This window comes from Canis lupus, chromosome 3 (genome assembly GCF_011100685.1).
Source record: "Canis lupus familiaris isolate Mischka breed German Shepherd chromosome 3, alternate assembly UU_Cfam_GSD_1.0, whole genome shotgun sequence".
NCBI classification, from domain to species: domain Eukaryota; kingdom Metazoa; phylum Chordata; class Mammalia; order Carnivora; family Canidae; genus Canis; species Canis lupus.
Window position 1 is genome coordinate 72,577,748 of NC_049224.1, and position 226,747 is coordinate 72,804,494.

General features: G+C 41.5%; 2 protein-coding genes and 2 long non-coding RNA genes across 4 annotated transcripts; 2 read left to right on the top strand and 2 right to left on the bottom strand.

Annotated features, from left to right (window-relative positions):
* Positions 1–10,981: 10,981 nt before the first annotated feature.
* LOC106558638 lies at positions 10,982–57,809 on the bottom strand. Its single transcript, XR_005357271.1, has 4 exons — positions 57,585–57,809; positions 48,218–48,377; positions 21,017–21,156; positions 10,982–11,094 (listed from the first exon to the last, which is right to left on the bottom strand). It is a non-coding gene; the product is annotated as an uncharacterized LOC106558638 (long non-coding RNA).
* A 627-nt stretch (positions 57,810–58,436) lies between these two features.
* Positions 58,437–125,422, top strand: RBM47 (RNA binding motif protein 47). Its single transcript, NM_001002955.1, is given in 5 exon segments — positions 58,437–58,597; positions 115,380–116,542; positions 117,485–117,691; positions 119,158–119,363; positions 124,930–125,422. Coding segments are annotated over 4 exon segments (1,782 nt in total). The 5' UTR covers positions 58,437–58,597; positions 115,380–115,410; the 3' UTR covers positions 125,167–125,422.
* Positions 125,423–182,532: 57,110 nt separating this feature from the next.
* Positions 182,533–195,938, bottom strand: CHRNA9 (cholinergic receptor nicotinic alpha 9 subunit). Its single transcript, XM_038532113.1, has 5 exons — positions 195,319–195,938; positions 194,908–195,053; positions 193,812–193,966; positions 187,479–188,011; positions 182,533–183,209 (listed from the first exon to the last, which is right to left on the bottom strand). Exons 1-5 carry the CDS (start codon positions 195,521–195,523, stop codon positions 182,668–182,670), a joined length of 1,581 nt encoding a protein of 526 aa, XP_038388041.1. The 5' UTR covers positions 195,524–195,938; the 3' UTR covers positions 182,533–182,667.
* A 17,987-nt stretch (positions 195,939–213,925) lies between these two features.
* Positions 213,926–226,348, top strand: LOC119870847. Its single transcript, XR_005356412.1, has 3 exons — positions 213,926–214,159; positions 222,584–222,693; positions 224,379–226,348. It is a non-coding gene; the product is annotated as an uncharacterized LOC119870847 (long non-coding RNA).
* Positions 226,349–226,747: the final 399 nt, after the last annotated feature.

Consider the following 226,747-nt stretch of genomic DNA (forward strand, 5'->3'; position numbering starts at 1 on the left):
TGGAAGCTTTGTAATTAATTATGTCAAGCCAACAAACAAACAAAGCTTTTTTGACATGTGAGTTAAATCCATTGTTCTTTTGCTGTTTTTCTGCTTCAATAATTAGGGGTCTGAAATACAAATTAAATGACCTCAAGTTAACAGAAAGAAAATGCCATGGACTTGATTGAGTTATAATTGAAAGTGTTTTGGGCTGCTTTCATTGAGCTTTCAGCAAACACAAACTTTCCATGAGTGGCCGTGAAATCATCTAGCATGTTTTCGGTTGGATAGGACCACAGGGGCTTTCTGGCTCAACATTCCATCCAATGCAGTAATACTTCTGCAGCGTTAGTGATAATTGTGATCTAATAAGTATGCACACCCAGAGCTTCCCATGGGCCAGGCACTGATTACAGTTCTCTGAGGTTGCTGTTAATATCCTTGTTTGACAAGTAAGCAAATAGATTTGCCATAAAACATACAGGTAATTAGAGCAAATGAGATCTAGACGGTCCTCTTGATTCTAAACTTGAAGGGTTTTGTTGCTGTGTTACTTCACTGCTTCTATCTTGGCCTTGAATTCATTCAGTGATCATTAGATCATCATTTCCATGAGACACACCACGCTGAGAATGGAAAACCATACTGGAAAAGTCTTTCATATATTTATGTGGAATCCTCTTTCTCTTAATTTTCATCAGTGGGACCTAGTTTTACTCTCAAGAGTAATACCACTTAAGATCCCTCCTTTCCAGTGAAAGCCATATGTCCAGAAATTAAAAGTGTGCGGTTACATTAGTTCCAGAATGTTGCAATGGCTCCAATGATTGATTGGTGTACAACAAACTACCTTGTATCTTAGTAAGTCCAATAACCACCAATGAGTACCTATCCTCTCTCATGATTTGGCATGATTTAAGTAAGGCTTAGCTTAGATTATTTTGATATATATGCATCAACAGGGATCTGTTGGTAGTATTCAACTTGTATCTAGTGTGGTCCTAGAATCCAAGATGGCTTCATTCATGCCTGGTACCTTGGCAGGGACAGTCTCAAACTTTTCTATTAGGTCTCTCCTACTAAGTAGTTGGACTTCTTACATGTCAGCTAAGAACTCACAGGGTGAGTGTTCAAGAGAGGACATCAATCTGCCAGTCTCTTCAGGCGTGACCTTGGAAGCTGGAAAGGTTGTCGCTTTCAGGTCAGAGCAGGCACAGAGCTCACCCAAGTTCGAGTGGAGGGACGAAAACCCCACCTCTCAGTGGGAAGAGTGTGTCAAAAGTTTTGCAGCCATTTATCATTTGCCACACTGAAGATTAGTCCAACTTAATCCCCATTTTCCTGGGTTGGAGGTGATACTACTTATTCAGATGCGAAAGTCCCCCTTCTGAAGTTACTATTTTCTCTATTTTGGGGCATTTGAACTTTAAAGGGCTTCTTTTCTAACTAATTATTTTAGTTATAGAGCACGGTCTTTTTCAGTACTAATTGTTTGCTGAACTTAAAGATGGTAAGCCCATTAATATTACAGTTCAATAAGGACAGATCTTCCTTCAGGCTGTCGGACAAAGGACTTTCTGACCTAATTCATTTGCAGTTTAAACACATGTGAGTAGAGGGCAGAAGGATACTGGAGATGGGGTAGAAGAAGAATGTAGAGACCCTAAATCAAAAGGGTTTTTATAAGTAGCTTAATTTGTACTCTTATCCTATTATATCATTTTCTGTTTTTCATTCCTGCAGAGAATTTGTGACCTTTTGAGTCTTTAAAACAGCATTTTAAAGTTCTGTAATTTTGGTCAATGAAATGCATACTTTATTTTTCACTGGAAATTGAGGCAAAATTAAAGGGTTATTCCTCTACCTATATTGGCAGAAGGACTTAATTGAAATTGTTTCTAATCTTTTGATCCTTGTCACACTACTCTGCTATGCAATAATACACTAAAGAATTTTCAGAAAGCAACTGTTGGGGACCTAGCATAACTCTTTGCCTTAAGAGTATGCCATTTTGTAGAGTTATGCTAGCAGCTGGTATGCTAAATTAATCAAAAAGGTGCTGTTAGAGAAAACAAAATGCTTTTTGCAGAAGTAAAACCAAGATGCTTTGGATAAGAGGTGTGAATTCATTGTTGCCAGGTACCTTGTTTTTTTATTTGTTGAGAACCTAATGAAAATCTTATATGAGGATTCAAAAGCTGAAATAATAGGTTTTTCCTGCACAAATGCTATTTATTTTTTACTGATGTGGTCCTTACTGCAAAAATAGAAATGAACTTGAGCACACATGCTTGATGAGTCTTTGTTTTATTAAAGTATTTCAGACCTACTGAAAATGACAAGGAGTGGTATGCCAAACACTCCTGTGTCCACAGTCCAACATAAGAAAGACCACATTAAAAACAAAAACAAAAACAAAAAACCAAAACAAAACAAAAGACCACATTAGAGAGATACCTGAAGCTCCTTGTGGACTTCATCCCAACCCTCTTCCTCTCTTCCCAGTAGTGACCTCTACTCTAAATGCAGGATTACCATTTCCCGACATGACTTCTTACCTTTACTATATATGACATATACACATAAATAATACGTAGGCTTTAACGTTCTTAATGGTTAGAGAAAAAAAATCAAAAGAACAGTCTTTTGTGACACTTGAAAATTATGTGAAATTCAAATTTTGGTGTCCATACATAGAATTTTATTGGCATTCAATGTAAAGATGTATCATCCATGGTTGCCTTTGTACAAAGTGGCAGATTTGAGTAGCTGGAACTGAAACTATATGGCCTACCATGCCTAAAATATTTGCTATTTGGCCTTTTATAAAAACAAACAAACAAAAATGTTTGCTGACCCCTTGTCTACCATATTCACACACACAAACACAGAGTAAATAATCTGGCTGGGGCAAGATTGGTATGTAGGTATACATGCTTTGGCCAGGAGCAGGCTCATATGGACAAAAGGCCTTTTTTTTTTTTTTTTTTTTTTTAATAACCTAGATATTTTTTCCTTTTCTCTGGTCTCAGGAGACCAGCAATGATTGACCTTTCCCCTCTCAGCCCCCATCCCTGAATGTCTTATTCCTCTGCTTTAAGGTTTCCCCTTTGCTCTCACTTTTCCCACCCTTGTGTCTATAAAACCAGCAAATTCCATTTCTCCTGTGACAGAAAGAACAGTTCCAAGGATAGTCACCTCCCCTCTCCTGAAAGTTCTTAGCTTAGCAATATGCTTTGCTTGCGTCTCCGATTTGGCACATTGCGTTCCCTTGCACTTTCCTTGTCTTCTGTCTCTTAGAATGTTGGCTTACCACATACCAAGAGATCACATCTACAACTGGCTGCAGATAGATAGGCGAAAGTCAGCAAGGAGTGACTGAACAAATGTTCTTTTAAACAAACTATACAAAGAGTTGATGAGACTATTTCAATTTCTTTTGCAGAAAGAGAAGTGATAGTAGTGATACCTTTTCCTTATTTCTTTAGTATGATCTTCCCCTTTCCAAAGCCAGAATTATGCAGATAATTGTCCCAACTGATAATTTTCTCTTCCAGTAATAGCTGAATAATGCTCGATAGTGTAGTGGTGAGTTTCTGGGCTTTGAAGTCAGGCAGTCCGTCTGTTAGCTAAGAGACCTTGTAGTTTTCTTAGCAAAGGAAAAGGAAATGGCCATCCGTGGTGACTGTCAATAAAGGTGGAATACAGGGACACCTGGGTGGCTCAATGATTGAGTGTCTGCCTTTGGCTCAGGGTGTGATCCTAGAATCCAGGATCGAGTCCCACATCCGGCTCCCTGCAGGGAGCCTGGTTCTCCCTCTGCCTGTGTCTCTGCCTCTCTCTCTCTGTGTCTCTCATGAATCAATAAATAAAATTTTAAAAGAAATAAAGGTGGAATACAAAGAATAATGATACTTTAATCTCAGGGTGCTTTTAAGTGAGTTGGCAAAATAAAAAGGGAATGACAGAAAATGGAAAATACTACAGGGTAAAAAAACTAGAGTGTCATAAAGGCTATCAGAGAGGTACAGAAAAGGTACTGGAAGGGAAAGACAGGAGAGGTGATTTCCTTTTTGGGACAATTTGAAGCGCTTCTCGAAGGAGGTAGCAGGGAGAGACAAGGATTTGAATCAATGGAATTTAGAGCAAAAACATTCTAGGCCACTGGGACAGCATGAGGTGCTGAGACAGAGATATCAGGTGGAAAAATAGAGGACAGAAAAGAGTTCAGTTTGCCCATATATGAAGGGTCATAGAGAGATGAGAATGGAGGGGAGTATTAAGGTCTGGCAAGGCAAGGCCTTGAATGCCAAGGAGAGGAGTTTAGTAGCAATGACAGTTGATACACCCCTTCCAGTAATATGTGTACTTGTACAATTATGACTTTTGAGTCTCAGCTCTGTCTTCAGCTCTGGAAGACTGCCGCCCCACAAGGCCTTGACTTTTCCTATCTCGGTCCAATGTCACTCCATGCAGATTTGCTATCTCGGTACAAAAAATGTGAAAGATACCGGAACATGTTTTACAAAACATCTCCAAAAGAGCCAATCTAAGAAGCGTTGCGCAATGGCCCTCATCTCTCCATTATCACTCTCAAATCAGGAGAAATATCTCTGACTATAGCAGAATATACTGTCTCTTCTGTTCCTTGCTCAGCCACAGTTCTGGCTGAGAAAAGAGGCCAGAGTGGAAACTTTCATATTTGAAGTGGGCAGAGGAGGGGAGGAGAGGAAAAATGATTTTCTAAAGTATTCCCTTGGATCAGTAGGGATATACATTTATCAGGGTTTCAGGCACATCTGAAGTGGCCTTCCATGGGTCTCTTTCCTGTACTCAGGTATTATTTAGGCTTCCATTTATGAAGATGGGTCATTGGATAGAAAGATTATTTAATGTTATTATAATGAAAGGGTGTCCCAAATATTTTTCATTGAAGTTAAATTGAATAGAGAGGTTAGTAAACCAAACTAAAATTCAGAATGCCATTTCAATATTGACATGAGAGGACCCCTGGGTGGCTCAGTGAATTAAGCATCTGACTCCTGCTTTTGGCTCAGGTCATGATCTCAGGGTCCTGGGATCCAGCCCCATGTCAGGCTCTGCACTCAGTGAGGAGTCTGCTTGATGTTCTCTCTCTCCCTCTTTCTCTGCCCCTCCCCCCAACTCACATGCACACCTGCATGTCCATATATTGACATAAGGGACAGGGATTCTTCGAGTATGTGCAGCCTGAGTCCTGCTTCCTAGTCACTCTGAGTTGAGCCTGGGGATCTGCATTTGGACCACACCTGAAATGAAAGATGATTTTTAAAAACTTGTTATTGTGGTAAAATTTATCATTTTAACTATCCATCTCTGGAACTTTTTTTCATTTTCCCAAACTGAAACTCATTAAACCATCACTCCCCATTCTCTTTCCTCCAGTGCCTGGCAGTCGCCATTTTACTTTGTCTCTAAATTTGACTAGTGTAGATACCTCATAAAAATGGAGTTGTATGGTATTTGTCTTTTTATGACTGGCTTATTTCACTTTGCATAGTGTCCTCAAGGTACATTCATGTTGTAGCATGTGTCAGAATTGCATTCCTTTTTAGGACTAAGTAATACTCCATAGCATGTATATGCCACGTTTTATCTCCTTACTGGGGGATGAGCACGTGGCTTGAGGAACCTTCTGGCTATGGTGAATAACACTGCTCTGAATATTTGTGTGCAAATATCCATTGGGTCCCTGCTTTTAGTCCTTTTAGGGTGTATATCTAGTACTGGAATTGCTGGGTTATATAGTAATTCTATGTTTAAGTTTGTGAGGAACTGCCATACTGTTTTTCCATAGCAGTTGCACCATTCATATTCCCACCAACAGTGCACACATTCTCGTTTCACCACATCCTCACCAATATTTGTTATTTCCTGTTAATTTGTTTTTTTAAATAATAGCCAGCCCCATGGGTGTAAAGTGATTTGATTGAGATGATTCTTTTTTGTGCCAAGTTTGATAAGAAAATGTTAATTCACAAAGTTATAAAAAATATTACCTCATTTTTTAAAAAAAGATTTTTATTTATTTATTATTTATTTATTTATTTATTCATTCATTCATTCATTCATTCATTCATTCATGAGAGACACAGAGAGAGAGAGAGAGGCAGAGACACAGGCAGAGGGAAAAGCAGGCTCCATGCAGGGAGCCCAATGCGGGACTCGACCCCCAATGCCGGACTGGACTCCTAGGATCATGCCCTAGGGTGAAGGCAGGCACTAAACTGCTGAGCCACCCAGGGGTCCCTACCTCGTGTTTTTATATTCAAATATGTCCCAAATTGTTTTCATTGAAGTTAAATTGAATAGAGAGGTTAGTAAACCAAAAAGTCAGGAAAGCACCCTGAAGGACACAATCTAGCTTTACATTATCTAATAGTATAGTTTCTTTAAAGTGTGATGGAGCTGGTGTAAGTAAGAGGAAAATAAGCTGTTGGTTGTGAAATGATGCCTCCCCTGTATTTCCTGTTGATGCTAAGTTTTGCAGACTCCCTACTACTGAAATCTCAGTCCAAGGAAGAGCTAAGAAAAGGGGGGGGGAGTTTGAAGAAATGAAGTATTTGGTAGTAGTGGAGAACATTGGACTTTTAAAGCAAAGGTCTAAGATTCTGTGTTTGAAGTCTGAGTGGGAAATGGTAAAAGTGAGGAGACACTATTTTTTATTTGAGAGAGAGAGAAAAAGCGTGCTTGCACAAGCAGGGGGAGTGGTAGAGGAAGAAGCAGGGACTGGTGGGGCTTGATTCCAGGACTCTGGGATTATGACCTGAGCTGAAGGCAAGCACTTAACTGACTGAGCCACCCAAGCGCCTTGTGAGGAGACATTATTAACAACAAGCGTAGCACCCCTTGGTTAATGAATACACATTTTTCCTGAGTTGTAAAACATATTTTTAGAAGTGATTCTCTCTGGGATTACCATAGTGAATCTCTCCTAGGCATCCAAAAAAAAAAAAAAAGTATATATATAAATTTTTAGAGATTCAGTTTCTATACACATTTACCTCACACCAAATTCCTGCCAATCCGTGAACATTGTATGCTCTTTCTGCCATATGTCTTCCAATGCAATGTGTCTCCTACCTAGAGAACTCCCTCCAATGTCCCTCCACTGGGGAGCCCTTCTGGTGTCACAGGTAAAACCCATCACCCGCCAAGATAATTGTGAAGTTGCCTCACACATCTGCCACTCTAAATTTAGAGCATTGGATTTTAGTATATCCGCAGGTACATGCAACCATCACCACCGTTAGTTCTACAACATTTAGACAAAACAGTTATTTAACATTAAACAGTCATTTATCACAATTAATTTAGAACCTTTTCATCATCTCAAAAGGAAACCCTTTGGCTGTTGCCCCTCTGTCCCCCTTCCTTGGACCTAAGCAACCACAAATCAAATGTTGGAATTTTTGATGGCACACCAAAAAGGGATTGGAAGGGAACACAACACCAAGCACATCAGCCAGAATTCCAACCCAACTGCTGTTGGAGTGTGACATTGTTGGAGTTTGACAATGTCTCTCTTCCATTGCCAATGAGAGAGAGAGAAAAAGGAAGGAGGGATGGTGAGATTGAGATTATAGCACTTCATTACTGCTTTTTTGTCACCTGGAAGCCCTGGTTTCTGCCCCGCCCACTCTTTTTTTTTTTTTTTAATAAATTAATGATGCAATCTACTCCTTTGGGCCAGTGAATACAGGATCTTTCTTTGGAATCTTAATTGTAGCACAGTAATTTATACCTGTAAGCAGCTCATCACTGCATTAAGACCAAGGGAGGCAGCTGTCTCTGACTAGCAGCCAAGAGAACAGACATAGTGGGAACAAAAATTATTTTGTCTTTTTGATCACGGTCTGGCTACTGTCACACCTAAGAAGCTTCTAGGCCCTCATCCCAGTCAGTGAATTTCAGGAACAAAATCGCTTAGGTTTTCAGTGCTTTAGTGTTTTTAAGGGAGTGTGTCCTGCCTTTGTCTCCTACCCTAACATTTCTCGGTTAGTTGGTCCTTCTTATGGAGAATTTCAATTTGCATTTGACACATGTAAGAACCTTCCAGGTGTTGTCATTATTCTCATTGAATCATTGCTTGTGACACTTCAAATCCTAAAGGGAAACCACCCCAGAAATAATTACCTTGGCGGAGAAGCATTGAATTTTAAATGACCAAGCCTCTGGGAAGCTGGAATGTTCCCCTACAAAGCCTACAGCACTCACCTTGCTGGCAGTCTTGAGCTTCCTCTTGGCCTATGGTTGCCATATTTAGCAAAGGAAAATGATTGTTTATCTGAGGTCCAAATTTTTGCTTCCACTCCAGGACATCGTTGTGCTGCGCATCACTTGTCCTTTGAGTTGCAGGTCCTTAGATCTAGGTCTGGAAGAGCTTCCCGCACCTCAAGGAAGTGGGAACTCAGAAGAGCAGCCATAGGGCTGGTGACCCCTTTCCAGCTGACACAGCTGGGCCCCACAAACTGGCCAGACCAAACACAGATTCTGGCAAGTTCCAGACAAGTAAGAAAAACATAGACAGTAGTGGCACTTAGGGTGCTGTTTGGTAGAGGGCTCAATTTTAGGTCCTGGCTTCATTAGCTTGAACCTGGGCAGGTCACTGTAATTCTTTGGAACCATAATTGCCATGTTTTCACTTCCCTGAAATGAGAACAGTGAAAATATCAGTAACCGGCATTTGTTTCAGGCACTACTGTTTACTTCTCTAATTTACTTAGCAGTCCTAATCAGGGGAACTTCCCTCCTAACTCCCTGCCCTGGGCATCTCAGAGAATCCTCACAATGACCTTTGAAGGGGGTCATTATGCCCATACTATAGACCTAGAAGCCAAGGCTCTGAAGGTTTAAGGAAAGTGTGCCACCCAGCCCCTCCAGTATTTTATTTAGTGAAGTCAGTTGGAGAATTCATAGAAGTGGAAGGAAAGGGCGAATCCACATGTTTTGTCTTCATAGGTTTGGTATCTCTCCCCATACCCCCCTCACCCCTCAATCTAGTGCCTGGCACATGGTCTTAATACATGTCTATTGGTGAGTGAACACTAGGAACCATGGGGAAGAGTGAGGGGTCAGGGTCCCTGGTCTTCTCTCAGTGTCACCCCCGCCCCTGCCCCAGTGTAGGTAGAGTCCTCCATTCTCAGCTCTTCAAGCACTTGGTGTAATATCACATTTTTCATATTTAGGATGGTAGCTTATGTCAGAGTAGGAATTTCCCTTTGGTCCTATTCAGTCCAGACCCCTCATTTTATGAAAGAGGACACTGATGTCCAAGGTAGTCCTGTGATAGGCCTAAGATCACACTTTTACCTAAAATAGTTGTTCACTGCCTGTGCACAGCTGTTCTGAAAGCATCGCCTCCATCATCCTGTATGTTTCAGTGGCTAGGGTGTAGGCACGGTCTTCTGTAAGGAAACCCACAAAGCACCCTGAGAAGGGAACTCAGATCTTCCAAGCTGACAATGGGCAGTGTCACTAGTGAAGAGGAGTGGCTGGATCCTCCTAGCTCTGACTTTTCTTTCTAAGGACCATCTTCTTGGCTCATCCATTATATTACCTCCACCTGGCTATTCTCAGGAGCACTGTTCTGACTTTAAAGTTTGAGTCTAGACTGGATGTAGGATGCTTGAAGGAGGTAGGATGAATGCAGAAAGTTATATGCAGCTAGATATTCTGATTAATAAGATAAGGCTTTTCCACTGTTGCTGGTAGTTGGGCCTTTGCTCCCAGTCTCCTTCCCTCTCATTTCCAAGAAATAGAGGTTGCTGTTAGTCTGGTTCCCCAGGAGCATCCTCCAAAGTCTGAATCTCCACGCAAGAGAAAACTCCAAATGGCAGTTTCTGTTCCTGGTGGTCAAAGTCTCATCTTCCAGATTCTTTTTCTGGTTGGAGGAGCCTTTTCTGTTTCAGAGTGTGTAACATTAGGAATAATCACATTCTCTAGGGAAGGTGCCCACCACTGCCACCACTCAACAAAGTTCTTTTGTTTTGTTTTGTTTATTAAGATTTTATTTATTCATGAGAGACATACAGAGAGAGGCAGAGACCTAGGCAGAGGGAGGAGCAGGCTCCCTATAGGGAGCCTGATGTGGGACTCCATCCCAGGGATCATGACTGAGCCAAAGGCAGACGTTCAACCACTGAAGCCATCCAGGTGTCCCTCATCAAGGTTCTTTACCCCAAACCTCAACAGGACATAGCTGGCAGATTACAACATGGTTGTGTCCACATTTAACATGTTCTACAGAGGAGTGGGAGGTGGAGGACAGGCATTTAGGGCATCTCCCTAACATGTTAATTCTTTACGATGTGTACCCTCTCTTCTCTTGTTTTTTCTGTCCTGTGGTCATTTAGCCCAGTGTTGGGCACTCAGTGAACCCTTTTAGAATTGGGTGGATTTGATACATCAGGTGTACTTTAGGGAAGGAGTTTGGGTGGGTGGGTGGGGCTAGGGACATGAGTCATGTGGGAAGAGAGAAAGTTTGCCATCCTGCTTACCACCTTCTAGGCTACCGAAGAATGCTTATTCCACTTTCACCCCCTGGGGTGTATTCATTCATTCATTCATTCATTCAGCGAATATTTCTAGAGTGCTTACTATATGCCAGCTATTATATTTGGTGCTGGGCATCAGCAATGCATAAAAACAGCCTCTATGCCCTAAAGAGCTATGTTTTTTGCGTGGTGGTTGATGGATGATCTGTCCAATCTCATTAGTAACAGTAGGAGCATTGTTAATAAACCCTGCTTGATCCTGTGCTGAGACACCTCTGTCTTCTGAAGATGCCTGCGTTTGCTTTGATTTCGTTGGGAAGTACGGATGCTAAGACGAGTTTTGCCCCAGAAGCACCACCAATGTGATTACCCCGGTTAACCAAGACGGCCAGTATGAGGCAAGGAAATAATAGGCTGTTGTGTAATGTGTGCACTTTTTCTTTACACAAGACCTTTAAAGGTCAGTTTATTACAGCCTAATGAAACAATTAGGTATATATATGGGGTAATTTAGTTGCTTCTTTACTTCTGCAATAAAAGTCGCAGGTCTTGGTGATTTCAGGCTTGCTCTGGGGCTCTGAAATGAAAAGGATTCATAAGAACTTTAGGCTCAAAGGAACTTGATCCTATTTTCCCCTTTTCATTTTTTATTTGGCACATGAATTTCATTCCATACAATTTTTTTTCCTGTGCACAGTAAAGTTTTAAAATAAACAGCAGCAACTCTGTTTTCCTAGTTTAGCTAACATGGAAACACCTAATCCTCTTAGTTTTCTTGATTTTTGCAAACAAGGATTTGTTGGGATAAAATCTTTAAGTAGTCCAGTCACATGGACTAGATATTCATTTAATGACCCCAAGTACAACCTGTTAGAAAAGCAAACTAATGAATTAATAATGTTCCTCACAGATATTTTTCTGCCTTATTTTTCAAACGCATGTTGCATGACTTGAATGGAAGTAGTAAATGAAAAAGTATTCACCCCATAAGTAGGGAATAATCACTTCACCTTGTAGCTAGCCCTCCTGTCAGCTTTCTGACCTTTCCCTTTTGAGCAGGTAGGAAAAAAAAACAAAAAAAAAAAACCCAACAAACCCCATGAGTTATATAGATGTACTGTCCAACACAATAGCCACTGGTTCCTGGTGGCTACTGAAATGTGGTCAGTGTGACTGAGCTGAATTTTTCAATTTAAATCTAAAAGCAGGAACAGTGTATTTTTTTTAGAGATATATTTATTTATTTATTTGAGAGAGAGCATGTGCATGTGGGGGGAGGGGCAGAGGGAGGGATCCCAAGCAGATTCCCATCCTGAGCAGTGAGCTCTGATGTGGGGCTTGACCCCCACAACCCATGAGCTCATGACCTGAGCCAAAACCAAGAGTCAGTCGCTTAGCCTTAGCCAACTGAGCCACCCCGGTGTTCCAGTGTAGAGTATTTTTTTTGTTGAATGCAACTTTACTGGGAGGCTTGTATGTATGTTTGGAGCAACTTGAATGTGTGAATCCACTTTTTTAACTATAAATTTTATGTCATAGAGATGATTTCTTATAATTTTGCATTCAGATTGAGATGTGCTATACATGTAAAATACATGGCCAAATTTTAAAGACTTTGTTAAAAATAAATACGAAGGGGCTCCTGGGTGGCTCAGTTGGTTAAGTATCTGCCTTCAGCTCAGGTCATGATCCCAGGGTCCTGGGATCGAGCCCTGCATTCAGCTTCCTGCTCAGTGGAGAGTCTGCTTCTCCCTCTCCCTCTGACTCTCCCTCCTGTTCGTTCTCTCTCTCCCCCTCTCTCGCTCTCTCTCAAATAAACTCTTTTTTTTTAAAAAATCAATGTGAAATATCTCATTTAGTAATTAATAATTGTAAGCCTATATTTTAAAGATTTTTTAAGTAATCTCTAACCCAACTTGGGGCTCGAACTCACAACCCCAAGATCAAGAGTTGCATGCTCCACCCACTGAGCCAGCCAGGCTCCCCTTAATAATTTTTTATACTGATTACATGTTGAAATAATAATGTTTCAGATACATAGAGTTAAAAAATATATTAAAATTAATATTGCCTGGTTTTTGTACTTTTTAAATGTGGCTACCACAAAATTTAAAACATGTAAGTGTCTTGCATAATATTAATACGGACAGCACTATTGGTTTGTTGTGTTTAGAACAAAAGGTTCCATGCCATGGTCCACAAAGTTCTCTCACCTGTTTACCTGGTGAGAACATCACAATGAGCTTGGTTAAAAACATGAACAACAAATTCTGTGCCATAGCAAATCACAAAATATATTTAATAATTCTGTTTGTTTTTTTAAGCTTGTCAAACCCAAGTGGTCTTAGATACTTTTTGACTGCAAAACTACATCACATATTTAATTCCACTTACCCTGGGGGAAATCTCATCTAAAGTTTGAAACAACTCAGCTGGTTAAGAGAGCCATTCAACAGTATGGTTTAATCACTCTAGTTATAGGTAGCTTTACAAAGCATTTAAATAATATTTTATGCTATAAGCACTAGAGTAATTGTGGTTCAAAGCTCAGGTTTTGGAGTCAGGCATACCTGGGCTTGAATTCTCGATCTGCATTGTTTAGTTGTGTGACCTCAAACTAGTGTGTGTGTGTGTGTTTTTTTTTTTTTTTTTTTAAGATTTTATTTATTTATCATGACAGAGAGAGAGAGGGGGCAGAGACACAGGCAGAGGGAGAAGCAGGCTCCATGCAGGGAGCCCAATGTAGGACTCAATCCCGGGTTCCCAGGATCACACCCCCAGCTGAAGGTGGCGCTAAACCGCTGGGCCACGGGGGCTGCCCTAAAACTAGTGTTTTAAACGTGCTTAGCCTTGGTTTTCCTCATCAATAAAATGGGACAATAGTGGTCCCTATGTGATAGGGTTGTTATGAGGATTAAAAGTTATAACCCATGTAAAGTGCCTGGCACCTGAGAAGTGCTCTGTTGTTAATTGTTATTGATTATGAAGTTGCCTTATTGTTGTTATTATTATTCCTTGTAAAGTATCCACCATTGTCCTCAAAGACCCTACCTACTATCTTGCTGTTGGATCTGGAAGGCTGTGTCAGAGCTGCCATTCATTCGCAAGTAGTGTCTTATGAAAATTACTTGCTCTCCTTGAGCTTATCCTTGGCCTTACTTTGTTCTTTTCTCCTTTCTTGTTCTTTGCCCCACTCTGCAATCAGCCTTTGATCTTGAACTTTCTCTTCTCTTACTTTGTGTTCTGTACTTGGCACACTCCATATCTCTACTAAGATTTTATTAATGAGTATGTATTGAGCACTTACTATGTGCCAAGTTCTCTGATAGGCACTAGGAATACTAAGATGAGTGACAAAGCTCCTGCCTTCCAAGAGCTTATTAAATAGTCAAGAGAGAGAGAGTTTATTGATCCGGGTAACAAGTGTCACAGGTGTCGCAATGGAATTTGGCAGAGTCCTGTGTGGGCAGGGGCAGGAATGAGATGCCACAAGGGTGATGATCAGAAAAGACTGACGTGACAAGTGATTGGCTGATAACGAGCAGGTATTGAGAGTCAGCATTGTGTTGGAGAAGAGACAGGTAGAGGGCCTGGGATAGACACATGGGAACAGCCTGCAGCCAGAACACAGTGTGTTCTGGAGATGTCAGTAGCTTGAACGGAATAGCTGGGTCACCATATGGAAAGATGAAGTTGAGCCAGCACATCAGCCTGGAGAACTGATCCTGGAGGACTTGGTATGCTTTGCTAACTAGTTGGTATTAAGTGATACAACCCAGTCCCAGTTTTGGCAAGATCACTTTGGCAATGAGGACTGGCATTAGAGGTGGAATCCTGTAAGGCTACAGCCGGAGTCTGAGATGAGTGAGGAATCTGAACCCAGAGGTTGGCTTTGGGACAGAGAGGAAGGGGCCAGATCTGGAAAGTCAAGGTGACTCTGCAGTGGTGGTGGAAGCTAGCCAGACTTCTTGTGGTGATTCTTTCGCAATATATGCAAATATCAAATCATTATGCTGTATACTTTAAACTAGTAGAGTGTTACATGTCAACTATATCTAAATTTTAAAATTGTAACTAGTCAGTTTCTTTAAAAAGAACAAGATGACAACGATGACAATGAGGACGATGATGGTGGTGTCCAGGAGGGAGGAGAGGAGCAAGGAGGGGAACTGGCTTAAAGCCTTGGTGATTGACTGAGTGAAGGCAGGGAGGGAGCAGGAGTCAGACACCAGCCAGGATTCTTGCACAGTGACTTGGGGGATGGAGCTCCACTTGCTAAGGTGGGCACAGGGGAAGGGAAGCAGGCCTAGGGGATAAAGAGTGAGGTCTGTGTGGGCTGTGGTGAGGACAGTGCTCTGCGGGCTGGAGACGGAGAGTGAGGCTGGCGGATGGCTCGGGTATAGTGGCCATTGCTTCCTCTTGTGCTTTACCCTCTTGAGGGACTGTTGTCCCTGATGCCACCACCAGCCCTGTCCACCCACACACATGCTCAGAATGCTTTCAGGGTTATGTTTTGAAGTACTTTTTGTCGGGGTTGGGGTGGGGGTGTGCCCAACTGGCTCAGTCAGTAGAGTGTGTGACTCTTGATCTCAGGTTCATTAGTTCAAGCCCCATGTTAGTTGTGGAGCCTACAAATCAATCAATCAATCAATCAATTAATCAATCACATTCTGTTGGGGTTATGGGCTCTCTTCTGACAAGGGACAACTTAATCTCACTACACACCCCGTCCCCCATCCTCTCACAAGCAGATTGTACCGACCAAGGGAGAGTCTTCCTCCAAAACACAAACGAACCACCCCTGTGTGATGTTTCCTAATTCTTCATCTTCCCAAGTGTCCCTCTGCAAAGCTTAACACTCTCCCGTGGCATCCCTCACTGCTCCGCCACAGGACCCCTGGCCACTTCCCCAGCCTCGGCTGCCACACCTCTGCCTCCCTCACCAGATTCCAGCTTATAGGCTCCTGTTCCTGGAGTTACACACAAAACACACAAACAAATGTACTTGTTCCTGCTGCAGGATGTTTGCCCTTGTCTGTGCCTAGAATGTTCTTCCCTCAGGTCTTCACTAGGCTCCCTCCTTTTCTATCTCCTTTTCTTTATCCAGTTGTCAGTGCTGGTATCTTGGGGTGGCCTCCATGTACTCATCCCTGTTGGTCTCCACCCAGTGCCCTGCTCTTTTGACTTCATAGCACTTCCGCTGCCTGAAATGATCTCATTTGATGGCTTATGTGTGGTCATCTTTCCCCAAAAGTGTGTAAGTTCTTGGTTCCCACATGTCCCCAACACCTGGCAGAGAGCTTCCAGGTAGCAGGCATTCATTACATATTTGATCTAAGAGCTTGAAATCTTGGTTAAACATCCCTGATTTAAGGTGTTCCCTCCCCCTCCCCACATCAGCTAAGTTGTTTTGCAACAAACTCCAGTTTCTAGAGTGACTTTATCTTTGGTGGGAGGAAGGGGAGGTGGCTACCCCAGTCAGATGCCCAATGGGAAACAGATGGACACTCAACAGGATAATTGAGGAGAAATTAATAAAGGGATTATCAGGGTTTAGGGAAACCAACAAGAGATTGTGAAGTACTGCCAAGAGCCCAGAGAAAATAGTTAAATGAAGAGGCCCTGTCAGGAGCCTGGATCAGGCTGTGGCCACCCTTTCATCACCCACAAGGGAGAGAATTTAGGGGATAAATACTCTGACCTTGTTCTACCCCCAGCCTCTCGGTCTTATGCCTGTGCCTCTATTGGCTTAGTTCAGTGGGGTTGCCGAGGCAAAGGGAGCCTAGGCCACATGGGTCAGCATCCAGGGACAAAGTGGTAGTGGAAGGGGGTGCTGAGGACATGTACAGTGGCAAGATCAGAAAATCGCATGATGTCCATGCCATTTTCCTTTGTCCCTGATTCAAACTATTTGAATGATCTGTTTTGTACCATAATTTTTACCATTATTTAATTTTGTACCATTAGTTAATTTTGTACTATTTTGTACCATTATTTTGTACCATTATTTAATTATTTTTTATACTTACATGTGATGCCCATGAGAGAAAGGTATGGGAAGACAGGGAACATGCTTATAACACCTTTATTTTTTTAAAAAATATTTTATTTATTAATTCATGAGAGAGAGAGGCAGAGACACAGGCAGAGGGAGAAGCAGGCTCCATGCAGGGAGCCCGACATGGGACTCGATCCCAGGTCTCCAGGATCAGGCCCTGGGCCGAAGGTGGCGCTAAACCACTGAGCCACCCAGGCTGGCCTGCTTATAACACCTCTAAGGAACCTGGAGTGATTTGATAGGGGGCGATTCCTCAGTATGTGTGAGCTCTGAGTGTAATGGAATGATAGGTGAAAACTCGCTAAGTGAGCATGATACGAAACCAGAATATTTTGGGCAAATCTTAGGAATGACAAGCAACAGCTAAATCCTCCATGGCAGCATTTCCATAGTACCCCCGTGCCTGGTGCGCAAGAATGCCAGATGGTCATTTTCGTGTGTTGGTTTGCCTGTTTTAGTGCATCATTTATGGCCAGAGTCCTAAGACTCCATTTGCTTCCCAAGTCAGAAAAAATTCTCCATAGGGAAGGAGACAGTCGATGAATCTTCCAGAGCCCTTTCTTTATCTCAGCTTACTCTACTCTGGGCTGATAATATCACTAAAGGGATAGTGATGCCGTGTTTTCCTGCCGACTAATATATTTTAGGAGAAAAAAAGAAAAAAAGTTATTTGTGTTAAAAAGATAAAGAGTGAAGTTCTAACATTCTTTACCATTTGTTGAGATCTCATGGTATAGACCATGGGTCCCAAAATGTAACAAAAAATAATAGCTCCTACCTTGATTGAGCGCCTACTGCATACCAGGCACTGAACGACTTGACATAACATCCAACAATCTCATGTCATTGGTATAATTAATGCAGTTTTATCGTTGAGTTGGATCTAAAGTCATCAGCGAGGAAGGGAGATTCAGAAAGGCAAAGACTGGGGGGGGTTCTTGCTGCATGTGGAGATGCCCTCAGATGACTGCTGGGATTGCCATGTAAAGCCTGTTGCGGAGTCAGGGTGGGACGACAGAGCTGGTCAAAGGAGGACATGACTGAGGGTGGTCATGAATCATTCTGCTTGGCCATGCGGTGGGAAGGAAGCCACGACAGAGCCGGATGAGAGAAAGATGTGGAAGAGGCAAGCTGAAGGCAGCTGATACCAGCAGGGAACGCCAGTGAATGCAGCCTCCAGTCGATGACTCCCTGGGGATGCTGCAACCACGATTTCAAGCCCCTTCTCTTGGAGATCACCTGTCCCTGTGCTTATGGTCCTAAGGTTTCCACAGGCTTCCACGAGTCTGAGGTTCCTCATTTGGGATCCAGAAGGTTAGTTATCCTGTAGTGTTCTGAGGAATTCCTGGAACCTCGAAACCAGGAAGAGGACATAGGGTTTAGGTTCCAAATGAGGAACCTCAACTCATTTCATGTTGTCATTTCACAACTAACAGAATGTATTAGAAACTGGGAGGAGGAGGATGGGGAAGGAAACAGGATTCAGGCACACAGATAAGTCACCTGGATTCTTTTTTTTTTTTTTTTTTTTTTTTTAATTTTTAAGTCCCCTGGATTCTAAGGGTTTTTTTTGTTAAGTGGAAGTAAACAAATTCAGAAAATATCCATGAGATGGAGTTATTTGATTATTTGATTTTGCTAACTAAATTAAGTTTAGTTGGAGAAAGAAAGGTTTCTTGGTAGAGAGAGGCCCATGGTATTTGGTGTGTTAGAGTTTAGACAGGGTTTGCTGGTACTCTAAAAGTCTGGTTTCAAGGAAAATATATTGATTTTGCATAAGATTTTCTGTATAGTAATGGTCGGTGTGAGAGAAAACGCTTTGTATTTCTGCCGGTCAGTAATTACCCTAAAGTCCACTTTCCCAACATAGTAACTCCAAGACCACTGGAGAATATGGCTGGGGAAGGCTCCCCAGGGAAAAATGCTTCAGAGGAGGAGATTAATTAATGAACGTAAGGTGGAAGAGAACGTTATAGAAAAGGCTCACAAAGATAAGCTTTCAGTTATAAGAACAATGAAATTTAAGTAGGCTCTGACACTAGGTAAGGACGTAGAAAGATCAAGCTAAGAAAACTGAAAATGGATAAAGGTAGAAGATGGAATCAGAGGGAGACCATTTATTTATTCAACTGTTTGCTGGGTGCCACGGAGAAAATCAGTGTGTGTTTGTGGGTTTCTTTACCGGGGAATAACACCGTGGGGCTGCATCTGTCTAATCATAAGATTTCTGCAGAAGTAGGAGAAAACACCAGAGTTTGAAAGTGTCCCTGATAAGAACAGAGATTTGGGGCTTTTGGTTTCTTGTTTGGCTGCATTCCTGTCTCTTTGTAACTATCAGGTTATCCCAGACATCTTGTTTTGAAAGCGTGAGACACCATTGAGAGGACCAGGGAAAGGAACACAGGACTTTAAAAAAAAAAAAAAAAAAAAGGGATGTAGGAGGAGAAAATAAATGGCAGAAGGGAACATCTTTATTTTTCCAAGGAATCTGACCCTAGTGTCTATTATACTGTCTGCATCTATTTGGATGGACACACGAGCTGTTTCCAGAACTATCTTCATGTCAGTATTAACTCTGTGATCTTTTTGAGGCTGTCTGCAAACCTGCTGTTGGCCAAGGACCCTGGTGAGCAGGCATTTCCCAGTTTGAGGAAGTCCCCGTGGCCAGTGTGAGACTGAGGTCACCAGTGTGTGGAGGGCTGGAGTGTGGACTCAGTGATTGGCTAGATGGAATTTAGCCTTTTTCCCAGAACTGAAACTGGTCCCAATCCATTTGTTGGCTCAGCACTCGAGGAAGGCTATTTCAGGAAGCAAACCCAGAAGGAACTAAGAACGCAGTCATGTGTTCATGAGTGACTCACTCAGGGTTTCTGCTCCAGCATGTGACCTTCAGGCCACCAAATGCATGGAGTGGGCTGAAAGTTAATGATTCATTGTGGGAGGGGGGAAGCCCTTTATCTGAGCAACTCCCTACCAGCTCCTGGAGTGGCTTGAGTGACAGGTACCATCCAGCATGAACATTGCAGTCAGCCTGCCTGAAACTGCTCTCACTGTGACCCTGGGAAAGTTATTTAATATCAGCCTCCATCAGTTTTTTCATCTGTAAAATGGGCATCATCATAATAATACTTGATAGGATTGTGAATATTATGTAAGGTCACACATGCACAGTGTGTGGATGTAGGACAGTAGTGGCCATTGCAAAAAAGAGAAACAACATGGCGATTGCTAACCTCAAACACAAATGATTTCTCATTAGGATGTTAATATGTTACATTTATTTTGCATTTTACAGTTTGTGAAATGCTTTCATATGTATTATGTCCATGGATCAAAGAGGATAGATCAGAGGATAGTAGTAAAAATGTTTCACATTTATAATAGGCTGATGAGAGTATAATCTAGGAAAGATAAGGAGAAAGGAATGTCTTCCATTGCCTGGTGTTCTACCCCAGGAGGAGTTTAGGAAAGGTGGCCCCACCGATGCTGATTGCATACCCTGCCTCTTAGCAAGCTATGTGGGCCTCCAGGGTAAGAGTGTTTCCCTAAGGATGCTGTCCAAAGGAGAACATGGACCACTGACCTGGGTGGGGCTAGAATGAGGTGAACTATTGACAAATAGAGGCCCCAAGAAGCTTCTCCCCTGTTTGCCAAGAGGCAACCACTAGGCCCAGAGAGTATCTGAGAGGTCAAACCCTTTCCTTCCTGGAGCCAGGCCATGGAACTTGTTACATGTGAGAAAACCATGAAGAAACCAGATTTCTCTCTTTAAGAGAGAGAAATTACAGATGACCAAATGGCACCATGCTCTTGATCAATAGAATAGGACAGTCCCGGGCAAACCCACAGGGGTTGGTACCCTTGGCACATAGTAGGCCTGGATCACAGTGGCCCGAGGGGGATTAAGGACAAAGCTATAACTCAAAGCCAGATAACTTGGTGAGACTTCTTTGTAGATAGCTCCTCGGGTGATACTTCCTTGTAGGTAGCCACGGTGATAATATTCCCTTTGTGAACGATAGTGTTTGAGTGTTTCTGTGGGGCCAATAGCCTGCCTCAGGTTGGGTTTCTCAACCCTTGGCACAGTCGATATTTTGGATTGTTGCGGGATGTTGTCCTGTGCATTGTAGGATGCTTAGCAGCATCCCTGGCCTCTACCTACCAGATGTACTAGCACCTGCCAACAAAAATGTCTTCAGGCATTGCCAAATAACTTCTGGGGTGTGGGTGGGGGCACAATGGCTCTAGCTGAGAACCACTGCTCCAATATCCTACCACGTATTGAGAAAGTGACCACCCCATCATCTTTGTAAACTCTTAGTTTTTTGCTCTTTCCCTCCAGCTTTGCCCCTCCTAATATTCTGATAGCTCCCCACTCTTCTCTCCTCCTATCCTCCACGATCATGTGTGATTCCTAAGTTTGTGAAATTCTAAAACATACCTACGGAACAGAAGTTCGTCTAACAGTCTGAAGAAGTCATTTCATTGAGTTTTTTTAGAATCTCTGGGAATTCTTTCTGGGCTTCTTGATTTGTCTTCTGAGGTTCAGTGGAATCAAGCACATAAAAGTCTTCAAGGTTTCTTAAAAAAACAAAGAACACCATAATTAAATTCGATCCTCTTACTGGAAAGCTTGTTTGCTCTCATGGTGCTAGCTTTGCTTAGGCAGCTTCTGAAATGATGAAATTATAATCTGTGTAAAAACTTCAAAAGGAGCTCTTTACCTTCTTGGAGAAGATTTTAAATCTTAAAAGTCTAAGAACTCAAAACATCTGCAGAGAGGCTGTGGGACTGTAGATGGTTTGTACAGCCTCGATTCTTCACCTGTTCAGTCAGTCCCTTTCCTGCTAACCCTTAATGAAAAAATATTCTGAACAATGCTCTACAGTTGCTATAACACCTTTGTAAGGAGAGGTCATCAGATCCACCTTTTGGCCTTTAAAAAATGAATATTTAAACCAAAGATGCTTAATACTATTCATAAAGTTTTGCAGAAATGGAAATTTCGATTATCTTTATTAGTGAACTGTTCCAGTTTTTTACTTACCCTCAAAGGCAAAGTTTCTTCCTTTTCTTACTTTCTGAAGACAATTCCTCTTTATAATATTTATTTTCTTAGAACAAAAGTTAGTCTAATTTTAAAACTAACATGGGCCACTAGAGGGGAAGAACACAAAGGCGAAAAGAAAAATCATTGGTAAACCCACAACCCAGAGATAATGCAGATGATGTTTTTGGAATTAGGCATCTTTAAAAAATGCATATAATATGTGTTTATCAGGTTAACTTTTCTCCTATTCAGTTTTCACTAGGGAAAGAAAACACTTCTGCAATTTTGTGGTGAATTTTAATATATTGTACTTTTAAATGCATAAACAAAGAGTTTCACAGGGGAATTAAATTGACAAAGAATGCATAATGATGAAGACAGAACTTCTTCATTATGGTTTTATTTAAATAAATTAGGTATGGATGTCTGCTGTTCTTAGTCTCTTATCTGTCCTTCAGGAATTTATTCTGTGTAAGTAGGTACATTTATGGCTTCTACTCTCCTCTTCCTTTTTCCACAGAAAGTAGACTCTTAGGTGAATTGTTTTGAAGTGTTTTTCTTCACTTGGCAATACATTTTGGAGATCTCTCAATCTCAGTACATTGAGGGCTTCCACTTTTTTTTTTTTTTTAAATGTTTATTTGAGAGAGAGAGAGAGTGTGTGTGAGTGGGAAGGACAGAGGGAGAGGGAGAGAGAATCTCAAGCAGACTCCATGCTACGTGTGGAGCCTGACACGGGGCTGGATCTCACAACCCTGAGATCATGGACTTGAGCTGAAACCAAGAGTCAGACACTTCAGCAAGTATGCAACCCAGGTGCCCCTGATTTTTTAAAAAGCCACATAGTAGTCCATTGTATGGATTTACCCTAATTTATTTAATCCCCTGTTGATGAATATTTAGCTGTTTTCCAGTCTTTCACTATTAAAAATGATGCTGTAATAAGTTATCATGTACACATGTCACTTCATAAGCATAAAATATATCTGTAGGTTAAATTCCCTGAAGTAGAGTTGCCAGATTAGCAAGTATATGCAATAGTAATTATAATAGATATAATGAATGTATAATATAGTAATAATTAATAGATATGTAATATAGATGAATTTCCTCCATGGGGGTTGTACCAAGATATACTCCTATTGGATATGTATGAGAGTACCAGTTTCCCTACAGCCTTCCAATATATTATGTTAATATGTTACTATCAAACTTTTGGATTTTTGCCAATCTGATAGATGAGAAATATTTCAGTGTACTTTTAATTTGCATAATTTTATAGATTATTTGTACTCTACCAACTATCTGATCATCTCTTCTGCCCATTTTTCTATTGCTTTATTGATCATTTTTTTCATTGATTTGTACAAGCATTTTATATATTACCAAAACGAGCTCTTTGTGGTGTGAATTATGGATATTTTTCTTTATCTTTTGATTTTGTTTGTAGCTTAAAAAATGTTTGTATGTAGTTGAATTTAACAGTCTTTCATTATGGCTTTTGGTTTATGAGTCATAATAGAAAGATCATCCTTACTTCAAGGTTATGAAAGAATTTTCCCATATTTTCTTGTAGAATTTTTGTGGTTTATTTTTTCACATTTATATATTTGATCCATTTGAAATTTATCCTGGTATGGGATAGGAGGTAGAGATCCAACTTTGTTTTTTCTAGATGTCCCAGCAATATTTATTGAATAATTTCAGTCACCATTGGAATAAGATTCCTCGTTTACATTCTGTCTAATAATTCCCGTATCTGGAGTCCTTCTGAGTTTAGTTTTGTTTTCTGTATTTCTACATGATGTCACTCATGTTGTCATGATGCACCTGTTTCTCTTTGGTTGGATGCTGGATCTTATATTTGAAACTGTTGTTGTGAAATAATTTGAAGTCTAGCATTTAGTTATGCTCCTCTTAGATCATACTATTTATTAAGGCTTTATATTATATTTTAATATCTCATAGTACCATTTACCTTTCTGTCAGGATTGTCCTGGTTATGTACTTAAGATCAGCTTTTATCAACTTAGTTCCAAGCCTCTCCTCCTTAAAAAACACTGCATTGGTGGCACGTGGGTGGCTCAGTTGGTTAAGCATCCTAATCTTGATTTCGGCTCAGGTTGTGATCTCAGGGTTGTGAGATCAAGACCTGAGTTGGGTTCCTTCCTCAGTGAGTATGGCGTCTGCTTAAGATTCTCTCTTCGCCCTTCCCCCCTGCTTGCATGTGCATGCGCGCGTGCGTGTGCTCTCTCTCAAAGTCGCAGTGGTTCATTATTTTACGAAAGCAGAACGTGCTAATTTATGCATTGATTCAAAATGGCATCTTACAGTGTTACATATTCTCATCAAAGAATATGGTAGAGATAACACTTTAAAAAATGTTGGCATTCTTGGGTATTTTATTCATGGACTTAAGAACTATTCTTTGAGATCATAAGAGAAGTCAGTAATAGGTATGGTTTAATATATAAATAATCATTTTAGATGGCTTCATTTATACAGCATGATAACTTAATAAATGATACTGTGATATTAGACTTGTGGCCTCTTGATCCTCTAGCATTAGGTTTTGTTTTTGTACCTTTCTCATCTTGTCTCCTGTACTGAGTCATGTTGAACAACCAAAAACTTTGACCTTTATCTTAATTCTCTTAGGCTAGCCTGCATTTCTTTGGTTTTGTCAGACACTGGATTGCAATCCTTTCTTCAGATGTTTTTTCTGTGTTGTTCACAATTGTGTGTGTTATCCAACAAGCATGCTCACTATGCTTTTACAAAGTCTTGGAGTCAGAGACAATAGAACACAGTATTTAAGACAGCAGGATCTGGTGTCTGACTGAACTGGAGTGAAGTTGTAGCTGGGCCTCTTTATGAACTTGGGCTAGATACTTAACCTTTCAAAGCCATAGTTTTCTCTGGGAAATGCAAAGAATTTCATTAAAGAAATTGAATCTTCATCGAAATATTTGTGATCATTAAATGAGAAAGCTTACAGTATAGACAACAACATATCAAGTGCTCACTAAATGTTAGCTCTATTGCAACATTGTACAGATAGATTTTCCCAGGTTCAATTACTGAAGTGGAAATGGCAGAGCTTTTGGTCTCTTTTCATGGTGCCACCAATGAATAATAGAATGACCAAGATATATGGTCCCACTGCATAGGCTCCATTCTTAGTGCTTTACCTCTGCGGGGTTTTGGGGTTTTTTTGTTTGTTTGTTTGGTTTGGTTTTTGTTTTTGCTGTTATTTGCACTTTACCTCTGTTGACTCAGTTTATCCTTACTAGTCAGAAGATAGATACTATAATTATCTCCATTGTACAAATGATGAAACTGAGTTACAGAGAGGTTGAATGATTTACATACAGCTAGTAATGGCAGCTAGGATTTGAACCAAGGCAGCCAAAGACTCCTAATGATATTGGCCTCAGAACAGGCTCCATAGTCCAGTTTCTACCATAATGCAGAGCAAGAGCGTCTGGTAGGTAACATTCTGAAAATGAGCCCCCAGTGAGTCCGAAGGTCTCATTTCGGCAGGCCATCCCTACCACTGGTGGTAGGGCTTTTGAATCCGTAGCAACCTTTCCAGGTTCCTGTTTGCCCTTTTTCCCTTTTGTCTCTCCTTCAGTCGTGTCCTTTTCATTCTACATCTGTATCATTTATCTTCTACTTTTCCTTTATCTGAACCCTGTGAAGGGGGCTTGCCCTGCAGACAATGTGAGCCGGGATGGGGACTTAGGGAAATTAGCACCTACCAAACCTCAGGCATTGCATCGGGTGCCCTCATGTCCATGTTCTCGCCCCCATTTTGCAGCTGAGAAAGCTAAGGCTCAGAGTATAAGTAGTAAGTTACCCACATTCACACCATTGGATTGTACCAGAATTACTATTTGAGTCCAAGTCTGTTTCTAGAGCTTGCTGTCTTCACTAGGGCTGATAAATAATTGTATGCACTGGTAGAGCCATGTTGGTTGTTAAAATACTGAAATCTCTCTGTACCTCTTGGTGGATAGCTTCTCCCAAGCCTCCCATGTGAACTTCTTCCTTCCTCACTCCCCTCCCCACCTGCCCCCCCCCCCATGCCCCCCGGCCTCCCTGGACCTGCCCATAAGCCAGTAAGTAAAAGGTTCATGCCCACTCTAGCAGGGGCATCAAGGGCCGTTCTCCAGCACCAAGCTGGCTGGTAGATGCATCCATGCCCTTGAGGTACTCCTGCTCTGAACCACGCCACCGCCACCGTGTAGTATCAAGTATCATGCTGAGTACTGCTTAACATCACTGGGGCAGCTCAGGATGAATGAGAAAATAACAGCTCATTAATGAAACTGCCATTTGGTATCAAATCAGAAATGCTGTGGAGGCTTAGCTGAATTCACTGCCTCCTTTGACAAAGTACAGAATGAGGAATGTTGCATCTGTGGACAAATAGATTTTATGTTTACCAAGACTGAGGTTACTAGAGGAAGTGTTTCCAGTCCAGTCTTCACTCCCACTACCCAAGCCGCTCATGCCAGGGCCCTCCTTCTAGGCATTCAGCCTCTGGGCCCCTTGCTTAGAAGCTCTTCTGCCTCCTTTGCCTGCTGAGGATCCTCAGGCCTCAGAGGCCCACAAGCCTGGCGTTATTTTTAGAATCCTTTCTATTGTACTTGGGTAAAAAAGATTTTTTTTTGGTTGAGTTTTCATTCCTAACATTCTTTCTTTGGAGAAGGTATTCTGTGTTTCAAAAAGCAACTTACAAATGAACTTTTCTAAAAAGCAAGATAGGAATTTTTCTAATATTCTGGAAGGAGATTAAGTATGATATATCACTCTGCCCAAATGTTGTTGATTCCTTCCTATTGTTTTGTGGTTGATGATAAACCCCTAGAAATGTTACCTGTGCCTCTTATTTCTCCAACTTTAAAGTCTTTTAAAGTTTTTACTTTTGCCAATCCTCAGAGATACCCTGTGTATTAGTTAGGATAACCTAAGTAGGAGTAACATATGGACCCCAAAATATTGGTAGCTTATTCAATAGAAATCTATTTCTGGCAATCCTGGTGATGTGCAGATTGGCAGGGTGGCTAACTTCCATGGACTCAGAGATCCAGACTGAGAGTGGCTTTGCCTTTTCCAACACACAAGGTCCAGAGTTGCTTGGGGATTGCTATCTCGGTCAGCCAGAAGAGGAAGGAGCCTAGAGGAGAGTGTCTGGTAATATTTTAGGGCCAGGCATCATGGTACACACACTTGATTTCCTCTCCGTCCAGTGGCTAAGTCAAATGGTGATGCCTACCTGCTGTGTGGGAACTATGGTCTTGCTGTGGCCCATAGAAACAGACTTTAAATTCTAGAGAACAAACTGATAGTCACCCAAGGGGAGTTAGGGATGGGTGGGTGAAATAGGTGATGGGCATTAAGGAAGGGACTTATGATGAGCACCGGGTGATGTATGGAAGTGTTGAATTTGTACATGTGAAACTAATATAACACTGTATGCTAACTATACTGGAATTCTTCTTCTTTTTTTATACTGGAATTAAAATAAAGATGTAATAAACTTTTTTGAAAAAGGAAATAAAAGAAGGAACCTTGATACCAAAGCCATACTGAGAGGAGCTTTTGTTACCTCTCTGGATTAGGCAGGTTCAAAGAGTTGACCAGGGGGAAGGTGAACATGTTGGTGCATCCACCCAGTTTCTTACTGCTGGACACCACTGAATACCATCATGCATCACTTGGGAGAGGCCTCAGTTCTGGGTCCTGCTGAACACTGACTGGCCTTGTGACCTTGGGCAAGTCACCTGCCTAAATCTCAGTTTTCTTATCTAGATCAACTAGTAGATATCTAAGGTATTTCACTGGTTTAAGATGGCATGATTCTAAGAATTTGGCCTCTGGAGATCCTACTGGATAATTACAGCAAGCCACAAAATTTAGAGAGCATATTATAACTGTTATAGCCATTCAGTCTTCAGAAAAAAAGAAAGAAAAGGAAAACTGCACAGATCATCAGTGTTCATTGTTTAAATGCTGTTTATGAAGCAAAAGGATTTATTCTGAGTCAGCCTCATTCGATGGTGAGGTCAGAGGTCAGCAACCACATTAAAATATATTTTTGATTTTAGGAAGGACTAAGGAGGGGCTCGGTTGAGCGTTGGACTCATGATTTGGGCTTGGGTCATGGTCTCAGGTTCTCAAGATCAAGCCTCACACGGGGCTTTGTACTCAACTAAGAGTCTTAAGAATTTTCTCTCCCTCTTCCTCTGCCCCTCCCTACTGCTTGTGTGGTCTCTCTCTCTCTCAAATAGTAAATAAATAAATCTTTCTTTTTTTTTTTTTTTTTTTACAAAAGGAAGGGCTAATGAATGCCAATCTAATACAACATATGGACCTGTTCACTCTGCATAATTTTAAACTGCCTACTTAATGCTGTCTTATCATTGAACTTCACCTTCTTTGGAATATGGCATTTGGACCTTCACATGCACCCAATATGATTCTCACCCCTTGCAGTGAATTCTTCATTGATGTCTCCTTATCTAAGAATAATATTGCTTCTGAGCAGTAATATTGAACAGCCAATATTATTCCATATGGAAAAAATATATCTGTGAAACCAGTTTTAGTTTCTAAGGGGTAGTCATAAGTAGAAAGGAGGTGTTTCATGGGCAAGTTATATGTTTGTGTGTTTATTATCCACTATGTTGTAAGGAGCACTGTATTGTGCACATAAAAACTTTGATAAGCTTTGGCCTAGAAAATAGCCATGCCTGGCTATTGAAAAAACTATTAAGAGCTCATTTGTTCAAAGCAATGGGTTAAGCATTGTGTTCGCATTTAGAATATTACCATTAGCTTGGGCTACCTAACATTAGCTAATCTGAATATTATGCCATGTGGGATTCAGTGGGACAGGGTATAAGCTTCTGGTACTATACTTGGGGCAAAGGAATGAAGAGAAAAGGGGGCCTTGGTTATAATAAAAGCTGTTGTACTATTTATCAAGACACATTTTTAAAAATTCTGAATCCCCAGTGTATCACTTTGAATACATTACCTCTTACTGGGCCCACACTCACAATAGGCTAAATGACTTGCCAGAGAACTGGGTCAACCAACTTGCCCAATGAGTAGAATTACTGGAACACTGTTTAAAATGAGAGATTTCCAGACCCTTCCTTTGGTGGTGCTGATGCAGAAGGTCTACAGCAAGGCCCAGGAATCTGATTTGGACAAACTCTTCAGGTGATGGGCAAGCCTGAGAAACTATGGAGTGCACTAGTCTCCAGCCTTTCAGAAGAGGGTGCTATGAGGGATACCAGGGGATGAGAAGCTCTCCCAGGGGAAGGCCCTGGGGAAGAAGGTCTGGGTGAACATCTAGTGTGGTGGTGGCTTGTCACAGGCCCTCCATCAATATGTGTTGTCAATTGAAAATAAGGTTACTTTTGGGAAATGAGCATGTTCTCTCTCAACCTGGGGTATACAGGGAGAGGCAAACAATGTTCACAAGACCACTGGGTGAACATGGAATCACAGCTGGAGGAGAGACATCTAAAATTTAATGGCACCCACCTCCTTGACCTGGTGTACCTCAGTCTGTTTCACAGTAGGCTTATGTTATCTCTGGGCCTGGGACCCTTCTGGAGTCCAGTGACTTTAGAAGTTTCCTCTCTTGATCTGTATGCCAGTGGGCACTGTCAACTTTTACCTGGCCAGCTTTTTCTGGGCTTCCAAAAGGGGAACCACCCTTCCCTCTGATAGTCACAATTTTTCTTTAATTATGTTAATCTTACAGTCAGAGAACCAAGAACACTAGGTGGTCTCTTTCTAGCTGACTTTGCATATCTTTAAATCTAGTGGATTTAGAAGATTGTCTCTCGGGGACTCTTTCCCTGAATTGTAATCTGACTGTACAGATTGTAAAACTTGAAATTGATTTAATAACAGCTTTTAAAGTGAGAAAATATATACATTTCGCTATGTGAGAGAGGTTGAAATGTAAAATTTGGTGTGTTGTAGAGTAGGAGAAGCAAGCTTCAAGCTACTGAGTAGACCATGCATTGTAGACCTCTAATAAATGTTACTGACTGGATGGATGAATGGCAGAGATTCCTGATCTCCTAGTGGGAGGATCTCTCATTTTAAGACAGTGGGATAATTTCAAGAAGATCAAGCTTTTTAAGTCTCAGCCTACCCCTGAGAAGGCTTTTTTAACAAAAGATTCTCCTTGAGCATCAGTTTCCTTCACTGAAAGTGAGTTTAACAATTTCCCACCTTGCCTGGTTGTTGGGAGGATTAAAACAAGACACATGGTCTGGTTTTCCTTTCTTCTTCTTTTTTTTAAATCTTATTTATTTTATTATTTTTTTTCGATTTTATTTGAAAGAGTGAGAGAGATCATAGAGGGAGAGAGGGAGGGAGAAGTAGACTCGCTGCTGAGTAGGGAATCTGATATGGGGCTCCATCCCAGGACCCTGAGCTCATGACATGAGCCAAAGGCAAATGCTTAACCGACTAAACCACTTAGGCGCCCAGTATTTTATTTTATTTTATATGTTTTTAAGTAATCTCTATACGCAACATGGGACTCCCAACGTATAATGCCAAGATCAAGAGTCTCCTGCTGTATGGACTGAGCCAGCCAGGTGCCTCACGCTTAATGCAGTGTCCAGCACATAGCCAGTGTTAAAAATATGACAAATAGTGAAAGAAAAGGGAACGGCATCAACTTTTGATGTGTTCTGCCGGTCAGCAAAGAGGACCTAGAGCAATATAATGCACAAAGTATATTCAAACTTGAGATGCACAAGGTTGGGGTGGGGCCACCCTGAGGCTGCAGTGGGAGTGGGCATGTGTCATTCTACCCGAGGAATTGATCATATCATGAGTTCTGGTTAGTTTTAAAATTCAACCCAGCAAATGCGCTTTGAGCCCTGTTGGTCAAATGAGGGTAGGAGGAGAGTGCTGGGCCATGTGAAATCTCACGTCTCTGGAACACCTCTGCTCTGGAAAAATGGAGACAGCCACAGAGCAGAATTTCCACACCCCTTCATTTTAAAGTCTGACCTTAGTGAGCCCTTAATGCATTTTAGGGGTTTTCTGCACTTTTCATGCAGGGGATTCAGATTCTGCAGGTGATGTTGGTGAAACCTTCCACTGTCAGCAACCCTGGTCATGTTAGGAAATTCCTGGCAACTCTGAAAATTCTGAGTGGTAGGCTTGTATTTTGACAACATCGTTTCAGCCGACTGGTCTGGTTTTAACTGTTGTGCCTCTCTGAGAGTCAGGGTAGAAAATGAGAACAGGGTACTGCCAGAGTTGAGTGCCTGGCCATGGGTGAATGATTCACAGACCTACTCGCTAATCTATCTAACATCTATCATAAATTTGACCAGAAAAAAGTAAACATTAAAAACTGCTTGAAATACGGTTGACCCTTGAACAATACAGCTTTGAACTGCATGGGTCCACTTACACATTAATTTTTTTCCAGTAACACAGGAAGGTACTATAAATTTCTTTTCTCTAGCTTGATTGTAGGAATGTAGTATGTAATATACACAACATACAAAATATGTGTTAATTGACTGTTATCAGTTAAATTTCTGGTCAATAATAGGCTGTTAAGTTTTGGGGGAGTCAAAAATTTTATGTGGATTTTTGGTATTGTAGGGGTCAGTATCTCTAACTCCCTCATTGATCAACGGTCAACTGTATATAGACTGAAGGAACACTGAGTTATATATTTCATTTGTAGTTTGGTGTGCTTGAGAATCAGAGCTAGGGGATATTTTGTGCTGCTAGGAGGAATGAGGAATTAAGAAATCAGGAACAAGTGTTCTTTCCACCCAGTAATGAAGGGCCTGACTTAGCAAAACAACACAAATCCTACTTTTGCTCCACCAAGAGTTTTCCTGATTTGGGTGGGTCCTGAAGGACGGTAGAGGGGATATTTCATGAAACTAAAAAGAACTTTGCTGAATTAAGGTTTTCTCTGCTCTTGTACTGGTCACTTGCATGAGCAGAGTTAGAACCTGCATTTTATATTTAAACAACTCATCTTCCGGGGCACTCTTGACACATTAAAAAAAATTTTTTTTAGTTAAAATCTCCAATGTTCACTTCAGATTTTCTCACTTGATACTCTTCAGCACCTTGGGGCTTCAGTTGAACCTTTTAATCAGGTTCAAAGTTAAATAAGAATAATAAATTGAAGTAACAGCTCAAAACCATAGAGAACATGTCATAGGGCACCGAATGATGAACTGCCAAATAGAATTGTCCCGGCAAGAAGACATTCATAAATCACAGGTAAGAGAAGACCTTGTTTATGTCTGCTAGTGAAGTGCTGGCCAACTCCTGGTTTTCTGTAGAAATTCTAGACTCCTTCATTCACTCAACAAATATAGATTGAGCTACTAGGATGTGTCCGGTGCTATGCTACATGCTAGGGATGTAGAAGTGAGTAGACGGGCACCTGGGTGGCTCAGTCAGTTGAGTGTCTGACTGGGTTTCGGCTCAGGTTGTGGGATTGAGCCCCACACCAGGCCCAGTGGGAGTCGGCTTGAGGATTTTCTCTCTGCTCCTCCCCCACTGCATACTCCAGCTCTCTCTCTCTCTCTCAAATAAATAAATCTTAAAAAAAAAAAAAAAGAAAAAGAAAAAGAAGTAAGAAAACAGGTAAGGGTCCTGCCCTCATGGAGATTACAGTCTGGTTGGGGACAGCCAGACAGTGAATAAATTAACTCTGTAGTATTTAATTATAAATCACGATGAACCCTATGAGAGAAAGCTTACATCAAAATGTAAGAGAAAATGGGGGAGGGGGAACAATCAATTTGGGGTATTAGAAAAGCTCCCCTGAGGAATTAATATTTGAACTGCTATCTAAGAATGGAGTTTACCCCCCAAGGACTTGTTGAAGAAAGACTACCACTGGTCCAGTTTCAGTAGCATCTTTTATTTCCATAAATAATTAGTTTGAAGGATAGAAATAAAAGCCCTAACACAATTTATACTTGTTTTGCATTCTGGGCATTAGGAAAAAGTCTGTTTGTGATGAGCATATGCTTCCATGCACACACACACACCCTTTCTACTCACACATTTTCCTGCTCACACCCCACCCACAGCTCTCCCATCCCACTTCATAGAGTAATTTTACATAAGAACGTAGGAAAATCATCCCAGATGCCTAGCAGGTCTACCTCAACCTTTCTCAGAAACTCCTGGGGAGGCTCTCAGAGAGGTGGAACTTTTTTTTTTAAGATTTTATTTATTCATGAGAGATACACAGAGAGAGGCTGAGACATAGGGCAGAGGGAGAAACAGGTTCCTTGGGGAGAGCCCAATGTGGGACTCGGTCCTGGGACTCTAGGACCACAACCTGAGCCAAAGGCAGACGCTCAACCACTGAGCCACCCAGGCTTCCTGAGAGCTGGAACTTTTGATGGCCAAAAGCTTCGAGTGCCCCCTTCCTGAGTGTGGCCATGACTTCCAGAGAAGCTCACTATGCTCAGGTTACTGTCCCTGAGCCCCCACTGGCTGGAGTCTTCGCTAGTCCAACGTCAGACTTATGTGTGATGTCACAAGTTCACCCTAGCCATTCGCCTTGCTGAATCCTGTGTCCTGGAGCTATATCAAGAAATAATTGAGGAAATAATGACTTTTCAGCTCACACTGACATCATCGATTAGACAGTATAGTATGCGGCCTTAAGCAGGACCTGCAGAATTAGACTGCCTGGGCTGGAATCCCCACTTTGGCACTGCCTACCTGTGGACAGCCCACTTCTCTGTGCGTGAGTATAAATCTGAGACATCGTCACCTGAAACTCTCTGGGTCAGATGTATTTTTGGAATCCAGAATATTTCAGATTTTAGAAAGATAATAGATTGCATGTACTCTACTTGGCTTAATGCTACTGGCTGGGTCTGGGGCAACATCCTATAATCAAACCCATCACTATTTCTTCAGTGAAGTCTTTGGATACTCAGACATACTAGAAGAAAGGTAGTCTGTGGAGTCTCGTTCAAGTCTGGAGGGTCTAGATTTGGTTGCTAAATGACTTCCAAAAAATACGTGGTTTTCAGAGTTGTGGTATCTCCCTTACAGGTGATGTGTATGTCTTGGAGGATTCAGTGAGAATACATAGGTAACGTGCTGAGACCAGGAGGCACCCACCCAGCACATGTGAACTGTTACTATAAATCACACTTGTTATTGTAAAGCCATTATAGACAGAGTAGAAATTCAATCTATATGTCATTTTCTTCTCCCTTCCAACAAATGGGCCTTGACTGTGTGCCAGGCACACTGCTAGGTGCTACAAGACGACAAATGGCAGGCAGACAGGGCCCCTGCCTTATACTACAGTCATTGCACCTGTGGCCACATACACTGCTGGCTCTTTTCTTTTCTTTTTTTTTTTTTTATGATTGCTTTGCATATCCTACTTTTTCCTAGGTATTTTCCATGTTGGGCTATTTGAATTCTGTTAGAGTCAGACTATCCCCTAGATACACTGTCATGCGTGGTACGTTGTCAAACTGCATTTTAAAAGGAAAGCGGACAGGAAATAATGACACGTGACATATGTAACTGGAAATGGTTCTTGGGCAGGAAATTATAGTTGAGACAGCCATGAGAGGAAGTATATTTCTGTTGAATGAGCACTGATGGCAAGACTGAGTGTAGTTGTTACTCAGACAGGCTTCTGCTGAGCTTATCCCATGTACCAGGCACTGTGCTGGATCCTGAGATTAATAGAAGTGAATCAGGTAGGCTCTGTGCATCTTTAAGTGACCCAGTATTTGCTGATGTTCACGATTTTGGCGTGAGTCTGGAGAAGCCAGCCAAACTTTCCAAACCTGTATACTTAACCTTCAAAACAAAGGCTGGTTCAGTTGGTAGTGTGTGTGACTCTTGATCTCAGGGTCATAAGTTCAAGCCCCACGTTGAGTTTAGAAATTACCTAAAAATGAGATCTTAAAAAAAAAAATGCTGGAGTAGGTTATAAGTTTTTTTAAGGCCCCATTTTACCTTGAAAATCTGTGGTCCTGGGCACCTGGGTGACTCAGTCTGTTAAGCGTCTGCCTTGGGCTCAAGTCATGATCCCAGCGTCCTGCTCTGCGGGAAGCCTGCCCCTCCTTCTGCCTCCCCCTAGCCCCAGTCTCTCATGAATGAATAAAAAATAAATAAATAAATGACCTGTGGTTTTAAAGAATTACTAAACTGACTTGTTGATCAAGCACTGTCCACCACTCTGGGATTTAAGTAAAGCATAGGGACTTTTATTGCAGTAAGAGAGGCTTTGTTCAAGTAGACCTTAAGAAGGATTGGTCGACAGCGACAAAGTGTTGGAACGTGTTTCATTCAGGTTTATTAATCTCTGCAAGCAGGGATGTTTCTTTCTCACAAAAATGAGTATTGACTAGTTTTAGACTGTGTTTCAGAAGAGAAAGCCCCTTTTTTTCATGGACCTTATATTTCATGAGGGCATAGAGATAATTAAAAGTGACAAAAATGAATACATAATGTAATTTCAGATGATTACAAGCGCAAAGGAAAAAAATAAAGATAGGAAAAAGGAGAGAGAGTGCAGGCTTGGTGATTGGAGGCTTGTTTTCAAGGAATGGTCAGAAATGACACTTAGAGGAGGTGATATTACAGCAGATACCTGAATCCAGTCTGAGAGAAAGCAGACTGGGAAAGGAAATTCCAGGCAGCGGTGACCATGAGTGCTAAGGCAGAGAGGTGAGAAGGGGTTGGCAAGTTGGAGGAACAGCCAGGAGGCTGGTGGTGGGCCCAGAGAGAGTAAGGAAGTAGGGAGAGGGGCAGAAGGGAAGCAGAGACAGCCCTGCAGGCTCCTGGAGGGGAGCCCTGGGAAGGACTTTGGGTTTTATTCCAAGTAGAAGGAGAAGCCATTGGAAGATTTTGAGAAGGAAAGTGACATGATAGGATTTTTTTTTTTTTTTTAAAGATCACTCTACTAGAATATGGATTCAGCAGCCATTTATCAGGAGTTAGTGTAACCCTCATGTAAGTTCATTTAGTCCAACGTGATACTGTTACAGTGTGGACTAGATGAATTTTTTTAACAGTTGAGATACAGCATCTATATCTGTATTTTTTTCTCTATGTTCCTTTTTTTTTTCATAAAAGGCCTTATATGAAGATGGATTGCTTTCTAAAGGGAAAATGTTGCCATTTTTGAGCTAATGCTTGTCCTTTTATTTTTTTAAAATTAAAAAATTTTTAAAAATTTTATTTTAGAAAAGGGAGGAGGGTCAGAGGGAGAGGGAGGGAGAGAATCTTAAGCAGGCTCCACTCAGCCTGGAGCCTGACATGGGGCTCAATCCCACGACCCTGAGATCATGACCTGAGCCAAAATTGAGAGTCAGATGCTTAACCGACTGAGCCCCCCCAGGTGCCCCAGCTTTTTTCTTCTGTAGTGCAACTTTTGAAAAGATAGGCTCTTCGGTGCTCCCTCCTCCCTGCTTTTTATCCTTTCCCGTCTGCTTCTTTCGTCCCTCCCTTCTTTCTTTTAAACAGATGCTTTGTGTTTCCTAAGACACCTGGATCCCCTGCACACCAGTGTTAACAGAGGCCAGTGTTTGGGGAGGGTGGCTTGGTGGTGGCGGTAGTTTTTTTCAATATGCATAGATATCTTGGGAATATTGTACAAGGTGGTGGAACTGAAATTTTCAGTTCTGTTTTCTGGACACCCATCTTGTTTGAGACATATGCTTGCTTCTGTGATGCTGGCTTCATGCTGCAAAAGTGAAAGCGTGTGCTAGAGTGTGTTAAAAGTAAGCAACGACTTAGACTGCACCAAACTGCCTTTGGAACTTGGCAGCCTCCGACCAGATGGATTTTGTGGTAACCCTGTTTTCTTAGGTATTTACTGCTTGGCCATGACACAAGCCCATCAGGCCCCACACACACTCTTGTGGTGGCCTATACGCCCACCCTCCGTTTCCCGTGAGAAGTATCCGGGGCCAGGCTGGGACGGCCACCTGAGTTAATAACTGTCCAGTTTGTGCTCAGGAAATATATGTCAAAGCCACAAGAGGGCAGCTTGTGCAGTGAATCTGGAGGTAAAAAGTGCTGCTCTCCAGACATGGCATGATGAGGGGGGGAAGCCTTTGAAATTGTTCAAAATGTTTCTTGCATAAGGAAGCTTTTATTTTATTTTTTAACATTGTTAGCCAACTTTGTCCACTCCAAGAAACAATGTTTTTAGAGTTTAAAAGATTAAAAAAAAATTTTTTTTTGAATTTATTCGAGAGAGAGAGAGAGAGAGAGAGAGAGAGAGAAGCAGGCACAGGCAGAGGGAGAAGCAGGCTCCTTGCAGGGAGCCTGATTTGGGACTCTATCCCAGGACCTGGGATCATGCCCTCAGCCTAAGGCAGATGCTCAACCACTGAACTACCCAGGGATCCCTGGAGACTAAAAGATTTAAGGCAAGTTCTTTTACACAAATCTATTTGGAATAAGTATCTGTTTTCCCTTGAGTGTCCCTTTTTCCTGGTGGCCCAGCTTCCTTCTATCTTTCCTGAAATATAATTTACATATAAAAAAATTCACACAATCTTTAGGGCTATGTGGAATACATCCAGCCGAGGAACCACTGCCTGAGTTAAGATAAAGAAATTTCCGTCTCTCTAGAAAGCTCTCCTGTGCCCCTTTGCATTGTGTCTCCTTTTGCAGGTTTTACAGTCCCCTTGAATCTTTAATCTTTGAAAAATGTTTACCAGAGACAAAGCGTTTTTATAAATTTAAAGTAATGGTCATGCACAAATACTAGGACTTTTTAAAGAGGTGGTGTGAGTGTTCTGGAGAGACCAAGGGGATCAGAGGCAGCTCCTTTCCAAGGCAATCATATACCTTTTTTATCCTGCGGTTGTGGTTGTTGTTTTAACCTGGTTCATATTCACTGAGAAGGAGCAGTGTCCTTAATTGCACAGGCATTAATTATCCACTTATTCTTTAAAGTTTATCTATGCTTTCATAATAGCTAACATTTATTGCACTTAAATACTTTTATTAATGAGTTGAAGAAATCCTCCCTGTAAGGGAAGTGCCATTACCATCTTCTTACAGATGGGGAAACTGAGGTACAGGCACACATGGCTCTGACAGATCAAAAACACGAGTGTAGTTCATTTCCTGATGTGAAATGTAAGATAAATGAAATTCAAAATTTCTTAGGAAATGCATGATCTCATTGATCAAAGTAGTGCTGGCTTTTTAAAAAAAATCAAATAAAAACAGTGCTTCTCTTTAAAAACATAATGTTCCCAGGCAGTGTCATCCATGGCCACCCATCCCCCGATGATGATTCCTTCTATATCCCTGACCTTGACCACTAAGTATCCCTATGTCTGTTTCCCTGGTTCCTGCCTTGACGGGTCACCTTGCCTGAGCCTCTTCTGCATTGTGGTCAGAGCGATCTTTCTAACAGGTGGTTCTGGTAAAGTCGCCTTCCTGATTAAAATTCTCCATTGGTTCACTGTGCAATAAAATGTGAGCTCCTGGTTCCTTGCCTTGTTCAGCTGTACTCCCTGCTGCTCTCCATGGCCCACCCTGAGTCCAGCTAGTTGTCATTTTCCAAAGATGCTGTGCTCTCCGGTCCCCACACCCAGGACTAGCTGTTCCTTCGGCCTGGAAAGTGCCCTCTCCTCCATCATCCCTGTCTGCCAGGCCCTCAGAACTTGGCTCATACCTTCCTCAATTAACCTTGACAGAGTTGGAATCATCTTCTTCCCCACTGACCTTGCCCCTTGTGTATTATAGCCAGTGTCACATTACTTTATAATGCCCCCCCCCCACCTCTGTGCATTTCTAGACTAGCTCAGCACCTGGATTCCCCCATCCAGACCATTCTATACCATATAGGCCCACAAGATGCATATTTTATTCACCACTGCTGTGCCCAGCGTCTGGCACAGAGCCTGACCTGTAGTAGGTGTTCAATTAATATTTATTGGAAGCATCAATGGTAGGTATTTTTAAATGTCAGATTGCAGTGCATTAGCCTAGGGATCGCAAACTGACAGGTCACCGGCATCATCAAGCCATGGACATATTTTGTACGGCCTCACAGTATTTTTGATACCTGTAGGTAGAGCCTGCTGTCTCCTGCTTACCACTATGTTACCCTATTTCTTGTCCTTGGGTCACTTATTTGTTACCTGCCTGGTCCTGGGACATAAGGTTGAAGGCTGCAGGGTGTATGAGTGTGCTAGGGCTGCTGTAACAAAGTACCACAGACTGGGTGGCTTAAACAACAGAAGTTTATTTTCTCATGGTTCTGGAGTTCTGAAGGCTAGAAGTCCAAGATCAAGATGTCAGCCTGTTTGGTTTCTTCTGAGGTTTCTCCTCTCGGTGGGCAGACAGCTGCCTTCTTGCTGCATCCTCACATGAACATCCCCTGGTCTGTGTGCGGATGTCCTAATTTGCTCTTATCGGGACACCAGTCATGTTGCATTAGGGTCCCCCTAGATGAACTCCTTTAACCTTAATCGCCTCTTTAAAGGCCCTGTCTCCAAACATAGTCGTATTCTAACATGCAGGGGGCTGGGACTTCAGATGAATTTGGGTGGCAGGAACACTTCATCTCGTAATAGGCAGAAACACAAACTGGCAACTACTGTGCTCTTTGCCTGGTGTCTGATGGGTGTTTTATAACAAGTTAATAAAGGCAAGTGCAGGAACCGTCCGAGAGCAGTTTGCTCACCCAGGCAGAATCTGGAGACACATGTCATGCATCTGCTCAGACACCTGATCTCTCCTGCAATCACTTCGATCTTGGGACCATATTCATGTTTCTTAAACATCTGATGTTCAGTTAAAACACCAAGTAGAATTTAGGTGCTTTTCAGTTTGGAAATCTATATCCTTTCATCCTGTGCACTCCAAAAACTGACATCTAGGTTTCAACCCTTGTCTCTACTACAGAATCGGTGGACAGTAGAGGTAAAAGCCGTCCAACGACATAGCCCCGCCTCCGTGTGCTGTGAGCAAACAGCCGGGCTCTTTATTACCCTTGAAACCAGCACTCGTGACACAGATTGGACTCGGGAAGCAAGTCAAATGCCAAGTTTCTGTGGGTCAAAGTTCCTTCAAACACTGTATGTTAATCAAAAGCTCAACCTTAGTTAATTAGGCATTTTGTTGGGAAGAACTTTGGAACAAATGGTCACTGAGTTGGGCTGCAGGAGTTAGCAGAACCCTGATTTTGGTTTCCAGCACTTGGTCGTGGGCTTGTGGTCTTTCTTGGAGGGTGCGGGAATGAGACTCTTACTGGGTTTCATTCATTCTTGGTGGAGTGATAGCATAATAAAACCTGCTGTACAGGGGCGCCTGGGTGGCTCAGTTGGTTAAATGCCTGCCTTCAGCTCAGGTCATGATCCTGGAGTCCTGGGTTCGAACCCCGGGTCCAGTTCCCTGCTCAGTGGCGTGTCTGCTTCTCCCTCTCTCCCTCTCTCTCTCTGCCCCTCTGCCCCCTGATCGTGCGTTCTCTCTCTCTCTCTCTCCCCCCCCCCCCCAAACAAATCCAGTCTTTATAAAAAATAAAAGAAAATCAGTGGTACAGAGCCTGGCTAATCAAATGTATTTACTTACAGATGAAGCTGAATAGTTACAGGGTATTCTAGGGCTTCCAAAGGTAAAGAGACATTTAAAACCCTGACAGCTCACAATGCTTTAACATATTTTCAGTGTTTGGTGATTTACCCTAAAAGACCACAGGCAAATGCACCTCTGCAGAAGGAAATTTAAATGACTAATAATCACAGCTGTCCTTCACTGAGTTTTCTCTCATGAGACCCTAAGGGCTTCATATCTGTCATCTTATTTATTGTCACAATGTCTTTAATAGGTGGGTAATATTAGGCCCATATTAGATGAGAAATACAAGGCTCAGAGGGGTTGAGTAACATGCCTGGGATCACCCAGCTAGCAGGCAGTAGGTCTGAGTTTTGAGCATATGGGCAAACTTTTGAGCTTCCCTTCCTTGTTATGCCACCTCTCTCTACATTACTCTCTTCTCATCAGAGTCAGATTTTCTTCCTTGAACATTCTTTTAGCTAATATGAACCCACATAGCCTTGTAGAATTGGCAAAAGCACGTGTCCTATTTTCTCTGTGTATTTGGGCCAGTGGAAATTTCCTATATGGCTGGGTTATGTGCTTCTCCTTGTGCCATGCACACACCAAGGGTATATGATGATAATTAAACCCCACATTTCTTCTTACCCCTCCTCCTTCATTACTCTTAGTGGCCACTAGTTGCATCCTCCTCATTCGCCATCTCTGGGTCAATAGAGTTATCCTTTCAATTTCATAGTTCAGTAACAGGCATTTGGGGGGCACCTTGCATCAGGTCACCCAAAGGAGAACAGCCCTTCCTGGTCTCACTAAGGCGGTTTGGTAAGTCAGGCTGGCTTCATTTTCACCATGGCTCAAATGAACGTAATCCAAGGGTGGAAAAAAAGTAGGTGAACGTTACGTGGTGACATTCAAATGCTCATCCTTTATGATTATTTTTTTAAAAACCAGCCCGTATTGTATTTGCCTTTGGGTGTTTGCTTAGCTTAACCAGGCCAGCATGCTCTCTATTGTATAAGCATGAATGGCCCAGAAGACTCCCACAATCACAAATGACAGTACTACATGTGAATGACTTTGTATTTCTCAAAGAAAGAAATTTGATTCTAACATTGAAAGAAAAACGAATTGTTTTGATGACTTCATACAATGATTTTGAGATTCATAGCCCTAGAACCTCATAAGCAGTGGTACTGTCCCTTGGGACAGCCTGTGTGAGATCATGGAGCAGCCTCCCAGGCAGCCAGTCCCCAAATCAGACACTCTTACCCAAGGCCAGGTTCCCCTCCAGCAATCAACATTGTAGGATTTGCAACTAATACTTCTTCCTATGCCTCAGAATGATTTGTTAGCATCCATTTATCTGTGAATGAATCCGAAGCCACATCATTCGTGTTAAATGCATGGGAAAATACATCTTTCTAGAGTCAGTGTCATAGAATGAGCAGGATTCCTCAAGCCACATGGATCAGGTTTATATAGGCGTTAACATTTGCATAACCTCCATATTATAGGGCCCCATGAATGATACTACACTAATCCCGAAATCAGTATGGATACAGGAAAATTGGTTTATAAACATTTTCTGAGCACCTACTACATGCCAGGCTCTGTGCCCAGGTATTGGGTAATTAAGAGATTAAGACAGAAAGATTAGATTTCTGCTCCTCGGCAGCTGGTCTAAGATTCAAGGCAAATATTAAATAAAAAAAGAGTAGAGGCACCTGGGTGGCTCAGGTGAGCATCCAGCTCTTGATTTTGGCTCAGGTCATGATCTCAGGGTTATGGGATGGAGCTCCGTGTCGGGTTCTGCACTCAGTGGGAAGCCTGCTTGAGATTCTCTCTCCCTCTCAATCCTTCTGCACCCTCCCCCTCTCTCTAATTAATCTTAAAAAAAGAAAAAAAGAGTAATGAGTGGGCTGAAAAATTATAAGGAGTTCAGGGGGTTTAAAACCAGAGGACCTAACTTAAGTAAGAGCTGTGACCAGCAAGGAAGGTTTCTTAGAATCTAAGTGGTGTTTTAAACCAAAGAAGAAAGAATGATTTGCTAGGCAGGGGGAACTTGGGGGCAGGTAGTAGTGATGCACCAAATGAGGAACAACCTTTGTGAGGGTCTCAACTTAGAAGAGTGTCAGCTTCCAGGAGTAAGCAATCAACCTAATTGGGCAAGAGCTAGAGGGAGAGGGTTCCAGATGAACAGAAGATGTCTTTTGTAAAATAAGGACTAACTTAAATTTTTGGAAGGATCTGTGAAGCCCCTTAGAGATTGATTTCAAACTGGTCAGATGTTTTGGTTTTGTGTTTCAGACATCAATTCTTCCTTCTGTATTAGCATTATATTCTAGAGCTGGATCCCAAGTCCTGTTTTCTTGCCAACCCTTTGAATTCTCTCCAAATCTACGTTCTTAATTTCCTTCACCCTCCCATAAGAAGGTGACTGGGGAAGGGTGATCATTGGCATTGTATATGATCCTCCCCCCATACCATCCAAATGCTAGATTAAAAAAAAAAAAAAAGTTTAAACAGGACAGAGGCCAGCTACTTGACCCTGCTTCTACTCTTGGACCATTATGAGTTACTAAGGTTTCAAGTCTTGCTGTTCTATGTTGACATTTCTATCAAGAGTACTGCCGAGCTGAGCACCTTGGTTAGTAACTAAACTGGCAGATTCAGAAGCTCATACTTGTATATGTACAAACATACATATATCCGCACACAGAATCCCGATTCCATTTAATTAGCCATGTCAAGCTTGCTCATTTCTTAATCATGGGTGAATTTGATGTGGTCATTTTTTAAGAGTTCTGTTTAGTGTAGGGGGTGACCAGAGTTAGATTTTTTTAAAGACCTTTTTAACAGGCTTATAGTCTTTTGAGGAGGTTTTTTGTTTGTTTTTTTTAATCGCAGTACAAGATAAGATTGGTCTCTTTTCTCCATATAGAAGGAAAAAGAATCACTGGCTATGATTGATAGGAACAGATTTGATCTTTAGAATGAAATGCTGGTGACCTCCTTGGCCAATCCTCTTAAAAAGTTAGCGTCTAGGTTATTACCTGATTTTTTCAAGCAACAGGAAGTTTATGCTCCCCCATCAAGATATGGATTATGGTGGAGTGGTGGAGATCCTTAGGAAAGCCAAAGGGGGGCGGGGGTAGATTATGGAGTTCCTGATGGAAACTTATTTCTTTTTTTAGATTTTATTTATTTATTCATGAGAGACACAGAGAGAGAAAGAGGCAGAGACATAGGCAGAGGGAGAAGCAGGCTCCCTGTAGGGAGCCTGATGTGGGACTAGATCCCAGGCCCTGGGATCAAAAGGTGATGCTTAACCACTGCACCACCCAGATAGCCCCTGGTGGAAACTTGACATAAAATAGTAAGAGATTTTGAGTACTGACCTTTTCCTATACATCATAGACTAGCATCCCCTTCCAAGTAAGTTAATAAACTAAGACATGGATATTGTTTAACCTATAACTTGAAAATTCATGTTGCTTTTGAAAAGGAGGAAAAGGTGGGCTGTGAGAAACATTGTTTTCTGCAGTAACATGCTGTTCATGTTTCTGAATTGAAGTTTTCACTTAGATAACAGATTTTTTAGCGACAGTTCTTCCAGAATCCCTGAAAATGACCAGAAGGTGTCTCTTTTGGAAATGATCTTCCCATTATTTTTTTTTTCTTCCAGGAAGGCAGGCTGTAATTCCAATAGAACATAGGTGATCTCCTAACTGTTGCACAGTTCTCATGTGGTCCATATGAAGGAAACTTGCTAAAAAACATACATACAAAAGTCAAGCAAGTGAGTTGAAATAGATTCTCTTTCATTTAGTCAGCTACTAATAGGAACCTGTCACAAAATGACCTCCCACTGCTCAAGGCAATTCCCAAAGGTAGGTTCCTTTTCTTCTTCTTTCTTCTTTCTTTCTTCTTTCTTCTTCTTCTTCTCTTTCTTTTTTTCCAAAGGCAGGTTCTAAACACAACTATTCTGTTTCCTCACCTGAAAATAGAAGGGAAGTTTTCCTATTACATATTACTTCCTACTATTTGCCTTATGCCATATGGCCTACTACTACACAGAGTGGGGAAAAGGCCTGTAATTTAATTTGATTCAAATTAATATAACTAAAAGGAAGATAGTGGGGCAGGTTCATGAGGGATATAAAGATGAACAGACATGATCCTTGCTCCTTAAGAGTTTCAGAATAAAAGTTTTAGGGGTGCCTGGCAGGCTCAATCAGTAGAATGTACAACTCTTGGTCTTGGGGGTAGTGTGTTCAAGCCCCACATTGGGCATAGAGCTTCCTGAGGGAAAAAATGAAAGTTTAAATATTTAGTTAAGAAGAAATATTAACAATAAAACAAGGGTGAGTTAGAACAAGCAACATCATAACTCAAATATTTAATGGCATTTTTGAAAATGCAATAGAAATTAGTAGATCTCTTTTCTCACCTATATCAAGATTTACCAGGGAGTAAACTCATCGCTTTCTTGTCTGGATCTCTTACTCTCCTTTTCTTTTGTTTGATCTCTGACCCAGTTCAATACTAGTGCTAATTCAAATATGAGGCCCACTGCTGGTAAGGACTTATGCAGAAGTAACCCTGAAGTCCTTTACTGTTTATAATTATCAATGTGTAATTGATAATAACTAAAGAACTTTCCAAGACTTGTCAGTATTTGGGCTCTACTCATACTTAGCCTCTTGTACAATCAGGGACTTTATAACAAGGTATTCCTTTAACCAAGATAATACTGAGATCTGTTTCCTGGACCCAAATGAACATGTGTTTGGAAAAACTAGTTTTCAAAGGGAAAAACTGGTTTACACAGGAAGTTTTTGGTTAATCCTAAACTGGATGATTTTCCCTTTTAAAATTATTTCAATCATATGGGCAAAAGTCTCATAGAGCCAGTGTTCCTTTGGCAACGTGCTCCTTGATGGGTTGATATTTGCAAAACAAGGTGACCCTTTTCAAAACTGAAAAAAGGTAGAAAGGGGATGTGGGTTGTGACTCAGCCAATAACAAATGGCAGACAAACGGATGTTTGCTGACAAAAGGATGACTGTCTTCCTAAAAGGAAGAGGTTCGTTCCCGCCATGGACAAGGAAAAAGAGAGCTGTGGGCATCAACAAGATGTGTGTGTCTCTTGGCAGAATAACAGGTCGATGGTGGCATTATGCTTTGTGGGGGAGGGTATTTGGTCCTCTGGAAAGCAAACAGAACGAATACTCCAAGGTTATGAGGCTGACATCTGTGGCTAACGATGGCATCGAACTCTTAGGCAAATTTCATGGGTGTCAATCAAATGTCAGCTCTGAAGTTTCCAAGAACAAGATACTTCAGTCATTAGACATGCATCACAGTTACGTTGAGTTGAGTTGGAGCCTCATTGGAGGCTTGGTTCAAACAGGTTTTCCCCCAGGTGTGTCCACAGTTGCTGAAGCAGGCCGGAATCGAATATCTGACGTTCCCTTCAGCCATACTTGTGGGGGTCTGCGCTACCCAAAAATAACAGTAATGAACCAACTACATTGTTTCATCAAGAATGGCCAAAACGCAGTGTCTGCAAAATAAGTGAGGTCCTTTCGAAACGAAGTCCAAGATTAGCAAGATACAAGGGGCATCTCAAGCAAAGAATGGAGTGGTGATTGAGAAGTCAGTCTGGCACGAAAGGAGGCCCCACACCCACTGGGTCTTGAAATCTAGGGGTGTTGGTAGCTGCTGATTTTTGTTTATTTCCATATGCGCCGTCACCAAATGATTCTTAAAGTCATAAAACATCGTAGTTAGAAGGAACTCTAGAGGTGATGATGATGATAATAATAATGACAATTAACATTTCTAGAGTGCTTACATGTGCTCCAGGCACAAAAGAAGTCTTTTACTTACCCTGTTACTCACAGGGCCTCATTTCATTTCTACAAAAATCCTGTAAAAAATGTGTTAGCTATTTGGCAACTGAGAAAACTGAAGTATAAAAGAGAATATGTAACTTGCACAGGATCACACAGGCCCCTGGCAAAGCTGGCTCACACATCTAGGTCTGTCCAATAGCTCCCCAGAGGGCGGAGGGATCCTCAGACAAAGGCACACTCGTTGACCAGAATCCGTTGCCTAACCTGAGTCCACAGGAGTTCTCTAACACATGCTTAAGTGAGAATGACAAGGGGATGCATTGAAAATGACAGATCCTACACCCAGAAACAGAAACTATATAGTGCTTACTATGCAAATTATAAAGTGTCCTGGTGGGTACCGTGTTGGCCTCCACTGCCCCTCACTAAGGACCTGGCTACAACTCTTAATCTGGGTGGTTAGGAGCATCATGTCAGATCTGGATCCCAGACTGTTCCTGTGCCCCTTGAACTGTTTTTGCTCTGGGGCATCTGCTTGTACTTAGGATTTCAGCCATTTTGAGAACTTAAAAAGAAAAAAACCCCACATTGATGCATAGGTCCCATTCACTGAGACTCTGATTCAGTTGGTCTCAGGAGAAGCCCAACCATCAGTATTTTTTGAAAAATTTGCAATTAATTGACACTCATGTATGTCCGGTGTGGACAAGCACTGGTTTGGACTTGGCTTCTTAACCTGGCAAATGGTGGTATATTACCTTCTCTGGAGAAAATAATTTGTGTTCTCCAGCAGCTGTTTTGTTTTTGTTTTTCCTAGGCCCTGTGAGGATGGATGGGGCCTTAAAATCCTTTGCAATCCCAGCTGAGAATGGATCCCCTGTTGATACCACCCCATTATGTGTCCTGTGAACCACACCCATACATCCTCCTGTCAACACTGCTCAGAATATATGGTTTAATAACTTTACACCTAAAATCTTATAGACAGACCGCCAGAGGCTATATATGCCATTCATACAGGTTCAAGAACAAGGGAACATTTTTGTCTTATGACAATTTCTGTCTATATATGGTAATCACTTAAAATACAAACATATATACATATGCTTTTTTTAGTTCCATTTTATGTTTGAAGGATATTCTCAAAAATCTCATCTGACCCTTAATGAGACAATAAGAAAAGGTTAAGTGACTAGTACCTTTTTTCTTTTTTTTTTTTTTAAAGAGAGTGCATATGTGGGCGTGCAAGATGCAAGTGGGGGTGAGAAGGACAGAAATGGAGGGAGGGAGAGAATCTTAAGCAGATTGCATGCCCAGCATGGAGCCCAACCTAGGGCTCCAGGACCCTGAGAGCATGACCTGAGCCGAAATCAAGAATGCCCAGGTGCCCCTAGACCAGTACCATGAGTCTAAAGTGAGGAAATCAAATCTGGAGTTGGAGACAAGGCTCACTGAAATGGCCAGGCCTAGAACTCAGGTCCCTTGATGCGAATGGTCTTTTCCCTGCATCATGGTGCCTCACTTAAAACTTTCTTCTGTCGCCTTTCCTCTTCATTCATACTCCCACCTTTCTAGGTCTGGTCATATCTGTATTCCTGAATTACTGCAGTAGCCATGAAAAGATAAAAACAAACTACATCAAAATGCCAACAGTGGTTGAGTTTGAACAGGAGAGGCCTGTTTTTCTGTGATATATACTTTTTTTTTTTTTTTAAATAAACAAGTATTACTTTCCTAAAGGAAAACCAAAACCATTAGAAGAATAGCCTTCTTTCCAGTCTCTGAACGTATATATTCATTATGCAACCAGTTCTCTGGCTTGATTTCCCTTCCTAAAACAGGTTTTATTCCAGTCATTATCCTGCTTAAACCTTCAGGGGCACTCTTGAGAAAAGTCCAAACTCCTGGAATCCAGAGGTCTCCGTGTCTAGCTCCACCCTCTACCTGTCCCCCTTATCTCCCAACACACCCAACACAATCCTCCCTTTCTGCTGGGCCAGCATCCTCCTTGCCCGAGAGCCAGGAGAACTCTGTCCATTTCCTCTGGTCCTGCTGTTCTGCTCTGTCCTTTCCTCTTTACCTGTCCAAATCTATCTTTCTAGGCTCAGCTCGAGAACTTCCTCCTCCAGCTCACCTTTGTCACCATGTGAGTATCAGGAGTGGCGGCACATAGGTTTCATTACCTATTACCAGGTGCAGGCAGTTGAAAATATGTTGCACGGAGGATCCTGAGAGTCAATGTTTGCTCAGAGGGAAAGTTTTATCATCAGTTGTAGTTCCTGTCATAGACACAGCTGGGAAAAAGTGACAAAATGTATGTTACATATCTTCCATCCAGACCTGGAACCTTTCTTTTTAGATCTATGATGTCCAGTAGAGCAGCCACTAGCCACACATGGCTATTTAAATTTAGATAAATTAAAATTAAATACAATTAAAAGTTCACTTTCTAAGTCATATCACCCACATTTTAAGTGCTCGATAGCCACATGTGGCTACTGGCTGTCATATTGAACAGATGTTTTACTCATATAGTTATGTAATAATTTAAGACAATAATATTTGTTTCCTGTGTTGTTGTTTTCTCAGGGAGGCCAAAAGCCTTTTATAGGAAGATATCTTCTCTTTTTTGTATCCCTAGGGCACCTAGCCAGTGCTGGGCACATTGGAAATACACTGTATTTGTTGAGTTAGTATTTAGTACTGATTTGGCAATGTGCAGTAAAGTAGAACAATAAAAGAGAACTGATTTGGAAATCAAGAGTTTGTGGCTGTAGTTCTGACAATTAGTATTAGATTTGGAATATCTCATTTAACTGAAGTAGGTCCGTTTCCTCAAGGATATGCAGTTAAAGTCTAGGCTATACCAGAAGATTTTTCCAGGCTTGCAGTTTTGTGATACATATGGAGAGTTCACTTTTTAAAAAGTTTTTAAAAAGATTTGAGAGAGAGCAAGAGAGCGTGCATGTGTGCACATGCATGTGCATGATTGCAAGTAGGGGGAGGGGCACGGGGAGAGAACCTTCAAGCATACGCCTTGTTGGGCGTAGAGCCCAGTGTGGGCCTCGATCTCAGGACCCCTGACATCATGACCCTGAGCTGAAACCAAGAGTCGGGCACTTAACCGACTGAGCCACCCAGATGCCCCTGGAGTGTTCACTTTTAAGCAAAATGTGTATATACCCACACGCATGCAAAGAATGAAAACTTTTAAAATATTCTGATTTTAAAACTTGTTTATCTCATTTTGCAAATATATAAGACTAGCATTTCAGGATTTAATTCCCTGCCAGAGCTACAGCTAAATTGTTATTTTTTTAAAGATTTATTTATTTATTTATTCATGAGAGACACAGAGAGAGAGAGGCAGAGACACAGGCAGAGGGAGAAGCAGGCTCCATGTGGGGAGCCTGAAGTGGGATTCGATCCTGGGGCTCTAGGATCACACCCTGGGCTGAAGGTGGCGCTAAACCGCCGGACCACTGGAACTGCCCTAAATTCTTTTTTTTTTTTTTCCTAAATTCTTTTTTTTGAAGGGAATCACAGCAAAGGCGAGATGACCTTGTAAGTAGAGAATGTCAGATGTGGGCAAGTGGGACAGAGAAGGAGATAGCCTTTGTCAGCAAGACAGGGACAGACATCTACATTCTGACATGTTTGACACTGTATTCGTCCAAACTGTATGCAGGCGTCACCCTTTGACCCCGCCGGCCCTTTGCTGTTGCTCGGAGTGAGGAACCAGCCAGCTGGCCTGCTCCTCTGTCTGTTTTTATACGTTTTGTATGTAGCTAAGAATGGTTCTGTTTGTAGCTGAGAATGGTTTTTACATTTTAAAGGGGGGAGAGAGAGAGACAGAGAGAGAGAGAGAGAGAGAAGGAGGGAAACATGTAACAGAAACTGTATGACCTGCAAAACCTAAAATATTTACTATCTGGCCACACTAATGACTAGTGACCACATACAGTCCCCGCACTTTTCAAGGCAAATCGCTTTCTGAAATGTCATAGGGCCTGTGTCTCAAACAAAATGGGAAAAAAACCTTCATGTTCTCTGTGCTTTCGAGAACCCGGAAGACGGGAAAGGCCGCCGGGCTGGGGCACAGTGGGCGGGCCACACAGCTCTGTCACCTTTGTGTCTGAAGCAGGCAGGACCGTTGGCTCCATTGTGACGGTGGAAAAGCTAGTCCTCGAGCCTGAGACTGTGTGTTCCTGTCCTTAGTTCAGAAAGTTGATGAGTCATCGTTTCTGGCTGTGTCCTTGACATTCAGCATTCAGAGAGTGAATTCTGAAGGCCCCTGGAAGGGGAAAACTTTCGAGAATCCTCCACCTCCTGCGCTTATCTAGGGAGAGAGCCCAGGCTTGCCTCTCAGTTTATTCTTTCTCTCTCACCCCTTGCCCTTTCAGGGCTTGGGGGATCTAGATTGAGTGAGCAGATAAAGGGGCCAAGCCCAGGAGGCCAACGCAGCCAGCAGGGTTTTGGGCAGGGCTGGGCCAGTGTCTGCACTCAACAGCCCTGCCAGGTGGACCCGAGGCGAACTGCGAAGTGGAGGGTTTTAGAAGTAAAACATTGACCTTTTTCCCTTGGATGACCCATGGCCTTGGGCCTCCCCAAACCTTCTTCCCACCTAGGCCACCTTGGCCTGTTGTTGGCTTTCACCCAAGTCTTGGTTTCTAAAAATGCACCTCTTCTTAATTATCTAACACTCCTGTTTAGATATTTTTCCTTTTCTGATCTACCTTTTTTTTTTCTCCTCCCTATTCCCTGGGCTCATTGTCAGAGTCCTATCACCATTGGCTTCTGTATACACAACTGCCCCTAGTTTAATCCAGTTTGCCTCACATCTAATAAAAATCCAAATTTACAAAACAAAAAAGATTTGAAACGTAAATCTTCCCTTTGTTAAAGAAATTTCCCGCATATGAAAGACTGATATCTCTCCCTCCCTTTATGTTTACCACTTTGGACACTACCTTATAGCCATGGGTGATTGGGGGGAGGGCCTCCAGTTGACTGCAGGCAAATTCACTTTGTATTTGCAGATCATGTGGCACAGTGAGTGTATACTCTTGCCCCATGCTGGCTCATAAAAAAATTTACTTTCCCTAGTTTGTTTACTGTTGAGCTTGAGCTCATTAAATATATCCAGTGGCCTGGGTCATGATCGTACAAAAAACAGGACCTTGGCTTGCTTACAACAGTGGTTGCATTTGCTTCAGTTGGTACAGATTCATTTGGAGAAATTCCCAGTTTATTCTCAAGGATGATTCTAGCTCAGCACCAAATCCCAGTGGCTTCCAATTAATAGTGATGAGCAGCGCCAGTGTGCCATAGCTGCACTCTAGAATTCCTAGCCTGGAACAGCACTGCTGTCGTGCCCAGGGGAGGATCTATCAGAGAAGTTGGCTCTGGGTCAAAATACTGATGCCCAGTTCTGGATAGAACTCTTTGACACACAGCCTTGGGTTTCACTGTTGCTCTGATAACAGAACACACAACTGTGTGAGAGCTGTGTGTATATGTGTGTGTATGAGGAAGAGAGAGCAAGAGAGAGAGAGAAGAGAAGCATCAGAGATTGGATTGCGAATAAGTAAAAAAAACCTCTCCCATTATTCAGAATTCAATTTAAGCCTAATAGTTACAAGCTGAGATTTTGGCAACTGAGTGGGTGGGTTCCAGGCTTGCATTCCACCAGTAATTAGCTTCATCTGACTTCTTTGGGTTTCTGTTTCCTCATTTATAAAACAGAGATTGTAAGAGTACATGCCACATAGGATGGGGCGGGGGCAGGGGGAGACTGAAGAAGTAGTCTATGTCAAGAAATTAGCACCGGGTTTTGTATACAGTGGATGCCTAATAAATGTTAGCGTTTCAGCACAAATGTGAGGGGTGTGGTCTGGTGCAGTGTTTCTTAAACTTCTGGGGCTCCATATGACTTAACAGGCAAAGAAAAGGGGCACCTGGGTGGCTTGGTCAGTTGGGTGTCGGCCTTCAGCTCAGGTCATGATCCCAAGATCCTGGGATCGAGTTCCATGTTAGGCTCTCTGCTCAGTAGGGAGTCTGCTTCTTCCTCTGCCTCTCCCCCCACTCATTCTCATTCTCTCTCAATTTCTCTCTCGAATAAATAAGATCTTAAGAAAAAACAGGCAAAGAAAATTTAAAAATGCACAGATAACTTCAGATAAAGTTCAGGTAAGCAATAAGTAATTTTTTTAGTATGAGTATGTTCTAAATATTTCACGGATACTCTTACTAAATTATCATTTCTTATTTATCTGAAACTCAAACTTAACTGGATGCCCTGCATTTTCATTTGCTAAATCGGGGGCAACTCTGTCTTTGCATTCTTAAAAATTATTAGGGAACCCAAAGTACTCTTGCTTATGTGGATTGTACCTATTGCTATTGAGCATGTTAGAAATTCAAACTGATAAATTAAAAAAAAATTTTTTTTAAAGATTTTATTTATTTATTCATAGACAAAGAGAGAGGCAGAGACACAGGCAGAGGGAGAAGCAGGCTCCATGCAGGGAGCCCTATGTGGGACTCGATCCCACAGGCTGCAGGCGGCGCCAAACCGCTGTGCCACCAGGGCTGCCCGATAAATTAAAAATATTTAATTCCTTCAAAAATAGCAGTAGTGAACTTTTTTTTTTTTTTAGCAGTAGTGAACTCTTGTGTTAAAAACATAAATAACATTTTTATTAAAAAACTGTATTTCCAAAAACAAGTAAATGGTGAGAAGAGTACATTGTTTTTGCAAATATCTTTCATGACTGGTTTGATACAAATGAGCTATATTTTTATATTTGATTCTGTCTTCAATCTGTTGATATGTTATTTTCACAAAATTATATCCAGAAAATTCAGCCTCACAAAGATATGTAATTGGGAAAGGGAAGAGTATTTTAGTAGCCTTTTCAGATAATCATAAACATTCTTCTTTGATAGAAAATCCATATTCTCAAGAAGAGGTAGTTTGTTAAAAGTTAGTTGCAGTATATGGAATCTGAAACAGTATCAATGAACTTTCCTTACTCTATAACATGAAAGTCCACTGGTTTATTTCGTACATCGAATGGCTCTTTCACCCATGCATGATTCTGTAACATTATGAATTGGTCATTTGGAAAATATTGGTTTACTGGGTTGTGAAGATCTCCTAAATATTGACACATTTTGTTATATGATACTTAAAAAAAAAATCACATTTGTTAACATCACAACTAATCTCATCAGAAAAGCCTTTAGTTATTGGCAAGCCTTCAAGTGAATGGTGGCAAGTGCAGGTTCTCCAACATTTTAACTTTTGACTTGAAAACTGGAAGTTTATCATTGGAAACAAATACTATCAATTATGTTCTTTGAAGTGACAGGCACACTTCATTCATTTTCCAGAAAATGTCTGCCAAATATCCAAGTCTGAATAACCATGGTTTTGTCTATCAGTCATTCATTCAGGTAAAAATGGTGTTCTATGACAAAGACAGCTTTAATTCATCTACTCTGAGGCCCACAAAAGTGATTTTCCTTGAGACTATCATCATAATTTGGCATGGAGCAAGAGAGCTTTGTGCGTACTTCCCGTTTCATCACACAGACTATTACAAAGATATATACTTAGGAGTCAAGGTAGAATAAAATTAATATTTTCTTGCATCGTCAAGTAAGGGCTTGCAAGGAAGGGAAAAATAGGCTCTAAAAAAAAACAAAACAAAGCAAGCTTTGGAGTGCCTGGTGGTGAAAATACTGTGATTACTAGTACACATTGTTGCCTCTTCCTTATCTTACGCTGCTGTACCCACCACTGCCTTTACATCTTTAGGGCAAATGTCAACTCCTTGAAAAAAGTAAAAATATTAGAATTATTATGAAAATAGTTATGACCTTATAGACTTCTTATTTATTCATTTTAAGATTTATTTATTTATTTGAGAGAGAGATTGAGAATGAGCGGGAGGAGCAGAGGGTGAAGGAGAGAGGATCCCAAGCAGACTATGCACTGAGCACAGAGCCCTATGCAGGGCTGGATCCCACAACCCCGAGACCACGACCTTAGCTGAAACCACGAGATGGACGCTCAACTGACTGCACTATCCAGGCGCCCCTGACCCTATAGATTTCTGAAAAGGTCTTGGTCCTTCAGAGGGCCCAGGGACCTCAACTGGAGAACTGCTGGTCTAGTGGATGATGTCTCAGTGAAAGACCATGTTGGGCAGAGAAGATTCATCATGTATTCTTCTGACCTGTTCCAGCCTCTCCTTCCTTGGGCAACTTGGGAAAACATCAGGGGCTATTGGGATACCTTGCTTGAGATCTGAGTTTAAGCTGGATTGGGTGATGAGGAATTTCTGAGCCACACTTGGAAGGTTCTTTGAAGCCACCTTCCAGAAAACTGAAAGAGCATGGGTGATTCAGGGGGAATGCCAAGGCCCTTGGCAGATTCTGGGAGTCTTAGCAGCTCCAAATAAAACCTTCACCTTCTGCTGCTTCCTTCTCTCTTATCTCCTAGAGTCCAAGGGAACTCAAAATCCCTTCCAGAGTCTGGAACCATCCTGCAGGATAAATATATGTGAGACTCAAGGATATCTAAGCTAGAAGGGGGGGCCTCTAGAACTGCTTGGGACAGTTCCAGGGTAATAGAGTAGCATTTGCCTAGAGTTTGATTATTCTGCCCTGTTGGAACTTTGCAGTTATAAATTTCAGGGGCATAGGGGGCACCTGGGTGGCTCAGTGGTTGAGTGTCTGCCTTTGGCTCGGGTCATGATCCTGGGTCCTGGGATTGAGTCCTGCATTGGGTTGCCCGCATGGAGCCTGCTTCTCCCTCTGCCTGTGTCTCTGCCTCTCTGTGTGTCTCTCATGAATAAATAAATATTATCTTTGAAAAAAAAATTTCAGGGGTATACCTGGACACTGGCATAAACAATAGAGCAAAAACTTGACTTAGAAGTATATAGCTAGAAATGGGGAAATGTTGTTATAAAACATTTATATTGTACAGAAAGCACGAGTCTTAGGGGCACAGAATCTGGTCTCTGAGCAGTATGAAATATATTATTTGAATACAATAGCACACCAAATGCTCTCCATATTGCACAGGGAATTTTAACACAGCCTGCAGTGTTTAAAGTCAAATATCAGATTCGCAGTCCCAGAAGAAATGAATATAAATGGCCTCCCAGAAGTGGGACAGTCCATACTGTCTATTTGGTTAAGGTTTTGTGGTCAAACGAGGGCCCCTATATTAGAGTTTGTCAATAGATTTTAAAAGTGAACAGGACAGATTGTCTTTGGGATAAGAAGAGGAGGTGGAGAGAGGAGAGCAGGGAGGCCAAGGAAAAGAAGAGTAGAAGAACAGGGTCAAGCAGGTTCTGAGCACAGAGTGGCAGAAATCACCCGCAGGTGGCTCTTGATTGGGGCACTAGTCGTGTCCTTGGAGTGAGTAGGCTGCAGAGTGGCTCTGGCACAAGGACAGCTCAGGCAAAGAGCAAGGATGGAGACCTGCTCTGATTTTCAGTTCTGTCACTATCAGCTGCCTGCCCATGGGCAGTCTCTCTGAACCTGTCTCTTCCTGTCTGATTACAGTAAATGAGGTAACATATGTTGAGTACCTGGTAATTGCAGACATTTAGTAAATGATGCTTGTTTCAGGGCACAATTTGATGGTTAGCTTATTTGCTATCTCATCTTTATAACTCACTTTTCTTATCCTTATTTGAGTACAGCCCCCCCACCCGCCACACACACACACACACACACATACACACAAACACACACACACAGACAAACCAAAATGCAGAGCAACTGTGTCAAAACCCCAAACTCCGGCCTCCGCTTATACCTAAAGTGTACTCCACTAAGGCACTGCCTTAGATTCAGATACTACATCCTCACATTTTTTTTTCATCAAAATTCTAATATGTTCCTTAATCCTAAGCCCTGGACCCCATGCATGGGAGGCAGAGGTGGGTGCTCTGGTGGTCCAGAAAGCAGTTGACATATACACAAATAGTGAGGTGCAGGATAGCATGAGCTACATGACCCAAAAGGAGAACTAGTGAGGAAAGTCTCCTAGGAAGTGAATAACTATCCTCCAGGCTTACAGGTTTGTCAGTTTGGAGATTTGCTCCTGTTGGGTTTGCCTAAAGAAAGGCATACAGGGGTAGCAGTAGTCAGAAGTGGGTTGTAGGGATTCAGTGACATAGACCCTAAAAACAATAAGAGGTTGACCAGCCAGGAGGGAAGAAGGAAGGAGATGAGGAGATGAGTGATCCAAAGGGAAAATGTGCACAATTCGCAGGGAGAATTGACTAGACTAGGGGGGACTTTGGGGTACTGAAAGGGGCATTCGCGGCTGGGGTGTTGGCCCACGCTGGAGTGGCAGCAGGGAAGTCCTGGCCTGTGGGGACACCCGAGCAGTAGGGCCCCATCGGCAATTGGCCTGAGACCAATCTAATCTCTGAATCTCAAGGCTCTTGTCAGTAGAATCTGGATGATAGGGGCACCTGGTTGGCTCAGTGGTTGAGCGTCTGCCTTTGGCTCAGGTTGTGATCCCGGGGTCCTGGGATTGAGTCCCACATCAAGCTCCTTATGAGGAGTCTTCTCCCTCTGCCAGTGTTTCTGCCTCTCTCTCTCTGTGTCTCTCATGAATAAATAAAATCTTTAAAAAGAATTTCTCAGTGATAAAAACATCTGACTTCCCTCCCTCACCAGGGTGTTTGATATGACACACAAAATAATAGAAAAAATAGGATGAGAGGGTAATTCCTCTCCACCACATCCCCATCCTTTTGCTCAGGGAGGCAAGGCAGAAAGGGAAGGGGGGCAGGGGAGAGAAAAAATGAAAAAAAAAAAAAAAAGGCAAGAGAAGGAAAGGGAAGGTGAGGCCAAGATGAAGCTTTATAAGGCGGTAGCTGGTTGTGCCCAAGGGCAGGTAGATTCATGATGAGGGGAAAGGTGTAAAGAGTTCAGGCCTCAAGGTTGCCCCTGGGAGGTGGATAAACCACCATTTAGGATACCCACCCGAGGTAGATTAGCCAGTTAGACCAAAGGGAAGTGAAGTCAGTTGTCCTTAGACATAGCACCAACTGGAGGCATCTGTATTATGGGGAAACCGAAAATAAAATGGGACCTATATACTGAAGGTCAAGGGACCAAAAAAATCGCAACAACCCTGAAGATTTGAACACCTTAAGTTTTGAAAATGTAAAGAACTGCTCTTGGCCATTGTTTAGGTTCTGATTGGGACAGCTGTCAGTTCTTTGGGATATCTTTGCAGGTTCTAGATGTTTTTATGATAGAGATGAAGACACAGGCTCCAAGAAGTTAAGTGATTTACTCGAGGTTACACAGCTGGTGTGTAGAAAAGCCATGATCACAGTCCTAGGCTCAATTTTCTTTCTGCCCCACTAGACAACCTAAATCCTAAATGCAGAACTCTGAGTATTCCTGGAGACTGGGGGCCAGGGGCTGGGGTAAGAGAATGGGTTTTCTTATTTGCCTACCCTGGCTGTGTGTGGGACTTCGGAGCCAAAGTCAATTCTTTCTGCTCCTCTGGACGGCCTTGCTTGGTCTCCTTTTAGCGAGGAGGCTTGATAGTTGCTCAATGATTTTACTGTCTCCTTTCTCAGACTGTCCCACTCAGAGCTCCGAGAGCAGGTAAGTAGGTGCATGCTGCCCCCATGGGCCCTGGACTCCAGCAACCTCCGTGTGTAGTTTTCCTAAAACCAGGCAGCCGATCCCTGAGCACCTCCTCTTTCTCGTGTTAACCCTGGTGGTACCAAGAGGCACCTGACTTTCTGGGTATGCTAATAATTCAGTGCCAGCAAGTTCCTGTTATCCTCTGGTTGTAATTGTTAACTTGAATGGAATGCAAAACTTCTGGTTTGGAGCAGAGTTGGGTTTTAACTGTGAATTACTTGAGGAATATAGCAAATGGGGAGTACATCTTGTTTATTGTGCAAGGTGGCCTCGAAAAGCTTTTTCAGGTTGTATTTTCTGTAATAAGTAGAAATAGGTGGTAAATGTGAAGTTGCTACTGTGTCTGTCTCCAGGCTCACTGGTGAACTCTACCCTTTATTAGCTCTTGCCTTTGACACTTTTTTGGTTTAGCAAGCCAAGACTTGCTGGGGGATTAGAACAATGGCTTATCATAATGCCGCTCCAACACACACGCACACAACTTGTAATGCTTCTGGTGTCAAGGTTTAGTTCTGCAAGCCCTTCCTGCCAGCCTACCCCTGCCCCTCACAAGTTTGGAATTTCTTTTCCGCCTTAAGGGGAAGTGTAGAAATAGAGCCTGCCTGTTCATTTGCATTATTGTACATCACACGATATCTTTGCAACCATTATATTGTGTTCTCTCAATGGTGTTTGCTCTGAGGGTGGGACACAAGGCTGTTTAGTGTCTCGTAAAACATTTACCAAAAGCACTGAGCCATGGTTTTGAAGGGCATTCCGTTGCCAGAGTGTGGGAGGAGAGCGAGCCGGGGAAAGGAGAGCTCCAGGTGTTTGGCAGGTACTTGTTTCATACTTTCGTATTTATAAATATTTAAGATTTCGGATTACATATGATTTGGGTTGCTTTTGGCCGAACGGGCAGGAGTTGGGGAGGGGAGGAAGAGACAAAAATAATTCTTTTGCAAACTGTTTCTTGGTGGCCCAGAGACCCCGGAAAATTGTAATCTTCCCTCTCGGTCAAGCATTGTTTTCGGTTTTACTAGAGGGACTGGGGTGTCGTGGAGAGTGGGGTAGTACCTTCCCGGGCTTGAGGTTTTCCAGCAGTATGAATCAGATGTTAGCGTTTGCTTTAGCAAAGAATTCGGAACCAGGTGTGCTGTTTCTAAGAGGCGACCTGTAACCTTGTGATTTGCACTTCTGTGTGCCCCGTGACTCATGCCATTAATTAAAAACTTTTGCTAAATGGTGGTTCTGGTTTCATGAAAATACTTTTAAGCTTTCTTTCCTCCCCACCTTTTCTGTTAAATTTTGACAAGATACCAAAGTAAAAGTCAGCTTCAAAGACTGCTTCTTATCCTCAAATCTGTGTTTTTAGAACAAGGTCACTAGGAGTGACTATATACTGTTCATAGATCATTTTTGGAAAACTAATGACTAAGTACTTCTTGGAAATACTAAGTATTTATATTCTAGCTTCTCCCCCCGCCCTTTGGTTAAAAAAAATATCTGTACATATTATAAAACTAGAGCCTTAATTGAATATTTCACATTTGATCAATTGTGGTAATGGTATCCTGGACACAGATACCTGCAACCATGTTACTAGTGACAAAACCCCAGACAATAAATAGGAGAAATCTAGAAAAAGATTAGCTCTGAAAGGTTTCTGTAATGCCCAGTTCTTGGGGAAAGGAATCACAGTATAATATCTGCAATTTAACAAACATGGGATCTTTGGACTGTCTTCATACTATCGTCTCCCACTATGTGGATAGACAGCACTAAAGTGAAAATCCCATTGATTATGAAACAATGTGATTTGTGGACATTTTTGCCCAGTGACATTGGCAGTAAGAAGCCAACAGTCTTTCTTCTTACAACTTCCCAGTCATTGCAAAATGGCTGGAAGAAATTATTGTTTCACAATTAGAGGGAACTTCCTTCATGGAGAAAATTTCACTGTGGCTTTGTGTATTTAGGCAAATAGGACTAAATCTAACAGCCACAGAGGCCAAAAGACCTTGAGTTCACCCGAGGGATAGCAGATTTGATTATTTGTGTGTGTCTATCAGAAAATTGGGTTTAGCGGCGAGTTGTTATACTCCCCTGATGGCTGAAAGTTAATGTAACTTTCGGCAAGTGGATTCACTTTTTCATACCCACTCTTTTAAGATTCCAAAACAGAGGGAAGAGTACTCGCTTTCTGCTTTCCTGGCCCATAGTTGCACTTAGATGCTTAAGAGTCTGTGAAACTTCACCATCTGTGATGCCACATAAATCCAAATCCTAACCAGTGAAGGAGCTCATGCATTAATTCCACCATTTCTAAACTACATTGGGGAAGTTTTAGGCTTGAAATCTTATCAGATGAACTGACAGACTCTGGGAAAAAGTCTAAAAATGTACCATTTCCAGATACTTGTCATTCCTTGTTTCCCTTTATTTCGTTGGGAAAATCCTTATTTGGTATAGTTCCTTTGTTTAGCTTTTTCAAATTCCGAGTCCCAAAGATCTACATGAATTTTTTTTTTTAAAGATTTTATTTATTTGAGAGAGCGAGAGAGAGAGCACGAGCAGAGAGGGAGAAGCAGGTTCCCCACTGAGCAGGGAGCCTGACATGGGCCTCAATCCCAGGACCCTGGGATCATGACCTGAGCCGAAGGCAGACGCTTAACCAACCAAGCCTTCCAGGTGCCCCATCTCTGTCATTCTATTTATTTTATTTTATTTTTTTAATTTTTATCTCTGTCATTTCAAACTTTACTACTATTACATGAGATATGATAATAGTGTTTCTAGATCAGGTTGGGTTTAAAAGGTATATTATTCTGTGGTCTCTCCACAAAGGGTATTGTCATCTGTTCCTGCATGTAAGTTCTTGATTTGTCATATGTCATGAAGGTGGACTTCAGGGACAAGCATAGGCCCCAAATTAGGTGGCAGTTTGCAGCCTCCAATAAAGCCCAAGGAGTTGGGGCTGCTTTCGCTTGCTTGAACAGAGCCGTCACACAGAAGTGTGCATGGGTGACAACTGCCTATCCAGATGATTTTGGGTGACAATACCAGAAAAGTCACATTCATAGGACCTGGGGGTCAGAGCTCTGCAGGCAAGCTAGAGGAATCATCATAAAGATTTGGGCTACATTGGGCTGGTTTTGTTTTGGTAACATGAAATGAAAACTACGAATAGGTTAGTTGAGCAATGAGTAAAAATTCTTCACTAGTCTAGTAACTTGGTGTTCTGACCTCCTAAATTATTACCTGTACTTCCCTCTTTCTGATTGTCATCACATTTATTTTATACTTGACTCCTCTGCTAAAACGTAAGTCCCCTTAGGTCATAGGTCATGAATGTCTTTTTCACTACCATTCTCTCCAGTGCTTAGTACATACAAGGCATTCAAAAACACAAGTACTGACTATATGAATAAATGCATGAATGAAAGCAAACGAGAAGGACTGGGGGTCCTCAGAGACAGGCGGGTGATGACAGTAAGAAATAGCCCCAGATAACAGGGAAGAGGCAAAATCTACTGTCATCAGTATAGAAGCTATGACCTCTGAAGTTATTACTCAGTCTTAGCCCACCTTGACCAGGTAAGTTTCTCAGGATAACCTTGGTTCACCAGGAGGAATGTGCTCAGTCATGTCTACTTAAAATGATAGTCTACTTAAAATGAGGACTACAGATCATTTTATAAAGATTTTTATCCAAGAAAGTACTAGTTTTCTGATGTATGTGGAGAAATGCAATTATTTGGAAAATTTCATATTTGAGTAATTCTTTATTCTACAATTGCAAGGTACCAGTGAATACATTTATCACCCATGGGAATGTAAAAAGAGCCTAGAAGAATGCACAAGAGAGAAACTTCCATGTGATAAGATTAAAGTCCCATAAATGCTTTGAAAAGTATGATTTTTTTAGGGGCACCTGGCTGGCTGAGTCAGTGGAGTATGCAACTCTTGATCTTGTGGTTATGGACTTGAGTCACATGTTGGGTGTAGAGATAAAAAATAAAATCTTTAAAAAATATTATTTTAAACATAATTACTGAGGTATGACAAAGGCAGTAAAATGCACAACTCTTAGAGCTAGATGAGCTTTTACATAAATGTGCACTCAGATCAAGGTACAGAACTTTTTCAGTGTCCTAGAAGGTGCCTTTGTGCTTCCCCTCTGTCACCCCATGGCTCAAGATAACCATTATTTTAACTTCTTTTACCATAGATTAGCTTCGGCTGTTCTTGAACTTCATAAAAATGGAATCATACGTGCTCTTTTGTATCTGGCATCTTTCATTCAATATTATGCCTGTGGCATTTGCCCATATTGTTTCACGTAACTGGACTCTATTTCCTCATTGCTGCATAATATTCTGTTGTAAGAACAGACCACCATTTCATGCATTTGGGGGGGGGGGGGGAATTAAAAACATGGCTATATGGACTGAAAATCATTCCTAGTTAGTGCCAGAGCTTTCAAGTGATCTCAGAAAGGGTGGAGTGGAAATGTTATCACCTAAAAGGGGTGGAGAGAGAAAAGTCTGTTTCTGGGAGTATGTTTACTAAGTGCTCTGCATGGACTGTTTACTTAACTGAATCCATCAGTTGGTCTGAACTAAACACTTAAATTGTAGATTATTTTGGGGGCAACCCTGTCCTGGCAAAGACTGCGCCAGATGTGCCACCTTGTTACTCAGCTTTTATGCAAACAGTGCAGGCTGCGTATCTCCTGTTGGAAAGCTGGTCATTGACCAGACTTCTCTTAAGTCATTTTCTCTCTGTTTCCCCCTCAACGTTTGTTTTGCTTTGAAAAAGGGCACACTTGTGTATTTTTCATTCTCACCTTTACTTATGAATAAATTTTTTTGCGTATGAATAGTTTTTATTTTCAGATGTACATGGTACGTTCTAAAATCTGAAGATAGCAACTTTTGAGGGTTTTTTTTTAAAGCTCATGTTTTAATATTTATGCATGAAGAAATATTCAGTCACCATAAGAAAGGTAGGTGAATTTCAAGTCAGACTTGCTGAGAAATTTCCTGGGAGACAAAGGTCATGTCTTTCGAAATGGGGTTAGAAGTGCTTTACATTCTAACTCACGCAGGGCTCTCTATGTGCTGATCCTATGGGTGTCAAAGCCTCTGACTCAACTGAATATCTTAGAGATGAATACAGTTTCTCAATTTCCTATTCTACAAATATATGCATTCACAAATATTCCATTCTTATCAAAAGTTACTGGAGACTGCTCAGAATGTCTTTCACTTAGAATAGCAAAAGGAGGCATACACCCTTAATTTTTTTTTTCCAGTTGTGGATGAAAATGCTTATGTTTTGGCTTTTTTCTTAAAAGATTTAACTTATTTATTTGAAAGAGAGAGGGAGAGAGAGAGTAAGCATACAAGCAGGGGGAGGGGCACAGGGAGAGGGAGAAGCAAACTCCCTGCTGAGCAGGGAGCCCAGTGTGAGACTCTCCCAGGAGCTGAGATCCTGACCTGAGCTGAAGGCAGATCCTGAACTCTGAACTGATCGAGCCACTCAGGTGCCCCAAAAGCCATCCCTTATGTTCTTAACTTTGCATTACTATGATAGGTGGTTCAGTGCAGTCACGCCATCATTTCGGCAAGCACCCTTGCCCAAGGGCAGACAAGGAAACGCTCTGAGTTAAACACTCTCAGTTAAAATTCTAAGTCACGGGATCCCTGGGTGGCGCAGCGGTTTAGAGCCTGCCTTTGGCCCAGGGTGCGATCTTGGAGACCCGGGATCCAATCCCACGTCAGGCTCCCGGTGCATGGAGCCTGCTTCTCCCTCTGCCTGTGTCTCTGCCTCTCTCTCTCTCTCTCTGACTATCATAAATAAATAAAAATTTAAAAAAATAAAAAGGAAAAAAAATTCTAAGTCACTTCTAGAAAAAGCAATAGATGCCCAGATTCTTTGCTTTATTATTCTCACAGTTAATAGAACCCTTTTCATATGGGATACTTGAGAGCAGTCATCAAAGATTTGACTTGATTCTTTTTAACTTTAAGAGCAGCTATAGGAAGAGTATCTACAGGAAGAATATTGTATATTTGTATACTTTTTTTAAATAATTTTTTTTAATTTTCTTTTTTTAAAATTATCTATTTATGATAGTCATAGAGAGAGAGGCAGAGACACAGGCAGAGGGAGAAGCAGGCTCCATGCACCGGGAGCCCGACGTGGGATTGGATCCCGGGTCTCCAGGATCGCGCCCTGGGCCAAAGGCAGGCACCAAACTGCTGCGCCACCCAGGGATCCCTATTTGTATACTTCTTAAAATCCTTTCTCCATTCTTTGGTTTACCTTTTTAAAAAAATTCTGAGATATAAAATATACCTATCTTGTACTCAAGAAAGCTGAAATAGAGAAACTAAGGCACACATCTGGTTAGTGAAATCAAATACTCAGATTTTTTTTTTTTTTTTTTAAATTTATGATAGTCACAGAGAGAGAGAGGCAGAGACATAGGCAGAGGAAGAAGCAGGCTCCATGCACCAGGAACCTGATGTGGGATTCGATCCCTGGTCTCCAGGATCACGCCCTGGGCCAAAGGCAGGCGCCAAACCGCTGCGCCACCCAGGGATCCCCAAATACTCAGATTTTCTATCTCCACTGTGCCCAGCTCTCCGCACTGGCCCACGCTGCCAACCAGACAGCATTTGGTGAGCTGTGTCAGCCATTAGAAATGGCACTCCTTCAACAACACTCTGGTCTTTGATGGCTTCTTAAATCATACTATTTGATTGTGCACTTAGTATGTGTCAAACATTGTACCAGGTACTCTATGTATATAACCCCCAATCTTTTTTTTTTTTTATAAGATGGGATTATTTATTTATGAGAGACTGAGAGAGGCAGAGACATAGGGAGGAGAAGCAGACTCCCTGCAGGGAGCCTGATGCAGGACTTGATCCCGGGACCCCGGGATTATTTTTTAACTCTTGGAGCTGTAGGAAAACCAGATTAGGTTGCCATGGGGTCAAGTCATAGGTGCAGAGGGTCCTATCCATCAGTGAGATTGTGGGCCCTTTTGATGGAAAAACGGTGACTGTCTGGAATGGAGATGAGTCCAGGTGGGGTAGCCTTTCCCCCTGATTTTTGCACTGCCATCCTCCTTGCTTATTTATATATTAATTCAACAAGTATTTATTGAGTACGTACTGTTAACATAAAGTATAAGATGGTAATGCCATAGAGAGGTGTAAACCAACTGAATTGGACTAATCTGAAGCTAATTGCAACATCCTTAGTTTGTAAAAGTACCAAATCACAGTCACATTCATACATTGTATTAGAAATGAAAACTTGTGTGTGTGTGTGTGTATGCCTTATGTCTTCTAGCAATTAGAAGCTATCATGTCAACTGTCAAACTTAAAAATTTTATTAGAATATTGCACCATATTTTGCTTTCCAACAATCCCTGAGGGAGAACTGCCAGATTTCCTGGTAATTTAAGTATTTTAGGAAAGGGCATTTAAAGGAGCCTCGATGTTTGATAACGGTGTTATGGTGCCCCATTAAAAGACTCACCACTGATTGTTTGGCCCAAACCAATTGTATATTTATCAAATTGAGCAAAACTAGATTGCTCAATGAAGTAACTTCAAATTGCAGATGCATATTAGGGTTTTGAAGGCAGGCTGGTAACAGCTCTTGACATTTGTGTCTGTTTTCTAGAATTGGAGAATTTTTAAAAAATAAACATTTGCAGTTCATAATATAAAATGAAGGAAGCTTGTTTTGAATTTATAAGTATTTCTCTGGGTTTCACTAGTTTTTATTTTTTATTTTTTTATTTTATTTTATTTTTTTTAATTTTTATTTATTTATGGTAGTCACACAGAGAGAGAGAGAGGCAGAGACATAGGCAGAGGGAGAAGCAGGCTCCATGCACCGGGAGCCCGATGTGGGATTCGATCCCGGGTCTCCAGGATCGCGCCCTGGGCCAAAGGCAGGCGCTAAACCGCTGCGCCACCCAGGGATCCCTTCACTAGTTTTTAAATGTCGTATCTGTGGTTGGATGTTAGTAGGTTATCAACTTTGGATTATGTCAAAAGCAAAAGAAAGAGAAAGAAAGGAAGGTAGAAAAGTCAGGAGTAAAGACACTCAGCGATGAGGGGTATCTTTATAGTAGAGAGAGGGTAAGCTTGGGATCAGATCTCTCTGTGCCACTTAACTTGCTGTGCAATCTTGGGTAAATTCCTTTCCCTCTCCATGTCTCTATTTCTTGTGCTAAAAATGGAAATGGTGCCATTTTCCAGGGTGGTTGTAAAGATTAGAGATGATATACATAAAACACTGCTACCAGTGTCAGGCTGCTACCAGACTTCATAAGTGACAGCTTAATTATCTGCTTGTGGAGAAGAAAGAATAAGAACACCCTAGGCTTGGTTATGGCCCAGATCACCCAGAACAGTTGCAATGGTTGAGATATCTATATGAACGAGTGGTTTTTGACCTTGGCTACATACTAGAATCACTTGGAGGAGCTTTAAAAACCACCAGGACACTACAAAAATTCTAGTTTTTGTGGTGGTCTTTCTGTTTTTAATTTGTTTTAGCTCTCCAACCCAGATTGGTATATAATAGTTTAGACTGAGTAATGGTCTGGAAGCCATCCTTCCTGCTAGTAGCCTTGCTCTGCACTATACACAACAGATTGATGGGCAACCCACTGCTTAGCCCCCACAGGTGCCGATCTGGTTCAACCCTGATCTAAAAAAATTCTCTTAGTGGATTTTCCATGGCTTCCTGTCAGAGTTGCCCCCCAATAGGTTTTGTTCTTTATTCTTATCTACACTCTTTTTCTAAGAGGGAAGCAGGAGAAGGCAGATAAAATAAAAGGAAAAAGAGAAGTGAGGATGATCAATTGTTTCTGAGTTCTTTGAGCAATCCCAGTTAACACTGCCAAGGACAGCTGACAGACTCAAGAGAGACAAGCCTTTTAGGGGCCGCACTCCAGTGGCATTCGGCTGTAATCATTGCAAAAGGGCTCTCTCTGTGAACATGAGAATTTTCTGTAAAATTCTACAGAGAAAGAGAGAGAGAGATCTGACCACTTTTCAGAAGTTAAAAATAAGGAACTTCTAGAAGGAGCCCTCTTTTGTGAGAATGTCCTTTGTCATTTTTCCATTTGAAGTCTAGCACTTCTCTTCAAAGATACGTGAGATTAGCGACCATTCTTCCGTTATACCAAAAATGGTGAAATACCCTCTTCAATAAAGGCAAAGAGGCCTAGATTCAAATTTTACTGATGGAATTCAGGAGGGAAAATAGCAACTTCCTCTGGCACCCAGAGAATACGCTCGATGACCTGGAAAAAAAGATTGCCAAGAGCAGGCGGGTCAGGTGGGATTACTGGGTGAACTTCTTGGTTACATAATAAGATACACACTGAGGACGAGCCAGGAAGGGAGACCCTTTGTTAATTAGGACTCTTTTGGTCGCAAGTGATAGAATTCTAATCCCAAATCTCTTCAAGGATCAACCAACAAATAGATCGAACTAAATTCTACACGTGAAGTTCCATATCTACATACATGTTGACTTAACTAGAAATTCCAAAGGGTGGCACATGACTGGATCAAGGGATTCAAAATAGGCCATCAGGATGGCTTTTCTCTATCTCCTCATCTGTTGTCCTCTGCGTTGGTTTCATTTTTTGGCAATTTCAGGCTAATATTGTTCTTAGAGCTTTTATTCCTATGGAAAACCTCACAGCTTTCTTATCCGGAGGAGGACTACCTGCATGGACCTGCTCCTGAGTTGTGGGATGTGGGGTTTGGGGTGAGGGGGATCTGTTAGCCCAGAACACAGGAAGGCAGATAGGCAGGGCGGAGGAGGCACCTGTCCCCTCACTGGTTTAGGCATCCCCACATCTTAGGCCACAGACTCCAGAGTCGAGTTATACCATGTTCCTTGAACCACCATAGATTTACCGACTCTCAAGGTGGTTTATCTGCACAGCTAAGCCTCTTGAGAACCCGTGGAGGTTTTATCATCTCAGCAAGATTTTGCTCTGAGAACACGGAGTACTTGACTTGTCTCCATTGAGAAACTATCAGTGTCTTTTTTTTTTTTTTTCCACCGAGGGGAAGCCCATTTGCAAACATCTAGTTCTCGAAATTACAATAGAAGCACAGGTCCAATCAAGAAGAGCCCATTATTATCAACATTATTTTCCTGCTTGTTTCAAGAACAAGTTTAAACCTCTTGAGCAATTATTGTGGGGGAATAAAAACAACATGTTGTTCTGCCCTGTGTTACAATTATCAAGGGACCAGTCATTTGTAAGCTTGTCATATACTCAATTTTATGTCTCTGTTGCCTGGTGCCACATAATAGGGGGTCAGAAAATATGTCTCTTAATATTGAAGGAAGAGTCAAGAATTTTTGTTTTGAACATTTTCCTGGGTGTTCTGATTTGGCAAAGTTAGAATTATAGGTTAAAATACACAGTACTGGGATCCCTGGGTGGCGCAGCGGTTTGGCGCCTGCCTTTGGCCCAGGGCGCGATCCTGGAGACCCGGGATCGAATCCCACGTCGGGCTCCCGGTGCATGGAGCCTGCTTCTCCCTCTGCCTGTGTCTCTGCCTCTCTCTCTCTCTGTGTGTGACTATCATAAATAAATAAAAATTAAAATAAAATAAAATAAAATAAAATACACAGTACTGACCCCAGGACATCTGCATTTATTTGTTATAATATCAATGTATTATGAATAATACCTTTCTAGTTTATTATATTTATAGGCAGAAAGAAATAAAAAAGTGAGGCCCGGCTTTCTTTAGTTGAATTTAGCCCCTGATAATACCCTGGCCAGAGCAGTGAACAATCCTTTCCAGTTTCTTACCTCTCTTGACAAAACTTAATTTTTTTCTTCTAAATTCCTAGGGCCCTTCGTGGGGAAAGAACTTCACACTCTCTGAGCACTTGCTATGTGCCAAGGGTTCTGTGGACACATTGTCTTATTAAAGTCTCAGAGCCACACCATAAAGCCTTCTTCCTCCTTTTCCGCCATTAGGAGAATTAATCACTCCCTCCTTCGTGATATTATTGCATTTATCACGCTGCATTGTAATAATGATTTATGTATATTTCGGTGTCTCCTACTAGTTTTTTAACTTTCCAGCTACAGAGTCTGTATCTTACTCAGGTGTGTATTCTCAGTACCCAGCTCATAGTGGAACTCTAAAAAAAAATAATTTTTTTAAGTAGGCTCCCCACGGGCATGGAGCCCATCATGGGGCTTGAACTCATCACTCTGAGATCAAGACCTGAGCTGATATCCTGAGTCGGATGCTTAACAGACAGAGAAGGTGCCCCCTACAATTTTTTTTTTTAACAATTTAAATCACCATGTGATTTTCATTTTATAAATTTGACAACTGAGGCTTGCCTGAGGTGAAAAGTGATAAGGTTAGTTTTTTTTATACCCTCTTGTCTATCAGACTCTCAAGCATGTTTTCTTCTAAACCATTCTGGGATATTGGAAAGCATAGTTGGCTGGAATGATGAGGATGATCCAGGAGGAAAACATAAGTGGAAGAAAAATCACTGTTTGCTGGGGCTGGGAAAGGAGGTTAATTATACATTGCTTGGTTTAGCAATGCTCTGACCCCCAGACTCCCATCTCCAATAAAGCACACACCCACGTGCACACAGACACCATCGGGGACTTTTGTCACAGAGGGAGTGCTGAGTGAGTGGGGACCAGAAAAAGCATGTTCTTGGAAAGCTATTCACTGTAAGAGTAACAAAGAGCTGGAACAGTAAGCCATCCACCAGGACATAAAAATATCATTGTCCCAACCTCCTCTGTAATGTTATTCTGTGTGGTGAGATTTCACCTGTAAAGTTCTAGTCTGAAATGAAATTAGGGAATAACATGTAACGTGAACATCCCAGTTACCACAGCTGCATGCCCAGATTTTGCTTCTTGGGCATGAGGGTTGCAATGGGAGAAATCTGGGGTAAGCTTTTGAAATACATCCCTCTGAAGTTGGCATGGTGAGTGGCAGCACTTGCCATACTTCCACTCTGATATGCTTGGCTTGCCTGCCTTGCCTGCCTTCCTTCTTCCTCCTTACCCCCTTCCATCTCTCTTTCCTTCCTTTCCTTTTTTTTCTTCTTCTTCTTCTTCTTCTTCTTCTTCTTCTTCTTCTTCTTCTTCTTCTTCTTCTTCTTCTTCTTCTTCTTCTTCTCTCTCTCTCTCTCTCTCTCTCTCTCTCTCTCTCTTTCTTAACAGTTTTATTTGGGGTCTAATTCACATACCATATACTTCACCTATTTAAAGTATACAATTACCTGGTATTCATAGAGGTGTGTAACCATCATTATAATCAATTTTAGGACATTTCATTACCTCCTTAACAAATCCCCTATATGCATTACCACTCACTTCCCCCTTTTTTCCCCATCCTGCTATCTCCTGCCCCCCACATCAGCCTTCTACAACCACTAATGTACTTTCTATCTTTATAGATTTGCCTTTATGAACATTTCATATAAATACAATATGTGGCTTTTGTGACTGACTTCCTTCACTTAATTTAATGTTTTCAGGGTTCATCTGTATTGTAGAAAGTATCAAATTTCATTCCTTTTTAGTGCTGAATACTATTCTGTTGTATGAATGTATCACATTTTACTTGTTCATCAGTTGATGGATATTTGTGTTGTCTCTACTTTTGGACTATTATAATGCTATGATTATTCATGTACAAATTTTTGCGTGGTCACAAGTATTCATTTCTCTTGGGTGTATATGTAGAGTTAGAATTGCTGGGTCATATGATAACTCTGTGTTCAATCTGAGGAACTGCCAGACAGTTTTCTAAAGTGGCTGCACCATTTTCCATTCCAACCGGCAGTATATGAGGGTTCCAGTTTTTTCCCCATCCATCCCAACCCTTGTTATCCTTTATTTATTTGTGTTTGTTTGTTTATTGATGCCATCCTAGTGACTGTGAAGTGGTATCTCACTGGGGGTTTTATTTTTATTTTATTTCCCCACTGGGGTTTTAATTTCATTTCCCTGGTGGCTAATTATGGTGAACATTTTTCCTGTGATTTTTGGCCATTTGTATACCTTCTTAGTTTTTTTTTTTTTAATATTTTATTTATTTATTCATGAGAGACACAGAGAGAGAGAGAGGCAGAGACACAGGCAGAGGGAGAAGCAGGCTCCACACAGGGAGCCTGACAGCAGGACTCCATCCTGGGTCTCCAGGATCCCACCCTGGGCTGAAGGCGGCGCTAAACCGCTGAGCCACCTGGGCTGCCGTGTATACCTTCTTCGAAGCATGTTTACTTCAGATCCTTTGCCTGGCTTTTAATTGAGTTGTCTTTTTATTAAGCAGTAGGAGTCTGTCAAAACCGTTTTTCCAACAGCATTTGCTCACTTTGTGTCTCTTTGAGTCACATTTTGGTAATTCTTGCAATATTTCAAACTTTCTCATTGGTTATGGTGATCTGTGACCAGTGATCTTTGATGTTACTGTTGTAATTGGGGCACCATGAACCACACCCATATAAGATGGCAAACTTAGTTGAGAAATATTGTGTGTGTTCTAACTGCCTCACTGACTGGCTGTCCCCCATCTCTCTCCCTCTCTGTGGGCCTCCCTATTTCCTGAGACACAATATTGAAGTTAGGCCAATAAAAAACACTGCAGTGGCTTCTGTGTGTTCATGTGAAAGGAAGAGTCCATCGATGTGGCTAACTTCATTGTCTTACTTTAAGAAATTGCCACAGCATCCCCAACCTTCAACCACCACCACCCTGATCAGTCAGCAGCCAGTGACTTCGAGGCAAAACCTCCACCAGCAAAAAGATTATGACTCAATGAAAACTCAGATAAAACTCATGTTTTAGCAAAGAAGTTTTAAAATTAAGATATGTACATTGTTTTCTTAGATATAATGCTATTGCACACTTAATAGACTACAATAGAGATAATTTTTATATGCACCGGGAAACCAGAAAACTCATTTGACTTGCTTTATTGCAATACTCTCTTTATTGTGGTAATCATGAACTGAATGTGCAGTATCTCCAAGATATGCCTGGAGCAATATCTCTTCTCTTATGTCTGAGTTTGCTAAACTGAGTCTTTATTTTCTTGGTCATTCTATCTAAAGGTTTGCCAATGTCCATCTTTTTAAAGAACCAATTTTTTGTTTCATTGATTTTTCTTTGTTGTTTTTCTGTTCTTCATTTCCTTTACTTCCGTTTGGATTTTTATTCTTATTGATTTCCATTCTTTCCTTACATGGTTTTAAGGTTTCCATAGCTGTTCTCTTTTAAAGTGGGAAGTTAGGGGACACCTGGGTGGCTCCCTGGTTGAGTGTCTGCCTTGATCCTCCATGAGTCCTATATCAGGCTCCCCGGAGGGAGGGAGCCTGCTTCTCCCTCTGCCTGTGTTTCTGCCTCTGTGTGTGTGTGTCTCTTACGAATAATTAAATAAGAGCTTTAAAAAAAAAATCATAATAAAGTGGGAGGTTAGGTTGTTTACTGCATCGTAACTGTTGTCTTCATTCTTCATCTCACAAGACAGTTTGTAAGTGTGAATGATCAATGCTGAGGCTGAGTCAGTTCACATCAGACCTTCCCCTTTGGGGATAGAGTGACGAGGTAACTGAATTCATGAGGCAAGTGCACAGAGCAATGGATGAAGTACTGACTTCTCACTGGTAGAGTGTATGTGGTGCTGTGGCTTAGGGGTCTGGAGTCTGGCTGCCTGATTGTGAGTTCTGTCTCTGCCTTTAATGGCTGTGAGATTTGGGACAATTATTTAAGCTCTGTAAACCTCAGTTTCCATGTGTGTAAAATACGCATAAAGATGGTTACTACTTCATACTGTTGTTGTGCTGATTAGACGAGCTCCGTATGGATGAAGTCCTTAGCTCAGAGGTGGTACCTGGCTGATGCGTGGTAAGGGTTGGCTATTCTTACTTTATTGTTGTTGCTGTTAGGTCCCATGGTCTATGCTGGGCCAGCACCGTGTAAAGTAGCCTCGGAGCCTGGAGCTGTGTTTCCATTAGTTTTGTGCTTCTTTGCCAATCATCCATGACCTCACCTGCATAGGCTACCAGGATGCACCTCACCTGCGTTTGCTACCAGGTGCTCAGAGACATTTCCCACTGAGGTGTGGCAGCTCTGGATGTTACTTCCAAACAGGAGATTTTTCGTTCTCTGAAAGATTGCAGACTTGACTTATTTGAGTATCCACCCATATTGAAATGATGATATAAGAACAAAGGCAGGAAATGTATTTTCCTGAACAAATTTGAAACAAGCTCAGGATGGGAGTACCATAAATTATGAAAATTAGTATCATTAAATTCTAATTTAAGTTTGATAGTACCTTAAGTTCTCCTCTTGAGGTGGGGATAGAAATGCCCTTCTGTAGATTTGCTAGAGGAGCTTAATATTAAGTCCTGTTCGTCTAATTCTTTAGCCAAAGGATGGCCATTTAATTTTACAAGAAGAAAAAAGGGTATGAATCAGTCCTCATTATGAAACTTTCAGTTAGCATCCTTGAAAATGAAAATATAGGGACACCTGGGTGGCTAAGCAGTTGAGTGTCTGCCTGCAGCCCGGAGCATGATCCTGGAGACTCGGAATCGAGTCCCACATTGGGCTCCCTGCATGGAGCCTGCTTCTCTCTCTGCCTGTATCTCTGCCTCTCTCTCTCTCTCTCTGTCTCTCATGAATAAATAAATAAATCTAAAAAAAAAAAAAAAGAAAAGAAAATGAAAATATAACCAACCTCTAGTTATTTATGAATGATATTAGCTAAGATTATCCTAAAGCCTTCACAAAAAGTAACATTTTAATACAAATATTTTATTAACTATAGCTAGATAATAGCTTTAGGTTGTTACCATTTGAATATAAGCACTGATATTTAATATTGAAACAATAGGCAAGCATTATTTTAATAATATATATTCTTTTTCTGAAAATGCAAGACATATTCATTCATACTGTATATTTTTCCCCTCACAGCATCTCTGAGATTGTTACAGAGAAATAATTATTTACATTTTACCTATAGAAAGAAGAAATAAAATGTTCTAAAGGGAATTTTCCTAAGATCTAATTAGTAGAATCAGTACAACCAGTATTCGATTACTCAGTATTCTCCTTCCCTCCCTTTTCCCCTCCCTCTGTTTCTTTCTCTTTCCATCTTTTCCCATTAAACCTTTTTATCAAGAGCATCACTAAGTAGTAGAAAGGATGTGGACTATAGGTGCAGAAAAATTAGAAAACAATAGGCTATATGTAGAGAAAAAGTGAAAAAAATAAGTCATGAGCCTATGAATTGATAATCAGCTTTCTAAACTGTATATACATCAAGAAGATGAATTTTATCCAAGGATAGATTAGATTATATTTTAGAAGACTGAATTTAGTATAAATAGTAAAAGATATAGTTAAAACGATTAAGTTTCATTCATCTCTTCATACACGGAGCTTGTGTCACTTGTTCTTTGTATAACCATACTTACATATAATATATAAGGATGTGAAAGATGGTGCATACAGGGTGCTCAGGAGACTGGCTGGCTGTGGGTTCTAGATTAGACAGAGTGGCCTGGAATCAGCACAAATACCTCTCCAGGTTTTGGCCTTTTTTTTTTTTTTTTTTAAACTACAACACTTTATTTAGAGGGAGAGCAAGTGAGCATGAGTTGGTGGGAGGGGGGTAGCAGAAGAAGAGAGAGAAAATCCCAAGTAGGCTCCATGCTCAGCACAGAGCCCCATGTGGGGCTCAATCTCATGATCCTGAGATCATGACCTGAGCTGAAATCAAGAGCCAAACACTTAACCGACTGAGCCACCCAGGCACCCCTCTAGGTTTTGGCTTCTTAAACACTTAAATATACCACAGAAGTTTCTATGATCTACTGAGAATATAGTGTTGAGAGTTATCAGGTTAAATGCATTTTGTGGCTCTAATTTGTCAATCAGTAAATTTTATTGGCTGTCTACTATTTCCCAAAACCTTTAGGCCAACAAAGATCACAGCACATTAAATAATTTTCAGAGTGCCAGGATATCAAGGTAAGCCACACATGCTGAGGCAGGTATAAAGGAGTGTGTTTGTGTGTGTGTTTGTGTGTGTGTGTGTGTGTGTGTGTGAGAGAGAGAGAGAGAGAGAGAGAGAGTATATTTATTATATATCAAATTCAGACACTGGATTTTGGATAGGAAGGAAATAGATGATTTAGAGGTGAAATCACTAACATCATCAGATGGTAGAGACCACAAGGAGTATTTCAATTCTTTTTTTTTTTTTAAGTTTTATTTATTTATTTATGAGACACACACACAGAGAGAGAGAGAGAGAGAGAGAGAGAGAGGGGCAGAGACACAGGCAGAGGGAGAAGCAGGCTCCATGCAGGGAGCCCGACGTGGGACTCGATCCCAGGTCTCCAGGATCACACCCTGGGCTGAAGGCGGCGCTAAACCGCTGAGCCACCTGGGCTTCCTGGACTATCTCAATTCTTAAGACACGGATTTATTGTTTTCTTTTTTTTGTATCATTCACTTCCGTCTGCCAATCCTTAATAAAAGTTCCACTCTGGTGTAAAAGAGCTAACAAATGAGTCTTGACCATCCTAAGGTTCCTCATGGTATATTTCCCTCTTGGTGAGGGGAGCAGGGAATACCTTTTGGTGGCTCTTAAATTCTTAGGAACCTTCCATTCCAGTGAGTGCTTAAAGAAGCACTGGCGTTAATTGTTGGGATGAAAAAGGGACCTGAATTCCTGTTCGATGTTTAGATTTCCATTTACTTAATCGAACAAAGTTCAGTTTGAATTAAGTTGAGCGTAATTTTATGTTTATTGGCCATGGAGTTTTTTTTTTTTTCCCCTAAACTCCCTGTTCATATCTTTGCTCATATTTATTGGATTATATTTTCTTATTGACTTGTAAGGGCGCCTACATATTAAGGAAATTGATTCTTTGTTATATATGTTTAATCCACATATTTGTAGTCTGTTTTTGATTTTGTCTTAGTAAATATTTCCACATTCCATTTAATGTTCAGCTTTTGGGAGAAAGTAAAGAAAAGTAATGAAATTTAGATAAATTATTAGTTTTGTTATCTTTAGTTATCTTTAGTTATTTAATTCTCCAACCTAAGGTCAATTATTAACTGATTTGTCTTCTGGCACATGTGTGTGCACATAAGGAGTCTAGTATGGAGGTTTCTTATATCATCATTTTTCCTTATTCATTTCTGAAAGAAAACTGAGTACCATTAATGGTATTCTGTTTTTTCAATTAATTGTTATTATTTTACAGTTTTACCTCCAATAAATGCATTAGTTGACAACCACTCATAAGAAATTTAATAAGCTGTGACTGCAAATCATGTGTTTGTATGTTTGAGGGATGTGTCTACTTCCTCTTCACAATTGTAGGTTTTCACAGTAATGTGTTTCTCAATTAAAATATTCGTTCATTTGAGTCACGATCAGGAGTCATGAGTGACACTATCATTTTTATTAACACTAGATCAAAGTGATTCTTATCTAGTTCTTACCACGGTTTCACTTGAAACTCAGAAACTGGTCATTTTAGTGTTGGCATGTCTAAAAACATGCTGTGTTAAGCTGCTTCCTGGCCATTTTTTTGGTTTCCTTGATTATAATAAACAGAGCTGGAAAAATGAGGTGTCTGTCAAAGCACTGAGGTGTCAGGGACTTAGCTGGATTTCATCGGAAGCCTGAAACAAATATGGTGGGAGGACTGAAGAGGCAGCCACATGCATATTTTGACAATTCAGAGACAAAAGCTGTTCATGTGACTTCTTCCTGTTTCCATACTTGTTCACCAAACATCTGAAGAGACTGAGCTGTGAGGGCTTTGTTACACAGTGATCCTTTAATAAAGTTTTCCATGTCATATGTCAAAAATATTTTACCAATAGTTTGGAATTCTTGTGAAGAATGATTATTGAGTATCCAAGTTAGTGAATTTCTGTGTTTCTGCACTGGGCAGGGGATAGAGATCAAAAGGAAATGCCTTCGATATACTTCATAAGGAACTATTGTCTTGTCATGCAAGCAGCTGGCAACTGTGTAAGCAAACAACCTGACTACCGGTGTATCTCATTTTTCATAAGAGATTATCTTAAATTTTGTCTATAAGTTTTAATTTTCAAAAGTACAATTATAGTTTACACACACTAGAAGCATTTGGTATTTAGGCAATGTGCTAAAACAGGATTTTCTATTTTGCAAGTTTGATTGCAAATGACAAACATACAATTGCCAAATGCATATGTGTGTGTGTGTGTGTGTGTGTGTGTGTGTGTGTATACACACACATATATAAAAGGGGTGCTGAAGCAATGTGGCAGTAAAGTTGTTTGGAAAAAAGTAGACACCTGGATAAAGAAGGCTTTCTAGATGATTCTAGAGGAGAGTTAGGGTATCAAACAAGGATATATTAGAGAAGGTAGAAAGGTAGTCTTGGGGATTTTGCATGTGGGTGTGTGTCTATTGAGGTTGAGAGGAACAAAGGGAAATTATGCAGTGGGTTGTAGTCAGAAGTTAAAGATTTGCAGTTCATGATCAAAAGCTCAGAGTGTTATGGATGACCAAGGATCACATCAAATCCCCTTCATAGGGGTAACATGATCCCAGCCATACATAGAGTAGATCATTCTTGCTCCTGCTCTCAGGATGGTTAGCAGGGAAAGTGATTATAAGGGAGGGAAGCAAAGGCATGGAGGTGGGAGGTTGTGCTTGGTTAGTGCTGAGCAAAATCAGTGAGAAAGGAAAGGAAAAAAATTGTCAGAACTTAATGATGGGCTGTAAAGGGGAGAATGGGCCTGAACAAAGAGATTTGTTTGATCAAATCATTTAAATTTTTCTAATGATCAAAGTTGTATATGTCAAAGATATATAACATAAATGTATGTGTGTATAATGTTAAAACGCAGAAGTACATAAAAAGAAAAATTTAAATCACCCATGTTCAATACTCGAACAAGAAACAAACCACTGTCAATATTTTGTTATATGTATCTAGCTTTTATTTAGTTTCAGCTGAAAGCTTGCTGTACATAGTTATCCATACTATTTTCTTAATCTCATATCTTATAAACGTTTACTCATGTAATACGGAGTAAAATTCTCCGTATTTTTTAGTGACTGCACAATGAACATAATCTTTAGTTACAATAGAATTTTTTATTTAATCACTTCCTCAAGGTCAAGTATTGGTTAGTTTCTAAATTTATTATGAAGAATTCTGAGATAAACATCTATGTGTATAAACTTCATTTTTTATTATTTCTTTAGGATAAATTCTTAATGCCATTGCTAAGTGAAGAGAATGAACATTTTCAAGGCTTTTCATGTAGAATTTTAAACTACTATTTTTAAAGAAAAGTTTTGATCAATTGATATTGTCTTACCTAAAGAGTGATATGTCAGCGCTATTCACTAAGTATATCTGCTGGTTTTATTGGTTAAAGGTGATATTTATATATTTTCCCTTAATTTACATTTATTTGCTTATCAGTGAGGTTGAACAACATTTTGTTGGGCTTGAGGCATTTTAATTCATAGAAGTGAGAGATAAAAATACACATCTTGCATGCATGATATATAAGTTAATTGGCATACCTCATATTATTAGCTAAACAGGACATCTGAATAGATTGCATCTTTTTTTTTTTTTTTGATGGAAAGCAAGTGCCAAGTGTTATAATTATGAGGAGATCTAGAAGGACGAGGGAAGAAGGTTTTAACTTTTAGTCAATGTTGGTGGACAGAGAAAAGGGAAGTCAATCACAGAAATCCTGCAAAAGATGATAGTCACAAGTGGAACTACCTAAGAACAGGATCATGAAGCCTAAATGGAAAAATTATGGACTATCAAAGAGCAGAAAACTAAGGGAGGAGCCAGGTGGAGGTGAAGGCCAGATAGTGGGCACAGGGGAGAGAGATCTTGGAAGTGGAGAATGAGAGGGGCGCCCACTCATTAGCACCCCCAACTCTACCTTCCATGAAGCCTTGGGAGTTTCCTGGGAGTTTTCTGGGCAGGCACTTGTTTATGCAAATCCTTGATTCCCTGAAGTTTGGCAGGGTTTCCAGAGTATGGACCTTTTGTATATCCCCTCTCCCACCCACCTACCCAGCGTGTTTCTTAAATTTGTGGTTTATTGCTTTTACTAATGGAGGTCACTGAGACCATTTTGTGTATTTTGTTTGTTTGTTTGTTGGCCCTGAGGTCAGTTTTCCATAGTGCATACATTGTTTTGGATTAAAGAACCATAAAAGTGTCAGAGGAAACTAGACACAGGACTGCAGAGTTCATGCTCAATATATTTAGCAGTGAAGTTAAGGACTGAGGGCATTGGTTGGCTAAAACTTAGGTTTTTAAAAACAATATTCCAACATGCTGCCTGATGAGTAACAGTACTAACACACTATATATTTGTGTTTTTACTGCTTATGACTGAATGCCATGCCATAAATAAGATTTTGCCCCATGTTACTGACGTGGTAGTATGGCACCACTCTTTGCTTGATTGCTCAGTGTCATCCTGGACACTGCCATTCGTCCGAACCATCCATTGGCCAATTCCATCAACTCTGCCTTTAGGATACAACTCAAGGTCAGCTTCTCTTCTTAACCCCTCCAGGATTACCACTCTAGCAGAAACCACCATCATCCCATCCCCAGAGGACCAGAACAGTCTCCAGCCTGTCTCTCTACTTCCTCCTTTGCTCACCTGTGATCTCTTCTCCACACCAGAGAGATCTTAAGGGAAGCAAAATCAGATCACGTTGCTTCTCTGCCTAGAATCCTCCATTAGGTCCAATAGAACCCAGAGTCCTGGCCAATCCGGCCCTCACCTCACCCTTGCCAGCTTTGCTCACATTATTCATCAGCCGTGTTGCTCCTTTCCTGCTCTTCTTCAGATACCCCTGAAAAAGACCCTTCTGTAACCCTTCCTTCCTTCTGGAATGCTTTCTCTCTGGGTCTTCAGACCATTTGTTCCTTACTCCATCAGGTCTCTGCCCAAGAGAGAAAGGACTTCCTGGACCACCATAAGCAACAGCCCCCCACCATTCCTCCTAACCCTGCTTTATTCTCCCTCATTGCAGGTGTCTATGCTCCCTCCCCCAAACATACCTATATGTGTTATATACAAAAGATGATTAGCTCTTTCTTAGTTACGAGAGACCACATCTGGGTCCAGGTCTTTGACTACAGTTCCCCCACACACACCAGTACTTGAGTGCATCTTGGAGTTTTACCGAACGTGCTCAGGAAACCCCTCTCAAGATCGAAAAACAGAGTACTCAGTAAATCCAGAATGGTAGGGGATTTCTGTGGTAATTTGGAGGAAATTATTAAAACTCCAGTAATTATTAAAGAGTAAAACTCACATAATACTTGGCAAAACCACACGCTTCCTGAGTTCTGGTTAACCTGACTGCACATTCTAAAGGGGAGGAAATCTACTTTTTACATTATGACTTCATATAGCTGGCTTTTCTCTAGCAAACCATAAACACAGAGCTTGGATTTTACACATTATTTATGACTTTGTAATAGGCATCTCCTTTCCACCTGCATTCAATATTCTGAACTTCCTCTTTTAAAAAGAAAAAGTCTGTTAGTTTGACCACGGGATATATAGGGTAAAGACAGGTAATTTCTTGGCTTATGAGACACCACCATTTGCAATGTTGGCCAGAAAGGGATCTATGGAATCTAACAGGTTTCAATGTATTAATGAAGAATGCTGCCTATGACAGAGGAAAAGTTTAGGGAGAAAATGCAAAGAGAATTGTCCTTAGAGTTAAATTGGATTCTGGGGCTTTTATAAGCTATGGCTTCGCTCACCAAGTATTAAAGGTTTCTCCCCCTGACTTCAAAGACGTCATTTCCAAAGTTCCACAGCGTTTTTGGTAAATAAAGAAATGCCTGTCACTGGCAGGGTCAGAGCAGCAAGGTGAAGGATGTGTGGGTAATGAGAGAGGCAGGTGATTAAGATGAAGGAAAGAAGAGAGGGAGGGAGGAATACTATCTATCTATCCGGAGGTGGAAAAGTGTGATCTCTACAAGCCAGAGTCCCTGGGTTCAATTCCTCCCTCCACTATTCCTAACTTGTTTGTTTTGGGCAAATCACTTTATTCCTTGTGCCTTAGTTTTCTCATCTGTAAAATGGGGATAGTACTAGTCCCTAACCTCAAAATGTACTTAGGAGGACAGTATGTATTAATTTATGTGAAGCGCTTAGAACAGTGCCTGGTATATGACAAGGGGTATAGAGAGGAGTTAGCCTACAGTTATTTTATTACAGATGGAGGTGATGAAATTTCAGTGAAAGTTAGACAGGAAAAGAGTGTTGTACCTCTTCATTGGCTGCCTCACCAGGTGTTCTCTTACCTATAAGAACCGCAGGTGCTTGAAGCTTCTGGGCTCTTCACTGACTGCCCGCCCATTCAGGAAAGTGGAGAACACAGGAGAGGCTGTGCTTCTGTGACAAATTTAAATCTAAAAATAATAAAAGAAATGTCCCTTGCTTGAGTAAAGGAGTTGGTTGGAAAAAAAAAAAAAAAGGAGTTGGTTGGAGATGGGGTGGGGTTATTTAATTTATTGGCTAATTCTCTCATTCGAGTTGCCTGAGAAGTCACAGAGAGGCTCCACAGTAGGCACAGTAATGTATGATGTTACAAGGCTCTCGGATGAACTCACTCAGTATAGGAGGTTTAGAACCCTAGACTCTGAAGAAAAGTGAGTAGACCCGATCTTCTGTCTTCTTGCTCTCTGTCTTCTTTCTCTCTCTGAGTGATGTCCCTGTCACAGTGAACATTTCTAGGGGACAGGGACTCAGTCAAGCACATCCATAATCGGGGGCAGGGATGGAATGAGCCACAGTGAGGGTGTGTGGAGATGTCTGAATTGCCCAGCCTGGTCTATTTAAACGCTTGGAAGTTCCTGCTAAGCTGAGAAAGTAGTGCAAAATTAGTTTTACTTCAAAACAATCCTGCAAAAACATTACGTTCCCTCTTGGATTTCTTTCCACAGCACTGTGTACCTGGCACCTAACTATTGCATTTAAGATGTCTGCTGCCCTGCCTGTGTCCACGTTAGCTACTACTGTGTAAACAGGAAGTACTTGACATATGGTTTAAATTATTTTTTTTAAGATTGTATTTATTTATTCATGATAGTCACACACACACACAGAGAGAGAGGCAGAGACACAGGCAGAGAGAGAAGCAGGCTCCATGCACCGGGAGCCCGACGTGGGACTCGATCCCGGGTCTCCAGGATCGCACCCTGGGCCAAAGGCAGGCGCCAAACCGCTGCGCCACCCAGGGATCCCTTGACATATGGTTTAAATGAGCTTAGATATATGCTTAGATGAAAAGCGTATCCCACTAGAAAAATAATGGATTCACATGCTTAAATTTTATAATAAGTAACAAATAGTAAATGTAAGTCAGAGACCATGCAGGACACCACCCTCTTCCTCCCTCCACACAATCCTATTCTCCTTCCCTTCTGTTTTCTTCTCCTTAGCTCTTTCACAACCTAGCATACTATCTATTGTACTGATTTACTTATTAAATGTCTTTTCCCCCATAGGACTAGAGGGCTCATGAGGGCAAAGATTTTTGTCTGTTGTGTTCACTGCTAAAGCCTTAGCAACCTAGAACAGTGCCTGACACTTAGAAGGTTCTTGATAAATAGTGATCTAGTGGATGGGATATACACATTAGTTACTGTTATAATTTTACTTTTTAAAGCAATGGTACTGAGAGGATACCATAAATTTAAAGCCCTTTCCTAATACCTAGGTAAGATAAACTATCCCAAATGTGGCAGTGTCCATTTTTTAATTCTCCCTGTTGATCCCACAATGGGCTATTTGCCAAATTAACCAAAAGGGAATACTGGGGTGCTTTAGATCATACAGGTTTGTGGACACTGGTCTCCAAAAGCAGAGGAAGACTTTTTGGTCTACAGTGGTGGTAGAAGAGGGAAGGCAAAAGGATTTTAGCAGTGCCTAACTGAGACCTTGCATATGTTGTGTGTGTGTGGAACCAAAAGGTGTCTTGAAGGAATTAACCCTTGGTATAATATTCCCATTCTTATAGTGAGTTCTTTGTGTCACATACATTCTTTAGAAGGACTCTTATATTTACATGCATGCCCTCATCTCTCTGAGATTACTTTTCCAATGCTGGTTAATTAGCTTCACTACTAATTATTGCTGACACCACCAATGCAGTTATAGGGCTTCCATGCCAATGGATGATACTTTTTCACATGGAAGCTAGTACTTTAATATGTGCATGTATATGTGAGCAATTTCTTTTTTTTATCCTTTAGTTATACATTAATACAGCAAAGACTTTGAAATTCTAAATAGTGTAATTCTAAGTAGCATAAAATCTACTTCTGGAAACCTATGGACTACTATGTTATACAAAGCAAATACACATTCACTTGCTCTCTATGTTGGCTATATCTTAGCCTTTATTTAAAATTTTTTTAAATTAAAGATTTTATTTATTTGAGAGAGAGAACAAGTGGAGGAAAAGGGCAGAAAGAGAAGCAGACTCCCCGCAGAACAGAGCCGGACTTGGGGCTTGATCCCAGGACCCTGAGATGATAAGCTGAGCCGAAGGCAGACTCTTAACTGACTGAGCCAGCCAGGTGCTCCTATCTTAGGCTTTAGATAAATTAAAATAAAGCATAATGCTCTCTAGTAGCATATAAAAATGACCTTAATAGGTATTACCTATATTTAAAATAGCCCCACATAAGTTTCCTGGCTTCATGTTCATGTCGTCACCTGTACTCCATTTCTTGCTCTTCCAGACCTATCTGAGTCTTGTTTCTCGTTCCTTTTTCTAATTACCTTAGAGTTTGTCTTTGTCTCAAGCTTCTATTTTATTGTGTTTTTTTAAAAAAGGTTTTATTTATTTATTCATGAGAGACAGAGAGAGAGAGAGAGAGAGAGGCAGAGACACAGGCAGAGGGAGAAGCAGGCTCCCTGCAGGAGCCCGATGTGGGACTCAATCCCGGGTCTCCAGGATCATGCCCTGGGCTGAAGGCAACGCTAAACCGCTGAGCCACCCGGACTGCCCTCAAGCTTCTATTTTGTATGTGTACTTTTTTCCTATTCTATCCAGTCTCATATCTTGGATCTGTCTGCTGTCACTTCACTCTGAAAAGAAAGGTACTTTGTTGAGATAAAGAGCCCTCTTCTAAGGATGGCTTAAGCTGGTTGCAAGCCAGATGTATCAGAAGTTAACACAGGGAATGTAGCATGACATCTCTACCACATGGCATTGACTTACCAGTTTTATACATTTGCTTATATCGAGGGCTACATAGTAGCAGTCAATGTCAGTGGCAGTAGGAGAAGGGTGGCTTTTACTTTTTCTGTGTACTTTTCTATATTGTTTGGGTTATAACTAATGAATATCTGTGTGCAATTTACCTGTATTTTTATTTTTTATTTTTTAATTTACCTGTATTTTAAAAATTAACTTTGTTCAAAGCAAAAGCAGGAAAATATTGTTTATTTTTATTGTTTGTTTTAGGGCAGGCTGTAATTGTAATTATTGCTTTCAGGTGTTCAGTAAAAAGCCACCCTGAACTTACCTTTAAGGTGTATGTTGAGATGGTTTGTTTCCTGAGTCTTTGCATTCTTGATAATGTTTGGTGTAAGAATGCATACCAACATACGTGCACATACACAGGCACGTACACTCGCACTCATGCCAAACATCCAAACCGAGAATACTCTCTAATGCTTAAGGCATGCCACACACCCAGAATTTGTAAAAAATTCTTGTATAAAATACTCAACTCATAAAAGGCAGATTTCCTAGGTCCCATTTGTAGTCGAGGAATTTGGTCTCAAATTAGTTTTTTGGAACCATTGCCATGGTGTTTTGGGGAGATTGCTTCAATTTTCCTCCATCCAGAACCTATGAACTTAGTTTTATGTAATACTTAACGTGATGGTAATCTTAGACTTGTTCTGGATTTTGGCCCTTTCCTAACCTGCTGGTGTTTTCTAGTCTCTATTGATAGTTTTAGATTATTTTATTTAGGAGTAATAATGCTGCTCCTGTTTTTTTTTTTTTTTTTTTTAAGGTAGATACACAGATTTAGAACTTTGTTGTCCCTCTGGACTTTTTACTTCTTACTCTGGCAACTTCAAGTTGCTGAGGTTTTATGGAATTTAGTAAGATTAACAATTACAGAATAACCCCTAAGGGAAAACTGGAAATCACAACTTTGAAATTACAGATGTGTTTCTCTTTCTATGCTGTGGAGCTTATTTTAATCCTTGTTCAGAAGACCTTGGGTTCCAGATGTCACCTCACTTTCAGGAGGGCCCTCTAACAGTCCTCCTCCTGTTCTTTGCTCCCCTAACCTCCCCACTGCCAGAACTGACAAACCCAACCTCCAGAGAGACTTTCGATGAGCTTCCATCTCTTAACTGCCTGAAAAAGGAGTGTATTTACTCTGCTTGGGTGCTTCAGGTCCTCCAGATCCGTTGTTATGTACGAACCGTCTCCATTACCGTGAATCATGTTTTACCACTCCCTTCTTTGCAAATCGCCTTTCTATTTTTCTCTACTTCTTACCAGAAAATCCATTTCCAGCTCCAAATTTGAAGTAGAGTAAGATCAAATGAGGGTTTAATTCCTGTGTAATTTTTGCCTCTATCTAAGCACTTACATGTATTCGTTCATTTAATTTCCACAACAACCCAGATGTAGTGATGACTGTTTTTTCTTGTCTGCATCAAGCAGCACAAGATAATGGGCACCTGTCTTATTCTAGGAAGGCGGATTTAAAAGATCATTTGTTTTCTTGTAGTCAGTTTTGGCATTTGAATAAAAGATATCAGCTAAATTTCTTTCTCTATAAAATGCCGGAGCTTTTGTCTTCTTGGGCCTTCCCCGAATCCATCCATTACAGTAGGTTTTCATTAAGTTTTCAGACTGCTGTTGAGCATTCTATATCAGGCAATTTTAACACCTCCCTTCTTTCTGTACCACCCATTCAAAGCTCATTCCAGGTGCCCTTAGCAAATGACTCCCAAGGCATTTAAATGGCCAAAGCTCATTGACCAATGAGGGGACATGTACCATGTAAAACGGAGTCACGCAGTTCCCTGAATCAGGAGAGAAGGTTGCAAAGCTTCTGTTACTTACTATTAGCCTGTCGCATCCAGATTGCAAGACTGGAAAGGTAGGGGACACCCTTATTTGTTTTAATTGGAAGAGAGGACGAGATGGTTGTGTTTGGTTACAGTAATTTAGATCAAGTTGAATAAACAAATGATCCCTTTTTTAATTGAAGACAAAAAAAATATTAGAGCTTTGTAATAGTCTCAAATACTGTAGTTTGCTTTACCAGCAGCAAAGCCAAATTTCTTAAGTTATGAAAGTTTTTTTTTTTTTTAATCAGTTCTTCCGGAAGCTCTTCACTTTGCATACTTGAAAAAGCTTAGGCCTTCATAAAGTAAAGTCATTTTTTTAACTCTGGGATAAGAAGCAGGAATTTATCAAGAATGTCCACCCTTGTTTTTCAATCAATTCAGTCAGTCTGGAGAGAAGAGATTTGTGATTTTAAGAAATGTGATCATGAAAAATAAACGGAATTGGCATTATGATATTTGCTACATAAATTTAGCAATAATGGCAATTTCCTCTCTGAACAAAGGTCTGGTATAAGAAGACTCTTATAGCACCATTTTTTCAAGCCAGTGGTAAAGTTTATGAAATGAAATTAGTTAAGTGTAGGTTGTATGCTTTAAAGACTAAAGTAAGTTTCACTTTCATTATAAAGAATAGTTCACTTATATTTTGTGTGCTGTTTGAGATTTGTTCTAATATTAACTCAAAAAAACAAGAGAAATACAATATTTGCTGCTTTCTACCTGGAAATGGAGCAATTTAAATAGTATTTGAGGCTAATTCTCAAAAGAAAAGCCTACTTATTCATTCCTCTATCATTATACTCATTCATTCCTCTCCATTTAATGCTTAGTATCAGAAGCTAAGTTTGACTTCAAGGAAGGGTCTGATTTTCCTTGGTTGCTCTTTCCCAGGGATGGCGTAGGATGGTTTGTATTTTAATATAGAAATTCAATAATATGCTTGTTTAGAATTTTAGTATATGAGAGATGGCACCATTTGGTAAGTTTTTTGAGTAATTAAAACTATGTCCAATTTATAAGGAGAATTTCTTTCTTTCTTCTTTTTTTTTTTTTTTTTTTTTAGTGTATATACCACTAAGTATAAGTGCCCAATAATTCAAGTTCTCTCACAGTCCCCCCCTTTCTTTTTGTTTTTTACGTATTTATAAGATTTGCATCCTGGAACTTTCCACTTTTATCAGATTTATTCAAAATGCCATTAAATTCATTAAAAATGCGATTTTATGAGAAGTCTGCTCTCAAGATCTCCCTCATAGTCCCTTCCTCCAGGAGACTTTTTAGGGGAGGCAGTTGTGGGTCGACCAGCTGTCCCAGAGTTAACTATTCACGGCAGGGAATACTTGCTAGCCATCTTCTCCAGTACAAGTAAATGCTATTTCTCAATTCCAAGCCGAGGTTCAAAGGTTTAGACTAACCTCACAGATCAGAGGTCAGGCACGAATTGCTGCAATTTGTAGTTCAATTCTGCCTATATGACAGAATTTCACAGCTACGATGATTGCTTTTTTCCACTTCTGCACACAGGCCAGGCCGGGCAGTTAACAGTATAATTTGTACAAGTCAGCCCTTGGCACCCGAGTTTAATGAGTAACTAGCTGGTGCCTTAGGTTTCACTGGTACAAGGTGCATATTATAAAAAGGGTCAAATGTCAATGCGCAAAAATGGAGGGGCGTGGGGAGTGATATCTCAATAACTACCACCTGTGAATCATATGCAAAGAATTAATAACTTGTATCATTTTTAAAAATCCTATTTCTGTGGTGTGAATGTTAGTGTGTTCATTTTCTTTTTTTTTTAAATGTTTATGTTTCTTTTTTTTTTATTTTTTTTTTATTTATGACAGTCACACACACAGAGAGAGAGAGGCAGAGACACAGGCAGAGGGAGAAGCAGGCTCCATACACTGGGACCCCGATGTGGGATTCGATCCCGGGTCTCCAGATCGCGCCCTGGGCCAAAGGCAGGCGCCAAACCGCTGCGCCACCCAGGGATCCCAGTGTGTTCATTTTCTTTGCTACTAAAAGAGGTAGATAATTTTTTTAGATGTTTGCAAGAAAGAACAGTCAGATCAGAGATTGTTGACCGTTCAATAGAAAGTGAAATTGCAGGCTGTTGACTCCTTTTGAGGAGTCTGATTTCTCAAAAGCCTGCCAAAATGTTATGCTTTCAAAAAGCATAACTGCCTTTCAGGAATCTAGGGAGCACATTGGATAACTGGGTTTTCTGAGCCCATGATATTTATGAGTACCTGACATTCTCTACTCTTCATCCAGGAAGTTACACTTCTATCCTTATTTCCAACCCAGGTTGAAAATATCTTTTACTGTTTAAAGTTGAATATTGGAATTCTTGAAAAAATTCTTAGTTGTCTTTGACAAATCATGGATTTGCCATTCACAGGTTTGACGCATAAATGACCCCGAAGCGCTAAGTACACACAGAATAATTTGTCATTTTGGTTACAGCTCAAATTTTAATTTTCTACTCTTCCAGACTTGGGTGCTTTGGAAGCAATCAGATTCTGCCACAGAGCAGAAAAATTAAAATAATTCTGGTCTCAGGTCTTTTGGCTTTGAATTCCAGCTTCATCACTTACAGCTGAGGGACCTCAGCCAATGGGCAGTCTCAGGATGAGTACAGCCAGAGTTCGCTTTATGCTCTATGATTAAATAAGACAGTGTACATAAAATGCGTAGCATGGTACCTGATGCATACTAAGCACTCAATGAATGTTAGCTGTTATTAACATTATTAATTTTATTAAGTTACATCACTAGTGAATAAGCCTGGCCTACCCTGTATATCATCCACCCTTAGTTTAGACTTAGTCTTTGCTCTGTTCATTTCATGAGGGACATAAGCTATGCTCTAGTTGGATAAGGTGATCTGGGGACATTTTAAGATGCATTCCTTTTGAATATCACAGGGAAATGTATTTTATTTTTAAGATGTTATTTATTTATTCATGAGCAACAGAGAGGCATAGGCAGAGGGAGAAGCAGGCTTCCTTTGGGGAGCCTGATGCAGGACTCAATCCCAGGACCCCGAGATCACACCCTGAGCCGAAGGCAGACGCTCAACCACTGAGCCACCCAGGTGCCCTGGGAAGTATATTTTTAAATTCCTCAGTTTCAAGTCTAGCTCTCTTAGATGCTCCTTTCCCCCTAGCTGATCTGCGATTGTGTGGCAAAAGCTGTAAAAAGAAATAAATGCAAATCATCTGGTTTCCTTTGAGAATTGTTTTCATTCTGCCCTTTGGTGAGAAACATTGAATGAAAAATCGCAAATCTGTAAATGATACCACACCAGTGGGTTAAATTCTGTCCCTGATGAGGTATATTATACTTATTAGAAACTGTGCTTTCCTGAAATGCCAGACGTGACAATCTTAAAAAAAATAACAAATTTTTCCATTGCATTTCATTTTATTCCTGAAGAACATAGAAGTAGCTTTTGAATAATAAAAACATATTTTACTACCAGTGACAATATATAAATGATGTGCTTAGCGTTAAAAAGGTAACATCTCACATTAATTAAATAGTTAAGCACCTGCTGCGTGCTAGGATTAGTTGTGGGGCACTGGGATTATAGCAGTAGATTTTGCCCTGGTAAAGTTTACAACTGACTGGGGAAGTTTATTATTATACCAGTTGTTGTAAGATTAAACCATATAAATTTGCCAATATTCTACTGTTTCTGTCCTTCAAAATAGCAATCTCATATAGTTGAGTTTAGTGTTATGAGGAGTACAAGGAGAGATTACATGGTGTTATGGGAACATAATCCTGGGGAATCGAGAGATGGCTTCCGAGGAGTGACACTTAAGGATGAGAACAAGCTGGCTGGGCAGGGGGACTGGTGATAGTTTGAAGCATCGGGGACAGCGTGTGTAAGGAAGAAAGTGATACAACGTGAGGTTCGAAGAGGAGTCTAAGTCTTCCTTTTACAGGCCGTCCTTAGGCTATTGACTTTATTCTAAGGGCTTGTTATAAGAAAGGGTAAAGTTTAAGCAGGAGGGTGTCAAGACGTGCTCAGACTGTGGTTGTGCTTTTGTTTGTTTTGTTTTGTTTTTAAAAATCACTTTGCCTGCCATGAGAGCTAGATTGATTGCAGTGGATAAAATAGAGTCAGTTGGGAGGGTAATGCAATCGTCAGGTAGAAGCTGATGGATGGTGGTTTATAAGATGCTTTCAAATGTAGTATTTTTTATCCTTTTAACAGCTCTCACATGAGGTATTAATATCAGCTTCAGGATACCGATGAGGATGCTAAGGCCCAGAAAGTTAAGTGGCATGCCCATGCTCAAATACTGTTGGTGGCAGAGTAAGGATTCTCTTATCTGAACTCTGACTCTTGCCCTGGTGGTCTTCTGGTAGCTTTAGGCCCGTGTACTAGCATCCCTGAGTATGGGTGATTGGCTTATCTTCAGAAAGGATGAGAAAGTTATTTTTAGCCTAAGCTTATGACAGAGCAGAGAAGCAGAACATGACTTGGAACTTGATATTAGACTGGGGTGTCTTTTTGGAAAAAATGCATTTATTAATTTCATGTATTTATCATTCCAAAAATGGATTTGGAGCAGCTTTCAAAGCTACATATGGAAAGACAAGATTAAGGAGAAAGGATGAAAATCAGGGTGGGCAAACAGATGGTGCCGTAGGCGGATAAATCCAGCGAATATTCGCCCTTAGACTTGCCATTTGTTGAAGAGGGGAAGCAACTCTAAGATTCACATGTCCCCCAGAATTAAAACAAACCAAATGTACTGCTCGGAATAACTTTTCCTTCTTCCAGAATCTAGGAAAATTTCCTGATTAGGTCCTCATAGAGACCCCATGATATAGTGAGCAGTATCCCTAGCTGTTCCACAGACTGAGGAGTGGGTGAGGAGTTTGAAGTGAATTAATTAACCCAATTAATGTCTGGAAACCATTTCTTTCTCTAGGAACTGCCCGGCAAGTCTTAATATAGTTATGTGACCTTCAGTAAGACAGTTACCTCCACTCTAAAACCCAGGAATTGTACTAGAGATGGACTTTTCAAGCTAGATGCCTTGGGGCACCCAGTATTGTATCAGGAGGAATGTGAAACCATAGGACAAAAGAAGCACATGGGTTTTGCTTGAAGATTTTTCAAAACAGTATTAACATTTTTATGAAATGGGATTTGTTTGGAGTCAGTCTAGAAAATCAGATTTTTCTGGAAATAAACAGCTGAGCCGAAGTATTTTATTTGGGGGAAATTTTCTGTTGCTTATATACCCATGAAAGGGACATCAATAATCCTTCTTTCAGTCATCATAATATAGCACAAAACTATATAAAGCCTATAATTTTATTTATAGGCTAGTAATTTGCTTTCAATTCATCCATTGCCATGATACTATTTTTTAAAAGGGGAAATTTTGCCATTATAGAAAGAAAACTCACAATTCTGCACAACTAATGTGTGCCAGAAATGGTACTTTATATTCTTTATTCTCTATGCAGTCCTTCTTCTGTTCTCATACAATCTCTGTTCTCCATAAAATCTCCACTTTATGGATAAGGAAATCAAGGCTCAAAAAGTTGAACAAATTTGTCTGGATTCACTTAGCTAGTAAGTGAACAGTGCATGAATCTAAGTTTTATTCTGTTGCCCCTACATGGCAGAATTAATTTCAGGACACACCTTGTAATCTGCACATTTATTTTCATTTACCAAATACTGTGATGTTGACCATTAGGTATTATCCAGGATAACAGCATTTAGGAAATTGTCCTCACAGATTTGGGTAAGGATTATATGCTTTGAGAACTAGTTTACCAGCTATTACTCTATGATTTATTTGAGGGTATGGCTGATTTTCTTCCCTTCCTTCCTCCTTTCCTCCTTCTCTCTTTCTCTCTCTCTCTCTCTCTCTCTCTCTCTCTCTCCTGTCTTTCATAGATCATTGATAAGGATGAAAAACCAGCTCATGGCTTAGTTTTATTGCTTGTATTCCCATAAGGTTATGGATTTCATCAAAAGCTTTTTCACACTCTTGGCAATATGTAATATAGTCAAGGCAAAATAATTTGGAACTGTAACTAACTTTAGAGACCATTTAATTGGCAGGTTGTAAACTGTGCCCTCTATAGTCCTACAGGTTCTCTAGGCTCCCCATCTGGCCCTAGTGGACAATGGAGCAGAATGGATGGGGATGCCTCCCTTGCCCCCACTTCAGCCAGCTTCCTGTTTATCAGTTCTGTTTTTGCACCCAGCTAAATTTTTGGTGGAAGACAGGGTGCTACATCTTTAAAAAAAAACAAAAAAAGAAGCAATACAAACCAAAAAATGGTAATCCAACTCCTTTAATTTTCTTCAAGGGAGCAAACTATATTTCCAGATGTGAAGTAAAGGTAAAAGTTTTGTGCTTAGCATGTATTTTAATGTCTCATCTGAAATACCTTTATCTTGAACTTAACTCTCTTTAATTTGAACATTTTCTGTATCGTGACTTTAAAGGTTATCCTAGGACCCCATATCCTTTTTTTTTGTAGAATTCAGTGTAAAGAGCATTCTCAGGAGAGTTTTAACTACACATTTTAGGGCAGAATAGGACATTGTCTTTATAGCCACTCTAATCAGTTAGTAGTGGATGGCTAGAGTTCTTGTTTTGAGACCCTGTCTGGATTCAGCAGGAGAGAGTGTACCGATCCATTAGTGGTGTGTAGCATAAGCCCCCAAATGGGGAGAGACAGCCTATCAGCTAGATATTAGTATCTCTTTAAAGGGCACCAAAATATAGGCTATATCCGTATTTCTTCCTAAGCATTGTGTTGTTCATCTTGAAGTCATGGATGCTGTAAAGAAGGCAGAGGGAAAAATACAAAGGATGGAAGAAGTTGGACAGTTTCTTATTACTGTTCCCTGCTTCAAGAATAGGACAAAGGATAAATGGTTGCATTTCTTGGTTTGTAGAGAGCATGATAGAGTAACAGTAGTCCATTTTTAAAGAAAATGATCCCCAATTTTTAACACATTTATGAAAATAATACTGAAATCAAAAGCATTTCTAGCATTTTTTTTAATCCCTCAAGATTTGGCTCAAAGGGCATGCCAGAAATTGAACTGAAAAATCCCAAGCGAGCTGCCTGAATTTCCCTGTATATTCATTCTTGTTCTATGTCCTATAAAGGACCAAGCAAACCAAATTAGTGGGTTTTTGCTGAGTATATTCCCAGTGTCCTTTTCTTCTTCACTTAAAAAAAAACTTAAATTTTCATTCCTATCAACCAAGATATCTGTTGCTTAGACATATGTATCCGGTGTGTGTTTATGTGACAACCCTTGGTGGTTTATACGACATAATAAGTCATCTTAAACCCACAACAGAAATCCTTTTTTTCTTTATTCAGTTTACATCATTGTGACCTGAGAGGAAAAATAACTACAGCTGTCTGTATGTGTGAGAGTCTTTGGAGTTAAGAGACAAGGAATAGTTATGTATTGCTTATAAATTGCCTCTTACACCACCCAAAACAGAGATCACAGGTATTTCCATCAGAGTGGTCTTTCAAAAGTGTTGGACACAAGAAAGGGTCCTTTGCACAAGCTAGAAGAGACACTTGTATGTTCTTGAACAATCCTCATGGAATTCCCTAATTTCTGTTCTTTACCTTTGTATAATATAAAAATAACTGTCATGTCAGACTCTCCAAATCTTGGCAATCCAGTGAATTATAACCCATGTAAATGCACTCTGACAAGGGCATAATTTTCTACAGATAGAAGGTATTAGTATTATATGGGTGACAGTCCCATGTGTGCTATAGCAGGGATGGGGAGTATGAAAGAAGGAAGCTGAACCTTGAATGGGCAGCTTTTCCCAACCATAGCCACAGCCCTCATAAAGCTCTGAAAGGCAGAGACAATAATTCTTGTATATATAGGGAGGAGGTGCTAGCATTGACACTGATGTGCCCAACACCTCCACCCCCACCAAGTCTCTTATTTTCTTACCCTCTAAGTTGGGTTCTAGATTTAGTCTACTAAATTCAAGGACTCAGCTAACTTTTTTTGTAAAAGCGTATTCATTAAAGAAAACCTGGAAATTTAAAGTATGAAATTGCTTATAATCTCACAATCTGAAGATAACCACGATTAGCATTATGGTATATTTATTTCTTCGTTTTTTAAAAAATATTTCATATATATTCTAAAATGTTATTTAATAGGTTTAACATAGTTGGGGACATAAGATAAATATTTTAGCCTACAACTATGCCATAATTTATTTAGCCATTTCTATAACATTGTACACTGTATTTGTTGCATTCACATATAAATATGTGCTATTATGTCCATTACATTATAAATATCAGTGTAGTGAACATACTTGACCATAAATTTTGTGTCTCTGATTATTTTCTTGAGATATATTTCTATCAGTGGAATCACTGGGCTAATGAAAATGAGCTATTTTAATGAACTTTGTAAAACTCTTGCTATTACCTGTCTTCCAGAAATATCCCAAATTATACTTGCCCTCCCTTTTCTTCACCCATTATATATGACAACGTTCATTTCATGCATATATGTAAAGACTGAGTTCTATCACTTTAAGATTTAAAATCATAAATATTTCTACAGAAGGTCAGGAAATAAAGCCTCTTCCCTCCCCTCAGCCCTATCCCAAACCTACCAATATCAGGTTTCTAAATATAAGGATAATGTCATCCAATTGACACTGTGTACCAACCTCCATCCCTTGGATCTATTTATGGGGAAAAGCATATATGAGCCTTGTATTCATTAATTTGTTATTTGTTGTCACCACTTCTGTTCATTTCTGTACAATGTGCCTCAGAAGAACAAAAGAAGACCTTTTCATTGTCTACAAGAAGCCTAATTCTGTTGATGAGTCCAGACAAACAACAAACTCAAAAATACTTAACCTTGGACAGGTCACTTAACCTCTTGAGGCCTGTTTCTTCTTCTTTAACGTGAGAGGCTCAATTTGTCTTTATTTAACGGGTGTCTGAGGTGGTTTTCAGTAAAAATATATGAGTGCTCAAGGTAGGGGAAACATCAAGGGGTATCATTATGTAGATAATCTAAACTTAACTGAACAACATGATGTGTTGTATAACCTCCATTATCTAGCAATGAAAACACATCTGTTCTTTGAGAAAACTTTCCCTGCATTTTAAATACTCGGAAAAGTTTTCAAGTTAATCATTTCTTTTTTATGTAAACAAAGCAAAGGAAACTCCTTCAAGATGGCCTATACAATGTCTTATAGCTCTAACATCTATAATTCATGAGTAATGAATAAAATACCAAAAGCTGAGGACTCCTAAGGCAAAGGAATGGGCAGTGGACCTCACGGAGAACTTTGTAGAATCCTGACAAGAATTTTAAAGTGATAGAATCTACAGATCCGTTCTTTCTAATCTTCATCCTCATCTTGGCACCTAAACAGTTGTCCCTAAACAAACAGCCACAGGAAAAGTCTACACTTGCCCTGTTCATGGGTTTTCATTGGATTTTCAAACTCTGGAACACACCAAAAGGTTTTAGGAGTAACTGAGTTCTTGAATATTTGGCTATCCTTCACCATTACCAGAAATGTTAATGTGTGACTCAGCTACTGAGCTGTGCTGAGTGATTTCAAGAGACCAAGCCAAAGTTTGGCAAGAAAGTCTGCCACTGGCCAGTTGATCTTGCTCTCTGACGTAGATTATCCTTCGCATATCAACATAGAGTAGATAACTTCATAAATATTTGTTGGATTCCTCTCTACTCAGGTTTTGTGCTACTTTGTAATACTGGTTTGTTTAGTACTGAAAAAATTATTTTTACATATATGTTAGAATAAGCCTCCAAAATCTAAAAAGCATGAAGAGATTATAATAGTTCCTTAGACTAGCTCTAATCTTATCCTTGGTATAAGGACACTTTTTGACTAGATTTCACAGAGTTAAAAAAGTCTCATTAGTTAAAAAGCTAATATGTGGGTCATTTGTCTCTCCTTGCAATTTGAATTCTAAACATTAAAAAAAAGAAGCTGTGTAGCCTACAACATCATTTTTCTAATCATCTCCCCATCTCTTAAAAAGCTACCTCCCTCTTCCTTTTTATTCCATATATTAACTCTGCTGGTTTTCCATGACTCTATTTTTTTATTATTATTGTGGTAAGATAGACATAGTAACCATTTTTAGGTGTGCAGTTGAGGGGCACTAAATACATTCACATTTTTGTACAAATTCTACACCATCTATCTCCAGAACTTTCTCATCTTCCCAAACTGAAACTTTATACCCCTTAAACAATAACTCCCATTCTTCCCTCTCCACCAGCTCTTATCAACCACCATTCTACTTTCTGTCTCTATGAATTTTGACTATTCCAGATAACTCATTTAGTTATTACATAATACAATATTTGTCCTTTGGGATCTGGCTTATTTTACTTAGCATAATGGTTCATCCATGTGATAGCATGTGTCTGAATTTCCTTCCTTTTAAAGGCTCATGATATTCCATTATCAATATATGCCACATTTTGCTTACCCATTCATGCATCAATGAAAATTTGGGTTATTTCCACCTTTTGTACGTGAATAATACTGCCATGGTCACAGTGTACCTTTATCTGTGAATTCCCACTTTCAGTTCTTTTGGGTGAATTGGTGGAACATATGCTAATTCTATGTTTAAGCTTTTGAGGTACTTCCATACTGTTTTCCACAGCAGCTGTACAATTTTACATTCCCACCAGCAACATTCCCATTCCACATCCATACCAACATTTATTTTCTCTGTGCGTCCGTGTTTTTTTTTTTAATAGCCATCCTAATGGGTATGAGTAGTATATTACTGTGGTTTTGATTTGCATTTCCCCAATGATTACTGATGTTGAGCATCTTTTCATATGCTTGTTCACTATTTTTGTATCATCTTTGGAGAAATGCCTATTTGGCCCTTTGCCCATTTTAAAATTCATTGGTTTTGTTGTTGTTGCATTGTAGGAGTTCTTTATAGCCTCTGGGTATTAATTCCCCAGTGTATTAAATATTTTAAAGGATTGCTTTCTCCCATTCCATGGGTTGCCTTTTGATGCTGTAATCATATCCTTTAATTCATAGAAATTTTCCATCTTGATGGAGTCCAATTTATCTATTTTTCTTTTGTGGCCTGTGGTTTTGGTGCCATATCCAAGAAATTAATGCCAAATTAAGGTCACGATTTTCTATATTTTATAGAAATATCAAACTATATTATATGTATTTTGCTTCTAAGAGTTTAATAATAGTTTTTGCTCTTACATTTAGGTGTTTGATCCATTTGGAGTCAATTTTTGTATATGGTGTATGGAAAGGACTAGAGTTCTTTTTAAAGAGATACTTTTCAATCCCATCAAGTCTCAGTAGTTATGTGTCAGCCTGTTAAGCAAATGGCACACACATTCACACCAAATGCTCATCCTCACTTATTTTTCTTCCTAGTGTAGGCTTAGGTGGTTTCCCAACAGACAGGTGAGAGAAAGCTGAAGCAATTAGGGAACTAACAGCTCAGCTGGCTCAGCTCTGGTAACTAGGATACAGGTGTGAGGTGGTGGCTGGGATCAGCAAGCATTTTGATGTAAACATGCTTGATGAAATTCCTAGCAAAAGAACAGCAGAGCTAGAAGCATTTTAGGCTAAGAACAAAAAAGAATGTGTGTGTTTTGCTTATGTAGATATTTGGCAGCACAGGGAAACAGAGGGGACACCACACTGAATCTGGTTGTGAGTTGTGAGCTACAGTTAAATATTTATTTTTGTACAAAAATAGATTTCTCTCCTTGTTGCTTTAGAGAAACAAAATTAGATTAGCCACAGTTACGTGGGCAAACCGTGTTTCCAGTTATCCTAGTTCTGTTTTTGTTGTGGATAGAACCTAGGTGGGCTAACAATAGAAAATGTGAAGGTCTGCTTAGCCTTCACTTGCAGAATCTTGAGAAGTAAGAAGAAAGTACCAGGCTATGGAAGCTGCCTCACCTAGTATCACCAGGACCAAAGGTCTGTGCTGGACTGGCTGCTCTCTCACAGGCTTATAGACAACAGTGCCACACTAATGTAACTCACGGGTTGCAAGATTCTCCACGTGAATTAGATTCTTAGCATTAGAACACACTATGGCAGTTGGGTGCCCAAATCGCAAATACATTCTTATTAAATCTAAGGCTCTGGCTTCAGGACCTATGAGAAACAAACTGTGACCCAATCTGCCCTCTCTTGGTTTTCATGGGGACTGATCTATGAGGGATAAGCTGTTTGCTATTGTAGGTCCTCATTTTCTCTTTGCCATAAAAGGGGATTTGGAGAAAAAGGAAATAAGCAAATTAAGTTTTCTGATGTAGGGTAGGATAAGATAAGCCATGCTTTCTAAAAACCGTTGGTAAGACTGGTATACTATATTTCCCTTGAAGCATTAAAGTCATTTCACACTTTATTAACTCAAAGGATATCCACTATTTCTCTGTGAGACTGGTAATAAATGACTAGCTCAAATTGGGAGCATTTTTACCAGCATGTTCGTTTTTCAATTGAAATATTAACTCCAAGTGCACACGGTGAAATTACAGAGTATGTGAGACACGAGCAGGAATTATGTCTACAAAAATGATCCCAGGGAGTTTAATATACCTGGAAAATCATAAGCTTCCTCACACTTGAAAATTTCATTCTAAATGCTCTAGTTTCAGTAAAACTCTAGATATATATTTTCTGTTCATTTCTTTTCTTAAAGTGCAAGTCTATATTTTTATGAATTTCTTTAATATGGTAGTACTACCATGGAAATTTTATAGCCTACGGAACTTTTATGTAAATTTTCAACTAACTTTAACTGCCTAGTTAAATTATAGAGACTGGGAAAACTGGTTCTCCTTCCCCTCACTTTCTTTTCTTCCTTCTTTTAATAAATATCTTTCCTCAGAATAGAGCAACATTGTGTCTTTCCAAATATCTACAAATTCTTCCCCCAAAAACTATAAATTTAGCATTTAAGTAATTTATAATTGACAATCTCTCTTCCCTTCCCTAGTTTCAGACTGTATATTCCTATATTTTGTTCAAATGGTGAATACTCATTAAAAAGTAGGGTGTGTGTGTGTGTGTGTGTGTGTGTGTGTGTGTGTGACTTAAGGATTAAAGCAACTAGCTAATCACACAGTAGCATTGCTCTATCCCTGTATGTTACTCTGGGTATTTATTAACCGAGGTGATTACATTTGAAAACCAGGGATATTAAATGAGAATTTAAGATGAGGACAAGAGGAAAAGAATTTAAAAATGGAGAGAGAAACATAAAAGAGGAAGAACAATGGCAGGCAGTAATGATTTTTTTTTTTTCTCCCTCCACTGAAACTAGAGATCTCTGTGCTGCTTCCCCACCTTTTTCTTTTTCTTTTTCTTTTTCTTTTCTTTCTTTCTTTTTTTTTTTTTTTTAAGATTTTACTTATGAAAGATGGAGAGAGAGAGAAACATAGGCAGAAACATAGGTAGAGGGAGAAGCAGGCTCCCCAAAGGGAGCCTAAAGTGGGACTCGATCCTATGACCCCAGGATTATGACCTGAGCCAAAGGCAGATGCCCAACCACTGAGCCACCCAGGTGCTTCATCCCCACCTTTTTCACTCTGCAGTAAGAGGTGTCCCTATGTGGCACACTTCCATGGGAAGTAAACAGGTGTGTGACATTATTGGATCGAGAAGGTTGGATTTCACATATAAACATTTGTGAGCTTCTGTGTTATATTCAGTATCAGATTAATTCTGATCTGTTTTCCAATTCATTAAAATTCAGTGCTGTATGGCAGAAACTGGCCCGGACCACAGGAGTACCAGGGAAAAAAGGACTGTATCCCAGCCAGTGTTCATGAGCTCAAGCACAGTAATACTCAGCCCCTTGAAATACCTGCGCATGAAGGAGCGTTTGGAAACTGCCTTCATGTTCAGGCATGGTCTGTGCCTATTTCCTTGTGGCATAAAATCTCTACCAAGTCCCTGAAACAGGATAGTAGAAGTTAAGCATATCAGCTAATGCAGAAAAAAAGGCGGGGGGTGGGGGGTGTCACTTAAGTCCTATAGCTACTTAACCAATGCCTACTTTACCAAGAAGTTTCTAAGGAGGTTAACATTTACATCTAGTGTTAGTCCATCAATGGGACCCTGTAGCTCTTCCCCTTGACGCTACCATTGTCCAAGCTGTGTATCAGAAATGCCAGCTCCCCTTCCAGGGCTTGCTTATCCATTCTTTAGGGGGCTACTTTTGGTCACATAGACCACTGCACAATACTTGGTATGGCTATTTGTACGTAGTTCTGGATGTAGGTAAACCACCAAAGTTAAATATAAATAGATAAATGGAAAAAATGCCCAAAGCAATTTACTGATAATTATATATGACAGTGAAATTCTCTTTGTAGCTTTATCTTACCGTGTTTCTTTTTTTTTCTTTTTTTTTTTTTTATTTATTTATGATAGTCACACAGAGAGAGAGAGTGAGAGAGGCAGAAACACAGGCAGAGGGAGAAGCAGGCTCCATGCTGGGAGCCCGACGTGGGATTCGATCCCGGGTCTCCAGGATCGTGCCCTGGGCCAAAGGCGGGCGCCAAACCGCTGCGCCACCCAGGGATCCCTCTTACCGTGTTTCTTATAAGACCATGCTCATGTGCTTATTCATTGGTTCTTTCATTCATTGATGCCTTTATTAGAACATTCCTTCATTCAGTGTTAGGTGTCAAGGATACCAAAATAAGTGTCCTTGCCTTTGGAAAGCTTCAATTATAACTGATGAAACACAAACCATAAGAGACTCTATAGGTAATAGAACAAAAGGGGGTGGCTGGAGGGGATGTAGGGGGTGGGCTAATTGAGTGATGGTTATTAAAGAGGGCTCTTGCTAGGGATGAGCACTCAGTGTTATATGTAAATGATGAATCACTAAATTCTACTCCTGAAACCAATCCTACACTATGTGTTAACTAATTTGAATTTTAAAATATTAATAATTTTCATTTAGAACTCATTATTGAATTAAATCCCAAAAGAAAATTAAAAAAAAAAAACTGATGACATAAACCATACTGTTTTGATTTTTCTAGTACATTCCAAATGGTATAGATAAAAGTGGAAATAACCTAAAATCCCTCCATGATAGAAAATGAAGTTTACTTTTTCTGTTATTAAAGGACCTCTCTCAGATGGTCCCTTGTCTCATAGTCTTTTGAAAACTGAAAACCAAATGAGGTTGATAAAACATACCACAATATTCACAAATACCCACCCAGAATAACTCCAGTTCCTTCATATCAATGAACTCATGGCTCTTTCTTCCTTTTCCAAGTTCTTTATAATAAAGAAATGATCTATTGGGCATTAGGGTTTGATGTTAGCCATACTTTTGCTAGAAGGGCCTATTCAATAAACTATCATTTTTGTATCCCTCTGAATGCAAAATTATAATAATAATAATGATGATAATGATAACCATCACCAGAGGGAAAATGAAGCTAGAAAGCTGAGTAAAGATAAAAAAAACTTTAAACATTTAATGAATAGAAAGAAAACAAAATTTTTAAAAGATTTTATTTATTTATGCATGAGAGACACAGAGAGAGAGAGAGAGAGAGAGAGGCAGAGAGACACAGGCAGAGGGAGAAGCAGGCTCCATGCAGGGAGCCCGATGTGGGGACTCAATCCCAGGTCTCCAGAATCCCACCCTGAGCTGAAGGCGGCGCTAAACCACTGAGCCACCAGGGCTGCCCAAAATATTTTTTGATTAAAGACTCATTCTAATGCATGCTGTCTTCGTCTCCCACTAGAAAGGTTTACTTCCTTTTATATTTCTTGTCTCACAAAGAGCCTCTCGTTGGTCATAATGTCAAGAACCACTGTTGTGGTATTTGAAAATATTTTTAACTCGAAAAATACCCCTCATTCAACTTAAACATTGAGGAGATAGTAATCTACTTCTTGTTCAGCGTTGAGGGTATTCCTGACCAAATGCTAGTTCCCTGTCACTATTGCCTTGAGATACTATTGGTCAGTGACCTATAAGGACATCAGCATTAAACAGGATCTGTTTTTTTTTTTCTGTGGGAGCAGATAATGTTTCATAGTCACAACCAAACTGACTGTTAGCCAAATAAATCAGAAGGTCACACCTAAAACTGAAGCTAATATTTGTGTAACTCCATTTCAGAGTCTTTGTTTCAAGACAGGCAGTGTGTCTGTCACTTTCCTTACAAAGAGACCTAGCATTTTCCTGTATGGTACCATCTGGCATACCACCAGGAGGTAATGAAAGAACATATCCTGTAAAGCATGTACTCTGATATAATATGGCATAGCAATAACAGGCCATACTATTACTCTATAACTACTACATCCAAACTACTAATACGGTTTGCAGTTGAGGGAGGGGGGAAAGAATAGCATTTACACATCATTATAAAGACTGTGGAAGCTAATTCTTGAGGAAGTTCACTTTCTAAATCTGTTTTGAGATAAATTCAAGAAACTAAATGAATGAAATACATCCTTTGTGCACAAATTTTAGAATTTTTCATTTATCTTATGTTTTTGAAAGATTTTATTTATTTATTTATTTGAGAGAGAGAGAGCACAAACAGGGAGCAGCAGAGGGAGAAGAAGCAGGCTCCCTACTCAGTGGGGGACTTGATCCCAGGACCCTGAGATCATGACCTGAGTTGAAGTTAGATGCTTAACCGACTGAGCCACCCACACACCCTAGAATTTTTTAAAAGCCCATTTATATCTAAAACTCTGCTGTATTTGCTGGGGTTTGATTTGGTTTTGAATATAAACGGACTACTGTCAAATAGAAATTAAACTTGAGACTATCATCCCAAAGATAAAGCTTCTCTATTAAGTTATAATCCCGAATTTGCCACCATTGAATTGTGACTTTGAGCTTAAACATAGGATCATCCTTGTTCTCAGTCTCTCCATCAGAAAATGGGACAGATCCTTTTACATAGTATCGTAGGCATATATGGATACATAGGAAAGGTATATACAGGACATATATAGGGAGAAATAAATTTTTCTATAACTTCAGTCATATTCTAAATGACATAGAGGACTTCCTTTCTAAAGGAACTCTGATATTAATCCTTTTGTTAATTAAAGAATTTTTTTTAAGATTTTATTTATTTATTCATGAGAGACACGGAGAGAGAGAGAGGCAGAGACACAGGCAGAGGGAGAAGCAGGCTCCATGCAGGGAGCCTGACGTGGGACTTGATCCCAGAACTCCAGGATCACGCCCTGGGCTAAAGGCAGGCGCTAAACCGCTGCGCCACCCAGGGATCCCAAAGAATATTTTTATAATAAAAATGACCTTCCCTTAAATTACCAGTTCATATATTCAAATGCTGGCACATAGAGTTTTTCTGAGAATATTGTGCCCACATTACTTTCTTAAATGTATGCTAGTAGTTTTAATATCCCAAACAATATTTAGGACCTATTACATTCAATAAGTAAGCATTCACAAAGCATCAGTGTAGGTATACTTAGTGTTAATAAAAATATATGATACTTACACAGTTGGACAAATATTAAAAAGAACATAATATTTACTTTTTGTATTATCATTAGCTTTAAAATGCATCATTATAACCACATATTTCACATGTAGTGGTTTCTTTTTAAGATTTTATTTGAGAGAGAGAGAGAGAGAGAAAAAAAAAAAAAAACAGAGGGAGGAACAGAGGGAGAAGCAGACTTCCTGCTGAGCAGGGAGCCCAACATATGAGCCCTGGGATCATGACCTCAGCTGAAGGCAGATGCTCAACTGACTGAGCCACTCAGGCGCCCTTCACATGTAGTGTCTTAAAACACTTGCCCATATAAATAAAGAAGGCAACACTTATATAAGTTCCCTTTCAGTTTGTCCAGAAAAATTTGGGAGCAAAGTCCCTCAAATTGTTTAGCTTTTAAAATTGCATTATCAAGCAGAAAATGTGTGATTCTAAGCTTTGGCTATATAGTGCTCTACAAAGAGAACATCCTTGAAACACATCTACAGCTTTGCCCAACTAAAACAATAATCATGATGATGATGGGATTTGAGCATTTACCTAAGCTAGGTACCTTTCTAGGTGCTTTATATGTATTGTCTCATTTAATCCCCACAGCATCATGAGGTCTATTATCACCCTTCCATAGGTGATGAGACTGAGGCTCAGGGAGAGTAGGTGGCCTGAGTGATGGCCCTTGTTTCACAGGTGGTGGGGCCGGGATGTGCAGCTGGGCAGCCTGGCTCCAGAGCCTGGGTGTGGAACCACGGTACCCACTGCTTCATTATGGTCCCATCTTCTTACTGAAACATCTGGATTATGTGAATTCTAGTCCTTCTATATTTCCACTTAAGAATTTAATTCAATAGATTTTTATGTCTAGAAATACAATTTGAACATGTAACTACTTTGCGAAGGGCCAGAAATAGGCTGTGCATGGATCCGAAAGCCCAGGGAAGGGGCGGGGGGTGGGGAGATGCACTGAGGCACACAGTGGAGTGTCTGTGCTTGGGCCTCCTTGAACCAATGTCCATTTTGCACTGATCGTGGGTTTACTCTGTTGACAATGGCTATAGCTGACCCTGTTAATACTAAGGAAATTGCAGAGTACCATGGAGAAAGAGTGTGGGTTTGTCATCAACTAAGTTTCAATTGTGAGTGATCTTGGATGAACTGTTTGATGTCTCTGAGCCTTAAGCTCACCTGATCTTTGAAAGGGGGCAGTAACAGCTAACATTTAAATGACTTAACTGGGGCACCTGGGTGGCTCAGGGGTTGAGTGTCTGCCTTGGCTCAAGTCAGGATCTTGGAATTGAGTCCCGCATCGGGCTCCCTGTAGGGAGCCTGCTTCTCCCTCTCCCTCTGCCTATGTCTCTGCTTCTCTCTGTTTCATAATTAATTAATTAATTAATTAATTAAATCTTTAGAAAAATAAAAATAAATGACTTAACTATCATACAGCTACACAAATAAAGAGCTGGCGGCTCAAACCCAGGAAATCTGACCCTAGAGCAGGAGGCTTTTGTTGTTAAGGGCCAGTCCGTAAATATTTTAGGTTTCAGAGGCCTTACTGTCTCTGCTGCAGCAACTCAAATGAAAGCAGCCATACACAATATGTAAACAAATGGGCATGGCCACGTTCCAACAAAACTTTGTAAAAATGGCCACAGGGTTGAATTTGGCCCTGGGGGCTGTACTTGGCCAGTAGATCTCTAGCTCTCCCAATGTAGAGCCCACATTGTCAACTTCAATTCCTAGGAATGTCATGAAAAATCAAATATCTACCTTTAGGTGTATTGTACACAAAATTGGTGCTCAAAAATGGCAGCTGTCATTCACTCAAGAGTTTTAAAACATTTCAGAAACTCATTGAGATGTTATTTTTAGTCCATCTCTTTCCCTCTAGAGAGGATTGCATCGAAGTCCTATTTCTCTCTCACTGCTGCTCTCTTCTCAGCATGTAAGTGAAAAGCACACTCTGTAGCCACTTTTCTGGAAATACTAGACATTCTGTGAAGCTGTGTCCTCCTCCTCCGAAATGATCACTGTACTGAAAGAATGGCAGTCACCAGAGTGTGTGTGTGTCACAAAGATGCTCAATAAAATGGATTTTGGTTTTTATGATTTTAATGAATTTATTGGATCACATCGTCATTACGTATGTATCGGGTTTGTTATAAGTTAATATCATATGATAACATTTTAGTTCTAAGTATAGGAGGATAAGGAGGACTTCACTCTTGCAGAATTTCCAGCGGTCTCTAAATATGATTAAAGCAGATATGTGCAGATTTTCAGTCCTTGTTACAGCAGGGCGACTCCCAACCCATGGTCTCTGTTGCTCGTACACTTTATTAAGCTATTGGCAGTATCAAGCTCTGGCATTCAGTACAGTGTTGAAAGGACATATGTGACCTCCTGGCGTTGAATGATCATATGTGGCTACTCATCTTTGCTCTTGGTTTCCCTCAGCCTCTTTCCTGTCTTCCCTTGTCTACCCTTGGTAGACTAGGAACCCCAAAGGCCATGCAGCAGTCACCACTGTATCCCCAAGACCTAGCATAGCCTGGCATGTAGCCAAATGTCCAATCATCATTTGAATGAATGAGTGAATGAATGAATGCATACATAAATATGGCTGAATGATCTTTTCCATCACATCACTACCTTTTGCCTAAAGGGTACAGATGCTGATTTTAGTACCAGCGAATTGGCTGTTCCAGAAGAATATTTTTAGAGATTGTTCACAGTGTCTCTCTCTCTCTCTCTCTTTTTTTTTTTTTTTTTTAAGATTTTGTTTATTTATTCATGAGAGACACAGAGAGAAACAGAGACACAGGCAGAGGGAGAAGCAGGCTCCATGCAGGGAGCCCGACATGGGACTCAATCCCGTCCCCAGGATCACACTCTGGGCTGAAGGCGGCGCTAAACCACTGAGCCACCCAGGCATCCCCACAGTATCTCTTTTTAAAAAAACAAAACTCTAGGGGTATCTGGGTGGCTCAGTTGGTTAAGCATCTGCCTTCAGCTCAGGTCATGATCCCAGGGTCCTGGGATTGAGCCCTGCATTGGGCTCCCTGCTCAGCAGGGGAGTCTGCTTCTCCCTCTACTCTTCCACCTGAGTGTGACCTCTTTCTTTCAAATAAATAAATAAAATCTTTTAAAACAAAACAGAAGTCTTCTGAATCTTAAGTAAAGCTTTCTACATTATTAAAGAAACCAGCAGTGACATTTGAGACGGGCCCTGCAGATGCCAGCAGTCTTCCTGTGCCCATGTAGCAGAGAGGTCTGAATTTAAATGAGGCACTTCTATAGTTTGGCAGTCCCTTAGGCTGATTTCAGAAGTAATGTTTGTGTGACCCACTCCCATCAGCTTGCCTGTGCTGACAAATCAGTTTGACAAGAGAATCCACCTGACGGGGCCGTATGATGGTAGTGGTTTGGTTTGAAAATCGATAGAATTTCAAACAAATTAAATGAGCAGTTTGGTATCAGAGATACACTGGACCTTTGAAAGATGTTGCACACTTCTCAGTCTTGACAGCTTTGACAATAAGACCCAGAAGGAGATGCCAAGCCCATACTGGGAGTGGCAAGTATAAAATAACAACAACTTCTCTTACTATTTAAGTAATACTTTCCGCGTGCAAGTATATAGTCTGGTTATCACTCCAAGATAGTCAGACTTGATCTGGAATTCTCAACAGGGAGCAATTTTGCCTCCAGGAGACATTTTGATTTGTCACAGGTGGAGGGGCTTGCGCATCCAGTAGGTAGAGGTCAGGGATGCTAGGACATGGCACACTGCACTGGGTAGCACCCCACAACAAAGAATTATCACATCCCAAATGTCAATAAGGAACAAAGTTGAGAAACTTGGGATTAAATGATACCAAAGGTCCCTTTGCAGCTCAAATTCTGGGATTTTATGAAATTAGATTATCTATGTGAAAGAATTTTACAAATTGCAGAACACTATATAATTTCAAGCTACTGTTATATGATATAAGCCATTACTGCTTCTCCTTCTTCCTTCTCCTGTCTGTATCTGCCCATCAGCCTTTCTGTTCCTTGCCAGATCCCTCAAAAGTTTGGGTCAAAGGAGCCAAGATAAGGGGTGAAACCAGAAATCCCTTCAACTGCTTGTTTATAGTTTGAGAAAACATTAATCCAGGAGGCAGATGTGTGCCGACTTTGTGGGATTCATTTTTTTTTTAAGCATTACCCCATCAACCTGTTAAGAAAAAAATGTAAGCGTGTAATGCTTATTTAAAGGGAACCTGATAACAGATTCTTAACAGGTATTTATGTGCTGCCAAACACCCGTAGAAAACCCACCCACTCCTACTGCAAAAAGCCAGTAGCTTTTCCCCTCTGCAGCCAGCTTCCCTGGGAACCCACAGCAAAATGCTTCATTTTCAGAGATGTGTTGATAGAAATGCCTGGGAAAAGTGAGTCTCTTGGCTTTGTATCTGTTTATCAAACACAATCATTCATTGAATGGTGTGCTTTGCCATAACAAAATCTGTACAAGCATCAACACAGTTTAAGACCCTTTGTGAATTAACTCTTCTCAGATTAGCCAGGAGCTGACAAAGGTATGTCCCAGAATATCACCTCTTTATCCTTTTGGGATTTTACCTAAGTAAGAGAGAGTCACGGAAGGATTTTTATGTGTCACGAGGCCCATGCCTTCAAATAGCAGGAGGTTGCTAGTGGAGATGGGGGGCGGGGGCACCCTGTACTCCAATCTTCAGCTTATTGTTTGGGCCTCCAGGTAAATTCCAAGTATTCTGCTTCCATTTTGAGTGGAACTCCTTCAGTGCTTTCCAAACTCTGAGGTAATAGAAATGTCCCAGTGCCAGAGGTCTCTGGCTGGTGGTGGGAATGTTCTCTGTTGTGTATTCTAATGGGTGGTGGTCACGTGGGCCCAGGGCAGTAAGATAACCGCTCAGGGTGAGGCCAAATCTTGGAAGCTTTTTGCAGAAGTTGGCCTTTGATATAACACCCCCCCCCCTTGATTTGTGGCATTAAATATCACTTGATCCGGGATCCAAACCTCTGAAACGGGTGCTATTACTAGAACCATCCTAACCTGTGGTCATGGAGCTGAAGTAATTTGCCTCATTTGACAGTGGCATAGTAATGATTTGAACTCGTATTTCTCTGACTTCAAAGTCTTCACTCTTCCAGAATCTTCCAGTAGGTTACGTGTTTTATTATATTGTACAGTTTATTATACCTATCTGCTAGGCCCTGCCTAAGAAGTGACTATTAGTAAAGACAAAAATTCTGTGGTATAAATAAGGGACATCACAATAGAAATCTAACCACAAACAGAGATTGAATTACCTCTTGAATAAATACATTCTAAAACCTTCCACTGAATTAGGTTCCAGCTGGTGCTGGGAGACACTGCTTACCACTGTATATTATCTTCAGATTGCAATGTGTCCATTCGTCAGCAAATGAAACTCTCCCCTGAATTCCAAATTGCACATTAATCCCAAGTACATGACGTACGTGCATGCACGCACATGCACACGCACACATCCCTACAGCTGTGAACCAGAGTTAACTAGTAGTTTGGATAATTCTAGAGTGTATGCATTCTGTGTTTAAACCTAAGTAAAGACTTGTTGGCAAACATTGGAAATGCTTTCCCCGTATAGCGGTGTTCCTTGCCCTCTAAAATGTACCAGTTCAAAGTTAAAATCCTCCTGAAAGATACTCTGAACCACTACTCAAAAGAGTATTTAATTCCTTGATTTATGTCTGCTTTAAGTCCGATTTAGCCTTGAAATTGTATTTTACCCTGACAAGCTCAAACTTGACCTAAAACAAAGACAACAAAAACTCTAGCTAATAGTTCAGAATAATAGCTAGATTTGAAAATATATTTTTCACTGTTTGATACGTCAAACTGTGAATAAACGTGTAAAACATATTGCCACGTTTGTCAGCTAGCAGCAGTCGATGAAGACAGATGCATTTTTTGCGTGTGCAAGGATGGCGTTGTGTTGGGAGGGTCCTGCCTCGGGGGACCTGGCATCCATACGGATGACTGGACCTTTTTACATCCAATGCAGCAAGTCTCTTCAGGTTCCTTCTGGAAAAGCCTCTGCAGACTGTTATAGCCAAAGTTTAGGTGAAAAACAGGCTTACACTTGGATGCCTTTGCCACATTGCCAGTGGAGAATCACACTGCCAGACAGCTTACCTGCTAAGAATGGAATTTGGGAGACTCTAGTACGCTGGTCCATGCCAGAACTCACAGGCTAGGCTTCTCATACTGACTGGTTTGAGGTTGGCTGAGATAAACCTCTTGTTTCCCTGTAAACACAAGAGTCCTGCATAAGAGCAAGATTCTCACCTCAAGTTCAAATATCTTTTTTTTAAAGTTCACATTTCTTCTAACATTTTTTGAACATTTAGTGCTACATTCTATGCTAGGAGTGTTACATGGATCATTTCATTTACTCCTCACCACAGCCCTGTGATAAGAATCACTTAGGGGCAGCTGTGGTACATACAGACTCTAAACCAGACGCTCAACACTCAGATATCAGCTCTGATGCTCATGAACTGAGAATCTACTTAATCTCTCTGTGCCTCAGTTTCCTTATCTGTAAGGCAAAGATTATAATATCCCATACAGACTTTCTGAGGCTTGGAGTGAGTTAATGCATGTAAAGAGAATAGCACACACTGCCTGGCACATAATGGGCATTCGATAAACATTAGCCATCATTGTCACCATTTTAAAGATGAGAGAATATTAAGGCTTTAAGAGGTTAAGTAGCTTTCCCGGGTTCACAACTAGTAAGCAGAGGAGCCAAGTTTTGGCTCTAGATCTCTAACTCCAGAAACTGTGCCTTTATTCAGCATGGTAGGCAGCCTAAATCAGACTACCCAATCTATTTTAAAAATCTTACATTGAGGTGCCTTGATGGCTCAGTTGGTTAAGTGTCTGACTCTTGGTTTCAGCTCAGGTCACAATCTCAGGGTCATAAGATTGAGTCTCTCATTGGGCTTCGGGTGGAGTCTGCTTGAGCCCCCCACCCATCTCTCTCTCTCAAATAAATAAATAAATGAAATCTTAAACTATCTTATATTTAGTGGATAATTCTGTGCCATTTATCCAAGTTTTTGTTGTTGGTTTTTACTCACAGATAAGGTTCAACTTACAAAGTATACTTACTACTCATTGTGTTCAATCCTCTACACATGAAGAATCTTGTTATTTAAAGATAGTATATCTCACTCTTCAGACGCCCCCCTCTAAACACCCACATGCACATATACACTCCCACTCTCTACCCTTCTAAAGAGGGTATTCTAAATTAATCTTTTAAAACATGATAATGATAGTGGCTATGCTTTTACGTTGGGAAACTATAGTCTTTTTTTAAGATTTTATTTATTCATGAGAGACAGACGGGGGGAGAGAGAGAGAGAGAAGCAGAGAGAGAGGGAGAGAGGCAGAGACACAGGCAGAGGGAGAAGCAGACTCCATGCAGGGAGTCCGATGAGGGACCCAATCCTGAGACTCCAGGATCACGCCCTCGGCTGAAGGCAGGTGCTAAACCACTGAGCCAGCCAGGGATCCCCTGGGAAACTACAGTCTTATTAGAAACAAATTGTTAATAATATTGAGGTACAACTCTTTTGAAGCAGTCTCTGGTCATTGAGCACAAATACAAGTTGCCCTAGTTCTCAGCTTTTTAGGATTTGAAGCGTAATTCTCTAGTTCCATTAACTCCAAGGTAGGCTCCATGAGAATGAGGTCACTGGCATCTGGCACATAGTAGGCACTCAATAAATATTTGCAGAATGAATGAATATAAATGAACCCAAACCCTTCTGTGATTGTGCCTCTTAAGAAATTATTATTGTGCACATCTAAGTGTTAGAAGCCGAGCCAGCCACCCTCACCAGATTTCTCTTCTTCCAGGTCTCATAAATGTGACCATACACTTAAATGGCAAACTATTTAGACCAAGGTGGGGGGCGGGGGGCAGATCAAGAAGATTGTCTTTTTTTTTTTTTTTTAAGATTTTATTTATTTATTCATTAAGTCACAGAGAGAGAGAGAGAGGCAGAGACACAGGCAGAGGGAGAAGCAGGCTCCATGCACCGGGAGCCCGACGTGGGATTCGATCCCGGGTCTCCAGGATCGCGCCCTGGGCCAAAGGCAGGCGCCAAACCGCTGCGCCACCCAGGGATCCCCAGATTGTCTTTAAAATACGTTAGAACTTAAAAGTTGGTCCTGACATTGCTCCACATAGGAAACCGAGGAAAATGTAACTGTAATACGTATCAATAGCAATCTATGCTACTTAGTACCACGGATGTTCTCTGCACATCTAGAGCAGAGGTCAGCAAACTTGTTCTCTAAAAGCTAGACAGGAACTATTTTAGGTTTGGTGGGCCATACAATCTCTGAACTGTTTGATTCTGCCATTGTACTGCAAAAGCAAACATAGATAATATTTTTTTAAGGGTATGGCTGTGTTCTGATAAAACTTTATTTATAGGGGCACCTGGGTGGCTCAGCGGTTAAGCATCTGCCTTTGGCTCAGGTCGTGATCCCGGGGTCCTGGGATGGAGTCCCGCATCGGGCTCCCTATAGGGAGACTGCTCCTCCCTCCGCCTGTGTCTATGCCTCTCTCTGTGTCTCTCTCATGAATGAATGAATGAATGAATGAATGAATGAATGAATAAATAAATAAATAAATAAATAAATAAATAAATAAAATCTTAAAAAAAAAACTTTATTTCTTTATTTATAAAACGAATGGCATGCTGTATTTGGCCCATGGCCATAGCTGCCAGGCCCTTGGTCTAAAGCTTGTTTAATTGTAATAAGTTAGGTATTTTGCTACATCTCTGAGAGAAGGGTCATATTAGTGGTATAGTACACTTTTTTAAGGCATTAAATAAGAGATATATGATTTATGTATCTAAGCTTTAGGCCTTAAAAATTCATTGAGCGGCACACCATACAATTTATTTAACGACAGTCTATTAGACAGGAAGATACGGAGAATGGAGTTTGTAGGCCACGAGATTTTCTTGAATGTGTTAAACCTCTTCATTGTGCCTTTTTTTTTTTTACTGGCCTCTAACAAAATCCTAATTTTATTGGATTTTATTTTTGTCCTTTTTGCATCACTCATCTTTGTCACTTTCAAGTTTTTTTTTTTAATTGTGGTAAAATATACGTAACCAAATTAACCATTTTAACTTTTTAAGTATACAGTTCAGTGGCATTAAGTACATTCATATTGTTGTATAATAACCATCACCACCATCCAACTCTAGAACTTTCTCATCATCTCTAATTGAAACGCCATAAACGCTAATGCTCCATTCTCCCCTTCCCCATCTTGCAGCAACCATGATTTTACTTTCTAATTTTGTGAATTTGTCTATTCTAGATATTTCATACAAGTGGAATCATACAATATTGGTCCTTTTGTGTCTGGGTTATTTCACTTAGCACAGTGTCTTCACGGTACATCCAAGTCATAACATGTGTTACAATTCTCTTCATTCACAATTCTCACTAAATCATACTGCCCCTTGATGTTACAGCAAATGAACCAAGGAAGTATGGTTTAGCCAGCTGGCAAATAAGCATCTCAGACTTCTATTGTGTCCCTATAATTTTTCTGTTTTTTTTTTTTTTCGTTCTTTCAAAGATCAAATTTACCTAATTATTCCTGAAGTTTCCCCTAGTATTCTACACAATTCCTCTTGGTAAATTCTTAAAAATAATGTTCCAGATTCCAGTTGGATGATGAAACTATGCCATTTAAAATTGTTTTTTACAGAGAGTTTTAAGAATGTGGAGGCATGCTTATAAAATGAAGCAAAGCAGCAAGATATAAATTTGTTGGAAGCCAAGTTCTATTCCCCACCCCACCCACCAAAAATCCTATTTTAAAAAAAAGGTGGGAAAGTTTAGCTGTGGCTGTCATTGAATAGGAATAATAGGAATTACTTCTTTTCCTGCTTTTCTTAATTTTCCATAAAATTTACCTGAATACTTTTGTAGCCCAAAAAATGAAATAAACTCCGCTTTTCAAAGAACCATTCTGCAAAAGCACAGTACAAAGCTCCTAATAATAACCTTATTGTATATTTAAAGTCATCTCCATAGAGCCCTGTACTATATGAGTGAAGGTGGCATGGTTTAGAATTGCACTGTTGTGCATGGCTATTTTTTTTTTAAGATTTATTTTATTTTTAAACATTTTATTTATTTATTTATTTATTTATTTGACAGAGCGCGCATGTGTGTGAGAAAACACAGGCAGGGGGAGCAGCAGGCAGGGGGAGAGGAAGAAGCAGGCTCCCCACTGAGCAGGGACACCGATGCAGGGCTTGATCCTAGAACCTGGGGATCACAACCTGAGCTGAAGGCAGATGCTTAACTGACTGAGCCACCCAGACACCCCTATGTGTTTTAGAGAGACAGTGAGTAGGGAGAGGGGCAAAGGGAGAGGGAGAGAATCTCAAGCAGACTCCTGCTGAGCTTAGAGGCCAGTACAGGCTAGATCCCACAACCCTAGATGATGACCTGAGCTGAAAATTGAGTTGGACATTTAACCCACTGACCCACCCAGCTCCCCAGGGCTATTTAAGTTAATTAAATGAAACAAAAAACTGAGGTCAGCAGTTAACACTAGCCCCATTTTAAACGTTCAGTAGCCATAAGTGGCTAGTGACAGCTTTTCCATCATCACAGAAAGGTCTATTGCACAGCCCTGCTTTTGAAGAGAGAACATGGAATCTGGAGCCAGGTGACTTGGATTCAAGTCCCGGTAGGAGTTGACACTTGCTGTGTCAAGTGGGCAATTCACTCAGCTTCTCTGAGCCAATAGACAAATTAGGAGTAGTGATAGTTAGTATCACTTTCCGTGTAAGGAGATTAAGAAGATGGGATAAAATAATGCATGTGCCAGTTCTCCAAAGCTGAACTGTGGTTTACCAGGTAGTAGCTGCTTCACAAACTCCCGGCGGAATCCATGAATGGTTTCTACCGAGACGTCAGCCTAAATGACACCATAAACATCAGAGTTACTACCATCTCTTACCACACAGTTCCTAGGCCAAGTTCCTGGCAATGTGGATGTCCCATTTGACTCTTGTAAAAAAAAAAAAAAAAAGCTTCAGCACACATGTCTGTATCTATGCTGCATAAATAACACCTCAAAATTTTCTTCGACAATTTAAATACACTGCTCGATTTCCATTCCTCAATGGACAAGACCGTGTTTTTAAAAAAAAAAAAAAAAAAAAAAAGGGCAAGCAAAGAAAGAGGCTTTGTCTGCCAGAGGAAAACACATGGGGTAAAAATGGTAGAACTGAAAGGAAATCAATCTGAGTTGCCGGTGCAGGAATTGAGCAAAAGATGTTGCCATTTGCTTGCAAGAGTGTGAGGTTCCCGCTGACCATTACAACAGGTTCCCTGCGCTTCAGAGCTGTTGGGGGTACTGATGAGGCGGAAGTACCTGCTCATTCTGATTTGTGTGTGTGTGTGTGTGTGCGTGTGTGTGTGCGTGTGCCCCTCCCCCGCCTCCTGCCCCGAGTCACTTCTGGTTTTTCCTGCAAAACCAGCTGACTCACTCAGAGCTGCTGTCCTTCGCTCTCATCGAGGCCCCTGCTGGGGCACCGCGCGTGCCGTGCGTGTGGCTGGAGCAGCCGCGCTGGGGGCGGGGGGGCGGGGGGACCCCGCGCGGTGCACACCCCGCGCTCGCTCACCGCCCCTCCTGCCTCCGCCGCAGGTCTCCGCCAGCCGTGGATGCCTTTGACACCATGACCGCAGAGGACGCCGCCGCAGCCATGAGCAGCGACTCCGCGGCGGGCGGCGCGGCCTCGGCCAAGGCGCCCGAGGGCGTGGCCGGGGCGCCCAACGAGGCGGCGCTGCTGGCGCTGCTGGCGCGCACGGGCTACCGCATGGTGCAGGAGAACGGGCAGCGCAAGTACGGCGGCCCGCCGCCCGGCTGGGAGGGCCCGCACCCGCAGCGCGGCTGCGAGGTCTTCGTGGGCAAGATCCCGCGCGACGTGTACGAGGACGAGCTGGTGCCCGTGTTCGAGGCGGTGGGCCGCATCTACGAGCTGCGCCTCATGATGGACTTCGACGGCAAGAACCGCGGCTACGCCTTCGTCACGTACTGCCACAAGGGCGAGGCCAAGCGCGCCGTGCGCGAGCTCAACAACCACGAGATCCGCCCGGGCCGCCTGCTCGGCGTGTGCTGCAGCGTGGACAACTGCCGCCTCTTCATCGGCGGCATCCCCAAGATGAAGAAGCGCGAGGAGATCCTGGAGGAGATCGCCAAGGTCACCGAGGGCGTGCTGGACGTCATCGTCTACGCCAGCGCGGCCGACAAGATGAAGAACCGCGGCTTCGCCTTCGTCGAGTACGAGAGCCACCGCGCCGCCGCCATGGCGCGCCGCAAGCTCATGCCCGGCCGCATCCAGCTGTGGGGCCACCAGATCGCCGTGGACTGGGCCGAGCCCGAGATCGACGTGGACGAGGACGTCATGGAGACCGTGAAGATCCTCTACGTGCGCAACCTCATGATCGAGACCACCGAGGACACCATCAAGAAGAGCTTCGGCCAGTTCAACCCGGGCTGCGTGGAGCGCGTCAAGAAGATCCGCGACTACGCCTTCGTGCACTTCGCCAGCCGCGAGGACGCGGTGCTCGCCATGAACAGCCTCAACGGCACCGAGCTGGAGGGCTCGTGCCTCGAGGTGACGCTGGCCAAGCCCGTGGACAAGGAGCAGTACTCGCGCTACCAGAAGGCGGCCAAGGGCGGCGGCGCGGCCGAGGCGGCGGCGCCGCAGCCGGGCTACGTGTACTCCTGCGACCCCTACACGCTGGCCTACTACGGCTACCCCTACAACGCGCTCATCGGGCCCAACAGAGACTACTTTGTGAAAGGTTAGTGGGGACCGCTGTGCAGGGCCGGGAGCGGGGCGCTGGGGCCGCGCGCCCCGGGCAGCGGCGGGGCTGCCCTGGCTGCAACTTGCTGAGCTGGGAGGTGCGCCCCATCCCCCACTCACCCTCCCACGCTTCTCTGCCTGTCAGTTCTGGGGTCTGCCCTTGGCTGGCACTTGGGGCATTCGCCGCCCTGGCAGCGAGGGAAATGCAGATCCTTTGTACGCACGGGCCGAGCATTGCAGGCACAGGCACAGGCACAGGCACAGGCACATGCAGCGGCTCCTTGCACGCCGCCTCTTCCCAGGGCCTACCCAGTCTGGGGCTAGTCCGCTAGTCGATGCGTACTTAGGGCTTAAAGCCTCCCTGGGAAATGAACGCTTCAGGATGTTGGGAAGTAGGAAGCACAACGTTGTCACATTGTCGGGGTGGTGGTGGTGGTAGTGGTGGTGTTTGTGATGTTTGTGAAGTACCGGGCAGGGTAAGACGGACAGCAAGCCTTCCACCGGGAAACCGATACTGAGGCTCTGGGTCCTGCCGTCATCAGATGCACTGGCCCTGTGCCTTTCATCAGTCCCTTGAACCTCCCTCAGCCAGTTGTCTCACGCAGAGAATGAGGAAGGTGAACCAGCTGATCCCCTCGCAGATCTAACTTTTTTTGTTTTTGCAGCCTATGAATGTGTTTCTTTATTGAAGTGGCGGTCGCAATCCTAGGAACTCCCCATGCAAGTTCATCTCTTGCGTTAAGCAGGCGCACTTAGGGTACGATTCTAGGCCAGAGCAGAATGTGGGAAGCATCTTACCAGCTCACTGAAGGGCAGAGTAGTGTAACCACCTGCAACTAGGCTCAGGGCAAACCTCGAGATGCCAAGAACCTTGGCTTCAGATCTGCCTCTTGTCTGGTCACTGTTGGATGCTCATCATTTTTTGTGTTGTTATCATAAGCAGGCAGCATAAGAGGCCGGGGTCGAGGTGCAGCTGGCAGCAGAGCCCCAGGGCCCAGGGGTTCCTACCTTGGGGGATATTCAGCTGGCCGTGGTATTTATAGCCGATATCACGAAGGAAAAGGAAAGCAGCAAGAAAAAGGATATGAACTTGTACCGAATTTGGAAATCTCTGCCGTCAATCCAGTTGCCATTAAACCTGGTACAGGTCAGTATAAACCAGAGATAGAATGCATCCGTTCAGCGCTCTCATTGAAGTGACCCCAGGCTTTCCTCAGGCTTTCATCTGCTCGTGGGCTCCTCTTCTCCTAGGCAGCCAGAGGTTAGGCCAAGAATGTGGCCTCCTGGGCCCCCTTATCCAGAACTTAAGGGAATGGTCTAGCTCCAACCATGTTCAAGCCACACTTTTTCAGTAGTGGGTTTTTCAAATAAGTGTCACCAGTTGTTAGGCTCTTTCTCAATCTGTGGCCTGGTAGGCAGAGTTGGAGTGGCGGGGAGGGGCGGAGGAAGACAACAGAAGACCAGGAGGCTCTTCTCTACCTTCTGGCCTGCTCAGACTGTCTTCTCCTTCCTGAAGCCTGTTGCTACACCAGCAGTCGGAAGCCAGAGGGTCCAGCTGATTGCTGGTTCTGTGAGTTGGTGGAAAGGGTAGGAAATTCCACCACGGGAGCGCAAAACACAAGCTTCTCTCGTGCTCTTCGACACACCAGAACACATGGGGACAAGGCAGTGGTGAAAGTTTTTGCAGCTGCTCATGTCCTGGATTCTGATTTCCAGCACGCCTCTTCCCCCTCTTGCTAGGTCAGTAGGTGGGAGGTAGGGACACCTAAGTGATTCAAGCCAGAAACCTTGAACTTTGCTTTCACCTCCAGGCCCCACAGCCCAGTTTGCCAGTGTAATCAGTGCCCACTGGTCACCTAACAGGAGGAAGGTCTTCTTTCTGGTCCTGACGTGCAAGGAACTCCATTGTAAGCACGTCATCACGTCATAGCACCAGCTCCCTATCAGCACACCATTGCAAGCATCCGGATGTAGGGAAAATTCATCCGTGGACAGTCAGAGCGACCCTTCTCCAGCCCTCTTCCTGGTTTCATGGGGGGAGATTGAGGAGCTCTTTGAGAGAATCCCCCCCTTGAAGCTCAGCTACTCTGAGTTTCTTCTGGTTGAGGATTTACACGTTCCTTTCCCTAGCTGAGAGTCAAAGAATCTGCATTCGGGCCATAGGTTTGCATGGCCACCTAGGTCTCAAAAAGCATTTTCCCAATAGAGCTTTGTTTTTTATAATCCAGTGATAATTTTTTTTCACCTATGAAAAAATGTTGTAAATTCTGTCAAGTGACTCCTTATGCTGGATTTCCTCGTAAATGCCATCGACACTATGAGCAACTTAAAACAGATCACGTCTCTGTCTAAAGTCATAAAACAGAGCCTGGATATAGGACACTTCTACTCGTTGGAAAAGGGACCCCTGTTGGCAAGTTGGGAGCAGGGGACGTCCTTACCAGCTCCCCCCTCTTCCTTTTGGGTAGCACCTTGTTACCTGTATTGAGGGAGTGTTAGTTAGCAGGGGAGGCCCGTGACTGCTAAACTTGGTTTGAAAACGAGCAAGAAAGCGACTGATCTTCCTCAGGGACTTTCAAGCGATGTGCATTTCCCTGTCCCTTTTTCTTGCAGTGGCCATCCCTGCCATTGGGGCCCAGTATTCCATGTTCCAGGCAGCGCCAGCCCCTAAAATGATCGAGGATGGGAAAATCCACACAATGGAGCACATGATCAGCCCCATCGCCGTGCAGCCAGACCCAGCCAGTGCCGCCGCCGCTGCCGCCGCCGCCGCCGCCGCTGCCGTCATCCCTGCCGTGTCCACGCCGCCACCTTTCCAGGTAGAGCTCCTGCTGGGGTCATCGACATTTGTGTGTGAGGCTTCCCTTTATCGTGGATTCATTTCCTGTTCAGCAGGACGATTAGCTGTGTGCCTAGCTCTCTGATGAAGCATAGGATGGGGTGACAGAAAGAAATGTGTCCTATGAATCAGGACAGGACAGAAAAGTTTAAAATACTAATCGTACCACCTTAGTGTTATCACTGTATTAAAGATGGGAAGCAATATGCCAAACGACACATGTAATTCTTCACAGTCTCATAATACCGTCCCTACGATTTTTTTTTTATGACACTGGATAATCTTTAACTTGTGTTCTTACTGTCCAGGAGCCGACTTACAAAGTCCAGGGAGATAGCTTACATTTTCACATTCCAAATTGCAGTTTGAAGATTTTTTTTTTTTTATAGGTTCTCTCTCTTTCTCTCTCTCAGGGCTCCTGGGTGGCTCAGTGGATTAAGTGTCTAATTCTTGGTTTCAGCTCAGGTTGTGATCTCAGGGTCATGAGATCGAGCCCCACATTGGGCTCCATGCTCGGTGTTGGGTCTGCTTGGGAGTCCCTCCTTCTACCCCTCTCCCTCCCCCACTCCCCACCTGTAGATGAATATTGAAATATCCATATACGTATATAAGAATGTGTGTGGAGAAAGAAAGAATTATCTGTAGAGACACAGATGTATGAAACTTTACAAAATCTGCCCTTCATCCTCTCCTCCACCCAGATCGAGGTATTACCATTCCTCCTGCTAGTCCAGTCTTACCATGCCAGCCTCCTTCCCCACCTTTTTACTCATAGCTTCTCTTCTGTATGTTCTCTGTAGTCTCATGACTTCTTTAGAATCTTTCTTTCTCACCCACCCAGCCTTGGAAATCCTCTCTCTTGTATTTTCTCATTTCCCACATTATTACTTGGCATATGGTTGCCAGTATGTTCTATGTCCCCAGCTAATGAAGCTCCTCTAGACCAAGAGCTACATCTTATATTTTATCTTCAGCGCAGAGCACATAGGGAATACCTATAGGTGAATAGGTCATTCATCCAAACAAAACAAAATCGTGTTAAAGCTCCTTTTTGTGAGGCAGTGAATCTCATATACCTTATCACTTGACAAGCACAGATACTCAGGCCTGGGGTCTCTTACCCCACTAGATAAGAATTATCCAGGGAGTATGTTAAAAGCAGATTCTTAGACTCCAACCCCAGAAGATTCCCGCTCGACAGAACCCTGTGGGGGTTCTAGAATGCATGTCTTGTACGTGCTCCTCAGTAATGCTGAAATAGGGTCAGACTTGAGAGTCACCGCCCTGCAGTGCTGCTCACTCCCTTTTGCCGTCTCTCCGCACCAGCCTTGACAGTGTTGTTCAGAAAGGGTCGCACCAGTTGAAATTTATTCACCTGTTAGTGTGTCATCGAGTATTCCTTAAGCCCGGACTTCCTAAAGCCAGAAAGGAATAGATCGTGAATGACTCATGCTATAAAATGGCAGCTAAGTAGAGCTACTACTTGTGGACTGACTATAAATCTCTAGAATAAGCTACAAACAATGCTCAGTGTGGGATTCTGGTAATAATTTCTTATAATTTCTCCTCACTAAGAAATTCGCGAACTTTTATGCTTGGTGCATAGCATCCCAAATTCCAGGTCTCATACTCATGCTCTTGATCACAGACTCTGTCTTTTATCTGTCTCCACCAGATGTTGCCATCCGGGTCCTTTTTTTTTTCTTTTTTTTTTTTTTAATTTTATTTATTCATGGAAGACACAGAGAGAGAGAGAGGCAAGGACATAGACATAGGCAGAGAGAGAAGCAGGCTCCCATATGTAAGTTTTGACTCTGCCGGATGTGGAACTCAATCCCAGAACCCGGGGATCATAACCTGAGCCAAAGGCAGGCACTCAACAACCACTTGAGCCACCCAGGGTCCTTGTTCAGAGTCTTATCAGTTGATTCCAACGGAGATTTTCCCCCTCCTTCAAGGCATCCTGCAGAAAGCCTGGAGCTATGTACTTTTGAACCCGAGAATGACTTCATTTGAGTGTGTGTGGCCTTGCTGCTCACCTACCAGTCTTAGTTCTCTGTGATTGAATTCTTTGACCCTGTGCTTTCTGAACATTCAGTTCCCTGTGCCCCACCCACCTACCCACCTCTGTATTCTCTGCCAAATTACAGCAAAAGAAGGAGCATTTTAAGCAATACTGACTGGTGAAGGGAACACTCTTCTGAGTGGAGCCACGCTAGAAATCAGTTCCCATCATTTCTTCTAGAACCTTCCTGTGGCACACCCTCAGGCATAGTCCTCTGTCTGTCCCATGCTCACATGCTGTTTAGCCTTTTTTTTTTTTTTTTTAAGATTTGTATTTATTTATTCATGAGCCACAAAGAGAAAGAGGCAGAGGCAGAGACATAGGCAGAGGGAGAAGTAGGCTCCCTCTAGGGAGCCTGAGACAGGACTCGATCCCACCTGGGATCACAACCTGAGCCAAAGATAGATAGATGTTCAACTGCTGAGCCACCCAGGTGCCCCTGTTTAGCCTTTAAAAAAAAAAAATTTTATTGAGAGAGTGAGAGAGCACAAATGGGGGAAGGGCAGAGGGAGAAGCAGACTCCCTGCTGAGCAGGAGCCTGCCATGGGGCTCAGTCCCAGGACCCCGGGATCGTGACCTGTGCCAAAGGCAGACATGTAACTAACTGAGCCCCCATTTTGCCATTTTGTATTCTCAATTTCCTTTATAGATCACGTTAAAAAATATTTGCTAGCATGGGCAGTCAGTGTTTTGGATTTATTTCTCAAAGTATTTTCAGTCTTTACAAATCTATGGTATAAGTAGAGTAGGGATAGCTATTTGCCTTCAATGAGGTCTTTTTCTCTCCTCCTTCCTCCCCCAACTCCCCATGCTCAACCCACCCAAGCCCAGGGGTTGAGCTGGACCATAGCACAGGGAAAGGTTTCTCTCAGATATCCCCTTACCTTCAATTTCATCCCTTTGTTCATTTATCACTAAATATATGTCCACACGTTAGGCAAAGGTTGCTTGTGTCTTGCTGTAAGCCACCTGCCTTCCCAGTTCTGAAGTTTCTCTCTTGTCAATGAGATAGTCATTATTTTAGTGTTGTAGTAGATGAGATAATACAGGGCTAAATGTGCAGGCTCCTGAGTCACCTTAAAAGCCGTGTCACCTCGTGCAAGTCATTTAACACATCCAAACCTCTCCATATAATCGTAGTACCAGCTTCATTGGTGGCTGTGATGATTCCAAAATGTCACACAAATAAGGCACTTAGAATAGTGCCCAGCGGACCATAGTCCTTCCATTCTTATTAATATTTAGTATTATTTTGGTTACAGTTGAAAAAATAGCTCTTAGGTGGTGAATTTCCTTTGAGCATGATTTTGTGATTCTCAGTTGCAGATTTTGTAAAGGAATGATAACTAATTCCCTTATGAAAACCCAGTAAGAAATCATTTTTTTAAAAAAATCGAATTCTCCATTTTATATATCCTGAATTGCTTATTTTGAAGGTACATTAAGACCTAGAGGCCAGGGCAGCATTTACTACAGGGCATTCTGAGGAACATAAGGTGCACTAGATATTTTGTTAAATGTGTGTTTTATTTTACCACAAATCCCCTTTTCCATAAAGCATCTCACAGAACTGGCTCCATGGCAAAACCTTTGGGAAATACTGAACCACAGTCTTCCCTCTTTACACCTCTTTGTTCGGAAAACATAGTATGTTACGCTTTCAAGTAGAGAGGAGCCAAGTAGCAGGGACTTTGATGGAGCTAGTGGTGGCATCTGCAGTGAGGCAGCTTTAGTTAGCTTGCCTTTCCCTACTTCCTTCTCCCGTGGAAACTCCTTATCCTTCAAGACCCAGTTCAAATGTCTCTGCTTCCAAGATGCTCTCTCCAACTTCCCAAGTTAGTTGGTTCCTTTTCTAAGCTTCTACAACCATCTGTGCAGTTGACCCTTAAACAACAGAAGGGTTAGGTGTGCCGACCCCCCACAGAGTTCTAAATCCATATGTAAGTTTTGACTCTGCCAAAACTTAACTAACAGCCTACTGTTGACCAGAAGGCTTACTGATAAGTCAACGAAACATATATTCTGTGTGTTATATGTAAGCTAAAGAAAAGAAAATGCTACTAAGAAAATCATAAGGAAGAGAAACTACATACATTTACAGTACTGTGCTGAACTTACTGGAAAAAAATCCACATATAATTGGACCCACTCAGTTCAAACTCACGTTGTTCAGGTCAACTGTGGTGTCATATCTCAGGTGGGAGGTGGTCAAAACCATCAATCAGTCACCCTTGCTGAAAATTGTATACGATCACAGGTTTTTTTAGGTCACAGCTTAAAAAGCTGCCCCTACAGAGATCTAGACACTTTGTTCCATAACATTATCACAGTGTGTTTTCCTCTCTTGTTTTTGAAGCGTCCTGTTCCTTCAGTTGAGGCAGCTGGCATGTATTTTAGAGGAGAAAAAATATATATATACATATACACTCACGCACATATGCACATGTATTTTATTTATTTATTTTAAAGATTTTATTTATTCATTCATGAGAGACACAGGCAGAGGGAGAAGCAGGCTCCGTGCAGGGAGCCTGATGTGGGACTTGATCCCAGGATTCCAGGATCACGCCCTGGGCTGAAGGCAGATGCTAAACCGCTGAGCCATCCAGGAATCCCCTGCACATGTATTTTCAAGATTTTATTTATTCATGAGAGAGAGGCAGAGACTTAGGCAGAGTTGGAGGAGTCTCAACCACTGAGCCACCCAGGTGCCCCAGGAAAATATCTATTTTTAAAGATTTTATTTATTAGAGAGCATGGGGGGGGCGGGGGAGGAAGCAAAGAAAGAGAGAGACAGAGAGCATGAGCAGAGGGAGGGGTAGAGGGACGGGGAGAAGCAAACTCCCCACCGAGCAGGGAGTCTCTGATCAGGGTTGGATCCCAGGACCCTGAGATCCGGACGTGCGGGGAAGGCAGACTCCCAACCGACCCAGGCACCCCTAGGGGAAAACCTATTAATTACAGTGAGATCAACTGAGCAAAGGGTAGGTTCTCCACTCTCTCTTGTAGCTGCCTCTAGGGCCTACGGTGATGGAAAGGAATGGCAGATAGAAGGTTCCAGAGTCTTTTTTTTTTTTTTTAAAGATTGTATTTATTCATTCATGAGACACATCACACACACAGAGGGAGAGAGAGAGAGAGAGGCAGAGTTTTTTAAGATTTTATTTATTCATGAGGGACGTGGGGGGGGGGGGGGAGGGAGACGCAGGCCTCATGCGGGGAGCCCGACGTGGGACCCGATGTGACCGGGATCAGGCCCCGGGTCGAAGGCGGCGCTAAACCGCCGACCCCGTGCTGCCGGGTGCAGAGTCCTTGCCGGCGCCCTCAGCCTGGCAGCTCCGTCACCTCGCCCGGCTGCAGCTCCCGGGAGCGCCGAGGAGGCCCCCCTCGCCGCCTTCCCTCAGGGCCGGGGCGCCGGAGCAGCGCGCGGGGTGGCGCCCCGGGCCCCCTAACGAGCCTCGTGCGTGCGTCTCGTCCCCAGGGCCGGCCCATCACTCCGGTGTACACGGTGGCGCCCAACGTGCAGCGGATTCCCGCGGCCGGGCTCTACGGGGCCGGGTACGTCCCGTTCGCGGCGCCCGCCACCGCCACGCTCGCCACACTACAGAAGAACGCGGCGGCCGCCGCCGTGTACGGGGGCTACGCGGGCTACATACCTCAGGCCTTCCCCGCCGCCACCATCCAGGTGCCGATCCACGACGTCTACCCGACGTACTGACCCGGCGGGGCGCGCGGAGGCCGCGGAGGCCGCGGAGGCCGCGGAGGCCGGGCCCAGCCACCCCGCCGCGGGACACTGTGCTATTTATGAAGAACCAACGTGCCGCAGGAGCACGCCTCGGAAACCCGAAAGTGAAGAATGTTGTCAGACATCATCCTGAAAAGATTTTATATTCATGAAGTTTTCACTAGTTTTGTTGTCGTTGTCGTTTTGTCTTTTCGTTTTTGTTTTTTTAAGACTATTTTCAACGTAGCGGCCTGCGTGCAGACATTCCTCAGAGACTCGGCGGCGGCCCGCGCCCTTCATTCCATCTCCTAAAAGATTCGTACGCTGCAGTACCTTTGTATAGAGGTTTTTGTTTTTGTATTTTTAAGGATATATTTTCAGTATGAAGGTTATTTTCTTAAACTTCTGCACTCCAGAGATTTCTATTTTGTAGTATCTTCAATAATATATCAATTATATATTGAAAAGCACACTTGAGCAGCTAGGGAACTATTTTCAAAAAAAGATATATTCAATATTTAAAGATACAAACAATAGTGCTTTAAAATACTACATAAGATGTTATTTTAAAAGTTATACTGGAAAGTGCAATTTTAAAGCGAGTAAAATCTCTCTTTCAGCTGGCATTAAGGGTTGACGGTGTTAACCACGTGTTATCTATGACAGTTATATATTTTTTTCTTTTTTTTTTTTTTTTTTTTGAGAAATTAAACACTCGATCTCTCCTTAAGCCCACGTTGAAAAGACTTGTCACACTTCTCCAAGTCCAAACACTGGAAAGCTCTCACCTGCCACCGTCGCCCTGTTGTCCCTGCTGGTTCTCCACGTGTCTTTCCCTCCCCAACCCCCTACTCATTTCCCCAGTCCCACCTCTGGGTTTGGCAAGTCTAGGGCAGATGAATTACTCTGATAGAGAGAACATTGATGGTTTTTATACTTCTTCCTGGGTTTTTGTTGGGTTTTTTTGTTTTGTTGTGGGGTTTGTTTGTTTTTTGTTTTTTTTTTTTGTCTCGGTTGGGGAGGTATTTTCAATAGCAGAGTATGCATAAGCATAAGATTTTAATAGTTTCCATAAGACATTTTTGCATAGCTATTTAATGTCTCCTTATAAAGCCTTAATTCCTTTTCTAACGCTTTTATTTTATTCATTTTTGAAGTATGAATTTGTAGAGACAGTGAATGTCATTGTAGACAAGGCACCCAAAGGCACTTGTCACAGAAAGTTATGCTTCTAGCTGCCTTATCATGTTTCAATGCAAAATGTCTGTGGTCGTCAAGGGTGTTGGAAATATTATGTTTATTGAACAGGGCTTTCCTCCGTTGCTGTGCTCGCGGTAGGTGACCTGAATTAGGGCGTGCACACCTAGGAGGAGGAGGAGAGACCTGTATGAGTTAGAAGATAGCTTGTAAATAATCTCCTAATGCTGGTTTTTAGTTTTATGTTGCAGAAGTTCATGGGATAGAATTTAATGCAGAGTGAAAACCATTTTATTTCAATGTTATTAAAAAGTTTTATTATTAGGAAGTAAATGTATTGTTGCAGTGTTGTGCCTGTTTCAAGGCTTTTGTTTAGCAGAGTGAATGTAAAATACAGTAAAATGTTAAGATTGTCATCTACTTTATGAAATACATCAACTTGGAACTTTTTTTTAAAGGCTCCATCGAGGAATTGAGGTGTGCAATAGGTAGCAAGTACACAGTTGTGTTTTTATGCCACATCAGAGATCTATAAAATCTTTCAATTTTTGCTAATGGCTGAATTCTTATTTATGGATTAATAAGAAGATCATGCCTTTAGCAAATATTTTAGTTTTGTTTTAAATTTAAATTAAGACATTCCCAAATGCCTTCCCCCTCCCCATCTTAGGGTGGGATGAATTGTTTATATATAAGCAATATTTATTTAACTGTTCTATAAAATTATTGAGTGCCTACAAAGGCCTTTAAACATTTCTAACATTTCTTTCCATCATTCTTAAATGACATAAAATAATTGTGCAATGTTCCTGATGATGTACTCAGCAAGCTGCATCCAGACTCGAATCTGTTGGAATGAATAATCCAACAAAATGCAATTTGGATCAGATCCTCATCCCTTGACTTTGTGTGAAAGAAGTACTCTCCTTCTAATAAAGGATTGTCACAGAGGTTCACTGGATGAGACTCTGATCTAGCGGTCTTACTGTATTTTACATATGCCTGTAAATTATTTGGGGGAAAAAAAAAGAGGATAATAAAAAGAACAGAAAAAAATTGATATCTTAACATGGCAACTAACTACCAAACTACCTTAAAAACAAATATTGGTGAGCCTCCTCTCTATGTTCTGTTTGTTTCTGTTTCAAAACCATTTCACATACACTACTGAGTTAAGTTTATAACTTGAAATGTGAACTTTTTTTTTTTTTAGGGGTAAGAACAAACTATATAAATGTTAAAAAAAAAAGCTTTAGTGTTCTTTGTTTTCAAACATTCTAGCAGTTTAGTTCTCTTTAGTTGCTTTGTATTTGAAAAGCTTTTAAATTTATTTAGATTTCCTCTATTTACAGTACATTCTTAGGATGTATGTAGTAAATAAAGCTTTCTTTGAAGCAATTTCCAGACCTTATTTTAAGTTGTGTTTTCTTTATACTGATTTTTTATCTAACAAAATTAGAAAAATTAGAAAAAACCCTTAACGCTGTAGAAGGAAGTAACTAGTTCGGTATTTTCAGCCAAAGAAAGCAGCAAGTTACTATCTTGCTTTTTGGCTTGGAATTACACTGAAGGTGAGTTATATAGTAAAAATTGTGAATTAACTTGAGCTTAGGTGGTTGAAGGTTAAGCACCGAAATTCTGCTCAGCATCTGGACTGGAATAGGATGCGGCAAAGCCTGTCATGGAATTCAGTACTGAAGTTGATGATCCCAAGAGCTTCACACTCAGACCCCTAAATGGAGACAGTTGATGTGACATTGAGTTTGTTTGGTGGTCTCGTGAAAGTACTGGGTGACCTGAAGGTCTGTCACTGCATTCAGAAACCACAATCTTGTGTTCCTCATTTTCACAGTGCACAGCAAGGTTAGCAGAACACTTCCCTTTTCTCTAGAGAGCATCACTAACCTCCGGTAATTCCCATTAGCAAACCAATCAAATGATTCAAGGGCAAGTGATAGATTGTCAGTGGAATTACTTCTAAAGAATTGCCCACGTGGCTTTTCCAATGGCCAGGAATTTTACCTTCTTAGTCTTGAGCAGTCTGGGCTATAGCCTTCCTACTCACATTTCTTGGAATAGTAATTTCTTGCTTCCTCTTAAGATCATGGCATTTTTTAGAGGCAGGAGCAGCCACGAGACTTCCCAAGATGACAGATCATTAGACAAGATGTTCAAGGGCAACAAGATCTGATTGCTTTTTGTTCTGGGGGAAGAGTATGGATGCCCTTCAAATTACAGAATCACAGAGTTTGCTTGATCTCCATTAGAAAAAAAATCATACAAAATGTGTATCACACCTCTACCAGGTGCTGGAGCTGTTTCTATGTGCTTTAGCAACTACAGCATGAACAAACCCACTAAACCTTGCACGAGTAGAGCTTACATTCCAATGGGAGGACACAGATTGAGCAGATAGCATATTGGGTAGGGACAGATGCTATGATTATGTGACTCATTTGGCTTTTTGGCTTCCATAATCTCATGTGGACCTCACAATAAATCAAGTAGGCATTGTGACTGGCCAAGGTCACACAGCTGGTAAGAACCTGGACCAAAATCTATGCTCAGATTCCAAGTCCCAGATTCTTGCTAACAGGACACTGACCCCGGAAATGGATAAAACCAGTCATGCCAACAACCTACTTCAGAGCCTGGAGAAAGAAAAGAAAAGCTTTTCCACAAGTGCAGTTTTCGGTTGAGTTCTAGTATGTTTTCATGTGTGACCTCTTTCCTTGGATGAGAACTGAAAGCAGAATGGCTGAAAATGCCTATTCTCATCCTGTGAGACCTCACAGCTCTAAGCAGAGCTGCTAAAAACGTACACACTGAGTAAGAAATTCCATCTATAAGGCTGTACCAGAGAGGATAGAGAAGGCTAAAGAACTGTCATAGGAAGTTAGCTGTACCCTTCTGATTCTTGACTAGAATTGGTGCCCCACTTTTTTATTTCAAAAATATCTGTCATGGCAATATACACAAGCAATTATTTAGTTAAAAGAATAGTTGGAAAACAAAGTTCTGGTATTTCTTTTCCAGTGAAGAATAATCCCATGACACTCCAGTATTCACTGGATACTGTTACATGCACTGTGTTAGGTGTGTTTTGTTAGCCATAATTGACCTTACGGGCTTATCAAACTCTGTTTTAAGGATATTAGGGTGCTCGACTATTTAGCAAAATGTATATTACCTCAATTATTATGTGATAGTATTTTAATTATAAAGTCTTCTGGGCACTCAGCTTCTATCAGAGGTGGGTTTTTTCTTTAAATATGAAATGTGACATTTTGGCATGGCTGTTTCGATGACATGACATTTTGACACCACGACTCTTAAAAAAAATACATCTTCAGCTTTTAAAAAAATGACTGAATAGGATGATACAGATATACTCATTTTATCCTTGCCCTACCACTTTCTTGACACATTCCCCCTCTCCAACCACCCAAGGTCAAGGGCAGGATTAGGCTTCAAAATAAAATGAGGTTCAGGAGACATCCACAGGTGTTTTGCTTTAATTTCAAGTTCTAAGCTGTTGGACTGGATACAGCCTTTCCTTTCTCCTCTTTTCCCTCTTCAGTCATCCTTTTCTAGATATGCAGTATTTCCGTTTCCTGACTACTCAGACCAATATACCTGGAAGAAATCTGGTTGCCCAAAGACTTGCCTCTGGACAAGCACTGTGGCCCTAGTGGAACAAGGCTGGGTTTACAGTACACCTGCCCCAGGGGATAAAACCCCAGCTTTGCTACTTGCCAGACATGGGACTTCAGAAAAGACGCCTAGCCTCTCTGAGTGCCAGTTTCTTAAGTGGTAAACATAATAATCCAGACCTCACAGTTATTGTGAAAATCAGATGAATTAATGAATCTAAAAAGAGCCTGGTATGTTGTAGGCACTTGAGAACACATTTCCCTTCCCTTGTAGTGTGAATGCATTCTGCTATAACTCTTGAGCCTTTCCACTTACTCCTTTTTTATTCCTTTTTGTTTTCATTGGTTCAATAAACATTTCTTGAATGCCAGTTGTGTGCCAGCACAGCACGAGGCATTGCAGAGACAACAATCAACAAAACCGACCCTCTCTGCCCTCCAGAAACTTCTGAGCATGATAAGATCGTGTTGCAGGAGCTATGAAATGGGAGAGGGCAGCCGCACAGGCTTGGGCAGGGCGGGGTTAAAAAGGCCTTGGGGAAAGAAGCGGTGTCTGAGCAAAGATCTACAGAGTGAGCAGGAGTTAGGGCAGCTGAGCAGAGAAAAGAGGGAACAGGAAGTAGCCAGATCTAGAAGAAAAAAACATGGGAGAGTCAGGCACCCAGAACAAGCTGAATATGGCTGTCTTGGGGAAAGAGGGTGTGCAGTGAAGAAACTCAACCTTTGTTCTGTTCAACATTCAACATGGTTCATGGTCCTGTGTTAACTGTAGAAGGAAGAGATTTGATACCTATACAAGGAAGTGGGCAGAACCCTAAATCATTCTTCCTTAGCACGTTGAGTTCCAGAAAATGGTGGAAGCCTTCATTTACTGAACTGCAGAGAAAGAGCTCATTCTCCATAAACAGCATGGCGCCTGGGAGCACTCCCTCTACTGGACAACTCCCATCATTCTGTCTTCCTGGTCCCAGGTAATGCCCACCAACCTTGACCTCCTGGCAGAGAGTTTGTAGGGTCAGCCAGAGCTCCTAGGGCTCCCCATCCCTTCCTTGCTTAGGGCCAGTTTCCCATCTGGAGCCCTTCTTCCCTTTCCTCTCAGAAATCATACCACAGCTACCCGTGCTGACCAGGGCGTCCCCACTCTCCCCGTGGCTGACCTACAGAAATGCAGGTCTTCTCAGCAAAGATGGGAGAGGCCTATAGTCCTCCACAGGACTGTGAGAGCCAAGGAAGGTTCCAAGTAAAAAAATTTTTTTTTCAAGTAAAATTTTCCAAGACTAACTGGCTTCTTCAGGGGACCCTATTCCACAGAGTTATACCTGCAATCAAATGCAATACCAAGCCTGCATTTGCAAGAAATATGACCTTAACTGAGCTAATTTTTAGCCATCCTTTTCTCTTGGCTTGCTCCACTTTGTTTGTCAAAAATCTTCATTAATGATTAACCAACCACGAGGCTTAAATAGGCCTTAGTCATTCTGAGGCAGGTAAGATGTGTTGCTGAAGCCCAGTTCTTTCTAAGATGACCTTGCTGGGGGTGCTGGGTCAAGACATTTTGAGCTTATGGTATTATGATAACACTGGGCCATGCCAGTTTGCTTTTTGTGGGAAATTTTCCTCTCTGTTTTCAGGACCTTTATTCTAAAGACTGGTGGCACCAGGAATTTCTCTCAGCCCTGCCAACCTCACCCCAACCCTGAGTCAAAGATGGCCACTTGATAGTTTCTGAATCTTACGCAAAGGGCTAAGCAGAGTCCGCTCCTGACAAGCTCTTAAGCCCCCCTTCCCAAATAAGATGTACCCCTAAGAGGAGAAATGATGAAAATGTGACTGAGTCTAAATGTGGTCTAGCATTTCTAAAAGGAAGCATTCAGAGCATAAGAGAAAATAATCTATTTCGCATAATTTCCTGACACCTAACTGCAGATATCCCCTGCCCTCAGTATTTCTTTTTATTCTTCATTTCCCTTATGCTTGGGAATAATGTTAAAGACTTAGAGGGTGATCACTCGGCAGGAGGTAAGAATAATTTAACAGTGTAATGAGCTAACAGTTGCTCCCATGCTGATTGAATACTCACTGTATGTTGCAAGTTGACATGGATTTTTTTAAAACTTTATTTAAAATAATGTAAAGAATTGTGCACATGTCATATATAGCTTGAAGAATTTTCAGAAACAGTATATTCATGTCACCAGCATCCAGATGAAAAACATGACCACCATGCCAGAAGATTCCCTATGGCCCTGTCCAGGCACTGCCTCCTCACCAAGGGTAACCACCACTTTGACTTCTAACAGCATAGATTAGTTTCGCATGGGTCATTTTTCTCATACTTGAGATTGCTGCTACTATTATCCCTTTTAGAGGTAAAAAGCAAGGAGGCAGAGAGAGGTTTAATAACTTCCCCAAGGTCACGCAGCTGGTGTGAAAGAGCCTGAATTTGAAACCAGAGTATCTAATCTGGAGCTGGGGACAAGGGTTTGTATTTGGGTGGGTAGTGGGGACAGGTAGGGGGTAATTATAATATACACATTTTTAAGGACTTAATTTGTTTCTTCTAGAAGTTTGCACTGACCTAACAGAGTCACTTCACCATAAAGGTCATTGGAAAGGGGAGATAAAAACCCAGCGTGCATGGCACAACAGGGGATGCAAAACCTTTTGGAGTTTCTGGGCCCTGTGGGATTGTCTGTCCTTTTATTCCCAGTGGCCTCCAAATCTCTGGCATTCCAGCATCCCTTTTATCAAACTTCACTCTCAAGAAGGGATTAAAGAATGAACTAAATCACATGGAGTTATGCATTTTTCACTAAGGGCAAATCCCTTGTTCAGTAAACTGAGTTCTAATTTTGGCATTTAAGGCTATACCCAGCATGATGCAGAGAATAACTTCAAGGATCAGGAGGTGCTCCACCTGCCCATGTACCACACAGGCAGCCCAGAAGGGAGCTCAGCCTAAGAATTCTCAGTTGCCAAAGGGCCACATAATTAGAAACTTGGAGTGTTAATTGAATAATGTTAAGGACCAGTGGCCCAAATATGAAACATTACTGAATAAAATCCTGGAAAGACATGCCAATCAAGGAATTTTTATTTTATTCTAAAATGCTAATATTATTTGGGCGCCTGAGTGGCTCAGTCAGTTAAGTGTCTGCCTTCGGCTCAGGTCATGATCTCAGGGGTTCTGGGATCAAGCCCCATGTTGGGCTCCCTGCTCAGTGGGGAGTCTGCTTCTCCCTCCTCCCTCCCCCCACTCTCTATCTCTCTCAAATAAAAAAATATATTTTATAAAAAAATAAAATGCTAATATACATATACATATATATTGCTAATATAAGCTAATATAATATACATATTAGCTTACATATTAGCATTTCACTGTCCACAGAAAGCTGTCTTCAGCTCTACCTCACTTGAGCCTCAGGACATTCCATAAGAGTTAGACATTCTTCTTGTTCTCCTCATTCATTCATTTATTCAACAAATGTGGCAGGTTTTTTGAGCATCTGTTGTGTGCCAAGCATTGTGGTGGAACCTAAAGAAACAATGATGAACATTATTTCCATTTTATCAAGGGAGAAACTGAGGCCCAAAGAGGATACGTGGCTCACTCAAGATGACAATGACACTCTAATAGGGTGTGACTGTTTATGTGGTGCCAAAGACTTTAAATATAGTGTCTCACTAAGACCTCACAACAACTCTATGAAGCATTACCATTATTTTACAGTCTCATTTCATGAATGAACAAACAGTGGCAGAGGGAAGTTAAACAACTAGCAAGGCCTCACAGCTGTGTGGGTGGAAGAGGCAGCATTCACATCCTTGTTGGGCCGATTCAGGAAATGAGAGCATGTAAGCATTATCCTACAGATTTAACAACCAATGTCCCATCTGAACCCTAACTCACTCACTCACAGGAGCTTTCACTCTGAGGCAAGCTGTAGAAGGGTAAGAGCTCTAAGGTTCTGAGGGAGTCTGGAAACTGACTTGGTTGGCTCAGCATCAGCCCTACTTCTTGGGTGAAACAGATACTTCAGTGCATCTCTCAGAACAGAGTTTTCTTTTTTAAAAAAATATTTTTATTTATTCATGAGAGACACGGAGAAAGAGAGAGAGGCAGAGACACAGGCAGAGGGAGAAGCAGGCTCCATGCAGGGAGCCCGATACGGGACTCGATCCTTCACCCCGGGGCCGAAGGCAGGCGCCAAAGTGCTGAGCCACCCAGGGATCAGAACAGCGTTTTCAGAACAGCGTTTTCACCCAAATGTTAAATACATCCATTCAAACGGAACTTGGAATTTGAAGTTTTAAAAAACATGCCACAATAGCTTAATGTTTTCATTTAAACATTAAGAATAGAGCTGCCCCAAATAGAGCTGCCCCAAATAGAGCTAGGATAGCCCACCAACAAAAGAGAGGTTGGCCAAGGAAGACTTCACTTCCACTTTTCAGAATGTTCCCCCTGGTAACCTGGGTGTTTGGATACCTCTTTCCCCCCAAGGTTAGTCTCACCATGGGGGTAATCATATGAAGGAGTGTCTGGCTCCTTGTGTGTTGAGATTTCCACAAGAAGAGACATCATATTTTCTCTATGGAACACCAACAGTACCTAGTACCATGTTGTGAGGAAAACAGTGGCACGGACAGCCTCCTCATGACTCTCCCTGCCTCCCTCCTCCTTCTTCTCCTCCTTCTTCTTCTTCTCCTCCTCCTCCTCCTCCTCCTCCTCCTCCTCCTTCTTCTTCTTCTTCTTCTTCTTCTTCTTCTTCTTCTTCTTCTTCTTCTTCTTCTTCTTCTTCTTCTTCTTCTTCTTCTTCTTCTTCTTCTTCTAAGATTTTATTTATTGAGAGAGAGAACGAGTGAGGGGGAGGCACAGACGGAGAGGGAGAAGCAGACTCCCCACTGAGCAGGGAGCCTGACACAAAGCTCATTCCCAGGTTCCCGGGATCATGACCTGAGCCGAAGGCAGATGCTTTAATCGTCTGGGCTATCCAGGTGCCCCTCCCTGCCTCCATTCCTACACCCCTTCCACTTTCTAATCACCTTCCACACCATAGACAGAGTGATCTTCCTGGAGTCAAACTTGAATGACACGTCAAAAACCTTCAGTGGCATCTGTCAACAGCACAAAGTTCAGACAGTAGCTACAGCACACATAGTGTTTTATAATCTGGACCCTGTGCATCCCTCTAGAATTATCTCCTGCCAGTCACATACAGGCAGAACTGATATTCAGACAATATACTCCAGCAGGACCATTCCAGCCATTTATCTCTGGTGGCCCTTCTGACTGACCAGAGTCCATGCTGGTGCCTGAAGATTTGGACTATGCTCCTTTCACCTGGTTACCATTCTCTCCAATTTAAATATTTTCATTCTTTTTAGAAGTTCTCTTCTTACCTCTGTCTGTCCAACAAACTTCCATTCATTCATCAAACATTTATTGAGCATGAACTATAGAGTAAGCATTGTGTTAGGCATTCAGGATAGAGAGCTAAAAGCTCTGCTCTCAAAAAGTTGTGGTCCAGGGGGAGAAGTGCTAGGATAGAGAGAAATTCAGGTGCTCCTGGGGCACCAAGGAGGGGTACTTCAGCCAGACCCAGGGTTCAGGGAACTGTTCCTGGAGAGGGGGAAACCATTTACACTGGGTTCTGAAGGCTATGGGGGGGAGAAGGAATCTCGATACAGGGAGCAATGGGCCTGTAAACAGCACAAAAGGAGTAAAGCTCAAATAGAGGTGAGGCTAGTGAGGTGAGTTTGAAGAGAGAGGCTGCTGGTGTGTGTGTGTGTGTGTGTGTGTGTGTTATGGGGGGAGGTACATGCAGTGCAGAATTGGCCATTTAGGAGTAAGATTCCATCCTGACCACAGTGGGGAATCAGTAATCCATTTTCATCAAGGAAGTGATTTGATCAGAATTGCATTTTTTTTCAAGATTTTATTTATTCATGAGAGACACAGAAAGAGGCAGAGATACAGGCAGAGGGAGAAGCAGGCTCCCTGCAGGGAGCCCGATGCAGGACTCGATTCCAGGACCCTGAGATCACGACCTGAGCCAAAGGCAGATGCTCAACTGCTGAGCCAACCAGGGGCCCTCAGAATTGCATTTTAGAGAAAATGTTCTGGCCAGAGCATGGAGAATAGACTGGAAGGGAAGGATAAGAGGAGGGAGGTCGGTTAGGAGGCGGTTGCAGGAAACAGATAAAAGGTGACGTGGGCTAAACTAAGGCACTAGCAAATGGGTTAGTGACAGAATGAACTCGAGAGTTGTTAAGTTAAAGTCAATAAACTTTGGTGACTAGTTAGTGACGGGATGATGGGAAATGAGAATTAGCTCCAAGTATCTGGCCTGGGTAATTGGGCTGGCAGTGGTGCAGTTTTATATCGCTAACATCACATAGCACTGTGTTAAGCACTTAACAGAAATCGGCCCATTTAATCCTCTTAACTCCATGTGATATTATTATTTTTGTTATTGTTGTTGTTGGGTTAGGGTATGTGCCTGATATCCTGCAGTCAGAGAACTCACCAGAGAATAAAACCTCAGACTTCTGTGGGGGTAAGGATAAACATGGCAGCCATCTATGCCACTGAGGCAAGGAGGGGATTTGGGGCTCTAAAGACTCTTTCAGTAGATATTCAGTTGGTCCTTCTGTTTTAAATAAGACATTATTCTTATCCCCAATTTGTAAATAAGGAACCTGAGTCACAGACAGGTTAAGTTATCCAAGGTCACACAGCTAGTAAGTGACAGAAACAGGATTTAGATTCAGGCAATCAGAGTACAGAATCCACATTCTTTTTTTTTTTTTTTTAAATTTTTAAAAATATTGTATTTATTTATTTGAGAGAGAGAGTGTGGGGTGGAACAGGGAGGAGCAGAGGAGGGGGAGAGAGAATCTCAAGCAGACCCCACTGCTGAGTGTGGAGCCCGATGTAGGGCTTGATCTCACAGTCCTGAGATCACAACCTGAGCTGAAACCAAGAGTCAGATGCTTAACCAACTGCACCACCCAGGCATCCCCAGAATCCACATTCTTAACCAGATCCCTGGATTGCAATTTACTTAACTAAAGAGTATAGAGGCCGTAGCAAATTTGGTTAAGAACTTTGACAAGCTCATTTGGAGATGTATTGAATTTGAAACACCTGTAGAGAATCTAGGCAAAGTCCAGAAGGTAATTGACCATATAAAGGTGAGTTAAAACTATGGATTTTAAAAGGATGACCCTTCATAACAAAATATTACTTCTGGAAAATTTCAATGGATACATTTTTCATGTGCTGTAATCGTAGTGTTCTGGGGCTCCCCAGATTTAATGGTTTAAAGAGTGAGAGGCCAGTCAGAAGATCAGTTTCTTTTCAGTCCATTGTAAGACAATAGTTTTGAAACTCAGGTATTATCAAAAGAGAAGCAGAACCTCTGAACCTCAGAATCATGACAGCTCCCATTTCAAGGGCCAATTTGGTCAAATCAGATCACTGAGCACTGTCATGATTGTTCAGTTGACAGCATATCTATAACAGCCAATACCCACCCTGATTGGTCAGCATCCACTGTCATCTGTGGATTCTGGGTCATGCCCGTCCAACAGGAAAGGAGGAGGAGGCAAAATATAGGAGGGAGGACAGGAAATCAGGGGCAAAAGTTCCAGTCCACAGTCAAAAAAACTTGGCAAGAAGATGGGCATAGATTTTTTAAATATTTCAGTGCAGAGAAGCAAGATGAAATAATCTAAAATCCAATGCAGACCCCAGATATGTTCAAGGAAAGTCAAAAAATATTGTAGCTGGTACCTACTTCCCTGTCAGATCCAACATGGCACAAGAGGCAAAATAATGTTTTGGAGGCAGGTGACTGGCTAGATATGCCTAAGAAAGTGTTAGTGGTTCTAGGTTCTCCACAATCTTATGATGATGTTTTCCTACATGCTCCCACCTCCCTCCAACCTGTTTCCTGCCATGCCCCACCTGCCCAGTGGAGAAGAAAACCTAACCAGGGTCACCATAGCAACGGTTGCCATGGATACCAAAGGTAGGGGGCTGGTAGAGGATGTGACTGAGATTCCAAGGGTCCACAGCTCAAGCACCACAGAACGTTCTGGTGAGCTAAGTCAAGCTTTAGTCCCCATGCATGGCAAGAAAACCAAGCACAGTTTCACTGGCCACACACCTCATTGATCAGCACCAGGACCAACCCCCCAGAGATCATATTAAACAGCCCCCTGCATCAGAAACCAGCGAAGACCCACAGACCAGCCTGAGGATCCAGAGCTTCTCACCTCCTGCTGTGATGTTACAAGAGCTCCCAGCAAACAGCGTCATTTTGAAGGAAGTGGAACAGGAAGAGGAAAAGAGCTCTGGTGGGGAGGAGAACTTTAAATGATTGGCTATTTACTTAAAAGAGACTTTTTAATCTAAAATAGATTATTGTAAACCAAAGGAGCCTGAGGTACCTTTCACTGCAAGACAAAATATTGCCATTATTGTGTCCCCCCAGGAACACAAAGGCGTAAACTGCTGTAGTAAACTAAGAAAACTGGGCACCTGGGTGGCTCTGTGGTTGAGTCTCTGCCTTTGACTCAGGATATGACCCCAGGGTCTTGGGATCAAGTCCTGCATTGGGCTCCCTGCAGGGAGCCTGCTTCTCCCTCTGCCTTTGTCTCTACCTCTGTGTCTGTCATGAATAAATAAATAAACTCTTTAAATAAATAAAAAAAAATAAGAAAACTTCACATCTGAGTGCATATTATTAGTGAGGGAAACATCATGTTAGTGAGGGAAACATCATGCCTTCTCCTGATGTTTCCTTTTTTGTGTAGGGAGTTCAATGAACACAACTCTTTGCCCCATTTTTCTTTTTACTTGTGGCATGATAGTTTCACATATGATTGATAAATTTGGGGGAAAAACAGCATTCTGGGCTAAGCAATTCCCTCTTCCTCTTTGGGAAGTAGCCTAATGGCAGATGAGTTCCTCTCTGCTCTCCCCTCTCCTACATTCCCCCCAGGCCCAGGGTTGCCTGGGACTGGGTGGAGTAAGTCTGCCTAATTCAGGAGTTTATTGAACAGATCTGGTTCTCATTCCAAACCAAGTCCTCCAATATCCTCCAGTTTCCTCCATCAGTAATAAACATGATACTCCCACTTCTATTTTTTTTTAATTTTATTAAGGATAAAACTAACATAATAGTCACTATTTTAATTATTTTAAAACATGCAATTCAGCTTTTATTATATTAACAACATTGGGTAAATACCACTATGTAGTTTCAGAACATTTTCATCACTAACACCCCCCACCCCGCAAAAAAAGAAACCATCCCCATGGGAGTAAGCAGTTACTCCCACGCCCTGTACCTCCAGCCCCCCAGCAACCGCTGAACTGCTTGCTGTCTCTATATACTTGTCTATTTGGGACATTTCATATAAATGGAATCACATAACATGTGGCCATTTATGACTGACTTCCTTCACTTAGAATGTGTTAAAGATTTATCCATATTATTGTATGTATCTGTACTTCATTTCTTTTTACACTTTTTCATTTCTTTTTACACTTCATTAATATTCCATTGTATGGATATACCACATTTTGTTTATCCATTCAATAGTTGATGGACATTTGTATTGTTTCTACTTTTGGGCTGTTATGAATAACACTGCTATAAATATTCCTGTACAGGTTTTTGAACACCTGTTTTCATTTCCCCTGGGGACATACCTGCCTAGGAGTACAATTGCTGTGTCCTATTAAAATCCTATGTTTAATTTTTGAGGAACTACCCAACTGTTTTGCATAACAATCGCACCATTTTACGTTCTCACCAGCAATGTATGAGGGTTACAATTTTTTTAGATCCTTGCCAATACTTTTTCTTTCTTTCTTTTTTCTTCTTTTTTTATTATAGCCATCCTAGTGGGTGCGAAGTGGTATCTCATTGTGGCTTTGAGTTTCATTTCCCTGATGACTAACGATGTTGAGAATGTTTTCACATGTTTATTGGCCATTTCTTTCTTTCTTTTTTTTTTTTTATTGGCCATTTCTATCTCTTTTGGAGAAATATGTATTCAAGTTCTTTACTCATTTTTATTTTTATTTTTTTTAATTTTTATTTATTTATGATAGTCACACAGAGAGAGAGAGGCAGAGACATAAGCAGAGGGAGAAGCAGGCTCCATGCACCGGGAGCCCGATGTGGGATTCGATCCCAGGTCTCCAGGATCGCGCCCTGGGCCAAAGGCAGGCGCTAAACCGCTGCGCCACCCAGGGATCCCTCTTTACTCATTTTTAATTGGGCTGTCTTTTTGTTGCTGAGTTGTAAAAGTTCTTTATATATTCTGGGTGCCAAGCTCATTTCAAATATATGATTTGCAAATATTTTCTCCCATTCTGTGCATTATCTTTTCACTTTCTTGATGGTGTCCTGTGATGAAAAAGTTTTTAATTATAATGAAGTCCAATTTCTCTATTTTTTTGTCTTTTGTTGCTTGTGCTTTAGTGTCATACCTAAGAATCCATTGCCAAACCCAAAGTCGTGAAGATTTTTCCCTCTGATATCTTCGATGCTATCACCAAATTCAGAGTTGGAAGCAAAGTGCAATAATCCAGCATTTTTTGGCATTTCCACCACATTGATAAAATAAGTGTAAAAAGCCTTATTTTTGTGTTGAGTATTTGTTACCTTTTAAAAGGTATTTTAAAATATAAGTTACTTTATTATAAGTTTATATAGTTTGATTTTTAATAATGGTTATTTTTAACAATCTGCTTGCAAAACTGAAAATTTACCAATCAGCTCTCATGAGGGAACACAAACCAGCTCCAGCCTGGACTGGAGGCATCCTTTGAGCTTAAGGAACACATGTCCTTACATAAACAAAAGAGCACAGGGCAAGGAGGTCAGATGGACCTCTCTCAGACTTACTTCCTGTGAGAATTTAGACAAGTCACTGAATACTAGTTTCTTCATCAATAAAATGAGATGGTAATATGACTCTCTCAAGTTTGTGATAAAGATTAGAGATAAGTACAGAGTCTGATCCATAAGAGGTGTTCAGAAATGCTATTTTAACATTATTTTGCCGTAGCTTTAAGCATCACTTCAACTTTCCTTTGGACTCAGAGAGACACTTGAGAGTCCCCCAGGGTACAATTGGGAGTTACCAAGTCCCACATTAGGTATAGCATTTGTGTGAGGACATAGATGCAAATAAATTTCACTCATTATACACTTTGCATGGGCAGAGCCTTGGAAATCTTGCCCTGGGGAGTTTGGGAGGAGGGGAAGCAGAGTATCAGGCTAATGGCAACCCTAGAAATCAGAGAGTCAGCTTCTGATTATGTGTCTCCCTATAAGGCCTTCATGGCTCCTCAAATGTTTCTGACAGACTGCTCAGAAACTTGACAATTCTACCGTTTCCCCTTCAAATGTGTTGCCTAAAGGGAACAAGGGTTGGCCCTGCATACATCACAGGAATCAGCTTATCAACCAGCCTGGAGGGCAGAGAGCAAGGCCCCAGGGAAATGTCACGTGGCAGTATGTCTTTATGGACTGGAGGGAGGAGAGACGGGGACAGTTTCTGGCACAGAGGAAGGCTTTGCAGGGGGCTGTCGGGACACGATACCAAGCCATGGTGAGAGGGAAAGAGGCAAGAGGAGACACAAAACCTGTTCCCCCCCACCTCTCAGAGCTGCATGGAGCCTCTGATTTCACACCACCCCGTGAGAAAACTAACATCCTCTTTGCCTTTCTGTGTCCTCAACTGCAAGTGCCAGGGACACAGTTAATCAGGAAGTAAATGCACAGTGGCTGGCACTTGATCCACCTTCAACTCGTTTGTCAACATTTCATAGCCTCTTTGGAGAGGCATGTGGAAAGATGAGCTGAGAAGTATAATCCTTTCGCCCTGGGGAGGCCAGGTGCTTTTCCCCCTAGTTTCTGGCCACTTATGAAACAGCAGATGCAACCTGTCACCATTTGGGTATGGAAAATCCAGCATCCCGCCAGCCCCACCAGCAGGATTTTAATTCAGAGATCGGTGGCCAAGAGAGTGTCAGGAAACCTGGCTTGGTGCTCAGCTAGGGGACCCTGAGCCAGGCACCTGGCTTCTCTAGGCTTCCTTACTCTTTCTGTAAATTAGAGATAATAGAACCTACCTCGGTTGTGGGGAGACATAACTCGAGTAAAATGCTTTGCTCAGTGGTAGGTAACGTAATGTGCAAGAGTGTTGTTACTACTGCCTCGGTGATCTCGGGCAAATTATTTCATCCTTTTAGGTCTTGCGGGCCTGGTGATCCCGGAGGATCTCTCATTCTAGCCTTCTATTATTCTACGACGAACAGGATTCTTGGCCTCAGCTCTGGACCTGCCTATCTACGGCCAGAGATTAAGCCATTGGCTGTTGCTGTTGCAATGCTCAGATAGCAAAGAACTTTGACAGCAGAGAAGGCTTGTTTACCCCTCCCCTTGAGTGGAGTTTTAAGGCTCTGGGACAGAGCAAGTTGGGGTGTTTCTCTACCCACAGGATTAGGAAAGGGGACAGGGTGCTAGGCAGGAGGATGTATTAAAACAATCACCCTTAAAATGCTGCCAAGAGGTGAGAATAGATGTGATCTTTGGCCGAGGTCATGACAGACATGTCAACATTTCCTTGGGGTTCCAGCAACATCTCGTTGGATGTTGACCAAACAGGTGGTGACAGAGTGGGGATGAGACAGCTCTACACTTTCAGAACAAAACTCTCCCCTGGACTCTGGCTGAATGAGGCAAAACCTTCCTTTTCTGAATGGGGCCCAGTGAATAATTATAATTAAGAGAGAGAGAGAGAGAGAAAGGCGGGTGGGTGAAGTCAAAGCTGCATCTCCGTGTTAGAGGGGATGATGGGGTAGGTTGAAGGACAGTGGAACCCTATAACTGTGCTTAGCTCTCTCTAGTATTTTGAGTTGTCCTAATGTCCTTAATTCAGGCACATACGGGGTAAAGATTGATGACCTTGGACACAGAACAGAGAGGCTTCTTTTCCTCAGACGTGGGTCCCTAGGGCAGGATGCTAAGGGTTTCAGACTGACTTATTCTCAGAATATCTTAGATCAACCCTCTCTCCATAAAAAAGACAAGAAAAAAGCCCTACAATTATGCACAGAGCACATTTTCTACAATCTGTATTTTCCCAGAGCCTCATTTATTTTGCTGCCCACCCTCTCCCCCCAACTAATTTCCATTAGTGATTTCCGGATGTCAGTTAAGGAGCTGGTTTCCAGCTGGTAGAAAGCGTTGCTCATTAACAATATTCACAAGACCTCGGAGCTTTCTTTGGATGACAAGTCACAGGGCTTCTGTCGCCCTCCCAGCTGGAAGGTCTCTACTGAATGGCAAACTTCCTGAAGTTTTTCCCTACACATCTTGGACTGTGATAAAGTTTCAAGATCACACTTTGGTTTTTTTACACTGTCTCAAATATTTGTGCTGCTAATTCCGTGCCTCCCCGTCAGTATGAAAAAAGCATCTGTCACAGAAAAGTGACTTGAGTAGGCAAGGGGACACCCAGCTGCCATCTGTGTGTGTTTCTGGCACTCTGTCTCCTTCCTGGACCCAGAGGGGTGAGAGCTACCAGACATCTTAGAGAGTGTGTGTTCTTATTCATTCCAGCCTGCTTACCAAGCCATCATGCCATGGCCACACTTCTATGCTAAATGATGGCAAGCAATATATTCTCCAAGTCCTCAGAACAGGAGCCTCATTTTAACTTACCTCTTTAAAAAAAAGCCTTATCTCCAAATATAGTCAGTTTTCCTCTGAGGTGCCGGGGGCTTCAACATATGTAGTGAGGGCCACATCTCAGCCCATAAGAGTGAATGTTTCTTTTTGTTGTCGTTGTCGCTGATGTCGATGAAAAGGAGGGAGAGGAGACCATGCTCTAGAATTTTAGAGGAATATGAATTTTTTTTAAGATTTTATTTATTCATGAGAGACACAGAGAGAGAGAGAGAGAGAGAGAGGCAGAGACATAGACAGAGGGAGAAGCAGGCTCCATGCAGGGAGCCTGATATGGGACTTGATCCCTGGTCTCCAGGATCAGGCCCTGGGCTGCAGGCAGGCACTAAACTGCTGAGCCACCCAGGGATCCCAAGGAATATGAAAGTTCAGGAAATATCCAGAGGTTCGCAACTAGAACCAAGAATGTAAAATAGAAAAGTTAAGAGAACACTAATCACTGGGCCTGAAATAGAAAAGGCTGATTTTCTTATTGAAACATACAGGGGCATCTAGGTGGTTCAGTAGGTTAAGCATCTGCTTTCATCTCAGATCTTGATCTCAGGGTCCTGGGATCAAGTCCTGCATCAGGCTCCCCACAGAGCCTGCTTCTCTCTCTGCCACTCCCCTTGCTGTGCTCTTTCTGTCAAATAAATAAATAAAATCTTAAAAAAAAAAAAGAAATGTAGGGTAGCAGGTTTAAATATGTTCACCATACAACTTGGATGTGCAGGGAAAATATTTTCTTTGTGTTATTATCTTATTGGTTGTTATTTGCTAAGCAAAGAGGAAAAATGTAACTGAATGTCCAATCCAGCTTAAAATTTCAAGTTTTTTTGTTTTTAATTCATTATAGTCACACACAGAGAGAGAGAGAGAGAGAGAGAGAGAGGCAGAGACACAGGCAGAGGGAGAAGCAGGCTCCATGCACCAGGAGCCCGATTTGGGATTTGATCCTGGGTCTCCAGAATCACGCCCCGGGCCAAAGGCAGGCACTAAACCGCTGAGCCACCCAGGGATTCCTGTTTTTGTTTCTAAAGAAAAAGAGAGAGTGTGTGAGCTGGGGTGGGGGGTTGCAGAGAAAGAGAGAATCTCAAGCAGACTCTGAGATGAGCTTGGAGCCCAATGCCAGGCTGGATCCCACTACCCTGAGACTAGGACCTGATCCAAAACCAAGAGTCGGACACTCAACCAACTGTGACACCCAGGCGCCCCTTAAAATTTAGTTTAAATCGATCATTGAATTGGTCCCTTTTGGATCTTGCTCAGGATCTCTGATTTCTGCTGGCTTCTCCCCCATTCTCCCTAAGGGGGTGGTTGAGTCTTTGGCCGATGGCATTGTTGTGGGGGCAGAAGGCATCTTGGCTTTATGCAGGCCCTTAGGTGGGTACTTCTGGAAGTTCAGCTGGTGCCCTACTAATGTCTGCAACTGGCGTAGCTCTGTGTCTGGGCTCCCCATCCCTCGTCCCAGGATTCTCACCCCACCATGGAGCTACGGACCCCTCAGAGCCTTGCCCCAGCCTCCCTCTGCCATGCTGGTGTGGTGGGCGTCAGGGCTGGCTCACGGGCTCACCCATGGGAATGGAGGAAGGCACGGACTGTAGAGCATAGGCTGTCTCTCTGCCTGCCCAGCATGCATCTGCCTTTTGTAGCACTTTGGACTGCCCCATCTACCCTTGGCTCCTGTCCCAGAGCACAGCCTGCTACCAGAGTTCTCCTCCTGGAGTCCTAAATAAGCAGGTGGTATAAAAGAAACCTGTCTTCTAGGTGCCTCTGGGCTTCTCAGACATGCCTTTTAAAGGGACATCAGAGCATGCGTCTTGCCACTTCCCCTCTTAACTCGCTTTAGTTCATAGTGTCCTCTTCCCACAATGCCCCAGGACAAGAAGAGGCAGCAGACTCATTTACTCCCTCTGCTTTGCCGTTTCCTTGCTTGAACCTAAACATAACCTACAGGCTGCTGGTTAAACTCAAATCGTAAACAGCATTATCTTCTCCGTCCTATAAGGGAAACTCTGTGATCCTGACCCAACGGGCAGCTGAGGTTATTTAGAAAACTCCTTTCTCAAACCTACCATTCAAGTTACTGTCTTGCTGTGAAATCTTATTTTGAATGTCAAACCTGAATATTTCCTCTCTCTTGCTATGAATTCCTTTAGCAACCATTCTAATCCCTTCTCCAGATAAAGGGATTCCTCCAGCCAGCAGGGATAAACCAAAAATGAAAAGTACATTTATTCCCATTAATTAAAACTCCCATTACCACAGTGTATGTACACCTTGATGGGCAAAGGCAATTCCCCCAAAGTTCTAGCTTAATGTTTTTTTTTCTTTTTTCTTTCTTTTTCTTTCTTTTTCTTTCTTTTTCTTTCTTTCTTTCTTTCTTTCTTTCTTTCTTTCTTTCTTTCTTTCTTTCTTTCTTTCTTTCTTTCTTCTTTCTTTCTTTTTCTTTCTTTCTTTCTTTCTTTCTTCTTTCTTCTTTCTTTCTTTTTCTTTTTCTTTTTTTCTTTTTTTTTTGTAGGGAATGGAAGGGAAAAGAAGGAAGGAAATCAATAATTTGAAAATAATAACAAATATCCCCCTGTTTTGATACAGTAGAACAAGGAAAATTTGGGTTCAATCAAAATGGAAACTGTTGGAGCAGTTTGAGAGAAGCGGAGCGTGTGACTATACTTGGGAGTTAGAGTAAGAAAGGGTAATGGTGCCAAAGATGAAGAGAACTAAATGACCTCTGCAAATCTCTTGTAGATCACACACCTTCTTGCCTAATCCCAAGAAGGCCCGGAGTTGATGTTAGAGCCATCTTTTCTGTCGTCCAATGTGTGTGCATGGCCAAAGGGGTCACACCCAGCACGGTAGCCTCTGTGAGAACAGGACCATTATGGTACCAGCAAGTCTGGTTCTACAGAGTTTGTAGATTCTTCCCAGCCAGGGGACTGAAGCTCTGTAAACTTCAGGGGACTCAGAGGCTTCTGGAAAGAAGCACATCAGAAAGGCAACAGAGACTCCTTTACCCCTAGATACTGGGAAGCTGAAGGGTACTTTGGGGAGAGTGAACCAATCCCACCAGAGGGCCTGCTTGGTGATTCTATGAGGGCTGCTTAACCAGGGTTCTTTTTCTTAAGATTTTATTTATTTATGAGAGACAGAGACAGAGAGAGAGAGAGGCAGAGACACAGGCAGAGGGAGAAGCAGGCTCCATGCAGAAGCCTGACATGGGACTCGATCCTGGGACTCCATGATCGCGCCCTGGGCTGAAGGCAGACACTAAGCCACTAAGCCACCCAGGGATCCCTTAACCAGGGTTCTTGAGAAAGATGTCACTTGATTTCTCCAAGCCCGTTTCCTCATCCGTAGAAAAGATATTGGTGCCTGCCTCCTCTATTTAGTGAGCAAGTTACATGAGATAACATAGACCCAGCCCTTAGCCCACGTCGCAAGTTGTCAGTAAATGGTAGCTGGTTTGTGACTTCCATTCTTTTTAGGGAAACTGAAAAAAAAACAATACAGGCAAGGCAGAGTAGAAAAACCTACACAAGGATCTTCTGGTATACAAAATAAGCAAAAGATTGCTTTTTTATAGCTTTTTCCTCCCTCCTGGATAAACCCAAGGAGCAAAGAGATGATTCTGAAGTTGCAGCCCATGTTGTCAAAAAGGAACCTAATGTAACCCAGATCATCTGGGTGTTCACTGAGAAAATGACAAGAATATTTGACCCCACCCTGCAGGGGAAGGGTCAAATGCTGAGAACTCAGCCCCTCCACTGTTCTCTTGTGACCCCAGGAAAGTCAGAATCCTCAGGCTGAGTGATTTGGGGCAATGTATGCATGATACTGAGTGGGAGGACTCCGGGTTGAGTGGAGAATGGGAAATTCACATTTTTATTGTGCCTCGTAATTAACTAGTGGGTTAAAAATGAACAAAAAAATATATAAATAATGCAGACCAGAATTAGGGATGGGAGAACCAAGGAAGTCAGGGATCCCTGACGTAAAAGCAAGAAAAAAAAAAAAAAAACCCAGATACTCAAGTTAGAATCCTAATCGCCATGATTCAGCAGCTCCGGGAATCTTTATCTAATCACCACCCTCGTGATTTTCCAGATAAGGAAACTGAGGCTCACAAAGTCAGATGACTTGCCCAAGTCCACAGTGAACAGATCTGGGTCTCTTGACTTCAATCTAGCATTCTTTCCACATCCAGGGATTACAGACCCTGAGAGGGGAAGAGCCTAGAAGGAAAAAAACAGGTCATTTCTAGCCGAGTGCCAAGATCTATGATTGGTTAGCTGGCAGGTTGCAGTTTCATGAAAAGAAACTTGACTCCAAGAACTGCAGCCAGGAGAAAGCCCTGGGGATGGAGGCCCAATGTTAAAACAGCAAGAAGTCTGAGTTGAGCAACGGATGGCAGGACTCCAGGCCCCGGAAGGCAGCACATGCACCTGTCCAGGTACCGAAGCATGACAGGACTTGGGCAGGCCTGACCCCAACAGGAGAGAAGCCAGAGGAGGGCAGAGCAAAGGGCCTGGTTGAAAAATTCACTTTATTTACAACACTCTACATTTCATCGGCTTGCCTTTCTTCTTTCTTCCCTTCTTCCTTTCCTTTCTTCCCTTCTTCCTTTCCTTTCTTCCTTCCTTCCTTCCTTCCTTCCTTCCTTCCTTCCTTCCTTCCTTCCTTCCTTCCTTTCTTCTTTCCTTCCTTCTTTCCTTCCTTCTTTTCCTGCCCAGCAACTAAATCTCCCTTCCAATTTTGAGGAAGCCCCCACTGTGAGTCAGAGCTGGTGGGCCCTTGCACCAGCATCTTGAGAGTCAACCAGAAAACATGAAACCAGTGTAACTACTCTGTCACTTCTGGTTGCTAGCCAATGCATGTGTAGTACAAAAGTGAAAAAGCAGAAATCCTTGCCTTTCTTTTTCTTGGTCACCAAAGGAACCACAAGGTTGTAGGACACCACCACCCAGGACTTTGAAGTCACAGAAATAGTGGTGTTGGGTCCATGATGTCAGCTGAGGTGGTCTAGCATTAAAATTCATGTCCAAGGATAGTGACCACAGTCCGTGATAGTAGTGGCATCCCAGCCACATTGTGTCAGCCGCCCAGCCTCCCTGGCTTCCAGGCCTGCTTCTCCTACCTTCTTACAGATTCTGTGAGCAGCCTTCCATGAGTTCACTTTCCACCATTGTTGGCCAGCATTTGACTACAGATACCTGGCCTACGCAGACACCATTCCTTACTTGGAACAGCAGAAGCCATGAAGTTTTAAAAGGCTAGGACCCAGCTCAACTGTGACTCTTACAAAGGCAGATGTGAGAGCATGATGGACGATAAAAAAGCTTCACAGTGGAACACATGCTATGGAAACACATTTGCAAGCCCATATGTTATTCTTGCCAAAACCACTTCCACAATGCTGAGATAGTGCTTGGCCTGACAGTCCTGGCACTGGTGCTCTCCATTAGGGACAGACCCAACACTCACGTTCAAGGCTTAGAAAGTTACCCAGAGTCACACAGGTAGTTAAGTGATAGGATGCATGGAAAACGTTGGGTTCAACTGAACTTTGAAATGTCAGGAAGAAAAGAGGCTTTGACTCCTTCTTGAAAGAGGCATTAGATGCTAAAGGTCTGGCCTGGATTATATAATCTGCACCAAGGACTTCCTCAGCCCCACAAACAATGAGGCATTGATTGGGGGAGAAAGGGAGTTGAGAACTGTTTCCTGATTGAAACAAGGAAGACAACCCCACAATTTGTAAGCCATGCAGAGAAAGTGACGTAGCTGCAGTGTCCCTGCTCTTCCTTGCTGTTCCTAAAAGAGGAAGAGGGAGAGATCCAAGCTGGATTTGAGGAAATACCCTCTGATCTTCCACTGGGCTCTCATTTTCTAGGTCCATGCCCCAGGATCCTTTTTCCTTCTTTGCAATTAGCCCCAGGGACTGTTTCCATTCCTCACCTGCTCTGTCCTCTGGACTTCTCATCACTCCTCCATCCCAAAATGGCTACGGAGGAAGAACATCTCATTCCAGCTAACCCTAAAGACAAATACAAGCCCTGATTCTCTCAAGGATTTTCTTCCTAAGAATTCAGGACAAACAGCAGACAAGAATAATACAAATAGGTAGTTTGTTTGTTACAAAGCTTAAGAATCTTAGAAGATTCCCATAGAACTGGTTACTGCACCCTGAGCTAAGACCATACTAACCATAGCTAACATGCATCAGGCACTTCTTATTTACCAGGCACTGGACTGCTTCAGCAGGTGTAACCCACTTTATAGTCCCAACGACACTCTGCATGTTGTTAATGGGACTGAAGCCGACAGAGATTAAATAACTTTTCCAAGGTCAATTGGTAATTAACATTAGAATTGGAATTTGAACCCAAGCCTGTCTGACTCTGTATCTGTATTTTAGTTTTATAATACTCACTTCCATCCCTGTCCCTTCATCTCTTCCCCCTTCCCCTTTATAAATTATTTCTGTTAATTTCTGATTTATCTTTCTTTATTTTTGTTTCAGTGTTTCTTTTTGAGAATATACATATATACACGTGAACATACACACAGATTAATGATGGTACTGTTTATACCATGCTCAGGTGAATGCCTACTATTTTTTTAAAAAATCAGTTGAGGGGCACTTAAGTGGCTTAGTCAGTAAGGAATTCAACTCTTGATTTCGGCTCAGGTCATGATCTCAGGGTTGTGAGATGGCGTCAGGCTCCACACTGGGCATGGAGCCTGCTTAAGATTCTCTCTCCCTCTCCCTCTCCCTTGCCCCTCCCACTTGCACATGCACATGCTCTCTGTCTGTGTCTTTAAAACAAAAAAATCAATTTACAAAAAAAAAAAAAAAGAAATCAATTTAATCAGAAGGAAAGGGTTTTCCAGAGCCAAATAAGAGAACAAGAGGAAGTGAATGTTTCTTTAGACTGTGGAAAACAGACACCTAAATTTTCCAACATTGCCTAAAATGCCCCCAGTTTTTTTTTAAGTGTCTCAGCAATAATATTAGTGTTTGGAAGTCAGAAACAAAAGTGTGAACAAATTGGAAGTATCCCCAACATAAAATAGAAATTAGGTATAATCCTAGTAAGAGCCAGGTGCCCATGTGGGCAAGTCTGTGCACAGAGCCACAAATCAGGAACTGCAACCAAAAGTAATAAAAACTAAATATTAATCTCTACTCATATCCTTCAAAGAATAGCAACAGAAATTTAACTCATAAGCCTCAGCAAATGTCTCAAATCCAAATTCTCTCCAATATTTGGTCCATATTTTTTCTTCCTTCCCCTATCTTTTTCCCTTTCCCCTAGCTCTCAAGTATGCAGATCAACTTACCTTCTTATGCTGTCTTCCACGCTTTCTTCCCACTTCATAGATCCTGTCTATTCTAACTATTTCTTTATTCCTTCTAGAATCTAGGAAACTGAGCTGGCAATGATTCTTCTTTAGTGGCAGGAGAGGGGCTATTTTAAGGAATTCTTATGTGCTGATAAAGCACTTCCTTGTACACCACACAGTAATCATCTTTGGTAATAATTGCAGTTTAGTGGAGAAACATATCAGCTATGTCTCTAGAAGGAACAAGAAATTACATCAATTATTTGAATAAGGAAACTTTAAAGAACTGTGGATTAGTAAAAGGTGATTAACTACTAAAAGGAGTAAGAGAAGCCCCTAAGGGGTTCAGCAGTAGCCAGCGCAATAAAAAGAAGCTTCTAGGGCCGCTTGGGTGGCTCAGTTGGTTGAGTGTTCAGCTCTTGGTTTCGGCTCAGGTCCTGATCTCAGGGTCATGGGATCAAGCCCCATATTGGGCTTGGCTCTCACTAGGGAATCTGCTTGGGTTTCTCTTCCTTTCCCTCTCCCTCTGCCCCTCGCCCGCTTGTGCTCACTCATGCTCTCTCTCTGTCTAAAAATAAATAAATCTTAAAAGAAGAAGAAGCAGCTTCCACCTTTAGGTCAAAAGAGCCTGAACAAAGAAGGGACTAAGGGCTTGGGAGACCTCTTCAAACAGGATATGGCTGCTGTAAGAAAACCTCCCTGACAGGGCAAAGAGAGACCCAGGCTAGAGCTGTCCCTGGAAGAGGTCCGAGGTCTTAGGCAGACCAAAGCTGCTGAAAGTCACAGTAGGGAGAGCAAGGTGTCCGGGAACCAACGTGTCCACAGGGGCTGTTGGGCCACCATGTTAACTGATAACAATGGAGGGAACTAGAACCAACAGCAGCTAGAAGGGAGCTCTCTTTCTGTGGCTGTGTCCCCTGCAGTGTCCTATTGAAGGAACCTAACATTCTGCCAGCTGGCAAAGGAGAAATGTTTACAGGGTCTGGCTCTGATATCACAAAGCTGTGTGAAGAAGGTTGAACTTGAAACAGAAAGACAATAATTTGATAAAAGGCACAGGCCCTGGCCAGTCAGAGGGGATGCCAGCTGTAAACAACCAGTATAGACTTACTGGTTTGCTTTAAGTGAGTAACCTGAGTTGTGCAAAGATGTTGTATTTCTCTAGAATCTATTTTGGCTTTCTGCTGTATCCCTAGAGATCGCATGGTAGAAAAACCTGGGATACAGGATATAGCCTGTTCTCAAAAATCAGAAGGATCCAGGGGCACCTTGGTGACATAGTTGATTAAACGTCAGACTCTTGGTTTTGGCTCAGGTCATAATCTCAGAGTCCTGGGATCGAGCCCCACATCAGGCTTCCCTCTGCCTCTCCCACTTGGGCTCTCTCTCTCTTCCTCTCGAAAGAAAGAAAGAAAGAAAGAAAGAAAGAAAGAAAGAAAGAAAGAAAGAAAAGAAAGAAAAGAAAGAAAGAAAAGAAGAAAGAAAGAAAGAAAGAAAGAAAGAAAGAAAGAAGAAAGAAAGAAAGAAAAAAGAAGAAAGAAAGAAAGAAAGAAAGAAAGAAAGAAAGAAAGAAAGAAAGAAAGAAAGAAAGAAAGAAAAAGAATTTTTTTTAAAAAAATCAGAAGAATCCAACACGAACAGGGCAGGTGATAAGAAGCAAGGTACCCAAAGGCTAATTTTTATTGCAGACATTTTTTTTTTATTGCAGACATTTATAAAGTACTGATCGTGAGCTAGACATTGTACTTGATCATTTATATGCATTATCTAATTTAGATCTTATAACAATCTTGGAAGGCTGGTGTTATTCCTGTCTTTTAAGTGAGAACACTGAACTTTGCAGAAGCTAAGTAAGTTCATGAAGTCACACAGCTAGTAAGGGGTGGAAAAGAGATATGAGGGCAGCCCAGGTGGCTAAGTGGTTTAGCACCACCTTCAGCCCAGGGCCTGATCCTGGAGACCCAGGATCAAGTCCCACATCGGGCTCCCTGCATAGAGCCTGCTTCTCCCTCTGCCTGCGTCTCTGCCTCTCTCTCCCTGTGTCTCTCATGAATGAATAAATAAAATCTTTAAAAAAAAAAAAAAGAAAAAAAAGAGATGTGAGCTCAGGTCAGCTTAGTCACCACCAAAGCCTGTTTGACAGATCTTTTCTTAGGGGAATGTGTTATGGGGAAGCTGCTATGGTTCCGTAAGTTGCTGCTTTAGGTATAGAAAGATAGCATACTTGTTAATAATTGTTGATACAGGTCTTATAATCAGCGTATAATGTCCTCCTTTGTCCCTTATGATCATTTTCAACGTAGATTCTATTTTAGCCATTATTGAAATCACTACCCCACCTTTCCTTTGGCTTCCTTGCACATGTTTTTCCATTCCTTATTTTCAAGTTCTCCATTTCCTTTTAGTTCTAATATGGCTCTGCAGACAACACATTACTGGATCAAGGGGAGGAGGATGTTTTCTTGTTATCATTTTAACAATTCAATCTAAGAGTCTCTCACTTCTTATCTCCAATTCTAAAATCTGTACACTTTAGAATCAAAGCACACACTATATGCCTCCTCAGAACAAGCTCAGCCGGTGGTTCAGAAGATTCAGAAGCAAAGACAAAAAAATCTACATTTATGATTCCCTATCCCAATATCATGTGGACTTTTTTTAGCAGATGGGCTAACTGACTTTTCCCAGCAACACATTCTGAAAAAATTGCTTTCTTCTCTCTGCATTTGTGTCTTTTCCATCTCTGTTGTTCTAATGGGTGTATTTGAGGGTAAATCAAATTCCTTTAAAACAATTGAACAAAATAGTTTCTAACACAATGTAAATCTGGCAATTACTCTTTTTTGAAAGATTGCATTACTTAACCACCTTTCTCCTCCCAGTTCTGTGCCTACTCCTTACCATCAAAGGCATTCATCTGCAAAAGGGAATAAAGTCATCAAACGCCATACTTCTAGATCTATTCATCATAGGAAAGGAATGGAGATTGTCAATAGGACAGTCCCAAAGGGCCATCCATTTGACTCAGATTATTCAGTGTCCCAGAAACTGAAAGTTTGGAGTTCTCTTGACTCTTACTTGGGTTCACAAACTATATAAAAGTTATCTTGCATCGTCTGATCTGTGGATAAGATCCTTTACATCCAGAGAGCATTTTTCCAGGTATGAAACACTTCCATGTCTAGCATGCATTTTAAGGCCTCTCATTTGCTCACTAAACTGGAATTCTACAGCCCAAGAATCCAGAATAGCATTTTAAAGATGACAGCTAGTTAGCAACTGAACTAGGACTCAAATCCAGTTTCTGATTCCAAGTTCAGTTCTCTTTTCACTTTTCATTGTTTCCTCCTCTTCTTCAATAATTTTGTTCTCCATTCTATCTCAGCCACTGCCAGGGTCATACCTTAGACTTTGTCATTACTAGTAACTGATTTATAATGTTAGTTGTTTTTTTTTTTAAGATTTTATTTATTTATTCGTGAGAGAGACACACACACAGAGAGAGAGAGAGGCAGAGACAAAGGCAGAGGGAGAAGCAGGCTCCATTCAGGAAGCCCAATGCGGGACTTGATCCGGGGTCTCCAGGATCAGGCCCTGGACTGAAGGCGGCGCTAAACCGCTGAGCCATCCGGGCTGCCATAATGTTAGTTTTAAGCATCTCAACTACCACTGACTTTTTAAAAAAAGATTTATTTATTTTAGAGAGAGAGCATGAGTGGGAGGGACAGAGGGAAAGGGAGAGAGAATCTCAAGCAGACCATCCACTGAGTGTAGAGCTTGATGCAGGGCTCAATCCCAGGACCCTGAGATCATGACCTGAGCTGAAACCAAGAGTCTGAGGCTTAACTGACTGAGCCACCCAAGCACCCTGCAATCACCAACAACTTTTATTTTTCCAGGTCTTTCCCTCTTGACACCGACCCCAACATGTCTTTGATCCCACCAGGACCTATAACCCATTAGTCCTGTCTATTCACCCTATATTCTTGCTTTCCCACGTTTCTTGCTTAGATTCTTCAGTATATCTTTGTCATCATCACTTTTGGCTCGCTTGCTCCCATTTCTTTCCTGGTCAAGTCTAATTTGCCACCAAGTTGGCAATTCCCCCAGGCAGCTGAATGTGGCCAAAGACACACACAAACATACACACATGTGAACACACGCATACTACAGATACATTATCAATCTCTGAGGCTGTCCTTCAATTAATAGCATCCCTCTTTCCCATCATATTATCAACAAGTTGAGAAATAATGCAAAGTAAATGGGGAGGCCAAACATCAGCTTTATTGTGAATAAAGACCAGATTAGAAGATAGGCATTAGGGCTGTTGGTCAAGGTGCTAAGTCCCAGTACCCATCCACCTCCAGCAGCAGCACTGGACTAGGGCTCTGCCTCAATTATTTCTGTAATCCAGCCACTCCTCACCATCTTAATCACTACCACTTAGTCCAGGCCATCATCATCTTTCCCCTGGAATCCTGCCTGCAGTAGTCTCCTAATTGTCTCTGGATTTCCACCCTCATCCACACTCCTTTTCTCATCAAAACACCCAGAGTGAGCCTTTTAAGTCATTAGTTCTCAACTTAAGCTTGACACTAAAATCACCTGGGCGAGTCTTGATCCCAATCCTCACCAATTAATTCAGAGTTGGGGGTGAGACCTGGGCATTGTGATTTTGCAAAGCTTCTCAGGATATCCACTGGGCAGCCAAGGTTGAAAACCAGTATAGTCAGATGTGTCATTCCTCTGCTCGCACCATTCTCCACATGATTTCCCTTTTCACCCAGAGTAAAAAAGCCAAACCCTTTAAAAGCAAAGCCTGAAAAAATAAAAAATAAAAAAATAAAAAATAAATAAAAGCAAAGCCTGATCACAGAGTCACAAGAAAGCTTAGGACTATTAGAACCAGAAACAAGCCGGTCATGGACTGGCTTTCCTATAGCCCTCCAAGTTCATCTCCAGACCACTGGCCTTCTTGCTATCTAACCCTCAAGGATGCTGAGTGAGCTCTTCCCCGGAGGGTCTTTGCACTTGTTCCTCCTTTCACTGTCTAGAGAGCCTTTCTCAAGATAGCCACATGCCTCTCACTCCACTTCCTTTAGGTCTCTGTTCAAATATCTCTTTATTAAGATCCCTTTTCCAAGTACTCAATTAAAAGAAACACACACATACTTAACACACACACACTTCACCCCATCAATCTCTGTCTACATCACCCTGCTTAATTTTTCCTCATGTCACTGTTGACTCTTCCTTCCACTAGAATGGACGCTCCGTCAAGGCAGAGATTTCTCCTAGTTTGTTTACAGATATATTCTCAGCACCTAGAATGGTGAATGACACAGTGCGGGGAACCTTAATAAATAACTGTGAATGAATGAATGAGCGAGTGAGTGACCAAACAAGTTACCATTAACGAAGATATATCCAACTGAGGATACCAGGTATGACTTTTGACTTGCTAAAGAAAAATATGAGTGGATAGGAAAAATACCCTCTCTTCTCTCTCTTCTTTTTATTTCCCCAACCCTATCAGCATCTCTGAAACAAGATGAACTCTCAGCAAAGTATGCTGGATTAAGCCTGAGTGTTCCCACTGGTAAGGTGCCCTGCCCAGTTTGGCTGTGAAGAGAAGCAGTGTGGCAGAGTGTCTGTGGATCAGGGCCATCGAAAGACAAGCTGCAGAGCTTCCATCCACATTGGAAGAAGCAAACAATCTCAGTCCAAAGCCAATAGCAAAATCAACAAAGGAAGAAAGGAGGATCAAAAACAGAATCCACGATGGATCATCCTGTACCTGTTATTACCAGAATAGGTAGGTTTTTGGTTTGCAAGGGGTAGGAGGCAGAGGAAGAATGGGAAGGAGAGAATAGATTCTTGTCGAATGCATTTACTTTTATTTTTTATTTTTTAAAAGCACTTCTTTTTTTTTTAATTTTTATTTATTTATGATAGTCACACACACAGAGAGAGGCAGAGACATAGGCAGAGGGAGAAGCAGGCTCCGTGCACCGGGAGCCCAATGTGGGATTCGATCCTGGGTCTCCAGGATTGCGCCCTGGGCCAAAGGCAGGTGCTAAACCGCTGTGCCACCCAGGGATCCCTGCATTTACTTTTAAACACATCGTTCTTATAAGCAAATAGTGGAGAAAGCTAGGAAAATCTTGAAAGTAAAATAAAGCAAATAACACATTTTCGTTATCCCACTACCCAGATATAACAAGTGCTCACATTTTTATGAGTTTCTTTACAGTCTCTTTCCTATGTGCATTTTGTCACCGCATAATGGCCTCCCTTTCATTGGTCAAATTTCTGATTATTTCCATAGAATATTGCTCCAAAGTTTACACCCAAACATGATAATTTTTAAAATGTTTTATTCAAGTATATTTAACATATAGTGTTATATTAGTCTCAGGCATACAATATAATGAATGATTCAGTAATTCTTTACATTACTCAGTGTGCCTCATGATAAGTGTACTCTTAATCCCCTTCACCTATTTTACCCATCTCCCCACTCACCTCCCCTCTGGCAACTACCATTTTGTTCTCTGTAGTTAAGAGACTGTTTGTTTGTTTGTCTCTTTTTTTCTTTGTTTTGTTTTTTAAAGTCCACATATGAGTGAAACTATGATACTGTCTTTTCTGAGTGACTTACTTAGCATTATACCCTTTACATCTACCCATGTTCTTGCAAATGGCAAGATTTAATCCTTTATTTTGGCTGCATATTATTACATTGTATATATACACCACTTCTTTATCCAACAGATGATCATTTTTAAGTTATTTTGAGATGCATTGCCCTAATAGCTTTCCAAAGAGTTTTGCTAATTTACATTTCCTCTAGCAGAGAATGAGGATACATACCTCACCTGGCCTCACCTGGCCTCACCTCACCAGTGCTGACAAAAAAATCAGCTTGAAAACGTTTGAATCATGACTCTGTGTAAAAGATGCTACCAATTGGCACTACCTTCTGACTTTCCAGAGAGGCAATGAAAAGGCAAGGGATAAAATCTGACAGGTTAAAGTGCATCTTAGTCTTAAAAAAAAAAAAAAAAAAAAAAAAAAAAAAAGTGCTGATCCTCCCCTGCCTTAGTCTTTTATAACCACAATTAACTGCTTCTCAGTTCTCTTGTCAGATCTCTGGCCAATCAAATCCTTGCCTCTAGGGCTTCTCTTCTCCCCTAATGTCATATTAAGCTGGACTTTTTTTTTTTTTTTGTAATTAATGACCTAGGAATCATCTGAATTCAGAGCCCACTGCCCTGCCCACAGCCGCTTCATCAATAGTTCTCCCCTTCCGCCTCTCCCCTTCCTGGTTTGTGGCCTTGCTTCTCTTCCTGCCATTTGGAGATTAGGGGTAAATAAGCTGGCATCCTTAACCTGGGTGTTTCTCCTGTGGGGTGTGTATATGTGTGCATGTGTTTAAGGACTCAAAATACTTCAGAGATCACGGTGATGATGAAGGTGGTGGTAGGGTCACTGCTCTCTGTAGCAATGCCTGGCATGGACTGAATGCTCCCTTCACTGCTCAGCAACTAGATACACGTGTCTTCTTAATCCTCGCAGCTACCCTATGGGGTGGGCACTATTATGACAGCTTTTATAGGTTCTACAGGTTAAGGAAACTTAGGGAAAGGGGTTCAATTTAGATGACTTAATCTGTATGGCAGAGCCATGACTGGAGTTCCATCTCACTCCAGAGATGGTGTTCTTAAATCTGTCCCCTGGGTTTTCAACATACCCATCAAGTATTCACAATGTTTTCACTCACCCATTCCTTTCATAACGTAATAATTATAATCATAACAACAACAACAACATCTTCAAATCACATAGATATAAAGGAAATCTCTTTCCCTTCCAAAGATCTCAAGATCTTGGAGGATGGGGATAACTGTCATCCTCAGTGTAGATGGCTGCTCCAGGCTGGTTCATCCATTGTTCCTGCCTTCTCATTACTTTTCTCCAGGCAGTGGTTCACCCAAAACACGACTTCTTTTCTCTCCACCTTCTCCGTTAGAACACTACAACCAGAGTTGAATACAGACAGCCTTACTGAAGGCTTGCGGGGGGAGGGGGGGGCGGGGGCGGACAGGTCAGGGGGCAGGTGATTACTGAACTAACAGGAGGGATTGAAATTGGCTATCAGACTTGATTGCTGAGAAGTCTGGTGATGAGACAGCACAGTGGAGTGTATCCCGGTGTAGAGGATCTGGAGCCCAAGTCCTGGCCCTGCAGTGAAAGCGAGCTCTCAGCAGGGATGCCAACAGCCCAGTTCACAGTGGCCTCTGTTCGGATGGGTTGGAATTCATCCCGGCACCTGTTCTGAATGGCCTGTTTCTGGGACTGTCCATTCTGAGTATTTGCTATTAACATCAGGCTGGTCATTAAACATTTTGATTGCCAGAGGCAAAAGATGGAATAGGGGAAGCTACTTATTGCAGTGACTGGCATCTAAAGATGGCTAGAAGGAAGCTTAGAAAATGAGAGATCTCTGCACAGTGGTGCTGACATAGGCCATCATCCGTATAACTCAAGGCATATGGAGTAAGACTGGGCCCTAGATGGCATCATAAAAAAATCCTAAGCCCGCATGACTGTTTGCTGACCATTGCAATTTTATGAGGTCAAAACTCCCTTGTGGTTCGCTATAAAAACTCCTTATTGTGTCTTCTTGCAGAAAAACAACTTACTGTCATCTGCCCCAGGTGAGCAAGTTTCAGATAATAAGCTTCAGAGGGGTCTCTGGAAATAAGATAAGGAGAGATTTCCTGAGTAACTGCCACAGTTATGAAAAACTGTTGCTTTGAGTCTAAGCTTGCATCGGAGGAAGAATTCACAATAGATTTAACTACATAAAAATGTAAATTATTTTGTTTAAAAAATCATAAAAAGACTAACCACAGACTAAAAATATATGTCACAACTCATGGCAAAGAATTTAATGTCTTTAATATATATATAACTGTTAGTGACATTTGAAGGAGTAGTAGTCTAGGAATATGGAAAAAACATTGTCTGTTGGGCCTTAATTGTTAAAAATGGCCAAAGAAAATAAAAATAAAAATGGCCAAAGAACATGAATAGATGAAACACAGAGGAGTAAATTAAACGACTAAAAACCTTTTGGAAAAACTATTCCCCATCTTTGCTAATTAAGTAAATTTCCATTTAAAGAACACTTTGTCAGTAATTTATTCATATTCATTGTATATTTGAAAGTTGTAAGACAATAGGTCTTCAAAGTTCTCATCACAAGAAAAAAAATTTAACTGTGTGAGGTGAGGGATGTTAACTAGACTTATTGTGGGGAGCATTTTATTTTATTTTTTGTGGGGAGCATTTTAATTATGCAAATATCAAATCAGTATGTTGTATACCTGAAACTAATGTAATATTATATGTCAATTATATCTCAATTGAAGATCATTTACTCATTCATGCAACAATAAATATTGAGCATGTACTACATGCAAGACCCTATTCAGACCTTGGAGCTTCAGCAATGAACAAAACAAACCCAAATCCCGCCGTCTTGGAGATTCCAGGCTAGTGTGGGAGATAGACCAAAATAAATAAATAAATAAAATATATAGTATGTTAGATGGTTGTAAGTGCTAGAAAAGAGAACAAAACCAGGGAGTGGAGGGCCTTAAGGATGGGGAACAGGGAGTGCTTTTTTAGATACGGTGGCCAGGAATGAATAAGTAACCGAAAGAAATGAGGGAGTGAGCCATGCAGGTATCTGGGGAAAGGACTTGTCCACAGAGATGGCAGAAAGTGCAAAGACCCTGAGGCAAAAATGTGACTGCTTGTGTGTAAGGAACAGCAATAAAGTTAAGTGGCTGGAAGAGAATGAGCAAGAGAGACAGTAATAAGAGTAAGATTAAAGAAAGGAGGTGACACTCGGGTGGTGTAGGGCAACTGCGTGGCACAATAAGAACTTCAGCTTTACCTTGGAATAAAATAGGAAGCCAGGCAGGAGTTGGGGAGAGGATGGTGCAATCTGATATGTCAGTTTGCTAGAGTAGAGCTGCTGTAAGAAAATACCAGAGACTGAATGGCTTACATGACAGAAATTTATTTTCTCACAGTTCTGGGAGGTTAGAGGTCCAAGATCAAGGTGTGTGTGGGCTTGGGTTTTTCCTGAGGGCTCTCTCTTTGGTTTGCAGATGGCTGTCTTCTTGTTGTGTCTTCCCATAATCTTTCCTCTGTGTAGGCACATCCCTAGTGTCTCTCTGAATGTTCAAGTTTCCTCTTCTTTTTTTTTTTCAATATTTTATTTTTGTTTATTTATTTGAGAGAGAGAGAGAGGGAGAGTATGAGCAGGGGGTGGGCAGAGGGAGAAGCAGGGAGTCCGATGTGATGTGATGTGGGGCTCTGTCCCAGGACTCCGGGATCATGACCTGAGCGGAAGACAGATGCTTAACTGACTGAGCCACCCAGACATTCCACAAGTTTCTTCTTCTTATAAGGACACCAATCAGATTGGGTTCTGGATCACCCCAATCCTCATTTCAACTTAATCACCACTGTAAATGTTCTATCTCTAAATATAGTTATATTCTGAGGTGCTGGGGGTTAGGACATATGAATTTGGGGGTAGGGGGTACACAATTCGGCCCATAACAACTAATTTACATTTTAACAACATCATTCTCACTGCTGGTTAAGAATAGATTCTAAGAGCAGAATCCAAGAGAACACTTAAGAAGTTGTCACAACAACCTACATGAGACATAATAGTAGTAAGAGTAGTGGGGGTGGTGCAAAGGGATTGGATTTGGATCATCTTGAAGGTAGATGGAGCTGACTGGATTGATTGATGGATTGGAACCTGGATGAGAGAAGAAAGACAGGAATCAAGGATAACTCCAAGGTTTCTAGCTTGAACACCCAGGAAAATGGAGTTCCTGGTTATTGATGGGAGAAGAAGGTATAGGTGTGAGTAGAGGGGGCAGAGGTAATATCAGAATCTCCGATATTTAGACATGTTAAGCTTGAAATACCCATTTAGACATCCAAGTAGAGAGGTGGTGAAGGTAGTTGGATCTATGAGTCTAAAGTTCAAGGGAAAGATCAAGGTGCATATAAACATTTTTAGAGTTAATAATTTTTAAAGCCTCGAGTTTTACATGAGGTCACCAAGAAAGTAAGTGTAGACAGACAACAGTAAATTTATCATTGTCAGTGGGGATGCAATGACATGGGCATTCAAACACACTGTTTGGTGGCCATACACATCGACACAACAGTACAAAGAAGCACCTTGGCAGTATGTATCCGGGGTCTTAAAAATAGTTTTGGTTGGCGTTCTTCCTTCCTCTGACCACTCAGCATCTGAACCCCCTTCCTGATAACATAAAATCTGCTTCCTACCACAGAAGTCAAACTTGATAATTACTTCCTTTCCTAGTGGCATGTGAAGGAGGCTTCACCTATCAGCTATACTGGCCCAGACCTGGAACCAGTGCCACCAATGTATAAAAGTGAGGACTTTAGGGAACACCTGGTGGCAAACATGGCAGCAACAGAAGTCAGTTCTGGGGCCTGTGTCCACTGTCCAAGCTTTATGACATCTGTGCTACAAACTACAGAGGTTGACCCCTGCAGTAATGGCCATGATGAACTTGTATTTTCAGCCCTGTAGTACAATTGGAGGCATTGTTCCCAGCTGGGAACTCTGAGCCTGGTTCTCTTGTCCCAGAGATTCTGTGTATGGAGTCCTTGAGCTTTCAAAAAAGTAAAATTACTTAAGGGGGTTGGTGGGGAGGGTGGAGGCAAAATATATGGAAGGTATCAAGAGATATAAACTTCCAGTTATAAAATAATTGAGTCATGGGGACGTAATGTACAGCATGGGGATTAGAGTCAATAATATTGTATTAACTTTGTGTGGTGACAGATGGTAACAAGACTTATCGTGGTGATCAATTTTCAATGTATGCAAATGTCAAATCATTATGCTGTATACACGAAACTAATAGAATATTGTAGGTCAATTCATACCTCCATTTAGAAAGTAAAATTATTTTTTTAAAACGTAAAACTTATCTTATTAATTAATTTTGCATAAATGAATCAGAGTTGGGGTTTTTGGCTACAACTAAGAACTCTGATATAAGAGGTCTTTTTTTTTTTTTTTTTTTAATCAGGTATTTTGTGTGGTCATTCTACCCCAAGAATCTATAATAAAGCTGCAGGAAATTCTGACTACCATTATACTTATTACCTTCTAACATACCAGGTATGTGACTTTCCCCACAAGAATGGAACCACAATTTTGTCCACTGCTACATCCACAAATAGGAGGCAGATTCTAAAATGTCCCCCATTGACCACACACTCTGATGTTCTGCCCTTGGTAATCCCATCTCTTGAGTGTGGACTCGATCTATTGACTTGCTTCTAACAAGCAGAATATAGCAGAAGTGTCACTGTGACTTCTATCTTGGATATTTCTCTTTCTGTCTCTTGGACCACTTGCTCTGAGAGAAGCCAGCTGCCATACTGTGACGCCTCCTGGTGAAGAGATCCAAGTAGCCAGGAAGTGAAGGAGGCCTCCAGCCAACTAGGAACCGAGGCTCTCAGTCCAATTATGAGGAATAGAGGCTCATATGAGTGAGCTCAGATGTAGATACTTTTCTGAGTCTTCAGATGAAACTATGGTCTATTGAGAGTACATCCTTATAAAAAAATAATAATAAATAAAATAAATTTAAAAAAAAGGAGAGTACATCCTCATGAAAGAACTTAAATCAGAGGTATTTAAGTGTGCCATGCCCAAATTCCTAGCTCACAGAAATTGTGAAATAATGCTTTTTGATTTAAGCTGCTATGTTTTGGAATCATTTATCATTCAGCAATAGATGACTAACACATCTCAGCACTAAAAATAGTGCTCTGTAAATACTGGTTGAATAAATGAATGAATAACAACTACACAGCTATATGCAGAGGAAAAAGAAAGAAAATACCCCAAATCATTGATAGTGATTGCCTCTGGATAAACTTGTAGGCTCATGGGTGATCATTTTTAATTATTTACCACTCTCATACTTTGTCCCACCTGTTTATTATGAAATACAACACAAAGATATAAAATTGCATAAACGTACAGCTTGATGGAATATTACAAAATCAGTACCTACGTAACCAGGTGAAAGAACAGAACTTTGTCTACACCCCACAATTATGAGATTATTTTTAAAAACATTACTTTCTTATACACAACGAATGAATCACTAAATTTTACCCCCAAAACTATTAATATACTGTATGTTAACTAAATTGAATTTACATAAATAATTTTTAAAGTAAATAAAAACATTAATTTCTGTATTATCCCCTCACCATCCATGTATTACCTTTTCTAGCATTCTTTTTTAAATTTTTTTATTGTGATAAAATACACATAGCATACAAGTTACCATTTTAACCATTTTTAAGTGTACAGTTCTGTAGCATTAAATACATTCACATTGTTGTGCAATCATCGTCACTCATCTTTAGAACCTTGTTTGTCTTTCCAAATTGAAACTCTGAATCCATTAAACACTGCATCTCCTCTCCCCTAGCCCCTGACAACTGCCATTCTATTTTCTGTCTCTATGAATATGACTACTCTAGGTAGGCCATACAAGTGAAATCACACAGTATCTGTCCTTTTTGTGAATTACTTCTTAAATTAAAAAATATTATGCATTTACTAAGATAAAATTAAACTCGTAAGAACCAGTTCAACTTGGTTGAAACCCCATGATTCATAATAAACAGTCCAAAAGTGGCTAAACAGCTCACTGGATGTCTCAGCATGACAAGACTTAGCAATTCCTTGGCAAAGATATATTTTTTGGCCTATTTCTGCTATTCCCTAGTTTGCTCAAACCACTTTGGGTGGGAGTGAAGCAGAAGCTGCAGAATAGGGGGCAGATTTAGGGATGCCAAAGCATGACCACGGTAAGCCTGCCACATCACCCCAAATGACCCTTGACCTGGAAATGTCCATAGCAGAACAACTACAATAGGACTATTAATAATTAATTGTACCCGCTGCCATCTATTAAATACTTACTGTGGGCTAGGTCCCATTTTAAGTACTTTATATGTATGAACTCATTCAATCCTTAGAGCAGCTCTATGAGAAGACGGATATCACCATTATCATCATTTTGCAGATGAGGAAATTGAGGCATAGGGGAAGTTGAGTAACTTGCTGAAAAGGAACTCAAAGCCATTTCAACACCAGCAGACAAGTTTACTGGCCTTGCTTTTTACCAGTGGCTCTCAGATGTTGAATGCACATCAAAATCCTAGGAGTGGCTGTTAAAACACTGATTGGTGGGACCATCCCTGAGTCTCTGATTCAGTAGTTCTTGGACAGAACCCAGAATCTGCTTCTCAAATACACTCCTAAGTACTCTATGCTGCAGGTCTGAGGACCACACATTGACACCTAACAAGGAGGTGAAGGTAGTCACCGTGTCACAAGCATCTACTTTGAATCAGGTGCTTGACAAGAATAGCAATAGTGGGGCGCCTGGATGGCTCCGTGGTTGAGCATCTCCCTTTGGCTCAGGTCATGAGTGCAGGGTTCTGGGATCGAGTCCTGCATCAGACTCCTCTCAGGAGACCTGCATCTCCCTCAGCCTATGTCTCTGTATCTCTCATGAATAAATAGATTTAAAAAAAAAGAAGAAGAAGAAGAACAGCAATACTAGGAGAGGATGTTACCATTTTACAACTGAGCATTCATGAGTCAAAAAGATGGAGGACCTCCTGGTGTTCATAGGGTTTTGGGAATGCCACAGCCTGAGTTCAAGTCCAGCTTTCTGAATGCCATCACTCCTGTCCTTCACATCCCACTGCCTCACTAACAGAAGTGACTTGGTGCTTTGACAGGGTAATATCTGGGCAGCTTTTCAAAGAAATGTTCAGCAAATATTTGTCTGCTGGTTAATTTAGTAGAGGCAAGAGAAATAGATTTCTGTTAATAGATTCCTACACATCACACACGCATATTTATGTTAAAAAATACAATTAAGGGGATCCCTGGGTGGCTCAGTGGTTTGGCGCCTGCCTTCGGCCCAGGGTGTGATACTGGGGTCCTGGGATTGAGTCCTGCATCGGGCTCCCTGCATGGAGCCTGCTTCTCCCCCCTGCCTGTGTCTCTGCCTCTGTGTCTCTCATGAATAAATAAATAAAATCTTAAAAAAAAAAATTCTGGAAGCCGGCTTTAAAAAAAAAATACAATTAATTCCCCGTCCTGAATGTCTCCTGACATTTTACCCTCTGTGGCAGTGTCTTTCATTTTATATTGTTTGTGTCACTCATAACTGGATAGTATTTGGTCATTTATAGTCATTAAGGATAATTCAATGGATGTGGTGTTAAAGTCTTGTTCAACATTTAAGTTTACTTCTTTTTTTTCTTTTCTAATTTTTGTATTGGGATATTTCTTTCATCTCTAAAGTTCTTTTTCAACTTATCAAACCAGAAAAAATTCTGAGAAAATCTAGTAAAGGGTTTAAGTTTCAGACTTTCAGCTGGCTCTGGAAGCTAATTTTATATTATCATCAGCTGATCGTTCTCAGAGTTTGTGGGGTCTTCTTCCCTGCTATTGTTCAGGAATTGTGAGCACAACAAAGTACTAAGAAAAGTGGGCACCGACACAGCCCCAGAGAATAAACCTGATGTTCTAAAGCCAGTCATGCAAAGCTGTGGACTAACTGTTGTCAACGACTGGTCTAAGGGTGTACATGTGACCACATTCTCGCCAATGAGACATACAAGGAACACCAATGAGGCCTCTGGGGAAAATTTTGCTCCCTGGTAAAAATTGGGAAAGCTATTCCCCTTCTTATTCTTTCTCATTACAAATCTTTTTTATAGCACTCTGTTTACAGAACTTTTTTTAGAACAGTGTAAGTTACTAATTCTCCTAGAGTTAGACCAAATGGTAGAGCTGGTCTCTGTAGCCTTGACCTGATAGCAGTTGCCCAACATGGAGCAGGAATCGGAATGCTCAGAGTCCACTCCTAGGGACAGAGAACACCTGGATGTCCACCAGCTCTCTCTGTCTGCTAGCTGGTCTCTGGACCTTGGCTCAGCTAATTGATAATCCCAATTATTATATATTCTACAGTTAAATTACATATGAAGGCTCAGATAATCTTATGGCTTAGGTAACTTCCCACAGAACCAGCCACTAAGAATTCAGCACAGCTGGTGCAGAATAAGACAAATCTGTATCTATAGGTTGGTTTTCTAGATTTTAGGGACATCTGTGGGCTGCATCAAGATCCTTAACAACTGTTCAGTTGCTACTACAGTCCTGCACCACAAATTAATTGAATTAATTAGAAATCAAGGACTATGGCATCTATTTTGGCTTGGAATTGATTTCAACACAGCCCGAGACTCTCAAGGGTAGGGGAAGAACCCTGCTTCAAATTTCTAAGATTTTGAAACAAGGCAATTCACTTGGCTTTGGGTATATATATATGAATCATCTAACCTGGGACTTGCAAGTGAAGTTATTAGTCTGTAAATGATTGAAGTCTCAAGCTTTCAGCCCCAGTCTTCCTGACAGAGACAGGGCAATGGAAACCTTTCCTTTGCTGATAGCCAGGAAGGAGATATTGCAGCCAGAGTTTGTAAAAGTGCTGTTCCCCCCAAACTCAAAAATGAACCAGACTTTCATTGTCCCTGTAAAAATACAGAATTGTTTTGCAATTTATGTTTCTGAATTATGTTTCTTGTTTCTTCTTACCTAATGTTCCTCACCGCCCCCCCTTTTTTAAAATTCAGGCCCCTTTCAAAGCTTTTTCAGAGTTCTTTATACCCCCACCAGCCAAGATTTAGTCAGTTTTGCTTCCTGTAGTCTGATTAATGAAAACAGCAGCTTTGTGGAAAAATTGCGTTTGAACCAAAGACACTTCATTCTCCTGGGTCTCCTGGAGGGATCTTCCCCAATTCAAGAATGTGTGTCCTAGTCTTGTGCATTATGTCTTAGTCCTTGCACTTTAAACCTGTGATGAATCATTTCTTTCTTTCATTTTTTAAATAATATTTTATTTATTTATTTGAAAGAGAGCAAGAGCAGGAAAAGGAGCAGAGCGAGGGCTCAATCTCATGACCTAAACCAAACCAAGAGTTGGACGCTCAACTGACGGAGTCTTTCTTTCTTTCTTTCTTTCTTTCTTTCTTTCTTTCTTTCTTTCTTTCTTTCTTTCTTTCTTTCTTTCTTTCTTTCTCTTTCTTTCTTTCTTTCTTTCTTTCTTTCTTTCTTTCAGATTTTATTTATTCATGAGAGACACAGAGACAGAGGCAGAGACATAGGCAGAGGGAGAAGCAGGCTCCCTGCAGGGAGCCCAATGCAGAACTCAATCCCAGGACCCTGGAATCATGACCTGAGCTGAAGGCAGACACTCAACCACTGAACCACCCAGGTGCCCCCTTAATCATTATTTCTAAATGTGATTAAGGTGCATACTGTGTCAAGTAGAAATTGTATCATAGTTAAGTTTATAATGATCTGGATAAGGAAACATGTACAAAAGAAAGAGATCTTTTATTGCATCTCTCACTATCCCCATCCCCATTGTTACTTTTTTTATATTTATTTTTATTACTCTCCTGCCAATTGGCATAAATTATTGGCTACAAATCAGGGTATACTTTATTGCACTTCCCCTTTGATCACTAAAACGTAATTGCTTGTTCTACGAATTTTACTTTCAATATGAAGATTCTATAACTTCAATTAAATTAAAAAATCACTTTATCAATGTCTCCTATATGCTTCTTTTAGATTGACTCATGTCCCACAAAAGGATATATTGAAATCCCAACCCTCAAACCTGTGAATGTGACCTTATTTGGAAACAGGATCTTTGCAGATATAATCAAGTTAAGATAAGGTCATACTGGAGTAGGCTGAGCCCTAAATTCAATGACTGATGTCCTTATGAGAAGTGAGAAATTTTGATATAGAGACAGAGACACACAAGGAAAACATCATGGGAACACAGAGCCAGAAATTGGAGTGCTATAATTTCAAGTCAGGGAATACCAAAGACTGGGAACCACCAGAAGCTGAAAGAGACAAGAAAGGATTCTCCCCTAAAAACGTCAGAGAGCATGACCCTACAGATATGTAGGACTTCTTGATTTTGGACTTCTAGCCTTTGAATTGAAGGACAATAAATTTCAGTTGTTTTAAGTCACCCAATCTGTAGGATTTTGTTGCAGCAGGACATGAATACAATGCCCAACTTGACAATGAGATTTGAAGATAAACACAGGATGAATCTTGTCATCAGGGGCCCTCACAATCTAAGAGAAGTCATAGCTGTGACATTTTTAAATTACAAATTTTGAGTGTGTTATAAATGTGAATATATAAATCTGTACACACTATAGAGACACCACAAAGGAGAATTAGCAAACTAAAAGTTCAAAAGAAGCTTTGCAAAATAATAAGGATTTTTTTAAGGATTTTTTGAATTCTTAATTTTTTTTACTTTATACAGATAAGCACTGGCCTTTTTTAGTGAATTCTTCCTCCTTTTTTGTTTGGATTCTTTCCTGATCTCCTCCCCTTTCCACTTATATCAATCAGCATACTTCACTCCAGTTAACCTTGTTAATTCTATGTTTTTTATTTTTCCATGTTTTTCTCCAAGCTTAGGTAATCAATCATACTCGCATACATGTATATGTTGTCATTACTCATTTTACAAAGATGTGATCATATTGTAGCTATTCTCTATTTCTTCCTTTTCTTTAGCAATACCATGTAGAAACTCCTACATTTCAATCAATGTAGCTCTAAATTATTCCTTTTATTGACTATATAATATTCCACCTGTAAGTATGCCGTATTTTATCCAACCATTTCCCTGTTGATGGATATTATACACACTGTTGCAATGACAAACATTTAGATCAATATTTGGACATCTTCAGACAAATATTCTTACCTGCTGCTGCTTCTATTTCTATGAGTTAGATTCCCAGGAGAGGGATTTTTGTGCCAAAAGACATACTTTTCATATTTTAAAATGTTGTCAGTTTGCTTTTCAAAAATACTACAACATAGAAATGACAAATACCCACCATTTGCTTCAACGTGGATGGAACTGGAGGGTATTATGCTGAGTGAAGTAAGTCAGTCGGAGAAGGACAAACATTATATGTTCTCATTCATTTGGGGAATATAAATAATAGTGAAAGGGAATATAAGGGAAGGGAGAAGAAATGTGTGGGAAATATCAGAAAGGGAGACAGAACGTAAAGACTGCTAACTCTGGGAAACGAACTAGGGGTGGTAGAAGGGGAGAAGGGCGGGGGGTGGGAGTGAGTGGGTGACGGGCACTGGGGGTTATTCTGTATGTTAGTAAATTGAACACCAATAAAAAATAAAAAAAAAATACTACAACACTTCACGTTTTTACTTGCATATGAGAGTAGGCTTTCTTCCACCCAACCCATTCCCAGCAGCCATAGATGTCAAGATCTTTTTAAATATTTGCCAACAAGCTGGGTAAAAAAAAAAAAAAGGCATAGCATTAATTTATTTCCTGAACTATTCGTGTGCCTTAGCAAATATTTTTTAAATATTTATTTATTTATTTGAGAGAGTGTGTGTGTGTGTGTCTGCGTGTGCATGTTTGTGTGTGTGTGTTTGTGTGTATGTGCAAGCAGAGGAGAGGCAGAGGGAGAGGGAATCTCAAGCAGACTCCTTGCCAAGTGTGGAGCCCTCCTGGGGACTCGGTCTCACAACCCTGAAATCACAACCTGAGCCAAAAGCAGGAGTCAGACACAACCAACTGAGCTACCCAGACACCTCTACTTTAGCAACTTTTAATATGCTTTTTAGCCATGTCAATTTGTTTTTCTGTGAATTGTCTTTTCATATTGTTTGTTCATTGATTTTGATTGGGTGGTATACTCTTTTGATCATTTTGTATGAGTGTTTTCAATATTAACAGTACTACCAGTATATCTATCATTTATCATTTGACTTTTTCATGGACTATATTATATAGTTTGTCATATAAACTTTTTACTTTAAGATTTTAATCCTTCATTCTGTTCATTGTGGTGTATCTTGTTTATTGATTTGTATCTCAGGGATAAATCCCACCTGATCATGGCACATGATCCTTTCAATGTGCTGTTGAATGCAGTTTGCTAGTATTTTGTTGAGGATGTTTCCATCTTTGTTCATCAGGGATATTGCCCTGTAATTTTCTTTTCTCTTAGTGTCATTATCTGGTTTGGTATGAAGGTAATGTTGGTCTTGTAAAATGAATTTAGAAGTTTTCTCTCCTTCTCAATTTTTGGAAATGTCTGAGAAGGATTGGTATTAATTCTTCTTTGAATGTTTGATAAAATTCACCAGTGAAGTCAACTGGTCCTAGGCTTTTCTTTCTTGGGAAGTTTTTTATTACTGATCAATCCCCTTACTTATAAATGATCATTTCAGATTATCTATTTTTTCAAGATGGGAGTTGGAAGGTTGCATGTTTCTAGGAATTTATCCATTTCTTCTAGGTTGTCCCATTTGTTGGTGTCTTTGTTTGTAGTAGTCTCTTATTATCCTTTGTACCTCTGTGGTGTCAGCTATAATGTCTTTTTCATTCATAAGTTTATTATTTGAGTCCATTCTTTTTCTTCTTGGTTAATCTAGCTAAAATTCTGTCAATTTTGTTTCCCCTCAAAAATTCTTGGTTTCAATGATCTTTTCTATTGTCTTTCTAGTCTTTATTTCATTTGTTTCTGCTCTAATCTTTGTTATTTCCTTCCTTCTGCTAACTCTGGGCTTTGTTTATGCCATTTTTTTTTCTACTTTCTTGAAGTGTAAAGTTAAGTTGTTTACTTAAGATCTTTCTTTTTTCTTTTTTTCTTAATGTCGGCATTTATTGCTATAAACTGCTTTTGCTGCATCCCATAAGGTTTGATATGTTGTGTTTCCATTTTAGTTTGTCTCAAGGTACACTTCCATTTCTCTTTTGATTTATTCTTTGATCTGTTGGGATTTTAGGAAACTATTGTCTGATTTCCACGTATTTTAAAATTTTCCAATTTTCCTCCTATTATTGAGTTCTAGTTCACACCATTGTGATCATAGAAGATACTTAATTTAATTTTAGTCTTCTTAAATTTATTAAGACTTGTTTTGGGTACCCACCATATGCTCTATCCTAAAGAATGTTCCCTACGTACTTGGAGAATTTGTTTTCTACTGCTGTTGGATGAAATACTCTGTATATATCTGCTAGGTCTATTTGATCTATAGTGTTAGTCCATTTACTGTTTCCTTATTGATTTTGTCTAGATAATCTAATGAGGATCTTGAAGTCTCCTTCTATTATTGTATTGTTATCTAGTTTTCCTTTCAGTTCTATTAAGATTTGCCTTATATATTTAGGTACTCCAATATTGGGTGCATATATGTTTATAGTTGTTATCCCCCTTGATGAATTGACCCCTTTATCATTATATAGTGACCTTCTTTATTTCTCATGACTGATGTTTTTAAAAGATTTATTTATTTATTCATGAGAGACAGAGAGGGAGAAAGAGAAAGGCAGAGACACAGGCAAAGGGAGAAGCAGGCTCCCTGCAAGGAGCCGGATGTGGGACTCAATCCCAGATCCCAGGATCACTTCCTGAGCCAAAGACAGATGCTCAACTGTTGAGCCACCCAGGCATCTCTCTCATGACTGATTTTGACTGAAAATCTATTTCAGTCAATATATATAACTAAATACATTTCAGGAAATACATATAACTAAATATAATCATTCCTGCTCTCCTTTGGTTACCATTTGATGGAGTATCTTTTCCCATCATTTCACTTCAGTCAATATGTGTCTTAAAAGTTAAGGTGAGTCTCTAAGCAGTATATTATAAGATCCTGTTTTTTACATTTATCCAGCTTCTCTTGTGTCTTTGATTACATAATTTAATCCATTTACATTTAAAGTAATTGTTGATAGCTAAGACCTTACTATTGCTATTTTGTTCATTGTTTTCTGTTTTGTAATTCTTTTATTCCTTTCCTCCTCTCACTCTGTCTTAGTTTGTGATTTGTTGATTTTTTTCTTTGTACTGACGTGCTTTCATTTCTTTTTCTTTACCTTTTGTGTGTCTAGTAGAGATTTCTTCTTTATGTTTACCATGAGGTTTACCTGAATCATCTTAGTTATAATGGTCTATTTTAAGATGATAACAACTTAACTTCAATCACATACAAATCCTCTGCACTTTTACTTCTCCTCTGAACCCCACATTTTATGCTATTATGTCACACTTTACATCTTTCTTATATTGTATATCCATTAACAAATTATTGTAGCTATAGTTATTTCAAATACTTTTGCCTTTTAATTTTTTTTAAAGATTTTGTTTATATATTCATGAGAGACACACAGAGAGAAAGAGGCAGAGGGAGAAGCAGGCTCCATGCAGGAAGCCCAGTGTGGGACTCCATCCCAAAACACCAGGATCACACCCTGAGACAAAGGCAGACGCTCAACCACTGAGCCACCCAGGCATCTCTGTCTTTTACTTTTTATACTGGAGTTAGGGCTTTGCACACCATCAGTACAATATTTGAATATTATGAATTTGACTGTATTTAGCTTAACAAGTAAATTATATATTTTTAGATGTTTTCATGCTGTTACTTAGCCTCCTTTCATTTCAACTTGAAAAAAATCCATCTAACATTTTTTATAAGGCAAGTCTAGTCATGATAGACTCCTTCAGCTTTTATTTGTCTCTCCTTCAGTTCTGAAAGACAGCCTTTTCAGGTGTGGTATTCTTTGTTGGCAGGCTTTTTCTTTTACCACCTTGAGTATAACTTCCCACTACCTTCTAGCTTATAAAGTTCATATTGAGAAACCTGCTAGTAGCCTATGGGTGGTCCCTTATATGTCCCAAGTCCCTTTTCTTTTGCTGCTTCCAAAATTCTCTTTGTCTTTCACTTTTGACACCTTGATTATCATGTGTCTTGACATAATGTTCCTTAGGTTGATCCTGCTTGAGGTATTTGAGTTCATGTATCTGGATGTCTATATCCCTCCCAAGATTTGGGACATTTTCAACCATTATTTCTCTAAATAAACTTTCTGCCCTGTCCTTTCTCTCTTCCTCTGGTATTCCAATGTATATATTCATTCTTTTGATAGTATTTCATATGTTCTGCATGCTTTCTTTACTTTATTTCATTTTTTTCTTTCTTGCTCCCTAACTGGCTAATTTCAAATGATTTATCTTTGAGTTTGCGGATTCTTTCTTCAGCATAATCCAGTCTGTGTTGAGCTTTCTTTTGAATTTTTAAGTTCTGTCACTATACTCTTTAACTCCAGGATTTTGGGTTGTTTTTTGTTTTATGCATTTTTGTGTGTATGGGCTTTTTTTATGGCTTCTGTTTCTTTACGAAACCTCTCATTCTGTTCATGCATTATTTTCATGATTTTGTTAATTGTCTACCTATGTTCTCTTACATTTCATTGAGCTTCTGTAAGATGATCATTTTGAATTCTTTGTCAGGCAATTTGTAGATCTTCATTTGGGGGAGGGGTCATTTGCTGGTACTTTATTATTTTCCTTCAGTGGTGGCACATTGTCTGAATTTTTATGGTCCATGTAGTCAGTCTTACATTGGTTGTATTTGGGGGTTTTGGTTTTTTTTTTTTTTTTAAGATTTTATTTATTTATTAATGAGAGACACAAAGAGAGAGAGGCAGAGACACAGGCAGAGGGAGAAGCACACTCCATGCAGGGAGCCTGATGTGGGACTTGATCTTGGGATTGGGATCACGCCCTGAGCCGAAGGCAGACGTTCAACCACTGAGCCACCCAGGCGTCCCTGGTATCTATTTATTTGAAGGAACAAATACCTCTTCCAGGCTTTACAGATTAGTTTCGGTGGGTAGAGTCCTGTGTCAGGTCCCTGCGGATTGATAATATTGTTTCCTGGGTGGCAATTAAGTGGAGTTGGAGCTGGGTCATATGGCTCCTCCTGCGTCCACCATGGAGTCCACAGTTGGCAGGCCTATTACCAGGAGTTTGGGAAGATGTGGATTGTCTGATCCCTTGGGCAAGTATGGGTTCTATCTGGTTCCTCAGTGGACAGGACTGCCTCTAGAACCTTGGTCAGTAGGCTGTCACTGGAACAAGGATCTGCTTCAGGATCCTTAGATGACAGAACTGTTACTAGCATGTAGATGAATATGGCTCCTGCTGTCATTAGGAGGGCTTCCTGCACTGTCACTGAAGAGGAGCAGTCCCTCTGAAGACAGAATTTGCCCCAGACCATAGGTAAGGAATTGGAGCCAAGTCATAGGGCTGCACTAGAATCTACGATTGGACCAAAGTTGTTGGACCTGCCTTTGGAAACATGAGAAGCATGTCTCTTACTGGGTCCCTGGATGGCAATACTGCTCCTGGACTGCAACTGACATGAGGTAGAACTGAGTCATAAGTCTGTTTTAAGATCATGGTCAGACTGAAGTCAGCAGGCCTACCTCTGGAAGCATGGTTGGCTATGTCTCCTCATGGGTCCTTGCGTGGACAGGAATATTTCTGTCCCATGGCTGAGAGGAGATGGAGGCCAGATGCAGGGCCATTTCAGGATATGGAGCCAAACTGAGGTTGGTAGGCTTACCTCTGGGGACATGGATGGGTATGTCTCCTTCTGGGCCCTTTGGCAGATGGTGGTGGTACAGGGCCAAGGCTAAATGGGCTGTAGTTAAATTCATGGGGACTGTTTCCAAGTCTATAGCCAGGACCATATTTGATGAGTCTGCTACCTGGACATGTGCCTGCCTTCTCAAAATGGCTCTTCTCAGTCTTGAGCTCCATTAGGGTTTCACAGTCTCCTATCTGGATTTCACAGTATTCCCACAAAGGCACTTTTGTCTATGAATGGCTACTAAAGTGTTGTTGCTGAGTGGGGGATATTAGAGGACCTTCTAGTCCACCATCTTGCTGAAGTCCTCTTAGATTTTCTTACAGGATTGCTGTTGTTTGATTTGTTTAATCCATCTTAAATTAGTATTTGTATCTTATTTAAGATAGAGGTGCATTTTTTTTTTAAATAGATAGGCCTTTCTTCATTGATTTGATCTACCCTCACGGATGTATATTAAATTCTCACATACACTGAGGTCCATTTCGAGATTCTCAATTCATTTCCACTGCTTTTATTTGCTTTTGTCTATTTCTAGCATAATCCTAATTTGAATTGTTTATCATGACCTCCAATATCTCCTTAGCAAATACCCCCTCACAATCTTCTTTTGCCTATTTTTTCTTGACTATCAGTGTTTAGTATTCATTCCTCCATATAAATTTTAAAATTCAAGGCCTCAGGTAAGGGTATATGTCTAGCTCAGTCTCAGTCACATGCACAGAGTGGGAAGCCATCTTTGCAACTCCAACTCCTTTTTTAACCATCAAACACCAAAGGTCTTATTTCTAAACCCCTCTCATAATGAAGACCTTAATTTTTCCTGGGGTCTCAGACTCTCACAACAAAAAAGGTCTAATTACTTCTCTTTCAAGAGATAGTAGAGGGATTACTTTTTATGCCAAGAAGATAATTTACATTCCCAGGGTGAACAAAGGAACACCTTTTACTAGCAGAAAAGAAAACACCTATGCACACATTTTTTAATTGCTGCTATATTGTATGAAGGAAGTTGGACTTTATCCAACTTGTGCATATATAGTTAGTCATTTAAAAGTTTTAGGTGGGAGAGTCACAAGATCAGGTTGGCAGTGGCAAAGAAGATTAAATAGAAGGGGAAGAAACTGGAGACAGGAAGCCCGGTCAATGTACTACTGCAACAGTCCAGGCAAAGATGACAAAAACTTTAAATAAGGAAACCACTAGAGATATAAAGAAAAACGGACAGTTTTGAAACCACTTAGTAGGTAGAATTAACAGGATCTGTGAGTGATTTGATGTTGAGTTAGATAAGAATCCAGAGTAACTGCCAGATTTCTAACCTGGGTGATGGAGTTGGTGGTACAGCTAAATGACACAGAAGCACAGAGGTGGAGGAGACTTGGGTGAAATGTAGATAATGAGCTTAGTTTGGAACATGTTGAATTTGAAGGTCTGTAAGACATTTAAGTGGTGATACTCAGCTGACACGGAGATGATATTGGGTTTGGAACTAAAGGGAGTGGCAGGACTGAATAAGTAGTTCTAGGAACCACCAGGGTATATGTGGTAATAAACACCATGGAGGAGGAGGAGAGCTGAAGATGGAACACAGTAGGGACATCAGCCAGTACCAGAGGATAGAGGAATTGGAGCCAGCCAGGGTTTCTGAGAATTAGTCATTTAAGAAACAGAAAGTGGTAACACAGAAGGTAAGAGAGATGAGGTATAAGAAGGAGGAAGTGGTTAGTTGTGTTGAAGGCAGCAGAGAGGCCTCAGAGGTGCCCCATGGATTTGGCAACTACCGAACAGTGAACTTCGTTAGAGCAGTTTCAGTCAAGTGAGGTAAAAAGAAGTCAGGTTTTTAAGGTAGAGTGAAGTCAAAGAGTGAGGGAACGTGCCAGATGCTTCCCCTTTGTCCCTCCAGATCCCTGCTCTATCCTTTGACACTCTGCTCTCTGTCCCAGGTCAACGGCAATATCAAGAGAATACCACTGAGTGACTCCATTGAGTTTGGCCAGCAGTGAGCCCTGAGAGGACACTGGAGGGAAGAAAGAGTGAGATGGGGATATATATTCCCCCAATTCCCTCCTTCCAGAGTCCGCTGCACTCACTCAACCAAAAGTCACAATTTTCTCCAGCTGGGTTCAGGTAACCACTTTCTCCTGACTCCTCTCAGGCAGTAATAGCTCTGCTTTCCTAGTCCTAGTGTTCTCTACCACCCTTTGTTTTCTCTACATCCTGCCTACAGCTCTATAAAGAGTCCTTTATTAAACCTCCCATGAATTATTCTAAATTGGGCACACCATTTGTATCCTGCTGGAATCCTGAATTATGCAAGGAGGAACCCTGGCTGGGAAGAGTGAAGAGACAGAGATACGCAAAGACAAGGAAGGTTTTGTCATGGGGTTTATTTTGTAAGGGTTAGAGAGGTTTGGCTATATTGACAAGCTCATGAAGTTTCAACAGCCAGAGCCTATTTCAATGATGTGATCTGATAGAAAAGAAGAAATGGGCAGAGAGCTCTTATGCTAGCCTCTGGAGTTGATGACTTTATTGGTGGCCTCACCCGTTTCCAAGACATTTCTAGAACCTGTGTTTCCAGTTTGACCAAGACAGCCCATTTGCCAGGTTTGCCCATGGCTGTGTTGGCAAGTGTTGGTCTGAGCAATGAGCTCATGGAAAAGTAGAAACAGAGACTAAAGAAGGAGAAAGAACAAAGGTCAGGACCTTAACAAACCCAGGTACATACCTCAATGCCACCAAGGCAGTGGGACAATAAACAAAGTCATTGGTGTTTTTTTAAACTTTGCAAGGCGCTGTGTAAACCAGCCTCCTCACCTTGCCAATCTCCTCTCTTGCTCTTTTGTCGGTTGCCTGATTTGATTGTACAGCTCAACCTCACTGGCCTCCTTTCACTCTCTTAAATAATAATAAGCCCTGTTCTGCCATTGAGCCTGGATTCTGACTTTTCCATTGCCTGTGACCTGACACTTTCCCCAACTCTTATCCTGGCTAACTCCTTCTCATCCTCAGATTTCATCTTAAATGCCACTTCCTTAGCTGGCTGACCACTCAATCTGAACCGTCCCCTTTGTCGCTCTTCTTTTATTTGGACATTCGGAATTTTATTTGGAAATTCTAGATTCTCTCACAAACCTTTCATTTCTGTTTATTGTTACCTCTAAGTCTTTAATTCATCTGGGATTTATTTTTGGTCTATCATCTAGAGTAGGAGCCCCTTCACAGCCTGTGCTTTTAAAGCACTTGGATGTACCCTCTTATAGCTCTACCTTTCACTCCCTCATCCCCTAACAATAACTTCATGGCTGATGACCCTGTACTAGGCCCTTAATTGCATACAAAGAGAATGTCCTTATTCCAGAGGATAAAAAGAGAATAATGACAGAACTTCTGGGCGTGAGGCCCAGAGAGGATCTCCGTATTCTTGGGGATGCAGACACACAAATGAAGAAATGACAGTATAGCAAGGTAAATGCTTTAATGCCACATAATGATTATCATCTTCTGGAATTCAAGCAAAGAGTGTGTTTCTAATCATTTCAGTCTCCCAGTTTGTGGCGCTGTGTCTTACCCACTGAAATAACTTAATAAATATTTTAACAATTAACTGGAGTGTAAAATCTTTCTTTTTTAAGCTTTAACTTTTGTCCAAATTTCCGAATGCATGTTCACTACTTGGATGTCTCCACCAGGATATCCTATAGGCATTTCCAAAACAAGATGTCCTAAACAGAATTCTCTCCTCCAAAACTCCTTTACTCTTTACCTCAGTTTTCTGGGATAGAAAACTCAGAATCATTCTCAATGTCACTTTCTCTCTGACCCATCACCATGCCCTGTCTATTTAGGCCATAAATACTTTGTTTTAGGTCATAAATGACTCATTTACTTATCCCCACCATCTTAGATCAAGCCTTCACTATCAATTCCCTGAAGTGGTAAAAAAAAAAAAAAAAAAAAAGCATGCCAACAGATGTCTCTGCCCGTTCTCTCCTTTCTCTACAATCTTCTACCACAGTACTTTGCTACCACAGTCTTGTTTCTGAAACACAAATCTGGCTATGACTCTGTTACTTAAAATCCTTTTGTAGCTCCCCAGGGTTCTTGGGATAAAGCTCAAATCTTTAAACCATGATCAATGGAAACATCTCACCCTGGCTATAGACAAATGTATCCCAAACAAATAATCGAAAACGTGGAAAAAGTTATATATGCAGAGTTGTTCATTGGGTATGATATTAGCTTTTTGTTGCTGCTCTAACAAATTACCACAAATTTAGTGGCTTAAAACAACACAGAAGAAAGATGAAAAGATCCCTGTTCTTTGTATCTCTAGATTTACCTCTGTGTGGATGAATAACTTTTCTCTGCTTAAGTCATACTATGTTGAGTTTTCTGTTATTTGTGGTCAAATGCAACTGTAATTAATAAAAGTACTTCTATAATTAAAACAAAGAAGAAAAAGTGGTCTGATTCCAAGTTCTATTTCTCTAATTCCTCATCATCCATTCCATGAATAGGCCAAGGCCTCTGTTCTAAGCTCTTCTCATACTCTTTTCTTTTCCCTAATGCCTTCTAATTCCTAATGCCCTCTAATTTTGTACTCTACTTCCTTCTGAGTTTAGCAAACTCCTGCTCATCCTTCAAAGTCCAGCTCAAATGTTACACCCCCACAGTTTTTCCCAAGCTTTCCCTCAAATAGATCCATCACCATTATTTCTGCAGCACTTTGTCAATACTTCTACTCATTTTAGACACTACATTGTATTTGTATATTTTCTTGACTGTGTCCTCTGCTGAACTGTGAACAACATGTGAGCAACTGGAGGGTGAAAAGCCATGTTTTGTATCTGTTACCTCCAAAGCTGACATAGCACTCAGTATACAGTAGGTACACAATAAATGCCTTTCAAATGCATAAACATAAGAATTAAAAACATCTATATGTTTAAACCAAATATCATCCTCTCTTTCCTAGGTAAATGCCTATCTTCTCTCCACTTCTGTTCCTTTCCTTTGTTTGTTCTACTGGTAAAAGAATAGCGGAGTTGGAAGTTAGGGAATGGGTATTAGTACTTGGATTGTTATAATCAAGGTGGGAGTGGGAGGAATTTGATGACACATTTGATTGAAAGTAGGAAAAAAGTAGAGAAGCCTAGGAAGTAATTTAGGGCAGAAATTGGGAGTTAAAAATAAGAATCCCTCAGTCTCTCCTCTTCTAAATCATTATCTAGCATGATGAAAAGTGACTTTAGCAGACCTAGCCCAAACTCAGTCACAGTGTTGAGAGTCTGAATCCCAGTTCCACTTACCACTGCTGAGGAGATAGGTCACTTTCATCCACCTTCCTCTGACATGGTTTCCTTCTCTGAGAAAAAGGACTAGAAATACCTGCCTGGATGACTCACAGACTTGTGAAGATCAAGAAGAATCAGACTTATGCATAAGATTTGCTCTGACACCCAAGGCAACTGTGAACCATGATGCTTTATTATATGTAGGAGAAATCCAATAAATGTTGAAGAATTGAATCAACAAATGAATGAGCTCATTTAGCAGATTAGCTTGTTTAAGTCAAAGACTAAAGGCAGAAACAAATTCATCTTTAGGGTTCATATAAAATATAACCACTATATATAACATCATTATCATGAAGAAATTTCCCTTAACTATTATGTTGTTGATTCTTAGACTTTCTTTATATGGGACAGAACTTTTTATTCCGTCATTTGAGAAATGACTTGAAATGTGCCAGCCCAGAGAAAGGTAACACTGCAACTTAAATCACACTAAGGAATCTATGACTGTTTTCCTTTTTCCAAAGTGTGTTTTAATAGGGGCTATGTGGGAGTGTGGAGCTGGGTGGATCAGTTGGATAAGCTTCAGACTCTTGGTTTCTGCTCCGGTCCTGATCTCAGAGTTGTGCGATCTGGTTCCTGCTCAACCAGGAGTCTGCTGGAAGTTCTTTCCCTCTGCCCCACCCCATACGCACACACATGCAACAGAGAACTCTCTCTTTCTTAAATAAATAAATAAATAAATAAATAAATAAATAAATAAATAATAAAATCTTAAAAAAAATAGAGGCTAAGGGGAAAATGAGTATGTTTTGCTTTAAATTTTAAACAGTAATGTAAGATACTGTGTTATCTGCCCTGTTAAAAGGGAACATAATTGTGTGATCTACAAGACAGCCACCTACACTCTGGTAGGCTATAAAAGGAATCCTTTTATATTTCCTACCCTTGATATTTTGGAACTCTTGCTTAACTTTTTTTTCTGCTTAACAAGTAGCTATAATATTGATTTGAAGTTAAAAAGTAACACAACAGGGACACCTGGGTGGCTCAGTTAGTTGGGTGGCCAATTCTTGATCTTGGTTCCAGTCTTAAACATGAGTTTGGGCCAGTATTTAAGTGGGCTCCACACCCAGCATGAAGCCTACTTAAAAAAAATAGTAGGGCAGCCCCGGGTGGCTTGGCAGTTTAGTGCTGCCTTTGGCCCAGGGCGCGATCCTGGAGACCCGGGATCGAATCCCACGTCGGGCTCCCGGTGCATGGAGCCTGCTTCTCCCTCTGCCTGTGTCTCTGCCTCTCTCTCTCTGTGTCTCGCATGAATAAATAAATAAAATCTTTTTTTTTTTAAAGTAAACATAACCCCTCAATTTTATATATATGTTTATTTATGTATTTATTTATATATGAATTACATATATACATTTGCATGTATGTGTGTATGTGTGTAAATCTTACCTGGAAAAGTGGTAGAGTAGATCACAGGGAATTTTATTGATTTATCTCCACACAACAAATGCCCACTAATCTGCTCTTGCGATGATCAAAACAGTCATCACGAACACCATAATGAAGAAAACCCACATGAAGAATCGGTCTATCACTTTTGCAACCTTCTTCCACTCGCTTCCCTTGGAATTAGTGGCCTTGTGGTCTTTGAGGCACTTGGCAATATACTCAATATTCCTTGTCAGCACCTTGTACTGTGCACAATAACTGTCAGCATCCTGTGGGTTCTCACCATGGCACCCCAAGTCATTCTTTAACAGTTTATTTATTTCCTTCTTTCTGGGAAGGTCTTTGTTTCTGTCTGTTTTCAGATTTGGCTCTGGAAGTTTTCCATAAACCTTTGTGAGGTGAGTTCGCTCCCTGTCATGGTGGGCGCTAAGGCAGCTCTCACCCACATCATAGACACATAAAACCCTGGACATGTATTTTAGGATGACTACCCTGGCCCAGTGTGGCACTGGCCGGGCCTCAGCCCCACAGAAGTGGATATTCATCACCATAATGGTCAAGGCGGTGGAGGCTGTGATCAAGGCCATTGTGGCTATGTAGTATTTGCCTGGAAAATAACCAAAACCAAGTTAGCTTAAAATTGTCTTCACATTTGGCTCAAAAATATACAAACACCTTTTCTAGAGAAGCTGTATACACTAATGGTTACTGGTATAAATTTCTAAATCAGACTTCCTAGATTCAAATCCTGTCACTCATTAGACTTGTGGCTTGGAGCAAGTTTTAACATCCTGCTAAGCTACAGCTTCCTTCTCTGTAAAATAGGTATGATAATTGGATCTAATTCGTGGGACTAGGATGAAGCTTAATTGAAACAGTCCATGTAAAGTTCTCCTCACTGTCCTTTACATTGTGTTAAAGGTTTCTAAATGTTTGCTGAGATCATGATGTGAAAAAATTCCACTTTCAACAAATAATGATCTCAGGCAGCTCTCAGAATTGTCTTCAGACCTCATTACTATTGGATAAGGAAGTAGACACTGTGTCACTATTAGTCTTTAACATTTGATTACATAAACCAAATATTCATGAAAAAATGAAAATTAAGAAAAGAAATAATAAAGGTAAAGGCACAAACCTATAAAAAAAAGATGAACAAAAGCTATTTGAAAAAAGAATAAGATTAATAAACCTTTGATAAAGTCACTCACAAAATAGAGGTAAGTAGGTTGACAAAACCAAAAGACAACCTACTGAATGAAAGAAGATATTTGCAAATGTCTTACCAGATAAAGAGCTAGTATCTAAGATCTGTAAAGAACCTAATCAAACTCAGCACTCAAAATAATAATAATAATAATAATAATAATAATAATAATAATAATCTAGTTAAGAAATGGGCAGAAGACATGAACAGACATTTCTCCAAAGAAGACATACAAATGGCCAACAGACATATGAAAAAAATGCCTCATGTCACTCAGCATCAGGGAAATACAAATCAAAACCACAATGAAATACCACTTCACATCAGTCAAAATAGCTAAAATTACCAAGTCAGGAAATAACAAGTGTTGGCAAGGATACAGAGAAAAGGGAACCCTCTTACATTGTTGGTGGGAATACAAGCTGGTACAGCCACTCTGGAAAACAGTATGGAGGTTCATCAACAAGTTAAAAATAGAGCTACCCTATGACCCAACAATTGCACTACTAGCTATTTACCCAAAGGATACAAACATAATGATACAAAGGGGCACATGCACCCAAATGTTTTTAGCAGCAATGTCCACAACAGCCAAAATATGGAAAGAGCCCAGATGTCCATCGACAGATGAATGGATAAAGAAGATGTGGTGTATATATACTATGCAATATTAGCCATCAAAAAGGATGAAATCTCATTTACATCAACATGGATGGAACTAGAGGGTACTTTGCTAAGTGAAATTAGTCAGTCAGAGAACGACAATTATCATATGGTTTCACTCATATGTGGAATTTAAGAAACAAAGCAGAGGATCATAGAGGTAGGCAGGGAAAAATAAAATAATATGAAATCAGAGATAAACCATAACAGACTCTTAACTATAGGAAACTAACTGGGGGTTGTGGGAGAGGGGGGGAGTGGGGGAATGGGGTAACTGGGTGACGGCATCAAGGAGGGGTGCATGATATAATGAACACTGGGTGTTATATGAAACAGATGAATAACAGAACTCTATATTAGAAACTAATGACACACTATATGTTAATGAATTGAATTTAAGTAAAATAAGTTTAAAAAGAAAAAAAATAGAGGCAAGGTGAGGGGGAGAAGAAGGGAGACTGTAAAAGAAGAAATAACAATAGAAATTAAAATACAATAAAATAATATTATAAATAGCTGTACAATAATATATTTGAGAACCTAGAATAAATTTCTAGAAATACAGACAACACCAAATTTAGTGTGAGAAGAAAGAACATTGGAATAGAAAAGCCCCAGAGTTAGTTTTATAGGAGAGTTTTACCAAACTTTTAAAAGACAGATAATTCATATCATGCAAGTTAAGTTGTTGTAGAAATATAAAAAGAGAGAAAACTATCTAGCTTATTTTATGAAGTCAGTTTAGCCTTGATTCCAAAAGTAACAAGAAAGGAAGTATTAGGGCCATTTTACTTATGGATGTATTTGAGAAAGTCTTATAAAGATTACTAACTAACTAAATCCAATAGTGTCTTAAAATAATTCATCATGATAAAGCAGGGTTTAACTCAACATCAGAAAACCTAATTCACTATATTAATGAGGTAAAAGAGAAAACTAAGATGATGATCTTAACAGATAAAAACAATGCATTTGATAATGTTTGTCCATCCACATAGTATTTGTTAAAAGGTCAAAATAAACCAAGAATCAATGAGACCTGTCTTAATATGATGAAGACAATGGGCCAGAAGCTTAGATCAAATGCTATACTTACTCAGAAAACTTAAACACATTTCTATAAGATTGGAGGTGCTGCAAATAACAAATTGTGATTATCAACATACGCTCCTGTGTACATTGTTTCTGAAAAGACACATTTTGTATTATCATAGGAGCAGAACAAGTAATGTTTGCAAAATTCCTGAGACACATCCCAAGACATCTCTCTTTATAACTTCAGCCAGCTTGCTTTTGAATGTCACTGCTAAAGAAGAGAGAGAGATTTGCCAATTGTCTTGCCTCAAGTAGGATTATGATTACAGGTCATCACTGTCAATCATTTCTGTCTCAATAGAGGTAATAAAAATGCCAAGATACCTCTTTCTCTTTATTAGTGGTGTGGGGAGAGGGGTGGAGAGAACTTTCTGTGTTCACTTCTCAAAAAGATGTGTGTCTGTGTGTATTTGTGTCCATGTGTTGGTGTGTCTGTGTTTTTTGCTTGGAGGCACATAACAAGGAAGAAATCTCCAAACAGGGAAACCAACGTAGTAATGTCTGAATATCAAGTAATACTGGATTCCGTAGAGGATAAAAGGGCAATACAGTATCCCTTTCATATTGGTCTTTAAATCTCTGTGTGTTCTGAAGTTCCTCCTCATGTTTACTTCACAAAATAAAAAATTAGGTCTAGCTTCTGATTCTGGTAAGCATCTATTATAAGAGCAAGTCATTGAAACAGAGATGTTGGAGCTGAGTAGGTCCTTGGTGGCAGCTTGCAGGTATGAAAGGTGTGAGAAGGGGTCTCAGATAAGGTAGGGAGGGGCACCTGTGTGGCTCAGTCTGTTAGGTATCTGCCTTCAGATCAAGTCATGATCCCAGAGTCCTGGGATCAAGTCCTACATTGGGCTCCCTGTTCAGCCAGGAGTCTATTTCTCCCTCTCCCTCTGCCTCTCCACCTACTTGTGCTCTCTTTCTCTCTATCAAATAAATAAATTAAATCTTTAAAAAATAAGGTAAGGAAAGGAAGGGGAGGCAGGTGTCATAGTCTCTGTGAGAGGCAGGTGTCATAGTCTCTGTCTCCTTGCCTATCCTTAGAAGGACATTTTATTAGTGCAGACTTTTGAAAATATGGTCTATCCTAGAATCGGCTGAGATTCCCAATTCTTGCCCAAGATTGCTAAATCAAACTCTTTGGGTGTAGGAACCTGCATTTTACCAACTTTTCCCAACTTCTTCCACACCCAATAAAGGTTAAAGATTATTCTATTAAGGGTAGATGATGGGCGGAAAAATCTAGTCAACCATTTCTATCATGTTTACCACTCTTTCCTGAGAAGAGATCCCGTGCTGTGAAAAGATAATAACAGTCACTACTTATGGCATACTTACCATATGCCACCTTCTACGCTAAGCAATGACATAATGAGTAGTAATTACACATGCTTTCCAGGTGACAAAGCAGAACTAAAAGACTAAATAACTTGCCTAAGATTGATCGTTAAGAAATGAGAGGTGAAATCAGAGTTCAAATGCAGATTTCTTTAACTTCAAAATCAGGGCCTTAACTTCTAAGCCAGCGAAACAGAACGTGCATCAAAATCAGCCAGAGGTCTTGTTAAAACGGATTGCCAGGCCTCGCCCCAGAGTTTCTAATTTTGTAGGTCTGGGGTGGGCCCTGAAAGTCTGCATTTCGAAAATGATGCTGCACCTTGTGTCCGGGAACCACACTTTGAGAACCACTGCTCTGAACTATATTGCCCCTCCTTCCTCTTTTGTGTAAACCCAGAGACCATAAGACCAGTTTTGGAAAACAGCCATATCTGTATTCAAAGATGCCAGCTGAAGACACTAACTGAAGTATGACTGAGTCTGAAGTTGACCTATTGGTTTAACTGAGTTTAAAGGACCAGATACAATCCCACTCACTACAATCCTAGACTCAAAGTATAAGACACTTGAACTCACCTATCAGGGGGACATTTTCTGAGGCTGGCATGATCTCTGCCACCATGAGCTGAAATACAGTCATGGCCAAGAGGATGGTCACTCCCAAGGAGACCTTTTCTCCAGAGGCTGCTGGGAGATAAAAACTCAAGGGAGCCAGAAAAGATATGAGGACACATGGGATGAGGAGGTTGACGATATAGAACGAGGACCTCCTCTTCAGAAGGAGAGTGAATGTCACATCTGGGTAAGGCTCAGAGCAGCAGCCATAGGAGATCACATTCTTCACAGCAGGCATGCCATGGACCTCCCACTCCACATCTTCGATGAAGTCGGAGAGATCACCACTGTCTAGGGCATTGAATATGTCCACCTGGTTGCCATTATAGGTCCAGGAGCCAAAGGTTAAGTTGCACTGTTGGTTATCAAAAGGGAAATAGGTGACATCCACCACACAGGAGCTTTTGGTGATGGCTGGTGCATCCCAGGTGATCAGCCCGTCATACCGCAGGACCACATTGGTGTTCACAGGTTCGGAAGATTCATCATCAGCCCTGGAGGTCAGAGGGGGAAAATGAAAGCTGCTTCTCAAGACAATTCATCAACTTCCTTACTCCAGACAGCTCACTGACCTGTGCCCATCCTTTCAGTGTCTCTGGCAATGGATGCCCACTCTCCCTGCCACCCTGGCTAGAAGTTGGAATCAACTCCAATTTTCCCCTCTCCTCCATCTCCTGTAACTACTCAAGGCCATCTTTTCTTGGATTCTTCTCTTAAAGCATCTCTGCTCTATATCCCTTTCTCTTCATTTCCAAGCCACTCTCTTAGTCCTGGTATAATGATTCAAACATCTAGATAAAAAATAAACACATCAATGCTAAAATCTAACTGGGAGGCTCTGCTTACCTGATTTTGTTAACTTTGGGCTCAAGAATATTAAAATAGCCTTTTGATGCTGTTGGAATTGTACATGTTCATTTGAAAAATGCAGGAAAAATTCATTTACCCAGAGGCACCTGGGTGGCTCAGTCGGTTAAGCATCTGACTCTTGGTTTTGGCTCAGGTCATGATCTTGTGGTCATGGGGCCCAGCTCTGCACCGGGCTCATGCTCAGTGTAGAGTCTGCTTCAGATTCTCTCTCCTTCTCCCTCCCACCCATTTTTTTTTCTCTCTCTCTCTCAAATAAATAAATAAAATCTTTTTCATTGACCCATAATCTAAGAGATTATAATTTATTCTAGATATTTCTTCTTTTTGTTTAATCAACATTTATGCCTGGGTATAGAATTTCTATTTTCCTTTAGAAAATGACTTTCTCCACCACCATTGCAAGGCAGATGAAATATTGATCAAGGTGTTTCAGCCTCCCCTGGCCAGGATTAGCATGTGACCTGAGCTACATCCAACTGATTCACTCTTCCTGGAGTTTAGATCTTAAACAGAGTGATCCAAAGAGCAAAAACAGTCACCCTGGTGATGCCTCCTTATAAAACAAGCAAACAAACAAACAAATCAGCTCAATAATCCCTGCTGTCTCAAACTCTAAAGCAGTCCCAGTCTGTTCTTTCTAAGAACTGGGTATTGATTTTTTCCCCTTTAATTCAGTGAGCTGTACCATACCCTAACAACAAATTTCTTTTTTCAGAAGGTAGCTAACGTCAGTTTCTAATTCTTACAATCTTAACTAATAAGTTTTTATTAATATTTAATGCATATTTTCCAATCTTCCTTATAATTTTTTCCCCTACAAAATATATTAGGTCTAGATATAATGTGTAAGGTATCCTGGATTGGATTCTGCAACAGAAAAAGTACATTAGTGATGAAATCCAAATAAAGCCTATAGTTTAATTAATAATATTGTATTAGTTTTGACAAATGTGCTGTGTTATTTTGATGTAACATTAATAGTAACATTGGAGGAAACCAGGTGAAGGATATATGGGAACTCTTCGTACCATCTTTTCAACTTTTCTGGAAATCTAAAATTACCCTGAAATTAAAAAGTTAATTTTCCCCAAAAAAGGATGATACAAAATTTAAAATGTAGTTATTAATTCACAATCTCCTGCAACATCATTTTCATGGCTAATAGTTTTCCTTTGTATTATAAAGAGATGCCATTATCCAACCAATCCATTGATGTTCAGCATTGTCATATCCAGGTTTTGCATTTACAACAATGCTATGGTGAACATCCCTGTAGTTGAATCTTTGCATTTATCCTCTCTTTCCTTACATTAGACTGCCAGAAGATGTGCTAGATCAATAATTTTTAAATTACTTTTTCCACTTATTAAAAATTGGATGCCACATTAATTGTAATGGTCTGATTGAAGTGAACCAAATCAGACTATTACAGTTAACGCTCAATTTTTAATGAGGGTCTTTTAATGAGGGTTTAAATAGAAGGATCTTTAATATGGGTCTTTGTGAAGATAGCAAGATGAAATTTTTCAAAAATCCCTGAACCCATCCTCTGTAACAATAAGAAATGTATATTTAGCTGTAATAGTAGTGAGCACTCTGGTGAACTGAGAATATCACTCACTCATCCTACCTTCCCTGGTGTAAGAGGAAAGATCTCAGCATCAGAGAAAATCTATTTGGACACTTCCAAATAAAAAATTAGCACCCCCTCTTCCTTTCCAAGGCTTACTTCCCTACTGGTACTGTGATTCCTTTCCTCTCATGTTTGCTTCAGGATTTTGCATCTCTTGGTTCCTCTTTTTCTCTCTGGTTCATCTAGACCATTCCCAATGCTGTTCCTCAGTCTCCTCTGCCAACTTCCCTTCCTCTCAGGCACTTCCCACATCCCGCCTCTCTTTCCACACACTGGAAGTGATACACGCTGCTGTCACTTCCTCTTTTTGCTTTTATTCTTGTAATTTGGCTTCTTCCCAACATGTGATCTTTCAAAAGTCATTCATGACTTGCAGACACACAAATCTAAAAACGTGTCCTAAGGGTCCATCCTGTTCAACTCTTCCCAAGCATTTCATACTGTAGGTTGCTTCTAAACATCCTTTCTTCCTGTGCTTTCTATGACACAACTGTCTCTCACTTCTCCTACCCCTTTAACCATTTATTTTAAGTGCCTTCTGTAAATGTCTGCAGTGAAGAGTTTCACCAATTTTATCGGAAGCCATTTTCTCTCCTTTCTTGAGTAGTTCTATTAGGGCTTTTAGGGTTTTTGATAGCTCTTCCCTGATGCTCTTACCAGACTTGAGGATTGCCTTTTCAGTCCCTTCATTGGTTGTCTCCATGTGGGTGTTCCTTTGGTCCCCCAAACTGAGTAGGTCCTACACCAAACTCATCATCATTTTCCTCATACCTATTCCTCTTCCTCTCCTCTACTTCAAATCTCATCTGACTGGTTTGCCATTTTCTCAACCACTAGAAGACTTAAGTGAACCCTAATGCTAAATTCTAGACAAATCTTTCTGAATACAATAGGGTACCGAATTCCTCACTAGCTCTAAAATCCAGGTGTTAAGGTGGCACACAAAAACCCAATCAGTAGAACTCTCTGATAATAAATACATATTCGGAATTTCTGTAGTCCAGTTTCTACCCAATCTAATGTCAGGAATCCTTGCAGCCTCTTGCACTAACCATTATATTGGCCATATACTTAAACAACCTCACCAGAATGTTGAGCCCAAATTTATTTATCCCTTTACTGATTTGGTAACAGAGCCAGTATCTGCTTGAACAACTATATTGCTAAAGAGCTCACCACCTCTTGGGAATATTGATCGCTCAAGTTATTTGTTACGATTATTTTTTAAATTGTTTATCTTCCCCTTAACTTTTCATTGTCTTGGTTTTTGTCCTCTAGAGCAATTTTCTCTTTTCTCTAGCTTATTTTCTCCTTGATTGCCTACCATCACCATCAAGTCTTCCCAAGGACTTCTCACTTCCAAACTAAGCTTCAACATATTCAACTGCCCCTCACATGAAGTAAGTAGCTTCCAGATCCATCATCATCCTGATCACACCCTAACAAGTCCAACCCGGCCCCATGGATTCAGGCACCAGTGGTGAATCTAGAGGTGAGTCATCTTCCTGCCCAAACTATCTTTATCACATCTTACTGGATCACTACCACATGTCCTTCTTTCATCTCCCCACCACCATTCAGAAAACCCATTTTGTGGTCTACAAGGCTCTAGGCAAGCTTCTGAGAAATAATGAGGATATTATATGTGGGATTGGAAGAATCTGAAGGTCCAGGGGTTCAGCTGGAAGGACCAGGGTCAGGGAAATGGCTATGACCGAGGTCCCTTCTTTGCCTGATCTTATAGCCCTCTTCTAGTCTCCTTTTAGCTAGTTATAGGAAGGCAAATGACATCCAACCATAGTCACATTTAGAATTTCCTCTAAGTAATAAAACTATGGCATTACTGAGAAGGAGAATACAAAGCAGAATAAGGGATCTGAAACAGAACAATCTGAGACAGGAGGGAACAGAAGACTGAAGAGTCAAGCCAGGGAAACAGAAAAGAGTTGATTAATCAGTGTCATGAAAAGGACAGGGAACAGAACTCTCACACCTCAAGGCCAGTGATCTGGGAGGAATGGAGGACAATGGGGACAGAATTTACCGAAGCCACAGTAGGTCTATGTGAGCTCATGAACACACTACTGGCTTCTGGAATGAGGGGGTGCTGGAGTAGGCTTAACTTAGGTGACCATACAAGCTTGCAAAGAAGCATGTTAGTAAGAGTTGGTCACTGCTTCAACCAGCCAAAGCAGGAGGAAGAGAAGAACCAGCATTCTGCTTGTTTCCCAGAGAGAAATGTTACAACGGATAGAACACTGTTATCTATGTCAACTATATTCTCTGATTACTTGCATCCTGTGAATGAGAGGAGCTCATGGACAACAAGGCTTGTTCTCATGCCTTCTGTATGTATGTATGTGTGTGTGTGTGTGTGTGTGTGTGTGTGTGAGAGAGAGAGAGAGAGAGAGATAGAGAGAGAGAAGAAGGGTGAACTGGAATAGTAAAGCACTAGCACTGAAATGCTGTCTTGCATGGAAAGGAATATGGAAGGTCCCTCTGGCCACTCAGAGTTGAGAATAGTCAGCAGGATCAGTGCTATGATTCAATAGGTCATGACCCTTGGATGAGCTCTCTGAATAAGGGACAAGACTAAAATCCAGGGTACAACCTGACAGTATTTCTTCCTGAAGAGAAACCCATGCCCACAGGAGGTTCAGTTCTCAGGAAAGCCCTCTTGAACTGCCCCTCATTAACCCTGTTCTAAGTCAAAGATGAACCATTCCCACCCAACAGGACTGAACGTGAATTGTGATAGAGCAACTGAAAGTGAATTGTGATAGAGCCATGTGGTTCCTCCATGAACCAGCAGCACTGATATCAGAGCTTATAGAAATGCAGAATGTCAGACTCCACCCGAGGCCTACTGAATCAGAATCTGTATTTTAATGAACTCTTCAGGTGATTCATGTGCACTTTACAGTTTGAGAAACATAAACCTTCTACCCATTTACTCTAGGCCCCTTGCTCTGAAACCAGGAAAGGGCAACTGCTAATCTTATGATCTAGTTCATCCATCCTCCCCTCCAATGTCCAAACTCCACAGGCCAGCCACTAGCTGGCCCATTCTGATTGAATCTGAGTAGTATCATTGTTATTGATACATGATCTAGGAGAAGGGAGCATCACTGTTATTAATCGAATTGTGTCTCCCAGTCCCCCAAATTTATATGTTGAAATCCTAGCCCCCAGTACCTCAGAATGTAATCTTATTTGGAATAGGATCATTGTAGATGTAATTAATTAAGACAAGGTCATACTGAAGTAGACTGGGCCTCTAATTCAGCGTGACTTTTGTTTTTATAAAAGGGAAAAAAATGGACACAGACAACACACAGGAAGAATGCCATGTGAAAAGGAAAACAGAGATCAAGGTGATGCTTCTACAAGTCCAAGGACAACAAAGACTGCCAGCAACCACTAGGAGCTAGAAGAGAGGGATGGAACATGTTCTCCCTCACAGCCTCTGAAGGAACCAACTTTGCGCTTCTAGCCTCCAGAACTGGAAGAGAATACATTTCTGCTGTTTGAGCCACCCAATTTGTGTGTTATAGCAGCCCTAGGAAACTAGTACAGCTTATAATATAGTTTCTCATCCAAAAGGGAAATGTAGCTCTAAGCTTTTACAACCTATTATTTTATTATCTAAGATTTTATGATCATCATTTCAGGGCCTAGGTACATGAATTGGTACTTAATTTCAGGTATGTTTTAAACATTCTTTTTTCGTTATGTTTAAATTCTGTTAAATCATTAAGTTCATTCTTGAGAAACGACTGACTTGTACTTACTTGTTATATAGCACAATATCCGGCCTCCATACCAGGTCACTGGGGATCCTGATGGAGTCCAGTCCATCATACTGGTCTCGATCCCACGTGAGATATGCGTCATGCCAAATTTGGCGGATCCATAAATAGGCAGTCAGAATCTGGTTTCTTTCATCCTGTACAAGTAACCATGATATAACTCTGTCCAGGAGACACCTCAATCAAATGCCTTCCATCTCTAGAACACTTGTTCTTCACAACAGAAATTCCAAGAACACAAATCTACTTTCATTAAATAAATGAGAACTTTTCTAATCTATCATTTTGACTGACTGCCAAGGCCATATTTTTTTTTCTGCTTGATTTAGTTTTCTGAATGTAAAGTGGACAGATGTTTAAGCCATCAGATCTTTGCATGGATCAACAGCCCAAATTTCTCTGAAAATTGATCAACTGATGATCCACTTTAATGAGAAGGTCAGGAAATATCTACAACATACAGAAGAAAGTCTTTCAAGTTTCATAACTTTATGCAATTAAACCCACATAAGCACTGAAAAAGATATGCCATCTTAAAACACCACCTTTCTTTTTTGAAAAATAGGAATAAAATTCATGTAACAAAACTCACCATTTAGCCATTTTAAAGTACACAATTCAGTGGCTTACAGTATATTCATGATATTGTGCAACCATCACCACTATCCAATTCCAGAACATTTTTGTCAGCCCCAAAAAAGGAACCCTATGACAATCAAGCTGTCACTCACTGTTCCCCTGTTCTTCCCACGGCCTCTGGCAACCACAACTCTGCTTTCAAGTCTCTATGGTTCTGCCCGTTTTGGACATTTCATAGAAAGGGAACCATATGATATGTGATACCATCTCTTTTTAGATGATCAAGACTGTTACTGTTAATAGCCAGGATTAGGTAACATTTAGTGAAATTATTTTCGCTGAGAGCTTCCTTCCTTGGTATTCTCTTCCCCCACCAGCCCGCTCATGTTGCTGTCTGTTCTCATTCCCTCTCAAATTCCAGGTAAGATATCTCTTTGTAAAGCACGGTTAGTTTCATCCTAAGCACCATTTCAAAGAGTCACCACTTAATATTACTCACCATGTCCTTAATCTGAGAAAGTGTAATCTGCAGGGTGACATTCAGAACTTTATCTGTATCTTCTACTGGACGAAGAGCATTGGAATAATCTTCAAAAAGGTCATTAAACAACTTCTGAGCATATTTTCCATCTGCTGTTTCTACAGCTGCTCAAAAAGAGGGACCTGGATCAACATTCAAAGTCATGCATATTTCAAGGTAAAGAACAACAAACTGAGGACTAGAACTGGGCATGACCTGGCATCAGCTAGGGACAAGCTTTGGGTATATGAGAGTCATTTTTCCGGCCAGTCAAGAAGAGGCAAGAACACTTCCTTGCAGTTAGAATATTTGTTCTGTTTGCTGGCCCACTCCCACCAAAGAAGGGGCCCCAGGTGAACTGAGATGATTACACACCCATCAGCCTCTTACCTCTCAGCCTAGAGACAGCAAAGTAAATCCAGCAAAAGGAGATGCAGGAATGGGGCCAGTTCATCTTTTTCCTGAGCCTCCAGAAATTCTCAGCAGGCAGCAGCCTTCCAGTTCCCTCTGTGAATGGGAAGGGTCTGGGTACAAAGATCCCACTCTGCCACAGTCTCACCAAAACAGATGGAGAGCTCAGGCTTACTGTGCACATAGGGCCCGAAGTCTTGAGATCCAGACTCGCCCTCCCTCCCCTCTGGTAATCCGAGACCCACAGCTCTGTCAGCAGACCTGCGGGAGCCTGGGTGGGCTAAGTCAGGCAGTGCTGATCTGGGGAAGCTGTCCCAGCTGAGGGTCCCTAGCCACCTTCAGCAGGAACATCCAGACCAAAGTTTCAGAGGAAAGGAGGTAGGAGCCCAACACCCTCTGAGACATTGCCGAAGCAGGATATGCACTTTCTACACCTGCAGCAAAGAGACCTAGCCTGAGTCTAAGGACTAAGGGAAGCCAAACAGACCCTCCCACGGGGCATCCTCTGGAAAGGCTCTATGAATGCGCTTCAAGTGGCATTTGAAGAGGGAAAAAAAGCAATTCCATGATCTCCAGAACAGTGTACCTTCTGCTTCAATTCCTTCAAGATGGGGCACAGAGCTCGTGTGGGAATGTGTGTGAGTGTGGGGGGAGGACATGGGAGAAGGGCATTCACTGCCTTCGGAAGCAGCAGCACTGTGACTAGGATTTGGAGTCCAAGACCTGGGTTTGACTGCAAGCCTGAACCCTTCTCAGCCCTATAGTACTGAGCCTTCCTGAGCTAGAGACCAGGAACATAGTATTCTCTCTCCCCCACAGCTACTGGGACATTTCATGCAAAGGTACCATGTAAGTGTTAGTAATTTTTGCCTCTAATTTTGCAGATTCAGAATGTCTATAATCACCAAGTCACCCAGAGTTCACTAGCTCTAAAAAAAACAAAAAAAAAAAAAAACAAAAAACAAACAAACAAACAAAAAAACATGGTTCAAAGGCTAACCAAAATCAGCACGAAAATGATTCATAACTAATGATGCTGTTTCTTTGCATTTGAATGCCACTTTATTTAATTTCACAGTCATTTCTCACGTGTGATCTAATTTTGCTCCCACTAAAGAATGTCAATTTCCAATTGCCATAACTTATCCCTCTTTTTGCCTGGGGAAACTGCCTTGGAAAACCAAATTAAGATCATTTGGTTGCCTAGAATCAGAGCAAGGAAATTGGATAGTTCTATTTCATCAGGTTACAGCCGTCTGATGAGTCACCCTGTCCCTCTTCAGGAATCTATCCTCCGAATGGAATAGACACTCAAGCCGTCATCTAAGTGTGTTTCCTCATTGCCTCTGCCTGGGTGTGGATTGTGAAGACATTATTTTCCTGATGCCCCAGTCTGACTCACCTGTCAAATGACACGGTTTTTGCTGAAAACCCTCAGGCCTCCTTCAACAAACCATCTGCTCTGGCGTTTCAGAGGCTGAAGGCTCTTCTGAAATTGAGTTGAATACCTCATTTTCACATGAGGAAACTGAGGTCTAGAGTTGTGAGTGGTTTGCCTCTAGCAGTGCTTGGCCAGAGACAGAATCCAGGCCACCTGTCCCAACCCAATGTTCTCACCATGCTAACACCGCCTCTCTTCCTTGTTGTCATTCATCTACATGGCACTTGATGCTGCTGGGTGATGACTTCTCATGGTTAGAGACTCTACCTATGTTTCTTCAATTCCTCATGACACTCAGAGCAGTCCCTGGTGGCAGGTGCATGACTACCTAGTCTGAATACTTGGTGCTGGCTACTTCGGCTACTGCTTGGAAAGTGACCATCCCTGGTGATCTTTGATTGCTTTTGACTAACTCAGCTCATTCATTGGGGTCACTTAAAACTTTTTAAAAATAGCTAACCATTGATGCTAACCTTCCAATGTTAATGTAATCAAGTTAAATCAGTACTTTCAGGGGGGCAAGTCTACCTCTTAGGGCAAAGACGCTTATGACTAAAAGCAAACTCCACCCAAATTCATTTCAAAAGAACAACGTATGAACGAAGTGAGAATTTCAACAGAGGAAGAAAATATGTTTAAAACTTATTCTAGAAACAACTACTAGGTGTTTTCCCAGGGACCTGCTTATCTTTACCCAACCACTCAGCTCCAAACTATATGAAGAATGGACCTGTAATATAGTGGTAATAATTTACAAGACATTAAGTGGAAGAAGAAATCTGTTGAATTCACTATTTAGGATTAAGGCTAAATAAGGCTGAGAAGCAGGCAGGTATGCTTTAGGGTGATTTTCTAAAATGGGGCTCAGACAATGAAAATAATCTAAATAAAATATCCAACCAGAAATGTGGACCCTCTGAAAACACCTTTTTTTTTCTTTCTTTCTTTCTTTCATATTTTGTTTGGGGGATCCCTGGGTGGCTCAGCAGTTTAGTGCCTGCCTTCGGCCCAGTGTGTGATCCTAGAGACCTGGGATCGAGTCCTGCATCAGGCTCCCTGCATGGAGCCTGCTTCTCCCTCTGCCTATGCCTCTGCCTCTCTCTGTGTGTCTCTCATGAATAAATAAATAAAATCTTTAAAAAAAAAAAGATTTTGTTTGTTTGAGTGAGAGAGGGAGCACACACTGGCAGAGGGGCAGAGGGAGAGGGAGAAGCAGGCTCCCTACTGAGCAGGAAGCCTGACTTGGGGCTGTATCCCACGCCCTTGGGATCATGACTAGAGCTGAAGACAGATGCTTAACTGACTGAGTCACCTAGGTGCCCCATGAATACACCATTTTTTGAGTGCCTCATTAACTTAGGACCAGACATATCCATTGGCATATTAATTCAGGTTAACAGAGCACTCAAATATTGAACTTTGGAAGTTCATGATTTTCATGCCAACAGCTACCTTTCCCCAGCTCATGGGTACTAATTCTGAACAGTATCTCACATAGTCTGTGCAAAACCACCACCCAGTGGAGTATACTCTGGTCAGAAAAAGGGGACCCATCATTCAAAGAATTTCTGGAGAGCACAATAATCTTTTCAAAAATCTGCACCTTTTGAGAAGTGGCAGTCACTTGTCACAAGTTCACAAAGTATTCCAGCCATTTCAGAGTTTCCAGGAGCCAAATCCTCCCTGACAGACCAACTTTGAGGCACTAATTTATAGCCCAAATATGATAGTAAGATATTATAGACATTCCATAAAATCATAGTTTTAACATAACCTATTACATAAGTGATACATATTTGTTGCAGAAAAATTAAGAAGCATAGAAATACGCAATGAAGGAAAAGAAAAATCACCCAGAAGCATCCAACCAGGCAGAAATAGATAGGGTTCACATGGCAGCCATCTTTTTTAAGTGCCCATGGAACATGTTGTCATGTCTTTGAGACCTGGAAGGACATGGGCCATTAGCAGAACTCTGTCTTGCTCATGAACACACAAGTGCAGAGGATGCTTCTAAATACTCTTTTCGTGTTCTGATGCAGTTGCAATGTAGTTCACACACAGTTTACCTTGAATGGTCTCTCATCCTTTCCTGCCCCTCTCCTCACCCTCAACCTTATTCAACCCTTTTCAGTTGAAACTGCTGAGAACCCTTTGCCCATTGGGGTCAAGGCCAATGTATCTCTGGCTCCACTCCAGAAGAATGAAGGCAGTGTTTCCATCCCTTGGAATAGACTCCTGCCTGACAGAGAACCCTAGTAAATTCTTTTACTGAAACAAAAGAGGAGGGAAGGGAGAAGACAAACACTTTCCTTCTGCTGCTGCATTTTTTTAATTGCCAAAGTCAAAAATAATATCTGATAAAGGGTTTCTCCCCTGTAAATCAATATGACATGAATATTTTCTCTCCATTTCATTAAATATGAAATCAGAATAGTTTTAATTTTTGAAAAGCTCATTCGGACCATCTAGCTGAGCTCCTTTGTTTTACAGATGAAATATCTGAGGCCTAGGGAGAGGGTAGACAGAAAGGATGCCAACTCACCACCAAGAGCCATGCCAGGTCTTTAGTCTCTCTCCCCTAGGGGCCTGACCTCTCTACTGTCCTGGAGCTGTGACACCTGCTAACCAATTCTTCTCAACTCATTAAATTCTCAGGAGATGCCCCAGCATCCAACACCTATTTCACTGCTACTTTCTACATTTGTTGGATTCATCCAGGGCATGCATCTCAAAATTAAAAACTCAAAGTTCCTTTAAAGGAGTGGTCTCCAAATTCTTTCATTATGCACCAGAGTTTGGGGTGAGGGCTGCCAGCTGGGATGCCAAGTCTCCCCCCAAAGAGCTACCCACTAAGACAGGGCTCTCCAAACATTTTGGAGTTTGTTTCTGTCTCGGTTCTCATAATTAAGAAATACAATATGGTGTAGAGTTTAAGACAATACACTCTGGGGTCCCAAATGCTTGAATTCAAGTCCTGCCCATCACCTACTAGCTGTGTAACTTTGGGCAGATTATTTAACCTCTCTATGCCCTAGTTTCCTCTTTTATAAAATAGGGACAATTATACTAGTGCCTGCCTCTTGGGTTGTTTTGAGAATTAAATGAGTTAAGATATGTGAATCCCTAAGAACAGTGCTTGGCCATAAAATGAGTTAAATATGTGATAATGAAAGAGGGGCAATGCACCCCAGCATTTTTAAAAATTAGGCATGTAACCTGTAGCCACAATTCCTCCCATTCTGTGTGTGTGTGTGTGTGTGTGTGTGTGTGTGTCTTGTCTATCATTCTTCTCACCCATTTCTTGGTTCCTCCATCCCCAACCTCTTGACGGGCCTAATTAGAGGATTGTCATTATACTATAGGTGGGAGAATAACAGCCCCGTCATTTTCTTGTTGTCCTTTTTTACTGCAATGTTACTATTATTGTCGATCCATGGTGGATTTATTTGTTTACTTTCTTACTTATTTTTTGCAGTACTCTTTTTAATCCTCTTACCCACTTTGTGAAAGTTAGCCGACCTAAATCGATCACAGAAGCTGGCAAACTCTTTCTGTAAAGGGCCAGATAGTAAATATTTTCGGCTTTGCAGGCCATATGGTCTCTGTAGCAACTACTCTTCTTTGCATCTGTGCTGTGAACGCAGCCATAGGCAAGGTGTAAATGAATAAGCATGGCTGCGTTCCAATAAAACTTTATTTACAAAAATAGATGGCCGGCTATAGTTTGCTACTTTTAATATACATCATCAAATCCTTAAGTCCACTTAGCCAGGCTCAGGCAAACTGCAATAGGGGTCAGCATCCCAGAAGAAGGACCCTCAAAGGAAAAGGGAGTCATGATACACAAGCTTGCTGTGGGCAGATGGGTGGTGAGGCCAGGGCTGACACCAAATGCCACTCATCCAGTGAAATCCAAACTGTCTTCCAGTGCAGGTGCCCAAGGGCCTATATAAATTACTAGAGAGAGGGAGCTCTCACATAAAATGAGCTTTTCCACTGAAGAATCAGAAACACTTGGGAACTAGAGAGCACACAGCAGTCCTGTTTGATGTCTGGAGTCCAAGGAAGCTTCCTTACTTCCACATGGTGACCGTTAGAGCATCATGGGCAGGAAATCAGAGTCCCCAAATACGGGTGACATACATGATGATAGAAAGTGTGGCTACAGCCAGGTGAGGGGCTGAGAGCAGGGGAGTGTTTCAGAAGTACATGTCCCTCTTAGGTCCCCATGAATGAGACAGGCAGAGCCTGGTGGCACGGCTGTAGCAATTTCCCTGAGTCCCAGAGCACTGTTCTGTTTCTAGGATGGTGACCCCTATCCCTCAACTGTACCCAAATCCATTTGGCTTGGGGAAATGCAGGTGAAATCACAACAAAAAGGATTCAGGAAAGGCAGGAAGGAGGACCTGTAGGAAACAGGAGCAGTGGGCTATGCATCTCAGCAGGGTGCTAGCATCAAAATAGCTCTTGTGGGGCCATGCCTCCCTTTGTAAATGCACATGTCTCCTTCTCCATGGCCTTCTGGCACTGCTAGAGGTGTAGTAGACTGGAAACTCTTCACGCCAAAAGCCAGCAGGACAACCTCTCTTGGTGCTTCTGAGCATTGTGAAAAAAATGGCCAACTCCCAAAATGACATAAAACAGACCCCGCTCCTGGGCATCATCTGGGACTCCTGTCTCTCTCTCACATGGTGCCAGGGCTGCCATTACAAAAACCACAGACTAGGTGGCTGAAACAATAGAAATTTTTTTCCTCACCATTCTAGAGGCTGGAAGTCCAAGATCAGGGTGCCCCGAGGGTTGGTTTCTTCTGAGGCCTCTCTCCTTGGCTTGCAGATGGCTGTCTTCTCCCTGTATCCTGACACAGCCTTTCCTCTGAGTGTATCCATGTCCTAATCTCCACTTCTTATAAAGACACCAGTCATACTGGATTAGGAGCCACCTCGATGACCTCACTTAACGTTAACCGCCTCTTTCGAGATCCTATCTCCAAATTCTAAGGTACCAGGGGTTAAGACTTCAACATACAAATGTAAGGGTGGGGGGGACACAATTCAGACCATAATACCCCACAACCAGTCGGTCAACATATCCTGGCTGTTCCAGCTTCACAGCATTTCTGGAATCCAGCCATCTCTATTCCTCTCACCATCAGGGTCCTGGTTCAAGCCCTAACTGACCCCCCTCTGGTTCCACCAGATTTGCCTCCTGACAGCAAGCCTTGCCCCACATTCCATTCTCCACACAAGGCCAGCATAAGTCTGACCATGTCACCCCTGGGCTCAGCCCTCCTAGGGGATTCTCATCGTGCTCAGAACAAAAGCCCAAATCCTTACCAGTGACAGCAAGGTCTCTGATTTCCCATCTTTAACCCTGTTCCCCTGGCTTCCTTCATCCCAACCACACTGATGTCCTCGCTATTTCACAAACATACCACTTCTGCTCAGGATCATTGCTCCTTTGGTTCCCTCTGCCTGGGGCGCCCTTGGAACATATCCTCTCAACTCCTCCTCTCTCTCTTCCTTCTTGGTTCAGCTCAAACGCTATCAGAAAGCCCTCCTCTGAGGACCCTCCCCAAAGTAACACTTCAATCCTTCCTATATCTATTCCTTGTTTTCCTTTCTCATGGCACTTATGACCGGCTAAGGTACATGCAGGTGTGTGTGTATCTGCTTGCTCGTTGTCTGTCTCCCTACTAGAAATTAAGTTCCATGAGAGTGGGGACAGGGCCTTGTTCTGTGCCGTATGCTCAGATTCAGAGGAGATATTTATTGATGAAATAAATAAGCATTATTTAAAATGAGAACAGAATCCAAGGAATTAAAAAGTAGGGAGAAGGCCAGCTCTCAGACAAAGGATGGTGGATTTTATGATTCATGAGCTTCCCAGAATCTTTTTAGCACTTATGGCTAGGGGATTATTTACAACCTTACGTTACTACTCTAGTGCTGTGTAGTGTTTTAACCTAGGTCAAAGCAAAATTCCTTGAGAACATGGATCATAATTTCTACTTCTGTATATGTACCCTGTGCCTAATACCTAGCGCGAGCTCAAGGGGAGCAACTGCCAAGTTCAGATAGCTGCATCTGCCATGGATGCAGGAGGAGGGAGTGATGGCATCTCTCCCATGTCCCTGCTGACCTAACGCAACAGGAGAAACATGAAGACATTAGGAGGAGTCCTGTGACCCAGGTTCAAGTCTTAGGATCACCACTTACTAGTTATATGAGCTTGAGCAAGTCCCATAATTTCTTTGAGTCTCAGTTTTCTCATTTGTTAAAAATGATCATTACAATATTTACTTCAAAGGGTATTTTGAGGATTAAAGAGGAAACAGGTAAAGTGCCCGGCACATACTCAGCATAGGGCAGGCTCTCAATAAATGTCAATATGATTCCCCCGCTGAACCTCACAGGCTCCAGTAGACACCAAAGCCTCCATTGGTAAAAAGAGACCCATTACGTTGCCAACAGAAGAGCCAAGTTCATGAAGAGACATGAGCAGGTGATAAGGGATATGCAGTTTTCTGGGTCAGGAGAACAGCTGATATATGAGACAGGGTATCCGATGCATCCAGGTGAATGATCCGGGGATCATGGCAGGCTCTGGTGTCGATGCTTTGTCAGAGGACACACACTATTCTCCCTGAAACCTCCTCAGGGAATATATTTGAAAGCCATAAAACTTTACACAGTTATTTAGGATGAGTACCCCTTGGCTTCCTCTTATTTCTGGGGTCTTTCTTCACCATGTGCTAAGGACCCCCCATCTATGAGACCCAAAGGCCCCTTCCTTCTTGGGACTTTCTGAAATTTCTTTTGTTCTTAAGTTTCTGATCCCTTCCTGCCCCAGTATGTTCTCCCTCCACTAGCTTTACTTCTCCTTTCATAGCAGCTCATGTGGTTACAATTACACCATATTTTCCTGCTAATTCCAGTGACCATCTCTCTGATGGCAAGGGTTAGGTGAGAGACAGACAGGCAGGGAGGAGGCGGGAAGGGTCACTTCTCCTGTTAACCATAACTTTGAGTTGCTGGTCCTCATGAAGGGGAAGGGAAGGGGAAGTGCAGAGGCAGCACCAAGCAGACCAAAGTCACACTCTTCCCAGGGTATTTTGGGAGCTTTGGGCTACCAACAGCTCATACAAATGTGTGCTCCCTGAGAAGCAGCAGCATGTCTCCATGGGCCCAGGTCCTCACTTATCCCCCACCTCCACCCTAGTCCTGGTCAGAGGGAACCAAAAGGACATATTAAAACAGAAAAGATGTGGGATGCCTGGGTGACTTAGTGGTTGAGCATCTGCCTTTGGCTCAGGTTGTGATCCCGAGGTCCTGGGATCGAGTCCTGTATTGGGTTCCCTGAGGGGAGCCTGCTTCTTGCTCTGCCCATGTCTCTGCCTCTCTCTGTGTGTCTCTCATGAATAAATAAATAAAATCTTAAAAAAAAAACAAAACAGAAAAGGTGTGAGAAGGGGCTTTCTCACCAGAGCAACAATTTTTTAGCAACATTGGGCAACTGCCCTCAGTGCCTGAGCCTCCTGAGCTCAGATCCTTAGCAAAAAGCAACTCAGTGGGAATGAATGGCTTACGTGCCTGCTTCTGAGAAGCTTCTTTGGGATGAGGGTGTGGAAAAGAGAGTCCTGACAAATAAGACAGGAAAACTGGAAGACAGAATTCCCAATTTTTTCCCCTCAGGGCCACTTGTTAATTTTCTATTCTCCTTTTCTTCTTCTCACCTATCACTGCCATTGACCCTGGCTTGACCCTGGCTCCTTACCATTGATCTGAATTGGAGGAGACCAGCAGAGCCATTGGAAAGACAAGGGAAACCACGGGGTGGGGGAGGGAGTAGACATGCATCCACTGACCATGGATGAGCCAGGGCAGGAATAGGCCATCAGGGAAGACCATCAGACCTTCGCTCTTTTCAGAGCCTTTTATAGCCATACTAGAGCCTGAATAAAAGAGAAAATCAACAATACTGATCCTGCTATCAGAAAGGGAGACAGAACATACAGACTCCTAACTCTGGGAAACGAACTAGGGGTGGTGGAAGGGGAGGAGGGCGGGGGGTGGGGGTGACTGGGTGACGGGCACTGACTTGACGGGATGAGCACTGGGTGTTATTCTATATGTTGGCAAACAACACCAATAAAAAATAAATTTATAAAAAAAATACTGATCCTGCTAATTATGATTTTGACTATTTATCATTTTCTGTTGATAATGACTTTTTTGCATCAATTTTCACTTTTTAAAATATTGCATAAAAACACTGTATATATTCATTACTGAATGGCACCTCCTTAGGATTTGCTCTTGCCTTACCCTTGGTTAGATTTAGCCCAGCTGATGTGCTGGTCAAGTCACTGGTCTCTTTAAGGAAAGAGAAGCTGGAGGCTATAGAAATCAAAGTCCATTTTTTAAAAATATGTAACTGCAATCCTACAAAAAAAGATTTAGAAGAAAGAATGAAAGTCTCAACCACAAAAATGGCCCAAATTTTAGACACAATTCAGATCCTTTCTTTTTCTAACAAAGCCAGGGTACTTCACCTTACCAACCACCAGGTGTCTCTGTAAACTCCCTGCCGGTCCCCACACAAGACACTCAAGATAACGTCATAAGTAAAATCTGCGGTTTTTAACCAGCTCTAAAGAGATGGCATACACCCAGAGAACAGTTTGAAATGCAACAGCTCAAATATTAAATCTACAGAGATCCATCCATTTGTCTGGGATTGCTGGCTACTAGCTAAATGCTTATGATAATACAATCTATTAACAAGCTATGAAATAGATTGTTAGAATCAGTTTGTCCTAATCAATATCCTTTCTAGAAGGTCCCTGCATTATTCTTTCCTCATCCCTTAGCCAGATTAATGTCCAACAAAGCACAATTCTGCAAGACCATAACAGTATTTCAGGAGGGTCTCAGAGAAATCAACTCTTCACCCAGGCTTTCGGGACTAGCCCACTCACTCCTCTTGGGCAGGGGATTTTGAAAACAGCATTCAAACCATTTGCTTTTGTTTAAAAAAAAAATGAGTAAATGCATAGAGTTCTATGGTCAGGGCAGCCCGGGTGGCCCAGTGGTTTGGTGCCGCCGTCAGCCCAGGGCCTGATCCTGGAGACCCAGGATGGAGTCCCATGTCGGGCTCCCTGAATGGAGCCTGCTTCTCCCTCTGCCTGTGTCTCTGCCTCTCTCTCTCTCTCTCTGTCTCTCATGAATAAATAAATAAAATCTTAAGAAAAAAGAAAAAGAGTTCTATGGTCAATGTCCAGTAAACAGAATGGAAGAAAAGTTGTAGCATTCTTGAAAAAGTAAGTTTACCTACGCACGTTATTTTCTACCCTGCTGTCCAAAGGAAATGTAAACAGTCCAGTGAATAGACTATTTCCCCTGACCTTGTTTTTTTCTAAGGTCATTCTGCAAATTAGCCCTTCTTCATTCCACATCTGAGAGGGGCCGGGTAAATGGCTGTTGCGGAAAACCTCTGTGATGATGCTCTTTGAGTTTTTCCAGCTTGCCCAAGACAGCATCCATTCTTCATTCTTAAATTACTACTACGAACCATGGCAGGAACAGTGGCTAATATTTATGGAGTGCTCACTACATGCTTGTCAGCACAATAAGAGAAACTGACAAATACTATGTCCTTGAAAGGTCATTGCTCTGCGCTCCCATGACAGTCAAGCTCACCTGGTTTTCTCCCAGCTTTCTGGGCAACTTCTCATCTAACCCCTTCTTCAATGTGGGGATTTCTCAGATTCAGTCCCAGGCCCTCTACTCTTGGTTAGTGTAGCAGAAAATCTTAGCTGTTAAAATACAATCTCAAACTGTCAGAAAAGAAGAAGAAAGAGTGGGTTGCAAGAGGATAAATTGATTGCATGCACTGAAAAGGGAGTGCCAACTGCAGGTTTGACCCCTCATCCTCGCAGGGGGAAATGAATTCTTTGGATTAGTGCTTCTTGCCTTTAAAGTGCAGTCAAATCACAGGGTGGGTGGATGTCTGGTTAAAATGCAGGCTCTGAGTGAGTTTGTCTGAGGTGAAGCTGAGCTTCTTCATCCCACATGATGCTAATGCTGCTGGTCCCCAGACCACACTCTGAGCAACAAGGCTCTAGATGACTTAATAATTATAATGAGGTACTGATAAAGTACACCTAAGTTGCCAGTTAAACTGACAGACCAAGTCCATACATAATAATGGCTGAATTATAGGATGGGGAATAGAGATTGTGAGAACTGTTTTTTTTTTTTTTTTTAGGATTTTATTTATTTATTTGACAGAGACATAGAGACAGCAGAGAGCACAAAGAGGGGGAATGGCAGAGGGAGAAGGAGAAGCAAGTTCCCCGCTGAGCAGGGAGCGGGATGTGGGGGCTCCATCCCAGGACCCCCAGGACCCCAGGATCATGACCTGAGCTGAAGGTAGATGCCTAACTGACTGAGCCACCCAGGGGCCCTGAGATTGTGAGAACTTTAAAGAATATTTGTTTCTGTTTTCTAAAACTCAAAATCGATTTGAACTTAAAAGGAACTTAAAATTTTGGTGATAAAAGGCTAAAAGGCTTAACCTCAAGATTAATTACACAGGCCGGAACTGCTAGACCGGGTACCCCTACCAGGAATCAATCACTTGATAACAGAATCTGCAAAATGAGCTAGTCTGAGGGGGGGTGTTTTTTTGTTTGTTTGTTTGTTTGTTTGTTTGTTTGTTTTGGTGTCTGTGTGTGGATGATCTATATGATTGTTGCAACCATAAGTTGATGTAGAAATAGAAATCCCAGGAAAGCAGAAAATTAAAATAAGAATTAAAATGTAGGTAACAATGGAGATGATGAATGAACAACCTTAAATCCACACTAACAATTTAAAATAAGATTTGCATAATAATTTCTGTAATCATTGCAAAACTAGCGTGTGTTTTACCAGGTTTTCAAGATGTTGGATGCATTTAAGAACATCCAATGTGTTTGTTTTGTGATTTTAGTTAAATGGATAGAAGAACTTAATTTAGGCTTACAATCAACACGTAAATCTTTAGAGAAGATTATTTCCTTAAAACCATAACTTTTGCTTTATTAGTTATATATGTAACTATATAAAGAGAGAAATGCTGACTTTGAGGATAGAAAAAATGCTAGTTGCTTAATAAATATATGGGATGGTCTCATTGACCTTCTTGGAGTCTATCACATGCTCTGAGTTCCCTGCCAAAGCAGGCCTTCCAAAGTTCCTTTTTCCTAGAATGCACCACCCCCGATTTTCATATGCCTCTTTGCCTCAAACCTAGTGCACTCAGTGACTCTTACCCTGGATCATGAATTCCTTACCACTGTGCCCTTATAGTCCCACAAAGTTATTAGTATTATCTCATATACAGATGAGGAAGGAGGCATGGAGAGGTTTTTATTTTTTTATTTTTTAGGATTGTATTTATTTATTTTAAAGAGACAGAGCATGGGACCCCTGGGTAAGTTAGTGGTTGAGCATCTGCCTTTGGCTCAGGTCATGATCCTGGGGTCCTGAGATGGAGTCCGCAACAGGCTCACTGCAGGGAGCCTGCTTCTCCCTCTGCCTGTGTCTCTGCCTCTCCCTCTGTGTCTCTTATGAATAAATAAATAAAAATGTTAAAAAAATAAAAATAGAGAGAGAGAGCACATGAGTAGGAGCAAGGAGTGTGGGGAGAGGCAGAGGAAGAGAATCTCAAGCAGACTCTGAGCTGAGTGCAGAGCCTGATGTGGGGCTCGATCCCACAACCCCGAGATCATGACATGAGTCAAAATCAAGAGTCAGACCCTCAACCAACTGAACCACCCAGGGAACCCAGCATGGAGAGCAACATATATCCAAGTGGCAGATCTGGGATGGAAGCAAGTTCTCTCTTACTCGTGAGCCCACGATCAATGTTATTATGCTGAATTCTGTAAACAGCGATCTCTAAAGCTGGGTGATAATGCTGCTCGGGTGGTGTGCTGTCGTCTGCAAACACAGAGTCGCATAATTACAGGAAACTCTCAGAGCTTCCCCAAAAAGGAGATTTGGGACAAATCTTTAAACACTGCTTCCTCGAAGGACTAATTATGGGAGAACACAATGAAAATGCACACCTATAATTTAGGCCTTAATATAAGTTATGCTACTTGCCCTTTACAAAATCCATGCACTGCTATGATCAAAGGCCCAGCGCAGTGCACTCTCCTAACTTTTTTACATTGACAGAATAGCACAGTAGTTAATTGCCTCTAAAAGGATTCTGGGCCCAGACTGTCTGGGATCGAATCTTAGGGCTGCCATTGTTTCAGCTGAGAGGCTTTGGGTAAGTCACTTAAACTCTCCCATGTTCAGTTGACTCATCAGCAAAGAAAGCATAATAAAGGACCTACCGTGAGGTTGTTGTGAGGCTTGAATGAGGTAATGATGCACATAAAGAGCTTAAAACATGAGTGAATCTCTAAAAGGAGATAGCAAACATTTACTACACGTCTATTAATATTATAGAACCTGAGCAGCCAGTTGAGGAACCAGAACTTGAACCCAGGACATTAGATTCTCATCTCTTTTCCACCAGATCCAATTACTACCTTATCCGTTTTGGCTGAACTTGCTCACATTTTCACTCTGCAGGCATGATACACCTTCCATATGCCCCCCTTCCTCATTTCCATTGGTGCCTTTCTTTTCACTGTGTAATTTGAAAACCCCGACTGCAGAAGAAGGTTTATTTATAGCGGAGAAAAAATTAGCGTTATTTAGCTTGAGCTTTTCCGCAACCATCAGTCCATTACTGTAAGAGCGTCCACATTTACATTGCAACATCATTCTGTTTTCCCAGTGCCCTGTAATCATTAATTAGCTACTCAAAACAATGTTTATTGAATGTCTATGGAGAGAGAAGCCTGATCCAGCTTTCTTCCATCAGAAACCAGCATCTTCCCTGAGCTCAGATGCCCACATACCAACCACTTACTGGATAGCTCTGCTCGGATGTCCCACATGCATTGTAGACATGGCCAGATTTTAACTCGTCTCCCTGTGCCAAAACTGTGCGTTGTCCTAGCCTTCCCTCACAAACCACCACATCCCATCTGTCACCAGTCTCCCTTGGTCCCATATCCTAAGGCCATAAGGCCCTTTTCTCATCTCCGTGGACACACAAGATAGTGTGGCCTGGACTATTGCAAATTGCCTCAAGGCTGGTCCCTCTCCATCAACCTCTTCCTCTTCCAGTCCCTCCTTCACATCGCAATTACATAGATCTTTTGACATCTCACCATGACACAACCCCCTCCCCATGTGAAATCTTTCCATGTTCCCCCATCATCCATAGAATGAAGCTCTACTCCGAGACCCAGCCCTTCATGTTCTCAGCCCCACCTTCCCCACATAGTGTTAGTGCTGGGGAGGATTTGCAGCCCATCCGCAGGTTCCGTGCTGCTGCCCCAGTTACTCCCTCAGCCCGGAATACTCATCGTGCCTTGCCTGACCAGTGAACAATTGCTTCTCTTTTAAGAACTCATTTTGAGAGTTGCCCAATCAATTAAACTTTTTTCCAGCATCCCCGGGCAGAGTGCTGTACTTCCTCCTCTGTGTTCTTGAGGTTTCCCATACATGCTTCTATTATGAGGCCCAGCCTACTGTTTAATTGCTTACATGGGTGTTCCCCCGACCAGCCCGAATACCTTCCCAACAGCTCTATTTGTCTTGGTATCCCCGGTGCCTGGCACTCGAGAGGTGCCCAATAAACACTCGAGAAATACATAATTGTGGTGGCAAGAGTGAGAGCCTGTCGGGAAGGCTCCTGGCTGCCAGCTCACCTCCTCCTGCCACGCCACACCTCCCCAGGCAGCCTGGGTCAGCCTCCCTCCAGGACTGGTCCTCTGTGAAAGGATGGTGGGAGCTGAGTGCTTCGGGTCTTAACCTTCCCTGGCCTGGGCCAGTGCCAGCATGGCTTCCTGAAGAGGGAGCTGGAACCCGGATATAAATGGGGAGAAGCCAAGCTACCTATTGCCAAGCTCCATCAGGGTCCAGCTTGTCAGAACCTGTTTCCGAAAGGGTGTGCTCTGTTTGGCCCAGGAGCCCACAGATTCCAGTCAGAACGGAAGGAGCTAAGTGAGTCCAGACTCCACCTTTGACCCAAATGCAATGCAGTTGCCGCAAAGCCACATAGATGCTCAAGATTCTATGCTACTTAGAGAAAGATTTGTATGGAACTCATCTCAGGTAGCAAGACCCTTGGCAAGGGGGGACAAGTCACTTAACTATTTTTGATGAATGAAAATATTTTTAGATAAAAATTAAAATCGTTTGCTACTGGGGGCACCTGGGTGGCCCAGTTGGCTGAGTGTCTGACTTCTCCTCAGGTCATGATCTCAGGGTCCTGGGATCAAGCCCCATGTGGTGCTCCTTGCTCAGTGGGGAGTCTGCTTCTCCCTCTCCCTCTACCCCTACCCTACCCCTGCTGGTGCTATCTCTCTTTCTCTCTTAAATAAATAAATGAAATCTTTAAAGAAAAAAAAATCATTTGCTACTTTCCTAATACAAACAGGCCCCAGGAGGTAAGTTCTGACCAGAAACTCTGCTACTTAATTCAGTCTCACTACAAATATTTACTAACCGCTGGGCAGAGAGTTTATGGAAGAATTAGTACATTGTTTCTTCCTTCAAGGAGCTTATAGAGAAAAAAGATAAACTTCTAAGAAAAGCTGAATAATAAATAAGCAGCGAGTTAAACAAGTAATACAAGAAGAATATGCCTCAAAGAGGTGACTCACTGCCAAAGAAGTTCAAAGCAGGGAGATGACGATGGCCCCCAGGGTGGGCGGACTCAGAGGGCACAGAGACAGGGCAGCTTGCTCTCCTCCAACAGGTCAGGTCGGACCAGCTGGGTGATTGGACCAGCAAGCCCATCGAGCTGGAGGGTAGGGGGTGGGAGTGGCGGGCATTTTGGTAGAAAGAATAGAGTAGATGCTTCCAATTTGATGTGTAAGTTTCTATTTTGCCATTTATTAGCTAGAGATCTCAGGCACTCGTTAACCTCTCTGTACCTCGGTTTTCCTGCAAGCCTCCCTAGAGCATCCAAGACCACAAGCATTTAGCACAAACACATGTGCTAAGGCCTGCGTACAAAGATGAAACGGGAAGACCTAACGTGAGGAGGGCCAGTAAATATTAGTCCTCTTCTTCCTTTACCCTCCACGGCTGTCCTCTTAAAGGAGGGTTGACCAGACCCAGCAGACTATTCCTCAGTGAAATGCAAGATGTGGGTCCAGAAGGTGCAGGAGAGACAGGAAAAAAAAAAAGTGTGGAGACACAATAAGCTCATTACCATCCACTTTTCTGCCCTCCTGTCCCACCTTCTATTACGAAGTGGTCTTTCCTCCCTGAGGCCAGGCGTCCTGATTTGCGGCCACCACCACCCCACTCCCTTGTGCTTTGACAAAGCCTGGGAGTCGCCAAGGTCAAAGGCAATAAATAACCCTTAGTCAGATGCTATCATTATCCCAAACGCCTGCTGCTCACTTAATTTTTACCTATTCATTTAATTTTTTTTAATTGCAAAAGACAACCACTAGAGGGGCCTAGGAGCTCGGACCCTATTTATTGGCAGAACGCCTGCCGTGCTTGCTGAAAAATGTTAGTAGTCAGGGTCCACAGAACATCCACTGGGAGCTGAAAACAATACCTGCTGTACCTTCTGCGATCTCTTGGTAAAGAACATGGCTCCCTTGAGGCTAAAAAGCATTCTTAACTCAACCCATCCTCCACAGCCCATCAGGCTAGGCCAAGGGTTTCTTAGCTCTGATTCCATTTTTCAGTGTTTCCTCCTGATTAAAGCCCTTTGGCTCAGCAGGATTGTCTCTAATGACAGTAAATGGTTCACATGAGGATGAGGCAATCTTTTCACATCTTGAGCTGCCATCCCTCTTGTAAAGCCCTGCCACTGTCTGAATTCACAGCCCTGGATTCTCAGGAAAGCCATCAACCTGGGGTTATAGGTTTGGTTCTTGTACCTCCCCCCACCTCTACCCCCTACCCCAATTTCTCACACCACAGGGAGAGACTTGAATAGCTATTGTATTTTATCTACCTATAGCAATCCTCATTAAAATCAACCACTCATTTGCCAACACACACACACACACACACACCACAAAAAAAGCCCCCACAAAATTCAGGTCACTGTGTGCCTCTGGGGTCACGATAACTCAAGTCTCCGTGACCAAAGCGGAGTGGCAAAGCTTGTTTTTCCTTAGCAGGAGTCTGCTTTCACAAGAGTTCCTCTCTTACATTTTCTTTGAGACACTCACGCACACTCCAGCAACAATGGAAAGGAGCATGATTTCCCAAGCAGGTTGCCTAGAAACCACTCCTGTGGTTCTGAAACTAATTTAAACATGAAAATTCAGCTCCTGACTCATGCCAGGAATGCATGTAATGGTTTTCTCAGTATTTTACTTTCTTTTTCTTTCACATTACAAAATTATGCATGCTCATTGCACAAAAATGGAAAAGAAGATGAAAATACACAGGTCCAGAAAGAGAAAAATCCCCCATAATCTCACTACCAGAGGCAACTGCTGTTGTCAGTTGGGGATATTTTCTTCCAGACTCTCTGCTTCTATGTATTTTTAGCATTGTTGATATTAATACTGAATTTACATAGATCTTGCTTTTTTCACATAGGATATTACCAGCCTTTCCCATCTGGCTAAAATTCTCATAATGATTTTTTTTTAAAGACTGCATTATATTACAGTCAATTTCCCATTATTTACGTGACCATTCCCTTAATGCTAGACATTTAAGTTATTTCCAATCTTACACCATTTTAATCGATGTAGTCATGGTCATCTTAGTCCAAAATACTATGTATTTCCTCATTATAAAGTCATAAAAGGAATTTCAAAAAGGTTGAGTGTTTTAGAAACTTTTTTTAAAAAATTGAACTAATGTATGTTTATAATTTTTTAAAAACTTAGACCATTAAAAAGAAAAGTAAAAGTAAAAGAGAACTGTTCTATCTAGTACCACTTCCTATAGGTAATCACTGCTACCAGAAGGTTTCTAGGAATATAGAAGCACATACCTGTGTTTGTTTATTTGACACTATACTCTGTTCTACCACTTACTTACTTTTTTCACTTACTGCATCTTGGAGATCTTTCTACACTAATCCAAGTTGATCAGTTCTTTTTAGAAGTTGCACAATATCCTATTAGATGATGTGCTATAACTCAAATGCCTGGACAGTACTTCTTACTGCGCATGATACGTACTCCGTGAGCTGGGAACCCAGCACAGGGTCTGAATCTACGCTGCTCTGTCCACACTGCACCTTTGCCGAAAAAGGGAACACATGGTTGCACAGGTAACAGCTTACCTCTGGAATTAGCATTATAGTCTATAGAGGTCTCCAAATTTTTCCCTTTTTTGCTCTTTTGTTATGGTTGTTTTCAAACTAAAAGTTTACTTACTAATCCTCGCCCACACTCCCTCCACCCCTACCCAGCCCCAGGGAACCACCATTCTACTTCTATCTCTATGAGTTCAGCATTCTGATTAATTGATTGATTCTCTTTTTTTTTTTTTTTTGGTTTATTTATGATAGTCAGAGAGAGAGAGAGAGAGAGGGAGGCAGAGACACAGGCAGAGGGAGAAGCAGGCTCCATGCACCGGGAGCCCGACGTGGGATTCGATCCCGGATCTCCGGGATCGCGCCCTGGGCCAAAGGCAGGCGCCAAACCGCTGCGCCACCCAGGGATCCCGGATTGATTGATTCTCTATTTAAGTAGAGTATTTGCCCTTCTCTGTCTGCCTCATTTCATTTAGCATAATGCGCTCCACATTCATCCCTATCAATCTGGCAATAGCATAATTTCCTTATTTTTTAAGGCTGAGTAATATCATTCAATTATTATATATATGAAATATATATGAAATATATATTATACTGTATATTTATATAATATTATATAGACATCTCATTTTCTTTTCCCACTCAACCATCAGCAGACACATAGGTCGTTTCCATGACTTAACTATATGAACAATTCCGCAACATCCCTAGAGTACAGATATCTCTTCAAGATAGTGAGTTCATGTCTTTTGGATAACAGCGCGAAAGTGGGATTGCTGTATCATGTGGCAATTCTATTTTTAATTTCTTGAGGAATCTCCATACTGTTCTCCACAGCAGCTGCACCAGTTGGCATTCCCACCAGTAGCGCACAAGGGTTTCCTTTCCTCCACATCCTCGCCAGCATTTGTTGTCTCTTGTCTTTTTGATAATAACCATCCTAACAGGTGTGAAGTGATAAGTCTTTGTGGTTTTCATTTGCATTGCCCCACTGATTAGTGATGTAAAGCACCTTCTCATGCACCTGTTGGCCATTTGTATGTCTTCTTTGGAAAAACGTCTATTCAGATCCTTTGCTCATCTTTTAATTGGGTTATTTGGTTTTTTGCTGTATGAGTTCCTTACATATTTTAGATATTAAGTCTTATCAGATTTGTGGTTTGCAAATATTTTCTCCCGTTCCATAGTTGCCTTTTAATTTTGTTAATGGTTTCCTTTGCTGTGCAGAAGCTTTTTAGTTTGATGTGGTCCCACCTGTGTATTTCTAGTTTTGTTGTTTTTACCTCTACGAACTTTTCTTATCTCCACACCTGTTGTTTTTTGAGCATGTTTCCCCCTGCCACTTATGTATACTTATCTATTTATAAGTTATACACATATACTACTTTATGAATATACCGATGTTTACATGACAGGACACACACTAAAGATGGACATTTTAATGGGTTGAATTAAAGATGAAATAGACAACAGTAAATTTATTTAATAATAAATTATATAAAAATATATATGTAATAAGATCATTTTACTCTTTTTGATCATGTGATTGCATATACTTCATCATACTTAAAAATATTGATTTAACATCCTATATTACAGTTATTCTGGGCTTTGATTCTAAGTTCAGCTTATTTCAATAGTTGATTTTAAGGGTTGTTTTTGCTGGCCCTACTTGGAGTCCTGCCAACCAAAAATACAAACTTGTTTTGAAAATCCACTTTGTGCTCACATTATTTAGTTTATCTTTGATTCATGGCTACTTTGGAAGAATCTTTTAATGCTAGCTACCAGGGGTGCCTAGGTGGCTCAGTGATTGAGCATCTGCCTTTGGCTCAGGTTGTGATCTTTGGGTCCTGGGATCAAGTCCCGCATCAGACTCCCCGCAGGGAGCCTGCTTCTCCCTCTGCCTGTGTCTCTGCCTCTTTATCTGTATCTCTCATGAATAAATAAATAAATAAAATATTTTTTTAAAAAAGCTAGTTGCCCATGTCATAACCTTTAGCTTAACTAAAATTAGGTGAGATTATTCCATAAATCCATTTACCCAGGCACATGTCCAAAACCAGATCCCTGATCTTCCACTTCAAGCCTGCTCTCTGCCACATCTTCCATGACTCAATTATTGACAACTCCAGCCCCTCAGTTGATCAGGCCAGAATCCTTGTGTCTCTCCGTCAGCTTCCTTTCCTTCTCTCAGCACTACATGGAATCCCTTAGGAAACCTATTAGCTCTACCTTCAGGTCATATCCAGAACCTGAGCCCTTCCTGTCCCTTCTCCAGTACTGTCCTGGTCTAAGCCACTGTTCTGTCTCACAGCTCTTGCAACAGCACCCTAACCATCTTCCTATGTCTGTCCTTTCCCTCCATAATCTCTGCATCACAGCAGCAGCATGTACAAGCCTTAAAAAAAATTTTTTATGTCAAACTTACAGAATAGCAAGAAAAAGAATAGTACAAAGAAAACTATTCCCTTACCTCATAGTCCTCTATAGTTAGTATTTCTCCCATCTGTTTGTCTGTCTGTCTACCTATCTAAAAGGCATATATGTAGACCATTTACTCTAAAACACTTTAGTGTATTTCCTAATAAGAATATTGTCTTGCATGACCATAGTACTGTTACCGACCTTAGTAAATATAACATAAACACAGTAATTTTATCTAAGCTACCATCTGTCTTCCTAGCTTGTCAGTTGGCCCACTGACGTTCTGTAAGACATTTTATTTTGTTTAGAACAGGATCCAGTCTGAGATCAGGGTCAGGTATGATATTTACTTGCTGGAACTCATTACTCTGCTTCATTTGGAACATTCTACTTTGTCTTTTATGATACTGACATTTTTGAAGAATACTAGTTCTCTCTCCCCTATTTTTTTTTTAAGATTTTATTTATTTATTCATGAGACACACACACAGAGAGGCAGAGACATAGGCAGAGGGAGAAGCAGACTCCCTGAGGGCAGCCGGACATGGGACTTGATACCAGGATGCCAGGAAAACTACCTGAGCCAAAGGCAGATAGATTCTCAACTGATGAGCCACTCAGGTGCCCTTCTCTCCCCTATTTTTAAAAGAATTTTCTCATTTGAGATTTTTTAAATTTAAATTCAATTTGCTAACATATAGTATAAACACCTAGTGCCCATACCATCAAATGCCCTCCTTAGTGCCTGTTACCCAATTACCCCATCCCTTTGAAACCCTTTGTTTGTTTCCCAGAGTCAGGAGTTTCTTATTAGAGAGGTCTTCCTCTCTAATTTTCCCCCATTCAGTTTCCCCTCCTTCCCTTAGGGTCCCTTTCACTGTTTCTTATATTCCACATACAAGTGAAACCATCTGATAAGTGTCTTTCTCCGATTGACTTATTTCACTCAGCATAATACCCTCTAGTTTCATTTGGGGTTTTTTGATGATTCCTCACCATTAAATTCAGGTTATGAATTCCTGGCCAGAACATTATAGTGATGCTGTGTCCTTGGCAGGGTATCACATCTGGAGGCACACAAAGTCCATCTGCTCCTTACCAGCAGCATAAATTTTAATCAGCCGACCAAGGTGTGGTCTGACTTCTCCACTGTACAGCAACTATTTTTTCCCCTTGCAACGAATAAGCAATTTTTACATGGGTATTTTAAGACCCTGCAAATATCTTATTCCTCATCAAAATTTCCACTTGGATTTAGCAACCACTGACGATTCTTGCCTAAGCTGATCTTTTATTGGATGACTGTAAAGGGTACCTATCAAACTCCAACACAACCAGCACATGTACCAGACAACATATGACATTCTACTGTTAAGCAAGAGCCCTTTCTTCTCCTTATCTACTTATTATCAGCATGGATGCATGGATTGCAACTTTTCACTAGTTTGTGACCCATTGCTGTCTTTAATTACTTCGATGCTCAAACTGCCTCCCATTTACCCGGTGGAAGCCGCCTGGGTGCCTGTGCTCTTCTTTGAAAATGAGATCCCATACAGCAGTATGCCCCGTTTTTTGAAAGTTTACATTATGCCACTTGGCTTTTACAAAAGACCTACATTAGTACCTGTTTTCACTAATTGAAAGAAATCCAAGAGAATTTTTGTTTTTGTGGAAAAAGGTGAAATGCAAAAACAACATTTGGTGTTTGTTTGACAGCAAGCGCCCAGCGGCGAGAGAGGGGCCCCGCCAGGCTCCTTCCCCAGGAACCACGCTCAGCATCCTAGTGTCAAGCCACCGTAGTTGTGAATTGGGTCACAAGCATCTGCACTTTATTGCAATTTATTCTGTGCATTTGTTAGCAAGATGTGTCGCCAGACAGCAGGAAAGCCTATGAGAGGTTATTTCTTGAGTCTGGGGACACTCAAAATTGCTCCATATAAATTAATGGTAATTGCTCCTTTGCTTTATGCCATTTTGGCTTATGAAAGGTTTCAGAGGAACGTTCTACTTTTGGATAGTGGGGGAAATCTGTAACTTCCCTGCTCTGAGTTGTAGCCGTGCAACCTCTCCAAAGGAAGAACCCATTTCTAGCCCTGGTTTTAGAGCCTTCTCTCAAAGAATAACATGCTGCCCAAGACAGGCCTATGATATAAAGAAAGATTCATCATGAAAAATCTCTGAATGAAAGTCTCTGTTAAAAATAATGTGGAGCAGTCTCTGCTTCTCAGTGGCTCAGGCAGTTAAGTGTCCAACTCTCAGCTCAGGTCATGATTTCAGGGCTTCAGATTGAGCCCCACATCAGGCTATGCACTGGACATGGAGCTTGCTTAAGATTCTCTCTTTCCCTCTCCCTCTGCCTGCCCCCACTGTCTCTCTAAATGAATGAATGGATGGATGGATGGATGAATGAATAAATGAATGAATGAATAAAGTAACATGGTACTTAGGTATGTGCTGGCTTAATTACTGAACCTCCAGCCATCCCCCAGAGGGGCAAGTACTATGCATTGAGCATGGAGACTCAAGTAAGAATGGAGCTCAAGAGACTGATGTCTGAACAGACAAAGCAAAGAGAGGCAGTGTGGTACAGTGGTGGAGAGAACAGACCCCCAGCCGGACTGGCTGCAATTGGGAGAACTCAGTTCTCTGGCTTCGCAGCTCTGTGACTTTGGCAGGCTACCTGACGAGGCTGTGTTTTGGTCACGGCACTTGTACACTGAGCACCACTATGGTGCATCTGTCTGCTGCAATGATTAAGTGACTTAGTACTAAAGTATTCAAACCAATGTCTGGTCCACAGTTAGCTCTCAATCAGTGCTGGCTGTTGTTAAAATATAGTAAATAGAAGTGCTGTAAAAAGGATGTAAATGTAACCTTTCTGGGAGTTTCGAAGGAAGTAGCAAGTGAGCCAGACCAGAAGAAGAAAAAGGACTTCCAGGTAGACCTAAGGGCACTGGTCAGGGAGATGGCATCTCATTCCTGCAATGACAATTCCTTGTTTATACACTTTGTATTTACCCTGTGTCTCCCTTCCCCTCTGATTTCTGGTTCTCCTTATTATATGAAGGAATGAACAAACTCACCAAGAAACACCATACCCCATGACATGCTGACAGCATTTCACAACATTAAATATGACTTCAACACAGTCAGGATTGACTCCCTGCCCATCTAACCGCACCCCCACACGCTCTAAATGACCTCCCCAGGTCCGCCATGAGTCTTTTTACCTAGCCATCAGGGAACCAGGGAGCCAGTGCAAGGCCTGGCTTGGGATGAGAAAGGGATGGGGCAGTACTTATGAACCCAATGGAAGATGGTAGCCAAAATGAGTGAAGAGGAGTGTGCTCTCATAACCAACTCAAGCATTCAAGTTCATTTTTGAGAATACTGTATGGGCAAGGGTGACATTAAAAGCAATTAACACACACAAAAAAAGTAATTAACAACTAGTACAACATGGACAGTCATCAGAGCAGAGAACGGCATCAACAACCTGCCATGGTGCAGAGCTACCCTGTGTGCTCTGCTCTGTCCAAAATAAATCTATTCATAGTCAAGACTCTGGATCTACCCAACTGGCTTCCAAGTTGCATATCAGGTCAGAGTAGGAAAACTAGGTGTCCAACCCAGGATCATATGCAGCACCAAGCACAGTATCTGTACATAGTAAGTGCTCGATATACATTTGCTGAATGAAGAAGCAGCATGATTAGAAGCATGAACTTCAGAGCTAGATGGCATTGGGCTAGAGTCTTGGCTATGCCGTGAACTGTCTGTGTGGTCTTGAGCAAGTGACTTAAACTCTCTGTGCTTCAGGCACCTTACTTATACAGTGGGGATAATAGTAGTTGCCAGATTAAATAAGAAAAGACAGGTTTGAACAGTACCCAGCACATAGTAAGAACCCAACAAGTATTAGTTTTCAATGTCAGTTATCTAGCATTCAAAAAAGAGGTGTGTTGGAGGACTCACATAAAGGATCTAAGCCACTAGTCAGGTAGTCAAATAAATGTTGGCCAGCCCCAGGAAAGAAATTGCTGTCATTTGGCTGAAGCCAGATACTTTTTACTTGAGTTTCAGATATACTCTGCCTCGCTCTAGAAGTTTCTAGGTCCTCTCCTCTTTGATTCTAGGCTTGGTCTTCCTGACCCTAAGGAATCATCCTAGTAAAAAGGAAGATGTTATCCCAGGTGCCACACTTGGGAGCTCCTGTCTTCATTCACTGCCTCTGCCAATCTCTGGGGAGCCTCTCTCAAATCAGAAGCAATGCTCAGCTGGGGCTGAGGGTCTAACAGGCACCTGGACCACTGCCTCATTTCCTAGTTAGGTGTCTAATTTCGTCCTCTTCCTGCCACCACGCAACTCATCCACTATGTCACATAGAGCTAGACAAGTAATATCTCATAGCCCTGGTGATTAAGCGTTCACCACGTGGCCCCAAGAAGCAGACAAAGCGTCGTTTTTGTTTGCAGATGAACCATTTAATAAGAGACTGATGCTAGCGTTTGCTAGCTATTTACAAGGAAGTCAAGCAGTGGTGACTTAGGTTTTCCACCTCTGATTGGGAGTGGGAGGTGATTTTCAAGGGTAATGTCACTTAGCAACTGAAAGGAACTCTAAAAGGGCTCCTTTCTGATCTGTGGCTAATCCAGGTGACTTTGGGATCCCCATTTCCTTGAGATTAGAGTGCTCACAGTAGATACCCTCTTTATCAATTGGCTGTATGTGCTTCCTGTCCCAGGGGTTTGAGATGGGCAATTGCAGCCACGACTACCGGATATAAGCAGAAACTTTACAACCACAAGCTTCCTTGTTGTTGCTGTAGCCCTTCTGCTTCCAAAGTTCAACGGGAAAATAAAGTGGGTCTCTTGGCCCACAGCTCCATTTCTAGCCAGTTCTTCCAGAAAGGAGCCTTGGTGAAGGATGACAAGGTTGAAAGGACATTTAGGGCCAGCAATCGGTTGTCCATTCTTTTTTTTTTTTTAAGATTTTATTTATTTATTTGAGAGAGAGAGAGAGAGAGACAGTGCAAGCACAAGCAGGGGGAGAGGCAGAGGGAGAAAGAAAGGGAGAAGCAGACTCTCCACTAAGCAAGGAGCCCAATGCGGGGCTCAATCCCAGGGCCCTGGGATCATGACCCAAGCTGAAGGCAGATGCTTAACCAAGGTGCCCTTGGTTATGTATTCTTTTTTTTTTTTTTTTTGCTTTTTAAGATTTTATTCATTTATTCATGAGAGACATAGAGAGAGAGGCAGAGACACAGGCAGAGGGAGACCAGACTCTTCACAGGGAGCCCGATGTAGGACTCGATCTCTGGACTGAGATCACACCCTGACCCAAAGGCAGACAGAGGATCAACCACTGAGCTACCCAAGCATCCCTTGGTTATATATTCTTGATTATCCATAGCATTTAGTAGTCAGAATGGAAAGGAAAAGCAATATGTTCATTTTCTATTCAACTGGTTGATTATAGACGCCAAGATAGTGTTATAGGAAGTCATAATGTTAGAGCAGGAAGGGGCCCTGGAGACCAAATAAAGTTACCCATTTTAGAGAAACTGAGGCCTTAGAACATTAGGTTTCTCTCTCAAGACCATCACATTGTCCAGCAGTAGAGCCAAAATTAGCACCTCGATATCCTGCTACAGGTCTAAAATATTAACCCTTGCACATGGCAAGTGGCATTTTCCTGGCAGCAGAAGAAATATACAAGAAGGTAATTCTAGTTCTGGGATCCAATCCTACTCGAGTCTGAGCATATCTCATAACTCCAGCAATAGGCTTGTGGAGGAGATCCTAATTGTGTCCAAATCCATTCTCCCATCCTACAGTAATAAAATGCCAAAGGCTAACAGGGCACAGGGCTACTCAGGAAAAAAAAGAAAAAAAGAAAGCTACACTTCCTTGTATGCCTTACAATGAACTCATGTCTGAGTCCTGGTCAGCAGGATGTAAAGGAAAGTAGGGAGTGCTTTAAAGGACAAATGTATACATTATCCTCCAGGCCAATGACTGAAGAGCTGACCCAAGGTCTGGAGCTGGAGCAGCCATCTTGGGCCACGAGGTAGAAGCCCGATGTTGAAGAGGACGGAACAACAAGACAGAACAAAGCAGGTGATCGGGGTGCTACCACACCAGCCCTAGGTTGCCTCTGTTTATATGAGAGATAAATATTTTTTAATCCTTTTAAAACCACTGCTATTTGGGGGGGGGGGGTGGAGTTCAGCCTCAAGAAAAATAATGCAACTCTAATGTCAGCAGCAAAACTCTTTTGAAAGTTTCCTGTAGGGCAGCCCGGGTGGCTCAGTGGTTTGGCACAGCCTTCAGTCTGGGGCCTGATCCTGGAGACCCGGGATGGAGTCCCACGTCGGGCACCTGCATGGAGCCTGCTTCTCCCTCTGCCTGTGTCTCTGCCTCTCTCTCTTTCTCTCTCTGTGGGTCTCGTGAATAAATAAATAAAATCTTTTTAAAAGAAAGAAAGAAAAAGAAAAGAAAGAAAAAAGAAAGAAAGAAAGAAAGAAAGAAAGAAAGAAAGAAAGAAAGAAAGAAAGAAAGAAAGAAAGAAAGAAAGAAAGAAAGAAAGTTTCCTGTAGAGTTTCCCAGAAAGAAATATGAGGATTTCGTTTCCTGGACCTGGTGCCTACTTAAAGAGAAGCGCCTATTTCATAGAGAAAGGTGGGAGCCAAGGAAAGATCCCATCTACAAAATAGAGCCACTCTCTGATGATTTGACTTCATTTGGTTTTTAAACCAGTTCCTCCTTTAAAACAAGAGTTCTGTGGAAAAGCTGAGCTATCTGTTCATACCTACAAATCAGAACATCCTCCACTGATGGATTAGGAGCTTGGGGAACAGGTGTTGTCGTGTCGTGGCTTCAGGAGGAAGTGACTACCCTCGGGGAGGGTAGGCCATGTGGGACTGACGGGATGGGAGTGCAGGAGGCAGCACAGCCAGGAAGGAAGGTGCACAGGTGTGGGGGCTCCATCACAGTGGGTCTACTTGGACTCGTCTTTGGGAGGCTGGGACAGCACATGACCACCAGAGGGCAGCAGTGGGAGGTGAACCTCAGGGGCCTCCACATGGTCACTCACCCCAGGTCCCCAGTGGAACCCAGCCTGCTGGTCCAACCCGGGTCTCTCTGCTTCTCTTTGTCCAAAGTCGCCCTCCTTACCAGAGGGAGTGGGAAAGGAGTCGCTTCCCTAAGCGGAGGAGGCCGAACCAGCAGCTTTCATAGTCATCAGCTTAGGGTTCCCTGACAATAATCGTTCCCTCCTTCTACCACTTTTTGCCATCTCTACATCACACATTCAACATCTTATTAAAATAGACTTTATATTGTGTTGCTTTTTTTTTTTTCTTCACTTGGCTTTGCCCTAAGCAATAACAGCTGTGAAGTAGCAGGTTTGGGGTGGCATAATTATTACATTAAAAAAAAATGTCTGTATTACCAGAAAATCCTCTAGCTACCAGTAACGGTATGCTTAGAGAAACAATGCATTATTTCATCAATGCCCCCAATGACCCAACGAAGAAAGAAACAATATTATCCCCATTTTACAGATGAGGAAGTTGAGACTCGGTGAGATTAAACAGCTTCCTCGGGAGTTTTTCACCAGAGCTGGGATTTGAGCCAAGGTCTGTTTGAGTTGAAAGGCCTAGTGCTTTCTTTCTCCCAGGAGAAGGAAGGCGAAGACCGCTAACACTGAAGCAGAGGAGGAATGAGAGGGAAGACTCCCAATCCCACCAGAAATCCTCCCCTCAGCTCTCCCTCACTTGCTGCCATTTCTTCTTTTCCTTCAGGTTCTAAGAATGTCTCCTTCGCACCAAAACAGAACATTCCAGAATGCATCCCTCCTAAATAAAGGCTGCCAACTCCTCATCAGGAATGAAATGTCCTTTGGGATTTTTTTATCATCTCTAAAATGACGATAAAAAAATTCAGCTCTCTGTAGTCCTGGATAAACCAGTAGGGAAGGAGAACTAAACTTTCTGGAGGAGTCTCACAACATACCCGTGGGAGGCTGTGGAGTGTGCACTTGTCACATTGAGCCCGGAGGACGGCGGGGAGTAGAAACCTCAACATTTATCTGCAGCGACTGCTCATACCTGAGAATCATGGTGAGAGGTGTGGTCAAAGAGAAAACCCTAGACTCTGCTTCTTACCAGCTGCGTGACCTTGGGCAAGCCCCTTATCCTCTCTGGGCTTCAGTTTCACCCTCAATCAGAAAGAAGGATCTCTGTCCCAGAGGGTTATCTTAGCAGTAAGTGGGGGAGCCTGTAAGTTAGTATTAAAACATGCTACTATCATTGTTATTATGTTAACTTACTGTGAAAGTACAAAGGATGTTCTTTTTTTATGTAGATTATAAACCAATTTTTCCTTTTCTTTTTTTGAGATATCAGAGTTGTATCGATATACATTGCAAAATGTGAAAGGACAGATGTGGCCCTGCCATAATAATAATCAGGTCCACAGCTTAAGCAGGAAGGGTTTTCATGTTCAAACCCAGTTAGCTTAAAGTAAGTTGTCGCACTTGGGAAATATTGCCTTGTCTTTCTGGAAACAAAAAAGAAGAAAGAAAGAAAAAGAAAAGAGAAGAGAAGAGAAAAGAAAAAAGAAAGAAAGAGAACATGTCCTAAAGCAACCCAAAAACTGTTAAATTTTGAAATACCCCTGGCCCCAAAGTCTCACTTCAGACACTGTTTCCTCTTTCCTGAATATTCTAGCCCAATATGCATGACTTTTTGCCTCTGCCCCAGGGCCCCACAGAAAGAACAGACAGGACATGACTTTGCCCAAATTAGTTTCACTTTCTCCAACCAGGCCAGTCACAGCCATGGAGAGCTGCCTCCCATGGCGCTGAGGGCATTTCTGTTTTTCTTAGTGCAAGGCAGGGAGGACTTAAGTCAGAGAGCTCGGTGATGCAATGAATTTTCCAGCTGCCAATGACACTAGAACCTCATCACATTTTTTTGTCTTCCTTCCTAACCCCGGAGTGTAGCAAGCATCCATGTTCTCATTAACAAAGCCACCTGTTGCATTACCACCTGTGATGACTGAGGCAACCTTTGTCTACTACTTATTTACCATCTGGCTTCACAAGATGGAAGCTACGTAGTGCAAATAGCAGAGAAATAAAGTTGGAAGGCAGCTGGGTCCCCAACTTCATGGAACCACATACCAACTCTGGAAAGCTTCTGCGTGATGAAATCACCAAGAGCCTTCCAAAAACCAGATGTTCCTGTCCCTCTCAGGATGACTACCATCCCCCATAGCTCTCTGCTAGACTCATCTCAACCCCACTCTGCTCTAATGCCAGCACAAACAGATGGCCTGGGGAGCAGTGTTCTCTTCATCTCATCAACTTCTCTTTGTCATACTGTAGCTTGATCCTTCTGGAGAATGGTATTCAATCACCAGAGACTCATTCTGTAGAGCTTGATTGACCAAGGGGAGAGAACAATCTTCTTACTATAGCCTAAATGTAGATATCTGGGACCCCAGCCTGTCTCCCCACCCCACCCCACATCTGATATGTAAACAGCTACGTTTTAAACAACTTCTCAAATTCTGAGGGTTTTATCTGTCTAATCAGCTTAGTGTTGAGGGAGTTTGGAGCAGTCAGACACTCACTCGCCAATGGCTAAAAGAGAAAGAAATACATAAAAAGATTTGTTAGTAGTCACTTTGTGCAAAGCAGAACTCACATTTGTCTTCCGTCTAAAAAGCTGGTCATCGACTTTTTTTTTTTTTTTTAATTTTAATTATTTATGATAGTCACACAGAGAGAGAGGCAGAGAGACAGGCAGAGGGAGAAGCAGGCTCCATGCAGGGAGCCCGATGTGGGATTCGATCCCAGGTCTCCGGGATCACGCCCTGGGCCAAAGGCAGGCGCCAAACCGCTGCACCACCCAGGGATCCCGGTCATCGACTTTGAATGTGGTTTCATTGATGCCGTTAGAAAATATTTTACCTCTAAACGAAAAGAAAGATGAACTGCCTCTCAGAAAAGGCAGAAGTAAGAGAGAATAAAAAAAAATAGAAAAGCTGATACAATTCTGTTTTGATGTTTGATGACATTCAGTGTCCCAGAACAGTGCTTTGGGAATAATTTTTCCTTTTGATCTTGCAGTATGAATGGACACGGAGACCATCTATATGAAAGGAC

What these genes read in the sequence shown, in the direction of transcription:
- CHRNA9 (XM_038532113.1), bottom strand. Translation starts at nt 195,523, where the DNA reads ATGTGCACAGTAAGCCTGAGCTCTCCATCTGTTTTGGTGAGACTGTGG. An exon ending in TGCTGTCTCTAGGCTGAGAG is followed by an intron (nt 195,054 to 195,318) that starts GTAAGAGGCTGA and finishes CTTTTTGAGCAG; the next exon opens with CTGTAGAAACAGCAGATGGA. An exon ending in AGAAAATGTCCCCCTGATAG is followed by an intron (nt 183,210 to 187,478) that starts GTGAGTTCAAGT and finishes GTTATTTTCCAG; the next exon opens with GCAAATACTACATAGCCACA.